Source organism: Phyllobates terribilis, unplaced genomic scaffold, assembly GCF_046119375.1.
Source record: "Phyllobates terribilis strain yellow unplaced genomic scaffold, ASM4611937v1 Scaffold_13__5_contigs__length_258822181, whole genome shotgun sequence".
In the NCBI taxonomy this organism is placed as follows: Eukaryota; Metazoa; Chordata; class Amphibia; order Anura; family Dendrobatidae; genus Phyllobates; species Phyllobates terribilis.
In genome coordinates, this window is record NW_027362773.1 from 109,104,748 (window position 1) to 109,393,105 (window position 288,358).

Genomic DNA, 288,358 nt, shown 5'->3' on the forward strand with positions numbered 1-288,358 from the left:
TGTGGGATGAAGAGACGGTAATAATTCGCGAAGCCCAGGAATCACTGAATCGCCTTCAGCCCCTCCGGACGGGGCCACTTTAAGAAGGCAGAAACCTTCTCGGGGTCCATCCGTAGACCTGTCTTAGAGATAATATAGCCCAGGAACGGAAGAGAGGTCTGCTCGAAGAGGCATTTTTCAAATTTTGCGTATAGGTGATTCTGCCTGAGCCTAAGCAGGACCTGACGAACATTCCTCCGGTGTGTGGGAAGATCCGGAGAGAAGACCAAGATGTCGTCCAGGTACACCACCACGCAAAAATATAAGAGGTCACGGAAGATGTCATTAACTAATTCTTGGAAGACGGCAGGAGCATTACAGAGGCCGAAGGGCATCACACGGTATTCATAGTGGCCGTCCCGGGTATTGAATGCCGTCTTCCACTCGTCTTCTTGGCGGATCTGGACCAAGTTATATGCCCCACGAAGATCGAGCTTGGTAAAGATCTTCGCACCTTTAAGGCGGTTGAACAGCTCAGAGATGAGTGGCAGGGGATATTTGTTTATGATAGTAATCTGGTTGAGTCCTCTATGTAACGGGTCAGGGAGGTGGAACCTCTGAGCAACTATACAAGGGGGTAGTCATTGTAAGGAAGCGGGTGGCTCCCAGGGAAGGCGGGCAGGTAATCACGGCTAGTGACGGGGACAGTCTCTGGGTAGAAGGGCAGGAGGACATGGCAGGTGACGGGGACAGTCTCTGGGTTGAAGGGCAGGAGGTCACGGCAAGTGACGGGGACAGTCTCTGGGTAGAAGGGCAGGAGGTCACGGCAAGTGACGGAGACAGTCTCTTGACAGGCGGGTGGTCACGGCAAGTGACGGCAGAGCCTCCAGGTAGGCTAGCAGGCAGGTAGCAGGTGGATGCTCCCAGGTGAGCGGGCAAGAGTCTCTGGACTGGCCGGTGGTCACAGCAAGTGACGGCTCCAGGTAGGCTAGCAGGCAGGTAGCAGAGAAGCGCTCCCAGGTGAGCGGGCAAGAGTGTCTGGACAGGCGGGAGGTCACGGCACATGGCAGCAGAGCCTCCAGGTAGGCTAGCAGGCAGGTAGCAGGTGAGCACTCCCAGGTGAGCGGGCAAGAGTCTCTGGACAGGCAGGTGGTCCCAGCACGTGACGGCGGAGCCTCCAGGTAGGCTAGCAGGCAGGTAGCAGGTGAGCGCTCCCAGGTGAGCGGGCAGACTGATCCATAGACAGACTGGCAGGGCTGGTAGGCAGACTGTCGGACCACAGATAGATAAGTAACAGGCAGGAATCTGGCAGGTGACTGGCAGGTGACTGGCAGGTAACTGGCAGGTAACTGGCAGGTAACTGGTAACGGGACCTGAGGGCTGAAGCAGAGCTTTGCAACAACATTGCTCAGGCACCTCCATTTTGGAGGAGGTGCCTTATATATGGTGAGGTCCTCCGGCCATTGGCCGGGGACTCCTTAGGACGGCGCGCGTGGCCCCTTTAAGAGAGGGGGAGTGCGCGCACGCGCGCCCTAAGCACAGAGGCCGGGAAGCAGCGCGCGCTGCCAGCAGAGCGGGAGGAAGCCGCCGGGCACGGAGCGGAGAGGTGAGGGGAACGGCGTCCCTGCCTAGCAGGAGGCAGGGACGCCGACGCTACACTCTATAATCGATACAGGGGCATAGTGAACCGTCTTTCTTTTTTACGAAGAAGAATCTGGCTCCAGCCGGGGAGGTAGATTTCTGGATGAATCCCCTAGCCAGATTTTCTTCGATGTACTCCGAAAGGCCCGGGTTTCGGCCAACGACAACGGGTAAATACGCCCACGGGGTGGAGTGGCACCGGGTGCCAGGTCGATAGGGCAATCATATGGCCTATGAGGTGGCAGTGTCTCTGCTTCCTTCTTGTCGAAGACATCTGCATAGGACCAGTAAGGTGCCGGTAGACCAGGTAAATTAGCCGGAGTAGCCGGAGGTCGAGCCGGGGGAACCGGGACCAGGCAGGTCTCATGGCAATCCTGCCCCCAACGGAGCACCTCACCGGATTGTCAATTCAGAACGGGTTCATGTCTCTGTAGCCAGGGTAGACCTAGCAAAAGGGAGTGAGAGAGTCTGGAAAGCACATGGAAGGAGATCCTCTCTGAGTGCAGCATTCCCACCTGAAGGGTTACGGGCTCAGTGACGAGCAAGATGGTCACCGGAAGGAGTCTTCCATCCACGGAAGCGACTGCCAATAGTTCAGCCAGAGGTTTGGTAGGAATCTGATACTTCTCTACAAGGGACTGGGAAATGAGATTCCCAGCGGCTCTGGAATCCAGATGGGCGGTTTCAAAGAAGCGGTTCTCTCCACAGGAAATAGAGACGGTTAAAGTCAAGAACCGAGAGGATTTACTCTTGCCTAGGACGACCTCTCCGAGCGGTCCTAGACACTGGAGTTTCCCGGCTTCACCGGACAGGAACGGATCAGGTGCTCCTTACTACCACAGTAGAAACAGCTCCCTTCGGGTCGGCGTGTTTCTTGTCGAGACTTGACCATCTTGGTCTGGTCGATCTGCATAGGTTCGGGCGAGCGTGCCCGGGGAGTTGCTGGTTGGGAAGCAGGTTTCTGGAAAACCGGAGCAAGATGAGGAAATCTTCTCTCCCGGGTAGTCTCCTTAGCACGTTCTAGGAAACGGATGTCAATCTGGGTAGCCAGTGACACCAGGTCATCCAGGGTGGTAGGAATGTCCCGGCCGGCTAGCTCGTCCTTAATCCGACCGGAAAGACCCTCCCGGAAGGTGGACACCAGGGCCTTGTTGTCCCAGGCAAGCTCAGAAGCGAGGGTACGGAACTGTATGGCATACTGGCCCACGGTGAAATTCCTTTGGCGGAGACGAAGCAATGAGGAGGCAGTAGAAATCCTTCGTCCGGGCTCATCGAAGACCCTCCAGAAGGCAGTGAGGAAAGCCGGAAGATCGGACACCAGGGAATCCCCTCTCTCCCATAGAGTGTTTTAGCCATGCCAATGCTTCCCCGGTGAGGTGAGACATGATGAACGCCACCTTGGCCCGGTCGGAGGGAGACTGATGTGCCAGAAGTTCAAAGTGCAGTGTGCACTGGTTCAGAAAACCCCGACATAATACGGGGTCACCCCCAAAACGAGGAGGCGCAGAAAGCCGGGGTCCTAGGCTGGATGCCGTGGTATTGGTAGGCAGCGGCGTCGCCGGAGCGGGTGTCGCTCGGCTCGAGGCGGGCACAGGTGGGACAGACAGCGTGTCCAGGCAAGAGTTGACAGACCGCAGGTAGGTCAGGATGGTTTCCTGTTGGGATCTCTGACGAGAAACCTCCTGGTACAGGTCAGCAAGCGAAGGAGCCTGGGGGCCACCGGGTTTCATGGCCCATGCAAACTGTTACGGATCCGGGTGGTGGAACCTCTGTGCTGCGGAGCAAAGTGGGACCAGAGGGGGGTAACTAGGTATCAACTCGGACTGACCAAGGTCACACGGCGGCTCAGTCGACTCCGTGAACCAGGGAAGGACCGAGCAGAGGGACCAGGTGCTACTCTGGGCCTGTCCTTGTATGAGAGCAGGTGACTCCTAAGGGTAACTGGCAGGAGCCTCCGGGTAAGCACGGCAGGTAACTAGAAGGTAGGCTGACTGATAGGCACAGCAGGTAACTGGTAGGAGCCTCCAGGTAGGCTGGCTGATAGGCATGGCAGGTAACTGGTACGATCTCCGGGTAGGCAGGCAAGCCAGGCCCATAGACAGACTGGCGGGTTTGGATCGTAGGCAGACCGTCGGGCTGGAGAGTACACTTGGCTGGCGGAAACAGGTAGTCAGGCTGGCAGACAGGACTGGTAGTCAGGCTCGCGGACTGGACTGGTAGTCAGGCTGGCGGACAGGACTGGTAGTCAGACTGGCGGACTGGACTGGTAGTCAGGCTGGCGGACTGGACTGGTAGTCAGGCTGGCGGACTGGACTGGTAGTCAGACTAGCAGAGGGACCTGAGGGCTGAAGCAGAGTTTAGGACACAAAGCTACAACTGTTAGAACACTCCTGTTAGTTTTTTCTATCTTGTGTTTTGCGGTCACGTGACCATCTGCCTATATATTCCAGCTCCGCCCTTCTGGCTTTGCTGGACTTCAGTGTTGTTTGACTGTTTTGCTAGCCTGGTGCTTTGGTGCCTATCTCTGTCAGTTTGCTTGGTCCTCTTGGACCTCTAGTACTTTTTGTCAGTTTGTCTTTTGTGTTCTACAACAATTTCTTTTTAGGAGGTGTCCCATTTTTGTCCCAGTCCTTAGTTCTTTTAGGGACCCCTCCCTTAATTCTATAGGTCTTCGTTCAGACTAGCCGAGGACGAAGGCGGGTCTGTTCACTAGGAACAGGCAGCCTGCTACATCGTAGGGATTCAGCTTAGTCTTACTGTAGGGATAGCTTTCCCCTATCTTTCCTTAGTTCTTGTTGCAGATCATAACAGTAAGTCCAGCCCAAAAAAGACTAAAAGGAAAGAAATTTGGGGATCAGTATGGTTTCCATCCAGGACTTGGCTCAACGCCTGCAGGGATTGTCTCTGGAGGTGGTTGAGCTTCAGCAACATGTGAGTAGCTGTCCTGGAGCGCATTTTGTCGAACCCAAGGTAGGACTGCCTGATGTTTTTTTATGGTAAACAGCAAGATTTTTTTCTTTAAAAATGCTTGTTTGTTATATTTTTGTTTGAGACCAAGATCCTCTGGGAATGAATCACAGCGCATTGGTTTTATTATGTCACTTTTGCGCAACGAACCACAGGGGTGGGCCTTTTCTCTCCAGCCTAATGATCCGTGTTTAAGTTCTGTTGAAGAATTTTTTTCTGCTATGGGGCTATTATATGACGATCCTGATTGAATCTCATCTGCTGAATCAGAACCTAGGCGTTTGAATCAGGGGTCAGATGATGTTGAAAATTATTGCACACACTTCAGGAGATGGGCCTCAGAAGTTAAATGGAATGATTCTGCGCTGAGATGTTTATTTCTTGCTGGTCTGAGTGAAAGGGTTAAGGATTTGCTAATTGCATTCCCTGCACCTGAGACTCTGCAGGAAGCTATGCAGTTAGCTGTTCGTGTGGACAGGAGACTGAGGTCTAGGGTGAATGATGTAAAAACTCCTGTAACGTCAGGTCCTAGTTCCCAGAAAATCTGCTCTGACAGCGGAGAACCAGTGGAGGTGGGGGCGATGTCACTCCGCTCTCAGGAAAAAGACCGGAGATTCGCCGAGGGATTGTGTCTTTATTGTGGTAAAGGTGACCATTTGATTAAGTATTGTGAGCGTAGTTTAAGTAAAGAAAAAAAAAGGTCAGTTACGCCTGTATAGCTTGTTTACGCTCTGCAGGAGTATTTCTTTCTGGGAGTACTACTCTGCAGGGAGATTTTATAGAATTTTAGGTATTTGTGGATTGTGGTTCAACACTTAATGTGATTGATAAAGGGTTTTTGGAAAACATTAAATTGAAATCCAAACCTTTGTCATCACCTATTTCTGTGGTTGCAATTGATAACACTCCTTTGAAATGTATTACTCACAAGACTGCTGCATTTCCTCTCACTATCAATGGAGTTCACCAAGAAATTTTGGATTTGGTTGTTTTGGATAATTTACCCTCTCCAGTTGTTCTAGGATTGCCTTGGTTAAAACTGCACAATCCTTTATTGGACTGGTCTACTAATGTGATTAAGTCTTGGAGTCCGAAGTGCTATGATAAATGTTGTAATAGTCGCATTGCGGCTGTGGAAAAAGTGGAATTACCTGTACCTATTCAAGATTTTTGGAGGGTTTTTTTGGAGGAGGAGTCACAAGTTTTACCTCCTCATAGGGATTATGATTGCGCCATTGAGTTTGTTCCAGGAGCTACTCTTCCCAAGAGTCGCTTGTTTAATCTGACTATCCCTGAAAGAAAGGCCTTGGAGGAGTACATACAGACTAGCCTGGCTGCTGGTCACATTAGACCTTCTAAGTCACCTGTGGCAGTTGGATTCTTCTTTGTTAAAAAAAGGACGGCGGTTTATGTCCATGTCTGGATTTTCGTGAAATTAATAAGATTACCGTAAGCAATTCCTACCCGTTACCGTTAATTCCTGACTTGTTTAACCAGTTAGTGGGAGCCAAGTGGTTCTCCAAAATTGATCTCTGGGGGGCATACAATTTGTTACATGTGAAGGAGGGTGATGAATGGAAAACTGCTTTTAACACTCCGGTAGGTCATTTTGAGAATTTGGTGATGCCTTTTGGTCTTACCAATGCACCTGCATTTTTTCAGAACCTTATTAATGACATCCTGAGACCTCTGACTGGTAAGAATGTGGTTATGTATTTGGATGACATTTTGATTTATTCACCAGATCTGGAGTCCCATTGGCAGAGTGTACGTGAAGTTTTGCAGTTATTGGGTGATAATTCACTCTTTGCTAAGCTGGGGAAATGTGAGTTCGCTGTGCAGAAAATTAGTTTTTTGGGCTACATTGTCTCCAGCGAGGGCTTTGAGATGGACCCTGTGAAGTTTCAGGCTGTGCAGGAATGGCCTAGGCCTATTGGTTTGAAATCTATACAGAGATTTTTGGGTTTTGCCAATTATTACAGGAAATTCATTAAGAATTTTTCTGTAATTGTTAAACCTCTAACCGATCTCACCAGGAAAGGTGCGAATACGGCCCAGTGGACTACTGAGGTCATTGAAGTGTTTGAGTATCTCAAAGAGAGGTTCAGTTCTGCCCCTTATGCAGCCTGATGAGACCAAGCCTTTTTTGGTCGAGGTCGATGCTTCATCGGTGGGGGTCGGAGCAGTTTTGTCTCAGGAGAGACATCCTTGTGACTTCTTTTCGAAAAAAATTTCGGAAACCGAACTGAATTATGATGTTGGAAATCGGGAGTTGTTGGCTATTAAACTCGCGTTTGAACATTGGCGTCATTTTTTGGAAGGCGCTAGATTTCCTATTCAGGTTTTCACAGATCATAAGAATTTGATCTATCTGGAGGCTGCCAAGCGCTTGAATGCCCGTCAAGCTAGGTGGGCACTTTTTTTTTCTCGGTTTCATTTTTCTGTTACCTATATCCCTGGTACTAAGAATGTTAAAGCCGATGCTTTATCTCGCAGCTTCTCTCCTACGGTCGGTGCCGAGGAGGAGGAGAGCATTTTACAGAAAGGAGTTGTGGTGGCGGCTTTGGACTCCGTTTTGGAGAATGGGATTCTGAAAGCTCAAGATGATGCTCCATCTAACACTCCCCATGGGAGGTTGTTCGTGCCTAGAGCCTTTAGGAGAGATTTGTTTGTGGAGTGTCATGAGTCTCTGTTGGCAGGCCATCCAGGAATTTCGAAGACTAAGAGATTGATCAGTCGCAGTTTTTGCTGGCCTGGTGGCAGAAGGAAGTCATCAAGTGGGTGTGTCAGTGTACTTTGTGCGCTAGGTCAAAGGCTTCACATACTCCTGCTGCGGGGTTGCTTTGCCCTCTGGAGGTTCCTAGTGCGCCTTGGACGCATCTCACTATGGATTTTATTACTGATCTTCCTGTGTCCGAGGGTTTTACTGTCATCTGGGTGGTCGTGGACCGTTTTAGTAAGATGTGTCATTTGGTTCCATTCATTAAGTTGCCCTGCGCCAAGACACTCGCTAAGGCGTTTGTTAAGGAGATTGTCAAGCTCCATGGCGTTCCCACGGATATTGTTTCTGATAGAGGACCTCAGTTTGTGGCTCGCTTTTGGCATGCTTTTTGTGACAGGTTGGGAGTCCATTTGTCATTTTCGTCTGGTTATCATCCTGAGTCTAATGGACAGACTGAAAGAAAGAACCAGGATGTTGAGCAGTTTTTGCATTGTTTTGTGGCGGACAATCAAGAGGTGTGGTCGGAGTTTCTGCCTCTCGCAGAATTTGCTCTTAACTATTATACATCCTCCTCTGCTGGGTGTTCTCCTTTTTTTTGCTGTACTGGGAGACATCCATCTTTTGGTTCGTTCTCCAAATTGGGGTCGGCGGTGCAGGAGGAGGAGAATTTTTCCGGTGATTTGGAGAAAGTTTGGACTAATGTACGTTGTAACCTTCAAGAGGCTAACAAAAAGTCCAAGAAGTATTTTGACAGGAAACGTAAAGAGGTTTTGTTTACTGTGGGTGACATGGTTTGGTTGTTCTCGAAGAACCTGCGGTTGAGGTTTCCTTCTAAAAAACTGGGTCCTAAGTTTGTGGGTCCATTTAAAGTGCTTCAGGTTGTTAACCAGTCTGCTGTTAGGTTGGATGTCCCTACTTCCTGGAAGATTAATCCTGTGTTTCATGTTTCCTTGTTGAAAAAGGCTGACGTATCTGATATGGTCGTCACTGTCACAGTTCCTCCTGTGGTGGAAGACAGCGAATATGAAATTTCTCGTATCTTGAATTCTAGATGGCATAGAGGGAGATTACAGTATCTTGTCTCCTGGAAGGGTTTCGGTCCCGAAGACAACTCCTGGGTAAGAACGCATGATGTCTCTGCTCCTAGGCTTGTTAAAGCTTTCCACAGTAGGTTTCCGGATAGGCCTGGGCCTGGAGAATCCGGAGGATCCTCATAAAAGAGGGGGTACTGTTAGAACCCTCCTGTTAGTTTTTTCTATCTTGTGTTTTGCGGTCACGTGACCATCTGCCTATATATTCCAGCTCCACCCTTCTGGCTTTGCTGGACTTCAGTGTTGTTTGACTGTTTTGCTAGCCTGGTGCTTCGGTGCCTATCTCTGTCAGTTTGCTTGGTCCTCTTGGACCTCTCATACTTTTTGTCAGTTTGTCTTTTGTGTTCTACAACAATTTCTGTTTAGGGGGTGTCCCATTTTTGTCCCAGTCCTTAGTTCTTTTAGGGACCCCTCCCTTAATTCTATAGGTCTTCGTTCAGACTAGCCGAGGACGAAGGCGGGTCTGTTCACTAGGAACAGGCAGCCCGCTACATCGTAGGGATTCAGCTTAGTCTTACTGTAGGGACAGCTTTCCCCTATCTTTCCTTAGTTCTTGTTGCAGATCATAACAACAACCTTGCACGGGCACCTCCATTTTGGAGGTGCCATTTATATGAGAGGTCCTCCGGCTATCGGCCGGGGACTACTTAGGACGGCGCGCGCGCGCTCCCCCACTCTTAAAGGGGCCGCGCGCGCCATCCTAAAGAGTCCCTGGCCTAAGCACAGTGCCCGGGAAGCTGAGCGCGCCGGCAGCAGCAGCAGGAGAGCCGGAAGACGCCAGGCCGGGAGCGCGGCGGTAAGAGGGACGGCGTCTCTGCCTCTCAGGGGGCATAGACGCCGATACTACACTTCTGAGGATAAGTTTATCCGAGTCACCAGCCTCGGAAATCGCAGGTTATCAGCAGCTCAGATTAGAGACCAGGTCAATGCCACACAGAGTTCTAGCAGCAGACACATCTCTACAACAACTGTTAAGAGGAGACTTTGTGCAGCAGGCCTTCATGGTAAAATAGCTGCTAGGAAACCACTGCTAAGGACAGGCAACAAGCAGAAGAGACTTGTTTGGGCTAAAGAACACAAGGAATGGACATTAGACCAGTGGAAATCTGTGCTTTGGTCTGATGAGTCCAAATTTGAGATCTTTGGTTCCAACCACCGTGTCTTTGTGCGACGCAGAAAAGTTGAACGGATGGACTCTACATGCCTGGTTCCCACCGTGAAGCATGGAGGAGGAGGTGTGATGGTGTGGGGGTGCTTTGCTGTGTTATGCACACGCCCGGACTGACTGGTGTGAGCATGATTAGTGATCCCATTGGACCATGAAACGAGGAGTGCCTGGAGGGGTGTAACTAAGTATCAACTCGGACCGACCAAGGTCACATGGCGGCTCAGTCGACTCCGTGAACCAGGGAGGAACCGAGCAGAGGGACCAGGTGCTACTCCAGGTCAGACCCTGGTCACAGCTGTTGACCCACACCGGGGAATGCAGGAACAGGCAGGTTAGGCTGGCATACAGACAGGTGGGTACTGGCAGGCACGGCTGGTATGCAGACAGGTGGGTATTGGCAGGCACGGCTGGTATGCAGACAGGTGGGCACTGGCAGGCACGGCTGGCATGCAGACAGGTGGGCACTGGCAGGCACGGCTGGCATGCAGACAGGCGGGTACTGGCAGGTAGGAACGCAGGCAGGATAGGGACCAATACAGACTGGGACACAGGAACGGAGCCGCAGGTGCGGTAGACAAGCAGAGCAGAGCAAAACCTGCAGATGCGGTAGACAAGCAAAGCAGAGCAAAACCTGCAGATGCGGTAGACAAGCAGAGCAGAGCAAAACCACAGGTGCGGTGGACAAGCAGATCAGAGCGAAACTGCAGGTGCGGTGAACAAGCAGGGCAGAGCAAAACCGCAGGTGCGGTGAACAAGCAGAACTAGATACACACAAGGTACTTACAATGAAGTAGCGAGTGTACACAAAACTCACAAACAGAAGTTCAGAGACAACGAGTTGGAGTTAGGTGCAGGTTCAGACACTGCAGGAAAAGGGAAGGTTCGGACATAGAGAGAAACAGGTAACGGGCTATGACACAGTTCAGACAGGAGCTGAACCAGTAATAAGATATAGGAACGAGCCTGGGAACTCAGCCCTCATGGTGGCGGAGACAGACTAGAAGTCACAGATACAGGTAACAGGCCTGGGTATACAGCCCCCAGGGGCGGAAACAGACAAGATACAGGACAGGACCTGGCAACTCAGTTGCACAGAACACACTGAATCAAAGTGTTGCTCAGGCACCCCCTACTGTCTGGAGGAGGTTTAAGTATCCAGTGACTCACAGCAATAGGCTGGGGAGGCATTAGGAGTGCGCACACAGTAACTATAAGAATCAGGCAGTAGCCGGGCCACCGCCCTAAGCAATCAGACAAGAGACACAGTCAGTACTGGAGCAAAGTGGGCAGCCTGGATTGATAGGTAAGATGGCGGTCTTGCAAGGTGAGAGGTGGTAAGCCATGCCAGCACGCCGCCAGGGATGTTACAGTACCCCCCCCTTGAGGTTGGGAAGAGATGTATTCTATGGAGCATTGTCATCCTGTGTGGATTCTGTGTGGGCAGAAGCCTCTTCTGGCTGGGAAACTGGTGGGCTACCTACACGCATCACCAATGGGGACTGCTCCAGGATATTGGGAAGGGAAGCTTTAGCAGAAGCTTCAGGGTTAGGGTCATCGAAGAGCATTAGAAAGGCCACCAGGAAGGCCTGCAGGTCGGAGGCAATAGGATCCCATGCTTCCCATAGGGGGGGGGTGATCCACTTCAAGGCATCACCCGCTAAGTAGGACATCATGAATGCTACTTTAACCCGATCAGTGGGAAAATAGTGAGCATAGAATTTGAAATGCAGCATACATTGCTCCACAAACGAACGGCTTTGTTTTGGATCCCCATAGTACCGTGGTGGATCCGCAGGAACGAGTGCTGATTGCTCCATTTGGGCTGGTGCGTAAATCGCCTGGACCTCAGCTTGAGAAAAAATTTTTTCCTTGGTGCACGTATTCGCCAGACAAGAATTCAAATGTCTCCGAGAGCGAAGGATCGTGGGGCTCAACAGGGACCATGGCCTGAGCAAACTGTTACGCACACGCCCGGACTGACTGGCGTGAGCATGATTAGTGATCCCACTGGACCATGAACTGAGGAGTGTCTGGAGGGGCGTAACTAAGTATCAACTCGGTCCGACCAAGGTCACACGGCGGCTCAGTCGACTCCGTGAACCAGGGAGGAACTGAGCAGAGGGACCAGGTGCTACTCCAGGTCAGACCCCGGTCACAGCTGTTGACCCACACTGGGGAATGCAGGAACAGACAGGTTAGGCTGGCATACAGACAGGTAGGTACTGGCAGGCACGGCTGGTATGCAGATAGGTGGGTATTGGCAGGCACGGCTGGTATGCAGACAGATGGGCACTGGTCGGCACGGCTGGCCTGCAGACAGGTGGGCACTGGCAGGCACGGCTGGCATGCAGACAGGCGGGTACTGGCAGGTATGAACACAGGCAGGATAGGGACCATGACAGACTAGGACACAGGAAAGGAGCCCCAGGTGCAGTAGACAAGCAGAGCAGAGCAAAACCCGCAGATGCAGTAGACAAGCAGAGCAGAGCAAAACCCGCAGATGCGGTAGACAAGTAGAGCAGAGCAAAACCCGCAGGTGCGGTTGACAAGCAGGGCAGAGCAAAACCCGCAGGTGCGGTAGACAAGCAGAGCAGGGAAAAACCCGCAGGTGCGGTAGACAAGCAGAGCAGAGCAAAACCCGCAGGTGCGGTAGACAAGCAGAGCAGAGTAAAACCCACAGGTGCGGTAGACAAGTGGAGCAGAGCAAAACCCGCAGGTGCGGTAGACAAGCAGAGCAGAGCAAAACCCGCAGATGCGATAGACAAGCAGGGCAGAGCAAAACCCGCAGATGCGGTAGACAAGCAGAGCAGAGCAAAACCCGCAGATGCGGTAGACAAGTAGAGCAGAGCAAAACCCGCAGGTGCGGTAGACAAGCAGAGCAGAGCAAAGCCCGCAGGTGCGGTAAACAAGCAGAGCAGAGCAAAACCCGCACGTGCGATAGACAAGCAGAGCAGAGCAAAGCCTGCGGGTGTGGTAAACAAGCAGAGTAGAGCAAAGAGCAAAACCCGCAGGTGTGGTAGAGAAGCAGAGCAGAGCAAAACCCGCAGGTGCGGTAAACCAGCAGAGCAGAGCAAAACCCGCAGGTGCGGTGAACAAGCTGAGCAGAGCGAAACCGCAGGTGCGATGAACAAGCTGAGCAGAGCGAAACCGCCGGTGCGGTGAACATGCAGGGCGGAGCAGAGCGAAACCGCCGGTGCAGTGGACAAGCAGAGCGGAGCGAAACCGCAGGTGTGGTGGACAAGCAGAGCAGAGCAAAACCGCAGGTGCGGTGAACAAGCAGAGCAGAGCGAAACCGCAGGTGCGGTGGACAAGCAGAGCAGAGCGAAACCGCAGGTGCGGTGAACAAGCAGGGCAGAGCAAAACCGCAGGTGCGGTGAACAAGCAGAACTAGATACACACAAGGTACTTACAATGAAGTAGCGAGTGTACACAAAACTCACAAACAGAAGTTCAGAGACAACAAGTTGGAGTTAGGTGCAGGTTCAGACACTGCAGGAAAAGGGAAGGTTCGGACATAGAGAGAAACAGGTGACGGGCTAGGACACAGTTCAGACAGGAGCTGAACCAGTAATAAGATACAATAACGAGCCTGGGAACTCAGCCCTCATGGTGGCGGAGACAGACTAGAAGTCACAGATACAGGTAACAGGCCTGGGTATACAGCCCCCAGGGGCGGAAACAGACAAGATACAGGACAGGACCTGGCAACTCAGTTGCACAGAACACACTGAATCAAAGTGTTGCTCAGGCACCCCCTACTGGGTGGAGGAGGTTTAAGTATCCAGTGACTCACAGCAATAGGCTGGGGAGGCATTAGGAGTGCGCACACAGTAACTATAAGAATCAGGCAGTAGCCGCGCCGCCGCCCTAAACAATCAGACAAGAGACACAGCCGGTACTGGAGCAAAGTGTGCACCTTCTCATTTAAAGATTTTTCTGTATTTTCATGACTATGAAAATTGTACATTCACACTGAAGGCATCAAAACTATGAATTAACACATGTGGAATTATATACTTAACAAAAAAGTGTGAAACAACTGAAAATATGTCTTATATTCTAGGTTCTTCAAAGTAGCCACCTTTTGCTTTGATGACTGCTTTGCACACTCTTGGCATTCTCTTGATGAGCTTCAAGAGGTAGTCACCGGAAATGGTTTTCACTTCACAGGTGTGCCCTGTCAGGTTTAATACATGGGATTTCTTGCCTTATAAATGGGGTTGGGACCATCAGTTGTGTTGTGCATAAGTCAGGTGGATACACAGCTGATAGTCCTATTGAATAGACTGTTAGAATTTGTATTATGGCAAGAAAAAAGCAGCTAAGTAAAGAAAAACGAGTGGCCATCATTACTTTAAGAAATGAAGGTCAGTCAGTCCGAAAAATTGGGCAAACTTTGAAAGTGTCCCCAAGTGCAGTTGCAAAAACCATCAAGCGCTACAAAGAAACTGGCTCACATGAGGACTGCCCCAGGAAAGGAAGACCAAGAGTCACCTCTGCTTCTGAGGATAAGCTTATCCGAGTCACCAGCCTCAGAAATCGCAGGTTAACAGCAGCTCAGATTAGAGACCAGGCCACTGCCACACAGAGTTCTAGCAGCGGACACATCTCTTCAACAACTGTTAAGAGGAGACTTTGAGCAGCAGGCCTTCATGGTAAAATAGCTGCTAGGAAACCACTGCTAAGGACAGGCAACAAGCAGAAGACTCTTGTATGGGCTAAAGAACACACGTCTTTGTGCGACGCAGAAGAGGTGAACGGATGGACTCTGCATGCATGGTTCCCACCGTGAAGCATGGAGGAGGAGGTGTGATGGTGTGGGGGTGCTTTGCTGGTGACACTGTTGGGGATTTATTCAAAATTGAAGGCATACTGAACCAGCATGGCTACCACAGCATCTTGCAGCGCCATGCTATTCCATCCGGTTTGTGTTTAGTTGGACCATCATTTATTTTTCAACAGGACAATGACCCCAAACACACCTCCAGGCTTTGTGAGGGCTTTTTGACCAATAAGGAGAGAGATGGGGTGCTACGCCAGATGACCTGGCCTCCACAGTAACAAGACCTGAACCCAATCGAGATGGTTTGGGGTGAGCTGGACCGCAGATTGAAGGCAAAAGGGCCAACAAGTGCTAAGCATCTCTGGGAACTCCTTCAAGATTGTTGGAAGACCATTTCCGGTGACTACCTCTTGAAGCTCATCAAGAGAATGCCAAGAGTGTGCAAAGCAGTCATCAAAGCAAAAGGTGGCTACTTTGAAGAACCAAGAATATAAGACATATTTTCAGTTGTTTTACACTTTTTTGTTAAGTATATAATTCCACATGTGTTAATTCATAGTTTTGATGCCTTCAGTGTGAATGTACAATTTTCAAAGTCATGAAAATACAGAAAAATCTTTAAATAAGAAGGTGTGTCCAAACTTTTGGTCTGTACTGTATATTCACATATATGCTTGAAGGACAAACGTTGTCAGATGATTTACAATGAGGAAAAAGGGTACAAGGACAAACGTTGTCAGATGATTTACAATGAGGAAAAAGGGTACAATTTATATTAAAGAGTGTAGGTAACATGCAATATATTCATCATAAGGCTTCTAATGGGAATATCAATGTAAGCTCATGGAGTCACTGATCCCATATGGTGTCATGGTCCGTCATAGAGTTAGTTACAAGAGGAGTAGCAGCAAAGAAACTCTATTACAGGTAAGTAGGAACAATTAGACACAGAACAAACGGTTCAAATAGCAAAAATGGCGTAGGGAACACTGAAGGATTACATACCTGGCGTGAAGGGAATAGTGCATGGACTAGGAACCGCGAAAAAGCGCCGTGTGGTGGAAAGAAGGAAGGACTATATAAAGGACTATATATATAGGACTATATATATATTATATAGGACTAGTGCGTTGGTGGAAGCGGTGAAAGAACGCCGGTGTATATCCGGTCATGCGCAGTATGGCCATACTGACTTCCGGTGCGCGTGCTGGAACGCAAAGGGAGACAGTGGAACGCAAGTCACTTCCGGACATGCGCAGTATATACGCTACACTGGAAGTAAGTGGATAGACTTTACTTAAGGTGTAAATCAGTGGAAAGAGGTTATACTCAATCAAGAGCAGAATAACGCAGGGTGAGCCAACCTTAGGAGGAGCTATAGGAGATGAATACTTGAAAAACAGATTATATTATATTAAATTGCAAAATAAGGAGGGGGATCCTGAAGAGTCAAAGAAAAAAATGCATGGGATTCGTTACGGAGGTCCCTGGGAACCTTAATTAGTAACCTACAAGACAAAGAAAAATAATCAGTAACATGAAATATATTCAATTATTATAAAATGGCAAACAATCTAGTCATCCATACTGAAAGCCCAGTGAATGACCCACAACTTAAAACTTTAATCAGTAGCATAGAATTATCCGCTAAACCCTGGTTTATTATCCTATCCAATAGACACTGGACAGAGTGAGTTTTATGTCATATAGGTAGAGGGATTTTTGGGGGCGATATAGGAATTTTTTATTCATCTTGTGCGTCATACTCCCTATTAAGTCCTTTCGGAGTGAGGATCTGTAGCGTATGTATCCAGTATAGCTCACGTTTTTTGAGGTTTTGAATCCGGTTGCTCCCCCGTCTATTTGGCGGAATGTGATCAATTACTTGATACCTTAGTTGTGAAATGTTGTGGGACATAGCTAGAAAATGTGCTGGTATAGGTAACATCGTGCGTCCACAACGAATTGTCGATTTGTGTTGTGAAATACGGTCTCGGATATGTTGGGTGGTCTCACCAACATATGCGAGACCGCATGGACACTTAATTAGATACACCACATACGTGGAATCACAAGAGAAATATTCTTTAATAGAATAACGTTTGCCAAAATGAGGATGTGTAAATGTAACATAGTTTTTAAGGTTGAAGGAAGACTAAGTCCATCTAGTTCAACCCATAGCCTAACATGTTGATCCAGAGAAAGGCAAAAAAAAAACATGTGGTAAACACTAAGCTCCACATTGGGGAAAAAAAATCCTTCCTGACTCCATACGACAATCAGACTAGTTCCCTGGATCAACGCCCTATCAAGGAATCTAGTATTTATAACCTGTAATATTATACTTTTCAAGAAAGGCATCCATGCCCTTCTTAAATTTTAACAGTGAATCACTCATTACAACATCATGCGGCAGAGAGTTCCATAGTCTCACTGCTCTTACAGTAAAGAATCCCCGTCTGTGATTATGATTAAACTTTCTTTCCTCTAGACGTAGAAGATGCCCCCTTGTCCCCGTCTCAGGCCTCAGAGTAAAAAGATCAGTAGAAAGCTCTTTGTACTGTCCCCTCATATACTTGTACATAGTAATAAGATCACCCCTAAGCCTTCTTTTTTCCACAGTAAATAACCCCAAGTGTAATAACCTGTCTTGGTATTGCAGACCCCCAGTCCTCTAATAACCTTGGTCGCTCTTCTCTGCCCCCGCTCTAGTTCAGCTATGTCTTTCTTATACACCGGAGACCAGAACTGTACACAGTATTCTAAGTGTGGTCGCACTAATGACTTGTATAGAGGTAAAATTATGTTCTCCTCATGAGCATCTATGCCTCTTTTAATGCATCCCATTATTTTATTTGCCTTTGCAGAAGCAGCCTGACACTGGCCACTACACTGAGCTTGCCGTCCACCAATACACCCAGGTCTTTTTCAGTAACAGTTTTGCCATGTGTTTTACAATTAAGCTTATAATTATACATTTTATTTCCTCTGCCCAAGTGCATTACCTTACATTTATCCCCATTAAAGCTCATTTGCCATTTATCAGCCCAAGCTTCTAGTTTACATAGATCCTCCTGTAATATAAAATTGTCCTCCTCTGTATTGATTACCCTGCAGAGTTTAGTGTCATTAATAAATATGTTAAAAAGAAGTGGGCCCAATACTGACCCCTGTGGTACCCCACTGTTAACTGAGACCCGGTTTGAGTGTTTTCCATTAATAGCCACCCTTTGTTTCCTATCACTGAGCCAATTCTTAACCCACATACATATATTTTCCCCTATCCCCATTGTTCTCATTTTGTGTATCAACCTTTTGTGTGGAACCGTATCAAAAGCTTTTGAAAAGTCCATATACACAACATCCACTGCATTTCCTTGGTCCAGTCCGGAACTTGCCTCCTCATAAAAACTGATCAGATTAGTTTGACAGGAACGGTCCCTCGTAAACCCATGTTGATATTGGGTCATGAGGTTATTCTTCTTCAGATACTCTATTATAGCATCTCTTAGGAAACCCTCCAGGATTTTACCCACAGTAGAGGTTAAGCTTACCGGCCTATAATTTCCAAGTTCAGTTTTTGTCCCCTTTTTGAATATTGGCACCACATTTGCTATACGCCAGTCCTGTGGTACAGACCCTGTTATTATGGAATCTTTAAAGATTAAAAATAATGGTCTATCTATGACGTTACTTAATTCCTGCAGTACTCGCGGGTGTATCCCATCCGGGCCCGGTGATTTGTCAACTTTAGTGATTTTTAGATGCCGCCATACTTCCTGCTGGGTTAAGCAAGTGACATTTACTGGAGAATTTTTGTTATCACTAATCATGTTTTCTGTCATGCGATTTTCTTGTGTAAATACGGTTGAAAAAAAATCATTTAGCATATTGGCTTTTTCCTCATCCTCATCCACCATTTCACCCAGACTATTTTTAAGGGGGCCAACACTATCATTTTTTAGTTTTTTACTATTTAGATAGTTAAAGAATATTTTGGGGTTATTTTTACTTTCTCTGGCAATAATTCTCTCTGCCTAAATCTTTGCTGCCTTGATTTGTTTTTTACATAATTTATTTAATTTTCTATATTTATTTAATGCCTCATCACTACCTACTTGCTTTAGTTCTCTAAATGCTTTCTTTTTGTCACTTATTGCGCCCCTTACAGCTCTATTTAGCCATAGTGGTTTCCTCCTATTTCTAGCATGTTTATTCCCAAGGGGTATATATTGTGCACAGGTCCTATTCAGGATGTTAATAAATGTCTCCCATTTGCTTTGTGTAGCTTTATGTCTCAGGATATCGTCCCCGTTTATTGCACTAAGATGATCTCTTAACCGTTGGAAATTTGCCTTCCTGAAGTTTAGTGTCCTTGTAACCCCGCTACTATACATCTTATTAAAGGTTACATGAAAACGTATTATTTTGTGATCACTATTACCCAAGTGACCCCCAACTAATATATTTGATATGCGGTCTGGCCTATTGGTTAATATTAGGTCTAGCAGTGCCCCCCTTCTTGTTGGGTCCTGAACCAGTTGTGAAAGGTAATTGTCTCTCATAGTAGTCAAAAACCTATTTCCTTTGCTTGAACTACATGTTTCTGTCCCCCAATGTATTTCAGGGTAGTTGAAGTCTCCCATAATAATGACTTCTCCTTGAGTCGCTGCTTCATCTATCTGCTTTACGAGGATATTCTCCGCTACTTCCATTATTTTTGGAGACTTATAACAAACCCCTATCAGTAATTTATTATTTTTTCCCCCTCCCCTTATCTCCACCCACAGGGACTCTACATTTTCATTAGATTCACATATATCCTCCCGCAAGACAGGTTTTAAGGATGATTTTACATATAAACACACACCCCCCCTCGCTTGTTTGTACGGTCATTTCTGAACAGACTATAGCCCTGTAAATTAACTGCCCAGTCATGGCTCTCGTCCAGCCATGTCGCAGATATCCCTACCATGTCATAATTATTTTCCAACAAAATTAATTCTAATTCCTCCATTTTGTTGGTGAGGCTTCTGGCATTAGTGTACATGCATTTTATGTATCTCTCTGTACCTCTATTCCATCTTACTTTATTGACTGTTCTAACCCCACCCCCAATTTCTTTATTTGTGCCCAGGTCACTATCTGCACTATCTTCCCCACCTATAAAATGAATACCCTCCCCCCCAATCCCTAGTTTAAACACTCCTCCAACCTTCTAGCCATTTTCTCCCCCAGCACAGCTGCACCCTCCCCATTAAGGTGCAGCCGGTCCCTAGCGTAGAGTCTGTAGCCAACTGTGAAGTCGGCCCAGTTCTCCAGGAACCCAAATCCCTCTTTCCTACACCAGTTCTTGAGCCACTTATTTATCTCCCAAATCTCCTGTTGCCTCTCTGGCGTGACACGTGGTACCGGTAGTATTTCAGAGAATACCACCTTGGAGGTCCTTGCTTTCAGCTTGCAGCCTAATTCCCTAAAATCATCTTTAAGGACCTTCCACCTACCTCTAACTTTGTCATTTGTGCCAATGTGCAGCATGACCGCTGGGTCCTCACCAGCCCCTCCCAGTAATCTGTCAACCCGATCAGCGATGTGCCGGACTCGAGCGCCAGGTAGGCAGCACACTGTTCGACGATCCCTGTCTTTGTGACAGATTGCCCTATCTTTTCCTCTAATAATTGAGTCCCCCACTACCAGCACCTGCCTAGCCTGCCCTACTCTCCTATTTCCCTCTTTACTGGAGCTGACACTCGTCCCCTGAAAGCCGGAGATGCCTTGCTGCAGTAGTGCTACCCCTGTACCATCACTCCCCTCATCTGCCAACTTTGCAAACTTATTGGGGTGTGCCAGATCAGGACTAGCCTCCCTGGCACTCTTCCCTCTACCACCCCTTCTAACTGTCACCCAACTAGCGACCTCACTGTCCTGCAGTTCCCGACTACCACCCTCCCCCACATCTACCCCAGTAAGCTGCTGCTCAGTGAGCAGCAGACTCCTTTCCATGTTGTCAATGGATCTCAGTGTTGCCAGCTGCTCATTTAGATCCAGTATCTGGGCTTCCAAACGCACAACGTGCACACATCTCGCGCAGCAGTAAGCAACCTCGACCTGCTGTTCAAGGAATACATACATGTGGCAAGATGTACACTGGATAGCATTGTCAATAATGGAGCTCATTTCCTAATGGGGATTGCAATATACAGAATGTTAAGTAAAAAGTAAAGTAAAGAATTAATGAAATACAGTCAGCAATTCAGTCCAAAGTCCTCCCTTCCAAACTCCCTGAATACAAAGTCACTGAAAAACAAGTCACACACTTACTTTCGTTCGCACTTACGCTCCGGACTCACGCAGCTCGTTCACACTCGCAAACTAAGATATTTAAAGAGTTTTTTTTTTTTTCCCTTTTCCAGCAATGCACCCTTCACCTCAATGCACTTCCAGTGTCACCCTTAGTAATATTTGAACACTGTAAACATCCTAGACACGGGAAAGTTCCCCTCCGGGGGGTGGCCAAGGTGCGTTGGATTGGTCCCTTATTTGTAGATCCCACGTCGGCTCTAACCAAATGGTTGCGAATGTTTCGGGATCTTTTATGACATAGTAGGGGGACATCGGTAAATTTCTCTATATCCGGATAAGATTGCCGTAACAGGGACCAATATTTTTAATGCACTTGAATATCTGTCCCCCAAAGGGGTGATAGGTGTTCACGAAAGTCAGTCGTGAGTTATTATTCCGTCGTGAAGTAGGTTGGGTGACCTGGTTCAAGATATGTGATGGGTAACCCCTCTGTCGAAATTTGTCGTTCATCTCCTCATGTCTAATTTTTTTAGAATCTGCAGTAGACACTATTCGATCCACCCTATTATGTTGTGATTTTGGTAATGACCTTTTAATATGGCCCGGGTGAGAACTGGAATACAACAATAGACTGTTTTTATCTGTTGGTTTTGTGTATAAGTCACTGACTAGATATCCTGTGTCAACGAGTGTAATCCGTGTGTCCAAAAAACGTATGGAATGTGGGTCTTGGTGTATGGTAAATGTCAGATTAGTAAGTTTGCTGTTAAGGTCATCAAAAAAAGTTTTTAAGTTTTGTCTTGTGCCAGTCCAAATAAAGAAAATATCGTCAATAAAACGTCTCCAGCATAGCACATGCTTTTCAAACAGAGGGTGAGTATATACATGATCTATCTCAAAATTCCCCATGAAGATATTGGCATAGGGGGGTGCCACATTGGAGCCCATCGCCGTACCCCTCTTTTGAAAGAAAAAACGATCTTCAAACATGAAAAAATTTTTGGTGAGGATCAAAGTTAATAAATCACTGCAAAAGTCAATCTGATCGGCTGAGAATGTAGTATGGGCTCTTACAAATTTTATTGTGGCACAAATGCCCTACTGGTGATTGATACTAGTATAGAGACTGTTGACATCCATTGTTGTTAGGATGCTGTTAGTAGGGATTGGTCCTAATTCTCTTATGCATGTCAAAAAATGGGTAGTGTCCTTAAGGTATGAGGTAATCTTCTGAATATGGGGTGTTAAAATTTTTTCTAATGTAATAGCCAAGGGTGACAAAATAGAATCTGTAGAGGCTACAATAGGTCTCCCGGGTGGTGACCATAGATTCTTGTGTATTTTGGGTAAGGTATAAAATACCGGCATTATTGGGTTTGGATTGACCAAAAATTCTGACAGTTTGGAATCGATTGTGCCTCTCTGAGAATGATGTGAGACTAAATTTTTAATTAAATTAGCTACCTCTGTGGTGGGGTTACGTGTTATAGGTAGATACGTTTCAGTATCATTCAATTGAGTGTATATCTCTGATATATAATAAGACCGGTCCATAATAACAATTGCTCCCCCCTTATCAGCTGGTTTTACAATAAGTTCTTTCCTTTTTTTCAATGAGGAGAGGGCCATACTTTCCTCAGGGTTGAGGTTATTTTTGTTATGCAGATCGCCTCTCTTTATGGCTTGTAGGACTTCATTAATGTCTTTCTGGACCAAGTCAATATATGTCTCTACATGATAATATGTACAAGGCGGTTGGAAATGGCTAGGAATACGCAGTTTCAAGCCATGTAAAGAGAACATTCCATCATTCTGGCTGCTCTGAGAGGGACCTGGAGGATCAGTAGTAAGCCCCCTACCAGAGGAAAAATGGACTTTCAATCTTAAGGTTCTATAAAAGCGTTGTAGTTCTTGCTCCAGTTGGAATGTATCAAAGGCAGGTGTAGGGCTAAATGAAAGACCTTTTTGCAATAGGTCTAATTCGGCCGGTGCTAAGGATTGTGAGAAGATGTTATACACGATGTTAGTCCTACCCGAGAACGAGTTGTCATCCGAGCGTTGTCTGTCTGTCGATCGCCTCCCCCGCCTCGTCTTATTCTTGGTGGACGGTTTCTGCGTTGATCCAAAAAATAATTTGGTTGATAGGTACCTCGTTTGCTGTCTGTAGAGGAGTGTCGGCCTGGAGAAGAGTTGTATCCTCGCCTGTATGATCTGCTGCTTCTGCCTTGATCTGAAGAGCGCCATCTATACACTTGATTATTGAGGTAGTTTTCAGCGTCACATAGAAATTTAGATTTTTTCTGGATCTGGAGTTCGTTGCGATATTCAGAAATGGTTTTGTCCACTTTGTTTTTCAGTGTTGTAAATTCTTCAGATGAAATCGTATTACTCAATTGTTGCTCAGTAGAGGCAATCCTAGTATGTAGATTGGTTATTTCCTTCTGGAGAAAATCAATTGTCAACACAATAATGTCCATTGAGCATTTGTTGAGGATCCCCTCGAACTTACTGCAATAATCAGAGTTATCATTAAATAGAGTAGGACGTAGGTTGACTCTTAATCCTCGTGGAATTCGTTGTGTTTTGTGATATTCTGCGAGAGTAACGCAGTGTAGATCCAAAGCGGTATACCTCCTTTGTTCCTTCTCTAGGTCCCTTGTGCGTACTTCCTCAGTGGGGGTGTGGAGAAATGTAACGGGAGTTGTGACATGTGCAAGTATTCCACTTGCTTCTTCCTGATTAAAGGCAAAGGTTGTGAACGACATTGAAGCCACAGGAGCGTAATCCCAAGAAACAATCAATTGAAAAAAAGAAGGATCGCTTCACTGTATCAAACTTTTAGGGTGCTCTGAAGAAATAGGTAGTATAGATATCAAAAAAGAACTTCGGCACTCCAATATGGATGCAAAAAATTGGTTTTTATTAGCAGAATTCCCCATAAATGAAAAGCAGTCCGTTTCCACCTAACATGGTCTTTACCCATCACATATCTTGAACCAGGTCACCCAACCTACTTCACGACGGAATAATAACTCACGACTGACTTTCGTGAACACCTATCACCCCTTTGGGGGACAGATATTCAAGTGCATTAAAAAATATTGGTCCCTGTTAGAGCAATCTTATCCGGATATAGAGGAATTTACTGATGTCCCCCTACTATGTCATAAAAGATCCCGAAACATTCGCGACCATTTGGTTAGAGCTGACATGGGATCCACAAATAAGGGACCAATCCAACGCACCTTGGCCACCCCCCGGAGGGGAACTTTCCCGTGTCTAGGATGTTTACAGTGTTCAAATATTACTAAGGATGACACTTTTACACATCCTCATTCTGGCAAACGTTATTCTATTAAAGAATATTTCTCTTGTGATTCCACGTATGTGGTGTATCTAATTAAGTGTCCATGCGGTCTCGCGTATGTTGGTGAGATCACCCAACATATCCGAGACCGCATTTCACAACACAAATCAACAATTCTTTGTGGACGCATGATGTTACCTATACCAGCACATTTTCTAGCTATGTCCCACAACATTTCACAACTAAGGTATCAAGTAATTGATCACATTCCGCCAAATAGACGGGGGGGGGCAACCGGATTCAAAACCTCAAAAAACGTGAGCTATACTGGATACATACGCTACAGATCCTCACTCCGAAAGGACTTAATAGGGAGTATGACGCACAAGATGAATAAAAAATTCCTATATCCCCCCCAAAAATCCCTCTACCTATATGACATAAAACTCACTCTGTCCAGTGTCTATTGGATAGGATAATAAACCAGGGTTTAGCGGATAATTCTATGCTACTGATTAAAGTTTTAAGTTGTGGGTCATTCACTGGGCTTTCAGTATGGGTGACTAGATTGTTTGTCATTTTATAATAATTGAATATATTTCATGTTACTGATTATTTAGGACTATTCAGTAGGACTATGAGCTGTGTATCCACCTGACTTCTGCACAACACAACTGATGGTCCCAACCCCATTTATAAGGCAAGAAATCCCACTTATTAAACCTGACAGGGCACACCTGTGAAGTGAAGACCATTTCCGGTGACTACCTCTTGAAGCTCATCAATAGAATGCCAAGAGTGTGCAAAGCAGTCATCAAAGCAAAAGGTGGCTACTTTGAAGAACCTAGAATATAAGACATATTTTCAGTTGTTTCATACTTTTTTGTTAAGTATATAATTCCACATGTGTTAATTCATAGTTTTGATGCCTTCAGTGTGAATGTACAATTTTCATAGTCATGAAAATACAGAACAATCTTTAAATGAGAAGGTGTGTCCAAACTTTTGGTCTGTACTGTATATATATATATATATATATATGTATATATATATATATATATATACTTTATATTCTTGTGGCAGCATGAGGTCTCCTACTATATCATTATTCTTGAATTTATATACATATATAAACATTTTTTTAAAAAAACGCACGCTATTTGCATATTCTACTGTACCTTACAAATTTATTTCACAATCTTTTGTGGGTTATTCCACATCATTTATAAGTAGATGTATGTGTATATTTTGTTTTTCCTTATTTTCTGTTTATATACAAATGTTGATGGGATATATTCTTTTGATGTTTAGCATAGGCCCTGAGAAAGACCATGTTAGGTCGAAACGTTGGCCTGCTTTTCATTTAAGGGGAATTCTGCTAATAAAAACCAATTTTTTGCATACATATTGGAGTGCCGAAGTTCTTTTTTGATATCTATACTACCTATTTCTTCAGAGCACCCTAAAAGTTTGGTACAGTGAAGCGATCCTTCTTTTTTTCAACAAGCTTCCATTGCTGATAGACCCAGAGGCTGTTGTTAGGTCTCAGCTTGCCATGATAACCATCGATACACCGTGATTGTAACATGGGGGTAATAATGAAGGTACAGAGGGGGCCCCTTCCTTCTGTCCACCATATTGATGCGGTGGTCGCTATTGACCGCATCATCTAAAGGGTTAAACTGTCGGGATAGGTGCTAACACCAAAGTCGGCAGTTGCAGCCAACTCTCCTTGAAGTGCGGGCTCAGCTGCTAAGCCTGCACAGCACGACTACCATGAAAATAGCACAGTTCATGTTTAATCCCATGTGCCCATGATGTAATAGTATGTCATAGGGCAGTAAGGTGTTAGACTTTTGATTGGTTGTTTCTATATTTTCCATTTACCATAATGGAGGACTGATCACATACGTGAGCTCAGGACATGGAATGCAATGTGTGGACCTGGGGAGGAATCATTGACCAGACCTGAGGCTCCTATGATTTGTTGGGTTGACCCCCAGTTGCCTCTATTAAGCACTGTGAAGACCCATACAGAGGCTCAGATATGTTATCATACACTGACTATTAGCTTCATTCAAGGAGTCAAATATAAGAATTTTCAATAATAGTTGAAATAATATTTAATTATTTATTTATCAATTTCCTATCAGTATGTCTTTGGAGTGTGGGAGGAAACCGGAGAACCCGGAGGAAACCCACGCGAACACGGGGAGAGCATACAAACTCCATGCAGTTGTTCTCTTTGGTTGGGTTTGGACCCGAACGCTGCAAAGCAACAGTGCTAACCACTGAGCCACCGTGTTGCCCAATAGTCTTCAATGTGGCACTAATCATGATAGGACGAGAACAGAGACCGAGCCCGGAATCTGTCTCCTTATGCAGCAGGAAGCTCACTTTATTCCGTGAGTTCATCTGACTGCGGAAAGTCCAGTAAATGTCGTATCCAGAAGTGAGAACAGAGACCGAGCCCGGAATCTGTCTCCTTATGCAGCAGGAAGCTCACTTTATTCCGTGAGTTCATCTGACTGCGGAAAGTCCAGTAAATGTCGTATCCAGAAGTGAGAACAGAGACCGAGCCCGGAATCTGCCTCTTGATGCAGCAGGAACCTCACTTTATTCCGTGAGTTCATCTGACTGCGGAAAGTCCAGTAAATGTCGTATGCGAGAACAGAGACCGAGCCCGGAATCTGTCTCTTTTTTCTGACTTGTTTTCGCCTTGTGGAAGAGTCGTCACATCCGGCTGGATTCTTTGTTCATTGACGGATCACAATCAGGCCTCTCTCCGGAATAGTGATCTGTAGAAATAATAAATATGACTGAAGATGAAACAACTGGATATCATATATAAGCGGCAGGCAATGTACTCCTGGTTACTGATTTCTAGCCTTGTGAGAAAAGATTTAAGATAAGTGATATTGGCTTATTCTTAGTTTAGGACTGTACCCCCCATTCATATAGAGGGGGCTGACAATCACTATGTGAGATCTGAGACCACCCACTGGACTCCTAAACCCAGAATGTTTCATATTGGCCGGCACTAAGCATTTCATGGATATCTAAGAAGTACATGAGTGCAATTTTTTAAATCTATAAATTTAAATTAAAAAATAAATTATTGATTATGTAGCGTTAATAAAGCTAGATCTAAATAGAACTATTTTTACTGTAAAGGATCTTCTCCCCACTATTTTAGCTTTAGTAAAAGATCAAGTATTTCTAAAACATTAAAAGACATCCAGGAACTTAAAGATGTCAGACAAACCCCTGCAGATCCCCAATGAATCTAGGACCTCCAGCAAGTTGTCATAGCCGGAACGGACATTGAATGTACAACGTGATGATTCGTGCCGCAAAGCTGGAGCCACTGTCTCCAACAAAAGAAGCAAAACGTAGTTTAACAAGTGTACAGTTTTATACGATGATTTATATGGTTGTATAACTAATATATTTCCCATCTGGTATTATCACTCATCCCCTTAAAAAATAAAATTGGTACTTAATATTTTATCTCCTCTTGTAAAAGGATTGAATAGTTCTAAGAAGAGATACCTGGCCTGGAAAGAAACTAAAATTTCTAACTCTGAAATAATAGGATCTGAAAACCCACTCAAATTATATTCTCAAATTATATATTCTCATTACCAAAAATTAAAAAAGTTAAAGTTGACTATTCCCATCTTATCTTACCTTTCATTTTTCCTCAGGTCCAGCTTTAAAAAGTTCTAATTTATGGAGCTGTAGATATTACCTCCTTCAGGACAAAGTCTATAAAGATGAAATAAAATTAAATTATTTGATAGAAAATGATACAGAAGGATTATCTACATGTACAGTAAAGCATTAAACCTGACATATTGTGCCACTACGTGTTTCCAAGAGACGCACTATAACATTATGCTGCGGTGCTCCTTTACTCCAATGAGACCCCGCAGAGCATTTCCTTCCCAACCTCCTCTATGCTGGAGAGGTTGTGCTAAACCGGGAGACATTTTACACATATTTTGGAGTTGTCCATAAAGGAATTATGGAAAGAAACTTTGAACTTACTCCTATGAATTTCTAAACCCAATATTCCACTTACACCACAATTAATATTATTATCACAAGGTCTAGAAGAAATCCCACCCAAATTTCAACATATCTCTTGTCATATCTTTTTGGTGATTAAACATTTAATCGCAACAAAATGGAAGCAAATAATTCCTCCATCAATATTAGAAGTAATGGAAAGGCATCAACGCACAATATTAAAGTTCAACTTTGCGATTAGTGAAAAAATGTTGTAGCTGATATTTAGTTAGATGAATGCCATAGTGGAAGAGTTTTTTTTACTCAGGCTAAACCCAAAACTTAAAAACTAAAATAGTTGTATAAACAAACAATACTGGATATATACCAAACTAATTGTTTACACATATTATGATCAAAGTTATAATAGTTGTTTATTACTAATAATAATGACTAGCCTTGCCTTTACTTTCTCTCCTGTAACTTCCCATTGTTACCCCATTACTCCTTTTTCCCCTCCCCAATTTATATTCCTTCTTAATGTTATTTTTTTTTGTAAATGTTAAGTAAAAACAATTGAACGAGATGATCCGACATTTACCATTTTTTACCCGTTGTAAATCCTGTTGTTCTCCTGAATCTGGCATTGTTCATCCTTTGTTCCTCAAGATTCTAATTTCCTGAGAAATTGCCCCCTTTTCCCTTTATGTAAATCTAGTATTTGTATTTATTTTTGCCAAGTGGGCGTGACCCTCAAAAACTTCTCTTTTTGAGAAACATCTTGATGACAACGGCCAGTTGGCTAAAATAGTGGATAAATGTATAGGGAGCAGGGAGACCTATCAGGAACAAGGAGATTTGAGAACAAGAGACAAACAATGCCGTATTCAGGAGAATAGCAGCATTTATACCGGGTTAAAATAAATGTATATTTATGGCGAGTGACAGGTTCTCTTAAAAGTAGATTCCACCAAAAAGACATAGCAGATTTTTTCAAATACAATTTATGTCATATAATCAGCCCCATATCAGTAGGGTAGGGTCACACTTAGGCTGTGTGCCCACGATGCGTTTTTTAAGCGTTTCCGCAGCGGCAAAAACGCTGCAGAAACGCTTAAAAAATGCATGGTAGAAGGTCTGCCATGTTCCCCAATGATAATCCGTATGTGCTGTGCACATGCTGCAGAAATTTCCGCTGCGGATTATCATTGCGTAAAAAAAGCAGCACTACCAATTATTTTGCGGAAGCGCTGAGTTTTCTCCGCCATTGACTTGCATTAGACCGCATGGACTCCGCATCACTGTATATGTAGATGTATGCGTTCCATTGTGGGGATGGTACCCGGGTGTGGAGGAGAGGAGACATCCACACCCAGGTGCCATAGTACCTGTAAAAAAAAGAATAAAATAAAAAATATATGTTATACTTACCTTCCGGCGGGCCGCGGTGCGCTCGTCCTCCCATGCCGGCAGATCGCGGTGGACTGAAGGACCTGCGCTGACGTCATAGCCATGTGACGGGTCACGCGATGCTGACGTTGGCAGGTCCTTCAGTGTACCGCGATCTGCCGGCAGCCAGGACGGAGTGAAGCAAGACTGCCGGGGCCATCGGAAGGTAAGTATATATTTATTTTTTTATTTTTAACCATTCTTTGGGGTCACACTATATAAATCCATGCCGTTTGCATGGATTTATATAGTGTGACCAAGTTGTCAAGCACTTTCCAAGTGATGCTAAAATCGCTTGGAAAGCGCTTATCAACCCGCATGCGGAAATGCATGTGAAGAACGCTTCACATCCGCATGTCCCTGGCAGAAAAACGCATGTACAATCCGCATGTACAATCCGCATGTACAATCCGCATGCGTTTTTTTTTCCAGGGGAGATGCAGAAACGCTCAGGAAAAATCCTGAGCATTTCTGCATCGTGGGCACATAGCCTTAGGATAAAACTATTTATGTCATAATAATAAGTTAATTGCAGCTTTGTTAATGTTATGTTATGCAGCTTTGTTAATGTTATGTTATGGAGCTTTGTTATGGGGATGGATGTATTATACAGATGCTGGGTATTACATTTACTAATTATGGAGCTAATGCTAATCCAATTCTGTAAGAGATATGATCGGATAATTAACTTATTTCTGCACGTACCTTCAGACTCTGTCTCTGCCTTCTTACGATCATTTTCAACAAAGAGGGCGCATGCGAAAAAGAATCCTCCTCCGAAAACCAGCACAAAGGGGCAAACCATGAGGGCGTACTGCAGACTGCGGAAGTTCGAAAGAGCCGAGTCTGGATTGTAACTTTTGATGCGGTCGGATATCTGAAGATGAGACGAGATAAATAATTATGTATGGTTAATGAAAGTAAAAAAACATAATTGACTGGACACGTTTATGCTGACAGCAGTCAATGGATACCAATGAAATCTGGTGATCATAGAAAGAGAAGGTGCCTCACTGCAGATAGCGGCTCCTCCAAACTATGAACAGCAATGCTTCCAGTATCCGCAGCTCCAGTACTACACATTGTCTGGGAACAGGACACTTGTGACATCCTTCTTCAGCAGATAATCTGTGACGTAACTCCAGGACATCTTGTCTTTGGAGTTCTGCCACCCCGTCAACAGAGCGGAAGAGAAGATGCTGCTCTGTCAACGTGATATCAGGGGAGGCCACTGAATCGCGGGTGTTGGCAGAGATCGGTCCCGGGCACTACAGGCAGGTATTTAGCAACGACTTGCCTGTTAGCCCATAGTAAAAAAAATCAAATAGTCCCGGTGAACCCTTTTAAGTATGTTATGAATAGGCTACAGCGAGTTTTAAAAACTCCTCTGTGACAGAGCATGTCCTATTCTCATCCGTTCTGCGGATCACACTTGGCCAGTAAAGAGTAACTGTCGTTATAAAATCAATACAGTACACGTGAAAATAAGCAACTTTGTGGTAGATCTTATCAGATAAATCTGCTTATTTTTCCTCCATTAATTTATAACATTCTTAATTCACAGATAAAATCTGTAATCAGTGAAGACAGATTTTTACATTACTGAGATAGGAGATGACAATTGCTGTTGATCAGATTCTATGTACATGGGGGGAGCCTGCCTCTAGCTCCTCCCTCTTTCCTCTCCATAGAATGTTATAAGCACCAACTGTCATCTCCTATCCCAGTAATGCTTCACTGAATACAGTGAGAACTTTGAGAATAAACGATCAGTTCGAGAGGAGAAAGAAGCAGATTTCTCCGAAAAGATATATTCCAACGTTTCTTATTTTCATGTGTACTGTACTATAGATTTATGAAATAAAAATTAAAACTGGGGTTACTATTTCTAGTCTATAGGAATCTGTTAAAAATGGATGGAGAAAGGATGATATACTTTGTACTTCAGTTTTCCATCTGTGTTTCATCCATTTTTCATTGATCCATTATTAAGAGTCAATGGATAAATAAAGTTTGGACAGTCTACCACCTTCACTTTTTAAAAAAACAGATGACACAAGAGAAAAATGGTCTGTTTTGCGACAATGTACAAATGGAAACAGATGTGTGAATGTAGCCCTAAAGTGATGTGAGAATATGTAACAGCTACTTACTAGCCCGATGAAATAGGAGCTTCCAGCTTCCCCCAGCAGGTGGGACCCCGCCATCGATAACGCCTGTGCTGTTGATCGCCTTGTGGGAGAAACCACATACTGAAACAAGAGAATATTCTGAATGAGCAGAAGGAGTCACTGAACCCAACGAGACAAGAGAACATGGACAAAGTGAACATACTTGAAGCCTAAGTTAAAGAAGTTGTCCACTATGGATAGGGCATCAATGTATGATCGGCCGGGGTCCCGCATGCGGCATCCCTTCCGATCAGCAGTTATCGGTGCCGGCGGCGGCTGCCACCAGCCGGAAGTCCTTACCTATTCAAGTCAATTGAATAGGAGGTGGATGTGCAGTACACCGCGGTGACCACTATAACTTGACGGCCAAACACCGCAGGTAAGCCCCTCCGGCCGGTGGCAGCCGCTGCAGATACCAATAACTGCTGATCGCCGGGGGTGCCGCGTGCGGGACCCCGGCCATCCTACATTGATGCCATATCCTACGGGTAGGGCATCAATGTGAAAGTAGTGGACAACCCCTTTAAATGCACAATCAGCCAGGATAGATAAGAAGCCCAGACATGTTGTGGACTGAGATTTTACTAAAGAAGTTTTTAATCATCTTGCGCCAGGTTTATTTTTAGTTGGGAATTACCCAACAGACGCTTGGGCACAGCCAGGATTATGGGGCATTTGATGGGTAAAAACAGAACATAGAGACTGACTACATACATATAATTATAGCTATGATAAGTTTAGCGCTTTTCTCCACTCACCAGGCGGATATCAGTTGAAACTGAAAAGTTCAGGCTCAGAAATATGGTCCCGATGAATATAAACACCTGCAGAGAGTAAAGAACAATACATATAAACATTTGTGTCTTGCACGCTTTCCTATCCCCCATAGGTTTTGTCTGTATAATCCATTCATCCACCCCAGTCTCCGTACATTCATAGACAGCCCCCGCCATAGTCTATGATTTCTACTGCTCGGTCCTATAGCCGAGACCCAGTAAGGGGATGAAAGCAATCTGTACTCCAGGTACTTACATAAGTGGCCACAAGGCTGATGTCTGCAAGAATAATAGCCAACAGCAGGAAAATGGCGGAGCCCAGCAATCCAACCGCACAAACTATAGGGTCAGCACGAGGGTTGTACTTCCTGCATCTCTTGGCTATCTCCGCCCCTGTTCCAACTCCAAGGATGCCAGAGATGACCGTAAGTCCTCCGAAAATCAGACTGCAAAGAAAAGCGGTAAAGAGATTAGTAAAGTAGCTTGAAGAAATGAAATATAAATAATTTGATATAATAATAATTTGAAATATAAATATTTTTTTTTAGAGAGAAAACGGTCATAGGGGGAATTAAATTCCCACCAGTGAATGTCAAATTAAAGTTTGCTAAACTTGTACCTGTCATCATAGTTGGATAGTTGAGTCTGATATGGCGCCTTCTGTAGCATGAGAGCCCGGGCACGCTTCAGGAAAGTAACAGCCCAGAAGCCGAATGCAGCTGCCACAAATTTTACCATAATAGTCCCAAGAGTAGAAAACAGAAGACTTCGGCTGCAGAGAGAGAAAAGGGTAAAAAACTTGTAAATGACGCAGAAGTCACGGGGGAGATCAGTGACATAAATCAATGCACAGAAGACACCTACTTTTTACGCAGTTGGTTGGCATCCATAAGCCATCCTTTGAAGCTCAGTGGTTTGTTCTTTTCCTCTGCAGCTCCTCTGGACGGTTCTTTTACAAATGCAGCCATGAGCAGGACTCCTACCAGGCCCAGAGCAGAGATGATCTGTGTAGATGAAGAAGGAGACATCACATATCACATATACAGAGGTTTCATCACAAAAAGGACATGAGCACAGACTGTTGTGGAACTGGTTCCATTAAAGGGGATCTGCGACGAGGTGTTTGCTGCGCATCTGAGAGCAGCATAATGCAGGGACAGAGACCCCGATTCCAGCGATGTGTCACTTGCTGGTGTGCTTGGTGAAGTATTGATAAAATCCCAGTTTTCTCTGCTGCAGATCTAGCAGTACTCTGAATGCTGAGCTCTGTATACCCTGCCTACACCACTGATTGGTAGATTTTTCTGTGCACACTGTACATAGGCAGAAAGCCACCAATCAGTGGTGGGGTCGGGGTTACACAGAACAGGAGGACTACATGGCACGAGACAACTAGTCCCCTCGTCATAATCTCCTGCTAATAAAACAGTGATTTTTTTTTTAAAGCATCTACAAGGAGCAGTAAGTGACACATCGCTGGAATCAGGTGCTCTGCCCCTACAGGGCCCCTGCTCTCAGATCAAATGGAAAAACATACTGCCAGATTCCCTTTAATACGATTCAGGAATTATAATTAAGATTCACAGTTTGTCCACAAGATCCCTCAGACCTATTACTTACCCGGAAGGCCCATTGCCAGGCGCCACCAAATGCACTTGTCACTTTAGACCCAATGATGTAACCAAGGCCACTGTAAAAAACAAAAACAAAGTTGTCATAATTTCTGCACACATATAAACATATACATTTTTGAGTGCCTTTTTCCGGCTCCTCCTTCCTACTCCACCCCCTCCATAGACTTCTATGAGCAGCAACTGTTACCCCATGCCGCATAAAGCTACAATCTGTCTTGTCACTGAAGATGGATTTTTATCAGTGAATTAATGAAGGGAAATAAGTATATTTCCTGATAAGATATATTACAACATTTCCTATGTCCATTTAAATGATTTATAAAAAAACAATAAAAAGTGTAAGATCATTCTGAGTCTTCACATTCTTTGAGGAGCTCTTGTCATAAGTGCTAAAAGTCAAACTGTCTAGCAGAAAACTTTTTTGCCCATAGCAATCAGTGCAGTTTTCTGTTAGGGAAAGTCTTGACATTGCTGAAAAAATATTTCCATTTAGAGTCTTGAATCAATTTCCTAGAAATCTGCAGCAATTCCAGAAATGTTTGCTGGTTCACTGCTGATCCTCCCCCTACGTGTTGCGACACCATGATCATTACTTGCGGAGGGGTTTTTGAAACGCCATCCATATGTATTGTACATGCATCTGTAGAGCAAAATCCGTACCGAAAAAAGTCCACAGCAAATCCGCCTTGTCGGACTTACTCTTAGACAGTTTGGCTATGATTCCCTCCTTAAAACAATAAATAGATCTACACTCACCAGCCAAAGGGTGCTGCTAAGTAATACAAGTTAAGCGCGCGGCTGCGCCGATCTCCCACGAAGACGTCGGCAATGATGGAGGGGGCAGTTATTTTAAAACTTGCCTCTGCAGCTCCAGACAGTCCATTAATTAGGAGAAAAACTGTAAAATACTGTGAAAACACAAAAAAATATTCAGTGACCATTTATGAAAGTTTTCTAAGACACCTAAAGAAATACGGTAATGGAAAAATTATAAACTTTTCCTAATTTTGGACCCGCTCTCACTTTTGTCTTGCAAATACTAATGCAAAATACTGATCTACATACAAACAAGTGAGAGGCTTTAGGGCTCATGCAGACGTCGGTGGATCCCGGTCCGATCTCTGACAGCGTGATAGCGATGCTCGGGTCGGAAGACCCGCGGCCAGTCCGTGCATTATTGTCCATGATGGCACCGAGATCCACAGACGTCTGCATGAGCCTTAAGTCTTTATGCTTCTACCAATTAGATCAGTTACCTCATTGGGAACGTAGGACTTGCAGAGAATGATGGCCGACCAGAAGGACATCCCTGCACACATGATGTATTTTCTGTTCCAGCGGTCACCCAGGTATCCATAGATTTGACCAAACAGGACACTGCTGATCGTGAATACTAGAAGGGGAAAAACAAGAGGTCACAGTTAATAGAAATGATTTCTTTAACATATATTTATTTATATTTGAGGATTATTTAAACTGTTGCACTGAAAACACTTCTCCCGTCCTCATCACTGTTTGCATTTTTGGTAACTATAAAGGCGGCCATCATGTGAACGTTACAAAATTGGAACCTTATGATGTCACGAGATTCCAGCCGTCCTCACAAGTGACCTATAGAATGGGATTTTATGTTAAAAGTTTACCTAAGCTTATAAGGCCGGATTTGCTGTCGTCCATTTTAAATGCGCTTTGTAGGTAAGAAATCGCTCCTGCCAGAACAAAAAGAAGAACACGAATGATTATTGTAATTAGAGAAGTGCAGGAATAGACATCACAGCAGCTAACGAGCCTTCTCGTTGGCCATGAAGATTTTCTTCTTTTTTTGCAGTTTTGGGCCTTATACACCTTGCCCCCGACATAAGCCGGTTTACGCCTACTTACCTACGAAAGTGAAGGCAGCTATGAAGGTGACCAGATTGATGAAGGTTAGAACGCCTACAATAATGAAAGAGCGGACTATGGAGACTCCAGTCCGGGCGTGCAGGTCCTGTTCTTCGCAGTTTTCATCCTCATCTTGCTGGTCTTTTCCTTTTTCCACATCTTCTAATAGAAGTGGCATTTTTGGGGTGGAATTGAAGAGAGATACCATGTTCAACAGAGCCCTGCAAACACTGGAGAAAAACACAAGACGGTAAAAATATTGCATTAGTCTCAGTCAATTCCGTGGTAGTGCAGTATATAGTGTAATAAGCAATCGAACAACAATAAGTTTAAGTCCCCTAGAGGGACTAAAAATGAGGTCAAATTCAGCAAAAAAAGTTTTTCTTTAATATAAAAAAAATAATAAAATATAAAGATTTCAAAAATAAAGAGAAAAAAAACAAGCATATATATATATATATATATATATATATATATATATATATATATATATATATATGTATTTTTCAGATTATAAGACTCACTTTTTGTTCTCCCAAATTTGGGGGGAAAATGGGGGTGCGATTTATAATCCAATTGTAGCTTACCGGGCTGGGGGGGTATCTGCGGTGGAGCAGGGTCCCAGGAGTCAGGGTCACTGCTGCAGGAAGTTGAAGGTGGTGGGGCGATGCTGTGGGCCCCAGACTGGGAGGTGGGGGTGGTCAGCGATGCGAGGCTGCTTCGGGCACCAGGCTTCCAGAAAATGTCAGTGGAGCCCCCGCACTGCCCATCGTTTTCACTGCTGTGGACTTCGGGAAAATGGACGCCTCCAGCGGAGCATGTGTAGATCTCGGCTCCCGAGATCTCGATCTTGGGAGCGGAGATCTCAATCTAAACATGCGCCATTTTCCCAAAGTCCACTGCAGTGAAAACGATGCAAATGATGGGCAGTGTGGGGACTTGTTTGATATTTTCTGAAAGCCCGTGGCCCGGAGCAGTCTCGCACTGTGCTGAGCACCCCAACCTTCCAGCCCGGGCCCTGCAGCATCGCCCCACTCCTGCCACCGTTGAAAGCTTTCTGCAGCAGCGACCCTGCCTCCTGGGATCCCGCTTCACCGCAGCCCCCTCGACCACCCCCGGGTAAGCTATCGTAAAAGGGGATTATAAGACGCACTATTTTATTAATTTCATTTTTTTCCCATTTTCCTCCCCAAAATTTGGGGTGCATCTTCTAATCTGCAAAATACAGTCTCTGGCATCAATATATCCATAAAAGTAAGAGAAACAATCAAAACGCCAGAATGGCCTTTTTTTCCCTTGTTTTTTTTTTTATTACGGCACCTTCCCCGAAAAATGCAATAAAAAGTCATCCAAACTGTGTATGTTCCCCAAAATGGTGTCAATAAAAACATCAACTTGCCATAAAATGGTGAAACAAATCAATTTTTTTTTTAAATTCTAAAACTATTGTTGTAACCACTTACGGTAAGTAATAACAATAATAATAATAATAAAACAATATGAACCCTGAATCATCTTTCCAGATCAATCGTACCACAAAATGAACGTGGTAAAAAGCACAAAAAACAGTTTTGTTTTTCTGTTTTTTTTTCACCATTTCACCATAGTTATTATTTTTTCCCCATTTTTCAGTATAATATAAGGTAAAATGAATGCTGTTCTTCTAAGCAACAACTCGTCTCACAAAAAAAAAAACAAGCTTTCACCTGACTATGTGATCAGAAAAATAAAAAAGTGGAGGAAATATTGGCCGTGCTTTGAAAGGGTTAATGACAATTTACAAAAAACGTGTCTATACTGTTATTGGGGATAATTCTATAGGGAAATCTATATATGTCCCCCTATAATCATCTACAGGTTGTCTCCCCCTGGGAAAGGCTCCCATTACTCATTAGATGAAGTTCAGACTTACCTTTCTCTCTTTCCACCGGAGGGCGCTGATAATAACAAATAAATATCACTTTCTATAGCAAATTTTGCAACACAGAAATCGTGAGTACAACACACAATAGTGAGTGGCTGGGATCCGGCCGGCGCCCATAGTTATACACAGGGGCCGATTGTGACATCATCAGCCGGTCACTGGGGGTTCTAAGCCATTGTGATGTCATCGATCTATCTAATCATCCGTCCATCCATGGATTCTGTAGTACTACAACACCCAGTATGTACGTCTGGAAAAGTATAGAACTAGCATGCTCCACCCTCACGTTTTTCATTGTGCTGTGGTCTATATTGAAATTCATGTCCCTCTGGATGGATGGATGGACATGCTGAGTTTTGTAGTACTACTGAATCCATCCATCCATCCATCCATCAAGAGGAACATCAATTTCATTATAGACCAAAGCACAATGAAAGACTTGAGGATGGATCTTGCTAGTTCTATACTTTTCCAGATGTATATACTGGGTGTTGTAGTACTACAGAATGATAAGGACTCTGATGACAGGGCATGCTGACACCTGTAGTCCTATACTTTTCTAGAAGTGCATGCTGAGAATTGTGGTACTACAGCACAATAAGAACATAAATTTCAATATATACCACAATACTGTGCTATTGTTGTATATAGTATAAACAATCAAACAATCATAGGTTCAAGTCTACCAGGGTGGGTAAAAAAATAAAAATAAATATCAACAAAAATTTAAAAAAATATATATAAAATATAAAAAGTTCAATTAACTCCTGTTCCTAATTAAAAACTAAAGAGATAAAAATATACATATTGTGCATCAATGTATCCATAAAAGTAAGAAAAACCATCAAAACGCCAGAATTGCCTTTTCTTTTCTATCGCAGCATCTTCCCCCCAAAAAATGCAATAAAATGTCATCAAATCTTTGTATGTTCCCAAAAATGGTGTCAATAATAATGACAACTCGCCATGGAAAAAAAACAAGAGCAGAGGCTCATAAAATGGTGAAAAAAACTTTTTTTTTTACAAAGTTCTGAAATTGTTGTAACCACTATAATAATAATACTAATGATAATGATAATAAAAAAGCAATATGTTTGATATTGCTGTAATCACGCTGACCCTGAATCATATTTCCAGATCAATCTTACCAAAAAATGAATGCGGTGAAAAGGAAGCACAAAAAACTGTTGCAAAATTATTTTGCTTTTCACCATTTCACCGCACTCGTAATTGTTTCCCCATTTTTCAGCAACAACTCGTCTCACAAAAAGAAAAAAACAAGCTTTCACCTGACTAAGTGATTGGAAAAATGAAGAATAAGAAGAGGAGGAAATATTGGCCATGTTCTAAAAGGGTTAATGACAATTTACAAAACCGTGTCTATACTGTTATTGGGGATAATTTTATAGGGAAATCTATATATGTCCCCCTATAATCATCTACAGGTTGTGTCTCCCCCTGGGACAGACTCCCATTACTCATTAGATGAAGTTCAGACTTACCTTTCTCTCTTCCCACCGGAGGGCGCTGATAATAACAAATAAATATCACTTTCTATAGCAAATTTTGCAACACACAATAGTGAGTGACTGGGATCCGGCCGGCGCCCATACTTATACGCAGGGGCCGATTGTGACATCATCAGCCGGTCGCTGGAGGTTCTAAGCCATTGTGATGTCATCGTGCGGTGCATGCATATACACTCAGTGTACTTTGATACAAAGAGTCACCTAATGAATCTTTTCATTTGAAAATGTTGAACCCTGATAAGATAAAAAAAAAACAACCTATAGGCTATGTGCCCACGATGCAGAAATGCTCAGGATTTTTTCCTGAGCGTTTCTGCATCTCCCTGGCAGAAAAAAACGCATGCGGATTGTACATGCGGATTGTACATGCGGATTGTACATGCGTTTTTCCTGCCAGGGACATGCGGATGTGAAGCGTTCTTCACTTGCATTTCCGCATGCGGGTTGTGATTTTAGCATCACTTGGAAAATGCTTGACAACTTGGTCACACTATATAAATCCATGCAACCGGCATGAATTTATATAGTGTGACCGAGAGAATGTCAAAAAATAAAAAAATAAATATACGAGGGGCGATCCAAAAGTAATGATAATCGGTTATTTCTATTGCACACAGAAATTAAAATAAAATGTTTTCTTCTCTCTTAGGTACCCACTAGTCCAGGAAAAAAAAATCACTTAAATAGGCCACGATTCACGGGAGCTACATTCATTTGAGTAGGAACTGCCGAGGAGTGAACATCAAAATGGAAAAAAACGAGCTCAGAGCTGTCATCAAATACCTCTGCTTGAAAAAAATTACTACCAAAGACATACACAGCGACTTGGTGGAAACGTTGGGGTCTTTTCTCTTCCATATTCCACAGTTGCACGCTGGGCCAAGGAATTTAGGCTGGGAAGAACATCGACGGAAGATGAACATCGTGAAGGACGCCCATCCACGTCCCTCAATGAAGAAAACATGAAAAAAGTTGAAGAAGTTGTATTGGCCGATCGAAGAGTGACTATCAAGCATGTAGCGGAGGTCACGGGGATCTCATATGGCAGTATTCAAAGAATCCTTGCAAAAGAATTGCATATGAGAAAGGTCTCGGCGCGTTGGGTGCCAAAAATGTTAACCGACGAGCAAAAGAAGAAACGAGTTAACATTTCAAGAGCACGTCTCGAAAAGTTCCAAGCAGACAAGGAGAATTTTTTGTCACGTTTTTTGACCATGGACAAGACCTGGATCCACCACTTTGATCCCGAAACGAAACAACAATCGATGACATGGAAACGAGCCAACGAACTGACACCGAAGAAACTCAAAGTGTCAAGCTCAGCAGGGAAGGTTATGGCGTCCGTTTTTTGGGACGCTGAAGGAATTATTATGGTGAATTATTTGGAGAAGGGAGCCACTATTACGGGCTCCTACTACACAGAACAAATAAGAAGATTGCGGGAGGCTATCAAGGAGAAAAGGCGCAGCAAACGGCAGGCTGGAGTGCTGTTTCACCAAGATAACGCGCCGGCTCACAAAGCTGCAGTTGCCATAGCTACCATACAAGAAGCGGGCTTTGAACTGGTGGAACAACCCCCCCCCCTATTCGCCAGATCTAGCCCCCAGTGACTTCTTTCTCTTTCCTTGGCTCAAGGAACACCTCCGGGGCAAGAAATTTGACGACAATAGCGACGTGATAACAGCTGTTGGGGATTTTTTTGAGGGTCAAGATCAAGAATTTTTTTCGAAGGGAATTCTAAGTTGAGAAAAGAGATGGACTAAATGTATAGACTTGTTAGGAGACTATGTAGAAAAATAAAAAAAAATTTTGACTATATTCATTGTGTTTAGTATTGATTATCATTTCTTTTGGATCGCCCTCGTATATTTACGGCCCGCGCTGTCTTGCTTCACCGTCCCGGCTGCCGGCAGCGGTGGATTGAAGGACCTGCCGGCGTCAGCGTCGCGTGACCTGTCACATGACTCTGACGTCAGCGCAGGTCCTTCATTCCATCGCGAAGTGCCGGGAAGTAAGGAGGAGCACAGCGCGGGCCGCCGGAAGGTAAGTATATATTTATTTTTTATTTTATTCTTTTTTTTACAGCTTTTTTTTAATGGTACCTGGGTGTGGATGAGACTCTCTTCTCCTCTACACCCGGGTACCATCCGCACATTAGAACGCGCCAATTATGCAAGTACAGATGCAGTCTTGCGGAATTGGCGTATTCTAATGCAAGTCAATGGCGGCGAAAATGCAGCGCTTCCGCAAAATAATTGATAGTGCTGCGTTTTTTTCCGCAATGATAATCCGCAGCAGAAATGTCCGCAGCATGTGCATAGCACACGCGGATTATCATTGGGGATCATGGCAGGCCTTCTAACATGCGTTTTTAATGCGTTTCTGCAGTGTTTTTGCTGCTGCGGAAACGCTTAAAAAACGCATTGTGGGCACACAGCCTTACTCACCTCCCATGATAAAATAAAATAAACTATATCACCTCCCTTGCTGGCGCCGTTCCCACGCTGTCGACACTCGCGGTCCCGGGGTTCTCGTGCAGTTATTGTGACATGTGACACTCGTGACCAATCAGTGCTGGCGTCACTGTCTCCGCCTTTGGACAAATCGAACATGAAGAGGAGACCCTGGATGCGGCTCATCTCTGCCTTCCTTTTCATGTCCCATTTGTCTGAACGCAGAGACATTGACGCCTGCGCTGATTGTCACCGGTGTCACATGTCACAACAACAAGACAATGTGAGCCCCGGGGACAGCGAATTCTGACACCACGGAAACGGCGCCAGCACTGGAGGGGAGTATAAGTTTTATTATTTTACGGGGGCCAAGCGTGGGGTATAAACAGGAGTTGTCCAAGTAGTGGATAACTTCTTTAATGCATGTAAATAGAGCTAAAAATATTGCTTGAAATTGGATTTCCTTACAAATTTTACACTGTGTGGCTTTTACAGACTCTTTATTACCCTGCACATCTGGCTGCAGAGTGAGTTAGCTGAGAATCTGTCAGTGAGCTTGTTCTAATGTAAACAACTCTTGTGCGTCTCACAAACAAACTTCAGTTGCAATCACATGGACACAATCATACACACACATATACAGTGGCATGTAAAAGTTTGGGCATCCCTGTTGAATATTTCAGCTTTTTCTTTGCCCTCTATAATTATTTTATTATGATCTTTTGAAGGGCCGATACCATCCATTTTTTTCTTTTTGGCATTGATATATTTGTAAAAATTTGGGGGAATTTATTTTAATGTCACTGGCGATTTGTGTTTTGGTAGATAACTTTACTAGTTTGATTACTTTTTTACATTTCTTATTGAGATCTTTATACTCCTGAAACGCTATTTCTGTATTCTCAGCCATCAAGATTTTGCAAGTGTCACGGCCCACCCTCCCTCACATTATTGAGTACATTATTATGACATTTATTATTTTTATCCTTATTAGGGTTGTTACCATATGTACATTACTGTTACATTTTATATGAATCTAGCTTGTGAGCCCCAATGGGGACAGTGATGATAATGTCTGTAAAGCGCTGTGGAATTAATGGCGCTATATAAGTGAGTAAAATAAAAAAATATGTATTGATATTATGTCTTCTGCTTTCTTTATAATTGTCACTGTTGGAGGATGGATAATCTTGCATGAGAAGATGAGAAGACACTTGGCAGCGACATGGTAAACAGGCAGATCCAGACTTGCCCTCCGCAGGAGCAGTGGCGATGGCTGGTGACTTCTTCATCATCCATTCTAAAATGCAAGATCCTCCTGTATTTTTGTGTGAGCTTTATATCATTTGTTAATAAAGGTCATCGCCTACCCCCAGAATTCAGAAGATTTGTGTCTCTGAATATGGTTTAGCGACATAAGATATTGGGTTCGAATGGAGTGATGAGACCAAGTAGTTCAAGGTATATAACTTGCATTGCATGCCGAGTGTCCATATGGCCGAGCGCTGGTATGGATCATATATAATACATATACAATACTTACATAATAGTGCTATACTGTACCAACATTATACTGCCTTACAGTGAGTACCTACATAATAGTGCCATACAGAAACTATATAATAAACCATATAGAGCCATACAGAATTTTTTTTTATTTCAGACAAGTCACGTTTTGGGCTTCTGTATAATTGTCCTTTGGCAGCTTCAGAAGTGGCACGTGTGACAGCACTATATAAATATAAGGGGCGATATGGTGAAACCGAGTATTTCAGGAACACATGTATGGAACTCTGGGTCCAATATGAAATATAAAGAATGTGTTCAAATCAAACCAGCATGTGCTCTGGTTTGGTTATATACTGACAGATAGATAAGGCTCATTCTGTTTTCATTTACTTTGTATTTACTTGAAGTTTAGACACAAGACTATGTTAGGACCTGCTTATTCATTGTCTGAAGCATCTATCACCAATAGTCTTCTGTTTATGGAGGGTTATTGTAAAACATGAAGATTTACATAACCTTTTGTGTTTAATTACTTACCGTATTTTTCGGACTATAAGACGCACCTAGGTTTTAGAGGAGGAAAATAGAAAAAAAATTAAAGCAAAAAATGTGGTCACGATGCCCTGTTAAGGGGGAGGGGGTCTGTTGCTGACACTGCTATAGGGGTAATGTCCCCCGATTCTGATAATATCCCCCATCCTGGTATATATGCCCCCCCCCCTTCCTATTATACCTGGTCCCCATCCCCATCCTGGTATGCACTGCACCCCTCCATCCTGATATGCATGGCACCCCTTCATCCTGATATGCATGGTGTTATGAGTCCGGGAGGTGGAACCTCTGTGCTTCGGTGCAAGGAGGGACCAGAGGGGCGTGACTAAGTGCCTACTCGGCCTGACCAATGCCGCACGGCGGCTCAATCAACTCCGTGAACCAGGGAGGGACCGAGCAGGGGGACCAGGTGCCACTCTAGGACCGACCTTGTGTGAGAGCAGGTGACTCCCACGGGTCAGATGGGTACAGCGAATGAGCACAGCAGGAAGGCTGATGGGTGGTCCGGGTAGATAAGCAGGCTGGTTCGGCAGATAGCCAGACTGTTGCTCCGGGTAGGCGAGCTGGTGGGCACGACAGGTAAGAGATTGGTGCTCCAGGTAGGCTAGATTTAAGAGGGAGGGAGCGCGCGCGTGCCCTAAGCACGGTGCCCGGGTGGCTGCACGCCACAGCAGCAGGGGAGCCGGAGGACGCCGGACCTGGACTGCGGCGGTGAGGGGAACAGCGTCTCTGTCCGCCAGGAGGCAGAGACGCCGATGCTTCACATGGCACCCCTCCATCCTGATATGCATGGCACTCCTCCATCCTGATATGTATGGCACCCCTCCAATCTGGTGTGCATGGCACCCCTCATCCTTATCCTGGTATGCATGGCACGCCTCATACCCCAATCCTGGTATGTATGGCACCCCTAATCCCTATCTTGGTATGCATGGAACCCCTAATCCCTATCCTGGTATGCATGGCACCCCTCATCCTTATCCTGGTATGCATGGCACCCCTCATCCCTATCCTGGTATTATGGCACCCCTAATCCCTAACCTGGTATGCATGGCACCCCTAATCCCTATCCTGGTATCCATGGCACCCCTAATCCCTATCCTGTTATGCATGGCACCCCTCATCCTTATCCTGGTATGCATGGCACCCCTCATCCCTATCCTGGTATGTATGGCACCCCTAATCCCTATCCTGGTATGTATGGCATCCCTCATCCCTATTCTGGTATTTATGACTTCCCTCATCCTTATCCTGGTATGCATGGCACCCATCATCCTTATCCTGGTATGCATGGCACCCATCATCCTTATCCTGGTATGCATGATTCCCCTCATCCATATACTGGTATGTATGATCCCCCTCATCCTTATCCTGGTATGTATGGCCCCCTCATCCTTATCCTGGTATGTATGGCCCCCTGATCCGTATCCTGGTATGTATGACCCCCTCATCCGTAACCTGGTAAGTATGGCCCCTTCATCCTTATCATGGTATGCATGGCCCCTTCATCCTTATCCTGTTATGTATAGCCCCCTTACCCTGGTATGTATGGCCCCCTCATCCTTATCCTGGCACGCATGGTCCCCCTCATCCTTATCCCTTTATGTATGCCCCCCTCATCCTTATCCTGGTATTCATGGTCCCCCTAATCCCCATCACACTGCACATAAAAAAATAAACACTCCTACTCACCTTTCTTCTCTCTCCTCCAGCGCTGTGTTCTGTCTGCCCGCACTGATCTTGCCATGTGAGCCGCGCATGGGGTCACTGCCATGCGCAGCTCACAGGGAGAGATCAGCTGCCGGAAGTCACTGCTCCTCACGCTGGGACTGTGTACTCCCATGGGTGTGGAGAGGGAGTGAATATCCATGCCCTTTGACAGCGGGCAAAAGCGATCGCCCGGCAGCAGCAGGAGCCGCACTGGGAATACACTGTGTGCCGCTATTAAGGAGCATGAATATTCAGTGCTCCGTAAGCCCATTTTCCTCCAAAATTTTGTAGGAAAAAAGTGCGTCTTATAGTCCGAAAAATACGGTACTTGATCCCTAAGAGCTTTTTGAATTGTGTACCATTGTCTATGTAAGAGCCTGTATCTGATTTATCTTTCTTCCTACAGCCAGCCACTGTCGGGGCAAAGGTGAATTAGACTTAGTAGTGTACATTTACTATATAAGGCCAGAGAGAATATTACTGAGCAGAAGCCATAAGTTGTACCTGCACTGGTGTGTAGTGTTGTGATACCTGTCCATGCAGTGTTATGAAGATTTCTAGGAGTTCTCTGTCTTGGTGAAATTGCTTCTCTGATATTCCCGACAGATGATGTTTAAAAGCTCCTTGGTGATGAAGTGAGTATATATATGTACTTAACATTTGTATTATAACATATACAAAAGTGTTCGCAATATCATCATATCATACTATTCCTTTAATTATGTATTTTATCTTTTAAATCAACTATTATAAATAAAATTGCGTAACATCGCAAGTGGTTTCCTTCTTTAAAGCCATATCCGAACCTTAGCGTTAAAAAAAACTTGGCAAAACATTTGGCGTAGTCAGCAGGATACGCAGAAGGTTCAGAAGTTCTTTTTGTTCAAAATTCCAATCATCTAGAATTTATAAGGCCTCTGTGTGATAAGGTGTGATAGAGTGACATTGCGTTAAACATGTGTTACACGCACGCTGCTAGGTTCAGATAGGGCGAGACAGGTTTCATGAATTCTTTGGAATCCTCGGGGAACCATTACTCAGGGCGACCATAGGCTGCAGCTTCTCTCAGGCACACGATAGATTCAATTGCTGACCAGACACATCTGACAAGAGTCTTTTTCAACAGTTTAACAGTGGAATTTAATCTGAAGCATGGCCAGTGCAATTCAGGGATATTACAGCAACAATCTTCATTACAGTACAGTCTGAGTTTCTTGAGCAACCGTTTCCAGTAACAATACAGTAGTTTCTTCACAAGGCATAGTATTACAGTCTCTTCAGTAGCATAATTCAGCATAGATTAGATCTCTTAGCAGCACACTTCTATGCATACACAACCACAGGCTTTTCCTTCACAAGGACACAATAGTACACAGCATTATTTATCCTGCATGGAAATGGAGGGGGGGAGGATTTGATAAGGGAGATGATCTCTGTGATACAATTCCTTCCAGTTCTTATCTTCCTGCCCGATAATACTTTGCACTGTTAGTTCAAGGAGTTTATCTCACCTGTGTTTAGTTTCTTTCCTGATCTGAATCCTGTTCAGTTGCTTTCTGTCAGATCCAGATAACACACCACCTTTCTCTTCGGCTTCAGCCAGACTACAATAACAAGTTCCCCACAATCCCCCTGGGACTCTGCTGAAACACTCCCTGGCTCCTGTGACTGTGTTAACCCCTCTAATTGCTGGATGCTACCGAAGCACAACACTTCCTGTCTCCTGTGCTTGTGTTATTTGTAACAGTTATAATAATAATAATCTTTTTATTTATATAGCGGCAACATATTCCGCAGCGCTTTACAATTCAGACAATTTACAGACATTATGGGCACTGTCCCCATTGGGGCTCACAATCTAGATTCTGTATCAGTATGTCTTTGGAGTTGCTGGATGCTTTTGAAGCAACCGCACTACTTCTGCATGTCACACTCTCCCTCCTTTTTGAATGTCGTCCTCAACATTCTTCTTAATTGGTCAATCTAACCAATTCTGAGACAGTGGTGAAAGTTGAGTAACTTTATATACAAATTGGCATAACATTTATAAACATTTATAACAATCTATTCTACAACCTTTTTCTTGTAGTACTCCTGTAAGAAATAAACATTTAACACAATTAACACAATCTCTTCAGCTTCAGCTGGAGCTTTTCGTACATCTTCAACAAGCTGTCTCTCTCACTAGGCCTTAACAGTTCTTTATTTCTACAAAGTCTTTTAAGGAAAATCAAAGCATGAAAACAAGTCTTTCCACCAGGCAACATCTTCCATACTGCCTCTCAGTGGTGAATACCACTCCAGTGGGCTTACCTGGTCCGTAGGCAAAGATACCTGTTTCCAGTCGACAGTCCTTGGCACTTGACTCGGTTCACCAAGTGTCTCATACATCAGCATCACGGGCCTCTTCACTTCTCGAGTCGACATCCTCCTGGAGGGTTGTTCCTCAGATACCACGGGTTCTTCGGTCACAGGAGTTTCTTCCGCCGCACTCATTTCCCGTGCTTCCTCAGATGCTCCTGGAACTGCCTCTGTAAGTTCCTGCACTTCTCTGGAATCGCTTGGTTCTACATGGTCTGGTAATTCTGCTTCTCCTGAGTGTCGATCGGTCTCTCCAGTGACCGGTGTTCGATCATCAGATCTGAATTGGACTTCATCTGTACTCCTTGGTACAAACTCTGGAGCCTCTGGACTTAGTTCACTCTCCTGAGGATGGTACATCCCTCTCCTTGCCGGTCCGAGAAATAAAACGGTGTGCTCTTCTTCATTGGAACTTTCAAGGTCACTATCTCCCACCGGAGCTTTAATCTGTGGTGGTCTCTTAGTCGATCTTGGTCGATGTCGCTCTGCTTCTGGGAAGTCTTGTTGTGGTGGGAGATAATGACATGGTAGTAATAAATTCTGATAGACTATTCTGGTTTTATTGTCCCCTCCTTCCAATCGGATTTCATACACTGGACTGTCATCGACTTTCCTCTTTACGACCACATACACCTTGTCTTCTTGACTAGCACCCAGCTTACTGGTGCCACTTCTGTTCCATAACATTTTCGATGATAGTACTCCTTACTCTTGCTCTGTCCTTGCATAACCACTTTGGACGCTATGTTGTATGCTTCTGCCATCCGTTCCTTCCATTTCCGAACGTACTCCGGATACGTTCTGTAAGTCTCTGACACAGTAGTATCGAACATGATGTCGATTGGCAGTCTTGGCCATTTAATAGGAAGAAGGTTGAGTAACCTGTTGCATCACTCTTTGCACAGTTATAAGCATGTACCACTTTTGACAGAGAACTCTTCCAGTCTTTCTTCTCGTCAGCTGTTAAAGAAGTGTCACAATTATAGTGGATAACTAAGGAAAGTGTTTGCGTGGAGCAAGACACAACAGTACACAGTTTATAGGTGAAAAGTCTATATTAAAGCACACAGTGTTTTGCACAAAAATGCAGAGAAATCTCAAAGTCTTAAGTTCACAGAATAATGAGTCTTTGCAAGGTTAGTTCACCATTATATATCAGCAAGTCCATACAATGCAGAAGCAATCAAAGAGGCCCGGGTAAAGTCTCGGACAGTGCAGACCAGTCCCATGCTCAGCGACCATCCGAATAAGGAGACTGAGAACTCAGAGCAGCTTACTTGAGAGCCAAAGCAGATGGAGGGCAGAGGTGCAGAGGAACCTGCACAAAACAGCCAGGATCTCAGGCAAAATACTCTAGCACTGGACTAGAGGCTGGGGTGGAGTTATAAGGGCAGGAGGTAAGGGCACATGATACAGAAGATGCCATCTTGAAAAAGGGCAGAAATGTCCCAAAAGAAAATGAAACATTCAGAGTACTGACATTACTCCCTCCTTACTAGCGGCCTGAGGATGATCCTGGACCCGGTTTCTCAGGGAATCTTTGATGGAAACGAGAAATCTTTTTATGGGGATTGATGTTTTCCACAGGTTCCCAAGAGTCTTCTTCAGGGTGATACCCCTGCCATCTTTTCAAATACTGAAGCCGATTCCTGCGAGTCCTAGAGTTAATCACTTCCTCCACCACAAATTCCTCTTGCCCATCAATCACTACAGGCTGTGGAGGTGGCACAACACGTCCCTGGAAGGTATTAGGAGACACAGGCTTCAGTAAGGAAACATGAAAAACTGGATGTACCTTCATATTCCTAGGCAGCTTCAGACGGCAGGCCACAGAGCTCACAATACCGTTGATCTTGAAAGGACCGATGAACTTCTATCCAAGCTTCTGTGAAGGAAAGTTCAACTTTAGATTTTTAGTGGATAACCACACGGAATCTCCTACCTTAAACATGGGTGCTGGTTTACGGAATCTATCAGCCGATCTTTTGTAACGTTCCTGAGCCGAGGTCAGAGATTCCTTCAGAACCTCCAAATTTTGCCTCATTGCAGTCAGCCTTTCCTCTACAGCTGGAACAGGAGCATTAATCGGAGACCTAGGAAAAATACTCGGATGAAAATCCAAATTGGCAAAGAAAGGTGTTAACTTAGTGGAGGCACTCTGAGAGTTGTTGTAAGAGAATTCAGCTAATGGAAGAAGCTCCAACCAATCATACTGAAGATCGCTGATATAGCATCTTAGATATTGTTCCAAAGTCTGATTGGTACGCTCGGTCTGGCCATTTGTGTGAGGGTGATAAGCGGAAGAAAGACAGACATTAATATTGAGTGCAGAGCAAAACCCCTTCCAAAATCTTGAGGTAAACTGCACTCCATGGTCAGAGATGATCTCATCCAGGACCCCATGCAGCCGAAAAACATTTTGTATAATCAACTTCACTGTATCCTTAGCTGAGGGGAGGCCAGTGCAAGGAACAAAATGGGCAGCCTTGGTCAGACGATCAACTATCACCAGGATCGTATTCATACCACCCGATGAAGTTGTCGCGCCCCCGGGGCCGTGGGGTACTCGGCAGCCGGGCCCTCAGATGTTTGGGGGATATCATGGTGGCTGGCCCGGTTCGTGGCCCAGGGCGGACAACTGAAAAGAGGGGAATGTCTATTGGGATAATAGGTTTGTAAATGTTCGTGACGCCACCTGTGGTGCCTGGTGAGGATCACCAGCGCTGCAGCAGTCCACTGAGGCCGGTGTTGTGGCAGCTTAGATGGTATTGCTCCCCACAGGTGGAGCAGGGCCTCAGGGCAGCGTAGGAGGGAGGGGGATGCAGGACAGAGGGGACCCAGCCGGGTCAGAGCAAGAATAGGAGCACACACGAAAGTCACTTCAGTACCTTTTACTGATGGAAGTTCAGGCACATCCCGGAGCACTGTAGGGTGAAGGGTGCATATCAAGATCCTCCCCAGTGAGCGGGTGTAGGGCCTCCTGTCTCTTACCTCTCTGTAGTAAGTTTCTGACCTGCCTGGAGCTAGGCCTAACCTGGTTTCTGTTCTGCACCTGCTGACTTGGTGATAGTGCCTTCTGTTGGAGATCACTCTCCCTATTCTTTGGGGTCTCCTTGATTCCTGACCCTTGTACGTATCAGCTTTTGGTGATCCTGGGACATGTAGTTCGCCAGGGGTTTCAGTTGTTTTCTACTGGTCATGAAGATCCACGTAGAATCGGACCCGGTGTCCGGTATATGCTTCGGGGTGAGCTGGTTAAGCTCCTCTGCCCCCTATGTTACTCCCTTTCCACTCGCCTTCGGCCCCGCTCAGGCCCTCACTAGGCTACACACACTTCAGCCAGGATGCTGCTCTTCTTCGCCGCTCTCAGAGTGTTGGCACACTCCTAGCTCTCTATCCTGAGCTCTGTGAGTTCTAGTCTGGACTCACTCTACAGACTATACTGAACTCTTTCTGCAGGAACTGCTAGGCTCTGGCTTGACTGCACTGACTACTTCTGTGTCTGAGCAGGAACTGCTGAATCACTGAGCTGCCTAGCTCCACCTTCCCTATTTATATCCCTAACGGGTTCCCTCTGGTGGTCTGAGGTGGAAGGTGGAGGTGTGTGTGTGCTGTGGGGGCCTCTTGTGGAGAAATCCTTCTATGCAACCCTCTACGATCTGCGGTACCAAGCGCAGCTGGGAGGCACATTCCCCCCTAGCAAAGCTCAGCACTTCCGGGCTGAAGTACATTTTATAAAACAATAAACATTAACAATCTTCCCTTTATGGGAGGCACATTTCTTAAACGTTGCATAACAAAAACATTATAAACATATAAAACATTTTCAGCAGTTCAATAATGGTGCTCCTTCCGGGGAAGCACCTGTCCATGATAGGCTGGCCCAGCCGGGTCATCAGCCGTAGATGGCGGGAGTTTGCTCTCCTCCCCCACCTTGTGGACATTCAGGGCCATGGGTATGACAGGGGTTACAGGTCCTGCTGATGGAGTGGCTGCCTCGGCCTGCTCGGCGCCGAGCTCGGGTTGAACATCAGGGCCATTAACCGGTGCTTCGGCGTTTTGCTGTTCCTCGGACATTCTGGTGCCCCCCTAGCGAACCGTGGCCTACCTTCCTTTCCTTCCAGTAGGCCACAGCTCCCCAGGTGACAGTCTTCTTCAGGACCTTGCGTCGCTTGCGTCCTACGTCAGAGCGTTCAGCGACGCTCCTTCCAGGACCTGGCATTTCCTGGTTTGACGTCGAGGCATGGGGCGTGTCCGGGGCTTTGCGCGCTTTTGCAGGTGCGCCCCTCAGTTTCCTGCTGTTACGCCCTTCTTCTCGCTCGGCGGCCCAACAATGGCGGCAATCTTCACCACAGTTTAACATACACAGTTTTTAATTAAAGGCGCACAGTACCAGGTGGCAACGGGCATAACACTTCGTCGTTGCAGTGGGGACGGAATCCTGTTTGTGACGCCAGAAGTTGTCGCGCCCCCGGGGCCGTGGGGTACTCGGCAGCCGGGCCCTCAGATGCTTGGGGGATATCACGGTGGCTGGCCCGGTCCGTGGCCCAGGGCGGACAACTGAAAAAGAGGGGAATGTCTATTGGGATAATAGGTTTGTAAATGCTCGTGACGCCACCTGTGGTGTCTGGTGAGGATCACCAGGGCTGCAGCAGTCCACTGAGGCTGGTGTTGTGGCAGCTTAGATGGTATCGCTCCCCACAGGTGGAGCAGGGCCTCAGGGCAGCGTAGGAGGGGTGGGGTGCAGGACAGAGGGGACCCAGCCGGGTCAGAGCAAGAATAGGAGCACACACGAAAGTCACTTCAGTACCTTTTACTGATGGAAGTTCAGGCACATCCTGGAGCACTGTAGGGTGAAGGGTGCATATCAAGATCCTCCCCAGTGAGCGGGTGTAGAGCCTCCTGTCTCATGCCTCTCTGTAGTAAGTTTCTGACCTGCCTGGAGCTAGACCTAACCTGGTTTCTGCTCTGCACCTGCTGACTTGGTGATAGGGCCTTCTGTTGGAGATCACTCTCCCTATTCTTTGGGGTCTCCGTGATTCCTGACCCTGGTACGTATCAGCTTTTGGTGATCCTGGGACATGTAGTTCGCCAGGGGTTCCGGTTGTTTTCTACTGGTCATGAAGATCCACGTAGACTCGGACCCGGTGTCCGGTATATGCTTCGGGGTGAGCTGGTTAAGCTTCTCTGCCCCCTATGCCACTCCCTTTCCACTCGCCTTCGGCCCCGCTCAGCCCCTCACTAGGCTACACACACTGCAGCCAGGACGCTGCTCTTCTTCGCCGCTCTCAGAGTGTCGGCACACTCCTAGCTCTCTATCCTGAGCTCTGTGAGTTCTAGTCTGGACTCACTCTACAGACTATACTGAACTCTTTCTGCAGGAACTGCTAGGCTCTGGCTCGACTGCACTGACTACTTCTGTGTCTGAGCAGGAACTGCTGAATCACTGAGCTGCCTAGCTCCACCTTCCCTATTTATATCTCTAACGGGCTCCCTCTGGTGGTCTGAGGTGGAAGGTGGAGGTGTGTGTGTGCTGTGGGGGCCTCTTGTGGAGAAATCCTTCTATGCAACCCTCTAGGATCTGTAGTACCAAGCGCAGCTGGGCGCCACATAGGCAGCTCCACGATGAAGTCCATTGAGATAGACCCCCATGGACGAGACGGAACAGGTAATAGTTGAAGAAGACCCGTAGGTGACACACGAGGAGTCTTGTAACGAGCACATACCTCGCAAGAGAGCACATAGTCCTTAGTATCCTTCAGGCAAGTCGGCCACCAGAAAAATCTGTTTAGGAATTCTCGTGTCTTCTGTACCCCCCTGGGACCAGCCAACTTGGAGTCGTGGACCAACTTGAGGATCTGTTGACGGACGGCCTCAGGGACGTAGATACGTCGATCTCTGAACCACATGCCACTCCTAAGAACGAGATTGATATCAGCAGGAGGATTGGCCAGAAATACATCACTGTCATAGGCCTTCTTGAACTCCTTCCATAAGTCTTGATTGTGGATCACTCCGATGAAGTTGGCATCAGATAGAATGGTCTTGGACGGGGCTCCATGTACGGAATCCGCAGCATGGAATCGGGATAAAGCATCAGCCTTCCCATTACGAGAACCTGGGTGGTACGAAATAACAAAGTTAAATTGATTTAAAAATAGATTCCAACGAGCCTGCCGAGGAGAAAGACCTCTAGCGGATCTAAGGAACTCTAAATTCCGATGGTCAGTCAATACTACAATCTGTTGTGTGGCTCCTTGCAGATGGTGCCTCCATTCCTTGAAAGCTACAATAATAGCCAGCAATTCCTTGTCTCCCACAAGCACAAGGATGTAGCAGACTCTTCTCTCCAGTTCTTTGGGAGAGAGTAGCCCCCAAAGCATTATCAGAAGCGTCCACCTCCACAATGAAAGGCTGTGCTGGGTCTGGGTGGATCAACAGCGGTACGTAGGTGAAACGGGTCTTAAGCCGATCAAAAGCTTCTTGAGCCTGTGATGACCACTTAGAGGGCTTTTCTTTCTTGGTCAAGGAAGTGATGGGCCGAACAATATCAGAAAAATTTTGAATAAAACGTCTATAGAAATTTGCAAAACCGATAAAACGTTGGACCTCTTTAACGTTCTTAGGTACCGGCCAGTCAAGGATTGCCTGAATCTTACCAGATTCCATGTTCAGCCCCTGAGGAGAGATGATATAACCTAAAAACTGGATCTCAGAACGATGGAACTCAAATTTCTCCGGCTTGATATACAGATGGTTCTCTATCAGACGTTTCAAAACAGATTTGACATGTTCCTCATGTTCCTGCAGAGAGTCAGAAAAAAATAGAATATCATCCAAATAGATCACCACAAACTGATCTAATAGATCTCTAAAAATGTCATTAGCAAGATGTTGAAACGTCGCAGGGGCATTACAAAGCCCAAAGGGCATCACGAGGTATTCAAAGTGTCCATACCGACATCTGAATGCTGTCTTCCATTCAACACCGGAACGAATACACACCAGATTATAAGCCCCACGAAGGTCCAGTTTAGTGAATATCTTGACATGATGAACTCTGTCCAATAATTCGGGAATCAACAGCAAAGGATAGCGATTCCGTATGGTTACCTTATTAAGTTCCCTATAGTCAATACAGGGTCTCAGGGTCCCATCCTTTTTCTTCACAAAAAATATAGGCGCCCCTGCTGGTGAGGAAGAAGGGCGTATGAAGCCTTTAGCCAGATTTTCATCAATATATTCCTTCAGGGCCTGAAGCTCAGGTGCCGCCAAAGGGTATACATTACTGAAAGGAATAGCTGTCCCAGGAAGCAGCTCAATGGGATAGTCATAATGCCTATGTGGAAGAAGATGATCTGCTTTCTTCTGGTCACAAATATCAGAGAAATCTTTATACACAGAAGGTAAAGAAAAAACCTGTGCAGGAGATTCTTTATCTCTGGACTCAGGAACGGCTTCTGTAATCGCTGAGTTGCTCCTTGTTGGGAAGGTAATCTCCTTGGTCTCCCAGTTGACAATCTGGTTTCAAGCACGCAACCAAGGGATGCCTAAAATCACAGGAAAATGAGGAGAAGAAATTAATAGAAAAGAAAGTTGCTCCTGATGATTAGGCTCCAACAAAATTTCAAGGGGTACTGTTTCCTGATCCACAGGCCCAGAGACTAAGGGTGACCCATCCACTGTTTCCATGGCAATTGGTGAGGCTCTACGCTGTATCTCAATGCCATGTTCCTTGGCGAATGTAATGTCCATAAAGTTGCCCCCAGCGCCAGAGTCAATCATAGCCGCACTGGAAATCCACTGCCCTGTACACAGAATCTTAATAGGGAGTGAAGAGTGAGAGTTCTTTTCCTGCAGCTCCCTGGGAGGTGTAGCCAGAGAGACAGAATGGAAAACAGCGTTTAATGGCAGGCTACATTCAGAGATGTCAGACTCATCGTCACAGTTATCATACTCCCCTACCGCTGCTAGCACCTTGTCAGACAGCTTAGGACAGTAAATTGGGAAGTGGTCTGACTGACTGCAGTAGAAACATAGCCTCTCTCGCAGACGGTGCTCTCGGCGCTCATTACTCTCACGCCTCTGCACAGAATCAATCTGCATGGCCACCTCCTCTACCTCCCGAGATGATTTACCTGAAGGCTCTTTTGGAGGAAAGGAAAAATTAGACATACGGTTAAATACAGCCAATTTCTCCTGTCTACGCTCAGTAAGACGAATGTCTATGCGTACACAATGCTGTATAAACGTTTCTAACTCTTGTGGTGACTCTGAACGGGCTAGTTCATCCTTCACAATGCTAGACAGACCTTTCTTAAAAATAGGCAATTGTGCATAACTGTCCCAATTAGTATCAACCGCTAATCTCCTAAATTCAGTCGCATATTCAATAACAGAGCGTTTACCCTGGCGTACAGATAATAAAGCAGACTCAGCAGTTGCGCGGCGATTAGGGTCATCAAACATTAATGCCATAGCGGCCAAGAGCTCATCCAAATCATTTAACCGTGGATCACGAGACTCGATCATCGGATTCGCCCAGGCGAGCGCTCATGAGGTCAGCAGCATAATTACACACAATACTTTAGAGCGATCAGTAGGAAAACGGTCAACATGCACATCAAAATATAGCATACACTGGTTCACAAAACCGCAAAATTTGTCACGATCACCATTAAGCCTGAATGGTGGCAACTTAGGTGGACTGGCTAGTGGCGGTTTACCAGAGGGTAAAGTCACTTGTGCCGCTATTTGCGTGTTTAAGTCCTGGAAAGCCCGTCCATATTGGGACTCCAAGCCAGCAAGTTTGTTTTCCTGAGCCGCCATACGGATACTTAAGTCCTGTAAAGTTTGTCCAAACACTTGTTGATTGTGCTCAAGGCCTCCAAGTCTCTTTTGCACACCTTCCACATCTTTCTGCAGAGATCTAATTATGGCATACACCTGCTCTAACTTGCTTTCTGCAGTCATTGCTCCAGCAGTCTCCTAAAGGGGCTAGAGTATCCTGTAACAATTATAGTGGATAACTAAGGAGACTGTTTGCGTGGAGCGAGACACAACAGTACACAGTTTATAGGTGAAAAGTCTATATTAAAGCACACAGTGTTTTGCACAAAAATGCAGAGAAATCTCAAAGTCTTAAGTTCACAGAATAATGAGTCTTTGCAAGGTTAGTTCACCATTATACATCAGCAAGTCCATACAATGCAGAAGCAATCAAAGAGGCCCGGGTAAAGTCTCGGACAGTGCAGACCAGTCCCATGCTCAGCAACCATCCGAATAAGGAGACTGAGAACTCAGAGCAGCTTACTTGAGAGCCAAAGCAGATGGAGGGCAGAGGTGCAGAGGAACCAGCACAAAACAGCCAGGGGCACGAGAAATGCTGGAAACTAGAGTATGAAGCAGGCTCTCAGGGAACAGATGATTCCAGCAGAATTTCGGGAGCATGCAGAAAGCCAGGAAGCCACCAGAAGGAGGATCTCAGGCAAAATACTCTAGCACTAGACTAGAGGCTGGGGTGGAGTAATAAGGGCAGGAGGTAAGGGCACATGATACAGAAGACGCCATCTTGAAAAAGGGCAGAAATGTCCCAAAGGAAAACAATATGCAAATTGCCTCTTCAGAGTCCTGACAAGAAATTGTCCACTACTTTTACATTTATGTCCAATCCGTAGGATAGGGCATCAATGTATGATCGGCCAGGGTCCCACACGTGGCACCCCCACATACCAGCTGTTATCGGTGCCGGCGGCGGTGGCCACCGGCCTGAAGTGCTCACCTGTGGGGCTCCGCCGTCAAGTGGTAGTGGCCGCCGAGGTGTGCTGCACATCCGCCTCCCATTCAATTGAATAGGAGGCGGATGTGCAGTACACCGCGGCGGCCACTACCATTTGACGGTGGAGTTCCGCTGGTGATCACTTCCGGCCTGCGGCCACCGCCGCCGGCGCTAGTAGCAGCTGATCGGCCGGGGTGCCGCGTGCGGGACCCTGGCCGATCATACATTGATGCCCTATCCTACGAATTGGGCATCAATGTAAAAGTAGTGGACAACCACTTTAAAGTGCGCAACATCGACAATAATGTCCGCTTAAAACGTTCCACTTGTCCATTACCCTCTAGGTGATAGGGCGTTGTGTGGGATCTCTGAATTCTACAGTATTTTCCTAGCTTGTCTACGAGCTGGTTCTCAATTTCTTTTTCTTGGTCGTGGTGTAACCTCGTAGGGAAACCAAACCTCAAAGCAAAATCATTGAAGAACTTCTCTGCCACTGTTTGACCAGCTTTATTGGTGGTGGGATATGCTTGGGCAAATCGAGTAAAATGGTCCATCACCACCAATATGTATTCGTAGCCACCCTTGCACGTCTCGAGATGTAGAAAGTCTATTGAGACCATCTCAAACGGATACATACTGTAGTTGCCCATAAGTGCCTGGGTTGATGTGTTGGGATGTTTATCTTTCAGACACCCACACTCCCTGGTCACATACCTCTCAATATCTCTCTGCATGTACGGTCAGAAGAAATATTCACGGATCAAGTTGGTGGTCCTTTCCACTCCTAGGTGTCCTATGTTTTCATTGAGTTCTTTGAAGATCAACCTACGGAATACTCTGGGTAGTACTAACTGCCGGTTTTGTCCTCCTTTACAATACAGGATACTGTCTTCACTGAGGTAGAGCTTCGTCCATTCTTTAACTAAAACATACTGCTGATGATTCATTATCTCTCTCCCGTTTACTTGGAAACCGATCTTGGTCCACATAAAGTAGTATTCTACCAATTATCTGATCTTTCCGTTGTGCTCTATGGATTTTTTCTTTTGGTAGTTGTTGAATAGACAGGGGGTGATCTTATTCTCCCGCTTTTATGGTGGTTTCCACCGTCAACGGACACCACAATGGTGTGTCTTCCTCCTGATAAACTTGTACTGCTTGGGTAGTGCTCTCAATTGCTTCCAGACTGACTTCCTCCGAGAATTTTTGCATGAACTCCATAGGCTCTAGAGGCATTCTCGACAATCCGTCAGCATCCGCATTGCATTTTCCTGGCCTGTACTTGATGCTGGAATTGAAGTCAGCTACTTCAACGACCCATCTCTGACCCGTTGCATTCCTTGGCAAAATGTCCTTCCTCACCACATCTTAGACAGTAGACACACACCGTACTCTGATTTGATGAACGGCACACTTCACAAGTCGGGTATCTTCTGTTCTGGAGCCCACTCCTGGGTCTGAGGGATACAGGTTCCAGCCTGGTACGAATCAACTTTTTTACCGAAATCAACTCGGCTCGCAGATCTATTACTTCCTCCCAGTCAGCGTTGGCGGTCCTCTCTTTTGTTGGTGATTTAAAGTTCCCTCTCGGAGGTGGCACTGGAGGGTCTCCATGATGATCTTCGGACTGGCCACCGGGGGTCCCCAGCTTCAGCTGACTCATTTTGGTGATTTTAGGAGCAGAGCCTATCTGTAACTTCTGTTCGCTCTCTGACTCCAAACAAGTTGCCTCATTCATTTTTTCAATTAGGACTTGGTCCAGAATGCCAGGATCTTCTAGGTACTGTTTCAGCTGCAACTTGATGCCTTTGCTGATTAATCTCGTTCCCAATGTTCTCAAAAACTTCTTCTGGAATAGTCTAGCATCAAACCTCTTCTCCGCTTCTACATCTCTGGATGCAAATGACGCGCCCCCTGGGCCATATTCTTTAGGGGGAATATCCGGAGCCGGATCAGATGGGAGTTGTAGTCTTCCGAGTGGCTGTGACCCGGTCCGTGCCCAGGGTGTCAAACTCAGTTGTATGTGGCAGTCCTACAGATGTTATTAAGTTCTTTATTGTCGACTACGCCACCCGTTGTGTTGCGGTCACTATGGCCGCCGCTGCAGCAGGGTCCGCTGAGGCTGATGGTGTAGGTGCAGCTTATGATGGTATAACCCCCAACGGGTGGGGTATAGCCTCAGGGGGTCAGGTGCAGAGGATGGGGGTTGTAGTGGTGCAGCATAGATGTTAAAGGAAGACAGAGTCGGGTTGTGCAGTTTAGGGTATTTACTCACTGCTGATGTTCCGGTCACTCCAGCTTCAAGTGACCACCCGAGCCGTGCTGCGTCCACCAGGTCCTGGATCCAGCCAACCCCCAAGCGAGTCCGGAGCGTGACCCTGAGCTCTCCTTCTGTCCTTTCTCTGGCCGTCCCCACTAGTGATCCACCCAGGTCCAGCTCCCTCGGGCCTTCTGTTGGGTGACCCTTGGCCTTGGGTTCCCTGACCCTCCACGTGGTATGCCTTCGTGGTGGATGTGGTGGGTGGCCGTGGCAGACGCTGCCCACGGCCTCCGGTCTCTGGCTGGGGTGTGTTTTTGCCCCCACCAGCTTGGGTTCCGGTACCCTGATGCCGACTCTTCACCCGGTGCTTTTAGTTGGGGTCTTAGAGTCCTTTCTTCTGTTTCTCCCTCTGGGTCTCTCTTTCTTTCTCCTCTCTCTCTCTGGATCTGCTCTGCTCCTCTTCCTGTGACTCCTCTGCAAAGGCTGACAGACTGACCCTGATCTCTGATGGTGCCCACCTTATATACACCCTCTATGTGTGAGCTCAGGTGACCAGCACCCAATGAGCTCCTATCTTTACCCAGGCTGCTCCCCCTATCTGCCCCTACACTACTTGGGATGTTCCACCCCCCTCCCACTCCAGCCAGGAACAGACTCGGTCGTACCTGCACATTTCTAAGTGGGAGTACCGTCGGCCTGTTCCTCGGAAATGGGATGTATGTAGTGCATGCAGCCTACCGAGCTCAGTTCCACACTCCATCCTTACCCGGGAGTGGAATATCACACCTCTGGGTTGAGGTGCAAAACTCCTGTAGCAGCCGAATCCTCAGGGTGCTACATTCCCCCCTGGTAAATCACAGCACGTCCTCGGGCTGTAAGACAAAACACCAAAACATACAAATTTTTATAAACATATAAAACATATAAAACATTATATATATAAAACTTTTCATATAAACATTCTCGTCGTCTCTGGCTCCTCCTCCGGTCACTGTGCAACGTGTGACCGGGTAAAGTGCGACAGTCTCTCTGGAAAACTGGTTTTCCCTATAAAAACCGGTTGGGGGCGCTTTAGGACGCGCAACTATATACAGGGATTATGGCCGCTCTCAGTCCTCGGCCAGGTAGAGGGAAGGGAATGGCTGCTCACAGTCCTCAGCCTGTGGGATTAAGGGGTTAACGGGTAAACAGTTCACTCAGCTGGTCCCAACGGGGACTATATATATATGTATCAACAGTTTCTTTGGTACCCGGTCGGGTAACTATCTACATCACTTGCTCTGCCGCACTCAACGGCGTCTTCCTCCTGCTCTTTGCTTACAGCTGGTTGTTACTTCAGACCCGTCCGGGTCCTCTTGCTCTTCCTCCTCACACCGCAGCTCTTCCTCCGTCAGGCGATGCACATGGAGGGCGTAAGGTCCCTTGGCACACTTGTGCCGGGTAAAGGTGACCTCATCTCCGATGTAGAGGTCACGACCTCTGTGCCCCTCCGGCAGATGGGACTCCACGTCTCTGCGCGTGACAAAGACGTCGCCGGGGGTGTTGTTGTCTCGAATGAAGCCCCACCCATGCTGCTGGTTGAACTTGATCACTGTCCCGATGGTGCGGGGACAATGCGCTGCACGGGGGTCTCTCCTGGCCCGGCTCTTCTGCTCCGCGCTCCTTATCTGGGCTTGTTGTTCCCGGACCCGCCTCTCTCTCCGCTCCCTCGCAAACTCCTCGAGCTGTTGGCGGCAGCACTCCGCACGCTCTGCTGCAGCTGCCCTAGTTTCCTGAGTGAACCCCATTAGATCTTCTCCGGTGGGGTCCCACTCAAACTGTGCTTCCGCTAGCGGGGGCGAGATCCTTATTACGGGCTTCGGAGCCGGAATCAGGGGTGCACACATGGCCCCAACCCTCCTCTGGTGCTCCAGTTCGTAATACTTCTGGGGCCAGACGAAAGGCTGCCCGTCCGGCCACGTGTGCTGGGCAAACAAGTCCTCTCCCAGACGCGGCACCCTTGGTTTTACGGGTGCGGGCGCGGTGGTGGTGGCGCCCGGGTTGCCCAGGCCTTGCGGCCAGGCCTGGGGCACCTGGAAGGTGAAGGGCACCGTTAATACGGCGGCGCCCTGGGCTACCTGGCCTTGCGACCAGGCCGGAGGCTCCGCAGAGGTAGGGGGCGCTGTTGGTGTAGCGGCGCCCGGGAATTCTAGGCCCTGCGACCAGGCTGGTGGTACTTCCTGCTTGGTCACGCTCGGGGTCGAGGCGTGTGACGTCACAGGGGTCGCGGCGGCGGCTTCCGGTTGGGGCCTAGTCTGCGTCGGTGACATGGCGTTTTCGGGCACAGCAGGGGGACTTTCGGGCTCTGCGACGGGGAGCTGGGGCAGGTAAGCGGTGTCACGGCTTGGGGTATAGGCGTCCCCTTTACCTGCCTCCATGCGTTCGGCTCCCTCCTCGGCGCCGTCTCCGGCCTTGGGTCCTCCCGCGCCATCCTCAGAGGCGGTCTCCTTCCTCATCTCGGCTGGCGTGCTCCGGGTCTTGGTTTCAGCTTGCGTCTTGGTTTCAGCTTGCTGGGCCATCTCCCGGCTCCATTCCGCCAATATCTCGCGCTGTACCCGGGCCATCCTCCGTGCGAGGCCCTCCAGGGCAGTCTGCGCACACTCCCGGTCTCGGGGGAGCTGTGCAAGGACCTCCACTAGGCCTAGTGGGGTCGTGGTGTCCAGCAGGCTCATGACCAACGGGTCGGTGCTGCTCTGCTCTTCTTCCAGCAGGCTCCTGGCCAGCGGGCCGGTGCTGCTCTGCTCTCTGGACATCTCCGGGTGAGCTTCTTTGCTGCTCCTCTCCAGGCTTCTTGCCTCCGGGTGCGCTCGCTCCAGACTGCTCCAGGCGGCACCCATCTTCGCTCTTTTCTTTCGTCTCCTCCCACTTCGAGGGCGGTCCCGGGGCAACTCGGTGACTGTCAGCTCCAGGGGTAGTTCTTTCACGCTGACCGACACCTCCAGCATCACAGTCTCTGTTGGTGGGGGCGGTTTCCACTTTTGGCGCCATTTTCTGTCCTGGCCCACGATGGGAGGTGGCCTCCTGCCCTCCTTTGGCACGCCCATAATGGCGTCCGCTGCTCTTCCAAGGCGGGAAATCTGCGGTTTTGGCGGGAAGCGTCGCCCAGTGGCGGGAAACTCTGCAGATGGCGGGAACAAGTTGGAAATGGCGGACAATCGGCGGGAAACGACTGGTGATGGAGTCCGATGGCGTGGACCCTCCGGAACCGGCGGGAGACTTCTTTCTGAGGTAAACTTGCACTTTTCTTCAGGCACGCAGTACCCGGGTGTTGCGGGCACGGTATCCTGCCGACTACGCCAAAGTTGACGCGCCCCCTGGGCCATATTCTTTAGGGGGAATATCCGGAGCCGGATCAGATGGGAGTTGTAGTCTTCCGAGTGGCTGTGACCCGGTCCGTGCCCAGGGTGTCAAACTCAGTTGTATGTGGCAGTCCTACAGATGTTATTAAGTTCTTTATTGTCGACTACGCCACCCGTTGTGTTGCGGTCACTATGGCTGCCGCTGCAGCAGGGTCCGCTGAGGCTGATGGTGTAGGTGCAGCTTATGATGGTATAACCCCCAACGGGTGGGGTATAGCCTCAGGGGGTCAGGTGCAGAGGATGGGGGTTGTAGTGGTGCAGCATAGATGTTAAAGGAAGACAGAGTCGGGTTGTGCAGTTTAGGGTATTTACTCACTGCTGATGTTCCGGTCACTCCAGCTTCAAGTGACCACCCGAGCCGTGCTGCGTCCACCAGGTCCTGGATCCAGCCAACCCCCAAGCGAGTCCGGAGCGTGACCCTGAGCTCTCCTTCTGTCCTTTCTCTGGCCGTCCCCACTAGTGATCCACCCAGGTCCAGCTCCCTCGGGCCTTCTGTTGGGTGACCCTTGGCCTTGGGTTCCCTGACCCTCCACGTGGTATGCCTTCGTGGTGGATGTGGTGGGTGGCCGTGGCAGACGCTGCCCACGGCCTCCGGTCTCTGGCTGGGGTGTGTTTTTGCCCCCACCAGCTTGGGTTCCGGTACCCTGATGCCGACTCTTCACCCGGTGCTTTTAGTTGGGGTCTTAGAGTCCTTTCTTCTGTTTCCCCCTCTGGGTCTCTCTTTCTTTCTCCTCTCTCTCTCTGGATCTGCTCTGCTCCTCTTCCTGTGACTCCTCTGCAAAGGCTGACAGACTGACCCTGATCTCTGATGGTGCCCACCTTATATACACCCTCTATGTGTGAGCTCAGGTGACCAGCACCCAATGAGCTCCTATCTTTACCCAGGCTGCTCCCCCTATCTGCCCCTACACTACTTGGGATGTTCCACCCCCCTCCCACTCCAGCCAGGAACAGACTCGGTCGTACCTGCACATTTCTAAGTGGGAGTACCGTCGGCCTGTTCCTCGGAAATGGGATGTATGTAGTGCATGCAGCCTACCGAGCTCAGTTCCACACTCCATCCTTACCCGGGAGTGGAATATCACACCTCTGGGTTGAGGTGCAATACTCCTGTAGCAGCCGAATCCTCAGGGTGCTACACAAACAACAGTCTCTCCTTCAGTTCAATTGCTCTGAACAAGAAACTTTGGGGTGATTCATTATTTTTCTGTGAGAGGTTAATGAGTCGGTGGAACAATTCTGAAGTACTCTCTTCTTTATAGTGCCCTTTTAAAATCATCTTCAGCTGTTGCAAGGTCAATTGACTCTTCATTTCTAGCATACTACGGAGGTTCAGTCCTGGGATGATCGCTTTCACCACCCCCTCAATGATCTCATCTGGCTTGTAGCCTTTCTGTAAGCCAGCATCGATCTGGTGCAACAAGTTCATATAAGACAGTTTCTCTTTCTGTTCACACTCTCAAATCTGTCCCAGGATCTTGAATTCTTTCCTTATGGTGATTTGTGGTGTTACAGAGGACTGTCTTTCTGATTTATCTAGTCCGAGCAGGGTAAAGGTTGTGTCTGAGTCTGTCACCCGTTCAGAGGTTTTGATTGATTCCTGTAGGGCTGTTGTTAGGGCTTTGAATTGTTCTTTAAATTCCTGTAGTTCTGTCTGCGGATGGAGATTCCTGCTTTTGGTAATTGGTGCCACCCCTCCATCCTCAAACTTCAGCCAGGTTAGAAACTGTGTTAGCTCCTGGAGGAATGTCCCCATGACGTCTTCAGCTTCTTTCTCCCCAGCTCATCCATTTTTGCATTAATGGCAGCTAACAGTTACCTGCGGTTGTGTGCTTTAGAAATCTGTTCTTCTGACATCTTTATATGTTCTGCTACTGTTCTCAATTTTTCACAGGTTAACTGAAGAAGCAGCTCACTAATTCTGTCCGTTTGTATTTCCACATCCATTGCTGCTAGTGAGTTTTCTTTAGGTCTGGTCCCCTTTAACTGGTGTAGCAGAGTTGAATTGATGTGTTTTGCTGCTGTGTTTTCCAGACACTTTTCCTCTTCTCCCTCTACATGCTAATTCCCACTTAGGATTCCCTGTACGGGCCACCAATGTTACACGCACGCCACTAGGTTCAGATAGGGCGAGACCGGTTTCATGAATTCTTTGGAATCCTCGGGGAAATGTTACTCAGGGCAACCATAGGCAGAAGCTTCTCTCAGGCACATGATAGATTCAATTGCTGACCAGACACATCTAACAAGAGTCTTTTTTAACAGTTTAACAGTGGAATGTAATCTGAAGCACGGCCAGTGCAATTCAGGGATATTACAGCAACAATCTTCATTACAGTACAGTCTGAGTTTCTTGAGCAACCGGCTCCAGTAACAATACAGTAGTTTCTTCACAAGGCACAGTATTACAGTCTCTTCAGTAGCATAATTCAGCATAGATTAGATCTCTTAGCAGCACACTTCTATGCATACACAACCACAGGCTTTTCCTTCACAAGGACACAATAGTAAACAGCATTCTGTATCCTGCATGGAGATGTAGGGGGGCAGGTTTTGATGAGGGAGATGATCCCTGTGACACAATTCCTTCCAGTTCTTATCTTCCTGCCCGATAATACTCTGCACTGTTAGTTCAGGGAGTTTATCTGACATGTGTTTATTTTCTCTCGTGATCTGAATCCTGTTTAGTTGCCTTCTGTCAGATCCAGATAACACACTACCTTTCTCTTCGGCTTCAGCCAGACTACAATAACAAGTTCCCCACAATCCCCCTGGGGCTCTGCTAAAACACTCCTTGTCTCCTGTGACGGTGTTAACCCCTCTAGTTGCTGGATGCTTCTGGAGCACAACACTTCCTGTCTCCTGTGCTTGTGTTATTTTGTAACAGTTGCTGGATGCTTTTGAAGCAACAGCATTCCTTCTGCATGTCACACATGCCTTTATTTAAGAAAAAGATAGTTGTTACTGAGTCTATTGAGATACCAGGTTGGGAACAGACTCCCTATAATATTTTGGCAGCCAAATGGTCCCACAGTGTTGGTTTGAGTGAACCATGGGACAAATGTCTGAAGGTGTAAAAAAAATACTTCTTTCAGTATATTTTTCTATTGAGGACTTCTTATCAGATGCGATTGATCAAAGTATCAATATCACGATATTCTTATAAAAAAATATATCGATTTATTCTTGGATTGTCCATTATAAAGAATGATTGCAATAGTTACATAAAATAGTTAAATAGTTAGAGTGATTGTCCATTTATCCATAATTAGCTTAATAGTTGAGATTCACTCATCTTTTCCTTGGATCCTGGATGGTAGGTTGCGTCTGTCTGTGTCCAGCACGTGTGTTAGGATGACACCATGTGTCGTCCAGTGTCCTGTGAAATGGACTAACTAAAAATAAACAAATAGCGCATGTTACCTAGAAACCCTAGCACAATGGCTGATGCAATCTTATGCAATGTATGGTACAGAATTCAGAATAAAATTAATATCCGTAATTAATATTTAACAATTCCCCCTTTTGAGGATGACAGACATCAACTGAAATCCTCAAAGTAGATAGGTTCATCATTAGGATAATAGGATCATTTTTCTTTTCTTCTTCCTTGGCAATATCATTTAATGTCCATAACAATATTAATAATAATAATAATAATAATAATATCAATATCGGATTATTGTTATATGTATTCAATAGCATAATGATGTGAATCCATGTTATGGTAAGCCGTGACTAATATTCATTTAACTACATTGGTCGCTTCAACTACTTCTAACGGCGAACAAACACCGTCAGAAAACCCAGGTGGCAACCCAGGTGGCCGCCCTGGTGTGGATGGCTTCCTATCTTCAAAGATTCAAACAAGACCCAATAATAGAAGAACACGTGCCACACCTTACCAGGTTAGTGCTGCTTGCGGGGGGCTCCGCATTGTTAACTTATCCAACCACGTACTAACTGACAAGCAGATGGAGGTCCTGGGGCTGGGACTATCTTTTGCACCCACTAATGCATTTAATTTTTTTACTGCCCTGAAGGACCTCCACCTGTTTGCACGTAAACTTATTCTTAAAAAATTACATTCCAGGCCACATGGTGAGGATGGCCCTGTGACCACGACAGAGATGGAGGCATTGAAGGATTTGTAGGACCTCTTGATGGAGCAGGACAAACCCCCAAATACAGGTGGGTTACCACAGTCGAGGTATCCTAGATCCACAAGGTTCCCTCACTTGTCCCTGAGTCTGGCAGTTGAAATATTTGTGCGTCTAGTGACGGAGGATTTGAGACATCTCTCCACACGCAGACGCTTTGACAATCTTACTCATTCTCAGCGTACTGCGATAGAACGGTTGAAATCACTTTGTGATGTGGTTATTAAACCAGCGGACAAGGGAGGGAACATTGTACTGTGGCCCTGTTCTAAATATGAGAGGGAGGCGTTACGCCAACTAAGGGATACCAAGACATATTCGAGGTTACCCTTTAATCCTACTGCCTCCTTCTCTGCCGCGCTCCAGGGGATCCTGGGCAGGGCCTGTGATCAGGGAATTATTAACAAGCAAACAGTTGAAGCTTTACCTGTTCGATTCCCTAAAACTGCTACTTTTTACCTACTTCCAAAAATTCGCAAGGACGCCCTCAACCCGCCGGGACGTCCAATCGTGTCAGGCCTAAGTAATTTGTGTGGTCCTATTTGCCAGTATATTGACAGCCACCTTCGCCCATTAGTGGAGACACTTCCTTCATACATTCAGGACACGATGGACGTCTTAAGGCGCGTTAATGGCGTCCTTGTGACGGATGGTATCCTGCTAGTCACGGCCGATGTTGAGAGCCTCTACACATGTATTAGCCATGATCTGGGCCTTTCTGCAGTCCGCCTCTTCCTTGGGGCGTCCAATCTGGACGGCCTCTCACGAAATTTTATCCTTGAGCTCCTCCACTTCGTCCTCCACCACAATTATTTTTTATTCAAAGATACGGTGCATCTACAAAGGCGTGGCACGGCGATGGGGGCGTCTTGTGCGCCCTCGTACGCCAATCTCTTCTTGAGGTCCTGGGAGAGAGACATTTTTGGCGACGAGGGCGTGCGCCGCGCCGACCCCGTCGTGTCATGGCTTAGATACATCGATGATATTTTGTTTCTGTGGCGGGGGACGGTGGAGGAGCTTGACGATTTCATGGTGCAGCTTAACTCAAACAATCGTTCCATTAGGCTTACCTATACATACCATCATAAACAGATTGACTTTCTAGACATCAGTCTGGAGGTGGGTGAGTACCACACCATCCAGACTGATGTCTTTAGAAAACCCACCTCGGTCAATTCCTTAATACATGCTGCCTCTGCACATGATCCCTCTACAATTCGTGCCATCCCGGTCAGACAATTCCTGAGGATGAGGCGGATCTGTTCCACCGACTACAAGTTTAGGAGACAGGCTTCGGATCTGGCAGAACGTTTCAGGCAACGTGGGTATAGCAACCACTGCATCGGCCGTGGCTACTCGAGAGCACGGAACACATTCCGTAACCATCTGATTTATTCCTCAAATTCATCCAAACGGGTGACAACGGAAAGAATCCGCTACATCTCCACATATAATCATGAGTGGGGGAATATGCGGCGGATCCTTTCCCGTCATTGGGGTGTGCTCAGCGCGGAGCCCTCCCTACGTGAATCTTTAGGAAGCTATCCACAAATGACCCCCCGGCGGGCCAATAACCTGGGTGACATACTGGTATCCAGCCACTATATAACTCCCTTGACGAATCCATTTGTGTCCCGCGGACCCACGTTTGGCTCGTTCCCCTGTGGCCACTGTGCCGCCTGCGCCAATATCCTGCGCAGCTGGGTGTTCACGTTCTCTGATGGCTCTCGTGAGTTTAAAATCCGCAATTACATCTCATGCGGTACAACCCATGTTATATATTATGCTACATGTGGTTGTCAATTAATTTATGTAGGACTCACTACGAGAGAGCTGAGGATCAGGGTTTGTGAACACGTGCGGGACATTGGCGCGGCTCGGACGGTGGCCGACCCCAGGGAGCTCAAAACATTGCCGCGTCACTTTAAGGCTGTCCACAATTGCGATCCGAGGACACTAAAGTTTTGCGGCATTGATGTCATACATTTGGGCTCCCGGGGTGGAAATGGTAAGCAACTTCTGGCCCAAAAGGAGGCCAGATGGATCGTCACTTTAGACACCATGGCTCCGCGGGGCCTCAATGAGAGTTTGGGGTTCTCGTCCTTCCTCTGAAATGAAGTGACGGATTGTATGATATGTTCTGTGTTTCTGCTCCCCTGTGGACCATGATATGTCTATTTCTGGACCATGGCTTTAGGTTTTTAGTTTTTATATTCTTTTCTAATTTTTATATTTTCCCTTTTATTCTCTTTGTACTCACATTTTCTCCGACAGTGACTGTGCCCCAGGACCTCTTCTTTTTGATGTACATCTATGGCAGACGATCTGTCTTTTGAACTCCTTCGTCTTTTGATGTCTACAAGAGATTCTGATACAGATACTGCTACTGCACTCTTGATTCTTGACCGGGATGTACACTTTACTTGTGGATTCTGTTTGATATCTGGTACTTGTGACTGATTGAAACCATGTTGAGAAATCTATAGTTGTGCACTTTTTGGCACTATATGTCCCCTTTTGCAAGGGGACTTATGCTGTTATAACGCTAATTGTATAGACATATGTACCTCTTTTTTTGACCTAATGCACCATCCCCTCCTTTCATACCTTTCTATTGAGCTGTACTTCCATGACCAGCATTATTTGCTACTATTAGTATCATGATATTAACTTTTATAGAACATTAGTATTGTGCTGGCTGGCTGGAATAGCTACCGGGTTTTGATTGGTGGGGATATTTTTGCTCCCTTTATGTGGTTTCATTTCTGTTATTGGCACTCAGTCCCAAGCTCACCTCCTACATGGATGTAGTGCACATGCGCCCGGTCCGTCCCGTGCCGTGCTGCGCTCGGCTGTCTTTATGCCTTCGGCGCGCCGCCGGGAATAGCATTCATTTGCATTTCGGTCCGCGCGCCGACGTCATGACAGCTGGGGCGCGTGCGCGGGATATGTGACGGCCGTTGCGCATGCGCCGCCCATCATCCAGTACTTGGCGGCCATCTTGGACGACCACATGATGTATCATGTGACACTTCTGGGCGTATTTAAAGGTCCTGGCAGCACCCTCACACACGCCTCTTGATAAAGCTGATCTACACCCGGCGAAACGCGCGTCGAGGCCTTTCTCATTCACTATCTGGTCCCTGTGTGGTCTCCCAGAGGTCTGGGGCCCCTTACATTAGGGTAAGTTTGGTACAATATGACCTTTGGGTCTTTCTGGACCGCATGGTCCATATGGGAGTGACCTTTTTGCTTGCCCTGATTGTGCGTCCCTCTCCCTGTTTTAGTGTAAGCATGCACCCTTCTGACTCTAGGGGTGAACCTCTGGAGAGACCCACTTACAAATATGCGGGACCATTTGTCTGCTTGTCTTAATTTTGTGTCATAACTATTAATGCTATGTATTGTCTTTTAATGAACTATGTCTACAATAAAGTCTTTTCATGCGATTTCACTCAGCTGTTCTCCTAGTTTTATATAAGTCTTGAGTGGGCTATGTGGAGACGGGGTCGGAATTTTTCTGGGGACCATTAACCCACGTCATTTATTATGCGGGTCGCAGTCTGTTTATTCATTTAACATATATAATTATACTTCCCTAAATCTAAATCGAAATAATCACGGGTCCAATCGTCATCATCTGATGTCATCGGTTCTTGTCTCGTCTTCTTCTTGGTTCTTTTAAAACACAGTCTTTAGATGAAAATTCCTTTGAAATAAATTATAGCGTGTAGATATTGTACAGTCCATAATTGTGTTCATTATTGTTCAGTCTTTAAACTGTACTCTTTATTAGAAAGATCATGTGTGTCAATTGATAAGAAAACAAAGTCCATGGATGAAATGTAGCTTTAATATCTGTGCAGTGTCACCTGGACTTACGTTGGATTGTCTTTGGATAATTCTGGAATCCTCCGTGTCATCCGCACTGGTCTCCTGTCACTTTTGGAACAGGTGTGACGTCTTTGGTCAGAAAAGCAAGGGTTAACTTGACACTTCCCTGCTCTATATAGCACCATAACCAGTACTTAATCCTTAATGTACAGAACACATATATCAGGCTGGCAGAATCCTGACACTCCGTTATTATTCACCAGCTTTCAGGTGATAGGAAACCACTGGAACATGATGAAACTTGAACACAACCCAGTTCATATAGGATCATCGTCCTCTGCAGTCGTGGTTATCAGTGGTGTGAATGTATTGTAATTGACACAGTCTATTATCACTCAGCATTCACAACATCTTTACCTTCTGAGATTTCCGTATATCGGTTGCTTCTTCTTGTAACTTTTGAGAATCTCTTTAATTTATAAATATGAAAAATCTTTATTAAGATAGAATTAATAATTGCAATGTCTTGATTGAAGTCTTCATTCGCTAATCTGATACCAAATCTGGCAACTTTCCTAACCTATAATATCATAGGGTACCATAGCAATCAATAATGTTCATCTAATTATTATCAAAATATTAAAATAAATTATGTTTGGAATAATAAAACAATAATAGATAGTAATTCATTATTAATCAAGTTCTTCATGTGATAGAACATTTTTATGTCATAGGTGTAATTACCTTTTCCAACCCATAGGTGTCAGTGTGTTTTGAAACAAGTGTTTATTAGTGATGAGCGAGCACTAAAAGGCTCGGGTGCTCGAAGCTCGGGTTGAGCAAATTGGAATACTCGGGTGCTCGACCCGAGCAACGAGCCCAATGTAAGTCTATGGGAAACTCGAGCATTTTTCTGGCGGTCCCCCCGGCGGTCTGCAGAAGGTCAAAAATTGCCCAAATCGATGGGAACAGTGCTCAATTAAACGTCAGGCTGGCAGAATATATAGGCAGACAGGCAGGCAAGGTATATAGGAGGGTGCGTGAAAAACATAGCAGGGCAATTGGAACACACTAGTGCCCTCCGATTTTCATGCACCCGTCTCTTTAAAAAAGCCGGCTGGCAATTCATCAGCGGCATACACCGGTACCTGACAATTTAGAACAGAAAGAAAAGAGCATCACACATAGATTAGATAGATAGAAACATGACAGTCACATATATAATAAGTACAGTGATAGTGTTGGTTACTGTACTTGTCATTTAGTGTTAAAATAAAGGATTTATTAAAAAAAAATAATAGTGTTTTTGTCTCTTTAAAAAAGCCGGCCGGCAATTCATCACCAGCAGCATACACCGGTACCAGACAATTTAGAACAGAAAGAATAGAGCATCACACATAGATTAGATAGATAGAAACATGTCAGTCACATATATAATAAGTACAGTGATAGTGTTGATTACTGTACTTGTCATTTAGTGTTAAAAGAAAGGATTTATTTAAAAAAATTGGCGTGGGGTTCCCCGTAATTTTAGTCTCTAGCGGAGGTTAAGCAGACGGCTAGGGCAGATGTTTGAAGCCTGGGAAGGGGGTAATACCCACAGAGCTTCCCAGGCTACTAATATCAGCCTCCAGCTGAATACCTAGCCTTTGCTAGCTATTAAAATGGGGGACCCCACGTCATTTTTTTTGGGGTCCCCCATTTTAATAGCTAGTAAAGGCTAGGTATTCAGCTGGGGGCTGAATACCTAGCTAGTAAAGGCTTAAAATGGGGGACCCCCCCAAAAAATGACGTGGGGTCCCCCCTATTTTAACAGCTAGCAAAGGCTAGGCAGACAGCTGGGGGCTGATATTAAAAGCCCAGGAAGGGTGCCATGAATATTGGCCCCCTCCCACGCTAGAAACACCAGCCGTCAGCCACCCCATAGGATGCGCCAATTCTGGCACTTAGCCTCGCTCTTCCCACTGCCCTGTAGCGGTGGCAGTGGGGTAATAGGGCTGGGGTTGATGTCAGCTTATAATGCCAGCTGACATCAAGCCCAGGTTAGTAATGGAGAGGCGTTTATAAGACACCCCCATTACTAACCCCATAGTCAAAGTTAAAAAAAAACACAAACACCCAGAATAGAGTCCTTTAATTGAAATAAACGCACAATTCTTTAATGTTCTAAATTAAACCATACTTACCATCACGCCCATTCCAGCTAAAGCCAACGATCTCCTGCAATAAAAATAAAATAGTAAACCAACCTCATCCTTACCTTTCCATGGTTCCCAGGCCGGCTCCAGCTCTGCTACATTCACATGACAGGCTGGATCGCAGCCGAAAGCTGCCATCCAGCTTGCCATGCCGCAGACACTGAGAAGCGCAGGTATGCTTGCGCTCCTCAGTGTCTGGCTGTGACGGCATCCAGATGAGCCGAGTTAATGTCCAATGAACTCAGCTCACCTCATGCACGTCACTGACAGCGTGGGAAAATTCTCCTGCGCATGCGGTGAGCGTGAGAGAATTCTCCTGCGCTCACCGCAAGCGTGGGAAAATTCTCCTGCGCTTACCAAAAATGATTAAATTATGTAACTTTGCATGTAATACCCTTCTTAATCATACCATTGTAGCTTATTAATATTTCTTCTTCATTAAAATGTGTGAAAAATAAGTATTGATCAAAAGTGATTATGTAATCAGGATCAAAAGCACATTTTCCCCCTTAATGGCAAAAAATATTATTTTAGAAAATAATTTATATATCAGAACCAAATTAAAAATAATTATTCTTCTATAAATATTTTGCATAAATGTCATAGCATATATTTGTCTGAAGAGGTGTGTACCTATTTATGTAACCATTAAAAATAATAATATCCTTGAATACTATAAAATTATCATTGTGAAAAATTATTCTAAATGTAAATTTGCTTTATAAACCATTTTAATGTGTGGTTACCCTTATCCACTATTAGCTAAATCAAGAAGTAATAATTACTAAAGAAATATAGAAATATATATATTATATAGATAATACTTAATTATGTATCATCATTTTCTCAGACTTAAATGTAATTTTGTACCTTCACATAAAGAAACAAACATACATGAGGCCTCTGTCACACAAATCTCACTTAGCAGCTGCACATATATTCAGCAAATTTCACTCTGTTACAGATTCGTTCAGCTCAAACATTCCACATATATATACAGTACAGACCAAAAGTTTGGACACACCTTCTCATTTAAAGATTTTTCTGTATTTTCATAACTATGAAAATTGTACATTCACACTGAAGGCATCAAAACTATGAATTAACACATGTGGAATTATATACTTAACAAAAAAGTGTGAAACAACTGAAAATATGTCTTATATTCTAGGTTCTTCAAAGTAGCCACCTTTTGCTTTGATGACTGCTTTGCACACTCTTGGCATTCTCTTGATGAGCTTCAAGAGGTAGTCACCGGAAATGGTTTTCACTTCACAGGTGTGCCCTGTCAGGTTTAATAAGTGGGATTTCTTGCCTTATAAATGGGGTTGGGACCATCAGTTGTGTTGTGCATAAGTCAGGTGGATACACAGCTGATAGTCCTACTGAATAGACTGTTAGAATTTGTATTATGGCAAGAAAAAAGCAGCTAAGTAAAGAAAAACGAGTGGCCATCATTACTTTAAGAAATGAAGGTCAGTCAGTGCGAAAAATTGGGAAAACTTTGAAAGTGTTCCCAAGTGCAGTTGCAAAAACCATCAAGCGCTACAAAGAAACTGGCTCACATGAGGACCGCCCCAGGAAAGGAAGACCAAGAGTCACCTCTGCTTCTTGTTACGGATCCGGGTGGTGGAACCTCTGTGCTGCGGAGCAAGGAGGGACCAGAGGGGCGTAACTAGGTATCAACTCGGACTGACCAGGGTAGCACGGCGGCTCAATCGACTCCGTGAACCAGGGAAGGACCGAGCAGAAGGACCAGGTGCTACTCTGGGCCTGTCCTTGTATGAGAGCAGGGGACTCCCACGGGTAACTGGCAGGAGCCTCCGGGTAGGCACGGCAGGTAACTGATAAGAGCCTCCAGGTAGGCTGACTGATAGGCACGGCAGGTAACTGGTACGTTCTCCGGGTAGGCAGGCAAGCCAGGCCCATAGACACACTGGCGGGTTTGGATCGTAGGCAGACCGTCGGGCTGGCGGAGACAGGTAGTCAGGCTGGCGGACAGGACTGGTAGTCAGGCTGACGGACTGGGCTGGTAGTCAGGCTGGCGGACAGGACTGGCGGACAGGGCTGGTAGTTAGACTGGCGGACTGGACTGGTAGTCAGGCTGGCAGACTGAGCTGGTAGTCAGGCTGGCGGACTGGACTGGTAGTCAGGCTGGCGGACTGGACTGGTAGTCAGACTAGCAGCGGGACCTGAGGGCTGAAGCAGAGTTTAGGACACAAAGCTACAACCTTGCACGGGCACCTCCATTTTGGAGGGGGTACCTTCTATATGAGAGGTTCTCCGGCCATTGGCTGAGGACTCCTTAGGACGGCGCGCGCGGCCCCTTTAAGAGGGGGGGAGAGCGCGCCCTAAGCACAGTGCCCGGGAAGCTGCGCGCGCCGGCAGCAGCAGCAGGAGAGCCGGAAGACGCCGGGCCGGGAGCGTGGCGGTAAGAGGGACGGCGTCTCTGCCTGTCAGGGAGCAGAGACGCCGATACTACAGTACCCCCCCTTTATGCCCCCTCTTTTTTAGGCCAGAAAGAAATTTTTTAAGGAGAAGAAAGGCGTGGATGTTCTCCCTGGGTTCCCAAGTTCTCTCCTCTGGGCCAAACCCCTTCCAATCCACCAGAAAAAAGGTTTTTCCTCTTACCCTCTTGGTGGCCAGAATGTTCTCTACCTCATAGACGTCCTCAGCGGAGACCGGAGCTGGGGGGGTACCTGGATTGTCAGAAAAAGAATTAAGCACAACTGGTTTGAGGAGAGATACGTGGAAGGAGTTGGGAATCCGTAAGGTGGCCCGGAGTTTTAACTTGTAGGCTACTGGGTTGATTTGCTTGAGGACATCAAAAGGACCGATGAACCGTGGACCCAACTTATAGGAGGGTATTTTGAGACGAACATGTTTGGAGGAGAGCCAAACCTTGTCTCCCAGATGGAATTGAGGTGGGTCCTGGCGTCTCTTATCAGCATGTTTCTTCATCCGCTCGGAGGAATAAAGAAGTGCGGACCTAGTGTCCTCCCAAATGGTGGAAAATTCGCTGACCAGAGACTCCGGGGCAGGGTTGTCCACTGAAGCGGAGACGGGAAACGGAATCCGGGGATGTTGACCGTAGACTACAAAGAACGGGGACTTGGAAGAAGATTCGCTGTCATGGTTGTTATAGGAGAATTCGGCCCATGGTAGGAGCTCTACCCAATCGGTATGGTGAGCGTTGACGAAGTGCCGGAGGAAGCTGGTAAGGGTCTGGTTGATACGTTCCACTTGGCCATTTGACTGCGGATGGTAAGCAGAGGAAAAATCCAGGGTGACATCCAGCAGCTTACACGTAGCTCTCCAGAAACGCAAAGTAAACTGGACCCCGCGATCAGACACAACGTGGAGGGGTGGGCCATGGAGACGAAAATGTGATGGATGAAGTCCTTAGCCAGCACAGATGCAGACGGGAGACCAGGCAGAGGGATGAAGTTGGCCATTTTAGAAAAGCGGTCAGCGACCACCCAAATGACAGTACAACCGGCAGAAACAGGGAGATCGGTAATAAAGTCCATAGCAATGTGTTGCCATGGGGCAGCAGGTACGGGAAGAGGCAGGAGACGGCCGGCTGGAAGATGTCTGGGAACCTTGTTGCGGGCACAGGACGAACAGGCCGTCACGAAGTCTACTACATCCTTGCGCAGGGTAGGCCACCAGTAATGCCGGGTAATGAGCAAGAAGGTCTTCTTCTGGCCAGCATGGCTGGCTAGTTTAGATGAATGACCCCAGTGAAGAACCTTCTTACGATCTGGAACCGCTACAAATGTCTTACTGGGTGGGAGACGAGACAGGTCCAAGGGGGCCACATTCATCACTTTGGAGGGATCGATGATATGCATAGGCTCCTCCTCTTGATCGGAAGACAGGAAGGATCGGTACAAGGCGTTGGCTTTAACGTTCTTGTCCGCAGGGCGGTAATGTAGGGTAAAGTTGAAGCGGGCGAAGAACAAAGGCCACCGGGCCTGACGTGGATTGAGTCTTTGGGCATTCTGTAGATATGCCAGGTTTTTGAGGTCAGTGTAGATGACCACCGGGTGCAGAACCCCCTCAAGCAGGTAACGTCACTCCTCCAGCGCCAATTTGATGGCTAGCAGTTCTCGGTCTCCTATGGAGTAGTTGCGCTCGGATGAGAAGAGCTTGGAGAAGAAGCCGCAGGTTACCATTCTCCCGGACGGAGATTTCTGGGTGAGCACCGCTCTGGAAGAGGAAGCATCAACCTCCAGAAAATTTGTTGCAATCCGGACGGTGCAGCACTGGGGCAGAAGAAAAGGCTAGTTTTAAGGAGAGGAAGGCCTCCTCCGCTTCGGACGGCCATTCCTTAGGATTTGCTCCCTTACGGGTGAGCGCAGAGATGGGAGCAGTCCGGGAAGAGAAATGTGGGATGAAGAGACGGTAATAATTCGCGAAGCCCAGGAATCACTGAATCGCCTTCAGCCCCTCCGGACGGGGCCACTTTAAGAAGGCAGAAACCTTCTCGGGGTCCATCCGTAGACCTGTCTTAGAGATAATATAGCCCAGGAACGGAAGAGAGGTCTGCTCGAAGAGGCATTTTTCAAATTTTGCGTATAGGTGATTCTGCCTGAGCCTAAGCAGGACCTGACGAACATTCCTCCGGTGTGTGGGAAGATCCGGAGAGAAGACCAAGATGTCGTCCAGGTACACCACCACGCAAAAATATAAGAGGTCACGGAAGATGTCATTAGCTAATTCTTGGAAGACGGCAGGAGCATTACAGAGGCCGAAGGGCATCACACGGTATTCATAGTGGCCGTCCCGGGTATTGAATGCCGTCTTCCACTCGTCTTCTTGGCGGATCTGGACCAAGTTATATGCCCCACGAAGATCGAGCTTGGTAAAGATCTTCGCACCTTTAAGGCGGTTGAACAGCTCAGAGATGAGTGGCAGGGGATATTTGTTTATGATAGTAATCTGGTTGGGTCCTCTATGTAACGGGTCAGGGAGGTGGAACCTCTGAGCAACTATACAAGGGGGCAGTCATTGTAAGGAAGCGGGTGGCTCCCAGGGAAGGCGGGCAGGTAATCACGGCTAGTGACGGGGACAGTCTCTGGGTAGAAGGGCAGGAGGACATGGCAGGTGACGGGGACAGTCTCTGGGTTGAAGGGCAGGAGGTCACGGCAAGTGACGGGGACAGTCTCTGGGTAGAAGGGCAGGAGGTCACGGCAAGTGACGGAGACAGTCTCTTGACAGGCGGGTGGTCACGGCAAGTGACGGCAGAGCCTCCAGGTAGGCTAGCAGGCAGGTAGCAGGTGGACGCTCCCAGATGAGCGGGCAAGAGTCTCTGGACTGGCCGGTGGTCACAGCAAGTGACGGCTCCAGGTAGGCTAGCAGGCAGGTAGCAGAGAAGCGCTCCCAGGTGAGCGGGCAAGAGTGTCTGGACAGGCGGGAGGTCACGGCACATGGCAGCAGAGCCTCCAGGTAGGCTAGCAGGCAGGTAGCAGGTGAGCGCTCCCAGGTGAGCGGGCAAGAGTCTCTGGACAGGCAGGTGGTCACAGCACGTGACGGAGGAGCCTCCAGGTAGGCTAACAGGCAGGTAGCAGGTGAGCGCTCCCAGGTGAGCGGGCAAGAGTCTCTGGACAGGCAGGTGGTCCCAGCACGTGACGGCGGAGCCTCCAGGTAGGCTAGCAGGCAGGTAGCAGGTGAGCGCTCCCAGGTGAGCGGGCAGACTGATCCATAGACAGACTGGCAGGGCTGGTAGGCAGACTGTCGGACCGCAGATACATAAGTAACAGGCAGGAATCTGGCAGGTGACTGGCAGGTAACTGGTAACGGGACCTGAGGGCTGAAGCAGAGTTGAAAGGCTTTGCAACAACATTGCTCGGGCACCTCCATTTTGGAGGAGGTGCCTTATATATGGTGAGGTCCTCCGGCCATTGGCTGGGGACTCCTTAGGATGGCGCGCGCGGCCCCTTTAAGAGAGGGGGAGCGCGCGCGCGCCCTAAGCACAGAGGCCGGGAAGCAGCGTGCGCTGCCAGCAGAGCGGGAGGAAGCCGCCGGGCACGGAGCGGAGAGGTGAGGGGAACGGCGTCCCTGCCTAGCAGGAGGCAGGGACGCCGACGCTACAGTACCCCCCCCTTTAGGCCCCCCCTTTTTTTGTCCAGAGAGAAATTTAGCAAGGATGAGAGGGGCATGGATGTTCTCCCAGGGCTCCCATGTTCTCTCCTCAGGACCAAACCCCTTCCAATCTACCAAAAAAAAGGTCTTTCCTCTTACCCTCTTAGTGGCCAGAATACTCTCTACCTTCAGCGGAAACCGGAGCAGGAGGAGTACCTGGATTGTTGGAAAAAGAGTTAAAGACAACGGGTTTGAGGAGAGATACGTGGAAGGAGTTGGGAATCCATAAGGTGGCCAGGAGTTTTAATTTGTAGGCCACTGGATTAATTTGCCTGAGGATTTCGAAAGGACCGATGAAGCGAGGACCTAACTTGTAGGAGGGTATCTTGAGCCGTACATGTTTGGAAGAGAGCCAAACCTTGTCTCCCGGACGGAATTGAGGCGGATCCAGACGTCTCTTATCAGCATATCGCTTCATCCGCTCGGAGGACTGAAGAAGTGCAGACCTAGTACTCTCCCAAATGGTAGAAAACTCGCTGACAAGAGACTGCGCGGCAGGGTTGTCCACAGAGGCGGAGACGGGAAACGGAATCCGGGGGTGCTGGCCATAGACAATAAAGAACGGGGACTTGGAAGAGGATTCGCTCTCGTGGTTATTATAAGAGAACTCGGCCCAAGGAAGGAGGTCCACCCAATCAGAATGGTGGGCATTAACAAAGTGCCGGAGATAGCTGGTAAGGATCTGATTGATCCGCTCCACTTGACCATTGGACTGAGGGTGGTAAGCGGAGGAGAAGTCCAGGGTGACGTCCAGCAGTTTACATGTGGCTCTCCAGAAGCGTGAGGTAAACTGAACCCCCTCGATCCGACACGATGTGGAGGGGTAGGCCATGGAGACGGAAGATATGGCAGATAAAGTCCTTAGCCAGCTCAGGTGCAGACGGAAGACAAGGCAGGGGAATGAAGTGGGCCATTTTAGAGAAGCGGTCCGCGACCACCCAAATGACAGTACACCCGGCAGAGACAGGAAGATCGTAATGAAGTCCATAGCGATGTGTTGCCACGGGGCAACAGGTATGGGAAGCGGCAGGAGATGACCAGCTGGTAAGTGTCTGGGAACTTTGTTGCAGCCACAAGATGAACAGGCAGAGACGAAGTCTACCACATCCTTACGCAGGGTAGACCACCAGTAATGCCGGGAAATGAGTAGGAAGGTCTTTTTTTGGCCAGCATGACCAGCTAGTTTAGAAGAATGACCCCAGCGAAGAACCCTCTCACGGTCTGGAGGCGCCACGAACGTCTTGCCGGGTGGAAGACGAGTCAAATCCAAGGGGGCCACATTCATCACCTTGGAGGGGTCGATAATGTGCATAGGCTCCTCCTCTTGGTCGGAGGACAGGAAAGATCGGAACAAGGCATCAGCTTTGACATTTTTGTCCGCCGGGCGGAAATGAAGGATGAAATCGAAGCGGGCAAAAAACAAAGACCACCGGGCCTGACGTGGATTAAGTCTCTGAGCATTTTGGAGATATGCCAGGTTCTTGTGATCCGTGTAGATGATCACCGGGTATAGAGCACCTTCAAGCAGGTAGCGCCACTCCTCCAGCGCCAATTTAACGGCTAGCAGTTCTCGGTCTCCTATGGAGTAATTGCGCTCAGAGGAGGAGAAGATTTTAGAGAAAAGGCCGCAGGTTACCATTCTCCCGGAGGAAGACTTTTGGGTGAGCACTTCTCCGGCTCCAGAGGAGGAGGCATCAACCTCCAGGTAGAACTGTTTGTTGCAGTCCGGACGGTGCAGCACAGGGGCAGAGGAGAAGGCTTGTTTCAGGGAAAGGAAGGCCTCCTCAGCTTCGGATGACCATACCTTGGGATTTGCTCCCTTACGGGTGAGCGCAGATATGGGCGCAGTCCGTGACGAGAAGTGAGGAATGAAGAGACGATAGTAATTAGCGAAGCCCAGGAATCGCTGTATCGCCTTCAAGCCCTCCGGACGGGGCCACTTTAGGACAGCAGAGAGCTTCTCGGGATCCATTCGCAAGCCTGTCCGGGAGATAACATAGCCCAGGAAAGGAAGAGAGGTCTGCTCAAAAAGGCACTTCTCGTATTTAGCATAGAGGTGGTTCTGCCTGAGCCTAAGCAGGACCTGACGAACATCCCTCCGGTGTGTGGGAAGATCCGGAGAGAAGACCAAGATGTCGTCCAGGTATACCACCACGCAGGAGTAAAGAAGGTCACGGAAGATGTCGTTGACCAGTTCTTGGAAGACGGCGGGAGCATTGCAGAGACCGAAGGGCATCACACGGTACTCATAGTGTCCGTCCCGGGTATTAAATGCTGTTTTCCACTCGTCTCCCTGACGGATACGGACCAGGTTATATGCTCCACGTAGATCCAGCTCGGAAAAGATCCTGGCGCCTTTAAGGCAATCAAATAACTCAGAGATGAGCGGAAGGGGGTATTTATTTTTAACCGTGATCTGATTGAGTCCTCTATAGTCAATACAGGGGCGAAGCGAGCCATCTTTTTTTTTGACAACGAAGAATCCGGCACCAGCCGGGGAAGTAGACTTCCGGATAAATCCCCTGGCCAGATTCTCCTCTATGTACTCAGACATGGCCCGGGTTTCTGCCGCAGACAACGGATAAATACGCCCACGGGGTGGAGTGGCGCCGGGTACCAGGTCGATTGGGCAATCATATGGCCTATGAGGTGGCAATGTCTCTGCTTCCTTCTTACCGAAGACGTCAGCATAGGGCCAGTAAGGAGCCGGAAGACCGGGTAAATTAGCTGGGATAGGTGGAGGACGAACCGGACGAACCGGAACCAGGCAGGTCTTATGGCAGGCCGGCCCCCACCGGAGTACTTCACCGGAATGCCAGTTCAACACGGGTTCATGTGTCTGGAGCCAAGGTAGACCTAGCAATAGGGAGTGGGAGAGTCCGGACAACACATGGAAGGAGATTACCTCAGAGTGCAGCATTCCCACCTGCAGGGTTATGGGTTCCGTGACGAGCAGGATGGTCACCGGAAGGAGTCTTCCATCCACGGAGGCGACTGACAAAGGTTCAGCCAGAGACTTGGTGGGAATATGGTATTTCTCAACCAGGGACTGAGAGATGAGGTTTCCAGCGGATCCAGAGTCCAGGTGGGCGAGTTCAAAGTGACGGTTCTCTCCCCAGGAGATAGATACAGACAAAGTCAGGGTTGGAGAGGACTTATTTTTGTCTAGGGCGACCTCTCCGAGCGGTCCTAGACACTGGAGTTTCCCGGCCTCTCCGGGCAGGAACGAATCAGGTGCTCCTTACTGCCACAATAGAAGCAAATGCCCTCGGCTCGGCGTGACTCTTGGCGAGATTTGACCAACTTGGTCTGGTCGATCTGCATGGACTCGGGTGAGTGCGCCCGGGGAGTGACAGAAGAGGAGACAGGTTTCTGGAAAGTAGGAGCTAGGCGGGGAAACCTTCTCTCACGGGTGGTCTCTTTGGTACGTTCTTGAAACCGGATGTCAATCCGGGTAGCCAGAGACACCAGGTCATCCAGGGTGGTAGGAATGTCCCGACCGGCGAGCTCATCTTTAATCCGACCGGAAAGGCCCTCCCAGAAGACGGACACCAGGGCCTCATTATCCCAGGCAAGCTCAGAAGCGAGGGTGCGGAATCGTATGGCATATTGGCCCACGGTGAGACTCCCTTGGTGGAGACGTAGCAAAGAGGAGGCAGATGAGGTCTTTCGTCCCGGTTCATCGAAGACCCTTCGGAAAGCAGTGAGGAAAGACGACAGGTCGGACACCAGGGGATCCCCTCTCTCCCACAGAGGGTTAAGCCATGCCAGTGCCTCCCCAGTGAGATGGGACATGATGAATGCCACTTTGGCTCGGTCGGAGATAAACTGGTGGGCCAGGAGTTCAAAGTGCAGGGTGCACTGGTTTATGAAGCCCCGAGCTTGAGCGGGGTCGCCTCCGAAGCGAGGAGGTGCAGAAAGCCGAGGACCGGGGCAGGATGCCATGGTATTGGTGGGCAGCGGCGCTGCCGGGTTGCGAGTCATGACACTAGCGGTGGTTGCTGGTGGAGCAGTCAGAGTGTCCAGGCGAGAGTTGACATTCCGCAGGTGGCTCAGGATGGACTACTGTTGGGACCTCTGACGGGACAGTTCATGGCATAGGTCCGAGAGCGAGGGAGTTTGGGTGCCACCGGGTTCCATGGCCCGAGCAAACTGTAACGGGTCTGGGAGGTGGAACCTCTGAACAACTATACAAGGGGGCAGTCCTTGTAAGGAAGCGGGTGGCTCCCAGGGAAGGCGGGCAGGTAATCACGGCTAGTGACGGGGACAGTCTCTGGGTAGAAGGGCAGGAGGGCACGGCAGGTGACGGGGACAGTCTCTGGGTTGAAGGGCAGGAGGTCACGGCAAGTGACGGGGACAGTCTCTGGGTAGAAGGGCAGGAGGTCACGGCAAGTGACGGGGACAGTCTCTTGACAGGCGGGTGGTCACGGCAAGTGACGGCAGAGCCTCCAGGTAGGCTAGCAGGCAGGTAGCAGGTGGACGCTCCCAGGTGAGCGGGCAAGAGTCTCTGGACTGGCCGGTGGTCACAGCAAGTGACGGCTCCAGGTAAGCTAGCAGGCAGGTAGCAGAGAAGCGCTCCCAGGTGAGAGGGCAAGAGTCTCTGGACAGGCAGGAGGTCACAGCACGTGACGGCAGAGCCTCCAGGTAGGCTAGCAGGCAGGTAGCAGGTGAGCGCTCCCAGGTGAGCGGGCAAGAGTCTCTGGATAGGCAGGTGGTCACAGCACGTGACGGCGGAGCCTCCAGGTAGGCTAACAGACAGGTAGCAGGTGAGCGCTCCCAGGTGAGCGGGCAAGAGTCTCTGGACAGGCAGGTGGTCACAGCACGTGACGGCGGAGCCTCCAGGTAGGCTAGCAGGCAGGTAGCAGGTGAGCGCTCCCAGGTGAGCGGGCAGACTGATCCATAGACAGACTGGCAGGGCTGGTAGGCAGACTGTCGGACCGCAGATAGATAAGTAACAGGCAGGAATCTGGCAGGTGACTGGCAGGTGACTGGCAGGTAACTGGCAGGTAACTGGTAACGGGACCTGAGGGCTGAAGCAGAGTTGAAAGGCTTTGCAACAACATTGCTCAGGCACCTCCATTTTGGAGGAGGTGCCTTATATATGGTGAGGTCCTCCGGCCATTGGCCGGGGACTCCTTAGGACGGCGCGCGTGGCCCCTTTAAGAGAGGGGGAGCGCGCGCGCGCGCGCCCTAAGCACAGAGGCCGGGAAGCAGCGCGCGCTGCCAGCAGAGCGGGAGGAAGCCGCCGGGCACGGAGCGGAGAGGTGAGGGGAACGGCGTCCCTGCCTAGCAGGAGGCAGGGACGCCGACGCTACACTCTATAATCGATACAGGGGCATAGTGAACCGTCTTTCTTTTTTACGAAGAAGAATCTGGCTCCAGCCGGGGAGGTAGATTTCTGGATGAATCCCCTAGCCAGATTTTCTTCGATGTACTCCGAAAGGCCCGGGTTTCGGCCAACGACAACGGGTAAATACGCCCACGGGGTGGAGTGGCACCGGGTGCCAGGTCGATAGGGCAATCATATGGCCTATGAGGTGGCAGTGTCTCTGCTTCCTTCTTGTCGAAGACATCTGCATAGGACCAGTAAGGTGCCGGTAGACCAGGTAAATTAGCCGGAGTAGCCGGAGGTCGAGCCGGGGGAACCGGGACCAGGCAGGTCTCATGGCAATCCTGCCCCCAACGGAGCACCTCACCGGATTGTCAATTCAGAACGGGTTCATGTCTCTGTAGCCAGGGTAGACCTAGCAAAAGGGAGTGAGAGAGTCTGGAAAGCACATGGAAGGAGATCCTCTCTGAGTGCAGCATTCCCACCTGAAGGGTTACGGGCTCAGTGACGAGCAAGATGGTCACCGGAAGGAGTCTTCCATCCACGGAAGCGACTGCCAATAGTTCAGCCAGAGGTTTGGTAGGAATCTGATACTTCTCTACAAGGGACTGGGAAATGAGATTCCCAGCGGCTCTGGAATCCAGATGGGCGGTTTCAAAGAAGCGGTTCTCTCCACAGGAAATAGAGACGGTTAAAGTCAAGAACCGAGAGGATTTACTCTTGCCTAGGACGACCTCTCCGAGCGGTCCTAGACACTGGAGTTTCCCGGCTTCACCGGACAGGAACGGATCAGGTGCTCCTTACTACCACAGTAGAAACAGCTCCCTTCGGGTCGGCGTGTTTCTTGTCGAGACTTGACCATCTTGGTCTGGTCGATCTGCATAGGTTCGGGCGAGCGTGCCCGGGGAGTTGCTGGTTGGGAAGCAGGTTTCTGGAAAACCGGAGCAAGATGAGGAAATCTTCTCTCCCGGGTAGTCTCCTTAGCACGTTCTAGGAAACGGATGTCAATCTGGGTAGCCAGTGACACCAGGTCATCCAGGGTGGTAGGAATGTCCCGGCCGGCTAGCTCGTCCTTAATCCGACCGGAAAGACCTTCCCGGAAGGTGGACACCAGGGCCTTGTTGTCCCAGGCAAGCTCAGAAGCGAGGGTACGGAACTGTATGACATACTGGCCCACGGTGAAATTCCTTTGGCGGAGACGAAGCAATGAGGAGGCAGTAGAAATCCTTCGTCCGGGCTCATCGAAGACCCTCCAGAAGGCAGTGAGGAAAGCCGGAAGATCGGACACCAGGGAATCCCCTCTCTCCCATAGAGTGTTTTAGCCATGCCAATGCTTCCCCGGTGAGGTGAGACATGATGAACGCCACCTTGGCCCGGTCGGAGGGAGACTGATGTGCCAGAAGTTCAAAGTGCAGTGTGCACTGGTTCAGAAAACCCCGACATAATACGGGGTCACCCCCAAAACGAGGAGGCGCAGAAAGCCGGGGTCCTAGGCTGGATGCCGTGGTATTGGTAGGCAGCGGCGTCGCCGGAGCGGGTGTCGCTCGGCTCGAGGCGGGCACAGGTGGGACAGACAGCGTGTCCAGGCAAGAGTTGACAGACCGCAGGTAGGTCAGGATGGTTTCCTGTTGGGATCTCTGACGAGAAACCTCCTGGTACAGGTCAGCAAGCGAAGGAGCCTGGGGGCCACCGGGTTTCATGGCCCATGCAAACTGTTACGGATCCGGGTGGTGGAACCTCTGTGCTGCGGAGCAAAGTGGGACCAGAGGGGGGTAACTAGGTATCAACTCGGACTGACCAAGGTCACACGGCGGCTCAGTCGACTCCGTGAACCAGGGAAGGACCGAGCAGAGGGACCAGGTGCTACTCTGGGCCTGTCCTTGTATGAGAGCAGGTGACTCCTAAGGGTAACTGGCAGGAGCCTCCGGGTAAGCACGGCAGGTAACTAGAAGGTAGGCTGACTGATAGGCACAGCAGGTAACTGGTAGGAGCCTCCAGGTAGGCTGGCTGATAGGCATGGCAGGTAACTGGTACGATCTCCGGGTAGGCAGGCAAGCCAGGCCCATAGACAGACTGGCGGGTTTGGATCGTAGGCAGACCGTCGGGCTGGAGAGTACACTTGGCTGGCGGAAACAGGTAGTCAGGCTGGCAGACAGGACTGGTAGTCAGGCTCGCGGACTGGACTGGTAGTCAGGCTGGCGGACAGGACTGGTAGTCAGACTGGCGGACTGGACTGGTAGTCAGGCTGGCGGACTGGACTGGTAGTCAGGCTGGCGGACTGGACTGGTAGTCAGACTAGCAGAGGGACCTGAGGGCTGAAGCAGAGTTTAGGACACAAAGCTACAACTGTTAGAACACTCCTGTTAGTTTTTTCTATCTTGTGTTTTGCGGTCACGTGACCATCTGCCTATATATTCCAGCTCCGCCCTTCTGGCTTTGCTGGACTTCAGTGTTGTTTGACTGTTTTGCTAGCCTGGTGCTTTGGTGCCTATCTCTGTCAGTTTGCTTGGTCCTCTTGGACCTCTAGTACTTTTTGTCAGTTTGTCTTTTGTGTTCTACAACAATTTCTTTTTAGGAGGTGTCCCATTTTTGTCCCAGTCCTTAGTTCTTTTAGGGACCCCTCCCTTAATTCTATAGGTCTTCGTTCAGACTAGCCGAGGATGAAGGCGGGTCTGTTCACTAGGAACAGGCAGCCTGCTACATCGTAGGGATTCAGCTTAGTCTTACTGTAGGGATAGCTTTCCCCTATCTTTCCTTAGTTCTTGTTGCAGATCATAACAGTAAGTCCAGCCCAAAAAAGACTAAAAGGAAAGAAATTCGGGGATCAGTATGGTTTCCATCCAGGACTTGGCTCAACGCCTGCAGGGATTGTCTCTGGAGGTGGTTGAGCTTCAGCAACATGTGAGTAGCTGTCCTGGAGCGCATTTTGTCGAACCCAAGGTAGGACTGCCTGATGTTTTTTTATGGTAAACAGCAAGATTTTTTTTTCTTTAAAAATGCTTGTTTGTTATATTTTTGTTTGAGACCAAGATCCTCTGGGAATGAATCACAGCGCATTGGTTTTATTATGTCACTTTTGCGCAACGAACCACAGGGGTGGGCCTTTTCTCTCCAGCCTAATGATCCGTGTTTAAGTTCTGTTGAAGAATTTTTTTCTGCTATGGGGCTATTATATGACGATCCTGATTGAATCTCATCTGCTGAATCAGAACCTAGGCGTTTGAATCAGGGGTCAGATGATGTTGAAAATTATTGCACACACTTCAGGAGATGGGCCTCAGAAGTTAAATGGAATGATTCTGCGCTGAGATGTTTATTTCTTGCTGGTCTGAGTGAAAGGGTTAAGGATTTGCTAATTGCATTCCCTGCACCTGAGACTCTGCAGGAAGCTATGCAGTTAGCTGTTCGTGTGGACAGGAGACTGAGGTCTAGGGTGAATGATGTAAAAACTCCTGTAACGTCAGGTCCTAGTTCCCAGAAAATCTGCTCTGACAGCGGAGAACCAGTGGAGGTGGGGGCGATGTCACTCCGCTCTCAGGAAAAAGACCGGAGATTCGCCGAGGGATTGTGTCTTTATTGTGGTAAAGGTGACCATTTGATTAAGTATTGTGAGCGTAGTTTAAGTAAAGAAAAAAAAAGGTCAGTTACGCCTGTATAGCTTGTTTACGCTCTGCAGGAGTATTTCTTTCTGGGAGTACTACTCTGCAGGGAGATTTTATAGAATTTTAGGTATTTGTGGATTGTGGTTCAACACTTAATGTGATTGATTAAGGGTTTTTGGAAAACATTAAATTGAAATCCAAACCTTTGTCATCACCTATTTCTGTGGTTGCAATTGATAACACTCCTTTGAAATGTATTACTCACAAGACTGCTGCATTTCCTCTCACTATCAATGGAGTTCACCAAGAAATTTTGGATTTGGTTGTTTTGGATAATTTACCCTCTCCAGTTGTTCTAGGATTGCCTTGGTTAAAACTGCACAATCCTTTATTGGACTGGTCTACTAATGTGATTAAGTCTTGGAGTCCGAAGTGCTATGATAAATGTTGTAATAGTCGCATTGCGGCTGTGGAAAAAGTGGAATTACCTGTACCTATTCAAGATTTTTGGAGGGTTTTTTTGGAGGAGGAGTCACAAGTTTTACCTCCTCATAGGGATTATGATTGCGCCATTGAGTTTGTTCCAGGAGCTACTCTTCCCAAGAGTCGCTTGTTTAATCTGACTATCCCTGAAAGAAAGGCCTTGGAGGAGTACATACAGACTAGCCTGGCTGCTGGTCACATTAGACCTTCTAAGTCACCTGTGGCAGTTGGATTCTTCTTTGTTAAAAAAAAGGACGGCGGTTTACGTCCATGTCTGGATTTTCGTGAAATTAATAAGATTACCGTAAGCAATTCCTACCCATTACCGTTAATTCCTGACTTGTTTAACCAGTTAGTGGGAGCCAAGTGGTTCTCCAAAATTGATCTCTGGGGGGCATACAATTTGTTACATGTGAAGGAGGGTGATGAATGGAAAACTGCTTTTAACACTCCGGTAGGTCATTTTGAGAATTTGGTGATGCCTTTTGGTCTTACCAATGCACCTGCATTTTTTCAGAACCTTATTAATGACATCCTGAGACCTCTGACTGGTAAGAATGTGGTTATGTATTTGGATGACATTTTGATTTATTCACCAGATCTGGAGTCCCATTGGCAGAGTGTACGTGAAGTTTTGCAGTTATTGGGTGATAATTCACTCTTTGCTAAGCTGGAGAAATGTGAGTTCGCTGTGCAGAAAATTAGTTTTTTGGGCTACATTGTCTCCAGCGAGGGCTTTGAGATGGACCCTGTGAAGTTTCAGGCTGTGCAGGAATGGCCTAGGCCTATTGGTTTGAAATCTATACAGAGATTTTTGGGTTTTGCCAATTATTACAGGAAATTCATTAAGAATTTTTCTGTAATTGTTAAACCTCTAACCGATCTCACCAGGAAAGGTGCGAATACGGCCCAGTGGACTACTGAGGTCATTGAAGTGTTTGAGTATCTCAAAGAGAGGTTCAGTTCTGCCCCTTATGCAGCCTGATGAGACCAAGCCTTTTTTGGTCGAGGTCGATGCTTCATCGGTGGGGGTCGGAGCAGTTTTGTCTCAGGAGAGACATCCTTGTGACTTCTTTTCGAAAAAAATTTCGGAAACCGAACTGAATTATGATGTTGGAAATCGGGAGTTGTTGGCTATTAAACTCGCGTTTGAACATTGGCGTCATTTTTTGGAAGGCGCTAGATTTCCTATTCAGGTTTTCACAGATCATAAGAATTTGATCTATCTGGAGGCTGCCAAGCGCTTGAATGCCCGTCAAGCTAGGTGGGCACTTTTTTTTTCTCGGTTTCATTTTTCTGTTACCTATATCCCTGGTACTAAGAATGTTAAAGCCGATGCTTTATCTCGCAGCTTCTCTCCTACGGTCGGTGCTGAGGAGGAGGAGAGCATTTTACAGAAAGGAGTTGTGGTGGCGGCTTTGGACTCCGTTTTGGAGAATGGGATTCTGAAAGCTCAAGATGATGCTCCATCTAACACTCCCAATGGGAGGTTGTTCGTGCCTAGAGCCTTTAGGAGAGATTTGTTTGTGGAGTGTCATGAGTCTCTGTTGGCAGGCCATCCAGGAATTTCGAAGACTAAGAGATTGATCAGTCGCAGTTTTTGCTGGCCTGGTGGCAGAAGGAAGTCATCAAGTGGGTGTGTCAGTGTACTTTGTGCGCTAGGTCAAAGGCTTCACATACTCCTGCTGCGGGGTTGCTTTGCCCTCTGGAGGTTCCTAGTGCGCCTTGGACGCATCTCACTATGGATTTTATTACTGATCTTCCTGTGTCCGAGGGTTTTACTGTCATCTGGGTGGTCGTGGACCGTTTTAGTAAGATGTGTCATTTGGTTCCATTCATTAAGTTGCCCTGCGCCAAGACACTCGCTAAGGCGTTTGTTAAGGAGATTGTCAAGCTCCATGGCGTTCCCACGGATATTGTTTCTGATAGAGGACCTCAGTTTGTGGCTCGCTTTTGGCGTGCTTTTTGTGACAGGTTGGGAGTCCATTTGTCATTTTCGTCTGGTTATCATCCTGAGTCTAATGGACAGACTGAAAGAAAGAACCAGGATGTTGAGCAGTTTTTGCATTGTTTTGTGGCGGACAATCAAGAGGTGTGGTCGGAGTTTCTGCCTCTCGCAGAATTTGCTCTTAACTATTATACATCCTCCTCTGCTGGGTGTTCTCCTTTTTTTTGCTGTACTGGGAGACATCCATCTTTGGGTTCGTTCTCCAAATTGGGGTCGGCGGTGCAGGAGGAGGAGAATTTTTCCGGTGATTTGGAGAAAGTTTGGACTAATGTACGTTGTAACCTTCAAGAGGCTAACAAAAAGTCCAAGAAGTATTTTGACAGGAAACGTAAAGAGGTTTTGTTTACTGTGGGTGACATGGTTCGGTTGTCCTCGAAGAACCTGCGGTTGAGGTTTCCTTCTAAAAAACTGGGTCCTAAGTTTGTGGGTCCATTTAAAGTGCTTCAGGTTGTTAACCAGTCTGCTGTTAGGTTGGATGTCCCTACTTCCTGGAAGATTAATCCTGTGTTTCATGTTTCCTTGTTGAAAAAGGCTGACGTATCTGATATGGTCGTCACTGTCACAGTTCCTCCTGTGGTGGAAGACGGCGAATATGAAATTTCTCGTATCTTGAATTCTAGATGGCATAGAGGGAGATTACAGTATCTTGTCTCCTGGAAGGGTTTCGGTCCCGAAGACAACTCCTGGGTAAGAACGCATGATGTCTCTGCTCCTAGGCTTGTTAAAGCTTTCCACAGTAGGTTTCCGGATAGGCCTGGGCCTGGAGAATCCGGAGGATCCTCATAAAAGAGGGGGTACTGTTAGAACCCTCCTGTTAGTTTTTTCTATCTTGTGTTTTGCGGTCACATGACCATCTGCCTATATATTCCAGCTCCACCCTTCTGGCTTTGCTGGACTTCAGTGTTGTTTGACTGTTTTGCTAGCCTGGTGCTTCGGTGCCTATCTCTGTCAGTTTGCTTGGTCCTCTTGGACCTCTCATACTTTTTGTCAGTTTGTCTTTTGTGTTCTACAACAATTTCTGTTTAGGGGGTGTCCCATTTTTGTCCCAGTCCTTAGTTCTTTTAGGGACCCCTCCCTTAATTCTATAGGTCTTCGTTCAGACTAGCCGAGGAAGAAGGCGGGTCTGTTCACTAGGAACAGGCAGCCCGCTACATCGTAGGGATTCAGCTTAGTCTTACTGTAGGGACAGCTTTCCCCTATCTTTCCTTAGTTCTTGTTGCAGATCATAACAACAACCTTGCACGGGCACCTCCATTTTGGAGGTGCCATTTATATGAGAGGTCCTCCGGCTATCGGCCGGGGACTACTTAGGACGGCGCGCGCGCGCTCCCCCACTCTTAAAGGGGCCGCGCGCGCCATCCTAAAGAGTCCCCGGCCTAAGCACAGTGCCCGGGAAGCTGAGCGCGCCGGCAGCAGCAGCAGGAGAGCCGGAAGACGCCGGGCCGGGAGCGCGGCGGTAAGAGGGACGGCGTCTCTGCCTCTCAGGGGGCATAGACGCCGATACTACACTTCTGAGGATAAGTTTATCCGAGTCACCAGCCTCGGAAATCGCAGGTTATCAGCAGCTCAGATTAGAGACCAGGTCAATGCCACACAGAGTTCTAGCAGCAGACACATCTCTACAACAACTGTTAAGAGGAGACTTTGTGCAGCAGGCCTTCATGGTAAAATAGCTGCTAGGAAACCACTGCTAAGGACAGGCAACAAGCAGAAGAGACTTGTTTGGGCTAAAGAACACAAGGAATGGACATTAGACCAGTGGAAATCTGTGCTTTGGTCTGATGAGTCCAAATTTGAGATCTTTGGTTCCAACCACCGTGTCTTTGTGCGACGCAGAAAAGTTGAACGGATGGACTCTACATGCCTGGTTCCCACCGTGAAGCATGGAGGAGGAGGTGTGATGGTGTGGGGGTGCTTTGCTGTGTTATGCACACGCCCGGACTGACTGGCGTGAGCATGATTAGTGATCCCATTGGACCATGAAACGAGGAGTGCCTGGAGGGGTGTAACTAAGTATCAACTCGGACCGACCAAGGTCACATGGCGGCTCAGTCGACTCCGTGAACCAGGGAGGAACCGAGCAGAGGGACCAGGTGCTACTCCAGGTCAGACCCTGGTCACAGCTGTTGACCCACACCGGGGAATGCAGGAACAGGCAGGTTAGGCTGGCATACAGACAGGTGGGTACTGGCAGGCATGGCTGGTATGCAGACAGGTGGGTATTGGCAGGCACGGCTGGTATGCAGACAGGTGGGCAATGGCAGGCACGGCTGGCATGCAGACAGGTGGGCACTGGCAGGCACGGCTGGCATGCAGACAGGCGGGTACTGGCAGGTAGGAACGCAGGCAGGATAGGGACCAATACAGACACAGGAACGGAGCCACAGGTGCGGTAGACAAGCAGAGCAGAGCAAAACCTGCAGATGCGGTAGACAAGCAAAGCAGAGCAAAACCTGCAGATGCGGTAGACAAGCAGAGCAGAGCAAAACCACAGGTGCGGTGGACAAGCAGATCAGAGCGAAACTGCAGGTGCGGTGAACAAGCAGGGCAGAGCAAAACCGCAGGTGCGGTGAACAAGCAGAACTAGATACACACAAGGTACTTACAATGAAGTAGCGAGTGTACACAAAACTCACAAACAGAAGTTCAGAGACAACGAGTTGGAGTTAGGTGCAGGTTCAGACACTGCAGGAAAAGGGAAGGTTCGGACATAGAGAGAAACAGGTAACGGGCTATGACACAGTTCAGACAGGAGCTGAACCAGTAATAAGACATAGGAACGAGCCTGGGAACTCAGCCCTCATGGTGGCGGAGACAGACTAGAAGTCACAGATACAGGTAACAGGCCTGGGTATACAGCCCCCAGGGGCGGAAACAGACAAGATACAGGACAGGACCTGGCAACTCAGTTGCACAGAACACACTGAATCAAAGTGTTGCTCAGGCACCCCCTACTGTCTGGAGGAGGTTTAAGTATCCAGTGACTCACAGCAATAGGCTGGGGAGGCATTAGGAGTGCGCACACAGTAACTATAAGAATCAGGCAGTAGCCGGGCCGCCGCCCTAAGCAATCAGACAAGAGACACAGCCGGTACTGGAGCAAAGTGTGCACCTTCTCATTTAAAGATTTTTCTGTATTTTCATGACTATGAAAATTGTACATTCACACTGAAGGCATCAAAACTATGAATTAACACATGTGGAATTATATACTTAACAAAAAAGTGTGAAACAACTGAAAATATGTCTTATATTTTAGGTTCTTCAAAGTAGCCACCTTTTGCTTTGATGACTGCTTTGCACACTCTTGGCATTCTCTTGATGAGCTTCAAGAGGTAGTCACCGGAAATGGTTTTCACTTCACAGGTGTGCCCTGTCAGGTTTAATACATGGGATTTCTTGCCTTATAAATGGGGTTGGGACCATCAGTTGTGTTGTGCATAAGTCAGGTGGATACACAGCTGATAGTCCTATTGAATAGACTGTTAGAATTTGTATTATGGCAAGAAAAAAGCAGCTAAGTAAAGAAAAACGAGTGGCCATCATTACTTTAAGAAATGAAGGTCAGTCAGTCCGAAAAATTGGGCAAACTTTGAAAGTGTCCCCAAGTGCAGTTGCAAAAACCATCAAGCGCTACATAGAAACTGGCTCACATGAGGACTGCCCCAGGAAAGGAAGACCAAGAGTCACCTCTGCTTCTGAGGATAAGCTTATCCGAGTCACCAGCCTCAGAAATCGCAGGTTAACAGCAGCTCAGATTAGAGACCAGGCCACTGCCACACAGAGTTCTAGCAGCGGACACATCTCTTCAACAACTGTTAAGAGGAGACTTTGAGCAGCAGGCCTTCATGGTAAAATAGCTGCTAGGAAACCACTGCTAAGGACAGGCAACAAGCAGAAGACTCTTGTATGGGCTAAAGAACACACGTCTTTGTGCGACGCAGAAGAGGTGAACGGATGGACTCTGCATGCATGGTTCCCACCGTGAAGCATGGAGGAGGAGGTGTGATGGTGTGGGGGTGCTTTGCTGGTGACACTGTTGGGGATTTATTCAAAATTGAAGGCATACTGAACCAGCATGGCTACCACAGCATCTTGCAGCGCCATGCTATTCCATCCGGTTTGTGTTTAGTTGGACCATCATTTATTTTTCAACAGGACAATGACCCCAAACACACCTCCAGGCTTTGTGAGGGCTTTTTGACCAATAAGGAGAGAGATGGGGTGCTACGCCAGATGACCTGGCCTCCACAGTAACAAGACCTGAACCCAATCGAGATGGTTTGGGGTGAGCTGGACCGCAGATTGAAGGCAAAAGGGCCAACAAGTGCTAAGCATCTCTGGGAACTCCTTCAAGATTGTTGGAAGACCATTTCCGGTGACTACCTCTTGAAGCTCATCAAGAGAATGCCAAGAGTGTGCAAAGCAGTCATCAAAGCAAAAGGTGGCTACTTTGAAGAACCAAGAATATAAGACATATTTTCAGTTGTTTTACACTTTTTTGTTAAGTATATAATTCCACATGTGTTAATTCATAGTTTTGATGCCTTCAGTGTGAATGTACAATTTTCAAAGTCATGAAAATACAGAAAAATCTTTAAATGAGAAGGTGTGTCCAAACTTTTGGTCTGTACTGTATATTCACATATATGCTTGAAGGACAAACGTTGTCAGATGATTTACAATGAGGAAAAAGGGTACAATTTATATTAAAGAGTGTAGGTAACATGCAATATATTCATCATAAGGCTTCTAATGGGAATATCAATGTAAGCTCATGGAGTCACTGATCCCATATGGTGTCATGGTCCGTCATAGAGTTAGTTACAAGAGGAGTAGCAGCAAAGAAACTCTATTACAGGTAAGTAGGAACAATTAGACACAGAACAAACGGTTCAAATAGCAAAAATGGCGTAGGGAACACTGAAGGATTACATACCTGGCGTGAAGGGAATAGTGCATGGACTAGGAACCGCGAAAAAGCGCCGTGTGGTGGAAAGAAGGAAGGACTATATAAAGGACTATATATATAGGACTATATATATATTATATAGGACTAGTGCGTTGGTGGAAGCGGTGAAAGAACGCCGGTGTATATCCGGTCATGCGCAGTATGGCCATACTGACTTCCGGTGCGCGCGCTGGAACGCAAAGGGAGACAGTGGAACGCAAGTCACTTCCGGACATGCGCAGTATATACGCTACACTGGAAGTAAGTGGATAGACTTTACTTAAGGTGTAAATCAGTGGAAAGAGGTTATACTCAATCAAGAGCAGAATAACGCAGGGTGAGCCAACCTTAGGAGGAGCTATAGGAGATGAATACTTGAAAAACAGATTATATTATATTAAATTGCAAAATAAGGAGGGGGATCCTGAAGAGTCAAAGAAAAAAATGCATGGGATTCGTTACGGAGGTCCCTGGGAACCTTAATTAGTAACCTACAAGACAAAGAAAAATAATCAGTAACATGAAATATATTCAATTATTATAAAATGGCAAACAATCTAGTCATCCATACTGAAAGCCCAGTGAATGACCCACAACTTAAAACTTTAATCAGTAGCATAGAATTATCCGCTAAACCCTGGTTTATTATCCTATCCAATAGACACTGGACAGAGTGAGTTTTATGTCATATAGGTAGAGGGATTTTTGGGGGCGATATAGGAATTTTTTATTCATCTTGTGCGTCATACTCCCTATTAAGTCCTTTCGGAGTGAGGATCTGTAGCGTATGTATCCAGTATAGCTCACGTTTTTTGAGGTTTTGAATCCGGTTGCTCCCCTGTCTATTTGGCGGAATGTGATCAATTACTTGATACCTTAGTTGTGAAATGTTGTGGGACATAGCTAGAAAATGTGCTGGTATAGGTAACATCGTGCGTCCACAACGAATTGTCGATTTGTGTTGTGAAATACGGTCTCGGATATGTTGGGTGGTCTCACCAACATATGCGAGACCGCATGGACACTTAATTAGATACACCACATACGTGGAATCACAAGAGAAATATTCTTTAATAGAATAACGTTTGCCAAAATGAGGATGTGTAAAAGTAACATAGTTTTTAAGGTTGAAGGAAGACTAAGTCCATCTAGTTCAACCCATAGCCTAACATGTTGATCCAGAGGAAGGCAAAAAAAAAACATGTGGTAAACACTAAGCTCCACATTGGGGAAAAAAAATCCTTCCTGACTCCATACGACAATCAGACTAGTTCCCTGGATCAACGCCCTATCAAGGAATCTAGTATTTATAACCTGTAATATTATACTTTTCAAGAAAGGCATCCATGCCCTTCTTAAATTTTAACAGTGAATCACTCATTACAACATCATGCGGCAGAGAGTTCCATAGTCTCACTGCTCTTACAGTAAAGAATCCCCGTCTGTGATTATGATTAAACCTTCTTTCCTCTAGACGTAGAAGATGCCCCCTTGTCCCCGTCTCAGGCCTCAGAGTAAAAAGATCAGTAGAAAGCTCTTTGTACTGTCCCCTCATATACTTGTACATAGTAATAAGATCACCCCTAAGCCTTCTTTTTTCCACAGTAAATAACCCCAAGTGTAATAACCTGTCTTGGTATTGCAGACCCCCAGTCCTCTAATAACCTTGGTCACTCTTCTCTGCCCCGCTCTAGTTCAGCTATGTCTTTCTTATACACCGGAGACCAGAACTGTACACAGTATTCTAAGTGTGGTCACACTAATGACTTGTATAGAGGTAAAATTATGTTCTCCTCATGAGCATCTATGCCTCTTTTAATGCATCCCATTATTTTATTTGCCTTTGCAGAAGCAGCCTGACACTGGCCACTACACTGAGCTTGTCGTCCACCAATACACCCAGGTCTTTTTCAGTAACAGTTTTGCCATGTGTTTTACAATTAAGCTTATAATTATACATTTTATTTCCTCTGCCCAAGTGCATTACCTTACATTTATCCCCATTAAAGCTCATTTGCCATTTATCAGCCCAAGCTTCTAGTTTACATAGATCCTCCTGTAATATAAAATTGTCCTCCTCTGTATTGATTACCCTGCAGAGTTTAGTGTCATTAATAAATATGTTAAAAAGAAGTGGGCCCAATACTGACCCCTGTGGTACCCCACTGTTAACTGAGACCCGGTTTGAGTGTTTTCCATTAATAGCCACCCTTTGTTTCCTATCACTGAGCCAATTCTTAACCCACATACATATATTTTCCCCTATCCCCATTGTTCTCATTTTGTGTATCAACCTTTTGTGTGGAACCGTATCAAAAGCTTTTGAAAAGTCCATATACACAACATCCACTGCATTTCCTTGGTCCAGTCCGGAACTTGCCTCCTCATAAAAACTGATCAGATTAGTTTGACAGGAACGGTCCCTCGTAAACCCATGTTGATATTGGGTCATGAGGTTATTCTTCTTCAGATACTCTATTATAGCATCTCTTAGGAAACCCTCCAGGATTTTACCCACAGTAGAGGTTAAGCTTACCGGCCTATAATTTCCAAGTTCAGTTTTTGTCCCCTTTTTGAATATTGGCACCACATTTGCTATACGCCAGTCCTGTGGTACAGACCCTGTTATTATGGAATCTTTAAAGATTAAAAATAATGGTCTATCTATGACGTTACTTAATTCCTGCAGTACTCGCGGGTGTATCCCATCCGGGCCCGGTGATTTGTCAACTTTAGTGATTTTTAGATGCCGCCATACTTCCTGCTGGGTTAAGCAAGTGACATTTACTGGAGAATTTTTGTTATCACTAATCATGTTTTCTGTCATGCGATTTTCTTGTGTAAATACGGTTGAAAAAAAATCATTTAGCATATTGGCTTTTTCCTCATCCTCATCCACCATTTCACCCAGACTATTTTTAAGGGGGCCAACACTATCATTTTTTAGTTTTTTACTATTTATATAGTTAAAGAATATTTTGGGGTTATTTTTACTTTCTCTGGCAATAATTCTCTCTGCCTAAATCTTTGCTGCCTTGATTTGTTTTTTACATAATTTATTTAATTTTCTATATTTATTTAATGCCTCATCACTACCTACTTGCTTTAGTTCTCTAAATGCTTTCTTTTTGTCACTTATTGCGCCCCTTACAGCTCTATTTAGCCATAGTGGTTTCCTCCTATTTCTAGCATGTTTATTCCCAAGGGGTATATATTGTGCACAGGTCCTATTCAGGATGTTAATAAATGTCTCCCATTTGCTTTGTGTAGCTTTATGTCTCAGGATATCGTCCCAGTTTATTGCACTAAGATGATCTCTTAACCGTTGGAAATTTGCCTTCCTGAAGTTTAGTGTCCTTGTAACCCCGCTACTACACATCTTATTAAAGGTTACATGAAAACGTATTATTTTGTGATCACTATTACCCAAGTGACCCCCAACTAATATATTTGATATGCGGTCTGGCCTATTGGTTAATATTAGGTCTAGCAGTGCCCCCCTTCTTGTTGGGTCCTGAACCAGTTGTGAAAGGTAATTGTCTCTCATAGTAGTCAAAAACCTATTTCCTTTGCTTGAACTACATGTTTCTGTCCCCCAATGTATTTCAGGGTAGTTGAAGTCTCCCATAATAATGACTTCTCCTTGAGTCGCTGCTTCATCTATCTGCTTTACGAGGATATTCTCCGCTACTTCCATTATTTTTGGAGACTTATAACAAACCCCTATCAGTAATTTATTATTTTTTCCCCCTCCCCTTATCTCCACCCACAGGGACTCTACATTTTCATTAGATTCACATATATCCTCCCGCAAGACAGGTTTTAAGGATGATTTTACATATAAACTCACACCCCCCCTCGCTTGTTTGTACGGTCATTTCTGAACAGACTATAGCCCTGTAAATTAACTGCCCAGTCATGGCTCTCGTCCAGCCATGTCGCAGATATCCCTACCATGTCATAATTATTTTCCAACAAAATTAATTCTAATTCCTCCATTTTGTTGGTGAGGCTTCTGGCATTAGTGTACATGCATTTTATGTATCTCTCTGTACCTCTATTCCATCTTACTTTATTGACTGTTCTAACCCCACCCCCAATTTCTTTATTTGTGGCCAGGTCACTATCTGCACTATCTTCCCCACCTATAAAATGAATACCCTCCCCCCCAATCCCTAGTTTAAACACTCCTCCAACCTTCTAGCCATTTTCTCCCCCAGCACAGCTGCACCCTCCCCATTAAGGTGCAGCCGGTCCCTAGCGTAGAGTCTGTAGCCAACTGAGAAGTCGGCCCAGTTCTCCAGGAACCCAAATCCCTCTTTCCTACACCAGTTCTTGAGCCACTTATTTATCTCCCAAATCTCCCGTTGCCTCTCTGGCGTGGCACGTGGTACCGGTAGTATTTCAGAGAATACCACCTTGGAGGTCCTTGCTTTCAGCTTGCAGCCTAATTCCCTAAAATCATCTTTAAGGACCTTCCACCTACCTCTAACTTTGTCATTTGTGCCAATGTGCAGCATGACCGCTGGGTCCTCACCAGCCCCTCCCAGTAATCTGTCAACCCGATCAGCGATGTGCCGGACTCGAGCGCCAGGTAGGCAGCACACTGTTCGACGATCCCTGTCTTTGTGACAGATTGCCCTATCTTTTCCTCTAATAATTGAGTCCCCCACTACCAGCACCTGCCTAGCCTGCCCTACTCTCCTATTTCCCTCTTTACTGGAGCTGACACTCGTCCCCTGAAAGCCGGAGATGCCTTGCTGCAGTAGTGCTACCCCTGTACCATCACTCCCCTCATCTGCCAACTTTGCAAACTTATTGGGGTGTGCCAGATCAGGACTAGCCTCCCTGGCACTCTTCCCTCTACCACCCCTTCTAACTGTCACCCAACTAGCGACCTCACTGTCCTGCAGCTCCCGACTACCACCCTCCCCCACATCTACCCCAGTAAGCTGCTGCTCAGTGAGCAGCAGACTCCTTTCCATGTTGTCAATGGATCTCAGTGTTGCCAGCTGCTCATTTAGATCCAGTATCTGGGCTTCCAAACGCACAACGTGCACACATCTCGCGCAGCAGTAAGCAACCTCGACCTGCTGTTCAAGGAATACATACATGTGGCAAGATGTACACTGGATAGCATTGTCAATAATGGAGCTCATTTCCTAATGGGGATTGCAATATACAGAATGTTAAGTAAAAAGTAAAGTAAAGAATTAATGAAATACAGTCAGCAATTCAGTCCAAAGTCCTCCCTTCCAAACTCCCTGAATACAAAGTCACTGAAAAACAAGTCACACACTTACTTTCGTTCGCACTTACGCTCCGGACTCACGCAGCTCGTTCACACTCGCAAACTAAGATATTTAAAGAGTTTTTTTTTTTTTCCCTTTTCCAGCAATGCACCCTTCACCTCAATGCACTTCCAGTGTCAACCTTAGTAATATTTGAACACTGTAAACATCCTAGACACGGGAAAGTTCCCCTCCGGGGGGTGGCCAAGGTGCGTTGGATTGGTCCCTTATTTGTAGATCCCACGTCGGCTCTAACCAAATGGTCGCGAATGTTTCGGGATCTTTTATGACATAGTAGGGGGACATCGGTAAATTTCTCTATATCCGGATAAGATTGCCGTAACAGGGACCAATATTTTTAATGCACTTGAATATCTGTCCCCCAAAGGGGTGATAGGTGTTCACGAAAGTCAGTCGTGAGTTATTATTCCGTCGTGAAGTAGGTTGGGTGACCTGGTTCAAGATATGTGATGGGTAACCCCTCTGTCGAAATTTGTCGTTCATCTCCTCATGTCTAATTTTTTTAGAATCTGCAGTAGACACTATTCGATCCACCCTATTATGTTGTGATTTTGGTAATGACCTTTTAATATGGCCCGGGTGAGAACTGGAATACAACAATAGACTGTTTTTATCTGTTGGTTTTGTGTATAAGTCACTGACTAGATATCCTGTGTCAACGAGTGTAATCCGTGTGTCCAAAAAACGTATGGAATGTGGGTCTTGGTGTATGGTAAATGTCAGATTAGTAACTTTGCTGTTAAGGTCATCAAAAAAAGTTTTTAAGTTTTGTCTTGTGCCAGTCCAAATAAAGAAAATATCGTCAATAAAACGTCTCCAGCATAGCACATGCTTTTCAAACAGAGGGTGAGTATATACATGATCTATCTCAAAATTCCCCATGAAGATATTGGCATAGGGGGGTGCCACATTGGAGCCCATCGCCGTACCCCTCTTTTGAAAGAAAAAACGATCTTCAAACATGAAAAAATTTTTGGTGAGGATCAAAGTTAATAAATCACTGCAAAAGTCAATCTGATCGGCTGAGAATGTAGTATGGGCTCTTACAAATTTTATTGTGGCACAAATGCCCTACTGGTGATTGATACTAGTATAGAGACTGTTGACATCCATTGTTGTTAGGATGCTGTTAGTAGGGATTGGTCCTAATTCTCTTATGCATGTCAAAAAATGGGTAGTGTCCTTAAGGTATGAGGTAATCTTCTGAATATGGGGTGTTAAAATTTTTTCTAATGTAATAGCCAAGGGTGACAAAATAGAATCTGTAGAGGCTACAATAGGTCTCCCGGGTGGTGCCCATAGATTCTTGTGTATTTTGGGTAAGGTATAAAATACCGGCATTATTGGTTTTGGATTGACCAAAAATTCTGACAGTTTGGAATCGATTGTGCCTCTCTGAGAATGATGTGAGACTAAATTTTTAATTAAATTAGCTACCTCTGTGGTGTGGTTACGTGTTATAGGTAGATACGTTTCAGTATCATTCATTTGAGTGTATATCTCTGATATATAATAAGACCGGTCCATAATAACAATTGCTCCCCCCTTATCAGCTGGTTTTACAATAAGTTCTTTCCTTTTTTTCAATGAGGAGAGGGCCATACTTTCCTCAGGGTTGAGGTTATTTTTGTTATGCAGATCGCCTCTCTTTATGGCTTGTAGGACTTCATTAATGTCTTTCTGGACCAAGTCAATATATGTCTCTACATGATAATATGTACAAGGCGGTTGGAAATGGCTAGGAATACGCAGTTTCAAGCCATGTAAAGAGAACATTCCATCATTCTAGCTGCTCTGAGAGGCACCTGGAGGATCAGTAGTAAGCCCCCTACCAGAGGAAAAATGGACTTTCAATCTTAAGGTTCTATAAAAGCGTTGTAGTTCTTGCTCCAGTTGGAATGTATCAAAGGCAGGTGTAGGGCTAAATGAAAGACCTTTTTGCAATAGGTCTAATTCGGCCGGTGCTAAGGATTGTGAGAAGATGTTATACACGATGTTAGTCCTACCCGAGAACGAGTTGTCATCCGAGCGTTGTCTGTCTGTCGATCACCTCCCCCGCCTCGTCTTATTCTTGGTGGACGGTTTCTGCGTTGATCCAAAAAATAATTTGGTTGATAGGTACCTCGTTTGCTGTCTGTAGAGGAGTGTCGGCCTGGAGAAGAGTTGTATCCTCGCCTGTATGATCTGCTGCTTCTGCCTTGATCTGAAGAGCGCCATCTATACACTTGATTATTGAGGTAGTTTTCAGCGTCACATAGAAATTTAGATTTTTTCTGGATCTGGAGTTCGTTGCGATATTCAGAAATGGTTTTGTCCACTTTGTTTTTCAGTGTTGTAAATTCTTCAGATGAAATCGTATTACTCAATTGTTGCTCAGTAGAGGCAATCCTAGTATGTAGATTGGTTATTTCCTTCTGGAGAAAATCAATTGTCAACACAATAATGTCCATTGAGCATTTGTTGAGGATCCCCTCGAACTTACTGCAATAATCAGAGTTATCATTAAATAGAGTAGGACGTAGGTTGACTCTTAATCCTCGTGGAATTCGTTGTGTTTTGTGATATTCTGCGAGAGTAACGCAGTGTAGATCCAAAGCGGTATACCTCCTTTGTTCCTTCTCTAGGTCCCTTATGCGTACTTCCTCAGTGGGGGTGTGGAGAAATGTAACGGGAGTTGTGACATGTGCAAGTATTCCACTTGCTTCTTCCTGATTAAAGGCAAAGGTTGTGAACGACATTGAAGCCACAGGAGCGTAATCTCAAGAAACAGTCAATTGAAAAAAAGAAGGATCGCTTCACTGTATCAAACTTTTAGGGTGCTCTGAAGAAATAGGTAGTATAGATATCAAAAAAGAACTTCGGCACTCCAATATGGATGCAAAAAATTGGTTTTTATTAGCAGAATTCCCCATAAATGAAAAGCAGTCCGTTTCCACCTAACATGGTCTTTACCCATCACATATCTTGAACCAGGTCACCCAACCTACTTCACGACGGAATAATAACTCACAACTGACTTTCGTGAACACCTATCACCCCTTTGGGGGACAGATATTCAAGTGCATTAAAAAATATTGGTCCCTGTTAGAGCAATCTTATCCGGATATAGAGGAATTTACTGATGTCCCCCTACTATGTCATAAAAGATCCCGAAACATTCGCGACCATTTGGTTAGAGCTGACATGGGATCCACAAATAAGGGACCAATCCAACGCACCTTGGCCACCCCCCGGAGGGGAACTTTCCCGTGTCTAGGATGTTTACAGTGTTCAAATATTACTAAGGATGACACTTTTACACATCCTCATTCTGGCAAACGTTATTCTATTAAAGAATATTTCTCTTGTGATTCCACGTATGTGGTGCATCTAATTAAGTGTCCATGCGGTCTCGCTTATGTTGGTGAGACCACCCAACATATCCGAGACCGCATTTCACAACACAAATCAACAATTCGTTGTGGACGCATGATGTTACCTATACCAGCACATTTTCTAGCTATGTCCCACAACATTTCACAACTAAGGTATCAAGTAATTGATCACATTCCGCCAAATAGACGGGGGGGGGCAACCGGATTCAAAACCTCAAAAAACGTGAGCTATACTGGATACATACGCTACAGATCCTCACTCCGAAAGGACTTAATAGGGAGTATGAAGCACAATATGAATAAAAAATTCCTATATCCCCCCCAAAAATCCCTCTACCTATATGACATAAAACTCACTCTGTCCAGTGTCTATTGGATAGGATAATAAACCAGGGTTTAGCGGATAATTCTATGCTACTGATTAAAGTTTTAAGTTGTGGGTCATTCACTGGGCTTTCAGTATGGGTGACTAGATTGTTTGCCATTTTATAATAATTGAATATATTTCATGTTACTGATTATTTAGGACTATTCAGTAGGACTATGAGCTGTGTATCCACCTGACTTCTGCACAACACAACTGATGGTCCCAACCCCATTTATAAGGCAAGAAATCCCACTTATTAAACCTGACAGGGCACACCTGTGAAGTGAAAACCATTTCCGGTGACTACCTCTTGAAGCTCATCAATAGAATGCCAAGAGTAAAAGGTGGCTACTTTGAAGAACCTAGAATATAAGACATATTTTCAGTTGTTTCATACTTTTTTGTTAAGTATATAATTCCACATGTGTTAATTCATAGTTTTGATGCCTTCAGTGTGAATGTACAATTTTCATAGTCATGAAAATACAGAACAATCTTTAAATGAGAAGGTGTGTCCAAACTTTTGGTCTGTACTGTATATATATATATATATATATATATATATATATATATATATATATAATATATATATATATACTTTATATTCTTGTGGCAGCATGAGGTCTCCTACTATATCATTATTCTTGAATTTATATACATATATAAACATTTTTTTTAAAAAACGCACGCTATTTGCATATTCTACTGTACCTTACAAATTTATTTCACAATCTTTTGTGGGTTATTCCACATCATTTATAAGTAGATGTATGTGTATATTTTGTTTTTCCTTATTTTCTGTTTATATACAAATGTTGATGGGATATATTCTTTTGATGTTTAGCATAGGCCCTGAGAAAGACCATGTTAGGTCGAAACGTTGGCCTGCTTTTCATTTAAGGGGAATTCTGCTAATAAAAACCAATTTTTTGCATCCATATTGGAGTGCCGAAGTTCTTTTTTGATATCTATACTACCTATTTCTTCAGAGCACCCTAAAAGTTTGGTACAGTGAAGCGATCCTTCTTTTTTTCAACAAGCTTCCATTGCTGATAGACCCAGAGGCTGTTGTTAGGTCTCAGCTTGCCATGATAACCATCGATACACCGTGATTGTAACATGGGGGTAATAATGAAGGTACAGAGGGGGCCCCTTCCTTCTGTCCACCATATTGATGCGGTGGTCGCTATTGACCGCATCATCTAAAGGGTTAAACTGTCGGGATAGGTGCTAACACCAAAGTCGGCAGTTGCAGCCAACTCTCCTTGAAGTGCGGGCTCAGCTGCTAAGCCTGCACAGCACGACTACCATGAAAATAGCACAGTTCATGTTTAATCCCATGTGCCCATTATGTAATAGTATGTCATAGGGCAGTAAGGTGTTAGACTTTTGATTGGTTGTTTCTATATTTTCCATTTACCATAATGGAGGACTGATCACATACGTGAGCTCAGGACATGGAATGCAATGTGTGGACCTGGGGAGGAATCATTGACCAGACCTGAGGCTCCTATGATTTGTTGGGTTGACCCCCAGTTGCCTCTATTAAGCACTGTGAAGACCCATACAGAGGCTCAGATATGTTATCATACACTGACTATTAGCTTCATTCAAGGAGTCAAATATAAGAATTTTCAATAATAGTTGAAATAATATTTAATTATTTATTTATCAATTTCCTATCAGTATGTCTTTGGAGTGTGGGAGGAAACCGGAGAACCCGGAGGAAACCCACGCGAACACGGGGAGAGCATACAAACTCCATGCAGTTGTTCTCTTTGGTTGGGTTTGGACCCGAACGCTGCAAAGCAACAGTGCTAACCACTGAGCCACCGTGTTGCCCAATAGTCTTCAATGTGGCACTAATCATGATAGGACGAGAACAGAGACCGAGCCCGGAATCTGTCTCCTTATGCAGCAGGAAGCTCACTTTATTCCGTGAGTTCATCTGACTGCGGAAAGTCCAGTAAATGTCGTATCCAGAAGTGAGAACAGAGACCGAGCCCGGAATCTGCCTCTTGATGCAGCAGGAACCTCACTTTATTCCGTGAGTTCATCTGACTGCGGAAAGTCCAGTAAATGTCGTATGCGAGAACAGAGACCGAGCCCGGAATCTGTCTCTTTTTTCTGACTTGTTTTCGCCTTGTGGAAGAGTCGTCACATCCAGCTGGATTCTTTGTTCATTGACGGATCACAATCAGGCCTCTCTCCGGAATAGTGATCTGTAGAAATAATAAATATGACTGAAGATGAAACAACTGGATATCATATATAAACGGCAGGCAATGTACTCCTGGTTACTGATTTCTAGCCTTGTGAGAAAAGATTTAAGATAAGTGATATTGGCTTATTCTTAGTTTAGGACTGTACCCCCCATTCATATAGAGGGGGCTGACAATCACTATGTGAGATCTGAGACCACCCACTGGACTCCTAAACCCAGAATGTTTCATATTGGCCGGCACTAAGCATTTCATGGATATCTAAGAAGTACATGAGTGCAATTTTTTAAATCTATAAATTTAAATTAAAAAATAAATTATTGATTATGTAGCGTTAATAAAGCTAGATCTAAATAGAACTATTTTTACTGTAAAGGATCTTCTCCCCACTATTTTAGCTTTAGTAAAAGATCAAGTATTTCTAAAACATTAAAAGACATCCAGGAACTTAAAGATGTCAGACAAACCCCTGCAGATCCCCAATGAATCTAGGACCTCCAGCAAGTTGTCATAGCCGGAACGGACATTGAATGTACAACGTGATGATTCGTGCCGCAAAGCTGGAGCCACTGTCTCCAACAAAAGAAGCAAAACGTAGTTTAACAAGTGTACAGTTTTATACGATGATTTATATGGTTGTATAACTAATATATTTCCCATCTGGTATTATCACTCATCCCCTTAAAAAAATAAAATTGGTACTTAATATTTTATCTCCTCTTGTAAAAGGATTGAATAGTTCTAAGAAGAGATACCTGGCCTGGAAAGAAACTAAAAATTCTAACTCTGAAATAATAGGATCTGAAAACCCACTCAAATTATATTCTCAAATTATATATTCTCATTACCAAAAATTAAAAAAGTTAAAGTTGACTATTCCCATCTTATCTTACCTTTCATTTTTCCTCAGGTCCAGCTTTAAAAAGTTCTAATTTATGGAGCTGTAGATATTACCTCCTTCAGGACAAAGTCTATAAAGATGAAATAAAATTAAATTATTTGATATAAAATGATACAGAAGGATTATCTACATGTACAGTAAAGCATTAAACCTGACATATTGTGCCACTACGTGTTTCCAAGAGACGCACTATAACATTATGCTGCGGTGCTCCTTTACTCCAATGAGACCCCGCAGAGCATTTCCTTCCCAACCTCCTCTATGCTGGAGAGGTTGTGCTAAACCGGGAGACATTTTACACATATTTTGGAGTTGTCCATAAAGGAATTATGGAAAGAAACTTTGAACTTACTCCTATGAATTTCTAAACCCAATATTCCACTTACACCACAATTAATATTATTATCACAAGGTCTAGAAGAAATCCCACCCAAATTTCAACATATCTCTTGTCATATCTTTTTGGTGATTAAACATTTAATCGCAACAAAATGGAAGCAAATAATTCCTCCATCAATATTAGAAGTAATGGAAAGGCATCAACGCACAATATTAAAGTTCAACTTTGCGATTAGTGAAAAAATGTTGTAGCTGATATTTAGTTAGATGAATGCCATAGTGGAAGAGTTTTTTTTTACTCAGGCTAAACCCAAAACTTAAAAACTAAAATAGTTGTATAAACAAACAATACCGGATATATACCAAACTAATTGTTTACACATATTATGGTCAAAGTTATAATAGTTGTTTATTACTAATAATAATGACTAGCCTTGCCTTTACTTTCTCTCCTGTAACTTCCCATTGTTACCCCATTACTCCTTTTTCCCCTCCCCAATTTATATTCCTTCTTAATGTTATTTTTTTTGTAAATGTTAAGTAAAAACAATTGAACGAGATGATCCGACATTTACCATTTTTTACCCGTTGTAAATCCTGTTGTTCTCCTGAATCTGGCATTGTTCATCCTTTGTTCCTCAAGATTCTAATTTCCTGAGAAATTGCCCCCTTTTCCCTTTATGTAAATCTAGTATTTGTATTTATTTTTGCCAAGTGGGCGTGACCCTCAAAAACTTCTCTTTTTGAGAAACATCTTGATGACAACGGCCAGTTGGCTAAAATAGTGGATAAATGTAAAGGGAGCAGGGAGACCTATCAGGAACAAGGAGATTTGAGAACAAGAGACAAACAATGCCGTATTCAGGAGAATAGCAGCATTTATACCGGGTTAAAATAAATGTATATTTATGGCGAGTGACAGGTTCTCTTAAAAGTAGATTCCACCAAAAAGACATAGCAGATTTTTTCAAATACAATTTATGTCATATAATCAGCCCCATATCAGTAGGGTAGGGTCACACTTAGGCTGTGTGCCCACGATGCGTTTTTTAAGCGTTTCCGCAGCGGCAAAAACGCTGCAGAAACGCTTAAAAAACGCATGGTAGAAGGTCTGCCATGTTCCCCAATGATAATCCATATGTGCTGTGCACATGCTGCAGAAATTTCCGCTGCGGATTATCATTGCGTAAAAAAAGCAGCACTACCAATTATTTTGCGGAAGCGCTGAGTTTTCTCCGCCATTGACTTGCATTAGACCGCATGGACTCCGCATCACTGTATATGTAGATGTATGCGTTCCATTGTGGGGATGGTACCCGGGTGTGGAGGAGAGGAGACATCCACACCCAGGTGCCATAGTACCTGTAAAAAAAAGAATAAAATAAAAAATATATGTTATACTTACCTTCCGGCGGGCCGCGGTGCGCTCGTCCTCCCATGCCGGCAGATCGCGGTGGACTGAAGGACCTGCGCTGACGTCATAGCCATGTGACGGGTCACGCGATGCTGACGTTGGCAGGTCCTTCAGTGTACCGCGATCTGCCGGCAGCCAGGACGGAGTGAAGCAAGACTGCCGGGGCCATCGGAAGGTAAGTATATATTTATTTTTTTATTTTTAACCATTCTTTGGGGTCACACTATATAAATCCATGCCGTTTGCATGGATTTATATAGTGTGACCAAGTTGTCAAGCACTTTCCAAGTGATGCTAAAATCGCTTGGAAAGCGCTTATCAACCCGCATGCGGAAATGCATGTGAAGAACGCTTCACATCCGCATGTCCCTGGCAGAAAAACGCATGTACAATCCGCATGTACAATCCGCATGTACAATCCGCATGCGTTTTTTCTGCCAGGGGAGATGCAGAAACGCTCAGGAAAAATCCTGAGCATTTCTGCATCGTGGGCACATAGCCTTAGGATAAAACTATTTATATCATAATAATAAGTTAATTGCAGCTTTGTTAATGTTATGTTATGCAGCTTTGTTAATGTTATGTTATGGAGCTTTGTTATGGGGATTGATGTATTATACAGATGCTGGGTATTACATTTACTAATTATGGAGCTAATGCTAATCCAATTCTGTAAGAGATATGATCGGATAATTAACTTATTTCTGCACGTACCTTCAGACTCTGTCTCTGCCTTCTTACGATCATTTTCAACAAAGAGGGCGCATGCGAAAAAGAATCCTCCTCCGAAAACCAGCACAAAGGGGCAAACCATGAGGGCGTACTGCAGACTGCGGAAGTTCGAAAGAGCCGAGTCTGGATTGTAACTTTTGATGCGGTCGGATATCTGAAGATGAGACGAGATAAATAATTATGTATGGTTAATGAAAGTAAAAAAACATAATTGACTGGACACGTTTATGCTGACAGCAGTCAATGGATACCAATGAAATCTGGTGATCATAGAAAGAGAAGGTGCCTCACTGCAGATAGCGGCTCCTCCAAACTATGAACAGCAATGCTTCCAGTATCCGCAGCTCCAGTACTACACATTGTCTGGGAACAGGACACTTGTGACATCCTTCTTCAGCAGATAATCTGTGACGTAACTCCAGGACATCTTGTCTTTGGAGTTCTGCCACCCCGTCAACAGAGCGGAAGAGAAGATGCTGCTCTGTCAACGTGATATCAGGGGAGGCCACTGAATCGCGGGTGTTGGCAGAGATCGGTCCCGGGCACTACAGGCAGGTATTTAGCAACGACTTGCCTGTTAGCCCATAGTAAAAAAAATCAAATAGTCCCGGTGAACCCTTTTAAGTATGTTATGAATAGGCTACAGCGAGTTTTAAAAACTCCTCTGTGACAGAGCATGTCCTATTCTCATCCGTTCTGCGGATCAGACTTGGCCAGTAAAGAGTAACTGTCGTTATAAAATCAATACAGTACACGTGAAAATAAGCAACTTTGTGGTAGATCTTATCAGATAAATCTGCTTATTTTTCCTCCATTAATTTATAACATTCTTAATTCACAGATAAAACCTGTAATCAGTGAAGACAGATTTTTACATTACTGAGATAGGAGATGACAATTGCTGTTGATCAGATTCTATGTACATGGGGGGAGCCTGCCTCTAGCTCCTCCCTCTTTCCTCTCCATAGAATGTTATAAGCACCAACTGTCATCTCCTATCCCAGTAATGCTTCACTGAATACAGTGAGAACTTTGAGAATAAACGATCAGTTCGAGAGGAGAAAGAAGCAGATTTCTCTGAAAAGATATATTCCAACGTTTCTTATTTTCATGTGTACTGTACTATTGATTTATGAAATAAAAATTAAAACTGGGGTTACTATTTCTAGTCTATAGGAATCTGTTAAAAATGGATGGAGAAAGGATGATATACTTTGTACTTCAGTTTTCCATCTGTGTTTCATCCATTTTTCATTGATCCATTATTAAGAGTCAATGGATAAATAAAGTTTGGACAGTCTACCACCTTCACTTTTTAAAAAAACAGATGACACAAGAGAAAAATGGTCTGTTTTGCGACAATGTACAAATGGAAACAGATGTGTGAATGTAGCCCTAAAGTGATGTGAGAATATGTAACAGCTACTTACTAGCCCGATGAAATAGGAGCTTCCAGCTTCCCCCAGCAGGTGGGACCCCGCCATCGATAACGCCTGTGCTGTTGATCGCCTTGCGGGAGAAACCACATACTGAAACAAGAGAATATTCTGAATGAGCAGAAGGAGTCACTGAACCCAACGAGACAAGAGAACATGGACAAAGTGAACATACTTGAAGCCTAAGTTAAAGAAGTTGTCCACTATGGATAGGGCATCAATGTATGATCGGCCGGGGTCCCGCATGCGGCATCCCTTCCGATCAGCAGTTATCGGTGCCGGCGGCGGCTGCCACCAGCCGGAAGTCCTTACCTATTCAAGTCAATTGAATAGGAGGTGGATGTGCAGTACACCGCGGTGACCACTATAACTTGACGGCCAAACACCGCAGGTAAGCCCCTCCGGCCGGTGGCAGCCGCTGCAGATACCAATAACTGCTGATCGCCGGGGGTGCCGCGTGCGGGACCCCGGCCATCCTACATTGATGCCATATCCTACGGGTAGGGCATCAATGTGAAAGTAGTGGACAACCCCTTTAAATGCACAATCAGCCAGGATAGATAAGAAGCCCAGACATGTTGTGGACTGAGATTTTACTAAAGAAGTTTTTAATCATCTTGCGCCAGGTTTATTTTTAGTTGGGAATTACCCAACAGACGCTTGGGCACAGCCAGGATTATGGGGCATTTGATGGGTAAAAACAGAACATAGAGACTGACTACATACATATAATTATAGCTATGATAAGTTTAGCGCTTTTCTCCACTCACCAGGCGGATATCAGTTGAAACTGAAAAGTTCAGGCTCAGAAATATGGTCCCGATGAATGTAAACACCTGCAGAGAGTAAAGAACAATACATATAAACATTTGTGTCTTGCACGCTTTCCTATCCCCCATAGGTTTTGTCTTTATAATCCATTCATCCACCCCAGTCTCCGTACATTCATAGACAGCCCCCGCCATAGTCTATGATTTCTACTGCTCGGTCCTATAGCCGAGACCCAGTAAGGGGATGAAAGCAATCTGTACTCCAGGTACTTACATAAGTGGCCACAAGGCTGATGTCTGCAAGAATAATAGCCAACAGCAGGAAAATGGCGGAGCCCAGCAATCCAACCGCACAAACTATAGGGTCAGCACGAGGGTTGTACTTCCTGCATCTCTTGGCTATCTCCGCCCCTGTTCCAACTCCAAGGATGCCAGAGATGACCGTAAGTCCTCCGAAAATCAGACTGCAAAGAAAAGCGGTAAAGAGATTAGTAAAGTAGCTTGAAGAAATGAAATATAAATAATTTGATATAATAATAATTTGAAATATAAATATTTTTTTTTAGAGAGAAAACGGTCATAGGGGGAATTAAATTCCCACCAGTGAATGTCAAATTAAAGTTTGCTAAACTTGTACCTGTCATCATAGTTGGATAGTTGAGTCTGATATGGCGCCTTCTGTAGCATGAGAGCCCGGGCACGCTTCAGGAAAGTAACAGCCCAGAAGCCGAATGCAGCTGCCACAAATTTTACCATAATAGTCCCAAGAGTAGAAAACAGAAGACTTCGGCTGCAGAGAGAGAAAAGGGTAAAAAACTTGTAAATGACGCAGAAGTCACGGGGGAGATCAGTGACATAAATCAATGCACAGAAGACACCTACTTTTTACGCAGTTGGTTGGCATCCATAAGCCATCCTTTGAAGCTCAGTGGTTTGTTCTTTTCCTCTGCAGCTCCTCTGGACGGTTCTTTTACAAATGCAGCCATGAGCAGGACTCCTACCAGGCCCAGAGCAGAGATGATCTGTGTAGATGAAGAAGGAGACATCACATATCACATATACAGAGGTTTCATCACAAAAAGGACATGAGCACAGACTGTTGTGGAACTGGTTCCATTAAAGGGGATCTGCGACGAGGTGTTTGCTGCGCATCTGAGAGCAGCATAATGCAGGGACAGAGACCCCGATTCCAGCGATGTGTCACTTGCTGGTGTGCTTGGTGAAGTATTGATAAAATCCCAGTTTTCTCTGCTGCAGATCTAGCAGTACTCTGAATGCTGAGCTCTGTATACCCTGCCTACACCACTGATTGGTAGATTTTTCTGTGCACACTGTACATAGGCAGAAAGCCACCAATCAGTGGTGGGGTCGGGGTTACACAGAACAGGAGGACTACATGGCACGAGACAACTAGTCCCCTCGTCATAATCTCCTGCTAATAAAACAGTGATTTTTTTTTTTAAAGCATCTACAAGGAGCAGTAAGTGACACATCGCTGGAATCAGGTGCTCTGCCCCTACAGGGCCCCTGCTCTCAGATCAAATGGAAAAACATACTGCCAGATTCCCTTTAATACGATTCAGGAATTATAATTAAGATTCACAGTTTGTCCACAAGATCCCTCAGACCTATTACTTACCCGGAAGGCCCATTGCCAGGCGCCACCAAATGCACTTGTCACTTTAGACCCAATGATGTAACCAAGGCCACTGTAAAAAACAAAAACAAAGTTGTCATAATTTCTGCACACATATAAACATATACATTTTTGAGTGCCTTTTTCCGGCTCCTCCTTCCTACTCCACCCCCTCCATAGACTTCTATGAGCAGCAACTGTTACCCCATGCCGCATAAAGCTACAATCTGTCTTGTCACTGAAGATGGATTTTTATCAGTGAATTAATGAAGGGAAATAAGTATATTTCCTGATAAGATATATTACAACATTTCCTATGTCCATTTAAATGATTTATAAAAAAACAATAAAAAGTGTAAGATCATTCTGAGTCTTCACATTCTTTGAGGAGCTCTTGTCATAAGTGCTAAAAGTCAAACTGTCTAGCAGAAAACTTTTTTGCCCATAGCAATCAGTGCAGTTTTCTCTTAGGGAAAGTCTTGACATTGCTGAAAAAATATTTCCATTTAGAGTCTTGAATCAATTTCCTAGAAATCTGCAGCAATTCCAGAAATGTTTGCTGGTTCACTGCTGATCCTCCCCCTACGTGTTGCGACACCATGATCATTACTTGCGGAGGGGTTTTTGAAACGCCATCCATATGTATTGTACATGCATCTGTAGAGCAAAATCCGTACCGAAAAAAGTCCACAGCAAATCCGCCTTGTCGGACTTACTCTTAGACAGTTTGGCTATGATTCCCTCCTTAAAACAATAAATAGATCTACACTCACCAGCCAAAGGGTGCTGCTAAGTAATACAAGTTAAGCGCGCGGCTGCGCCGATCTCCCACGAAGACGTCGGCAATGATGGAGGGGGCAGTTATTTTAAAACTTGCCTCTGCAGCTCCAGACAGTCCATTAATTAGGAGAAAAACTGTAAAATACTGTGAAAACACAAAAAAATATTCAGTGACCATTTATGAAAGTTTTCTAAGACACCTAAAGAAATACGGTAATGGAAAAATTATAAACTTTTCCTAATTTTGGACCCGCTCTCACTTTTGTCTTGCAAATACTAATGCAAAATACTGATCTACATACAAACAAGTGAGAGGCTTTAGGGCTCATGCAGACGTCGGTGGATCCCGGTCCGATCTCTGACAGCGTGATAGCGATGCTCGGGTCGGAAGAACCGCGGCCAGTCCGTGCATTATTGTCCATGATGGCACCGAGATCCACAGACGTCTGCATGAGCCTTAAGTCTTTATGCTTCTACCAATTAGATCAGTTACCTCATTGGGAACGTAGGACTTGCAGAGAATGATGGCCGACCAGAAGGACATCCCTGCACACATGATGTATTTTCTGTTCCAGCGGTCACCCAGGTATCCATAGATTTGACCAAACAGGACACTGCTGATCGTGAATACTAGAAGGGGAAAAACAAGAGGTCACAGTTAATAGAAATGATTTCTTTAACATATATTTATTTATATTTGAGGATTATTTAAACTGTTGCACTGAAAACACTTCTCCCGTCCTCATCACTGTTTGCATTTTTGGTAACTATAAAGGCGGCCATCATGTGAACGTTACAAAATTGGAACCTTATGATGTCACGAGATTCCAGCCGTCCTCACAAGTGACCTATAGAATAGGATTTTATGTTAAAAGTTTACCTAAGCTTATAAGGCCGGATTTGCTGTCGTCCATTTTAAATGCGCTTTGTAGGTAAGAAATCGCTCCTGCCAGAACAAAAAGAAGAACACGAATGATTATTGTAATTAGAGAAGTGCAGGAATAGACATCACAGCAGCTAACGAGCCTTCTCGTTGGCCATGAAGATTTTCTTCTTTTTTTCCAGTTTTGGGCCTTATACACCTTGCCCCCGACATAAGCCGGTTTACGCCTACTTACCTACGAAAGTGAAGGCAGCTATGAAGGTGACCAGATTGATGAAGGTTAGAACGCCTACAATAATGAAAGAGCGGACTATGGAGACTCCAGTCCGGGCGTGCAGGTCCTGTTCTTCGCAGTTTTCATCCTCATCTTGCTGGTCTTTTCCTTTTTCCACATCTTCTAATAGAAGTGGCATTTTTGGGGTGGAATTGAAGAGAGATGCCATGTTCAACAGAGCCCTGCAAACACTGGAGAAAAACACAAGACGGTAAAAATATTGCATTAGTCTCAGTAAAGATTTCAAAAATAAAGAGAAAAAAAACAAGCATATATATATATATATATATATATGTATTTTTCAGATTATAAGACTCACTTTTTGTTCTCCCAAATTTGGGGGGAAAATGGGGGTGCGATTTATAATCCAATTGTAGCTTACCGGGCTGGGGGGGTATCTGCGGTGGAGCAGGGTCCCAGGAGTCAGGGTCACTGCTGCAGGAAGTTGAAGGTGGTGGGGCGATGCTGTGGGCCCCAGACTGGGAGGTGGGGGTGGTCAGCGATGCGAGGCTGCTTCGGGCACCAGGCTTCCAGAAAATGTCAGTGGAGCCCCCGCACTGCCCATCGTTTTCACTGCGGTGGACTTCGGGAAAATGGACGCCTCCAGCGGAGCATGTGTAGATCTCGGCTCCCGAGATCTCGATCTTGGGAGCGGAGATCTCAATCTAAACATGCGCCATTTTCCCAAAGTCCACTGCAGTGAAAACGATGCAAACGATGGGCAGTGTGGGGACTTGTTTGATATTTTCTGAAAGCCCGTGGCCCAGAGCAGTCTCGCACTGCTGAGCACCCCAACCTTCCAGCCCGGGCCCTGCAGCATCGCCCCACTCCTGCCACCGTTGAAAGCTTTCTGCAGCAGCGACCCTGCCTCCTGGGATCCCGCTTCACCGCAGCCCCCTCGACCACCCCCGGGTAAGCTATCGTAAAAGGGGATTATAAGACGCACTATTTTATTCATTTCATTTTTTTCCCATTTTCCTCCCCAAAATTTGGGGTGCATCTTCTAATCTGCAAAATACAGTCTCTGGCATCAATATATCCATAAAAGTAAGAGAAACAATCAAAACGCCAGAATGGCCTTTTTTTCCCTTGTTTTTTTTTTTATTACGGCACCTTCCCCGAAAAATGCAATAAAAAGTCACCCAAACTGTGTATGTTCCCCAAAATGGTGTCAATAAAAACATCAACTTGCCATAAAATGGTGAAACAAATCAATTTTTTTTTTAAATTCTAAAACTATTGTTGTAACCACTTACGGTAAGTAATAACAATAATAATAATAATAATAAAACAATATGAACCCTGAATCATCTTTCCAGATCAATCGTACCACAAAATGAACGTGGTAAAAAGCACAAAAAACAGTTTTGTTTTTCTGTTTTTTTTTCACCATTTCACCATAGTTATTATTTTTTTCCCCATTTTTCAGTATAATATAACGTTAAATGAATGCTGTTCTTCTAAGCAACAACTCGTCTCACAAAAAAAAAAAACAAGCTTTCACCTGACTATGTGATCAGAAAAATAAAAAAGTGGAGGAAATATTGGCCGTGCTTTGAAAGGGTTAATGACAATTTACAAAAAACGTGTCTATACTGTTATTGGGGATAATTCTATAGGGAAATCTATATATGTCCCCCTATAATCATCTACAGGTTGTCTCCCCCTGGGAAAGGCTCCCATTACTCATTAGATGAAGTTCAGACTTACCTTTCTCTCTTTCCACCGGAGGGCGCTGATAATAACAAATAAATATCACTTTCTATAGCAAATTTTGCAACACAGAAATCGTGAGTACAACACACAATAGTGAGTGGCTGGGATCCGGCCGGCGCCCATAGTTATACACAGGGGCCGATTGTGACATCATCAGCCGGTCACTGGGGGTTCTAAGCCATTGTGATGTCATCGATCTATCTAATCATCCGTCCATCCATGGATTCTGTAGTACTACAACACCCAGTATGTACGTCTGGAAAAGTATAGAACTAGCATGCTCCACCCTCACGTTTTTCATTGTGCTGTGGTCTATATTGAAATTCATGTCCCTCTGGATGGATGGATGGACATGCTGAGTTTTGTAGTACTACTGAATCCATCCATCCATCCATCCATCAAGAGGAACATCAATTTCATTATAGACCAAAGCACAATGAAAGACTTGAGGATGGATCTTGCTAGTTCTATACTTTTCCAGATGTATATACTGGGTGTTGTAGTACTACAGAATGATAAGGACTCTGATGACAGGGCATGCTGACACCTGTAGTCCTATACTTTTCTAGAAGTGCATGCTGAGAATTGTGGTACTACAGCACAATAAGAACATAAATTTCAATATATACCACAATACTGTGCTATTGCTGTATATAGTATAAACAATCAAACAATCATAGGTTCAAGTCTACCAGGGGGAGTAAAAAAATAAAAATAAATATCAACAAAAATTTAAAAAAATATATATAAAATATAAAAAGTTCAATTAACTCCTGTTCCTAATTAAAAACTAAAGAGATAAAAATATACATATTGTGCATCAATGTATCCATAAAAGTAAGAAAAACCATCAAAACGCCAGAATTGCCTTTTTTTTTCTATCGCAGCATCTTCCCCCCAAAAAATGCAATAAAATGTCATCAAATCTTTGTATGTTCCCAAAAATGTTGTCAATAATAATGACAACTCGCCATGGAAAAAAAACAAGAGCAGAGGCTCATAAAATGGTGAAAAAAACTTTTTTTTTTACAAAGTTCTGAAATTGTTGTAACCACTATAATAATAATACTAATGATAATGATAATAAAAAGCAATATGTTTGATATTGCTGTAATCACGCTGACCCTGAATCATATTTCCAGATAAATCTTACCAAAAAATGAATGCGGTGAAAAGGAAGCACAAAAAACTGTTGCAAAATTTCTTTTGCTTTTCACCATTTCACCGCACTCGTAATTGTTTCCCCATTTTTCAGCAACAACTCGTCTCACAAAAAGAAAAAAACAAGCTTTCACCTGACTAAGTGATTGGAAAAATGAAGAATAAGAAGAGGAGGAAATATTGGCCATGTTCTAAAAGGGTTAATGACAATTTACAAAACCGTGTCTATACTGTTATTGGGGATAATTTTATAGGGAAATCTATATATGTCCCCCTATAATCATCTACAGGTTGTGTCTCCCCCTGGGACAGACTCCCATTACTCATTAGATGAAGTTCAGACTTACCTTTCTCTCTTCCCACCGGAGGGCGCTGATAATAACAAATAAATATCACTTTCTATAGCAAATTTTGCAACACACAATAGTGAGTGACTGGGATCCGGCCGGCGCCCATACTTATACGCAGGGGCCGATTGTGACATCATCAGCCGGTCGCTGGAGGTTCTAAGCCATTGTGATGTCATCGTGCGGTGCATGCATATACACTCAGTGTACTTTGATACAAAGAGTCACCTAATGAATCTTTTCATTTGAAAATGTTGAACCCTGATAAGATAAAAAAAAAACAACCTATAGGCTATGTGCCCACGATGCAGAAATGCTCAGGATTTTTTCCTGAGCGTTTCTGCATCTCCCTGGCAGAAAAAAACGCATGCGGATTGTACATGCGGATTGTACATGCGGATTGTACATGCGTTTTTCCTGCCAGGGACATGCGGATGTGAAGCGTTCTTCACTTGCATTTCCGCATGCGGGTTGTGATTTTAGCATCACTTGGAAAATGCTTGACAACTTGGTCACACTATATAAATCCATGCAACCGGCATGAATTTATATAGTGTGACCGAGAGAATGTCAAAAAATAAAAAAATAAATATACGAGGGGCGATCCAAAAGTAATGATAATCGGTTATTTCTATTGCACACAGAAATTAAAATAAAATGTTTTCTTCTCTCTTAGGTACCCACTAGTCCAGGAAAAAAAAATCACTTAAATAGGCCACGATTCACGGGAGCTACATTCATTTGAGTAGGAACTGCCGAGGAGTGAACATCAAAATGGAAAAAAACGAGCTCAGAGCTGTCATCAAATACCTCTGCTTGAAAAAAATTACTACCAAAGACATACACAGCGACTTGGTGGAAACGTTGGGGTCTTTTCTCTTCCATATTCCACAGTTGCACGCTGGGCCAAGGAATTTAGGCTGGGAAGAATATTGACGGAAGATGAACATCGTGAAGGACGCCCATCCACGTCCCTCAATGAAGAAAACATGAAAAAAGTTGAAGAAGTTGTATTGGCCGATCGAAGAGTGACTATCAGGCATGTAGCGGAGGTCACAGGGATCTCATATGGCAGTATTCAAAGAATCCTTGCAAAAGAATTGCATATGAGAAAGGTCTCGGCGCGTTGGGTGCCAAAAATGTTAACCGACGAGCAAAAGAAGAAACGAGTTAACATTTCAAGAGCACGTCTCGAAAAGTTCCAAGCAGACAAGGAGAATTTTTTGTCACGTTTTTTGACCATGGACAAGACCTGGATCCACCACTTTGATCCCGAAACGAAACAACAATCGATGACATGGAAACGAGCCAACGAACTGACACCGAAGAAACTCAAAGTGTCAAGCTCAGCAGGGAAGGTTATGGCGTCCGTTTTTTGGGACGCTGAAGGAATTATTATGGTGGACTATTTGGAGAAGGGAGCCACTATTACGGGCTCCTACTACACAGAACAAATAAGAAGATTGCGGGAGGCTATCAAGGAGAAAAGGCGCGGCAAACGGCAGGCTGGAGTGCTGTTTCACCAAGATAACGCGCCGGCTCACAAAGCTGCAGTTGCCATGGCTACCATACAAGAAGCGGGCTTTGAACTGGTGGAACAACCCCCCCCCCTATTCGCCAGATCTAGCCCCCAGTGACTTCTTTCTCTTTCCTTGGCTCAAGGAACACCTCCGGGGCAAGAAATTTGACGACAATAGCGACGTGATAACAGCTGTTGGGGATTTTTTTGAGGGTCAAGATCAAGAATTTTTTTCGAAGGGAATTCTAAGTTGAGAAAAGAGATGGACTAAATGTATAGACTTGTTAGGAGACTATGTAGAAAAATAAAAAAAAATTTTGACTATATTCATTGTGTTTAGTATTGATTATCATTACTTTTGGATCGCCCTCGTATATTTACGGCCCGCGCTGTCTTGCTTCACCGTCCCGGCTGCCGGCAGCGGTGGATTGAAGGACCTGCCGGCGTCAGCGTCGCGTGACCTGTCACATGACTCTGACGTCAGCGCAGGTCCTTCATTCCATCGCGAAGTGCCGGGAAGTAAGGAGGAGCACAGCGCGGGCCGCCGGAAGGTAAGTATATATTTATTTTTTATTTTATTCTTTTTTTTACAGCTTTTTTTTAATGGTACCTGGGTGTGGATGAGACTCTCTTCTCCTCTACACCCGGGTACCATCCGCACATTAGAACGCGCCAATTATGCAAGTACAGATGCAGTCTTGCGGAATTGGCGTATTCTAATGCAAGTCAATGGCGGCGAAAATGCAGCGCTTCCGCAAAATAATTGATAGTGCTGCGTTTTTTTCCGCAATGATAATCCGCAGCAGAAATGTCCGCAGCATGTGCATAGCACACGCGGATTATCATTGGGGATCATGGCAGGCCTTCTAACATGCGTTTTTAATGCGTTTCTGCAGTGTTTTTGCTGCTGCGGAAACGCTTAAAAAACGCATTGTGGGCACACAGCCTTACTCACCTCCCATGATAAAATAAAATAAACTATATCACCTCCCTTGCTGGCGCCGTTCCCACGCTGTCGACACTCGCGGTCCCGGGGTTCTCGTGCAGTTATTGTGACATGTGACACTCGTGACCAATCAGTGCTGGCGTCACTGTCTTCGCCTTTGGACAAATCGAACATGAAGAGGAGACCCTGGATGCGGCTGATCTCTGCCTTCCTTTTCATGTCCCATTTGTCTGAACGCAGAGACATTGACGCCTGCGCTGATTGTCACCGGTGTCACATGTCACAACAACAAGACAATGTGAGCCCCGGGGACAGCGAATTCTGACACCACGGAAACGGCGCCAGCACTGGAGGGGAGTATAAGTTTTATTATTTTACGGGGGCCAAGCGTGGGGTATAAACAGGAGTTGTCCAAGTAGTGGATAACTTCTTTAATGCATGTAAATAGAGCTAAAAATATTGCTTGAAATTGGATTTCCTTACAAATTTTACACTGTGTGGCTTTTACAGACTCTTTATTACCCTGCACATCTGGCTGCAGAGTGAGTTAGCTGAGAATCTGTCAGTGAGCTTGTTCTAATGTAAACAACTCTTGTGCGTCTCACAAACAAACTTCAGTTGCAATCACATGGACACAATCATACACACACATATACAGTGGCATGTAAAAGTTTGGGCATCCCTGTTGAATATTTCAGCTTTTTCTTTGCCCTCTATAATTATTTTATTATGATCTTTTGAAGGGCCGATACCATCCATTTTTTTCTTTTTGGCATTGATATATTTGTAAAAATTTGGGGGAATTTATTTTAATGTCACTGGCGATTTGTGTTTTGGTAGATAACTTTACTAGTTTGATTACTTTTTTACATTTCTTATTGAGATCTTTATACTCCTGAAACGCTATTTCTGTATTCTCAGCCATCAAGATTTTGCAAGTGTCACGGCCCACCCTCCCTCACATTATTGAGTACATTATTATGACATTTATTATTTTTATCCTTATTAGGGTTGTTACCATATGTACATTACTGTTACATTTTATATGAATCTAGCTTGTGAGCCCCAATGGGGACAGTGATGATAATGTCTGTAAAGCGCTGTGGAATTAATGGCGCTATATAAGTGAGTAAAATAAAAAAATATGTATTGATATTATGTCTTCTGCTTTCTTTATAATTGTCACAGTTGGAGGATGGATAATCTTGCATGAGAAGATGAGAAGACACTTGGCAGCGACATGGTAAACAGGCAGATCCAGACTTGCCCTCCGCAGGAGCAGTGGCGATGGCTGGTGACTTCTTCATCATCCATTCTAAAATGCAAGATCCTCCTGTATTTTTGTGTGAGCTTTATATCATTTGTTAATAAAGGTCATCGCCTACCCCCAGAATTCAGAAGATTTGTGTCTCTGAATATGGTTTAGCGACATAAGATATTGGGTTCGAATGGAGTGATGAGACCAAGTAGTTCAAGGTATATAACTTGCATTGCATGCCGAGTGTCCATATGGCCGAGCGCTGGTATGGATCATATATAATACATATACAATACTTACATAATAGTGCTATACTGTACCAACATTATACTGCCTTACAGTGAGTACCTACATAATAGTGCCATACAGAAACTATATAATAAACCATATAGAGCCATACAGAATTTTTTTTTATTTCAGACAAGTCACGTTTTGGGCTTCTGTATAATTGTCCTTTGGCAGCTTCAGAAGTGGCACGTGTGACAGCACTATATAAATATAAGGGGCGATATGGTGAAACCGAGTATTTCAGGAACACATGTATGGAACTCTGGGTCCAATATGAAATATAAAGAATGTGTTCAAATCAAACCAGCATGTGCTCTGGTTTGGTTATATACTGACAGATAGATAAGGCTCATTCTGTTTTCATTTACTTTGTATTTACTTGAAGTTTAGACACAAGACTATGTTAGGACCTGCTTATTCATTGTCTGAAGCATCTATCACCAATAGTCTTCTGTTTATGGAGGGTTATTGTAAAACATGAAGATTTACATAACCTTTTGTGTTTAATTACTTACCGTATTTTTCGGACTATAAGACGCACCTAGGTTTTAGAGGAGGAAAATAGAAAAAAAATTAAAGCAAAAAATGTGGTCACGATGCCCTGTTAAGGGGGAGGGGGTCTGCTGCTGACACTGCTATAGGGGTAATGTCCCCCGATTCTGATAATATCCCCCATCCTGGTATATATGCCCCCCCCCCCTTCCTATTATACCTGGCCCCAATCCCCATCCTGGTATGCACTGCACCCCTCCATCCTGATATGCATGGCACCCCTTCATCCTGATATGCATGGTGTTACAAGTCCGGGTGGTGGAACCTCTGTGCTTCGGTGCAAGGAGGGACCAGAGGGGCGTGACTAAGTGCCTACTCGGCCTGACCAATGTCGCACGGCGGCTCAATCAACTCCGTGAACCAGGGAGGGACCGAGCAGGGGGACCAGGTGCCACTCTAGGACCGACCTTGTGTGAGAGCAGGTGACTCCCACGGGTCAGATGGGTACAGCGGATGAGCACAGCAGGAAGGCTGATGGGTGGTCCGGGTAGATAAGCAGGCTGGTTCGGCAGATAGCCAGACTGTTGCTCCGGGTAGGCGAGCTGGTGGGCACGACAGGTAAGAGATTGGTGCTCCAGGTAGGCTAGATTTAAGAGGGAGGGAGCGCGCGCGTGCCCTAAGCACGGTGCCCGGGTGGCTGCACGCCACAGTAGCAGGGGAGCCGGAGGACGCCGGACCTGGACTGCGGCGGTGAGGGGAACAGCGTCTCTATCCGCCAGGAGGCAGAGACGCCGATGCTTCACATGGCACCCCTCCATCCTGATATGCATGGCACTCCTCCATCCTGATATGTATGGCACCCCTCCAATCTGGTGTGCATGGCACCCCTCATCCTTATCCTGGTATGCATGGCACGCCTCATACCCCAATCCTGGTATGTATGGCACCCCTAATCCCTATCTTGGTATGCATGGAACCCCTAATCCCTATCCTGGTATGCATGGCACCCCTCATCCTTATCCTGGTATGCATGGCACCCCTCATCCCTATCCTGGTATTATGGCACCCCTAATCCCTAACCTGGTATGCATGGCACCCCTAATCCCTATCCTGGTATCCATGGCACCCCTAATCCCTATCCTGTTATGCATGGCACCCCTCATCCTTATCCTGGTATGCATGGCACCCCTCATCCCTATCCTGGTATGTATGGCACCCCTAATCCCTATCCTGGTATGCATGGCACCCCGAATCCCTAACCTGGTATGCATGGCACCCTAATCCCTATCCTGGTATGCATGGCACCCCTAATCCCTATCCTGGTATGTATGGCATCCCTCATCCCTATTCTGGTATTTATGACATCCCTCATCCTTGTCCTGGTATGCATGACTTCCCTCATCCTTATCCTGGTATGCATGGCACCCATCATCCTTATCCTGGTATGCATGGCACCCATCATCCTTATCCTGGTATGCATGATTCCCCTCATCCATATACTGGTATGTATGATCCCCCTCATCCTTATCCTGGTATGTATGGCCCCCTCATCCTTATCCTGGTATGTATGGCCCCCTGATCCGTATCCTGGTATGTATGACCCCCTCATCCGTAACCTGGTAAGTATGGCCCCTTCATCCTTATCATGGTATGCATGGCCCCTTCATCCTTATCCTGTTATGTATAGCCCCCTTACCCTGGTATGTATGGCCCCCTCATCCTTATCCTGGCACGCATGGTCCCCCTCATCCTTATCCCTTTATGTATGCCCCCCTCATCCTTATCCTGGTATTCATGGTCCCCCTAATCCCCATCACACTGCACATAAAAAAATAAACACTCCTACTCACCTTTCTTCTCTCTCCCCCAGCGCTGTGTTCTGTCTGCCCGCACTGATCTTGCCATGTGAGCCGCGCATGGGGTCACTGCCATGCGCAGCTCACAGGGAGAGATCAGCTGCCGGAAGTCACTGCTCCTCACGCTGGGACTGTGTACTCCCATGGGTGTGGAGAGGGAGTGAATATCCATGCCCTTTGACAGCGGGCAAAAGCGATCGCCCGGCAGCAGCAGGAGCCGCACTGGGAATACACTGTGTGCCGCTATTAAGGAGCATGAATATTCAGTGCTCCGTAAGCCCATTTTCCTCCAAAATTTTGTAGGAAAAAAGTGCGTCTTATAGTCCGAAAAATACGGTACTTGATCCCTAAGAGCTTTTTGAATTGTGTACCATTGTCTATGTAAGAGCCTGTATCTGATTTATCTTTCTTCCTACAGCCAGCCACTGTCGGGGCAAAGGTGAATTAGACTTAGTAGTGTACATTTACTATATAAGGCCAGAGAGAATATTACTGAGCAGAAGCCATAAGTTGTACCTGCACTGGTGTGTAGTGTTGTGATACCTGTCCATGCAGTGTTATGAAGATTTCTAGGAGTTCTCTGTCTTGGTGAAATTGCTTCTCTGATATTCCCGACAGATGATGTTTAAAAGCTCCTTGGTGATGAAGTGAGTATATATATGTACTTAACATTTGTATTATAACATATACAAAAGTGTTCGCAATATCATCATATCATACTATTCCTTTAATTATGTATTTTATCTTTTAAATCAACTATTATAAATAAAATTGCGTAACATCGCAAGTGGTTTCCTTCTTTAAAGCCATATCCGAACCTTAGCGTTAAAAAAAACTTGGCAAAACATTTGGCGTAGTCAGCAGGATACGCAGAAGGTTCAGAAGTTCTTTTTGTTCAAAATTCCAATCATCTAGAATTTATAAGGCCTCTGTGTGATAAGGTGTGATAGAGTGACATTGCGTTAAACATGTGTTACACGCACGCTGCTAGGTTCAGATAGGGCGAGACAGGTTTCATGAATTCTTTGGAATCCTCGGGGAACCGTTACTCAGGGCGACCATAGGCTGCAGCTTCTCTCAGGCACACGATAGATTCAATTGCTGACCAGACACATCTGACAAGAGTCTTTTTCAACAGTTTAACAGTGGAATTTAATCTGAAGCATGGCCAGTGCAATTCAGGGATATTACAGCAACAATCTTCATTACAGTACAGTCTGAGTTTCTTGAGCAACCGGTTCCAGTAACAATACAGTAGTTTCTTCACAAGGCATAGTATTACAGTCTCTTCAGTAGCATAATTCAGCATAGATTAGATCTCTTAGCAGCACACTTCTATGCATACACAACCACAGGCTTTTCCTTCACAAGGACACAATAGTACACAGCATTATTTATCCTGCATGGAAATGGAGGGGGGGAGGATTTGATAAGGGAGATGATCTCTGTGATACAATTCCTTCCAGTTCTTATCTTCCTGCCCGATAATACTTTGCACTGTTAGTTCAAGGAGTTTATCTCACCTGTGTTTAGTTTCTTTCCTGATCTGAATCCTGTTCAGTTGCTTTCTGTCAGATCCAGATAACACACCACCTTTCTCTTCGGACTACAATAACAAGTTCCCCACAATCCCCCTGGGACTCTGCTGAAACACTCCCTGGCTCCTGTGACTGTGTTAACCCCTCTAATTGCTGGATGCTACCGAAGCACAACACTTCCTGTCTCCTGTGCTTGTGTTATTTGTAACAGTTATAATAATAATAATCTTTTTATTTATATAGCGGCAACATATTCCGCAGCGCTTTACAATTCAGACAATTTACAGACATTATGGGCACTGTCCCCATTGGGGCTCACAATCTAGATTCTGTATCAGTATGTCTTTGGAGTTGCTGGATGCTTTTGAAGCAACCGCACTACTTCTGCATGTCACACTCTCCCTCCTTTTTGAATGTCGTCCTCAACATTCTTCTTAATTGGTCAATCTAACCAATTCTGAGACAGTGGTGAAAGTTGAGTAACTTTATATACAAATTGGCATAACATTTATAAACATTTATAACAATCTATTCTACAACCTTTTTCTTGTAGTACTCCTGTAAGAAATAAACAATTAACACAATTAACACAATCTCTTCAGCTTCAGCTGGAGCTTTTCGTACATCTTCAACAAGCTGTCTCTCTCACTAGGCCTTAACAGTTCTTTATTTCTACAAAGTCTTTTAAGGAAAATCAAAGCATGAAAACAAGTCTTTCCACCAGGCAACATCTTCCATACTGCCTCTCAGTGGTGAATACCACTCCAGTGGGCTTACCTGGTCCGTAGGCAAAGATACCTGTTTCCAGTCGACAGTCCTTGGCACTTGACTCGGTTCACCAAGTGTCTCATACATCAGCATCACGGGCCTCTTCACTTCTCGAGTCGACATCCTCCTGGAGGGTTGTTCCTCAGATACCACGGGTTCTTCGGTCACAGGAGTTTCTTCCGCCGCACTCATTTCCCGTGCTTCCTCAGATGCTCCTGGAACTGCCTCTGTAAGTTCCTGCACTTCTCTGGAATCGCTTGGTTCTACATGGTCTGGTAATTCTGCTTCTCCTGAGTGTCGATCGGTCTCTCCAGTGACCGGTGTTCGATCATCAGATCTGAATTGGACTTCATCTGTACTCCTTGGTACAAACTCTGGAGCCTCTGGACTTAGTTCACTCTCCTGAGGATGGTACATCCCTCTACTTGCCGGTCCGAGAAATAAAACGGTGTGCTCTTCTTCATTGGAACTTTCAAGGTCACTATCTCCCACCGGAGCTTTAATCTGTGGTGGTCTCTTAGTCGATCTTGGTCGATGTCGCTCTGCTTCTGGGAAGTCTTGCTGTGGTGGGAGATAATGACATGGTAGTAATAAATTCTGATAGACTATTCTGGTTTTATTGTCCCCTCCTTCCAATCGGATTTCATACACTGGACTGTCATCGACTTTCCTCTTTACGACCACATACACCTTGTCTTCTTGACTAGCACCCAGCTTACTGGTGCCATTTCTGTTCCATAACATTTTCGATGATAGTACTCCTTACTCTTGCTCTGTCCTTGCATAACCACTTTGGACGCTATGTTGTATGCTTCTGCCATCCGTTCCTTCCATTTCCGAACGTACTCCGGATACGTTCTGTAAGTCTCTGACACAGTAGTATCGAACATGATGTCGATTGGCAGTCTTGGCCATTTAATAGGAAGAAGGTTGAGTAACCTGTTGCATCACTCTTTGCACAGTTATAAGCATGTACCACTTTTGACAGAGAACTCTTCCAGTCTTTCTTCTCGTCAGCTGTTAAAGAAGTGTCACAATTATAGTGGATAACTAAGGAAAGTGTTTGCGTGGAGCAAGACACAACAGTACACAGTTTATAGGTGAAAAGTCTATATTAAAGCACACAGTGTTTTGCACAAAAATGCAGAGAAATCTCAAAGTCTTAAGTTCACAGAATAATGAGTCTTTGCAAGGTTAGTTCACCATTATATATCAGCAAGTCCATACAATGCAGAAGCAATCAAAGAGGCCCGGGTAAAGTCTCGGACAGTGCAGACCAGTCCCATGCTCAGCGACCATCCGAATAAGGAGACTGAGAACTCAGAGCAGCTTACTTGAGAGCCAAAGCAGATGGAGGGCAGAGGTGCAGAGGAACCTGCACAAAACAGCCAGGATCTCAGGCAAAATACTCTAGCACTGGACTAGAGGCTGGGGTGGAGTTATAAGGGCAGGAGGTAAGGGCACATGATACAGAAAATGCCATCTTGAAAAAGGGCAGAAATGTCCCAAAAGAAAATGAAACATTCAGAGTCCTGACATTACTCCCTCCTTACTAGCGGCCTGAGGATGATCCTGGACCCGGTTTCTCAGGGAATCTTTGATGGAAACGAGAAATCTTTTTATGGGGATTGATGTTTTCCACAGGTTCCCAAGAGTCTTCTTCAGGGTGATACCCCTGCCATCTTTTCAAATACTGAAGCCGATTCCTGCGAGTCCTAGAGTTAATCACTTCCTCCACCACAAATTCCTCTTGCCCATCAATCACTACAGGCTGTGGAGGTGGCACAACACGTCCCTGGAAGGTATTAGGAGACACAGGCTTCAGTAAGGAAACATGAAAAACTGGATGTACCTTCATATTCCTAGGCAGCTTCAGACGGCAGGCCACAGAGCTCACAATACCGTTGATCTTGAAAGGACCGATGAACTTCTATCCAAGCTTCTGTGAAGGAAAGTTCAACTTTAGATTTTTAGTGGATAACCACACGGAATCTCCTACCTTAAACATGGGTGCTGGTTTACGGAATCTATCAGCCGATCTTTTGTAACGTTCCTGAGCCGAGGTCAGAGATTCCTTCAGAACCTCCAAATTTTGCCTCATTGCAGTCAGCCTTTCCTCTACAGCTGGAACAGGAGCATTAATCGGAGACCTAGGAAAAATACTCGGATGAAAATCCAAATTGGCAAAGAAAGGTGTTAACTTAGTGGAGGCACTCTGAGAGTTGTTGTAAGAGAATTCAGCTAATGGAAGAAGCTCCAACCAATCATACTGAAGATCGCTGATATAGCATCTTAGATATTGTTCCAAAGTCTGATTGGTACGCTCGGTCTGGCCATTTGTGTGAGGGTGATAAGCGGAAGAAAGACAGACATTAATATTGAGTGCAGAGCAAAACCCCTTCCAAAATCTTGAGGTAAACTGCACTCCATGGTCAGAGATGATCTCATCCAGGACCCCATGCAGCCGAAAAACATTTTGTATAATCAACTTCACTGTATCCTTAGCTGAGGGGAGGCCAGTGCAAGGAACAAAATGGGCAGCCTTGGTCAGACGATCAACTATCACCAGGATCGTATTCATACCACCCGATGAAGTTGTCGCGCCCCCGGGGCCGTGGGGTACTCGGCAGCCGGGCCCTCAGATGTTTGGGGGATATCATGGTGGCTGGCCCGGTTCGTGGCCCAGGGCGGACAACTGAAAAGAGGGGAATGTCTATTGGGATAATAGGTTTGTAAATGTTCGTGACGCCACCTGTGGTGCCTGGTGAGGATCACCAGCGCTGCAGCAGTCCACTGAGGCCGGTGTTGTGGCAGCTTAGATGGTATTGCTCCCCACAGGTGGAGCAGGGCCTCAGGGCAGCGTAGGAGGGAGGGGGATGCAGGACAGAGGGGACCCAGCCGGGTCAGAGCAAGAATAGGAGCACACACGAAAGTCACTTCAGTACCTTTTACTGATGGAAGTTCAGGCACATCCCGGAGCACTGTAGGGTGAAGGGTGCATATCAAGATCCTCCCCAGTGAGTGGGTGTAGGGCCTCCTGTCTCTTACCTCTCTGTAGTAAGTTTCTGACCTGCCTGGAGCTAGGCCTAACCTGGTTTCTGTTCTGCACCTGCTGACTTGGTGATAGTGCCTTCTGTTGGAGATCACTCTCCCTATTCTTTGGGGTCTCCTTGATTCCTGACCCTTGTACGTATCAGCTTTTGGTGATCCTGGGACATGTAGTTCGCCAGGGGTTTCAGTTGTTTTCTACTGGTCATGAAGATCCACGTAGACTCGGACCCGGTGTCCGGTATATGCTTCGGGGTGAGCTGGTTAAGCTCCTCTGCCCCCTATGTTACTCCCTTTCCACTCGCCTTCGGCCCCGCTCAGGCCCTCACTAGGCTACACACACTTCAGCCAGGATGCTGCTCTTCTTCGCCGCTCTCAGAGTGTTGGCACACTCCTAGCTCTCTATCCTGAGCTCTGTGAGTTCTAGTCTGGACTCACTCTACAGACTATGCTGAACTCTTTCTGCAGGAACTGCTAGGCTCTGGCTTGACTGCACTGAATACTTCTGTGTCTGAGCAGGAACTGCTGAATCACTGAGCTGCCTAGCTCCACCTTCCCTATTTATATCCCTAACGGGTTCCCTCTGGTGGTCTGAGGTGGAAGGTGGAGGTGTGTGTGTGCTGTGGGGGCCTCTTGTGGAGAAATCCTTCTATGCAACCCTCTACGATCTGCGGTACCAAGCGCAGCTGGGAGGCACATTCCCCCCTAGCAAAGCTCAGCACTTCCGGGCTGAAGTACATTTTATAAAACAATAAACATTAACAATCTTCCCTTTATGGGAGGCACATTTCTTAAACGTTGCATAACAAAAACATTATAAACATATAAAACATTTTCAGCAGTTCAATAATGGTGCTCCTTCCGGGGAAGCACCTGTCCATGATAGGCTGGCCCAGCCGGGTCATCAGCCGTAGATGGCGGGAGTTTGCTCTCCTCCCCCACCTTGTGGACATTCAGGGCCATGGGTATGACAGGGGTTACAGGTCCTGCTGATGGAGTGGCTGCCTCGGCCTGCTCGGCGCCGAGCTCGGGTTGAACATCAGGGCCATTAACCGGTGCTTCGGCGTTTTGCTGTTCCTCGGACATTCTGGTGCCCCCCTAGCGAACCGTGGCCTACCTTCCTTTCCTTCCAGTAGGCCACAGCTCCCCAGGTGACAGTCTTCTTCAGGACCTTGCGTCGCTTGCGTCCTACGTCAGAGCGTTCAGCGACGCTCCTTCCAGGACCTGGCATATCCTGGTTTGACGTCGAGGCATGGGGCGTGTCCGGGGCTTTGCGCGCTTTTGCAGGTGCGCCCCTCAGTTTCCTGCTGTTACGCCCTTCTTCTCGCTCGGCGGCCCAACAATGGCGGCAATCTTCACCACAGTTTAACATACACAGTTTTTAATTAAAGGCGCACAGTACCAGGTGGCAACGGGCATAACACTTCGTCGTTGCAGTGGGCACGGAATCCTGTTTGTGACGCCAGAAGTTGTCGCGCCCCCGGGGCCGTGGGGTACTCGGCAGCCGGGCCCTCAGATGCTTGGGGGATATCACGGTGGCTGGCCCGGTCCGTGGCCCAGGGCGGACAACTGAAAAAGAGGGGAATGTCTATTGGGATAATAGGTTTGTAAATGCTCGTGACGCCACCTGTGGTGTCTGGTGAGGATCACCAGGGCTGCAGCAGTCCACTGAGGCTGGTGTTGTGGCAGCTTAGATGGTATCGCTCCCCACAGGTGGAGCAGGGCCTCAGGGCAGCGTAGGAGGGGTGGGGTGCAGGACAGAGGGGACCCAGCCGGGTCAGAGCAAGAATTGGAGCACACACGAAAGTCACTTCAGTACCTTTTACTGATGGAAGTTCAGGCACATCCTGGAGCACTGTAGGGTGAAGGGTGCATATCAAGATCCTCCCCAGTGAGCGGGTGTAGAGCCTCCTGTCTCTTGCCTCTCTGTAGTAAGTTTCTGACCTGCCTGGAGCTAGACCTAACCTGGTTTCTGCTCTGCACCTGCTGACTTGGTGATAGGGCCTTCTGTTGGAGATCACTCTCCCTATTCTTTGGGGTCTCCGTGATTCCTGACCCTGGTACGTATCAGCTTTTGGTGATCCTGGGACATGTAGTTCGCCAGGGGTTCCGGTTGTTTTCTACTGGTCATGAAGATCCACGTAGACTCGGACCCGGTGTCCGGTATATGCTTCGGGGTGAGCTGGTTAAGCTTCTCTGCCCCCTATGCCACTCCCTTTCCACTCGCCTTCGGCCCCGCTCAGCCCCTCACTAGGCTACACACACTGCAGCCAGGACGCTGCTCTTCTTCGCCGCTCTCAGAGTGTCGGCACACTCCTAGCTGTTATGCACACGCCCGGGCTGAGCGGCGTGTGCGTGTGATTGTAGTGATTCCACTGGACCGTGCCGGAGAGTGAATGCCTGGAGGGGCGTGACTAGGTATTCACCCGATCCGACCAGGGTCGCACGACGGCATACGACGCCAGTGCACCAAGGAGGAACCGAGCAGAGGGACCAGGTGCTACTCCAGGACAGACCCCGGACACGGCTGTTGACCCACACAGGGGAATACAGGAACAGGCTGGTAGGCTGGCACACAGACTGGTGGGTATAGGCAGGCACGACTGGTATGCAGGCAGGCGGGTATGCAGGCAGGGGGGTAAAGGCAAGCACAGCTAGAGTGCAGACAGGGAGGCACTAGCAGGTAGGAACACAGGCGGGATAGGACCCAGTACACACCGGGACACAGGAACAATACAGGCAAAGGGGTACAGGCAAGCACGGCTAGAGTGCAGACAAGGCTGAGCAGGGAGGACAGGGCTCTGTTCACACGGAACAGACAGGAAGGGAAAGGCAGAGCCAGACACCCACAGGGTACTAGCAGTGAAGTAGCGAGTGGACCACAAACTCACAAACGGGAGTACAGAGACAACTGGCAGGAGTTAGGAACGAGTTCAGACTCTGCAGAAAAAGGAAGGGAACGGACATAGAGGCAAAAACAGGTAAAGGATAGGAGAGAGTTCAGACTGGAACTGAGTGTACGGAGGAGACCGACACTGCAGCGGGATACAGGAGCGGGTCTGGGAATACTGCCCCCAGAGAGGCGGGACGAACAGGCAAGGAGCGAGTTCAGACAGGACAGACAAGATACAGGAGCGGGTCTAGGTAATCGGCCCCTAGAAGGCAGGAGGAACAGGCTAGGAGCGTGTTCAGACAGGACAGACAAGAGAACACAGAAAGGACTCAGTTCAGACACGGGAACTAATACCGAAAAGCAGGAGACATACAGGACTCAGTTCAGACACGGGAGCTGATACCGAAAAGCAGGAGACATACAGGACTCAGTTCAGACACGGGAGCTGATACCGCAAAGCAGAAGACATACAGGACTCAGTTCAGACACGGGAGCTGATACCGAAAAGCAGAAGACATACAGGACTCAGTTCAGACAGGCCTGGAAATACAGCCTACAGGAAAGGCAGACAAGGAAACAAAGAACGGGACCTGGCACCTTCAGAGTGCAAGCACACACTGAAGGAAACACTATGCTCAGGCAGGGATAGAAGGGAGCTGCTGAGCTATATACCAAGTGACAGACAGCAATAGGCTGAGGACGCACAAGGGGTGTGACCCACAGCAGGTACAAAAGGCAGGAAGTGATCGGGCGCCGCCCTTAAGCAGCAGAAACAGACACAAACAGACAGCATGGAGGGAAGCCAGAGAGACATCCTGGACAGGAGATCAAGTGCGCCCTCTTGCACAGTGGGAGATGGACCACCATGCAAGGACGCCGCCAGGTATGTTACAGTACCTCCCCCCTTACGCCCCCTCTTCTTCAGGCCTGCCAGAATCTTCCGCAGGGAATTCGAGGACCAGTCGTTCACTGGGTTGGAGGGGGACAGAGACTTAAGGGTAATCTCTGCTTCGAGGTACATCTTGTCAAGCTCACAGGAAGAAATAGACGGGTTATCAGGTACATAATGAGGAAAAGTCACTGTCTCTTTGTTATCTGGTGGTATCCCGGAGGATTCAGGAAACAACTGGAGGTCCTCCGCCGGGTCAGAAGAGTGCAGAGGCTCAGAGAAAACAACTGCTTCAGAGTACACTAGGTCGGACTCACTGGAGGAAGCAGGCGAGGTATCGGGTACCGAGTATAGGAAAGTCTCTGTCCATTCACCACCAGGTGGCACCCCGAAGGATTCTGAACACAACTGGAGGTCCTCCGCCTGGTCGGAGGGGTGTAGAGACTCAGGAGTAACCTCTGCTTCGGAGTACACTAGGTTGGACTCACTGGAGGAAGCAGGCTTGGTATCGGGTACCGAGTATAGGAAAGTCTCTGTCCATTCACCACCAGGTGGCACCCCGAAGGATTCTGAACACAACTGGAGGTCCTCCGCCTGGTCGGAGGGGTGTAGAGACTCAGGAGTAACCTCTGCTTCGGAGTACACTAGGTTGGACTCACTGGACGAAGCGAGCGAGGTATCAGGTACAGAGTATAGGAAAGTCTCTGTCCATTCACCACCAGGTGGCACCCCGAAGGATTCTGAACACAACTGGAGGTCCTCCGCCTGGTCGGAGGGGTGTAGAGACTCAGGAGTAACCTCTGCTTCGGAGTACACTAGGTTGGACTCACTGGACGAAGCGAGCGAGGTATCAGGTACAGAGTATAGGAGAGTCTCTGTCCTTTCGCTACCAGGTAGCACCCCGAAGGGTTCAGGAGACAACTGGAGATCCTCCGCCTGGTCGGAGGGGTGTAGAGACTCGGAGGTAACTACCACTTTGGGGTACCCATTGTCAGGCTCACAGGACGAAGCGGACAAAGTATTGAGTACCGGGTGTAGAGAAGTCTCTCTCCATTTGTCATCGAGTGGTATCCCGGAGGATTCAGGAGGCAACAGGGGATCCTCCGCCAGGTAGTAGAGGTGCACAGACTCTGAGGTAACCACAGCTTTGGAGCATCCTTGGGCATGCACACCGGTTAAAGAGAAAGAAGCATCTGATGCCGGGTGCAGGAAGTTCTCCTGTGTGGAGTCTGAATGGGCAGAAGTCTCTTCGGCCAGGAGAACTGGTGCACTACCCACGCACATTACCCATTGGGGTTTCTCCGGGATACAGGGAGATGAAGCTTCAGTAGGGACTTCAAGGTTGGGGTCAGGAGGTCTCAGGGAGGACAGACCCTGGCGTGATGGCTTGCCTCTAAGTCTAGCACGTCTGGACTGCCTCTTGAGGTTGAGAGAAGTATTCCGGAAAGCGTAGTCACCCTGTGAGGATTCTGGGTGGGCAGTAGTCTCATTGGGCTGGAGGACTATTGCGCTACCCACACACATTACCCGTCGGGGCTGCTCCGGGATATTGGGAAGTGAAGCTTCAGCAGGGGCTTCAGAGTTAGGGTCCTCGAAGACCATACGAAAGGCCACCAGGAAGGCCTGCAGGTCAAGGATGACAGGATCCCATGCTTCCCATAGGGGGGTGACCCATTTCAAGGCATCACCCGCTAGGTAGTCAATCATAAAGGCCACTTTAGCCCAATCGGAAGGAAAATAGAGAGGGTAGGCCTTGAAGTGTAGCATGCATTGCTCCACAAATGCACGACACTGTCTTGGATCCCCATAGTAACGTGGCGGATCCGCAGGAACGAGGGCTGATAGATCCATCTGGACGGGTGCGTAATTCGCCTGGAACTCAGCTAAAGGGGGGAAAAAATTTATTTATTTTATTTTAATGCATGTATTCGCTGGAAAAACTTCTCAAAGAGCGAAGGCCGTGGGGCTCAACGGGAACCATGGCCTGAGCATGCTGTTATGCACACGCCCGGGCTGAGCGGCGTGTGCGTGTGATTGTAGTGATTCCACTGGACCGTGCCGGAGAGTGAATGCCTGGAGGGGCGTGACTAGGTATTCACCCGATCCGACCAGGGTCGCACGACGGCATACGACGCCAGTGCACCAAGGAGGAACCGAGCAGAGGGACCAGGTGCTACTCCAGGACAGACCCCGGACACGGCTGTTGACCCACACAGGGGAATACAGGAACAGGCTGGTAGGCTGGCACACAGACTGGTGGGTATAGGCAGGCACGACTGGTATGCAGGCAGGCGGGTATGCAGGCAGGGGGGTAAAGGCAAGCACAGCTAGAGTGCAGACAGGGAGGCACTAGCAGGTAGGAACACAGGCGGGATAGGACCCAGTACACACCGGGACACAGGAACAATACAGGCAAAGGGGTACAGGCAAGCACGGCTAGAGTGCAGACAAGGCTGAGCAGGGAGGACAGGGCTCTGTTCACACGGAACAGACAGGAAGGGAAAGGCAGAGCCAGACACCCACAGGGTACTAGCAGTGAAGTAGCGAGTGGACCACAAACTCACAAACGGGAGTACAGAGACAACTGGCAGGAGTTAGGAACGAGTTCAGACTCTGCAGAAAAAGGAAGGGAACGGACATAGAGGCAAAAACAGGTAAAGGATAGGAGAGAGTTCAGACTGGAACTGAGTGTACGGAGGAGACCGACACTGCAGCGGGATACAGGAGCGGGTCTGGGAATACTGCCCCCAGAGAGGCGGGACGAACAGGCAAGGAGCGAGTTCAGACAGGACAGACAAGATACAGGAGCGGGTCTAGGTAATCGGCCCCTAGAAGGCAGGAGGAACAGGCTAGGAGCGTGTTCAGACAGGACAGACAAGAGAACACAGAAAGGACTCAGTTCAGACACGGGAACTAATACCGAAAAGCAGGAGACATACAGGACTCAGTTCAGACACGGGAGCTGATACCGAAAAGCAGGAGACATACAGGACTCAGTTCAGACACGGGAGCTGATACCGCAAAGCAGAAGACATACAGGACTCAGTTCAGACAGGCCTGGAAATACAGCCTACAGGAAAGGCAGACAAGGAAACAAAGAACGGGACCTGGCACCTTCAGAGTGCAAGCACACACTGAAGGAAACACTATGCTCAGGCAGGGATAGAAGGGAGCTGCTGAGCTATATACCAAGTGACAGACAGCAATAGGCTGAGGACGCACAAGGGGTGTGACCCACAGCAGGTACAAAAGGCAGGAAGTGATCGGGCGCCGCCCTTAAGCAGCAGAAACAGACACAAACAGACAGCATGGAGGGAAGCCAGAGAGACATCCTGGACAGGAGATCAAGTGCGCCCTCTTGCACAGTGGGAGATGGACCACCATGCAAGGACGCCGCCAGGTATGTTACACTAGCTCTCTATCCTGAGCTCTGTGAGTTCTAGTCTGGACTCACTCTACAGACTATACTGAACTCTTTCTGCAGGAACTGCTAGGCTCTGGCTCGACTGCACTGACTACTTCTGTGTCTGAGCAGGAACTGCTGAATCACTGAGCTGCCTAGCTCCACCTTCCCTATTTATATCTCTAACGGGCTCCCTCTGGTGGTCTGAGGTGGAAGGTGGAGGTGTGTGTGTGCTGTGGGGGCCTCTTGTGGAGAAATCCTTCTATGCAACCCTCTAGGATCTGTAGTACCAAGCGCAGCTGGGCGCCACATAGGCAGCTCCACGATGAAGTCCATTGAGATAGACCCCCATGGACGAGACGGAACAGGTAATGGTTGAAGAAGACCCGTAGGTGACACACGAGGAGTCTTGTAACGAGCACATACCTCGCAAGAGAGCACATAGTCCTTAGTATCCTTCAGGCAAGTCGGCCACCAGAAAAATCTGTTTAGGAATTCTCGTGTCTTCTGTACCCCCCTGGGACCAGCCAACTTGGAGTCGTGGACCAACTTGAGGATCTGTTGACGGACGGCCTCAGGGACGTAGATACGTCGATCTCTGAACCACATGCCACTCCTAAGAACGAGATTGATATCAGCAGGAGGATTGGCCAGAAATACATCACTGTCATAGGCCTCCTTGAACTCCTTCCATAAGTCTTGATTGTGGATCACTCCGATGAAGTTGGCATCAGATAGAATGGTCTTGGACGGGGCTCCATGTACGGAATCCGCAGCATGGAATCGGGATAAAGCATCAGCCTTCCCATTACGAGAACCTGGGTGGTACGAAATAACAAAGTTAAATTGATTTAAAAATAGATTCCAACGAGCCTGCCGAGGAGAAAGACCTCTAGCGGATCTAAGGAACTCTAAATTCCGATGGTCAGTCAATACTACAATCTGTTGTGTGGCTCCTTGCAGATGGTGCCTCCATTCCTTGAAAGCTACAATAATAGCCAGCAATTCCTTGTCTCCCACAAGCACAAGGATGTAGCAGACTCTTCTCTCCAGTTCTTTGGGAGAGAGTAGCCCCCAAAGCATTATCAGAAGCGTCCACCTCCACAATGAAAGGCTGTGCTGGGTCTGGGTGGATCAACAGCGGTACGTAGGTGAAACGGGTCTTAAGCCGATCAAAAGCTTCTTGAGCCTGTGATGACCACTTAGAGGGCTTTTCTTTCTTGGTCAAGGAAGTGATGGGCCGAACAATATCAGAAAAATTTTGAATAAAACGTCTATAGAAATTTGCAAAACCGATAAAACGTTGGACCTCTTTAACGTTCTTAGGTACCGGCCAGTCAAGGATTGCCTGAATCTTACCAGATTCCATGTTCAGCCCCTGAGGAGAGATGATATAACCTAAAAACTGGATCTCAGAACGATGGAACTCAAATTTCTCCGGCTTGATATACAGATGGTTCTCTATCAGACGTTTCAAAACAGATTTGACATGTTCCTCATGTTCCTGCAGAGAGTCAGAAAAAAATAGAATATCATCCAAATAGATCACCACAAACTGATCTAATAGATCTCTAAAAATGTCATTAGCAAGATGTTGAAACGTCGCAGGGGCATTACAAAGCCCAAAGGGCATCACGAGGTATTCAAAGTGTCCATACCGACATCTGAATGCTGTCTTCCATTCAACACCGGAACGAATACGCACCAGATTATAAGCCCCACGAAGGTCCAGTTTAGTGAATATCTTGACATGATGAACTCTGTCCAATAATTCGGGAATCAACAGCAAAGGATAGCGATTCCGTATGGTTACCTTATTAAGTTCCCTATAGTCAATACAGGGTCTCAGGGTCCCATCCTTTTTCTTCACAAAAAATATAGGCGCCCCTGCTGGTGAGGAAGAAGGGCGTATGAAGCCTTTAGCCAGATTTTCATCAATATATTCCTTCAGGGCCTGAAGCTCAGGTGCCGCCAAAGGGTATACATTACTGAAAGGAATAGCTGTCCCAGGAAGCAGCTCAATGGGATAGTCATAATGCCTATGTGGAAGAAGATGATCTGCTTTCTTCTGGTCACAAATATCAGAGAAATCTTTATACACAGAAGGTAAAGAAAAAACCTGTGCAGGAGATTCTTTATCTCTGGACTCAGGAACGGCTTCTGTAATCGCTGAGTTGCTCCTTGTTGGGAAGGTAATCTCCTTGGTCTCCCAGTTGACAATCTGGTTTCAAGCACGCAACCAAGGGATGCCTAAAATCACAGGAAAATGAGGAGAAGAAATTAATAGAAAAGAAAGTTGCTCCTGATGATTAGGCTCCAACAAAATTTCAAGGGGTACTGTTTCCTGATCCACAGGCCCAGAGACTAAGGGTGACCCATCCACTGTTTCCATGGCAATTGGTGAGGCTCTACGCTGTATCTCAATGCCATGTTCCTTGGCGAATGTAATGTCCATAAAGTTGCCCCCAGCGCCAGAGTCAATCATAGCCGCACTGGAAATCCACTGCCCTGTACACAGAATCTTAATAGGGAGTGAAGAGTGAGAGTTCTTTTCCTGCAGCTCCCTGGGAGGTGTAGCCAGAGAGACAGAATGGAAAACAGCGTTTAATGGCAGGCTACATTCAGAGATGTCAGACTCATCGTCACAGTTATCATACTCCCCTACCGCTGCTAGCACCTTGTCAGACAGCTTAGGACAGTAAATTGGGAAGTAGTCTGACTGACTGCAGTAGAAACATAGCCTCTCTCGCAGACGGTGCTCTCGGCGCTCATTACTCTCACGCCTCTGCACAGAATCAATCTGCATGGCCACCTCCTCTACCTCCCGAGATGATTTACCTGAAGGCTCTTTTGGAGGAAAGGAAAAATTAGACATACGGTTAAATACAGCCAATTTCTCCTGTCTACGCTCAGTAAGACGAATGTCTATGCGTACACAATGCTGTATAAACGTTTCTAACTCTTGTGGTGACTCTGAACGGGCTAGTTCATCCTTCACAATGCTAGACAGACCTTTCTTAAAAATAGGCAATTGTGCATAACTGTCCCAATTAGTATCAACCGCTAATCTCCTAAATTCAGTCGCATATTCAATAACAGAGCGTTTACCCTGGCGTACAGATAATAAAGCAGACTCAGCAGTTGCGCGTCGATTAGGGTCATCAAACATTAATGCCATAGCGGCCAAGAGCTCATCCAAATCATTTAACCGTGGATCACGAGACTCGATCATCGGATTCGCCCAGGCGAGCGCTCATGAGGTCAGCAGCATAATTACACACAATACTTTAGAGCGATCAGTAGGAAAACGGTCAACATGCACATCAAAATATAGCATACACTGGTTCACAAAACCGCAAAATTTGTCACGATCACCATTAAGCCTGAATGGTGGCAACTTAGGTGGACTGGCTAGTGGCGGTTTACCAGAGGGTAAAGTCACTTGTGCCGCTATTTGCGTGTTTAAGTCCTGGAAAGCCCGTCCATATTGGGACTCCAAGCCAGCAAGTTTGTTTTCCTGAGCCGCCATACGGATACTTAAGTCCTGTAAAGTTTGTCCAAACACTTGTTGATTGTGCTCAAGGCCTCCAAGTCTCTTTTGCACACCTTCCACATCTTTCTGCAGAGATCTAATTATGGCATACACCTGCTCTAACTTGCTTTCTGCAGTCATTGCTCCAGCAGTCTCCTAAAGGGGCTAGAGTATCCTGTAACAATTATAGTGGATAACTAAGGAGACACAACAGTACACAGTTTATAGGTGAAAAGTCTATATTAAAGCACACAGTGTTTTGCACAAAAATGCAGAGAAATCTCAAAGTCTTAAGTTCACAGAATAATGAGTCTTTGCAAGGTTAGTTCACCATTATACATCAGCAAGTCCATACAATGCAGAAGCAATCAAAGAGGCCCGGGTAAAGTCTCGGACAGTGCAGACCAGTCCCATGCTCAGCAACCATCCGAATAAGGAGACTGAGAACTCAGAGCAGCTTACTTGAGAGCCAAAGCAGATGGAGGGCAGAGGTGCAGAGGAACCAGCACAAAACTGCCAGGGGCACGAGAAATGCTGGAAACTAGAGTATGAAGCAGGCTCTCAGGGAACAGATGATTCCAGCAGAATTTCGGGAGCATGCAGAAAGCCAGGAAGCCACCAGAAGGAGGATCTCAGGCAAAATACTCTAGCACTAGACTAGAGGCTGGGGTGGAGTAATAAGGGCAGGAGGTAAGGGCACATGATACAGAAGACGCCATCTTGAAAAAGGGCAGAAATGTCCCAAAGGAAAACAATATGCAAATTGCCTCTTCAGAGTCCTGACAAGAAGTTGTCCACTACTTTTACATTTATGTCCAATCCGTAGGATAGGGCATCAATGTATGATCGGCCAGGGTCCCACACGTGGCACCCCCACATACCAGCTGTTATCGGTGCCGGCGGCGGTGGCCACCGGCCTGAAGTGCTCACCTGTGGGGCTCCGCCGTCAAGTGGTAGTGGCCGCCGAGGTGTGCTGCACATCCGCCTCCCATTCAATTGAATAGGAGGCGGATGTGCAGTACACCGCGGCGGCCACTACCATTTGACGGTGGAGCTCCGCTGGTGATCACTTCCGGCCTGCGGCCACCGCCGCCGGCGCTAGTAGCAGCTGATCGGCCGGGGTGCCGCGTGCGGGACCCTGGCCGATCATACATTGATGCCCTATCCTACGAATTGGGCATCAATGTAAAAGTAGTGGACAACCACTTTAAAGTGCGCAACATCGACAATAATGTCCGCTTAAAACGTTCCACTTGTCCATTACCCTCTAGGTGATAGGGCGTTGTGTGGGATCTCTGAATTCTACAGTATTTTCCTAGCTTGTCTACGAGCTGGTTCTCAATTTCTTTTTCTTGGTCGTGGTGTAACCTCGTAGGGAAACCAAACCTCAAAGCAAAATCATTGAAGAACTTCTCTGCCACTGTTTGACCAGCTTTATTGGTGGTGGGATATGCTTGGGCAAATCGAGTAAAATGGTCCATCACCACCAATATGTATTCGTAGCCACCCTTGCACGTCTCGAGATGTAGAAAGTCTATTGAGACCATCTCAAACGGATACATACTGTAGTTGCCCATAAGTGCCTGGGTTGATGTGTTGGGATGTTTATCTTTCAGACACCCACACTCCCTGGTCACATACCTCTCAATATCTCTCTGCATGTACGGTCAGAAGAAATATTCACGGATCAAGTTGGTGGTCCTTTCCACTCCTAGGTGTCCTATGTTTTCATTGAGTTCTTTGAAGATCAACCTACGGAATACTCTGGGTAGTACTAACTGCCGGTTTTGTCCTCCTTTACAATACAGGATACTGTCTTCACTGAGGTAGAGCTTCGTCCATTCTTTAACTAAAACATACTGCTGGTGATTCATTATCTCTCTCCCGTTTACTTGGAAACCGATCTTGGTCCACATAAAGTAGTATTCTACCAATTATCTGATCTTTCCGTTGTGCTCTATGGATTTTTTCTTTTGGTAGTTGTTGAATAGACAGGGGGTGATCTTATTCTCCCGCTTTTATGGTGGTTTCCACCGTCAACGGACACCACAATGGTGTGTCTTCCTCCTGATAAACTTGTACTGCTTGGGTAGTGCTCTCAATTGCTTCCAGACTGACTTCCTCCGAGAATTTTTGCATGAACTCCATAGGCTCTAGAGGCATTCTCGACAATCCGTCAGCATCCGCATTGCATTTTCCTGGCCTGTACTTGATGCTGGAATTGAAGTCAGCTACTTCAACGACCCATCTCTGACCCGTTGCATTCCTTGGCAAAATGTCCTTCCTCACCACATCTTAGACAGTGGACACACACCGTACTCTGATTTGATGAACGGCACACTTCACAAGTCGGGTATCTTCTGTTCTGGAACCCACTCCTGGGTCTGAGGGATACAGGTTCCAGCCTGGTACGAATCAACTTTTTTACCGAAATCAACTCGGCTCGCAGATCTATTACTTCCTCCCAGTCAGCGTTGGCGGTCCTCTCTTTTGTTGGTGATTTAAAGTTCCCTCTCGGAGGTGGCACTGGAGGGTCTCCATGATGATCTTCGGACTGGCCACCGGGGGTCCCCAGCTTCAGCTGACTCATTTTGGTGATTTTAGGAGCAGAGCCTATCTGTAACTTCTGTTCGCTCTCTGACTCCAAACAAGTTGCCTCATTCATTTTTTCAATTAGGACTTGGTCCAGAATGCCAGGATCTTCTAGGTACTGTTTCAGCTGCAACTTGATGCCTTTGCTGATTAATCTCGTTCCCAATGTTCTCAAAAACTTCTTCTGGAATAGTCTAGCATCAAACCTCTTCTCCGCTTCTACATCTCTGGATGCAAACAACAGTCTCTCCTTCAGTTCAATTGCTCTGAACAAGAAACTTTGGGGTGATTCATTATTTTTCTGTGAGAGGTTAATGAGTCGGTGGAACAATTCTGAAGTACTCTCTTCTTTATAGTGCCCTTTTAAAATCATCTTCAGCTGTTGCAAGGTCAATTGACTCTTCATTTCTAGCATACTACGGAGGTTCAGTCCTGGGATGATCGCTTTCACCACCCCCTCAATGATCTCATCTGGCTTGTAGCCTTTCTGTAAGCCAGCATCGATCTGGTGCAACAAGTTCATATAAGACAGTTTCTCTTTCTGTTCACACTCTCAAATCTGTCCCAGGATCTTGAATTCTTTCCTTATGGTGATTTGTGGTGTTACAGAGGACTGTCTTTCTGATTTATCTAGTCCGAGCAGGGTAAAGGTTGTGTCTGAGTCTGTCACCCGTTCAGAGGTTTTGATTGATTCCTGTAGGGCTGTTGTTAGGGCTTTGAATTGTTCTTTAAATTCCTGTAGTTCTGTCTGCGGATGGAGATTCCTGCTTTTGGTAATTGGTGCCACCCCTCCATCCTCAAACTTCAGCCAGGTTAGAAACTGTGTTAGCTCCTGGAGGAATGTCCCCATGACGTCTTCAGCTTCTTTCTCCCCAGCTCATCCATTTTTGCATTAATGGCAGCTAACAGTTACCTGCGGTTGTGTGCTTTAGAAATCTGTTCTTCTGACATCTTTATATGTTCTGCTACTGTTCTCAATTTTTCACAGGTTAACTGAAGAAGCAGCTCACTAATTCTGTCCATTTGTATTTCCACATCCATTGCTGCTAGTGAGTTTTCTTTAGGTCTGGTCCCCTTTAACTGGTGTAGCAGAGTTGAATTGATGTGTTTTGCTGCTGTGTTTTCCAGACACTTTTCCTCTTCTCCCTCTACATGCTAATTCCCACTTAGGATTCCCTGTACGGGCCACCAATGTTACACGCACACCACTAGGTTCAGATAGGGCGAGACCGGTTTCATGAATTCTTTGGAATCCTCGGGGAAATGTTACTCAGGGCAACCATAGGCAGAAGCTTCTCTCAGGCACATGATAGATTCAATTGCTGACCAGACACATCTAACAAGAGTCTTTTTTAACAGTTTAACAGTGGAATGTAATCTGAAGCACGGCCAGTGCAATTCAGGGATATTACAGCAACAATCTTCATTACAGTACAGTCTGAGTTTCTTGAGCAACCGGCTCCAGTAACAATACAGTAGTTTCTTCACAAGGCACAGTATTACAGTCTCTTCAGTAGCATAATTCAGCATAGATTAGATCTCTTAGCAGCACACTTCTATGCATACACAACCACAGGCTTTTCCTTCACAAGGACACAATAGTAAACAGCATTCTGTATCCTGCATGGAGATGTAGGGGGGCAGGGTTTGATGAGGGAGATGATCCCTGTGACACAATTCCTTCCAGTTCTTATCTTCCTGCCCGATAATACTCTGCACTGTTAGTTCAGGGAGTTTATCTGACATGTGTTTATTTTCTCTCGTGATCTGAATCCTGTTTAGTTGCCTTCTGTCAGATCCAGATAACACACTACCTTTCTCTTCGGCTTCAGCCAGACTACAATAACAAGTTCCCCACAATCCCCCTGGGGCTCTGCTAAAACACTCCCTGTCTCCTGTGACGGTGTTAACCCCTCTAGTTGCTGGATGCTTCTGGAGCACAACACTTCCTGTCTCCTGTGCTTGTGTTATTTTGTAACAGTTGCTGGATGCTTTTGAAGCAACAGCATTCCTTCTGCATGTCACACATGCCTTTATTTAAGAAAAAGATAGTTGTTACTGAGTCTATTGAGATACCAGGTTGGGAACAGACTCCCTATAATATTTTGGCAGCCAAATGGTCCCACAGTGTTGGTTTGAGTGAACCATGGGACAAATGTCTGAAGGTGTAAAAAAAATACTTCTTTCAGTATATTTTTCTATTGAGGACTTCTTATCAGATGCGATTGATCTTTTCCTTGGATCCTGGATGGTAGGTTGCGTCTGTCTGTGTCCAGCACGTGTGTTAGGATGACACCATGTGTCGTCCAGTGTCCTGTGAAATGGACTAACTAAAAATAAACAAATAGCGCATGTTACCTAGAAACCCTAGCACAATGGCTGATGCAATCTTATGCAATGTATGGTACAGAATTCAGAATAAAATTAATATCCGTAATTAATATTTAACAATTCCCCCTTTTGAGGATGACAGACATCAACTGAAATCCTCAAAGTAGATAGGTTCATCATTAGGATAATAGGATCATTTTTCTTTTCTTCTTCCTTGGCAATATCATTTAATGTCCATAACAATATTATTAATAATAATAATAATAATAATAATATCAATATCGGATTATTGTTATATGTATTCAATAGCATAATGATGTGAATCCATGTTATGGTAAGCCGTGACTAATATTCATTTAACTACATTGGTCGCTTCAACTACTTCTAACGGCGAACAAACACCGTCAGAAAACCCAGGTGGCAACCCAGGTGGCCGCCCTGGTGTGGATGGCTTCCTATCTTCAAAGATTCAAACAAGACCCAATAATAGAAGAACACGTGCCACACCTTACCAGGTTAGTGCTGCTTGCGGGGGGCTCCGCATTGTTAACTTATCCAACCACGTACTAACTGACAAGCAGATGGAGGTCCTGGGGCTGGGACTATCTTTTGCACCCACTAATGCATTTCATTTTTTTACTGCCCTGAAGGACCTCCACCTGTTTGCACGTAAACTTATTCTTAAAAAATTACATTCCAGGCCACATGGTGAGGATGGCCCTGTGACCACGACAGAGATGGAGGCATTGAAGGATTTGTAGGACCTCTTGATGGAGCAGGACAAACCCCCAAATACAGGTGGGTTACCACAGTCGAGGTATCCTAGATCGACAAGGTTCCCTCACTTGTCCCTGAGTCCGGCAGTTGAAATATTTGTGCGTCTAGTGACGGAGGATTTGAGACATCTCTCCACACGCAGACGCTTTGACAATCTTACTCATTCTCAGCGTACTGCGATAGAACGGTTGAAATCACTTCGTGATGTGGTTATTAAACCAGCGGACAAGGGAGGGAACATTGTACTGTGGCCCTGTTCTAAATATGAGAGGGAGGCGTTACGCCAACTAAGGGATACCAAGACATATTCGAGGTTACCCTTTAATCCTACTGCCTCCTTCTCTGCCGCGCTCCAGGGGATCCTGGGCAGGGCCTGTGATCAGGGAATTATTAACAAGCAAACAGTTGAAGCTTTACCTGTTCGATTCCCTAAAACTGCTACTTTTTACCTACTTCCAAAAATTCGCAAGGACGCCCTCAACCCGCCGGGACGTCCAATCGTGTCAGGCCTAAGTAATTTGTGTGGTCCTATTTGCCAGTATATTGACAGCCACCTTCGCCCATTAGTGGAGACACTTCCTTCATACATTCAGGACACGATGGACGTCTTAAGGCGCGTTAATGGCGTCCTTGTGACGGATGGTATCCTGCTAGTCACGGCCGATGTTGAGAGCCTCTACACATGTATTAGCCATGATCTGGGCCTTTCTGCAGTCCGCCTCTTCCTTGGGGCGTCCAATCTGGACGGCCTCTCACGAAATTTTATCCTTGATCTCCTCCACTTCGTCCTCCACCACAATTATTTTTTATTCAAAGATACGGTGCATCTACAAAGGCGTGGCACGGCGATGGGGGCGTCTTGTGCGCCCTCGTACGCCAATCTCTTCTTGAGGTCCTGGGAGAGAGACATTTTTGGCGACGAGGGCGTGCGCCGCGCCGACCCCGTCGTGTCATGGCTTAGATACATCGATGATATTTTGTTTCTGTGGCGGGGGACGGTGGAGGAGCTTGACGATTTCATGGTGCAGCTTAACTCAAACAATCGTTCCATTAGGCTTACCTATACATACCATCATAAACAGATTGACTTTCTAGACATCAGTCTGGAGGTGGGTGAGTACCACACCATCCAGACTGATGTCTTTAGAAAACCCACCTCGGTCAATTCCTTAATACATGCTGCCTCTGCACATGATCCCTCTACAATTCGTGCCATCCCGGTCAGACAATTCCTGAGGATGAGGCGGATCTGTTCCACCGACTACAAGTTTAGGAGACAGGCTTCGGATCTGGCAGAACGTTTCAGGCAACGTGGGTATAGCAACCACTGCATCGGCCGTGGCTACTCGAGAGCACGGAACACATTCCGTAACCATCTGATTTATTCCTCAAATTCATCCAAACGGGTGACAACGGAAAGAATCCGCTACATCTCCACATATAATCATGAGTGGGGGAATATGCGGCGGATCCTTTCCCGTCATTGGGGTGTGCTCAGCGCGGAGCCCTCCCTACGTGAATCTTTAGGAAGCTATCCACAAATGACCCCCCGGCGGGCCAATAACCTGGGTGACATACTGGTATCCAGCCACTATATAACTCCCTTGACGAATCCATTTGTGTCCCGCGGACCCACGTTTGGCTCGTTCCCCTGTGGCCACTGTGCCGCCTGCGCCAATATCCTGCGCAGCTGGGTGTTCACGTTCTCTGATGGCTCTCGTGAGTTTAAAATCCGCAATTACATCTCATGCGGTACAACCCATGTTATATATTATGCTACATGTGGTTGTCAATTAATTTATGTAGGACTCACTACGAGAGAGCTGAGGATCAGGGTTTGTGAACACGTGCGGGACATTGGCGCGGCTCGGACGGTGGCCGACCCCAGGGAGCTCAAAACATTGCCGCGTCACTTTAAGGCTGTCCACAATTGCGATCCGAGGACACTAAAGTTTTGCGGCATTGATGTCATACATTTGGGCTCCCGGGGTGGAAATGGTAAGCAACTTCTGGCCCAAAAGGAGGCCAGATGGATCGTCACTTTAGACACCATGGCTCCGCGGGGCCTCAATGAGAGTTTGGGGTTCTCGTCCTTCCTCTGAAATGAAGTGACGGATTGTATGATATGTTCTGTGTTTCTGCTCCCCTGTGGACCATGATATGTCTATTTCTGGACCATGGCTTTAGGTTTTTAGTTTTTATATTCTTTTCTAATTTTTATATTTTCCCTTTTATTCTCTTTGTACTCACATTTTCTCCGACAGTGACTGTGCCCCAGGACCTCTTCTTTTTGATGTACATCTATGGCAGACGATCTGTCTTTTGAACTCCTTCGTCTTTTGATGTCTACAAGAGATTCTGATACAGATACTGCTACTGCACTCTTGATTCTTGACCGGGATGTACACTTTACTTGTGGATTCTGTTTGATATCTGGTACTTGTGACTGATTGAAACCATGTTGAGAAATCTATAGTTGTGCACTTTTTGGCACTATATGTCCCCTTTTGCAAGGGGACTTATGCTGTTATAACGCTAATTGTATAGACATATGTACCTCTTTTTTTGACCTAATGCACCATCCCCTCCTTTCATACCTTTCTATTGAGCTGTACTTCCATGACCAGCATTATTTGCTACTATTAGTATCATGATATTAACTTTTATAGAACATTAGTATTGTGCTGGCTGGCTGGAATAGCTACCGGGTTTTGATTGGTGGGGATATTGTTGCTCCCTTTATGTGGTTTCATTTCTGTTATTGGCACTCAGTCCCAAGCTCACCTCCTACATGGATGTAGTGCACATGCGCCCGGTCCGTCCCGTGCCGTGCTGCGCTCGGCTGTCTTTATGCCTTCGGCGCGCCGCCGGGAATAGCATTCATTTGCATTTCGGTCCGCGCGCCGACGTCATGACAGCTGGGGCGCGTGCGCGGGATATGTGACGGCCGTTGCGCATGCGCCGCCCATCATCCAGTACTTGGCGGCCATCTTGGACGACCACATGATGTATCATGTGACACTTCTGGGCGTATTTAAAGGTCCTGGCAGCACCCTCACACACGCCTCTTGATAAAGCTGATCTACACCCGGCGAAACGCGCGTCGAGGCCTTTCTCATTCACTATCTGGTCCCTGTGTGGTCTCCCAGAGGTCTGGGGCCCCTTACATTAGGGTAAGTTTGGTACAATATGACCTTTGGGTCTTTCTGGACCGCATGGTCCATATGGGAGTGACCTTTTTGCTTGCCCTGATTGTGCGTCCCTCTCCCTGTTTTAGTGTAAGCATGCACCCTTCTGACTCTAGGGGTGAACCTCTGGAGAGACCCACTTACAAATATGCGGGACCATTTGTCTGCTTGTCTTAATTTTGTGTCATAACTATTAATGCTATGTATTGTCTTTTAATGAACTATGTCTACAATAAAGTCTTTTCATGCGATTTCACTCAGCTGTTCTCCTAGTTTTATATAAGTCTTGAGTGGGCTATGTGGAGACGGGGTCGGAATTTTTCTGGGGACCATTAACCCACGTCATTTATTATGCGGGTCGCAGTCTGTTTATTCATTTAACATATATAATTATACTTCCCTAAATCTAAATCGAAATAATCACGGGTCCAATCGTCATCATCTGATGTCATCGGTTCTTGTCTCGTCTTCTTCTTGGTTCTTTTAAAACACAGTCTTTAGATGAAAATTCCTTTGAAATAAATTATAGCGTGTAGATATTGTACAGTCCATAATTGTGTTCATTATTGTTCAGTCTTTAAACTGTACTCTTTATTAGAAAGATCATGTGTGTCAATTGATAAGAAAACAAAGTCCATGGATGAAATGTAGCTTTAATATCTGTGCAGTGTCACCTGGACTTACGTTGGATTGTCTTTGGATAATTCTGGAATCCTCCGTGTCATCCGCACTGGTCTCCTGTCACTTTTGGAACAGGTGTGACGTCTTTGGTCAGAAAAGCAAGGGTTAACTTGACACTTCCCTGCTCTATATAGCACCATAACCAGTACTTAATCCTTAATGTACAGAACACATATATCAGGCTGGCAGAATCCTGACACTCCGTTATTATTCACCAGCTTTCAGGTGATAGGAAACCACTGGAACATGATGAAACTTGAACACAACCCAGTTCATATAGGATCATCGTCCTCTGCAGTCGTGGTTATCAGTGGTGTGAATGTATTGTAATTGACACAGTCTATTATCACTCAGCATTCACAACATCTTTACCTTCTGAGATTTCCGTATATCGGTTGCTTCTTCTTGTAACTTTTGAGAATCTCTTTAATTTATAAATATGAAAAATCTTTATTAAGATAGAATTAATAATTGCAATGTCTTGATTGAAGTCTTCATTCGCTAATCTGATACCAAATCTGGCAACTTTCCTAACCTATAATATCATAGGGTACCATAGCAATCAATAATGTTCATCTAATTATTATCAAAATATTAAAATAAATTATGTTTGGAATAATAAAACAATAATAGATAGTAATTCATTATTAATCAAGTTCTTCATGTGATAGAACATTTTTATGTCATAGGTGTAATTACCTTTTCCAACCCATAGGTGTCAGTGTGTTTTGAAACAAGTGTTTATTAGTGATGAGCGAGCACTAAAAGGCTCGGGTGCTCGAAGCTCGGGTTGAGCAAATTGGAATACTCGGGTGCTCGACCCGAGCAACGAGCCCAATGTAAGTCTATGGGAAACTCGAGCATTTTTCTGGCGGTCCCCCCGGCGGTCTGCAGAAGGTCAAAAATTGCCCAAATCGATGGGAACAGTGCTCAATTAAACGTCAGGCTGGCAGAATATATAGGCAGACAGGCAGGCAAGGTATATAGGAGGGTGCGTGAAAAACATAGCAGGGCAATTGGAACACACTAGTGCCCTCCGATTTTCATGCACCCGTCTCTTTAAAAAAGCCGGCTGGCAATTCATCAGCGGCATACACCGGTACCTGACAATTTAGAACAGAAAGAAAAGAGCATCACACATAGATTAGATAGATAGAAACATGACAGTCACATATATAATAAGTACAGTGATAGTGTTGGTTACTGTACTTGTCATTTAGTGTTAAAATAAAGGATTTATTAAAAAAAAATAATAGTGTTTTTGTCTCTTTAAAAAAGCCGGCCGGCAATTCATCACCAGCAGCATACACCGGTACCAGACAATTTAGAACAGAAAGAATAGAGCATCACACATAGATTAGATAGATAGAAACATGTCAGTCACATATATAATAAGTACAGTGATAGTGTTGATTACTGTACTTGTCATTTAGTGTTAAAAGAAAGGATTTATTTAAAAAAATTGGCGTGGGGTTCCCCGTAATTTTAGTCTCTAGCGGAGGTTAAGCAGACGGCTAGGGCAGATGTTTGAAGCCTGGGAAGGGGGTAATACCCACAGAGCTTCCCAGGCTACTAATATCAGCCTCCAGCTGAATACCTAGCCTTTGCTAGCTATTAAAATGGGGGACCCCACGTCATTTTTTTTGGGGTCCCCCATTTTAATAGCTAGTAAAGGCTAGGTATTCAGCTGGGGGCTGAATACCTAGCTAGTAAAGGCTTAAAATGGGGGACCCCCCCAAAAAATGACGTGGGGTCCCCCCTATTTTAATAGCTAGCAAAGGCTAGGCAGACAGCTGGGGGCTGATATTAAAAGCACAGGAAGGGTGCCATGAATATTGGCCCCCTCCCACGCTAGAAACACCAGCCGTCAGCCACCCCATAGGATGCGCCAATTCTGGCACTTAGCCTCGCTCTTCCCACTGCCCTGTAGCGGTGGCAGTGGGGTAATAGGGCTGGGGTTGATGTCAGCTTATAATGCCAGCTGACATCAAGCCCAGGTTAGTAATGGAGAGGCGTTTATAAGACACCCCCATTACTAACCCCATAGTCAAAGTTAAAAAAAAACACAAACACCCAGAATAGAGTCCTTTAATTGAAATAAACGCACAATTCTTTAATGTTCTAAATTAAACCATACTTACCATCACGCCCATTCCAGCTAAAGCCAACGATCTCCTGCAATAAAAATAAAATAGTAAACCAACCTCATCCTTACCTTTCCATGGTTCCCAGGCCGGCTCCAGCTCTGCTACATTCACATGACAGGCTGGATCGCAGCCGAAAGCTGCCATCCAGCTTGCCATGCCGCAGACACTGAGAAGCGCAGGTATGCTTGCGCTCCTCAGTGTCTGGCTGTGACGGCATCCAGATGAGCCGAGTTAATGTCCAATGAACTCAGCTCACCTCATGCACGTCACTGACAGCGTGGGAAAATTCTCCTGCGCATGCGGTGAGCGTGAGAGAATTCTCCTGCGCTCACCGCAAGCGTGGGAAAATTCTCCTGCGCTTGCGGTGAGCGCAGGAGAATTCTCTCACGCTCACCGCATGCGCAGGAGAATTTTCCCACGCTGTCAGTGACGTGCATGAGGTGAGCTGAGTTCATTGGACATGAACTCGGCTCATCTGGATGCCGTCACAGCCATACACTGATGAGCGCAAGCATGCCTGCGCTTCTCAGAGTCTGCGGCATGGCAAGCGGGATGGCAGCTTTCGGCAGCGATCCAGCCTGTCATGTGAATGTAGCAGAGCTGAAGCCGTCCTGGGAACCATGGAAAGGCAAGGATGAGGTTGCTTTATTATTTTACTTTTATTGCAGAAGACATAGGCTTCAGCTGGAATGGGCGTGATGGTAAGTATGGTTTAATTTAAAACATTAAAGAATTGTGCGTTTATTTAAATTAAAGGACTTTATTCTGGGTGTTGTGTTTTTTTTAAATACTTTACTAGAAATTCATGGCGGTCATGTCTAATATTGGCATGACCCCATGAATTTCGGGCTTAGGGCCAGCTGATAATACCAAGCTGACCCTAACCCCTTTATTACCCAGTGAGCCACCGCACCAGGGCCCTAGATGAGTTGGGTACAGCACCAGAAGATGGCGCTTCTATGAACGCGCCATTTTCTGGGGTGGCTGCGGACTGCAATTTACAGCGGGGGGGGGGGCAGAAAGCTTGGGCCTCCATGCGCTGCGGATTCCAGCCCCCAGCTGCCTAGTTGTACCTGGCTGGACACAAAAATAGGGCGAAGCCCCATGTATTTTTTTTTTTTATTATGTCATGAAATTCATGAAATAATAAAGAAAAAAAGGGCTTCCCTATATTGTTGTGTCCGGCCAGGTACAAATTGGCAGCTGGTGGTTGGGGGCAGCCCGCTCCTGCCTGCTGTACCTGGCTGGACACAAAAATAGGGCGAAGCCCCACGTCAATTTTTTTTTTATTATTTCATGAAATTCAGCTTTCGGCTGCGATCCAGCCTGTCATGTGAATGTAGCAGAGCTGGAGCCGTCCTGGGAACCATGGAAATGTAAGGATGAGGTTGGTTTATTATTTTACTTTTATTGCAGAAGACATTGGCTTCAGCTGGAATGGGCGTGATGGTAAGTATGGTTTAATTTAGAACATTAAAGAATTGTGCGTTTATTTCAATTAAAGGACTTTATTCTGGGTGTTTGTGTTTTTTTTTAACTTTGACTATGGGGTTAGTAATGGGGGTGTCTTATAGACGCCTCTCCATTACTAACCTGGGCTTGATCTCAGCCGGCATTATAAGCTGACATCAACGCCCGCCCTATTACCCCACTGCCACCGCTACAGGGCAGTGGGAAGAGCGAGGATAAGTGCCAGAATTGGCGCATTCATAGGGCGGCTGACGGCTGGTGTTTCTAGCCTGGGAGGGGGCCAATATTCATGCCACCCTTCCTGGGCTATTAATATCAGCCCCCAGCTGTCTGCCTAGCCTTTGCCAGCTATTAAAATAGGGGGGACCCCACGTCACTTTTTGGGGGGGGGTCCCCCATTTTAATAGCTGGTAAAGGCTAGGTATTCAGCTGGGGGCTGATATTAGTGGCCTGGGAAGCTCCGTGGGTATTACCCCCTTCCCAGGTTTCAGACATCTGCCCCAGCCATCTGCTTAACCTCCGCTAGAGACTAAAATTACAGGGAACCCTATGCCAATTTTTTTTTTAATAAATCCTTTATTTTAACACTAAATGACAAGTACAGTAACCAACACTGTCACTGTACTTATTATATATGTGACTGACATGTTTCTATCTATCTAATCTATGTGTGATGCTCTATTTCTGTTCTAAATTGTCGGGTACCGATGTATGCCGCTGAAGAATTGCCGGCCGGCTTTTTTAAAGAGACGGGTGCATGAAAACACTATTATTTTTTTTTTTAATAAATCCTTTATTTTAACACTAAATAACAAGTACAGTAACCAACACTGTCACTGTACTTATTATATATGTGACTGACATGTTTCTATCTATCTAATCTATGTGTGATGCTCTATTCTTTCTGTTCTAAATTGTCGGTACCGGTGTATGCCGCTGCTGAATTGCCGGCTTTTCATGTTTCTCTGTGAGCACTGTTCCCATCGATTTGGGAAATCACTGTAATGCCACAACCACCATGGCTGTGGCATTACAGTGAGTGGCAGACAATCCCTGCATGATTGGTGCTCTAAATAGCGCCAAACATGCAGGACGGGGACCCGAGCTCCCGCTCGAGCATCTCGAAAGTACTCGGCGAGCTCCGAGCATCTCGAGTACTGAGATGCTCGGGTGAGTACCGAGCAGTGGCGAGCAAGCTCGCTAATCACTAGTGTTTACCAATAATACCAAAGAAAGTATACTCATGAACCAAAATGAATAAATATATGAATGAATGAATGCAAGAATGACTTGTGTTTACTCAAAAAATTGAAATATTTTTTTTCTTATATTGGAACCATATCATTATATTTAATGAAGCAATATTCTTGTACTAGACATTACTTTATTAAATATGAATGTGTTTTCTCAATTGAGATATTGAACTGAAATAATAAAATAAAAAAATTAGAATTAAAAATGAAAAATGAAAAAATAAGAAGAAAGTAAGAATAAAATTGAAAAAAGAAAAATTAAATTAAGACTAAAAATAATAATAATAATAATAATAATAAAAATAAGGCCTTTATATGTTAATGACAAATGCAGAGTAATTGTATTCTCCATAAAAATACCCTTATATTTCCATTATCTGGATGATTTCATATTTGTCATAACCTTGTATTACCAAAAATGATTAAATTATGTAACTTTGCATGTAATACCCTTCTTAATCATACCATTGTAGCTTATTAATATTTCTTCTTCATTAAAATGTGTGAAAAATAAGTATTGATCAAAAGTGATTATGTAATCAGGATCAAAAGCACATTTTCCCCCTTAATGGCAAAAAATATTATTTTAGAAAATAATTTATATATCAGAACCAAATTAAAAATAATTATTCTTCTATAAATATTTTGCATAAATGTCATAGCATATATTTGTCTGAAGAGGTGTGTACCTATTTATGTAACCATTAAAAATAATAATATCCTTGAATACTATAAAATTATCATTGTGAAAAATTATTCTAAATGTAAATTTGCTTTATAAACCATTTTAATGTGTGGTTACCCTTATCCACTATTAGCTAAATCAAGAAGTAATAATTACTAAAGAAATATAGAAATATATATATTATATAGATAATACTTAATTATGTATCATCATTTTCTCAGACTTAAATGTAATTTTGTACCTTCACATAAAGAAACAAACATACATGAGGCCTCTGTCACACAAATCTCACTTAGCAGCTGCACATATATTCAGCAAATTTCACTCTGTTACAGATTCGTTCAGCTCAAACATTCCACATATATATACAGTACAGACCAAAAGTTTGGACACACCTTCTCATTTAAAGATTTTTCTGTATTTTCATAACTATGAAAATTGTACATTCACACTGAAGGCATCAAAACTATGAATTAACACATGTGGAATTATATACTTAACAAAAAAGTGTGAAACAACTGAAAATATGTCTTATATTCTAGGTTCTTCAAAGTAGCCACCTTTTGCTTTGATGACTGCTTTGCACACTCTTGGCATTCTCTTGATGAGCTTCAAGAGGTAGTCACCGGAAATGGTTTTCACTTCACAGGTGTGCCCTGTCAGGTTTAATAAGTGGGATTTCTTGCCTTATAAATGGGGTTGGGACCATCAGTTGTGTTGTGCAGAAGTCAGGTGGATACACAGCTGATAGTCCTACTGAATAGACTGTTAGAATTTGTATTATGGCAAGAAAAAAGCAGCTAAGTAAAGAAAAACGAGTGGCCATCATTACTTTAAGAAATGAAGGTCAGTCAGTGCGAAAAATTGGGAAAACTTTGAAAGTGTTCCCAAGTGCAGTTGCAAAAACCATCAAGCGCTACAAAGAAACTGGCTCACATGAGGACCACCCCAGGAAAGGAAGACCAAGAGTCACCTCTGCTTCTTGTTACGGATCCGGGTGGTGGAACCTCTGTGCTGCGGAGCAAGGAGGGACCAGAGGGGCGTAACTAGGTATCAACTCGGACTGACCAGGGTAGCACGGCGGCTCAATCGACTCCGTGAACCAGGGAAGGACCGAGCAGAAGGACCAGGTGCTACTCTGGGCCTGTCCTTGTATGAGAGCAGGGGACTCCCACGGGTAACTGGCAGGAGCCTCCGGGTAGGCACGGCAGGTAACTGATAAGAGCCTCCAGGTAGGCTGACTGATAGGCACGGCAGGTAACTGGTACGTTCTCCGGGTAGGCAGGCAAGCCAGGCCCATAGACACACTGGCGGGTTTGGATCGTAGGCAGACCGTCGGGCTGGCGGAGACAGGTAGTCAGGCTGGCGGACAGGACTGGTAGTCAGGCTGACGGACTGGGCTGGTAGTCAGGCTGGCGGACAGGACTGGTGGACAGGGCTGGTAGTTAGACTGGCGGACTGGACTGGTAGTCAGGCTGGCAGACTGAGCTGGTAGTCAGGCTGGCGGACTGGACTGGTAGTCAGGCTGGCGGACTGGACTGGTAGTCAGACTAGCAGTGGGACCTGAGGGCTGAAGCAGAGTTTAGGACACAAAGCTACAACCTTGCACGGGCACCTCCATTTTGGAGGGGGTGCCTTCTATATGAGAGGTTCTCCGGCCATTGGCTGAGGACTCCTTAGGACGGCGCGCGCGGCCCCTTTAAGAGGGGGGGAGAGCGCGCCCTAAGCACAGTGCCCGGGAAGCTGCGCGCGCCGGCAGCAGCAGCAGGAAAGCCGGAAGACGCCGGGCCGGGAGCGTGGCGGTAAGAGGGACGGCGTCTCTGCCTGTCAGGGAGCAGAGACGCCGATACTACAGTACCCCCCCTTTACGCCCCCTCTTTTTTAGGCCAGAAAGAAATTTTTTAAGGAGAAGAAAGGCGTGGATGTTCTCCCTGGGTTCCCAAGTTCTCTCCTCTGGGCCAAACCCCTTCCAATCCACCAGAAAAAAGGTTTTTCCTCTTACCCTCTTGGTGGCCAGAATGTTCTCTACCTCATAGACGTCCTCAGCGGAGACCGGAGCAGGGGGGGTACCTGGATTGTCAGAAAAAGAATTAAGCACAACTGGTTTGAGGAGAGATACGTGGAAGGAGTTGGGAATCCGTAAGGTGGCCCGGAGTTTTAACTTGTAGGCTACTGGGTTGATTTGCTTGAGGACATCAAAAGGACCGATGAACCGTGGACCCAACTTATAGGAGGGTATTTTGAGACGAACATGTTTGGAGGAGAGCCAAACCTTGTCTCCCAGATGGAATTGAGGTGGGTCCTGGCATCTCTTATCAGCATGTTTCTTCATCCGCTCGGAGGAATAAAGAAGTGCGGACCTAGTGTCCTCCCAAATGGTGGAAAATTCGCTGACCAGAGACTCCGGGGCAGGGTTGTCCACTGAAGCGGAGACGGGAAACGGAATCCGGGGATGTTGACCGTAGACTACAAAGAACGGGGACTTGGAAGAAGATTCGCTCTCATGGTTGTTATAGGAGAATTCGGCCCATGGTAGGAGCTCTACCCAATCGGTATGGTGAGCGTTGACGAAGTGCCGGAGGAAGCTGGTAAGGGTCTGGTTGATACGTTCCACTTGGCCATTTGACTGCGGATGGTAAGCAGAGGAAAAATCCAGGGTGACATCCAGCAGCTTACACGTAGCTCTCCAGAAACGCAAAGTAAACTGGACCCCGCGATCAGACACAACGTGGAGGGGTGGGCCATGGAGACGAAAATGTGATGGATGAAGTCCTTAGCCAGCACAGATGCAGACGGGAGACCAGGCAGAGGGATGAAGTGGGCCATTTTAGAAAAGCGGTCAGCGACCACCCAAATGACAGTACAACCGGCAGAAACAGGGAGATCGGTAATAAAGTCCATAGCAATGTGTTGCCATGGGGCAGCAGGTACGGGAAGAGGCAGGAGACGGCCGGCTGGAAGATGTCTGGGAACCTTGTTGCGGGCACAGGACGAACAGGCCGTCACGAAGTCTACTACATCCTTGCGCAGGGTAGGCCACCAGTAATGCCGGGTAATGAGCAAGAAGGTCTTCTTCTGGCCAGCATGGCTGGCTAGTTTAGATGAATGACCCCAGTGAAGAACCTTCTTACGATCTGGAACCGCTACAAATGTCTTACTGGGTGGGAGACGAGACAGGTCCAAGGGGGCCACATTCATCACTTTGGAGGGATCGATGATATGCATAGGCTCCTCCTCTTGATCGGAAGACAGGAAGGATCGGTACAAGGCGTTGGCTTTAACGTTCTTGTCCGCAGGGCGGTAATGTAGGGTAAAGTTGAAGCGGGCGAAGAACAAAGGCCACCGGGCCTGACGTGGATTGAGTCTTTGGGCATTCTGTAGATATGCCAGGTTTTTGAGGTCAGTGTAGATGACCACCGGGTGCAGAACCCCCTCAAGCAGGTAACGTCACTCCTCCAGCGCCAATTTGATGGCTAGCAGTTCTCGGTCTCCTATGGAGTAGTTGCGCTCGGATGAGAAGAGCTTGGAGAAGAAGCCGCAGGTTACCATTCTCCCGGACGGAGATTTCTGGGTGAGCACCGCTCTGGAAGAGGAAGCATCAACCTCCAGAAAATTTGTTGCAATCCGGACGGTGCAGCACTGGGGCAGAAGAAAAGGCTAGTTTTAAGGAGAGGAAGGCCTCCTCTGCTTCGGACGGCCATTCCTTAGGATTTGCTCCCTTACGGGTGAGCGCAGAGATGGGAGCAGTCCGGGAAGAGAAATGTGGGATGAAGAGACGGTAATAATTCGCGAAGCCCAGGAATCACTGAATCGCCTTCAGCCCCTCCGGACGGGGCCACTTTAAGAAGGCAGAAACCTTCTCGGGGTCCATCCGTAGACCTGTCTTAGAGATAATATAGCCCAGGAACGGAAGAGAGGTCTGCTCGAAGAGGCATTTTTCAAATTTTGCGTATAGGTGATTCTGCCTGAGCCTAAGCAGGACCTGACGAACATTCCTCCGGTGTGTGGGAAGATCCGGAGAGAAGACCAAGATGTCGTCCAGGTACACCACCACGCAAAAATATAAGAGGTCACGGAAGATGTCATTAACTAATTCTTGGAAGACGGCAGGAGCATTACAGAGGCCGAAGGGCATCACACGGTATTCATAGTGGCCGTCCCGGGTATTGAATGCCGTCTTCCACTCGTCTTCTTGGCGGATCTGGACCAAGTTATATGCCCCACGAAGATCGAGCTTGGTAAAGATCTTCGCACCTTTAAGGCGGTTGAACAGCTCAGAGATGAGTGGCAGGGGATATTTGTTTATGATAGTAATCTGGTTGAGTCCTCTATGTAACGGGTCAGGGAGGTGGAACCTCTGAGCAACTATACAAGGGGGTAGTCATTGTAAGGAAGCGGGTGGCTCCCAGGGAAGGCGGGCAGGTAATCACGGCTAGTGACGGGGACAGTCTCTGGGTAGAAGGGCAGGAGGACATGGCAGGTGACGGGGACAGTCTCTGGGTTGAAGGGCAGGAGGTCACGGCAAGTGACGGGGACAGTCTCTGGGTAGAAGGGCAGGAGGTCACGGCAAGTGACGGAGACAGTCTCTTGACAGGCGGGTGGTCACGGCAAGTGACGGCAGAGCCTCCAGGTAGGCTAGCAGGCAGGTAGCAGGTGGATGCTCCCAGGTGAGCGGGCAAGAGTCTCTGGACTAGCCGGTGGTCACAGCAAGTGACGGCTCCAGGTAGGCTAGCAGGCAGGTAGCAGAGAAGCGCTCCCAGGTGAGCGGGCAAGAGTGTCTGGACAGGCGGGAGGTCACGGCACATGGCAGCAGAGCCTCCAGGTAGGCTAGCAGGCAGGTAGCAGGTGAGCGCTCCCAGGTGAGCGGGCAAGAGTCTCTGGACAGGCAGGTGGTCACAGCACGTGACGGCGGAGCCTCCAGGTAGGCTAACAGGCAGGTAGCAGGTGAGCGCTCCCAGGTGAGCGGGCAAGAGTCTCTGGACAGGCAGGTGGTCCCAGCACGTGACGGCGGAGCCTCCAGGTAGGCTAGCAGGCAGGTAGCAGGTGAGCGCTCCCAGGTGAGCGGGCAGACTGATCCATAGACAGACTGGCAGGGCTGGTAGGCAGACTGTCGGACCGCAGATAGATAAGTAACAGGCAGGAATCTGGCAGGTGACTGGCAGGTGACTGGCAGGTAACTGGCAGGTAACTGGCAGGTAACTGGTAACGGGACCTGAGGGCTGAAGCAGAGCTTTGCAACAACATTGCTCAGGCACCTCCATTTTGGAGGAGGTGCCTTATATATGGTGAGGTCCTCCGGCCATTGGCCGGGGACTCCTTAGGACGGCGCGCGTGGCCCCTTTAAGAGAGGGGGAGTGCGCGCGCGCGCGCCCTAAGCACAGAGGCCGGGAAGCAGCGCGCGCTGCCAGCAGAGCGGGAGGAAGCCGCCGGGCACGGAGCGGAGAGGTGAGGGGAACGGCGTCCCTGCCTAGCAGGAGGCAGGGACGCCGACGCTACACTCTATAATCGATACAGGGGCATAGTGAACCGTCTTTCTTTTTTACGAAGAAGAATCTGGCTCCAGCCGGGGAGGTAGATTTCTGGATGAATCCCCTAGCCAGATTTTCTTCGATGTACTCCGAAAGGCCCGGGTTTCGGCCAACGACAACGGGTAAATACGCCCACGGGGTGGAGTGGCACCGGGTGCCAGGTCGATAGGGCAATCATATGGCCTATGAGGTGGCAGTGTCTCTGCTTCCTTCTTGTCGAAGACATCTGCATAGGACCAGTAAGGTGCCGGTAGACCAGGTAAATTAGCCGGAGTAGCCGGAGGTCGAGCCGGGGGAACCGGGACCAGGCAGGTCTCATGGCAATCCTGCCCCCAACGGAGCACCTCACCGGATTGTCAATTCAGAACGGGTTCATGTCTCTGTAGCCAGGGTAGACCTAGCAAAAGGGAGTGAGAGAGTCTGGAAAGCACATGGAAGGAGATCCTCTCTGAGTGCAGCATTCCCACCTGAAGGGTTACGGGCTCAGTGACGAGCAAGATGGTCACCGGAAGGAGTCTTCCATCCACGGAAGCGACTGCCAATAGTTCAGCCAGAGGTTTGGTAGGAATCTGATACTTCTCTACAAGGGACTGGGAAATGAGATTCCCAGCGGCTCTGGAATCCAGATGGGCGGTTTCAAAGAAGCGGTTCTCTCCACAGGAAATAGAGACGGTTAAAGTCAAGAACCGAGAGGATTTACTCTTGCCTAGGACGACCTCTCCGAGCGGTCCTAGACACTGGAGTTTCCCGGCTTCACCGGACAGGAACGGATCAGGTGCTCCTTACTACCACAGTAGAAACAGCTCCCTTCGGGTCGGCGTGTTTCTTGTCGAGACTTGACCATCTTGGTCTGGTCGATCTGCATAGGTTCGGGCGAGCGTGCCCGGGGAGTTGCTGGTTGGGAAGCAGGTTTCTGGAAAACCGGAGCAAGATGAGGAAATCTTCTCTCCCGGGTAGTCTCCTTAGCACGTTCTAGGAAACGGATGTCAATCTGGGTAGCCAGTGACACCAGGTCATCCAGGGTGGTAGGAATGTCCCGGCCGGCTAGCTCGTCCTTAATCCGACCGGAAAGACCCTCCCGGAAGGTGGACACCAGGGCCTTGTTGTCCCAGGCAAGCTCAGAAGCGAGGGTACGGAACTGTATGGCATACTGGCCCACGGTGAAATTCCTTTGGCGGAGACGAAGCAATGAGGAGGCAGTAGAAATCCTTCGTCCGGGCTCATCGAAGACCCTCCAGAAGGCAGTGAGGAAAGCCGGAAGATCGGACACCAGGGAATCCCCTCTCTCCCATAGAGTGTTTTAGCCATGCCAATGCTTCCCCGGTGAGGTGAGACATGATGAACGCCACCTTGGCCCGGTCGGAGGGAGACTGATGTGCCAGAAGTTCAAAGTGCAGTGTGCACTGGTTCAGAAAACCCCGACATAATACGGGGTCACCCCCAAAACGAGGAGGCGCAGAAAGCCGGGGTCCTAGGCTGGATGCCGTGGTATTGGTAGGCAGCGGCGTCGCCGGAGCGGGTGTCGCTCGGCTCGAGGCGGGCACAGGTGGGACAGACAGCGTGTCCAGGCAAGAGTTGACAGACCGCAGGTAGGTCAGGATGGTTTCCTGTTGGGATCTCTGACGAGAAACCTCCTGGTACAGGTCAGCAAGCGAAGGAGCCTGGGGGCCACCGGGTTTCATGGCCCATGCAAACTGTTACGGATCCGGGTGGTGGAACCTCTGTGCTGCGGAGCAAAGTGGGACCAGAGGGGGGTAACTAGGTATCAACTCGGACTGACCAAGGTCACACGGCGGCTCAGTCGACTCCGTGAACCAGGGAAGGACCGAGCAGAGGGACCAGGTGCTACTCTGGGCCTGTCCTTGTATGAGAGCAGGTGACTCCTAAGGGTAACTGGCAGGAGCCTCCGGGTAAGCACGGCAGGTAACTAGAAGGTAGGCTGACTGATAGGCACAGCAGGTAACTGGTAGGAGCCTCCAGGTAGGCTGGCTGATAGGCATGGCAGGTAACTGGTACGATCTCCGGGTAGGCAGGCAAGCCAGGCCCATAGACAGACTGGCGGGTTTGGATCGTAGGCAGACCGTCGGGCTGGAGAGTACACTTGGCTGGCGGAAACAGGTAGTCAGGCTGGCAGACAGGACTGGTAGTCAGGCTCGCGGACTGGACTGGTAGTCAGGCTGGCGGACAGGACTGGTAGTCAGACTGGTGGACTGGACTGGTAGTCAGGCTGGCGGACTGGACTGGTAGTCAGGCTGGCGGACTGGACTGGTAGTCAGACTAGCAGAGGGACCTGAGGGCTGAAGCAGAGTTTAGGACACAAAGCTACAACTGTTAGAACACTCCTGTTAGTTTTTTCTATCTTGTGTTTTGCGGTCACGTGACCATCTGCCTATATATTCCAGCTCCGCCCTTCTGGCTTTGCTGGACTTCAGTGTTGTTTGACTGTTTTGCTAGCCTGGTGCTTTGGTGCCTATCTCTGTCAGTTTGCTTGGTCCTCTTGGACCTTTAGTACTTTTTGTCAGTTTGTCTTTTGTGTTCTACAACAATTTCTTTTTAGGAGGTGTCCCATTTTTGTCCCAGTCCTTAGTTCTTTTAGGGACCCCTCCCTTAATTCTATAGGTCTTCGTTCAGACTAGCCGAGGACGAAGGCGGGTCTGTTCACTAGGAACAGGCAGCCTGCTACATCGTAGGGATTCAGCTTAGTCTTACTGTAGGGATAGCTTTCCCCTATCTTTCCTTAGTTCTTGTTGCAGATCATAACAGTAAGTCCAGCCCAAAAAAGACTAAAAGGAAAGAAATTTGGGGATCAGTATGGTTTCCATCCAGGACTTGGCTCAACGCCTGCAGGGATTGTCTCTGGAGGTGGTTGAGCTTCAGCAACATGTGAGTAGCTGTCCTGGAGCGCATTTTGTCGAACCCAAGGTAGGACTGCCTGATGTTTTTTTATGGTAAACAGCAAGATTTTTTTTTCTTTAAAAATGCTTGTTTGTTATATTTTTGTTTGAGACCAAGATCCTCTGGGAATGAATCACAGCGCATTGGTTTTATTATGTCACTTTTGCGCAACGAACCACAGGGGTGGGCCTTTTCTCTCCAGCCTAATGATCCGTGTTTAAGTTCTGTTGAAGAATTTTTTTCTGCTATGGGGCTATTATATGACGATCCTGATTGAATCTCATCTGCTGAATCAGAACCTAGGCGTTTGAATCAGGGGTCAGATGATGTTGAAAATTATTGCACACACTTCAGGAGATGGGCCTCAGAAGTTAAATGGAATGATTCTGCGCTGAGATGTTTATTTCTTGCTGGTCTGAGTGAAAGGGTTAAGGATTTGCTAATTGCATTCCCTGCACCTGAGACTCTGCAGGAAGCTATGCAGTTAGCTGTTCGTGTGGACAGGAGACTGAGGTCTAGGGTGAATGATGTAAAAACTCCTGTAACGTCAGGTCCTAGTTCCCAGAAAATCTGCTCTGACAGCGGAGAACCAGTGGAGGTGGGGGCGATGTCACTCCGCTCTCAGGAAAAAGACCGGAGATTCGCCGAGGGATTGTGTCTTTATTGTGGTAAAGGTGACCATTTGATTAAGTATTGTGAGCGTAGTTTAAGTAAAGAAAAAAAAAGGTCAGTTACGCCTGTATAGCTTGTTTACGCTCTGCAGGAGTATTTCTTTCTGGGAGTACTACTCTGCAGGGAGATTTTATAGAATTTTAGGTATTTGTGGATTGTGGTTCAACACTTAATGTGATTGATAAAGGGTTTTTGGAAAACATTAAATTGAAATCCAAACCTTTGTCATCACCTATTTCTGTGGTTGCAATTGATAACACTCCTTTGAAATGTATTACTCACAAGACTGCTGCATTTCCTCTCACTATCAATGGAGTTCACCAAGAAATTTTGGATTTGGTTGTTTTGGATAATTTACCCTCTCCAGTTGTTCTAGGATTGCCTTGGTTAAAACTGCACAATCCTTTATTGGACTGGTCTACTAATGTGATTAAGTCTTGGAGTCCGAAGTGCTATGATAAATGTTGTAATAGTCGCATTGCGGCTGTGGAAAAAGTGGAATTACCTGTACCTATTCAAGATTTTTGGAGGGTTTTTTTGGAGGAGGAGTCACAAGTTTTACCTCCTCATAGGGATTATGATTGCGCCATTGAGTTTGTTCCAGGAGCTACTCTTCCCAAGAGTCGCTTGTTTAATCTGACTATCCCTGAAAGAAAGGCCTTGGAGGAGTACATACAGACTAGCCTGGCTGCTGGTCACATTAGACCTTCTAAGTCACCTGTGGCAGTTGGATTCTTCTTTGTTAAAAAAAAGGACGGCGGTTTATGTCCATGTCTGGATTTTCGTGAAATTAATAAGATTACCGTAAGCAATTCCTACCCGTTACCGTTAATTCCTGACTTGTTTAACCAGTTAGTGGGAGCCAAGTGGTTCTCCAAAATTGATCTCTGGGGGGCATACAATTTGTTACATGTGAAGGAGGGTGATGAATGGAAAACTGCTTTTAACACTCCGGTAGGTCATTTTGAGAATTTGGTGATGCCTTTTGGTCTTACCAATGCACCTGCATTTTTTCAGAACCTTATTAATGACATCCTGAGACCTCTGACTGGTAAGAATGTGGTTATGTATTTGGATGACATTTTGATTTATTCACCAGATCTGGAGTCCCATTGGCAGAGTGTACGTGAAGTTTTGCAGTTATTGGGTGATAATTCACTCTTTGCTAAGCTGGGGAAATGTGAGTTCGCTGTGCAGAAAATTAGTTTTTTGGGCTACATTGTCTCCAGCGAGGGCTTTGAGATGGACCCTGTGAAGTTTCAGGCTGTGCAGGAATGGCCTAGGCCTATTGGTTTGAAATCTATACAGAGATTTTTGGGTTTTGCCAATTATTACAGGAAATTCATTAAGAATTTTTCTGTAATTGTTAAACCTCTAACCGATCTCACCAGGAAAGGTGCGAATACGGCCCAGTGGACTACTGAGGTCATTGAAGTGTTTGAGTATCTCAAAGAGAGGTTCAGTTCTGCCCCTTATGCAGCCTGATGAGACCAAGCCTTTTTTGGTCGAGGTCGATGCTTCATCGGTGGGGGTCGGAGCAGTTTTGTCTCAGGAGAGAAATCCTTGTGACTTCTTTTCGAAAAAAATTTCGGAAACCGAACTGAATTATGATGTTGGAAATCGGGAGTTGTTGGCTATTAAACTCGCGTTTGAACATTGGCGTCATTTTTTGGAAGGCGCTAGATTTCCTATTCAGGTTTTCACAGATCATAAGAATTTGATCTATCTGGAGGCTGCCAAGCGCTTGAATGCCCGTCAAGCTAGGTGGGCACTTTTTTTTTCTCGGTTTCATTTTTCTGTTACCTATATCCCTGGTACTAAGAATGTTAAAGCCGATGCTTTATCTCGCAGCTTCTCTCCTACGGTCGGTGCCGAGGAGGAGGAGAGCATTTTACAGAAAGGAGTTGTGGTGGCGGCTTTGGACTCCGTTTTGGAGAATGGGATTCTGAAAGCTCAAGATGATGCTCCATCTAACACTCCCCATGGGAGGTTGTTCGTGCCTAGAGCCTTTAGGAGAGATTTGTTTGTGGAGTGTCATGAGTCTCTGTTGGCAGGCCATCCAGGAATTTCGAAGACTAAGAGATTGATCAGTCGCAGTTTTTGCTGGCCTGGTGGCAGAAGGAAGTCATCAAGTGGGTGTGTCAGTGTACTTTGTGCGCTAGGTCAAAGGCTTCACATACTCCTGCTGCGGGGTTGCTTTGCCCTCTGGAGGTTCCTAGTGCGCCTTGGACGCATCTCACTATGGATTTTATTACTGATCTTCCTGTGTCCGAGGGTTTTACTGTCATCTGGGTGGTCGTGGACCGTTTTAGTAAGATGTGTCATTTGGTTCCATTCATTAAGTTGCCCTGCGCCAAGACACTCGCTAAGGCGTTTGTTAAGGAGATTGTCAAGCTCCATGGCGTTCCCACGGATATTGTTTCTGATAGAGGACCTCAGTTTGTGGCTCGCTTTTGGCATGCTTTTTGTGACAGGTTGGGAGTCCATTTGTCATTTTCGTCTGGTTATCATCCTGAGTCTAATGGACAGACTGAAAGAAAGAACCAGGATGTTGAGCAGTTTTTGCATTGTTTTGTGGCGGACAATCAAGAGGTGTGGTCGGAGTTTCTGCCTCTCGCAGAATTTGCTCTTAACTATTATACATCCTCCTCTGCTGGGTGTTCTCCTTTTTTTTGCTGTACTGGGAGACATCCATCTTTTGGTTCGTTCTCCAAATTGGGGTCGGCGGTGCAGGAGGAGGAGAATTTTTCCGGTGATTTGGAGAAAGTTTGGACTAATGTACGTTGTAACCTTCAAGAGGCTAACAAAAAGTCCAAGAAGTATTTTGACAGGAAACGTAAAGAGGTTTTGTTTACTGTGGGTGACATGGTTTGGTTGTTCTCGAAGAACCTGCGGTTGAGGTTTCCTTCTAAAAAACTGGGTCCTAAGTTTGTGGGTCCATTTAAAGTGCTTCAGGTTGTTAACCAGTCTGCTGTTAGGTTGGATGTCCCTACTTCCTGGAAGATTAATCCTGTGTTTCATGTTTCCTTGTTGAAAAAGGCTGACGTATCTGATATGGTCGTCACTGTCACAGTTCCTCCTGTGGTGGAAGACGGCGAATATGAAATTTCTCGTATCTTGAATTCTAGATGGCATAGAGGGAGATTACAGTATCTTGTCTCCTGGAAGGGTTTCGGTCCCGAAGACAACTCCTGGGTAAGAACGCATGATGTCTCTGCTCCTAGGCTTGTTAAAGCTTTCCACAGTAGGTTTCCGGATAGGCCTGGGCCTGGAGAATCCGGAGGATCCTCATAAAAGAGGGGGTACTGTTAGAACCCTCCTGTTAGTTTTTTCTATCTTGTGTTTTGCGGTCACGTGACCATCTGCCTATATATTCCAGCTCCACCCTTCTGGCTTTGCTGGACTTCAGTGTTGTTTGACTGTTTTGCTAGCCTGGTGCTTCGGTGCCTATCTCTGTCAGTTTGCTTGGTCCTCTTGGACCTCTCATACTTTTTGTCAGTTTGTCTTTTGTGTTCTACAACAATTTCTGTTTAGGGGGTGTCCCATTTTTGTCCCAGTCCTTAGTTCTTTTAGGGACCCCTCCCTTAATTCTATAGGTCTTCGTTCAGACTAGCCGAGGACGAAGGCGGGTCTGTTCACTAGGAACAGGCAGCCCGCTACATCGTAGGGATTCAGCTTAGTCTTACTGTAGGGACAGCTTTCCCCTATCTTTCCTTAGTTCTTGTTGCAGATCATAACAACAACCTTGCACGGGCACCTCCATTTTGGAGGTGCCATTTATATGAGAGGTCCTCCGGCTATCGGCCGGGGACTACTTAGGACGGCGCGCGCGCGCTCCCCCACTCTTAAAGGGGCCGCGCGCGCCATCCTAAAGAGTCCCTGGCCTAAGCACAGTGCCCGGGAAGCTGAGCGCGCCGGCAGCAGCAGCAGGAGAGCCGGAAGACGCCGGGCCGGGAGCGCGGCGGTAAGAGGGACGGCGTCTCTGCCTCTCAGGGGGCATAGACGCCGATACTACACTTCTGAGGATAAGTTTATCCGAGTCACCAGCCTCGGAAATCGCAGGTTATCAGCAGCTCAGATTAGAGACCAGGTCAATGCCACACAGAGTTCTAGCAGCAGACACATCTCTACAACAACTGTTAAGAGGAGACTTTGTGCAGCAGGCCTTCATGGTAAAATAGCTGCTAGGAAACCACTGCTAAGGACAGGCAACAAGCAGAAGAGACTTGTTTGGGCTAAAGAACACAAGGAATGGACATTAGACCAGTGGAAATCTGTGCTTTGGTCTGATGAGTCCAAATTTGAGATCTTTGGTTCCAACCACCGTGTCTTTGTGCGACGCAGAAAAGTTGAACGGATGGACTCTACATGCCTGGTTCCCACCGTGAAGCATGGAGGAGGAGGTGTGATGGTGTGGGGGTGCTTTGCTGTGTTATGCACACGCCCGGACTGACTGGCGTGAGCATGATTAGTGATCCCATTGGACCATGAAACGAGGAGTGCCTGGAGGGGTGTAACTAAGTATCAACTCGGACCGACCAAGGTCACATGGCGGCTCAGTCGACTCCGTGAACCAGGGAGGAACCGAGCAGAGGGACCAGGTGCTACTCCAGGTCAGACCCTGGTCACAGCTGTTGACCCACACCGGGGAATGCAGGAACAGGCAGGTTAGGCTGGCATACAGACAGGTGGGTACTGGCAGGCACGGCTGGTATGCAGACAGGTGGGTATTGGCAGGCACGGCTGGTATGCAGACAGGTGGGCACTGGCAGGCACGGCTGGCATGCAGACAGGTGGGCACTGGCAGGCACGGCTGGCATGCAGACAGGCGGGTACTGGCAGGTAGGAACGCAGGCAGGATAGGGACCAATACAGACTGGGACACAGGAACGGAGCCGCAGGTGCGGTAGACAAGCAGAGCAGAGCAAAACCTGCAGATGCGGTAGACAAGCAAAGCAGAGCAAAACCTGCAGATGCGGTAGACAAGCAGAGCAGAGCAAAACCACAGGTGCGGTGGACAAGCAGATCAGAGCGAAACTGCAGGTGCGGTGAACAAGCAGGGCAGAGCAAAACCGCAGGTGCGGTGAACAAGCAGAACTAGATACACACAAGGTACTTACAATGAAGTAGCGAGTGTACACAAAACTCACAAACAGAAGTTCAGAGACAACGAGTTGGAGTTAGGTGCAGGTTCAGACACTGCAGGAAAAGGGAAGGTTCGGACATAGAGAGAAACAGGTAACGGGCTATGACACAGTTCAGACAGGAGCTGAACCAGTAATAAGATATAGGAACGAGCCTGGGAACTCAGCCCTCATGGTGGCGGAGACAGACTAGAAGTCACAGATACAGGTAACAGGCCTGGGTATACAGCCCCCAGGGGCGGAAACAGACAAGATACAGGACAGGACCTGGCAACTCAGTTGCACAGAACACACTGAATCAAAGTGTTGCTCAGGCACCCCCTACTGTCTGGAGGAGGTTTAAGTATCCAGTGACTCACAGCAATAGGCTGGGGAGGCATTAGGAGTGCGCACACAGTAACTATAAGAATCAGGCAGTAGCCGGGCCACCGCCCTAAGCAATCAGACAAGAGACACAGTCAGTACTGGAGCAAAGTGGGCAGCCTGGATTGTTAGGTAAGATGGCGGTCTTGCAAGGTGAGAGGTGGTAAGCCATGCCAGCACGCCGCCAGGGATGTTACAGTACCCCCCCCCTTGAGGTTGGGAAGAGATGTATTCTATGGAGCATTGTCATCCTGTGTGGATTCTGTGTGGGCAGAAGCCTCTTCTGGCTGGGAAACTGGTGGGCTACCTACACGCATCACCAATGGGGACTGCTCCAGGATATTGGGAAGGGAAGCTTTAGCAGAAGCTTCAGGGTTAGGGTCATCGAAGAGCATTAGAAAGGCCACCAGGAAGGCCTGCAGGTCGGAGGCAATAGGATCCCATGCTTCCCATAGGGGGGGGGTGATCCACTTCAAGGCATCACCCGCTAAGTAGGACATCATGAATGCTACTTTAACCCGATCAGTGGGAAAATAGTGAGCATAGAATTTGAAATGCAGCATACATTGCTCCACAAACGAACGGCTTTGTTTTGGATCCCCATAGTACCGTGGTGGATCCGCAGGAACGAGTGCTGATTGCTCCATTTGGGCTGGTGCGTAAATCGCCTGGACCTCAGCTTGAGAAAAAATTTTTTCCTTGGTGCACGTATTCACCAGACAAGAATTCAAATGTCTCCGAGAGCGAAGGATCGTGGGGCTCAACAGGGACCATGGCCTGAGCAAACTGTTACGCACACGCCCGGACTGACTGGCGTGAGCATGATTAGTGATCCCACTGGACCATGAACTGAGGAGTGTCTGGAGGGGCGTAACTAAGTATCAACTCGGTCCGACCAAGGTCACACGGCGGCTCAGTCGACTCCGTGAACCAGGGAGGAACTGAGCAGAGGGACCAGGTGCTACTCCAGGTCAGACCCCGGTCACAGCTGTTGACCCACACTGGGGAATGCAGGAACAGACAGGTTAGGCTGGCATACAGACAGGTAGGTACTGGCAGGCACGGCTGGTATGCAGATAGGTGGGTATTGGCAGGCACGGCTGGTATGCAGACAGATGGGCACTGGTCGGCACGGCTGGCCTGCAGACAGGTGGGCACTGGCAGGCACGGCTGGCATGCAGACAGGCGGGTACTGGCAGGTATGAACACAGGCAGGATAGGGACCATGACAGACTAGGACACAGGAAAGGAGCCCCAGGTGCAGTAGACAAGCAGAGCAGAGCAAAACCCGCAGATGCAGTAGACAAGCAGAGCAGAGCAAAACCCGCAGATGCGGTAGACAAGTAGAGCAGAGCAAAACCCGCAGGTGCGGTTGACAAGCAGGGCAGAGCAAAACCCGCAGGTGCGGTAGACAAGCAGAGCAGGGAAAAACCCGCAGGTGCGGTAGACAAGCAGAGCAGAGCAAAACCCGCAGGTGCGGTAGACAAGCAGAGCAGAGTAAAACCCACAGGTGCGGTAGACAAGTGGAGCAGAGCAAAACCCGCAGGTGCGGTAGACAAGCAGAGCAGAGCAAAACCCGCAGATGCGATAGACAAGCAGGGCAGAGCAAAACCCGCAGATGCGGTAGACAAGCAGAGCAGAGCAAAACCCGCAGATGCGGTAGACAAGTAGAGCAGAGCAAAACCCGCAGGTGCGGTAGACAACCAGAGCAGAGCAAAGCCCGCAGGTGCGGTAAACAAGCAGAGCAGAGCAAAACCCGCACGTGCGATAGACAAGCAGAGCAGAGCAAAGCCTGCGGGTGTGGTAAACAAGCAGAGTAGAGCAAAGAGCAAAACCCGCAGGTGTGGTAGAGAAGCAGAGCAGAGCAAAACCCGCAGGTGCGGTAAACCAGCAGAGCAGAGCAAAACCCGCAGGTGCGGTGAACAAGCTGAGCAGAGCGAAACCGCAGGTGCGATGAACAAGCTGAGCAGAGCGAAACCGCCGGTGCGGTGAACATGCAGGGCGGAGCAGAGCGAAACCGCCGGTGCAGTGGACAAGCAGAGCGGAGCGAAACCGCAGGTGTGGTGGACAAGCAGAGCAGAGCAAAACCGCAGGTGCGGTGAACAAGCAGAGCAGAGCGAAACCGCAGGTGCGGTGGACAAGCAGAGCAGAGCGAAACCGCAGGTGCGGTGAACAAGCAGGGCAGAGCAAAACCGCAGGTGCGGTGAACAAGCAGAACTAGATACACACAAGGTACTTACAATGAAGTAGCGAGTGTACACAAAACTCACAAACAGAAGTTCAGAGACAACAAGTTGGAGTTAGGTGCAGGTTCAGACACTGCAGGAAAAGGGAAGGTTCGGACATAGAGAGAAACAGGTAACGGGCTAGGACACAGTTCAGACAGGAGCTGAACCAGTAATAAGATACAATAACGAGCCTGGGAACTCAGCCCTCATGGTGGCGGAGACAGACTAGAAGTCACAGATACAGGTAACAGGCCTGGGTATACAGCCCCCAGGGGCGGAAACAGACAAGATACAGGACAGGACCTGGCAACTCAGTTGCACAGAACACACTGAATCAAAGTGTTGCTCAGGCACCCCCTACTGGGTGGAGGAGGTTTAAGTATCCAGTGACTCACAGCAATAGGCTGGGGAGGCATTAGGAGTGCGCACACAGTAACTATAAGAATCAGGCAGTAGCCGCGCCGCCGCCCTAAACAATCAGACAAGAGACACAGCCGGTACTGGAGCAAAGTGTGCACCTTCTCATTTAAAGATTTTTCTGTATTTTCATGACTATGAAAATTGTACATTCACACTGAAGGCATCAAAACTATGAATTAACACATGTGGAATTATATACTTAACAAAAAAGTGTGAAACAACTGAAAATATGTCTTATATTCTAGGTTCTTCAAAGTAGCCACCTTTTGCTTTGATGACTGCTTTGCACACTCTTGGCATTCTCTTGATGAGCTTCAAGAGGTAGTCACCGGAAATGGTTTTCACTTCACAGGTGTGCCCTGTCAGGTTTAATACATGGGATTTCTTGCCTTATAAATGGGGTTGGGACCATCAGTTGTGTTGTGCATAAGTCAGGTGGATACACAGCTGATAGTCCTATTGAATAGACTGTTAGAATTTGTATTATGGCAAGAAAAAAGCAGCTAAGTAAAGAAAAACGAGTGGCCATCATTACTTTAAGAAATGAAGGTCAGTCAGTCCGAAAAATTGGGCAAACTTTGAAAGTGTCCCCAAGTGCAGTTGCAAAAACCATCAAGCGCTACAAAGAAACTGGCTCACATGAGGACTGCCCCAGGAAAGGAAGACCAAGAGTCACCTCTGCTTCTGAGGATAAGCTTATCCGAGTCACCAGCCTCAGAAATCGCAGGTTAACAGCAGCTCAGATTAGAGACCAGGCCACTGCCACACAGAGTTCTAGCAGCGGACACATCTCTTCAACAACTGTTAAGAGGAGACTTTGAGCAGCAGGCCTTCATGGTAAAATAGCTGCTAGGAAACCACTGCTAAGGACAGGCAACAAGCAGAAGACTCTTGTATGGGCTAAAGAACACACGTCTTTGTGCGACGCAGAAGAGGTGAACGGATGGACTCTGCATGCATGGTTCCCACCGTGAAGCATGGAGGAGGAGGTGTGATGGTGTGGGGGTGCTTTGCTGGTGACACTGTTGGGGATTTATTCAAAATTGAAGGCATACTGAACCAGCATGGCTACCACAGCATCTTGCAGCGCCATGCTATTCCATCCGGTTTGTGTTTAGTTGGACCATCATTTATTTTTCAACAGGACAATGACCCCAAACACACCTCCAGGCTTTGTGAGGGCTTTTTGACCAATAAGGAGAGAGATGGGGTGCTACGCCAGATGACCTGGCCTCCACAGTAACAAGACCTGAACCCAATCGAGATGGTTTGGGGTGAGCTGGACCGCAGATTGAAGGCAAAAGGGCCAACAAGTGCTAAGCATCTCTGGGAACTCCTTCAAGATTGTTGGAAGACCATTTCCGGTGACTACCTCTTGAAGCTCATCAAGAGAATGCCAAGAGTGTGCAAAGCAGTCATCAAAGCAAAAGGTGGCTACTTTGAAGAACCAAGAATATAAGACATATTTTCAGTTGTTTTACACTTTTTTGTTAAGTATATAATTCCACATGTGTTAATTCATAGTTTTGATGCCTTCAGTGTGAATGTACAATTTTCAAAGTCATGAAAATACAGAAAAATCTTTAAATAAGAAGGTGTGTTCAAACTTTTGGTCTGTACTGTATATTCACATATATGCTTGAAGGACAAACGTTGTCAGATGATTTACAATGAGGAAAAAGGGTACAATTTATATTAAAGAGTGTAGGTAACATGCAATATATTCATCATAAGGCTTCTAATGGGAATATCAATGTAAGCTCATGGAGTCACTGATCCCATATGGTGTCATGGTCCGTCATAGAGTTAGTTACAAGAGGAGTAGCAGCAAAGAAACTCTATTACAGGTAAGTAGGAACAATTAGACACAGAACAAACGGTTTAAATAGCAAAAATGGCGTAGGGAACACTGAAGGATTACATACCTGGCGTGAAGGGAATAGTGCATGGACTAGGAACCGCGAAAAAGCGCCGTGTGGTGGAAAGAAGGAAGGACTATATAAAGGACTATATATATAGGACTATATATATATTATATAGGACTAGTGCGTTGGTGGAAGCGGTGAAAGAACGCCGGTGTATATCCGGTCATGCGCAGTATGGCCATACTGACTTCCGGTGCGCGTGCTGGAACGCAAAGGGAGACAGTGGAACGCAAGTCACTTCCGGACATGCGCAGTATATACGCTACACTGGAAGTAAGTGGATAGACTTTACTTAAGGTGTAAATCAGTGGAAAGAGGTTATACTCAATCAAGAGCAGAATAACGCAGGGTGAGCCAACCTTAGGAGGAGCTATAGGAGATGAATACTTGAAAAACAGATTATATTATATTAAATTGCAAAATAAGGAGGGGGATCCTGAAGAGTCAAAGAAAAAAATGCATGGGATTCGTTACGGAGGTCCCTGGGAACCTTAATTAGTAACCTACAAGACAAAGAAAAATAATCAGTAACATGAAATATATTCAATTATTATAAAATGGCAAACAATCTAGTCATCCATACTGAAAGCCCAGTGAATGACCCACAACTTAAAACTTTAATCAGTAGCATAGAATTATCCGCTAAACCCTGGTTTATTATCCTATCCAATAGACACTGGACAGAGTGAGTTTTATGTCATATAGGTAGAGGGATTTTTGGGGGCGATATAGGAATTTTTTATTCATCTTGTGCGTCATACTCCCTATTAAGTCCTTTCGGAGTGAGGATCTGTAGCGTATGTATCCAGTATAGCTCACGTTTTTTGAGGTTTTGAATCCGGTTGCTCCCCTGTCTATTTGGCGGAATGTGATCAATTACTTGATACCTTAGTTGTGAAATGTTGTGGGACATAGCTAGAAAATGTGCTGGTATAGGTAACATCGTGCGTCCACAACGAATTGTCGATTTGTGTTGTGAAATACGGTCTCGGATATGTTGGGTGGTCTCACCAACATATGCGAGACCGCATGGACACTTAATTAGATACACCACATACGTGGAATCACAAGAGAAATATTCTTTAATAGAATAACGTTTGCCAAAATGAGGATGTGTAAATGTAACATAGTTTTTAAGGTTGAAGGAAGACTAAGTCCATCTAGTTCAACCCATAGCCTAACATGTTGATCCAGAGAAAGGCAAAAAAAAAACATGTGGTAAACACTAAGCTCCACATTGGGGAAAAAAAATCCTTCCTGACTCCATACGACAATCAGACTAGTTCCCTGGATCAACGCCCTATCAAGGAATCTAGTATTTATAACCTGTAATATTATACTTTTCAAGAAAGGCATCCATGCCCTTCTTAAATTTTAACAGTGAATCACTCATTACAACATCATGCGGCAGAGAGTTCCATAGTCTCACTGCTCTTACAGTAAAGAATCCCCGTCTGTGATTATGATTAAACCTTCTTTCCTCTAGACGTAGAAGATGCCCCCTTGTCCCCGTCTCAGGCCTCAGAGTAAAAAGATCAGTAGAAAGCTCTTTGTACTGTCCCCTCATATACTTGTACATAGTAATAAGATCACCCCTAAGCCTTCTTTTTTCCACAGTAAATAACCCCAAGTGTAATAACCTGTCTTGGTATTGCAGACCCCCAGTCCTCTAATAACCTTGGTCGCTCTTCTCTGCCCCCGCTCTAGTTCAGCTATGTCTTTCTTATACACCGGAGACCAGAACTGTACACAGTATTCTAAGTGTGGTCGCACTAATGACTTGTATAGAGGTAAAATTATGTTCTCCTCATGAGCATCTATGCCTCTTTTAATGCATCCCATTATTTTATTTGCCTTTGCAGAAGCAGCCTGACACTGGCCACTACACTGAGCTTGTCGTCCACCAATACACCCAGGTCTTTTTCAGTAACAGTTTTGCCATGTGTTTTACAATTAAGCTTATAATTATACATTTTATTTCCTCTGCCCAAGTGCATTACCTTACATTTATCCCCATTAAAGCTCATTTGCCATTTATCAGCCCAAGCTTCTAGTTTACATAGATCCTCCTGTAATATAAAATTGTCCTCCTCTGTATTGATTACCCTGCAGAGTTTAGTGTCATTAATAAATATGTTAAAAAGAAGTGGGCCCAATACTGACCCCTGTGGTACCCCACTGTTAACTGAGACCCGGTTTGAGTGTTTTCCATTAATAGCCACCCTTTGTTTCCTATCACTGAGCCAATTCTTAACCCACATACATATATTTTCCCCTATCCCCATTGTTCTCATTTTGTGTATCAACCTTTTGTGTGGAACCGTATCAAAAGCTTTTGAAAAGTCCATATACACAACATCCACTGCATTTCCTTGGTCCAGTCCGGAACTTGCCTCCTCATAAAAACTGATCAGATTAGTTTGACAGGAACGGTCCCTCGTAAACCCATGTTGATATTGGATCATGAGGTTATTCTTCTTCAGATACTCTATTATAGCATCTCTTAGGAAACCCTCCAGGATTTTACCCACAGTAGAGGTTAAGCTTACCGGCCTATAATTTCCAAGTTCAGTTTTTGTCCCCTTTTTGAATATTGGCACCACATTTGCTATACGCCAGTCCTGTGGTACAGACCCTGTTATTATGGAATCTTTAAAGATTAAAAATAATGGTCTATCTATGACGTTACTTAATTCCTGCAGTACTCGCGGGTGTATCCCATCCGGGCCCGGTGATTTGTCAACTTTACTGATTTTTAGATGCCGCCATACTTCCTGCTGGGTTAAGCAAGTGACATTTACTGGAGAATTTTTGTTATCACTAATCATGTTTTCTGTCATGCGATTTTCTTGTGTAAATACGGTTGAAAAAAAATCATTTAGCATATTGGCTTTTTCCTCATCCTCATCCACCATTTCACCCAGACTATTTTTAAGGGGGCCAACACTATCATTTTTTAGTTTTTTACTATTTATATAGTTAAAGAATATTTTGGGGTTATTTTTACTTTCTCTGGCAATAATTCTCTCTGCCTAAATCTTTGCTGCCTTGATTTGTTTTTTACATAATTTATTTAATTTTCTATATTTATTTAATGCCTCATCACTACCTACTTGCTTTAGTTCTCTAAATGCTTTCTTTTTGTCACTTATTGCGCCCCTTACAGCTCTATTTAGCCATAGTGGTTTCCTCCTATTTCTAGCATGTTTATTCCCAAGGGGTATATATTGTGCACAGGTCCTATTCAGGATGTTAATAAATGTCTCCCATTTGCTTTGTGTAGCTTTATGTCTCAGGATATCGTCCCCGTTTATTGCACTAAGATGATCTCTTAACCGTTGGAAATTTGCCTTCCTGAAGTTTAGTGTCCTTGTAACCCCGCTACTATACATCTTATTAAAGGTTACATGAAAACGTATTATTTTGTGATCACTATTACCCAAGTGACCCCCAACTAATATATTTGATATGCGGTCTGGCCTATTGGTTAATATTAGGTCTAGCAGTGCCCCCCTTCTTGTTGGGTCCTGAACCAGTTGTGAAAGGTAATTGTCTCTCATAGTAGTCAAAAACCTATTTCCTTTGCTTGAACTACATGTTTCTGTCCCCCAATGTATTTCAGGGTAGTTGAAGTCTCCCATAATAATGACTTCTCCTTGAGTCGCTGCTTCATCTATCTGCTTTACGAGGATATTCTCCGCTACTTCCATTATTTTTGGAGACTTATAACAAACCCCTATCAGTAATTTATTATTTTTTCCCCCTCCCCTTATCTCCACCCACAGGGACTCTACATTTTCATTAGATTCACATATATCCTCCCGCAAGACAGGTTTTAAGGATGATTTTACATATAAACACACACCCCCCCTCGCTTGTTTGTACGGTCATTTCTGAACAGACTATAGCCCTGTAAATTAACTGCCCAGTCATGGCTCTCGTCCAGCCATGTCGCAGATATCCCTACCATGTCATAATTATTTTCCAACAAAATTAATTCTAATTCCTCCATTTTGTTGGTGAGGCTTCTGGCATTAGTGTACATGCATTTTATGTATCTCTCTGTACCTCTATTCCATCTTACTTTATTGACTGTTCTAACCCCACCCCCAATTTCTTTATTTGTGCCCAGGTCACTATCTGCACTATCTTCCCCACCTATAAAATGAATACCCTCCCCCCCAATCCCTAGTTTAAACACTCCTCCAACCTTCTAGCCATTTTCTCCCCCAGCACAGCTGCACCCTCCCCATTAAGGTGCAGCCGGTCCCTAGCGTAGAGTCTGTAGCCAACTGTGAAGTCGGCCCAGTTCTCCAGGAACCCAAATCCCTCTTTCCTACACCAGTTCTTGAGCCACTTATTTATCTCCCAAATCTCCCGTTGCCTCTCTGGCGTGGCACGTGGTACCGATAGTATTTCAGAGAATACCACCTTGGAGGTCCTTGCTTTCAGCTTGCAGCCTAATTCCCTAAAATCATCTTTAAGGACCTTCCACCTACCTCTAACTTTGTCATTTGTGCCAATGTGCAGCATGACCGCTGGGTCCTCACCAGCCCCTCCCAGTAATCTGTCAACCCGATCAGCGATGTGCCGGACTCGAGCGCCAGGTAGGCAGCACACTGTTCGACGATCCCTGTCTTTGTGACAGATTGCCCTATCTTTTCCTCTAATAATTGAGTCCCCCACTACCAGCACCTGCCTAGCCTGCCCTACTCTCCTATTTCCCTCTTTACTGGAGCTGACACTCGTCCCCTGAAAGCCGGAGATGCCTTGCTGCAGTAGTGCTACCCCTGTACCATCACTCCCCTCATCTGCCAACTTTGCAAACTTATTGGGGTGTGCCAGATCAGGACTAGCCTCCCTGGCACTCTTCCCTCTACCACCCCTTCTAACTGTCACCCAACTAGCGACCTCACTGTCCTGCAGTTCCCGACTACCACCCTCCCCCACATCTACCCCAGTAAGCTGCTGCTCAGTGAGCAGCAGACTCCTTTCCATGTTGTCAATGGATCTCAGTGTTGCCAGCTGCTCATTTAGATGCAGTATCTGGGCTTCCAAACGCACAACGTGCACACATCTCGCGCAGCAGTAAGCAACCTCGACCTGCTGTTCAAGGAATACATACATGTGGCAAGATGTACACTGGATAGCATTGTCAATAATGGAGCTCATTTCCTAATGGGGATTGCAATATACAGAATGTTAAGTAAAAAGTAAAGTAAAGAATTAATGAAATACAGTCAGCAATTCAGTCCAAAGTCCTCCCTTCCAAACTCCCTGAATACAAAGTCACTGAAAAACAAGTCACACACTTACTTTCGTTCGCACTTACGCTCCGGACTCACGCAGCTCGTTCACACTCGCAAACTAAGATATTTAAAGAGTTTTTTTTTTTTTTCCCTTTTCCAGCAATGCACCCTTCACCTCAATGCACTTCCAGTGTCACCCTTAGTAATATTTGAACACTGTAAACATCCTAGACACGGGAAAGTTCCCCTCCGGGGGGTGGCCAAGGTGCGTTGGATTGGTCCCTTATTTGTAGATCCCACGTCGGCTCTAACCAAATGGTCGCGAATGTTTCGGGATCTTTTATGACATAGTAGGGGGACATCGGTAAATTTCTCTATATCCGGATAAGATTGCCGTAACAGGGACCAATATTTTTAATGCACTTGAATATCTGTCCCCCAAAGGGGTGATAGGTGTTCACGAAAGTCAGTCGTGAGTTATTATTCCGTCGTGAAGTAGGTTGGGTGACCTGGTTCAAGATATGTGATGGGTAACCCCTCTGTCGAAATTTGTCGTTCATCTCCTCATGTCTAATTTTTTTAGAATCTGCAGTAGACACTATTCGATCCACCCTATTATGTTGTGATTTTGGTAATGACCTTTTAATATGGCCCGGGTGAGAACTGGAATACAACAATAGACTGTTTTTATCTGTTGGTTTTGTGTATAAGTCACTGACTAGATATCCTGTGTCAACGAGTGTAATCCGTGTGTCCAAAAAACGTATGGAATGTGGGTCTTGGTGTATGGTAAATGTCAGATTAGTAAGTTTGCTGTTAAGGTCATCAAAAAAAGTTTTTAAGTTTTGTCTTGTGCCAGTCCAAATAAAGAAAATATCGTCAATAAAACGTCTCCAGCATAGCACATGCTTTTCAAACAGAGGGTGAGTATATACATGATCTATCTCAAAATTCCCCATGAAGATATTGGCATAGGGGGGTGCCACATTGGAGCCCATCGCCGTACCCCTCTTTTGAAAGAAAAAACGATCTTCAAACATGAAAAAATTTTTGGTGAGGATCAAAGTTAATAAATCACTGCAAAAGTCAATCTGATCGGCTGAGAATGTAGTATGGGCTCTTACAAATTTTATTGTGGCACAAATGCCCTACTGGTGATTGATACTAGTATAGAGACTGTTGACATCCATTGTTGTTAGGATGCTGTTAGTAGGGATTGGTCCTAATTCTCTTATGCATGTCAAAAAATGGGTAGTGTCCTTAAGGTATGAGGTAATCTTCTGAATATGGGGTGTTAAAATTTTTTCTAATGTAATAGCCAAGGGTGACAAAATAGAATCTGTAGAGGCTACAATAGGTCTCCCGGGTGGTGACCATAGATTCTTGTGTATTTTGGGTAAGGTATAAAATACCGGCATTATTGGGTTTGGATTGACCAAAAATTCTGACAGTTTGGAATCGATTGTGCCTCTCTGAGAATGATGTGAGACTAAATTTTTAATTAAATTAGCTACCTCTGTGGTGGGGTTACGTGTTATAGGTAGATACGTTTCAGTATCATTCAATTGAGTGTATATCTCTGATATATAATAAGACCGGTCCATAATAACAATTGCTCCCCCCTTATCAGCTGGTTTTACAATAAGTTCTTTCCTTTTTTTCAATGAGGAGAGGGCCATACTTTCCTCAGGGTTGAGGTTATTTTTGTTATGCAGATCGCCTCTCTTTATGGCTTGTAGGACTTCATTAATGTCTTTCTGGACCAAGTCAATATATGTCTCTACATGATAATATGTACAAGGCGGTTGGAAATGGCTAGGAATACGCAGTTTCAAGCCATGTAAAGAGAACATTCCATCATTCTGGCTGCTCTGAGAGGGACCTGGAGGATCAGTAGTAAGCCCCCTACCAGAGGAAAAATGGACTTTCAATCTTAAGGTTCTATAAAAGCGTTGTAGTTCTTGCTCCAGTTGGAATGTATCAAAGGCAGGTGTAGGGCTAAATGAAAGACCTTTTTGCAATAGGTCTAATTCGGCCGGTGCTAAGGATTGTGAGAAGATGTTATACACGATGTTAGTCCTACCCGAGAACGAGTTGTCATCCGAGCGTTGTCTGTCTGTCGATCGCCTCCCCCGCCTCGTCTTATTCTTGGTGGACGGTTTCTGCGTTGATCCAAAAAATAATTTGGTTGATAGGTACCTCGTTTGCTGTCTGTAGAGGAGTGTCGGCCTGGAGAAGAGTTGTATCCTCGCCTGTATGATCTGCTGCTTCTGCCTTGATCTGAAGAGCGCCATCTATACACTTGATTATTGAGGTAGTTTTCAGCGTCACATAGAAATTTAGATTTTTTCTGGATCTGGAGTTCGTTGCGATATTCAGAAATGGTTTTGTCCACTTTGTTTTTCAGTGTTGTAAATTCTTCAGATGAAATCGTATTACTCAATTGTTGCTCAGTAGAGGCAATCCTAGTATGTAGATTGGTTATTTCCTTCTGGAGAAAATCAATTGTCAACACAATAATGTCCATTGAGCATTTGTTGAGGATCCCCTCGAACTTACTGCAATAATCAGAGTTATCATTAAATAGAGTAGGACGTAGGTTGACTCTTAATCCTCGTGGAATTCGTTGTGTTTTGTGATATTCTGCGAGAGTAACGCAGTGTAGATCCAAAGCGGTATACCTCCTTTGTTCCTTCTCTAGGTCCCTTGTGCGTACTTCCTCAGTGGGGGTGTGGAGAAATGTAACGGGAGTTGTGACATGTGCAAGTATTCCACTTGCTTCTTCCTGATTAAAGGCAAAGGTTGTGAACGACATTGAAGCCACAGGAGCGTAATCCCAAGAAACAGTCAATTGAAAAAAAGAAGGATCGCTTCACTGTATCAAACTTTTAGGGTGCTCTGAAGAAATAGGTAGTATAGATATCAAAAAAGAACTTCGGCACTCCAATATGGATGCAAAAAATTGGTTTTTATTAGCAGAATTCCCCATAAATGAAAAGCAGTCCGTTTCCACCTAACATGGTCTTTACCCATCACATATCTTGAACCAGGTCACCCAACCTACTTCACAACGGAATAATAACTCACGACTGACTTTCGTGAACACCTATCACCCCTTTGGGGGACAGATATTCAAGTGCATTAAAAAATATTGGTCCCTGTTAGAGCAATCTTATCCGGATATAGAGGAATTTACTGATGTCCCCCTACTATGTCATAAAAGATCCCGAAACATTCGCGACCATTTGGTTAGAGCTGACATGGGATCCACAAATAAGGGACCAATCCAACGCACCTTGGCCACCCCCCGGAGGGGAACTTTCCCGTGTCTAGGATGTTTACAGTGTTCAAATATTACTAAGGATGACACTTTTACACATCCTCATTCTGGCAAACGTTATTCTATTAAAGAATATTTCTCTTGTGATTCCACGTATGTGGTGTATCTAATTAAGTGTCCATGCGGTCTCGCGTATGTTGGTGAGACCACCCAACATATCCGAGACCGCATTTCACAACACAAATCAACAATTCTTTGTGGACGCATGATGTTACCTATACCAGCACATTTTCTAGCTATGTCCCACAACATTTCACAACTAAGGTATCAAGTAATTGATCACATTCCGCCAAATAGACGGGGGGGGGCAACCGGATTCAAAACCTCAAAAAACGTGAGCTATACTGGATACATACGCTACAGATCCTCACTCCGAAAGGACTTAATAGGGAGTATGAAGCACAATATGAATAAAAAATTCCTATATCCCCCCCAAAAATCCCTCTACCTATATGACATAAAACTCACTCTGTCCAGTGTCTATTGGATAGGATAATAAACCAGGGTTTAGCGGATAATTCTATGCTACTGATTAAAGTTTTAAGTTGTGGGTCATTCACTGGGCTTTCAGTATGGGTGACTAGATTGTTTGTCATTTTATAATAATTGAATATATTTCATGTTACTGATTATTTAGGACTATTCAGTAGGACTATGAGCTGTGTATCCACCTGACTTCTGCACAACACAACTGATGGTCCCAACCCCATTTATAAGGCAAGAAATCCCACTTATTGAACCTGACAGGGCACACCTGTGAAGTGAAAACCATTTCCGGTGACTACCTCTTGAAGCTCATCAATAGAATGCCAAGAGTGTGCAAAGCAGTCATCAAAGCAAAAGGTGGCTACTTTGAAGAACCTAGAATATAAGACATATTTTCAGTTGTTTCATACTTTTTTGTTAAGTATATAATTCCACATGTGTTAATTCATAGTTTTGATGCCTTCAGTGTGAATGTACAATTTTCATAGTCATGAAAATACAGAACAATCTTTAAATGAGAAGGTGTGTCCAAACTTTTGGTCTGTACTGTATATATATATATATATATATATATATATATATATATATATACTTTATATTCTTGTGGCAGCATGAGGTCTCCTACTATATCATTATTCTTGAATTTATATACATATATAAACATTTTTTTAAAAAAACGCACGCTATTTGCATATTCTACTGTACCTTACAAATTTATTTCACAATCTTTTGTGGGTTATTCCACATCATTTATAAGTAGATGTATGTGTATATTTTGTTTTTCCTTATTTTCTGTTTATATACAAATGTTGATGGGATATATTCTTTTGATGTTTAGCATAGGCCCTGAGAAAGACCATGTTAGGTCGAAACGTTGGCCTGCTTTTCATTTAAGGGGAATTCTGCTAATAAAAACCAATTTTTTGCATCCATATTGGAGTGCCGAAGTTCTTTTTTGATATCTATACTACCTATTTCTTCAGAGCACCCTAAAAGTTTGGTACAGTGAAGCGATCCTTCTTTTTTTCAACAAGCTTCCATTGCTGATAGACCCAGAGGCTGTTGTTAGGTCTCAGCTTGCCATGATAACCATCGATACACCGTGATTGTAACATGGGGGTAATAATGAAGGTACAGAGGGGGCCCCTTCCTTCTGTCCACCATATTGATGCGGTGGTCGCTATTGACCGCATCATCTAAAGGGTTAAACTGTCGGGATAGGTGCTAACACCAAAGTCGGCAGTTGCAGCCAACTCTCCTTGAAGTGCGGGCTCAGCTGCTAAGCCTGCACAGCACGACTACCATGAAAATAGCACAGTTCATGTTTAATCCCATGTGCCCATGATGTAATAGTATGTCATAGGGCAGTAAGGTGTTAGACTTTTGATTGGTTGTTTCTATATTTTCCATTTACCATAATGGAGGACTGATCACATACGTGAGCTCAGGACATGGAATGCAATGTGTGGACCTGGGGAGGAATCATTGACCAGACCTGAGGCTCCTATGATTTGTTGGGTTGACCCCCAGTTGCCTCTATTAAGCACTGTGAAGACCCATACAGAGGCTCAGATATGTTATCATACACTGACTATTAGCTTCATTCAAGGAGTCAAATATAAGAATTTTCAATAATAGTTGAAATAATATTTAATTATTTATTTATCAATTTCCTATCAGTATGTCTTTGGAGTGTGGGAGGAAACCGGAGAACCCGGAGGAAACCCACGCGAACACGGGGAGAGCATACAAACTCCATGCAGCTGTTCTCTTTGGTTGGGTTTGGACCCAAACGCTGCAAAGCAACAGTGCTAACCACTGAGCCACCGTGTTGCCCAATAGTCTTCAATGTGGCACTAATCATGATAGGACGAGAACAGAGACCGAGCCCGGAATCTGTCTCCTTATGCAGCAGGAAGCTCACTTTATTCCGTGAGTTCATCTGACTGCGGAAAGTCCAGTAAATGTCGTATCCAGAAGTGAGAACAGAGACCGAGCCCGGAATCTGCCTCTTGATGCAGCAGGAACCTCACTTTATTCCGTGAGTTCATCTGACTGCGGAAAGTCCAGTAAATGTCGTATGTGAGAACAGAGACCGAGCCCGGAATCTGTCTCTTTTTTCTGACTTGTTTTCGCCTTGTGGAAGAGTCGTCACATCCGGCTGGATTCTTTGTTCATTGACGGATCACAATCAGGCCTCTCTCCGGAATAGTGATCTGTAGAAATAATAAATATGACTGAAGATGAAACAACTGGATATCATATATAAACGGCAGGCAATGTACTCCTGGTTACTGATTTCTAGCCTTGTGAGAAAAGATTTAAGATAAGTGATATTGGCTTATTCTTAGTTTAGGACTGTACCCCCCATTCATATAGAGGGGGCTGACAATCACTATGTGAGATCTGAGACCACCCACTGGACTCCTAAACCCAGAATGTTTCATATTGGCCGGCACTAAGCATTTCATGGATATCTAAGAAGTACATGAGTGCAATTTTTTAAATCTATAAATTTAAATTAAAAAATAAATTATTGATTATGTAGCGTTAATAAAGCTAGATCTAAATAGAACTATTTTTACTGTAAAGGATCTTCTCCCCACTATTTTAGCTTTAGTAAAAGATCAAGTATTTCTAAAACATTAAAAGACATCCAGGAACTTAAAGATGTCAGACAAACCCCTGCAGATCCCCAATGAATCTAGGACCTCCAGCAAGTTGTCATAGCCGGAACGGACATTGAATGTACAACGTGATGATTCGTGCCGCAAAGCTGGAGCCACTGTCTCCAACAAAAGAAGCAAAACGTAGTTTAACAAGTGTACAGTTTTATACGATGATTTATATGGTTGTATAACTAATATATTTCCCATCTGGTATTATCACTCATCCCCTTAAAAAAATAAAATTGGTACTTAATATTTTATCTCCTCTTGTAAAAGGATTGAATAGTTCTAAGAAGAGATACCTGGCCTGGAAAGAAACTAAAAATTCTAACTCTGAAATAATAGGATCTGAAAACCCACTCAAATTATATTCTCAAATTATATATTCTCATTACCAAAAATTAAAAAAGTTAAAGTTGACTATTCCCATCTTATCTTACCTTTCATTTTTCCTCAGGTCCAGCTTTAAAAAGTTCTAATTTATGGAGCTGTAGATATTACCTCCTTCAGGACAAAGTCTATAAAGATGAAATAAAATTAAATTATTTGATATAAAATGATACAGAAGGATTATCTACATGTACAGTAAAGCATTAAACCTGACATATTGTGCCACTACGTGTTTCCAAGAGACGCACTATAACATTATGCTGCGGTGCTCCTTTACTCCAATGAGACCCCGCAGAGCATTTCCTTCCCAACCTCCTCTATGCTGGAGAGGTTGTGCTAAACCGGGAGACATTTTACACATATTTTGGAGTTGTCCATAAAGGAATTATGGAAAGAAACTTTGAACTTACTCCTATGAATTTCTAAACCCAATATTCCACTTACACCACAATTAATATTATTATCACAAGGTCTAGAAGAAATCCCACCCAAATTTCAACATATCTCTTGTCATATCTTTTTGGTGATTAAACATTTAATCGCAACAAAATGGAAGCAAATAATTCCTCCATCAATATTAGAAGTAATGGAAAGGCATCAACGCACAATATTTAAGTTCAACTTTGCGATTAGTGAAAAAATGTTGTAGCTGATATTTAGTTAGATGAATGCCATAGTGGAAGAGTTTTTTTTACTCAGGCTAAACCCAAAACTTAAAAACTAAAATAGTTGTATAAACAAACAATACTGGATATATACCAAACTAATTGTTTACACATATTATGGTCAAAGTTATAATAGTTGTTTATTACTAATAATAATGACTAGCCTTGCCTTTACTTTCTCTCCTGTAACTTCCCATTGTTACCCCATTACTCCTTTTCCCCTCCCCAATTTATATTCCTTCTTAATGTTATTTTTTTTGTAAATGTTAAATAAAAACAATTGAACGAGATGATCCGACATTTACCATTTTTTACCTGTTGTAAATCCTGTTGTTCTCCTGAATCTGGCATTGTTCATCCTTTGTTCCTCAAGATTCTAATTTCCTGAGAAATTGCCCCCTTTTCCCTTTATGTAAATCTAGTATTTGTATTTATTTTTGCCAAGTGGGCGTGACCCTCAAAAACTTCTCTTTTTGAGAAACATCTTGATGACAACGGCCAGTTGGCTAAAATAGTGGATAAATGTATAGGGAGCAGGGAGACCTATCAGGAACAAGGAGATTTGAGAACAAGAGACAAACAATGCCGTATTCAGGAGAATAGCAGCATTTATACCGGGTTAAAATAAATGTATATTTATGGCGAGTGACAGGTTATCTTAAAAGTAGATTCCACCAAAAAGACATAGCAGATTTTTTCAAATACAATTTATGTCATATAATCAGCCCCATATCAGTAGGGTAGGGTCACACTTAGGCTGTGTGCCCACGATGCGTTTTTTAAGCGTTTCCGCAGCGGCAAAAACGCTGCAGAAACGCTTAAAAAACGCATGGTAGAAGGTCTGCCATGTTCCCCAATGATAATCCGTATGTGCTGTGCACATGCTGCAGAAATTTCCGCTGCGGATTATCATTGCGTAAAAAAAGCAGCACTACCAATTATTTTGCGGAAGTGCTGAGTTTTCTCCGCCATTGACTTGCATTAGACCGCATGGACTCCGCATCACTGTATATGTAGATGTATGCGTTCCATTGTGGGGATGGTACCCGGGTGTGGAGGAGAGGAGACATCCACACCCAGGTGCCATAGTACCTGTAAAAAAAAGAATAAAATAAAAAATATATGTTATACTTACCTTCCGGCGGGCCGCGGTGCGCTCGTCCTCCCATGCCGGCAGATCGCGGTGGACTGAAGGACCTGCGCTGACGTCATAGCCATGTGACGGGTCACGCGATGCTGACGTTGGCAGGTCCTTCAGTGTACCGCGATCTGCCGGCAGCCAGGACGGAGTGAAGCAAGACTGCCGGGGCCATCGGAAGGTAAGTATATATTTATTTTTTTATTTTTAACCATTCTTTGGGGTCACACTATATAAATCCATGCCGTTTGCATGGATTTATATAGTGTGACCAAGTTGTCAAGCACTTTCCAAGTGATGCTAAAATCGCTTGGAAAGCGCTTATCAACCCGCATGCGGAAATGCATGTGAAGAACGCTTCACATCCGCATGTCCCTGGCAGAAAAACGCATGTACAATCCGCATGTACAATCCGCATGTACAATCCGCATGCGTTTTTTCTGCCAGGGGAGATGCAGAAACGCTCAGGAAAAATCCTGAGCATTTCTGCATCGTGGGCACATAGCCTTAGGATAAAACTATTTATGTCATAATAATAAGTTAATTGCAGCTTTGTTAATGTTATGTTATGCAGCTTTGTTAATGTTATGTTATGGAGCTTTGTTATGGGGATGGATGTATTATACAGATGCTGGGTATTACATTTACTAATTATGGAGCTAATGCTAATCCAATTCTGTAAGAGATATGATCGGATAATTAACTTATTTCTGCACGTACCTTCAGACTCTGTCTCTGCCTTCTTACGATCATTTTCAACAAAGAGGGCGCATGCGAAAAAGAATCCTCCTCCGAAAACCAGCACAAAGGGGCAAACCATGAGGGCGTACTGCAGACTGCGGAAGTCCGAAAGAGCCGAGTCTGGATTGTAACTTTTGATGCGGTCGGATATCTGAAGATGAGACGAGATAAATAATTATGTATGGTTAATGAAAGTAAAAAAACATAATTGATTGGACACGTTTATGCTGACAGCAGTCAATGGATACCAATGAAATCTGGTGATCATAGAAAGAGAAGGTGCCTCACTGCAGATAGCGGCTCCTCCAAACTATGAACAGCAATGCTTCCAGTATCCGCAGCTCCAGTACTACACATTGTCTGGGAACAGGACACTTGTGACATCCTTCTTCAGCAGATAATCTGTGACGTAACTCCAGGACATCTTGTCTTTGGAGTTCTGCCACCCCGTCAACAGAGCGGAAGAGAAGATGCTGCTCTGTCAACGTGATATCAGGGGAGGCCACTGAATCGCGGGTGTTGGCAGAGATCGGTCCCGGGCACTACAGGCAGGTATTTAGCAATGACTTGCCTGTTAGCCCATAGTAAAAAAAATCAAATAGTCCCGGTGAACCCTTTTAAGTATGTTATGAATAGGCTACAGCGAGTTTTAAAAACTCCTCTGTGACAGAGCATGTCCTATTCTCATCCGTTCTGCGGATCAGACTCGGCCAGTAAAGAGTAACTGTCGTTATAAAATCAATACAGTACACGTGAAAATAAGCAACTTTGTGGTAGATCTTATCAGATAAATCTGCTTATTTTTCCTCCATTAATTTATAACATTCTTAATTCACAGATAAAATCTGTAATCAGTGAAGACAGATTTTTACATTACTGAGATAGGAGATGACAATTGCTGTTGATCAGATTCTATGTACATGGGGGGAGCCTGCCTCTAGCTCCTCCCTCTCTCCTCTCCATAGAATGTTATAAGCACCAACTGTCATCTCCTATCCCAGTAATGCTTCACTGAATACAGTGAGAACTTTGAGAATAAACGATCAGTTCGAGAGGAGAAAGAAGCAGATTTCTCTGAAAAGATATATTCCAACGTTTCTTATTTTCATGTGTACTGTACTATTGATTTATGAAATAAAAATTAAAACTGGGGTTACTATTTCTAGTCTATAGGAATCTGTTAAAAATGGATGGAGAAAGGATGATATACTTTGTACTTCAGTTTTCCATCTGTGTTTCATCCATTTTTCATTGATCCATTATTAAGAGTCAATGGATAAATAAAGTTTGGACAGTCTACCACCTTCACTTTTTAAAAAAACAGATGACACAAGAGAAAAATGGTCTGTTTTGCGACAATGTACAAATGGAAACAGATGTGTGAATGTAGCCCTAAAGTGATGTGAGAATATGTAACAGCTACTTACTAGCCCGATGAAATAGGAGCTTCCAGCTTCCCCCAGCAGGTGGGACCCCGCCATCGATAACGCCTGTGCTGTTGATCGCCTTGCGGGAGAAACCACATACTGAAACAAGAGAATATTCTGAATGAGCAGAAGGAGTCACTGAACCCAACGAGACAAGAGAACATGGACAAAGTGAACATACTTGAAGCCTAAGTTAAAGAAGTTGTCCACTATGGATAGGGCATCAATGTATGATCGGCCGGGGTCCCGCATGCGGCATCCCTTCCGATCAGCAGTTATCGGTGCCGGCGGCGGCTGCCACCAGCCGGAAGTCCTTACCTATTCAAGTCAATTGAATAGGAGGTGGATGTGCAGTACACCGCGGTGACCACTATAACTTGACGGCCAAACACCGCAGGTAAGCCCCTCCGGCCGGTGGCAGCCGCTGCAGATACCAATAACTGCTGATCGCCGGGGGTGCCGCGTGCGGGACCCCGGCCATCCTACATTGATGCCATATCCTACGGGTAGGGCATCAATGTGAAAGTAGTGGACAACCCCTTTAAATGCACAATCAGCCAGGATAGATAAGAAGCCCAGACATGTTGTGGACTGAGATTTTACTAAAGAAGTTTTTAATCATCTTGCGCCAGGTTTATTTTTAGTTGGGAATTACCCAACAGACGCTTGGGCACAGCCAGGATTATGGGGCATTTGATGGGTAAAAACAGAACATAGAGACTGACTACATACATATAATTATAGCTATGATAAGTTTAGCGCTTTTCTCCACTCACCAGGCGGATATCAGTTGAAACTGAAAAGTTCAGGGTCAGAAATATGGTCCCGATGAATATAAACACCTGCAGAGAGTAAAGAACAATACATATAAACGTTTGTGTCTTGCACGCTTTCCTATCCCCCATAGGTTTTGTCTTTATAATCCATTCATCCACCCCAGTCTCCGTACATTCATAGACAGCCCCCGCCATAGTCTATGATTTCTACTGCTCGGTCCTATAGCCGAGACCCAGTAAGGGGATGAAAGCAATCTGTACTCCAGGTACTTACATAAGTGGCCACAAGGCTGATGTCTGCAAGAATAATAGCCAACAGCAGGAAAATGGCGGAGCCCAGCAATCCAACCGCACAAACTATAGGGTCAGCACGAGGGTTGTACTTCCTGCATCTCTTGGCTATCTCCGCCCCTGTTCCAACTCCAAGGATGCCAGAGATGACCGTAAGTCCTCCGAAAATCAGACTGCAAAGAAAAGCGGTAAAGAGATTAGTAAAGTAGCTTGAAGAAATGAAATATAAATAATTTGATATAATAATAATTTGAAATATAAATATTTTTTTTTAGAGAGAAAACGGTCATAGGGGGAATTAAATTCCCACCAGTGAATGTCAAATTAAAGTTTGCTAAACTTGTACCTGTCATCATAGTTGGATAGTTGAGTCTGATATGGCGCCTTCTGTAGCATGAGAGCCCGGGCACGCTTCAGGAAAGTAACAGCCCAGAAGCCGAATGCAGCTGCCACAAATTTTACCATAATAGTCCCAAGAGTAGAAAACAGAAGACTTCGGCTGCAGAGAGAGAAAAGGGTAAAAAACATGTAAATGACGCAGAAGTCACGGGGGAGATCAGTGACATAAATCAATGCACAGAAGACACCTACTTTTTACGCAGTTGGTTGGCATCCATAAGCCATCCTTTGAAGCTCAGTGGTTTGTTCTTTTCCTCTGCAGCTCCTCTGGACGGTTCTTTTACAAATGCAGCCATGAGCAGGACTCCTACCAGGCCCAGAGCAGAGATGATCTGTGTAGATGAAGAAGGAGACATCACATATCACATATACAGAGGTTTCATCACAAAAAGGACATGAGCACAGACTGTTGTGGAACTGGATCCATTAAAGGGGATCTGCGACGAGGTGTTTGCTGCGCATCTGAGAGCAGCATAATGCAGGGACAGAGACCCCGATACCAGCGATGTGTCACTTGCTGGTGTGCTTGGTGAAGTATTGATAAAATCCCAGTTTTCTCTGCTGCAGATCTAGCAGTACTCTGAATGCTGAGCTCTGTATATGTGGCACCCCAGGGGTCTGGTTTTCCACAGTAATGTAATGTTATGTCTGAGAGCAGGTGGGAGGTCCTTTGGTCAGGGATCCTGTGCATGCCACACCTCCTGCCCAGTCTTGGGAGGGGAAGAACTTCCCCTGTATAAACCCGGGGCTGAGGCAGGGTGAGTCAGACAAGGAGAGTGGAGACAAGAAGCAGCATAGGAAACAGCAGAGTTACAAGGAGTCAGGGGCTGGCAGCTGCAGAGCTCGCCCTGACTAAGAAGATTCTTTACCGGACCCGGAGTCCGAGGCTGTGGGGACTAACTCCTACCCAGCAGCAGAATCCGTCAGGCAGGGGATTTCCGGTCCTCTGGCCCAGAAGCCCGAAGGCACGGTCACACGCGTGGGACCAGCACCGCCATCGTGGAGCGGAAGCCATTAGAAGGCCCCGAGTCACCGGCCATACGGGTGAGCACCACACGGTACACTCAGGGACGTGGGCTACTTACATCAGCTTCTAGCAAGGTAGCCAGAAGAGTACAGTCAGTTTGGGAGGCCTACAACTACGCCTGGCCAGGGGAGATCCCATCTGCTCAAAGACTGACCAGGCCCCGTTTGCTAGCAAGTACTCCGGGAGGGTCTGTCGTTGTTACCAGTAAAGACCCTGAACTACACCGTACCGTCTCTGAGTGGTTCCTGCTACCCCCATCATCCACGTCGGCTGCCCTGAGGCCATACCCCTCCCGTTGGGGGTTATACTATCACGCTGCACAATCCTACCACCGGCCTCAGCGGTCTGCCCTGCAGCAGCAGCTTCCTGGCTGCACTCAACGGGTGGCGTAGTCATCAACTATTTACTACTAATAGACTGCCGTCTAGTTTGACTCCCTGGGCACGGACCGGGTCACCGCCACGAGACTACAACCCTCCACTGATCCGGCTCCGGGTAGGCTCCCGCGTGCGCAACGCAGCGCGACACAGGCCCAGGGGCGCGTCAACTTTGGCGTAGTCGGCAGGATTTCGTGCCCGCAACCACCGGGTACTGCGTGCCTGAAAAGCAAAGACTGTTCAAACTTACCAGTGGTGAAGGTTTCCCGCCATCCGGCGCCATCTTCTACCTTCTTCCCGCCATCCGTGGAGTTTTCCCGCCATTGGACGCCATCTTGAGGACGCCGCGCGGGAAGAAGAGGGGCGTGGACTCCGAAAGCGCGCGAGAACTGAAGCCCCGCCTCACGTCCGGACGTTGCGTAAGGTCCTGGAAGGAGCCCAGCAGACGCCGACGTCACAGGAGCGCGACGGAAGGTCCTCAACCCTGACGATCCACTGCGGAGCCGCGGCCTACGGAAGAGGATCATCGCAAGGTAGGCCACGGTCCACTAGGGGGGAGGAAGATGTCGGATACGGAGGAGAGCTTCACTGCCTCAACCCCCGCCAGCGCTACCGCTGCTGCAGTTATGCCCTTCACCATGCCCTATATCCCGGGAGCAGCTTGGCTACCCCAGTACTCAGGGGAGTCACATACCCTGCATGACTTTAGAGAAAAGCTGGATAGCCTCTTCCAGGTGTACCCCCTCACAGAAGAGCAAAAAGTGAGCATCCTGGTGGCCCAACTAACCGGGGCAGCCAAAAGGGAAGTAAAATCCTGGCCACCTGGGAGGAAGACTGTCGCAGGGATACTAACCCGGCTGAAGGACACCTTTGATACCCACACCTCAGCCGAGATTAAGCTTAGATTCTACGGGTGCAAGCAGCGAGCGCATGAGAGTATAAGGGACTATGCACTAAACCTACAAGAGGCCCTGAGGGCCATAAAGCAGACCGACCCTGATGGGGTGGGAAACGAGGACAGGCTATTGACTGAACAATTTATAGAGGGTTTATATTGCAATGCCCACCGAACCCAGTTGCGGGCAATGGCCTTACAGGATCCCCATCTGGACTTTGCACAGTTCAAGGATAGAGCTATCCGGGTGCTCCGAGAACCAGCACCGGGTGGCGTTGTTACCCACAGGCGCCCAGCTATCACTTACCACCAGGAGGCGGCGCCCTTGTCGGCAGGGCCTGTGGGAGCTGATGCGCAGGCTTTGGACAATGACCCGGCTCCAGACCTACACCATCAGGTCCAAGAGCTAGCTAAGAGCGTTGCTGCGCTAACCCGAACTGTGCAGTCTTTACAGGTTTCCACCCCAGGGAAGATCCAGCTGGCATCCGGACCGGAGGACATCCCGTGGCGTCGACCAAGGAGGACCCCACCGGCCAGAGGAAGACCCAGTGACCGATACAGCGAGGACGGACGACCCATCTGCCGCCGCTGCAATCAACCCGGACATATGGAAAGGTACTGTTCTTTAAACGGGCACAACCTGGGGTAGAGGGCCAACCCCCAGGAAAAAGATCACCAGGCCCATCGAACTGGCGCGACAGATATGTGGGAGGACGTCCAGTCTTGCCTGTGGTACTGGATGGCATTCCCATGAGTGCCCTACTGGATACCGGGTCACAGGTCACCACCATCCCGTACGTGCTCTTCAAGCAGTACTGGAATGACTCGGATATTACCCGCTACCCTGACGACGACTTGAGTATCATCGCCAGCAATGGCCAGCCCGTGCCACAGATCGGATTTAAAGAGGTGACCCTCAAAATCGGTAGAGTCGAACTGGCCGCACAGGGACTGATCATTGTAGATATTGATAAACATGAGAGTCACCCAAAAATAACTCTAGGAACTAACGTAATTGAAAATTGTCTTGCAGAGGTGATTTTCCTTTTACAGCAGGTTGCCAAGAACGCCAGCTCCGGCGAGCAGCGGGTGCTCCAGAAAGAGATCCGGGCACTGATGCAACGGCAACAAGTGGAACTCTCCGGCGGTGAGATTGGTAGCGTAAGAATGTGTGACCCTTTTCCTATTGCCATGTCCCCAAAAAGTGAAATGATGATTTGGTGCCGGGCAGCTATTGGTCTGAGAGGTAGAGATTACCAGGCAATGGTAGAACCAGTTTACTCAGACAGTAGGCCCACCATTTTGACAGCACGGGGGGTGGTCAATGTACGCCATGGGAGGGTGCCCATTCGCATAATAAATATCGGGGAGAGGGAAGTGTACCTGCCCCGGTATGCCACGCTAGCCAAATTATATACCACTAATCAAAATTCTATACAATCTGTGGAACCCTTGCCTCCATCTCACCCGGAGGAAGGTAACGGCTCTAAGAAAGACATGGAGGACTGGTGTCAGCAACTACATTTGGGTACTGATTCCACTCCCTCACATCAGAAACAAGGAGTCTATCGGGTGGTTCAAGAGTATGAGAGAGTGTTTAGTAAACACCCGTTAGACTTCGGGCGAGTCAAGGGGGTAGAACACCGCATCCCCACGGGAGATCATCCTCCCATAAAAGAGAGGTATCGACCCGTACCCCCTGCACATTACCAACACGCCAAGGGGATGCTTAGAGACATGAAGGAGGCTGGGGTAATCCGGGATAGCTGTAGCCCCTGGGCAGCCCCACTAGTTTTAGTCAAAAAGAAAGACAACACCATGAGGATGTGTGTAGATTACCGGAAAATCAACCGTATCACACACAAGGATGCGTACCCCTTACCAAGGATAGAGGAGTCATTGGCTGCTTTAAGATCTGCTAACTTCTTCTCTACCTTGGATCTCACTAGCGGGTACTGGCAGGTTCCTGTAGCAGAGGCGGACCGGGAGAAGACCGCAATCACCACCCCGATGGGACTTAGCGAGTTCACCTGCATGCCGTTCGGACTCTGCAACGCCCCAGGAACCTTCCAACGATTAATGGAGTGCTGTCTGGGCCACAGAAACTTCGAGACGGTCCTGTTGTACCTGGACGATGTCATCGTATACTCCAAAACTTATGAGGACCACCTGAAACACCTGGCGGAGGTGTTCGAAGCTCTGGCGAGTTACGGCCTAAAGGTGAAACCCTCCAAGTGTCACCTCCTGAAACCAAAGGTGCAATACCTGGGACACGTGGTGAGCGCTGACGGAGTGGCTCCCGACCCCGATAAGATCACCGCAATTAAGGGATGGCCAAGCCCCTCCAGCGTAAAAGAAGTGCGGCAGTTCCTAGGGTTGGTAGGCTACTACCGAAGGTTTATTCCCGGTTTCACCAAAAAGGCAGCGCCTATGCAGGACCTCCTGATAGGCCAGTCCCGAAAGGCCAAGAACCAGAAGCCGCCCTTCAAATGGGAAGAGCTAGAAGAAGAGTCCTTCCGCCAGCTGAAGATGGCCCTCACGGGGGATGAAATCTTGGCGTACCCGGACTATAGCCAGCCCTTCATCCTCTACACCGACGCCAGTAACATCGGGCTAGGAGCCGTACTGTCCCAGATTCAGCAGGGGAGAGAACGAGTAATCTCCTATGCCAGCCGAAAACTGCGACCCACCGAAAGGAACCCCGAGAATTACAGCTCATTTAAGCTAGAGTTCCTGGCCGTGGTATGGGCAGTCACCGAGCGCTTTAGGCATTACCTCGCTTCTTCCCGGTTCACCGTATACACGGATAACAACCCGTTGACACACCTGGACACGGCAAGACTCGGTGCCCTGGAGCAGAGGTGGATGGCCCGTCTGTCCAACTACGAGTTCACAATCAAATACCGGGCAGGACGCTCCAATACTAACGCGGATGCCCTGTCCAGGATGCCCAACCTGCCGGACGAAGGAGAAGATCCGGAGGGACTGGAAGAAGTTGAACTCCCTGCGTTCCACCGTCATGGGACTATCCAGTATTCCCACCGGGTAAGGGGTAAGCAGGCTGCTACGTTGAACCCCTTACCCCACTACAACTGGGCGGAAACGCAAGACAGCGACCCTGCCGTCCGACTGGTGAAGGAGATGCTGACTCGGCCGGAGGCTCGCCTTGAACCAGACGCTCCGGAGGAAGCCAAACAACTATGGGCGGAGAAGAGTCGACTATTCCTTTACAAGGGGAAGTTGTGCCGCAGAATGGTCAACTCCCGGACGCATGAACTACTCTGGCAAGTAGTGGTGCCACGAAGAGACGCAGCCATGGTGATGGAGGCATACCACGACGGAGCTGGACACTTCGGGTGGAAAAAGCTGAAGTTCCTGCTGCGCGAGCGGTTCCACTGGGTAGGCATGAGGGGAACCATCGAGAAGTGGTGCAGAGACTGTGGCCCGTGCAATCTGAGAAGGAAGGACCGGGCCAGCCAGAAGACTCCCCTGCAGTCCATCGTCACCCGGCAACCGTTGGAACTGGTAGCCTTGGATCAAGTATAACTGACCCCAAGCAGAAGTGGCTACGTCTACGCGTTAACCATCGTGGATCATTACTCCCGGTTCTTGGTTGTCGTCCCCGTCAAGGACTTAACGGCTCAAACAGCAGCTAGAGCCTTCCAGCAGCACTTCTGCCGTCCACACGGGTACCCGGACCAAGTGCTGACGGACCAGGGACCTGCCTTTGAAGCGGAGGTCTTCCAGGAATTCTGCAATCTGTATGGCTGCCGGAAGATAAGGACGACACCCTACCATCCGCAAACTAATGGACTTTGTGAAAAAATGAACCAGGTGGTAATGGATCTTCTAAAAACATTGCCCCTGGAAGAACGCAGTCTGTGGCCTGAGAAGTTGCCCGATCTGGTGGACCTATACAACCACATCCCGGTAGGTTCCACCAACTGTACCCCGGCTTACCTAATGAGGGCGAGACCTGGTAAGTTACCTGTTGACCTGGAAATGGGAGTCCTGACACCTGAGGACACTTCACCAGAAACGGACTGGGACACAGAGAGGCAGCAGCAGTACCGGAGAGTACAAGAGAGCGTGGAGCGAAGTCTCTGTCAGGCTAGGGAAAGACAAGAGAAGACTTACAACCAGTATGCTCCCGCTGTTCCCCTGGTACCCGGAGAGCAGGTCTTGAAGAGGAAAAGACGGCTCCACAAGTTGGATGACCAGTGGGAGAAGGACCCGTACACCGTACTGCCCTCAAGCCACGAGAACCCGAAGGTCTGTACCATCAGTAAAGACGGAGGGGAAACCACAGCCATTGTATCCCGGGACCACCTGAAGAAGTGTCCCGAACAACTGAGGAACCCTGAAGAGGAACAAGAAGACCATCGACCCGTGGGAGAAAGGGAAGATATGGTTAGTACCGTGCTCGGGGACTTCCCTCGGTCTTGGACTCAAGTCAATGGTGCAGTTGTGGTACCCGTACTCACCTTCCTCCAACCATCATCCCAAGAACCTACGGAGCAACGGGTAGAGCTGGAAGAACAGCCGGTCCAGGAGGCAGAAGACTCCACACGAGTAGAACAGGAGAATCAACCCTCTGCTTATAGTGAGCCTGCCGTACCCCTAGTGAGACAAAGAGCCGGTAGACAGCTGCCCAGTTTACCCTTGACAGCTCCTCCACCCTGTAGTTCAGGGCCAGACAGTCAGCTCCGTAGGTCCACTAGGGCCACTAGAGGCCAGTTACCCGCACGCTGGAGAATTTGAAGTGTAAAAATAGTTTTATTTATGTTTATCTGTGTATTGTTGCTTGTGTATAATTTTGTGTTTCCAGTTGTTTTTAGGAAACCTTGGTGGATTTACCGGGAATCCTTGTATATAGTTGGAGCGTAACCCAGGATGGACTAGAGACTGTTAAGGACTCGGGGTAGGACAGACCCCTACCTGGTTACGTCTCCCTGTGTTGGTGAAATGGACACCTTTGCTTTTCTTCAAAGACTGCATCCGGTTGCGGACACGCCGTAACCATCTTATGTGTTTTTCTTATAGTATTGTTATTGTTATACTTTGTTATGTTTTTCTAAATGTGTTTAGTCCCGGAGTACTAAATTTCACTAGGGGGGAATGTGGCACCCCAGGGGTCTGGTTTTCCACAGTAATGTAATGTTATGTCTGAGAGCAGGTGGGAGGTCCTTTGGTCAGGGATCCTGTGCATGCCACACCTCCTGCCCAGTCTTGGGAGGGGAAGAACTTCCCCTGTATAAACCCGGGGCTGAGGCAGGGTGAGTCAGACAAGGAGAGTGGAGACAAGAAGCAGCATAGGAAACAGCAGAGTTACAAGGAGTCAGGGGCTGGCAGCTGCAGAGCTCGCCCTGACTAAGAAGATTCTTTACCGGACCCGGAGTCCGAGGCTGTGGGGACTAACTCCTACCCAGCAGCAGAATCCGTCAGGCAGGGGATTTCCGGTCCTCTGGCCCGGAAGCCCGAAGGCACGGTCACACGCGTGGGACCAGCACCGCCATCGTGGAGCGGAAGCCATTAGAAGGCCCCGAGTCACCGGCCATACGGGTGAGCACCACACGGTACACTCAGGGACGTGGGCTACTTACATCAGCTTCTAGCAAGGTAGCCAGAAGAGTACAGTCAGTTTGGGAGGCCTACAACTACGCCTGGCCAGGGGAGATCCCATCTGCTCAAAGACTGACCAGGCCCCGTTTGCTAGCAAGTACTCCGGGAGGGTCTGTCGTTGTTACCAGTAAAGACCCTGAACTACACCGTACCGTCTCTGAGTGGTTCCTGCTACCCCCATCATCCACGTCGGCTGCCCTGAGGCCATACCCCTCCCGTTGGGGGTTATACTATCACGCTGCACAATCCTACCACCGGCCTCAGCGGTCTGCCCTGCAGCAGCAGCTTCCTGGCTGCACTCAACGGGTGGCGTAGTCATCAACTATTTACTACTAATAGACTGCCGTCTAGTTTGACTCCCTGGGCACGGACCGGGTCACCGCCACGAGACTACAACCCTCCACTGATCCGGCTCCGGGTAGGCTCCCGCGTGCGCAACGCAGCGCGACACAGGCCCAGGGGCGCGTCATATACCCTGCCTACACCACTGATTGGTAGATTTTTCTGTGCACACTGTACATAGGCAGAAAGCCACCAATCAGTGGTGGGGTCGGGGTTACACAGAACAGGAGGACTACATGGCACGAGACAACTAGTCCCCTCGTCATAATCTCCTGCTAATAAAACAGTGATTTTTTTTTTAAAGCATCTACAAGGAGCAGTAAGTGACACATCGCTGGAATCAGGTGCTCTGCCCCTACAGGGCCCCTGCTCTCAGATCAAATGGAAAAACATACTGCCAGATTCCCTTTAATACGATACAGGAATTATAATTAAGATTCACAGTTTGTCCACAAGATCCCTCAGACCTATTACTTACCCGGAAGGCCCATTGCCAGGCGCCACCAAATGCACTTGTCACTTTAGACCCAATGATGTAACCAAGGCCACTGTAAAAAACAAAAACAAAGTTGTCATAATTTCTGCACACATATAAACATATACATTTTTGAGTGCCTTTTTCCGGCTCCTCCTTCCTACTCCACCCCCTCCATAGACTTCTATGAGCAGCAACTGTTACCCCATGCCGCATAAAGCTACAATCTGTCTTGTCACTGAAGATGGATTTTTATCAGTGAATTAATGAAGGGAAATAAGTATATTTCCTGATAAGATATATTACAACATTTCCTATGTCCATTTAAATGATTTATAAAAAAACAATAAAAAGTGTAAGATCATTCTGAGTCTTCACATTCTTTGAGGAGCTCTTGTCATAAGTGCTAAAAGTCAAACTGTCTAGCAGAAAACTTTTTTGCCCATAGCAATCAGTGCAGTTTTCTGTTAGGGAAAGTCTTGACATTGCTGAAAAAATATTTCCATTTAGAGTCTTGAATCAATTTCCTAGAAATCTGCAGCAATTCCAGAAATGTTTGCTGGTTCACTGCTGATCCTCCCCCTACGCAAAATCCGTACCGAAAAAAGTCCACAGCAAATCCACCTTGTCGGACTTACTCTTAGACAGTTTGGCTATGATTCCCTCCTTAAAACAATAAATAGATCTACACTCACCAGCCAAAGGGTGCTGCTAAGTAATACAAGTTAAGCGCGCGGCTGCGCCGATCTCCCACGAAGACGTCGGCAATGATGGAGGGGGCAGTTATTTTAAAACTTGCCTCTGCAGCTCCAGACAGTCCATTAATTAGGAGAAAAACTGTAAAATACTGTGAAAACACAAAAAAATATTCAGTGACCATTTATGAAAGTTTTCTAAGACACCTAAAGAAATACGGTAATGGAAAAATTATAAACTTTTCCTAATTTTGGACCCGCTCTACTTTTGTCTTGCAAATACTAATGCAAAATACTGATCTACATACAAACAAGTGAGAGGCTTTAGGGCTCATGCAGACGTCGGTGGATCCCGGTCCGATCTCTGACAGCGTGATAGCGATGCTCGGGTCGGAAGACCCGCGGCCAGTCCGTGCATTATTGTCCATGATGGCACCGAGATCCACAGACGTCTGCATGAGCCTTAAGTCTTTATGCTTCTACCAATTAGATCAGTTACCTCATTGGGAACGTAGGACTTGCAGAGAATGATGGCCGACCAGAAGGACATCCCTGCACACATGATGTATTTTCTGTTCCAGCGGTCACCCAGGTATCCATAGATTTGACCAAACAGGACACTGCTGATCGTGAATACTAGAAGGGGAAAAACAAGAGGTCACAGTTAATAGAAATGATTTCTTTAACATATATTTATTTATATTTGAGGATTATTTAAACTGTTGCACTGAAAACACTTCTCCCGTCCTCATCACTGTTTGCATTTTTGGTAACTATAAAGGCGGCCATCATGTGAACGTTACAAAATTGGAACCTTATGATGTCACGAGATTCCAGCCGTCCTCACAAGTGACCTATAGAATAGGATTTTATGTTAAAAGTTTACCTAAGCTTATAAGGCCGGATTTGCTGTCGTCCATTTTAAATGCGCTTTGTAGGTAAGAAATCGCTCCTGCCAGAACAAAAAGAAGAACACGAATGATTATTGTAATTAGAGAAGTGCAGGAATAGACATCACAGCAGCTAACGAGCCTTCTCGTTGGCCATGAAGATTTTCTTCTTTTTTTGCAGTTTTGGGCCTTATACACCTTGCCCCCGACATAAGCCGGTTTACGCCTACTTACCTACGAAAGTGAAGGCAGCTATGAAGGTGACCAGATTGATGAAGGTTAGAACGCCTACAATAATGAAAGAGCGGACTATGGAGACTCCAGTCCGGGCGTGCAGGTCCTGTTCTTCGCAGTTTTCATCCTCATCTTGCTGGTCTTTTCCTTTTTCCACATCTTCTAATAGAAGTGGCATTTTTGGGGTGGAATTGAAGAGAGATGCCATGTTCAACAGAGCCCTGCAAACACTGGAGAAAAACACAAGACGGTAAAAATATTGCATTAGTCTCAGTCAATTCCGTGGTAGTGCAGTATATAGTGTAATAAGCAATCGAACAACAATAAGTTTAAGTCCCCTAGAGGGACTAAAAATGAGGTCAAATTCAGCAAAAAAAAGTTTTTCTTTAATATAAAAAAAATAATAAAATATAAAGATTTCAAAAATAAAGAGAAAAAAAACAAGCATATATATATATATATATGTATTTTTCAGATTATAAGACTCACTTTTTGTTCTCCCAAATTTGGGGGGAAAATGGGGGTGCGATTTATAATCCAATTGTAGCTTACCGGGCTGGGGGGGTATCTGCGGTGGAGCAGGGTCCCAGGAGTCAGGGTCACTGCTGCAGGAAGTTGAAGGTGGTGGGGCGATGCTGTGGGCCCCAGACTGGGAGGTGGGGGTGGTCAGCGATGCGAGGCTGCTTCGGGCACCAGGCTTCCAGAAAATGTCAGTGGAGCCCCCGCACTGCCCATCGTTTTCACTGCTGTGGACTTCGGGAAAATGGACGCCTCCAGCGGAGCATGTGTAGATCTCGGCTCCCGAGATCTCGATCTTGGGAGCGGAGATCTCAATCTAAACATGCGCCATTTTCCCAAAGTCCACTGCAGTGAAAACGATGCAAACGATGGGCAGTGTGGGGACTTGTTTGATATTTTCTGAAAGCCCGTGGCCCGGAGCAGTCTCGCACTGTGCTGAGCACCCCAACCTTCCAGCCCGGGCCCTGCAGCATCGCCCCACTCCTGCCACCGTTGAAAGCTTTCTGCAGCAGCGACCCTGCCTCCTGGGATCCCGCTTCACCGCAGCCCCCTCGACCACCCCCGGGTAAGCTATCGTAAAAGGGGATTATAAGACGCACTATTTTATTAATTTCATTTTTTTCCCATTTTCCTCCCCAAAATTTGGGGCGCATCTTCTAATCTGCAAAATACAGTCTCTAGCATCAATATATCCATAAAAGTAAGAGAAACAATCAAAACGCCAGAATGGCCTTTTTTTCCCTTGTTTTTTTTTTTATTACGGCACCTTCCCCGAAAAATGCAATAAAAAGTCACCCAAACTGTGTATGTTCCCCAAAATGGTGTCAATAAAAACATCAACTTGCCATAAAATGGTGAAACAAATCAATTTTTTTTTAAATTCTAAAACTATTGTTGTAACCACTTACGGTAAGTAATAACAATAATAATAATAATAAAACAATATGAACCCTGAATCATCTTTCCAGATCAATCGTACCACAAAATGAACGTGGTAAAAAGCACAAAAAACAGTTTTGTTTTTCTGTTTTTTTTTCACCATTTCACCATAGTTATTATTTTTTTCCCCATTTTTCAGTATAATATAACGTTAAATGAATGCTGTTCTTCTAAGCAACAACTCGTCTCACAAAAAAAAAAAACAAGCTTTCACCTGACTATGTGATCAGAAAAATAAAAAAGTGGAGGAAATATTGGCCGTGCTTTGAAAGGGTTAATGACAATTTACAAAAAACGTGTCTATACTGTTATTGGGGATAATTCTATAGGGAAATCTATATATGTCCCCCTATAATCATCTACAGGTTGTCTCCCCCTGGGAAAGACTCCCATTACTCATTAGATGAAGTTCAGACTTACCTTTCTCTCTTTCCACCGGAGGGCGCTGATAATAACAAATAAATATCACCTTCTATAGCAAATTTTGCAACACAGAAATCGTGAGTACAACACACAATAGTGAGTGGCTGGGATCCAGCCGGCGCCCATAGTTATACACAGGGGCCGATTGTGACATCATCAGCCGGTCACTGGGGGTTCTAAGCCATTGTGATGTCATCGATCTATCTAATCATCCATCCATCCATGGATTCTGTAGTACTACAACACCCAGTATGTACGTCTGGAAAAGTATAGAACTAGCATGCTCCACCCTCACGTTTTTCATTGTGCTGTGGTCTATATTGAAATTCATGTCCCTCTGGATGGATGGATGGACATGCTGAGTTTTGTAGTACTACTGAATCCATCCATCCATCCATCCATCAAGAGGAACATCAATTTCATTATAGACCAAAGCACAATGAAAGACTTGAGGATGGATCTTGCTAGTTCTATACTTTTCCAGATGTATATACTGGGTGTTGTAGTACTACAGAATGATAAGGACTCTGATGACAGGGCATGCTGACACCTGTAGTCCTATACTTTTCTAGAAGTGCATGCTGAGAATTGTGGTACTACAGCACAATAAGAACATAAATTTCAATATATACCACAATACTGTGCTATTGCTGTATATAGTATAAACAATCAAACAATCATAGGTTCAAGTCTACCAGGGGGAGTAAAAAAAAAAAATAAATATCAACAAAAATTTAAAAAAATATATATAAAATATAAAAAGTTCAATTAACTCCTGTTCCTAATTAAAAACTAAAGAGATAAAAATATACATATTGTGCATCAATGTATCCATAAAAGTAAGAAAAACCATCAAAACGCCAGAATTGCCTTTTTTTTTCTATCGCAGCATCTTCCCCCCAAAAAATGCAATAAAATGTCATCAAATCTTTGTATGTTCCCAAAAATGTTGTCAATAATAATGACAACTCGCCATGGAAAAAAAACAAGAGCAGAGGCTCATAAAATGGTGAAAAAAACTTTTTTTTTTACAAAGTTCTGAAATTGTTGTAACCACTATAATAATAATACTAATGATAATGATAATAAAAAGCAATATGTTTGATATTGCTGTAATCACGCTGACCCTGAATCATATTTCCAGATCAATCTTACCAAAAAATGAATGCGGTGAAAAGGAAGCACAAAAAACTGTTGCAAAATTTCTTTTGCTTTTCACCATTTCACCGCACTCGTAATTGTTTCCCCATTTTTCAGCAACAACTCGTCTCACAAAAAGAAAAAAACAAGCTTTCACCTGACTAAGTGATTGGAAAAATGAAGAATAAGAAGAGGAGGAAATATTGGCCATGTTCTAAAAGGGTTAATGACAATTTACAAAACCGTGTCTATACTGTTATTGGGGATAATTTTATAGGGAAATCTATATATGTCCCCCCTATAATCATCTACAGGTTGTGTCTCCCCCTGGGACAGACTCCCATTACTCATTAGTAGTGTTGAGCATTCCGATACTGTAATATCGGGTATCGGCCGATATTCGCAGTATCGGAATTCCGATACTTAATTCCGATACTTTTACAATATCGAATACCGGAATCGGAAGTTCCCATAATGCCTGCGCTCTGCAGTGTCTGTGAAGGATGACAAGCTGGATGGCAGCGCGATCCAGCCTGTCATCAGAATGCCATCCCAGCGGGGGAGAATTCTCCTGATTGTTTAAAAGCCGGCGCGCGGTAAAAAGCCGCCGGCTTTTAAACAATCACACAGCCCCATACTGCTTCCCCACAGCCTCCCACCCCGATCCTCCGCTCCCCTCGCCACCTCCCATCCCGATCGTAAGTTAGGACCGGGCAGGGAGCGCAGCACCAAGGAGCGAAGGACCCGGGCGGGGAAGCCGGCAGTGAAAAGACTTCACCGCCGGCTTTCCCGTTCTGTGCTGCGCTTTCCCGCCGGTTATTTCAAATGAACAGCTGAGGTATCAGGTGATGCCGATCAGCTGTTCATTTGAAGTAGCCGCGGTGCCCTCAGAGGGTTCATGTGAGTTCATGCTTGACTGCATGAACTCACATGAACTTTCCCACGACCGCACAGGTCAGCCACACCTCACAGACCATCAGACCGGTCATGATTAGTGTGTGTGCGGGGTGTCTGTGCGGGGTGTCTGTGTGCGGGGTGTCTGTGTGCGGGGTGTCTGTGTGATGTTTGTGCGGGTGTCTGTGCGGGTGTCTGTGCGTGCAGGCAGACATAGGCCGATGTGACACTACTACTCCCATCGGCCTATGTCTGTCCCCCGTCCACTCGTGCCAGCAGGATCAGCTCGATGGGAGCAGTAGTTCCCATCAGTCTGATCCTGCTATTTAAATTGCCCTACTGTGCCCCAATAAATGTTAAATACATGTCATTGGTGGCCAGTGGTTACCTACAATAAATTAGTTCATACATTACCTGTCCCCGCCGATCGCCACCTAAAATAAAGTAAAAAATAAAAAACTACACCTATACTCACCTAGACACCTAATTCCCCGAAGCCATCGATCTCCTGTAATAAAATATAAAATAATAAACCACAACCTTATCCTTACCCCTCCGGAGTAGTCCACGAGTGTCCCACGAAGATCTCCAGTTCAGAGCAGCCACATAGAATGTGACCGCTCTGAACCGCTGCCGCCGCTAGAATGACGGGGCCGTAAAGCAGCCCCGTCATTGCATAAGCGGGTTCACCGGAGTTCAGGCAGCGCTGCTCCGGTTAGCTGCTTTACGGCCCTGCTGTATCGTGAGAAATTCCCACGGTACAGCACTGCCGTAAAGGAGGTCTCCGGAGCTGCGCTGCCTGAATGCACTCCGGTGACCTCAGTCAGTGGCTCCCGCTGCCGGGAGCGGACGTGTTCCCGGCAGTGTGAGCTTACAGCAGCCATGCACAGCTGTCACCATCTCCAGATGTGACAGCTGTGCATGGGAGATCAGCACAGGAACGTGGACAGGTAACTATTATTTTTAGTGAACTAAGAATTAAATAAAATGGTGTGTTTTATTTCAAATAAATTATTTTTTTCTGGGTGTAGTGTGTTTTTTCTTTTTAACACTTTGTAGGTTAGTAATGGGGGTGTCTTATAGACGCCCATCATTACTAACCTGGGCTTCATGGCAGCTGGCACTGACATGAACCCCACCACTATTACCCCCTGCCACCGCACCAGGGCAGCGTGGAAGAGCGAGGCTAAGTGCCAGAATTGGCGCATCCTACGGATGCGCCATTTCTGGGGCGGCTGACGGCTGGTGTTTCTAGCCTGGGAGGGGGCCATTATTCATGGCACCCTTCCTGGGCTATTAATATCAGCCCCCAGCTGTCTGCCTAGCCTTTGCTAGCTATTAAAATAGGGGGGACCGCACGTCATTTTTTTGGGGGGGGTCCCCCATTTTAATAGCTAGTAAAGGCTAGGTATTCAGCTGGGGGCTGATATTAGTAGCCTGGGAAGCTCCGTGGGTTTTACCCCCTTCCCAGGCTTCAAACATCTGCCCCAGCCGTCTGCTTAACCTCCGCTAGAGACTAAAATTATGGGGGATCCCACGCCATTTTTTTTTTAAATAAATCCTTTATTTTAACACTAAATGACATTTGAGGAGTTAATAAAGATGCAGTCCCTAAATTATTATTTATTTTTTAATTAATTTTTCCCAAAACTTTTGACGTGGGCTTCGCCATATTTTTGTATGCCAGCCAGGTACAGCATCCAGCTTCTATGAACGCGCCATTTTCCGGGGCGGCTGCGGACTGCAATTTTCAGCGGGGGGGGGGGAGGGGGGCAGAAAGCTTGGGCCTCCCTGCGCTGCGGATTCCAGCCCCCAGCTGCCTAGTTGTACCTGGCTGGACACAAAAATAGGGAGAAGCTCCACGTTTTTTTTTTTTTTCATTATTTCATGAAATTCATGGAATAATTAAGAAAAAAAGGGCTTCCCTATATTGTTGTGTCCGGCTAGGTACAAATAGGCAGCTGGTGGTTGGGGGCAGCCCGTTCCTGCCTGCTGTACCTGGCTGGACACAAATATAGTGCAAAGCCCCACGTCAATTTTTTTTAATTATTTCAGGAAATTCATGAAATAATTAAAAAAAAATTGACGTGGGGCTTCGCTCTATATTTGTGTCCAGCCAGGTACAGCAGGCAGGAACGGGCTGCCCCCAACCACCAGCTGCCTATTTGTACCTAGCCGGACACAACAATATAGGGAAGCCCTTTTTTTCTTAATTATTCCATGAATTTCATGAAATAATTTAAAAAAAAAAATGCGTGGGGCTTCGCCCTATTTTTGTGTCCAGCCAGGTACAACAAGGCAGCTGGGGGCTGGAATCCGCAGCGCAGGGAGGCCCAAGCTTTCTGGGCCCCACCCGCTGCAAATTGCAGTCCGCAGCCGCCCCGGAAAATGGCGCGTTCATAGAAGCGCCATCTTCTGGCGCTGTACCCAACTCATCCAGGGCCCTGGTGCGGTGGCTCACTGGGTAATAAAGGGGTTAAGGCCAGCTTGGCATTATCAGCTGGCCCTAAGCCCGAAATTCATGGGGTCACGCCAATATTAGATATGACCGCCATGAATTTCTAGTAAAGTATTTAAAAAAAACACAAACACCCAGAAAAAAGTCCTTTAATTGAAATAAAGACACAATTCTTTATTGTTCTAAATTAAACCATACTTACCGTCACGCCCATTCCAGCTGAAGCCAACGATCTCCTGCAATAAAAGTAAAATAATAAAGCAACATCATCCTTACCTTTCCATGGCTCCCACGACAGCTTCAGCTCTGCTTCATCGAGATGACAGCCTGGATCGCAGCAGAAAGTTGCCATCCAGCCTGTCATCCCGCAGACACTGAGAAGCGCAGGCATGCTTGCGCTCCTCAGTGTCAGGCTGTGACGGCATCCCGATAAGCCGAGTCTCTCACGCTCACCGCATGCGCAGGAGAATTTTCCCACGCTGTCAGTGACGTGCATGAGGTGAGCTGAGTTCATTGGACATGACCTCGGCTCATCTGGATGCCGTCACAGCCAGACACTGAGGAGCGCAAGCATGCCTGCGCTTCTCAGTGTCTGCGGGATGATAGGCTGGATGGCAGCGTTCTGCTGCGGTCCAGCCTGTCATCTCGATGTAGCAGAGCTGGAGCTGTCCTGGGAACCATCGAAAGGTAAGGATGATGTTGGTTTATTATTTTTCTTTTATTTCAGGAGATCGTTGGCTTCAGCTGGAATGGGCGTGATGGTAGGTATGGTTTAATTTAGAACAATAAAGAATTGTGTGTTTATTTCAATTAAAGGACTTTTTTCTGGGTGTTTGTGTTTTTTTTAAATACTTTACTAGAAATTCATGGTGGTCATGTCTAATATTGGCGTGACCCCATGAATTTCGGGCTTAGGGCCAGCTGATAATGCCAAGCTGGCCTTAACCCCTTTATTACCCAGTGAGCCACCGCACCAGGGCCCTGGATGAGTTGGGTACAGCGCCAGAAGATGGCGCTTCTATGAACGCGCCATTTTCCGGGGCGGCTGCGGACTGCAATTTGCAGTGGGGGTGGCCCAGAAAACTTGGGCCTCCCTGCGCTGCAGATTCCAGCCCCCAGCTGCCTAGTTGTACCTGGCTGGACACAAAAATAGGGCGAAGCTCCACGTATTTTTTTTTTAAATTCATGAAATTCATGGAATAATTAAGAAAAAAAGGGCTTCCCTATATTGTTGTGTCCGGCTAGGTACAAATAGGCAGCTGGTGGTTGGGGGCAGCCCGTTCCTGCCTGCTGTACCTGACTGGACACAAATATAGGGCTAAGCCCCACATCAATTTTTTTTAATTATTTCATGAATTTCCTGAAATGATTTTAAAAAAATTGACGTGGGGCTTCGCACTATATTTGTGTCCAGCCAGGTACAGCAGGCAGGAACGGGCTGCCCCCAACCACCAGCTGCCTATTTGTACCTGGTTGGACACAACAATATAGGGAAGCCCTTTTTTTCTTAATTATTTCATGAATTTCATGAAATAATTTAAAAAAAAAATGCGTGGGGCTTCGCCCTATTTTTGTGCCCAGCCAGGTACAACTAGGCAGCTGGGGGCTGGAATCCGCAGCGCAGGGAGACCCAAGCTTTCTGGGCCACCCCCGCTGCAAATTGCAGTCCGCAGCCGCCCCAGAAAATGGCGCGTTCATAGAAGCGCCATCTTCTGGCGCTGTACCCAACTCATCCAGGGCCCTGGTGCGGTGGCTCACTGGGTAATAAAGGGGTTAAGGCCAGCTTGGCATTATCAGCTGGCCCTAAGCCCCAAATTCATGGGGTCACGCCAATATTAGACATGACCACCATGAATTTCTAGTAAAGTATTTAAAAAAACACAACACCCAGAATAAAGTCCTTTAATTGAAATAAACACACAATTCTTTATTGTTCTAAATTAAACCATACATACCATCACGCCCATTCCAGCTGAAGCCAACGATCTCCTGCAATAAAAGTAAAATAATAAAGCAACCTCATCCTTACCTTTCCATGGTTCCCACGACAGCTCCAGCTCTGCTACATCGAGATGACAGGCTGGACCGCAGCAGAACGCTGCCATTCAGCCTGTCATCCCGCAGACACTGAGAAGCGCAGGCATGCTTCCACTCCTCAGTGTCTGGCTGTGACGGCATAAAGATGAGCCGAGGTCATGTCCAATGAACTCAGCTCACCTCATGCACGTCACTGACAGCGTGGGAAAATTCTCCTGCACTCAGCACTTCAGCGTGAGAATTTTCCCACGCTGTCAGTGAAGTGCATGAGGTGCGCCGAGTTCATTGGACATGAGCTCACCTCATGTACGTCACTGACAGCGTGGGAAAATTCTCCTGCACTCAGCACTTCAGCGTGAGAATTTTCCCACGCTGTCAGTGACGTGCATGAGGTGAGCTGAGTTCATTGGACATGAGCTTACCTCATGCACGTCACTGACAGCGTGGGAAAATTCTCCTGCACTCAGCGCTTCAGCGTGAGAATTTTCCCACGCTGTCAGTGACGTGCATGAGGTGAGCTGAGTTCATTGGACATGAACTCGGCTCATCTGGATGACGTCACAGAGAGACACTGAGGAGCGCAAGCATGCCTGCACTTCTCAGTGTCTGCGGGATGACAGGCTGGATGGCAGCGTTCTGCTGCGGTCCAGCCTGTCATCTCGATGTAGCAGAGCTGAAGCTGTCGTGGGAACCATGGAAAGGTAAGGATGAGGTTGCTTTATTATTTTTCTTTTATTGCAGGAGATCGTTGGCTTCAGCTGGAATGGGCGTGACGGTAAGTATGGTTTAATTTAGAACAATAAAGGATTGTGTCTTTATTTCAATTAAAGGACTTTTTTCTGGGTGTTTGTGTTTTCTTTTAACTTTGACTATGGGGTTAGTAATGGGGGTGTCTTATAGACGCCTCTCCATTACTAACCTGGGCTTGATGTCAGCTGGCATTATAAGCTGACATCAACCCCAGCCCTATTACCCCACTGCCACCGCTACAGGGCAGTGGGAAGAGCGAGGCTAAGTGCCAGAATTGGCGCATCCTATGGATGCGCCATTTCTGGGGCGGCTGACGGCTGGTGTTTCTAGCCTGGGAGGGGGCCAATATTCATGGCACCCTTCCTGGGCTATTAAAATCAGCCCCCAGCTGTCTGCCTAGCCTTTGCTAGCTATTAAATTAGGGGGGACCCCACGTTATTTTTTTGGGGGGGTCCCCCATTTTAATAGCTAATAAAAGCTAGGTATTCAGCTGGGGGCTGATATTAGTAGCCTGGGAAGCTCCGTGGATATTACCCCCTTCCCAGGCTTCAAACATCTGCCCCAGCTGTCTGCTTAACCTCCGCTAGAGCCTAAAATTAAGGGGAACCCCACGCCAATTTTTTTTTTAAATAAATCCTTTATTTTAACAGTAAATGACAAGTACAGTAATCAACACTGTCACTGTACTTCATATATATGTGACTGACATGTTTCTATCTATCTAATCTATGTGTGATTCTCTATTCTTTCTATTCTAAATTGTCGGGTACAGATGCTGAATTGCCGGCCGGCTTTTTTAAAGAGACGGTGCATGAAAACACTATAATTTTTTAAATAAATCCTTTACACTAAATGACAAGTACAGTAAGCAACACTGTCACTGTACTTCATATATATGTGACTGACATGTTTCTATCTATCTAATCTATGTGTGAAGCTCTATTCTGTCTGTTATAAATTGTCGGGTACCGCTGCTGAATTGCCGGCCGGCTTTTTTAAAGAGACGGTGCACGAAAACACTAATATTTTTTAAAATAAATCCTTTACACTAAATGACAAGTACAGTAAGCAACACTGTCACTGTACTTCTTATATATGTGACTGACATGTTTCTATCTACCTAATCTATGTGTGAAGCTCTATTCTTTCTGTTGTAAATTGTCGGGTACCGGTGAATGCCGCTGATGAATTGCCGGCTTTTCATGTCATTCTACATTATTCTTAGTTGTTTTACTTCATGTAGAATTAACCTACAAGGAAAGAAAGGGTTTATTTTCATTCCGATATTTGTGTCCCATTGACTTGCATTGGTTTCCGGTATCGGAATCGGCGATATCCGATACTTTTTGGGTATCGGCCCGATCCAATCCGATACGATATTTCCTGATATCGGAAGGTATCGCTCAACACTACTCATTAGATGAAGTTCAGACTTACCTTTCTCTCTTCCCACCGGAGGGCGCTGATAATAACAAATAAATATCACTTTCTATAGCAAATTTTGCAACACACAATAGTGAGTGACTGGGATCCGGCCGGCGCCCATACTTATACGCAGGGGCCGATTGTGACATCATCAGCCGGTCGCTGGAGGTTCTAAGCCATTGTGATGTCATCGTGCGGTGCATGCATATACACTCAGTGTACTTTGATACAAAGAGTCACCTAATGAATCTTTTCATTTGAAAATGTTGAACCCTGATAAGATAAAAAAAAAAACAACCTATAGGCTATGTGCCCACGATGCAGAAATGCTCAGGATTTTTTCCTGAGCGTTTCTGCATCTCCCTGGCAGAAAAAAACGCATGCGGATTGTACATGCGGATTGTACATGCGGATTGTACATGCGTTTTTCCTGCCAGGGACATGCGGATGTGAAGCGTTCTTCACTTGCATTTCCGCATGCGGGTTGTGATTTTAGCATCACTTGGAAAATGCTTGACAACTTGGTCACACTATATAAATCCATGCAACCGGCATGAATTTATATAGTGTGACCGAGAGAATGTCAAAAAATAAAAAAATAAATATACGAGGGGCGATCCAAAAGTAATGATAATCGGTTATTTCTATTGCACACAGAAATTAAAATAAAATGTTTTCTTCTCTCTTAGGTACCCACTAGTCCAGGAAAAAAAAATCACTTAAATAGGCCACGATTCACGGGAGCTACATTCATTTGAGTAGGAACTGCCGAGGAGTGAACATCAAAATGGAAAAAAACGAGCTCAGAGCTGTCATCAAATACCTCTGCTTGAAAAAAATTACTACCAAAGACATACACAGCGACTTGGTGGAAACGTTGGGGTCTTTTCTCTTCCATATTCCACAGTTGCACGCTGGGCCAAGGAATTTAGGCTGGGAAGAACATCGACGGAAGATGAACATCGTGAAGGACGCCCATCCACGTCCCTCAATGAAGAAAACATGAAAAAAGTTGAAGAAGTTGTATTGGCCGATCGAAGAGTGACTATCAAGCATGTAGCGGAGGTCACAGGGATCTCATATGGCAGTATTCAAAGAATCCTTGCAAAAGAATTGCATATGAGAAAGGTCTCGGCGCGTTGGGTGCCAAAAATGTTAACCGACGAGCAAAAGAAGAAACGAGTTAACATTTCAAGAGCACGTCTCGAAAAGTTCCAAGCAGACAAGGAGAATTTTTTGTCACGTTTTTTGACCATGGACAAGACCTGGATCCACCACTTTGATCCCGAAACGAAACAACAATCGATGACATGGAAACGAGCCAACGAACTGACACCGAAGAAACTCAAAGTGTCAAGCTCAGCAGGGAAGGTTATGGCGTCCGTTTTTTGGGACGCTGAAGGAATTATTATGGTGGACTATTTGGAGAAGGGAGCCACTATTACGGGCTCCTACTACACAGAACAAATAAGAAGATTGCGGGAGGCTATCAAGGAGAAAAGGCGCGGCAAACGGCAGGCTGGAGTGCTGTTTCACCAAGATAACGCGCCGGCTCACAAAGTTGCAGTTGCCATGGCTACCATACAAGAAGCGGGCTTTGAACTGGTGGAACAACCCCCCCCCCTATTCGCCAGATCTAGCCCCCAGTGACTTCTTTCTCTTTCCTTGACTCAAGGAACACCTCCGGGGCAAGAAATTTGACGACAATAGCGACGTGATAACAGCTGTTGGGGATTTTTTTGAGGGTCAAGATCAAGAATTTTTTTCGAAGGGAATTCTAAGTTGAGAAAAGAGATGGACTAAATGTATAGACTTGTTAGGAGACTATGTAGAAAAATAAAAAAAAATTTTGACTATATTCATTGTGTTTAGTATTGATTATCATTACTTTTGGATCGCCCTCGTATATTTACGGCCCGCGCTGTCTTGCTTCACCGTCCCGGCTGCCGGCAGCGGTGGATTGAAGGACCTGCCGGCGTCAGCGTCGCGTGACCTGTCACATGACTCTGACGTCAGCGCAGGTCCTTCATTCCATCGCGAAGTGCCGGGAAGTAAGGAGGAGCACAGCGCGGGCCGCCGGAAGGTAAGTATATATTTATTTTTTATTTTATTCTTTTTTTTACAGCTTTTTTTTAATGGTACCTGGGTGTGGATGAGACTCTCTTCTCCTCTACACCCGGGTACCATCCGCACATTAGAACGCGCCAATTATGCAAGTACAGATGCAGTCTTGCGGAATTGGCGTATTCTAATGCAAGTCAATGGCGGCGAAAATGCAGCGCTTCCGCAAAATAATTGATAGTGCTGCGTTTTTTTCCGCAATGATAATCCGCAGCAGAAATGTCCGCAGCATGTGCATAGCACACGCGGATTATCATTGGGGATCATGGCAGGCCTTCTAACATGCGTTTTTAATGCGTTTCTGCAGTGTTTTTGCTGCTGCGGAAACGCTTAAAAAACGCATTGTGGGCACACAGCCTTACTCACCTCCCATGATAAAATAAAATAAACTATATCACCTCCCTTGCTGGCGCCGTTCCCACGCTGTCGACACTCGCGGTCCCGGGGTTCTCGTGCAGTTATTGTGACATGTGACACTCGTGACCAATCAGTGCTGGCGTCACTGTCTTCGCCTTTGGACAAATCGAACATGAAGAGGAGACCCTGGATGCGGCTCATCTCTGCCTTCCTTTTCATGTCCCATTTGTCTGAACGCAGAGACATTGACGCCTGCGCTGATTGTCACCGGTGTCACATGTCACAACAACAAGACAATGTGAGCCCCGGGGACAGCGAATTCTGACACCACGGAAACGGCGCCAGCACTGGAGGGGAGTATAAGTTTTATTATTTTACGGGGGCCAAGCGTGGGGTATAAACAGGAGTTGTCCAAGTAGTGGATAACTTCTTTAATGCATGTAAATAGAGCTAAAAATATTGCTTGAAATTGGATTTCCTTACAAATTTTACACTGTGTGGCTTTTACAGACTCTTTATCACCCTGCACATCTGGCTGCAGAGTGAGTTAGCTGAGAATCTGTCAGTGAGCTTGTTCTAATGTAAACAACTCTTGTGCGTCTCACAAACAAACTTCAGTTGCAATCACATGGACACAATCATACACACACATATACAGTGGCATGTAAAAGTTTGGGCATCCCTGTTGAATATTTCAGCTTTTTCTTTGCCCTCTATAATTATTTTATTATGATCTTTTGAAGGGCCGATACCATCCATTTTTTTCTTTTTGGCATTGATATATTTGTAAAAATTTGGGGGAATTTATTTTAATGTCACTGGCGATTTGTGTTTTGGTAGATAACTTTACTAGTTTGATTACTTTTTTACATTTCTTATTGAGATCTTTATACTCCTGAAACGCTATTTCTGTATTCTCAGCCATCAAGATTTTGCAAGTGTCACGGCCCACCCTCCCTCACATTATTGAGTACATTATTATGACATTTATTATTTTTATCCTTATTAGGGTTGTTACCATATGTACATTACTGTTACATTTTATATGAATCTAGCTTGTGAGCCCCAATGGGGACAGTGATGATAATGTCTGTAAAGCGCTGTGGAATTAATGGCGCTATATAAGTGAGTAAAATAAAAAAATATGTATTGATATTATGTCTTCTGCTTTCTTTATAATTGTCACAGTTGGAGGATGGATAATCTTGCATGAGAAGATGAGAAGACACTTGGCAGCGACATGGTAAACAGGCAGATCCAGACTTGCCCTCCGCAGGAGCAGTGGCGATGGCTGGTGACTTCTTCATCATCCATTCTAAAATGCAAGATCCTCCTGTATTTTTGTGTGAGCTTTATATCATTTGTTAATAAAGGTCATCGCCTACCCCCAGAATTCAGAAGATTTGTGTCTCTGAATATGGTTTAGCGACATAAGATATTGGGTTCGAATGGAGTGATGAGACCAAGTAGTTCAAGGTATATAACTTGCATTGCATGCCGAGTGTCCATCTGGCCGAGCGCTGGTATGGATCATATATAATACATATACAATACTTACATAATAGTGCTATACTGTACCAACATTATACTGCCTTACAGTGAGTACCTACATAATAGTGCCATACAGAAACTATATAATAAACCATATAGAGCCATACAGAATTTTTTTTTATTTCAGACAAGTCACGTTTTGGGCTTCTGTATAATTGTCCTTTGGCAGCTTCAGAAGTGGCACGTGTGACAGCACTATATAAATATAAGGGGCGATATGGTAAAACCGAGTATTTCAGGAACACATGTATGGAACTCTGGGTCCAATATGAAATATAAAGAATGTGTTCAAATCAAACCAGCATGTGCTCTGGTTTGGTTATATACTGACAGATAGATAAGGCTCATTCTGTTTTCATTTACTTTGTATTTACTTGAAGTTTAGACACAAGACTATGTTAGGACCTGCTTATTCATTGTCTGAAGCATCTATCACCAATAGTCTTCTGTTTATGGAGGGTTATTGTAAAACATGAAGATTTACATAACCTTTTGTGTTTAATTACTTACCGTATTTTTCGGACTATAAGACGCACCTAGGTTTTAGAGGAGGAAAATAGAAAAAAAATTAAAGCAAAAAATGTGGTCACGATGCCCTGTTAAGGGGGAGGGGGTCTGCTGCTGACACTGCTATAGGGGTAATGTCCCCCGATTCTGATAATATCCCCCATCCTGGTATATATGCCCCCCCCCCTTCCTATTATACCTGGCCCCAATCCCCATCCTGGTATGCACTGCACCCCTCCATCCTGATATGCATGGCACCCCTTCATCCTGATATGCATGGTGTTACGAGTCCGGGTGGTGGAACCTCTGTGCTTCGGTGCAAGGAGGGACCAGAGGGGCGTGACTAAGTGCCTACTCAGCCTGACCAATGTCGCACGGCGGCTCAATCAACTCCGTGAACCAGGGAGGGACCGAGCAGGGGGACCAGGTGCCACTCTAGGACCGACCTTGTGTGAGAGCAGGTGACTCCCACAGGTCAGATGGGTACAGCGGATGAGCACAGCAGGAAGGCTGATGGGTGGTCCGGGTAGATAAGCAGGCTGGTTCGGCAGATAGCCAGACTGTTGCTCCGGGTAGGCGAGCTGGTGGGCACGACAGGTAAGAGGTTGGTGCTCCAGGTAGGCTAGATTTAAGAGGGAGGGAGCGCGCGCGTGCCCTAAGCACGGTGCCCGGGTGGCTGCACGCCACAGCAGCAGGGGAGCCGGAGGACGCCGGACCTGGACTGCGGCGGTGAGGGGAACAGCGTCTCTGTCCGCCAGGAGGCAGAGACGCCGATGCTTCACATGGCACCCCTCCATCCTGATATGCATGGCACTCCTCCATCCTGATATGTATGGCACCCCTCCAATCTGGTGTGCATGGCACCCCTCATCCTTATCCTGGTATGCATGGCACGCCTCATACCCCAATCCTGGTATGTATGGCACCCCTAATCCCTATCTTGGTATGCATGGAACCCCTAATCCCTATCCTGGTATGCATGGCACCCCTCATCCTTATCCTGGTATGCATGGCACCCCTCATCCCTATCCTGGTATTATGGCACCCCTAATCCCTAACCTGGTATGCATGGCACCCCTAATCCCTATCCTGGTATCCATGGCACCCCTAATCCCTATCCTGTTATGCATGGCACCCCTCATCCTTATCCTGGTATGAATGGCACCCCTCATCCCTATCCTGGTATGTATGGCACCCCTAATCCCTATCCTGGTATGCATGGCACCCCGAATCCCTAACCTGGTATGCATGGCACCCTAATCCCTATCCTGGTATGCATGGCACCCCTAATCCCTATCCTGGTATGTATGGCATCCCTCATCCCTATCCTGGTATTTATGACATCCCTCATCCTTGTCCTGGTATGCATGACTTCCCTCATCCTTATCCTGGTATGCATGGCACCCATCATCCTTATCCTGGTATGCATGGCACCCATCATCCTTATCCTGGTATGCATGATTCCCCTCATCCATATACTGGTATGTATGATCCCCCTCATCCTTATCCTGGTATGTATGGCCCCCTCATCCTTATCCTGGTATGTATGGCCCCCTGATCCGTATCCTGGTATGTATGACCCCCTCATCCGTAACCTGGTAAGTATGGCCCCTTCATCCTTATCATGGTATGCATGGCCCCTTCATCCTTATCCTGTTATGTATAGCCCCCTTACCCTGGTATGTATGGCCCCCTCATCCTTATCCTGGCACGCATGGTCCCCCTCATCCTTATCCCTTTATGTATGCCCCCCTCATCCTTATCCTGGTATTCATGGTCCCCCTAATCCCCATCACACTGCACATCAAAAAATAAACACTCCTACTCACCTTTCTTCTCTCTCCTCCAGCGCTGTGTTCTGTCTGCCCGCACTGATCTTGCCATGTGAGCCGCGCATGGGGTCACTGCCATGCGCAGCTCACAGGGAGAGATCAGCTGCCGGAAGTCACTGCTCCTCACGCTGGGACTGTGTACTCCCATGGGTGTGGAGAGGGAGTGAATATCCATGCCCTTTGACAGCGGGCAAAAGCGATCGCCCGGCAGCAGCAGGAGCCGCACTGGGAATACACTGTGTGCCGCTATTAAGGAGCATGAATATTCAGTGCTCCGTAAGCCCATTTTCCTCCAAAATTTTGTAGGAAAAAAGTGCGTCTTATAGTCCGAAAAATACGGTACTTGATCCCTAAGAGCTTTTTGAATTGTGTACCATTGTCTATGTAAGAGCCTGTATCTGATTTATCTTTCTTCCTACAGCCAGCCACTGTCGGGGCAAAGGTGAATTAGACTTAGTAGTATACATTTACTATATAAGGCCAGAGAGAATATTACTGAGCAGAAGCCATAAGTTGTACCTGCACTGGTGTGTAGTGTTGTGATACCTGTCCATGCAGTGTTATGAAGATTTCTAGGAGTTCTCTGTCTTGGTGAAATTGCTTCTCTGATATTCCCGACAGATGATGTTTAAAAGCTCCTTGGTGATGAAGTGAGTATATATATGTACTTAACATTTGTATTATAACATATACAAAAGTGTTCGCAATATCATCATATCATACTATTCCTTTAATTATGTATTTTATCTTTTAAATCAACTATTATAAATAAAATTGCGTAACATCGCAAGTGGTTTCCTTCTTTAAAGCCATATCCGAACCTTAGCGTTAAAAAAAACTTGGCAAAACATTTGGCGTAGTCAGCAGGATACGCAGAAGGTTCAGAAGTTCTTTTTGTTCAAAATTCCAATCATCTAGAATTTATAAGGCCTCTGTGTGATAAGGTGTGATAGAGTGACATTGCGTTAAACATGTGTTACACGCACGCTGCTAGGTTCAGATAGGGCGAGACAGGTTTCATGAATTCTTTGGAATCCTCGGGGAACCGTTACTCAGGGCGACCACAGGCTGCAGCTTCTCTCAGGCACACGATAGATTCAATTGCTGACCAGACACATCTGACAAGAGTCTTTTTCAACAGTTTAACAGTGGAATTTAATCTGAAGCATGGCCAGTGCAATTCAGGGATATTACAGCAACAATCTTCATTACAGTACAGTCTGAGTTTCTTGAGCAACCGGTTCCAGTAACAATACAGTAGTTTCTTCACAAGGCATAGTATTACAGTCTCTTCAGTAGCATAATTCAGCATAGATTAGATCTCTTAGCAGCACACTTCTATGCATACACAACCACAGGCTTTTCCTTCACAAGGACACAATAGTACACAGCATTATTTATCCTGCATGGAAATGGAGGGGGGGAGGATTTGATAAGGGAGATGATCTCTGTGATACAATTCCTTCCAGTTCTTATCTTCCTGCCCGATAATACTTTGCACTGTTAGTTCAAGGAGTTTATCTCACCTGTGTTTAGTTTCTTTCCTGATCTGAATCCTGTTCAGTTGCTTTCTGTCAGATCCAGATAACACACCACCTTTCTCTTCGGCTTCAGCCAGACTACAATAACAAGTTCCCCACAATCCCCCTGGGACTCTGCTGAAACACTCCCTGGCTCCTGTGACTGTGTTAACCCCTCTAATTGCTGGATGCTACCGAAGCACAACACTTCCTGTCTCCTGTGCTTGTGTTATTTGTAACAGTTATAATAATAATAATCTTTTTATTTATATAGCGGCAACATATTCCGCAGCGCTTTACAATTCAGACAATTTACAGACATTATGGGCACTGTCCCCATTGGGGCTCACAATCTAGATTCTGTATCAGTATGTCTTTGGAGTTGCTGGATGCTTTTGAAGCAACCGCACTACTTCTGCATGTCACACTCTCCCTCCTTTTTGAATGTCGTCCTCAACATTCTTCTTAATTGGTCAATCTAACCAATTCTGAGACAGTGGTGAAAGTTGAGTAACTTTATATACAAATTGGCATAACATTTATAAACATTTATAACAATCTATTCTACAACCTTTTTCTTGTAGTACTCCTGTAAGAAATAAACAATTAACACAATTAACACAATCTCTTCAGCTTCAGCTGGAGCTTTTCGTACATCTTCAACAAGCTGTCTCTCTCACTAGGCCTTAACAGTTCTTTATTTCTACAAAGTCTTTTAAGGAAAATCAAAGCATGAAAACAAGTCTTTCCACCAGGCAACATCTTCCATACTGCCTCTCAGTGGTGAATACCACTCCAGTGGGCTTACCTGGTCCGTAGGCAAAGATACCTGTTTCCAGTCGACAGTCCTTGGCACTTGACTCGGTTCACCAAGTGTCTCATACATCAGTATCACGGGCCTCTTCACTTCTCTAGTCGACATCCTCCTGGAGGGTTGTTCCTCAGATACCACGGGTTCTTCGGTCACAGGAGTTTCTTCCGCCGCACTCATTTCCCGTGCTTCCTCAGATGCTCCTGGAACTGCCTCTGTAAGTTCCTGCACTTCTCTGGAATCGCTTGGTTCTACATGGTCTGGTAATTCTGCTTCTCCTGAGTGTCGATCGGTCTCTCCAGTGACCGGTGTTCGATCATCAGATCTGAATTGGACTTCATCTGTACTCCTTGGTACAAACTCTGGAGCCTCTGGACTTAGTTCACTCTCCTGAGGATGGTACATCCCTCTCCTTGCCGGTCCGAGAAATAAAACGGTGTGCTCTTCTTCATTGGAACTTTCAAGGTCACTATCTCCCACCGGAGCTTTAATCTGTGGTGGTCTCTTAGTCGATCTTGGTCGATGTCGCTCTGCTTCTGGGAAGTCTTGTTGTGGTGGGAGATAATGACATGGTAGTAATAAATTCTGATAGACTATTCTGGTTTTATTGTCCCCTCCTTCCAATCGGATTTCATACACTGGACTGTCATCGACTTTCCTCTTTACGACCACATACACCTTGTCTTCTTGACTAGCACCCAGCTTACTGGTGCCACTTCTGTTCCATAACATTTTCGATGATAGTACTCCTTACTCTTGCTCTGTCCTTGCATAACCACTTTGGACACTATGTTGTATGCTTCTGCCATCCGTTCCTTCCATTTCCGAACGTACTCCGGATACGTTCTGTAAGTCTCTGACACAGTAGTATCGAACATGATGTCGATTGGCAGTCTTGGCCATTTATTAGGAAGAAGGTTGAGTAACCTGTTGCATCACTCTTTGCACAGTTATAAGCATGTACCACTTTTGACAGAGAACTCTTCCAGTCTTTCTTCTCGTCAGCTGTTAAAGAAGTGTCACAATTATAGTGGATAACTAAGGAAAGTGTTTGCGTGGAGCAAGACACAACAGTACACAGTTTATAGGTGAAAAGTCTATATTAAAGCACACAGTGTTTTGCACAAAAATGCAGAGAAATCTCAAAGTCTTAAGTTCACAGAATAATGAGTCTTTGCAAGGTTAGTTCACCATTATATATCAGCAAGTCCATACAATGCAGAAGCAATCAAAGAGGCCCGGGTAAAGTCTCGGACAGTGCAGACCAGTCCCATGCTCAGCGACCATCCGAATAAGGAGACTGAGAACTCAGAGCAGCTTACTTGAGAGCCAAAGCAGATGGAGGGCAGAGGTGCAGAGGAACCTGCACAAAACAGCCAGGATCTCAGGCAAAATACTCTAGCACTGGACTAGAGGCTGGGGTGGAGTTATAAGGGCAGGAGGTAAGGGCACATGATACAGAAGATGCCATCTTGAAAAAGGGCAGAAATGTCCCAAAAGAAAATGAAACATTCAGAGTCCTGACATTACTCCCTCCTTACTAGCGGCCTGAGGATGATCCTGGACCCGGTTTCTCAGGGAATCTTTGATGGAAACGAGAAATCTTTTTATGGGGATTGATGTTTTCCACAGGTTCCCAAGAGTCTTCTTCAGGGTGATACCCCTGCCATCTTTTCAAATACTGAAGCCGATTCCTGCGAGTCCTAGAGTTAATCACTTCCTCCACCACAAATTCCTCTTGCCCATCAATCACTACAGGCTGTGGAGGTGGCACAACACGTCCCTGGAAGGTATTAGGAGACACAGGCTTCAGTAAGGAAACATGAAAAACTGGATGTACCTTCATATTCCTAGGCAGCTTCAGACGGCAGGCCACAGAGCTCACAATACCGTTGATCTTGAAAGGACCGATGAACTTCTATCCAAGCTTCTGTGAAGGAAAGTTCAACTTTAGATTTTTAGTGGATAACCACACGGAATCTCCTACCTTAAACATGGGTGCTGGTTTACGGAATCTATCAGCCGATCTTTTGTAACGTTCCTGAGCCGAGGTCAGATTCCTTCAGAACCTCCAAATTTTGCCTCATTGCAGTCAGCCTTTCCTCTACAGCTGGAACAGGAGCATTAATCGGAGACCTAGGAAAAATACTCGGATGAAAATCCAAATTGGCAAAGAAAGGTGTTAACTTAGTGGAGGCACTCTGAGAGTTGTTGTAAGAGAATTCAGCTAATGGAAGAAGCTCCAACCAATCATACTGAAGATCGCTGATATAGCATCTTAGATATTGTTCCAAAGTCTGATTGGTACGCTCGGTCTGGCCATTTGTGTGAGGGTGATAAGCGGAAGAAAGACAGACATTAATATTGAGTGCAGAGCAAAACCCCTTCCAAAATCTTGAGGTAAACTGCACTCCATGGTCAGAGATGATCTCATCCAGGACCCCATGCAGCCGAAAAACATTTTGTATAATCAACTTCACTGTATCCTTAGCTGAGGGGAGGCCAGTGCAAGGAACAAAATGGGCAGCCTTGGTCAGACGATCAACTATCACCAGGATCATATTCATACCACCCGATGAAGTTGTCGCGCCCCCGGGGCCGTGGGGTACTCGGCAGCCGGGCCCTCAGATGTTTGGGGGATATCATGGTGGCTGGCCCGGTTCGTGGCCCAGGGCGGACAACTGAAAAGAGGGGAATGTCTATTGGGATAATAGGTTTGTAAATGTTCGTGACGCCACCTGTGGTGCCTGGTGAGGATCACCAGCGCTGCAGCAGTCCACTGAGGCCGGTGTTGTGGCAGCTTAGATGGTATTGCTCCCCACAGGTGGAGCAGGGCCTCAGGGCAGCGTAGGAGGGAGGGGGATGCAGGACAGAGGGGACCCAGCCGGGTCAGAGCAAGAATAGGAGCACACACGAAAGTCACTTCAGTACCTTTTACTGATGGAAGTTCAGGCACATCCCGGAGCACTGTAGGGTGAAGGGTGCATATCAAGATCCTCCCCAGTGAGCGGGTGTAGGGCCTCCTGTCTCTTACCTCTCTGTAGTAAGTTTCTGACCTGCCTGGAGCTAGGCCTAACCTGGTTTCTGTTCTGCACCTGCTGACTTGGTGATAGTGCCTTCTGTTGGAGATCACTCTCCCTATTCTTTGGGGTCTCCTTGATTCCTGACCCTTGTACGTATCAGCTTTTGGTGATCCTGGGACATGTAGTTCGCCAGGGGTTTCAGTTGTTTTCTACTGGTCATGAAGATCCACGTAGACTCGGACCCGGTGTCCGGTATATGCTTCGGGGTGAGCTGGTTAAGCTCCTCTGCCCCCTATGTTACTCCCTTTCCACTCGCCTTCGGCCCCGCTCAGGCCCTCACTAGGCTACACACACTTCAGCCAGGATGCTGCTCTTCTTCGCCGCTCTCAGAGTGTTGGCACACTCCTAGCTCTCTATCCTGAGCTCTGTGAGTTCTAGTCTCGACTCACTCTACAGACTATACTGAACTCTTTCTGCAGGAACTGCTAGGCTCTGGCTTGACTGCACTGACTACTTCTGTGTCTGAGCAGGAACTGCTGAATCACTGAGCTGCCTAGCTCCACCTTCCCTATTTATATCCCTAACGGGCTCCCTCTGGTGGTCTGAGGTGGAAGGTGGAGGTGTGTGTGTGCTGTGGGGGCCTCTTGTGGAGAAATCCTTCTATGCAACCCTCTACGATCTGCGGTACCAAGCGCAGCTGGGAGGCACATTCCCCCCTAGCAAAGCTCAGCACTTCCGGGCTGAAGTACATTTTATAAAACAATAAACATTAACAATCTTCCCTTTATGGGAGGCACATTTCTTAAACGTTGCATAACAAAAACATTATAAACATATAAAACATTTTCAGCAGTTCAATAATGGTGCTCCTTCCGGGGAAGCACCTGTCCATGATAGGCTGGTCCAGCCGGGTCATCAGCCGTAGATGGCGGGAGTTTGCTCTCCTCCCCCACCTTGTGGACATTCAGGGCCATGGGTATGACAGGGGTTACAGGTCCTGCTGATGGAGTGGCTGCCTCGGCCTGCTCGGCGCCGAGCGCGGGTTGAACATCAGGGCCATTAACCGGTGCTTCGGCGTTTTGCTGTTCCTCGGACATTCTGGTGCCCCCCTAGCGAACCGTGGCCTACCTTCCTTTCCTTCCAGTAGGCCACAGCTCCCCAGGTGACAGTCTTCTTCAGGACCTTGCGTCGCTTGCGTCCTACGTCAGAGCGTTCAGCGACGCTCCTTCCAGGACCTGGCATTTCCTGGTTTGACGTCGAGGCATGGGGCGTGTCCGGGGCTTTGCGCGCTTTTGCAGGTGCGCCCCTCAGTTTCCTGCTGTTACGCCCTTCTTCTCGCTCGGCGGCCCAACAATGGCGGCAATCTTCACCACAGTTTAACATACACAGTTTTTAATTAAAGGCGCACAGTACCAGGTGGCAACGGGCATAACACTTCGTCGTTGCAGTGGGCACGGAATCCTGTTTGTGACGCCAGAAGTTGTCGCGCCCCCGGGGCCGTGGGGTACTTGGCAGCCGGGCCCTCAGATGCTTGGGGGATATCACGGTGGCTGGCCCGGTCCGTGGCCCAGGGCGGACAACTGAAAAAGAGGGGAATGTCTATTGGGATAATAGGTTTGTAAATGCTCGTGACGCCACCTGTGGTGCCTGGTGAGGATCACCAGGGCTGCAGCAGTCCACTGAGGCTGGTGTTGTGGCAGCTTAGATGGTATCGCTCCCCACAGGTGGAGCAGGGCCTCAGGGCAGCGTAGGAGGGGGGGGGTGCAGGACAGAGGGGACCCAGCCGGGTCAGAGCAAGAATAGGAGCACACACGAAAGTCACTTCAGTACCTTTTACTGATGGAAGTTCAGGCACATCCTGGAGCACTGTAGGGTGAAGGGTGCATATCAAGATCCTCCCCAGTGAGCGGGTGTAGAGCCTCCTGTCTCTTGCCTCTCTGTAGTAAGTTTCTGACCTGCCTGGAGCTAGACCTAACCTGGTTTCTGCTCTGCACCTGCTGACTTGGTGATAGGGCCTTCTGTTGGAGATCACTCTCCCTATTCTTTGGGGTCTCCGTGATTCCTGACCCTGGTACGTATCAGCTTTTGGTGATCCTGGGACATGTAGTTCGCCAGGGGTTCCGGTTGTTTTCTACTGGTCATGAAGATCCACGTAGACTCGGACCCGGTGTCCGGTATATGCTTCGGGGTGAGCTGGTTAAGCTTCTCTGCCCCCTATGCCACTCCCTTTCCACTCGCCTTCGGCCCCGCTCAGCCCCTCACTAGGCTACACACACTGCAGCCAGGACACTGCTCTTCTTCGCCGCTCTCAGAGTGTCGGCACACTCCTAGCTCTCTATCCTGAGCTCTGTGAGTTCTAGTCTGGACTCACTCTACAGACTATACTGAACTCTTTCTGCAGGAACTGCTAGGCTCTGGCTCGACTGCACTGACTACTTCTGTGTCTGAGCAGGAACTGCTGAATCACTGAGCTGCCTAGCTCCACCTTCACTATTTATATCTCTAACGGGCTCCCTCTGGTGGTCTGAGGTGGAAGGTGGAGGTGTGTGTGTGCTGTGGGGGCCTCTTGTGGAGAAATCCTTCTATGCAACCCTCTAGGATCTGTAGTACCAAGCGCAGCTGGGCGCCACATAGGCAGCTCCACGATGAGGTCCATTGAGATAGACCCCCATGGACGAGACGGAACAGGTAATGGTTGAAGAAGACCCGTAGGTGACACACGAGGAGTCTTGTAACAAGCACATACCTAGCAAGAGAGCACATAGTCCTTAGTATCCTTCAGGCAAGTCGGCCACCAGAAAAATCTGTTTAGGAATTCTTGTGTCTTCTGTACCCCCCTGGGACCAGCCAACTTGGAGTCGTGGACCAACTTGAGGATTTGTTGACGGACGGCCTCAGGGACGTAGATACGTCGATCTCTGAACCACATGCCACTCCTAAGAACGAGATTGATATCAGCAGGAGGATTGGCCAGAAATACATCACTGTCATAGGCCTCCTTGAACTCCTTCCATAAGTCTTGATTGTGGATCACTCCGATGAAGTTGGCATCAGATAGAATGGTCTTGGACGGGGCTCCATGTACGGAATCCGCAGCATGGAATCGGGATAAAGCATCAGCCTTCCCATTACGAGAACCTGGGTGGTACGAAATAACAAAGTTAAATTGATTTAAAAATAGATTCCAACGAGCCTGCCGAGGAGAATGACCTCTAGCGGATCTAAGGAACTCTAAATTCCGATGGTCAGTCAATACTACAATCTGTTGTGTGGCTCCTTGCAGATGGTGCCTCCATTCCTTGAAAGCTACAATAATAGCCAGCAATTCCTTGTCTCCCACAAGCACAAGGATGTAGCAGACTCTTCTCTCCAGTTCTTTGGGAGAGAGTAGCCCCCAAAGCATTATCAGAAGCGTCCACCTCCACAATGAAAGGCTGTGCTGGGTCTGGGTGGATCAACAGCGGTACGTAGGTGAAACGGGTCTTAAGCCGATCAAAAGCTTCTTGAGCCTGTGATGACCACTTAGAGGGCTTTTCTTTCTTGGTCAAGGAAGTGATGGGCCGAACAATATCAGAAAAATTTTGAATAAAACGTCTATAGAAATTTGCAAAACCGATAAAACGTTGGACCTCTTTAACGTTCTTAGGTACCGGCCAGTCAAGGATTGCCTGAATCTTACCAGATTCCATGTTCAGCCCCTGAGGAGAGATGATATAACCTAAAAACTGGATCTCAGAACGATGGAACTCAAATTTCTCCGGCTTGATATACAGATGGTTCTCTATCAGACGTTTCAAAACAGATTTGACATGTTCCTCATGTTCCTGCAGAGAGTCAGAAAAAAATAGAATATCATCCAAATAGATCACCACACACTGATCTAATAGATCTCTAAAAATGTCATTAGCAAGATGTTGAAACGTCGCAGGGGCATTACAAAGCCCAAAGGGCATCACGAGGTATTCAAAGTGTCCATACCGACATCTGAATGCTGTCTTCCATTCAACACCGGAACGAATACGCACCAGATTATAAGCCCCACGAAGGTCCAGTTTAGTGAATATCTTGACATGATGAACTCTGTCCAATAATTCGGGAATCAACAGCAAAGGATAGCGATTCCGTATGGTTACCTTATTAAGTTCCCTATAGTCAATACAGGGTCTCAGGGTCCCATCCTTTTTCTTCACAAAAAATATAGGCGCCCCTGCTGGTGAGGAAGAAGGGCGTATGAAGCCTTTAGCCAGATTTTCATCAATATATTCCTTCAGGGCCTGAAGCTCAGGTGCCGCCAAAGGGTATACATTACTGAAAGGAATAGCTGTCCCAGGAAGCAGCTCAATGGGATAGTCATAATGCCTATGTGGAAGAAGATGATCTGCTTTCTTCTGGTCACAAATATCAGAGAAATCTTTATACACAGAAGGTAAAGAAAAAACCTGTGCAGGAGATTCTTTATCTCTGGACTCAGGAACGGCTTCTGTAATCGCTGAGTTGCTCCTTGTTGGGAAGGTAATCTCCTTGGTCTCCCAGTTGACAATCTGGTTTCAAGCACGCAACCAAGGGATGCCTAAAATCACAGGAAAATGAGGAGAAGAAATTAATAGAAAAGAAAGTTGCTCCTGATGATTAGGCTCCAACAAAATTTCAAGGGGTACTGTTTCCTGATCCACAGGCCCAGAGACTAAGGGTGACCCATCCACTGTTTCCATGGCAATTGGTGAGGCTCTACGCTGTATCTCAATGCCATGTTCCTTGGCGAATGTAATGTCCATAAAGTTGCCCCCAGCGCCAGAGTCAATCATAGCCGCACTGGAAATCCACTGCCCTGTACACAGAATCTTAATAGGGAGTGAAGAGTGAGAGTTCTTTTCCTGCAGCTCCCTGGGAGGTGTAGCCAGAGAGACAGAATGGAAAACAGCGTTTAATGGCAGGCTACATTCAGAGATGTCAGACTCATCGTCACAGTTATCATACTCCCCTACCGCTGCTAGCACCTTGTCAGACAGCTTAGGACAGTAAATTGGGAAGTGGTCTGACTGACTGCAGTAGAAACATAGCCTCTCTCGCAGACGGTGCTCTCGGCGCTCATTACTCTCACGCCTCTGCACAGAATCAATCTGCATGGCCACCTCCTCTACCTCCCGAGATGATTTACCTGAAGGCTCTTTTGGAGGAAAGGAAAAATTAGACATACGGTTAAATACAGCCAATTTCTCCTGTCTACGCTCAGTAAGACGAATGTCTATGCGTACACAATGCTGTATAAACGTTTCTAACTCTTGTGGTGACTCTGAACGGGCTAGTTCATCCTTCACAATGCTAGACAGACCTTTCTTAAAAATAGGCAATTGTGCATAACTGTCCCAATTAGTATCAACCGCTAATCTCCTAAATTCAGTCGCATATTCAATAACAGAGCGTTTACCCTGGCGTACAGATAATAAAGCAGACTCAGCAGTTGCGCGTCGATTAGGGTCATCAAACATTAATGCCATAGCGGCCAAGAGCTCATCCAAATCATTTAACCGTGGATCACGAGACTCGATCATCGGATTCGCCCAGGCGAGCGCTCATGAGGTCAGCAGCATAATTACACACAATACTTTAGAGCGATCAGTAGGAAAACGGTCAACATGCACATCAAAATATAGCATACACTGGTTCACAAAACCGCAAAATTTGTCACGATCACCATTAAGCCTGAATGGTGGCAACTTAGGTGGACTGGCTAGTGGCGGTTTACCAGAGGGTAAAGTCACTTGTGCCGCTATTTGCGTGTTTAAGTCCTGGAAAGCCCGTCCATATTGGGACTCCAAGCCAGCAAGTTTGTTTTCCTGAGCCGCCATACGGATACTTAAGTCCTGTAAAGTTTGTCCAAACACTTGTTGATTGTGCTCAAGGCCTCCAAGTCTCTTTTGCACACCTTCCACATCTTTCTGCAGAGATCTAATTATGGCATACACCTGCTCTAACTTGCTTTCTGCAGTCATTGCTCCAGCAGTCTCCTAAAGGGGCTAGAGTATCCTGTAACAATTATAGTGGATAACTAAGGAGACTGTTTGCGTGGAGCGAGACACAACAGTACACAGTTTATAGGTGAAAAGTCTATATTAAAGCACACAGTGTTTTGCACAAAAATGCAGAGAAATCTCAAAGTCTTAAGTTCACAGAATAATGAGTCTTTGCAAGGTTAGTTCACCATTATACATCAGCAAGTCCATACAATGCAGAAGCAATCAAAGAGGCCCGGGTAAAGTCTCGGACAGTGCAGACCAGTCCCATGCTCAGCAACCATCCGAATAAGGAGACTGAGAACTCAGAGCAGCTTACTTGAGAGCCAAAGCTGATGGAGGGCAGAGGTGCAGAGGAACCAGCACAAAACAGCCAGGGGCACGAGAAATGCTGGAAACTAGAGTATGAAGCAGGCTCTCAGGGAACAGATGATTCCAGCAGAATTTCGGGAGCATGCAGAAAGCCAGGAAGCCACCAGAAGGAGGATCTCAGGCAAAATACTCTAGCACTAGACTAGAGGCTGGGGTGGAGTAATAAGGGCAGGAGGTAAGGGCACATGATACAGAAGACGCCATCTTGAAAAAGGGCAGAAATGTCCCAAAGGAAAACAATATGCAAATTGCCTCTTCAGAGTCCTGACAAGAAGTTGTCCACTACTTTTACATTTATGTCCAATCCGCAGGGTAGGGCATCAATGTATGATCGGCCAGGGTCCCACACGTGGCACCCCCACATACCAGCTGTTATCGGTGCCGGCGGCGGTGGCCACCGGCCTGAAGTGCTCACCTGTGGGGCTCCGCCGTCAAGTGGTAGTGGCCGCCGAGGTGTGCTGCACATCCGCCTCCCATTCAATTGAATAGGAGGCGGATGTGCAGTACACCGCGGCGGCCACTACCATTTGACGGTGGAGCTCCGCTGGTGATCACTTCCGGCCTGCGGCCACCGCCGCCGGCGCTAGTAGCAGCTGATCGGCCGGGGTGCCGCGAGCGGGACCCTGGCCGATCATACATTGATGCCCTATCCTACGAATTGGGCATCAATGTAAAAGTAGTGGACAACCCCTTTAAAGTGCGCAACATCGACAATAATGTCCGCTTAAAACGGTCCACTTGTCCATTACCCTCTAGGTGATAGGGCGTTGTGTGGGATCTCTGAATTCTACAGTATTTTCCTAGCTTGTCTACGAGCTGGTTCTCAATTTCTTTTTCTTGGTCGTGGTGTAACCTCGTAGGGAAACCAAACCTCAAAGCAAAATCATTGAAGAACTTCTCTGCCACTGTTTGACCAGCTTTATTGGTGGTGGGATATGCTTGGGCAAATCGAGTAAAATGGTCCATCACCACCAATATGTATTCGTAGCCACCCTTGCACGTCTCGAGATGTAGAAAGTCTATTGAGACCATCTCAAACGGATACATACTGTAGTTGCCCATAAGTGCCTGGGTTGATGTGTTGGGATGTTTATCTTTCAGACACCCACACTCCCTGGTCACATACCTCTCAATATCTCTCTGCATGTACGGTCAGAAGAAATATTCACGGATCAAGTTGGTGGTCCTTTCCACTCCTAGGTGTCCTATGTTTTCATTGAGTTCTTTGAAGATCAACCTACGGAATACTCTGGGTAGTACTAACTGCCGGTTTTGTCCTCCTTTACAATACAGGATACTGTCTTCACTGAGGTAGAGCTTCGTCCATTCTTTAACTAAAACATACTGCTGGTGATTCATTATCTCTCTCCCGTTTACTTGGAAACCGATCTTGGTCCACATAAAGTAGTATTCTACCAATTATCTGATCTTTCCATTGTGCTCTATGGATTTTTTCTTTTGGTAGTTGTTGAATAGACAGAGGGTGATCTTATTCTCCTGCTTTTATGGTGGTTTCCACCGTCAACGGACACCACAATGGTGTGTCTTCCTCCTGATAAACTTGTACTGCTTGGGTAGTGCTCTCAATTGCTTCCAGACTGACTTCCTCCGAGAATTTTTGCATGAACTCCATAGGCTCTAGAGGCATTCTCGACAATCCGTCAGCATCCGCATTGCATTTTCCTGGCCTGTACTTGATGCTGGAATTGAAGTCAGCTACTTCAACGACCCATCTCTGACCCGTTGCATTCCTTGGCAAAATGTCCTTCCTCACCACATCTTAGACAGTGGACACACACCGTACTCTGATTTGATGAACGGCACACTTCACAAGTCGGGTATCTTCTGTTCTGGAACCCACTCCTGGGTCTGAGGGATACAGGTTCCAGCCTGGTACGAATCAACTTTTTTACCGAAATCAACTCGGCTCGCAGATCTATTACTTCCTCCCAGTCAGCGTTGGCGGTCCTCTCTTTTGTTGGTGATTTAAAGTTCCCTCTCGGAGGTGGCACTGGAGGGTCTCCATGATGATCTTCGGACTGGCCACCGGGGGTCCCCAGCTTCAGCTGACTCATTTTGGTGATTTTAGGAGCAGAGCCTATCTGTAACTTCTGTTCGCTCTCTGACTCCAAGCGAGTTGCCTCATTCATTTTTTCAATTAGGACTTGGTCCAGAATGCCAGGATCTTCTAGGTACTGTTTCAGCTGCAACTTGATGCCTTTGCTGATTAATCTCGTTCCCAATGTTCTCAAACACTTCTTCTGGAATAGTCTAGCATCAAACCTCTTCTCCGCTTCTACATCTCTGGATGCAAACAACAGTCTCTCCTTCAGTTCAATTGCTCTGAACAAGAAACTTTGGGGTGATTCATTATTTTTCTGTGAGAGGTTAATGAGTCGGTGGAACAATTCTGAAGTACTCTCTTCTTTATAGTGCCCTTTTAAAATCATCTTCAGCTGCTGCAAGGTCAATTGACTCTTCATTTCTAGCATACTACGGAGGTTCAGTCCTGGGATGATCGCTTTCACCACCCCCTCAATGATCTCATCTGGCTTGTAGCCTTTCTGTAAGCCAGCATCGATCTGGTGCAACAAGTTCATATAAGACAGTTTCTCTTTCTGTTCACACTCTCAAATCTGTCCCAGGATCTTGAATTCTTTCCTTATGGTGATTTGTGGTGTTACAGAGGACTGTCTTTCTGATTTATCTAGTCCGAGCAGGGTAAAGGTTGTGTCTGAGTCTGTCACCCGTTCAGAGGTTTTGATTGATTCCTGTAGGGCTGTTGTTAGGGCTTTGAATTGTTCTTTAAATTCCTGTAGTTCTGTCTGCGGATGGAGATTCCTGCTTTTGGTAATTGGTGCCACCCCTCCATCCTCAAACTTCAGCCAGGTTAGAAACTGTGTTAGCTCCTGGAGGAATGTCCCCATGACGTCTTCAGCTTCTTTCTCCCCAGCTCATCCATTTTTGCATTAATGGCAGCTAACAGTTACCTGCGGTTGTGTGCTTTAGAAATCTGTTCTTCTGACATCTTTATATGTTCTGCTACTGTTCTCAATTTTTCACAGGTTAACTGAAGAAGCAGCTCACTAATTTTGTCCATTTGTATTTCCACATCCATTGCTGCTAGTGAGTTTTCTTTAGGTCTGGTCCCCTTTAACTGGTGTAGCAGAGTTGAATTGATGTGTTTTGCTGCTGTGTTTTCCAGACACTTTTCCTCTTCTCCCTCTACATGCTAATTCCCACTTAGGATTCCCTGTACGGGCCACCAATGTTACACGCACGCCACTAGGTTCAGATAGGACGAGACCGGTTTCATGAATTCTTTGGAATCCTCGGGGAAATGTTACTCAGGGCAACCATAGGCAGAAGCTTCTCTCAGGCACATGATAGATTCAATTGCTGACCAGACACATCTAACAAGAGTCTTTTTTAACAGTTTAACAGTGGAATGTAATCTGAAGCACGGCCAGTGCAATTCAGGGATATTACAGCAACAATCTTCATTACAGTACAGTCTGAGTTTCTTGAGCAACCGGCTCCAGTAACAATACAGTAGTTTCTTCACAAGGCACAGTATTACAGTCTCTTCAGTAGCATAATTCAGCATAGATTAGATCTCTTAGCAGCACACTTCTATGCATACACAACCACAGGCTTTTCCTTCACAAGGACACAATAGTAAACAGCATTCTGTATCCTGCATGGAGATGTAGGGGGGCAGGGTTTGATGAGGGAGATGATCCCTGTGACACAATTCCTTCCAGTTCTTATCTTCCTGCCCGATAATACTCTGCACTGTTAGTTCAGGGAGTTTATCTGACATGTGTTTATTTTCTCTCGTGATCTGAATCCTGTTTAGTTGCCTTCTGTCAGATCCAGATAACACACTACCTTTCTCTTCGGCTTCAGCCAGACTACAATAACAAGTTCCCCACAATCCCCCTGGGGCTCTGCTAAAACACTCCCTGTCTCCTGTGACGGTGTTAACCCCTCTAGTTGCTGGATGCTTCTGGAGCACAACACTTCCTGTCTCCTGTGCTTGTGTTATTTTGTAACAGTTGCTGGATGCTTTTGAAGCAACAGCATTCCTTCTGCATGTCACACATGCCTTTATTTAAGAAAAAGATAGTTGTTACTGAGTCTATTGAGATACCAGGCTGGGAACAGACTCCCTATAATATTTTGGCAGCCAAATGGTCCCACAGTGTTGGTTTGAGTGAACCATGGGACAAATGTCTGAAGGTGTAAAAAAAATACTTCTTTCAGTATATTTTTCTATTGAGGACTTCTTATCAGATGCGATTGATCAAAGTATCAATATCACGATATTCTTATAAAAAAATATATCGATTTATTCTTGGATTGTCCATTATAAAGAATGATTGCAATAGTTACATAAAATAGTTAAATAGTTAGAGTGATTGTCCATTTATCCATAATTAGCTTAATAGTTGAGATTCACTCATCTTTTCCTTGGATCCTGGATGGTAGGTTGCGTCTGTCTGTGTCCAGCACGTGTGTTAGGATGACACCATGTGTCGTCCAGTGTCCTGTGAAATGGACTAACTAAAAATAAACAAATAGCGCATGTTACCTAGAAACCCTAGCACAATGGCTGATGCAATCTTATGCAATGTATGGTACAGAATTCAGAATAAAATTAATATCCGTAATTAATATTTAACAATTCCCCCTTTTGAGGATGACAGACATCAACTGAAATCCTCAAAGTAGATAGGTTCATCATTAGGATAATAGGATCATTTTTCTTTTCTTCTTCCTTGGCAATATCATTTAATGTCCATAACAATATTATTAATAATAATAATAATAATAATAATAATATCAATATCGGATTATTGTTATATGTATTCAATAGCATAATGATGTGAATCCATGTTATGGTAAGCCGTGACTAATATTCATTTAACTACATTGGTCGCTTCAACTACTTCTAACGGCGAACAAACACCGTCAGAAAACCCAGGTGGCAACCCAGGTGGCCGCCCTGGTGTGGATGGCTTCCTATCTTCAAAGATTCAAACAAGACCCAATAATAGAAGAACACGTGCCACACCTTACCAGGTTAGTGCTGCTTGCGGGGGGCTCCGCATTGTTAACTTATCCAACCACGTACTAACTGACAAGCAGATGGAGGTCCTGGGGCTGGGACTATCTTTTGCACCCACTAATGCATTTAATTTTTTTACTGCCCTGAAGGACCTCCACCTGTTTGCACGTAAACTTATTCTTAAAAAATTACATTCCAGGCCACATGGTGAGGAGGGCCCTGTGACCACGACAGAGATGGAGGCATTGAAGGATTTGTAGGACCTCTTGATGGAGCAGGACCAACCCCCAAATACAGGTGGGTTACCACAGTCGAGGTATCCTAGATCGACAAGGTTCCCTCACTTGTCCCTGAGTCCGGCAGTTGAAATATTTGTGCGTCTAGTGACGGAGGATTTGAGACATCTCTCCACACGCAGACGCTTTGACAATCTTACTCATTCTCAGCGTACTGCGATAGAACGGTTGAAATCACTTCGTGATGTGGTTATTAAACCAGCGGACAAGGGAGGGAACATTGTACTGTGGCCCTGTTCTAAATATGAGAGGGAGGCGTTACGCCAACTAAGGGATACCAAGACATATTCGAGGTTACCCTTTAATCCTACTGCCTCCTTCTCTGCCGCGCTCCAGGGGATCCTGGGCAGGGCCTGTGATCAGGGAATTATTAACAAGCAAACAGTTGAAGCTTTACCTGTTCGATTCCCTAAAACTGCTACTTTTTACCTACTTCCAAAAATTCGCAAGGACGCCCTCAACCCGCCGGGACGTCCAATCGTGTCAGGCCTAAGTAATTTGTGTGGTCCTATTTGCCAGTATATTGACAGCCACCTTCGCCCATTAGTGGAGACACTTCCTTCATACATTCAGGACACGATGGACGTCTTAAGGCGCGTTAATGGCGTCCTTGTGACGGATGGTATCCTGCTAGTCACGGCCGATGTTGAGAGCCTCTACACATGTATTAGCCATGATCTGGGCCTTTCTGCAGTCCGCCTCTTCCTTGGGGCGTCCGATCTGGACGGCCTCTCACGAAATTTTATCCTTGATCTCCTCCACTTCGTCCTCCACCACAATTATTTTTTATTCAAAGATACGGTGCATCTACAAAGGCGTGGCACGGCGATGGGGGCGTCTTGTGCGCCCTCGTACGCCAATCTCTTCTTGAGGTCCTGGGAGAGAGGCATTTTTGGCGACGAGGGCGTGCGCCGCGCCGACCCCGTCGTGTCATGGCTTAGATACATCGATGATATTTTGTTTCTGTGGCGGGGGACGGTGGAGGAGCTTGACGATTTCATGGTGCAGCTTAACTCAAACAATCGTTCCATTAGGCTTACCTATACATACCATCATAAACAGATTGACTTTCTAGACATCAGTCTGGAGGTGGGTGAGTACCACACCATCCAGACTGATGTCTTTAGAAAACCCACCTCGGTCAATTCCTTAATACATGCTGCCTCTGCACATGATCCCTCTACAATTCGTGCCATCCCGGTCAGACAATTCCTGAGGATGAGGCGGATCTGTTCCACCGACTACAAGTTTAGGAGACAGGCTTCGGATCTGGCAGAACGTTTCAGGCAACGTGGGTATAGCAACCACTGCATCGGCCGTGGCTACTCGAGAGCACGGAACACATTCCGTAACCATCTGATTTATTCCTCAAATTCATCCAAATGGGTGACAACGGAAAGAATCCGCTACATCTCCACATATAATCATGAGTGGGGGAATATGCGGCGGATCCTTTCCCATCATTGGGGTGTGCTCAGCGCGGAGCCCTCCCTACGTGAATTTTTAGTAAGCTATCCACAAATGACCCCCCGGCGGGCCAATAACCTGGGTGACATACTGGTATCCAGCCACTATATAACTCCCTTGACGAATCCATTTGTGTCCCGCGGACCCACGTTTGGCTCGTTCCCCTGTGGCCACTGTGCCGCCTGCGCCAATATCCTGCACAGCTGGGTGTTCACGTTCTCTGATGGCTCTCGTGAGTTTAAAATCCGCAATTACATCTCATGCGGTACAACCCATGTTATATATTATGCTACATGTGGTTGTCAATTAATTTATGTAGGACTCACTACGAGAGAGCTGAGGATCAGGGTTTGTGAACACGTGCGGGACATTGGCGCGGCTCGGACGGTGGCCGACCCCAGGGAGCTCAAAACATTGCCGCGTCACTTTAAGGCTGTCCACAATTGCGATCCGAGGACACTAAAGTTTTGCGGCATTGATGTCATACATTTGGGCTCCCGGGGTGGAAATGGTAAGCAACTTCTGGCCCAAAAGGAGGCCAGATGGATCGTCACTTTAGACACCATGGCTCCGCGGGGCCTCAATGAGAGTTTGGGGTTCTCGTCCTTCCTCTGAAATGAAGTGACGGATTGTATGATATGTTCTGTGTTTCTGCTCCCCTGTGGACCATGATATGTCTATTTCTGGACCATGGCTTTAGGTTTTTAGTTTTTATATTCTTTTCTAATTTTTATATTTTCCCTTTTATTCTCTTTGTACTCACATTTTCTCCGACAGTGACTGTGCCCCAGGACCTCTTCTTTTTGATGTACATCTATGGCAGACGATCTGTCTTTTGAACTCCTTCGTCTTTTGATGTCTACAAGAGATTCTGATACAGATACTGCTACTGCACTCTTGATTCTTGACCGGGATGTACACTTTACTTGTGGATTCTGTTTGATATCTGGTACTTGTGACTGATTGAAACCATGTTGAGAAATCTATAGTTGTGCACTTTTTGGCACTATATGTCCCCTTTTGCAAGGGGACTTATGCTGTTATAACGCTAATTGTATAGACATATGTACCTCTTTTTTTGACCTAATGCACCATCCCCTCCTTTCATACCTTTCTATTGAGCTGTACTTCCATGACCAGCATTATTTGCTACTATTAGTATCATGATATTAACTTTTATAGAACATTAGTATTGTGCTGGCTGGCTGGAATAGCTACCGGGTTTTGATTGGTGGGGATATTGTTGCTCCCTTTATGTGGTTTCATTTCTGTTATTGGCACTCAGTCCCAAGCTCACCTCCTACATGGATGTAGTGCACATGCGCCCGGTCCGTCCCGTGCCGTGCTGCGCTCGGCTGTCTTTATGCCTTCGGCGCGCCGCCGGGAATAGCATTCATTTGCATTTCGGTCCGCGCGCCAACGTCATGACAGCTGGGGCGCGTGCGCGGGATATGTGACGGCCGTTGCGCATGCGCCGCCCATCATCCAGTACTTGGCGGCCATCTTGGACGACCACATGATGTATCATGTGACACTTCTGGGCGTATTTAAAGGTCCTGGCAGCACCCTCACACACGCCTCTTGATAAAGCTGATCTACACCCGGCGAAACGCGCGTCGAGGCCTTTATCATTCACTATCTGGTCCCTGTGTGGTCTCCCAGAGGTCTGGGGCCCCTTACATTAGGGTAAGTTTGGTACAATATGACCTTTGGGTATTTCTGGACCGCATGGTCCATATGGGAGTGACCTTTTTGCTTGCCCTGATTGTGCGTCCCTCTCCCTGTTTTAGTGTAAGCATGCACCCTTCTGACTCTAGGGGTGAACCTCTGGAGAGACCCACTTACAAATATGCGGGACCATTTGTCTGCTTGTCTTAATTTTGTGTCATAACTATTAATGCTATGTATTGTCTTTTAATGAACTATGTCTACAATAAAGTCTTTTCATGCGATTTCACTCAGCTGTTCTCCTAGTTTTATATAAGTCTTGAGTGGGCTATGTGGAGACGGGGTCGGAATTTTTCTGGGGACCATTAACCCACGTCATTTATTATGCGGGTCGCAGTCTGTTTATTCATTTAACATATATAATTATACTTCCCTAAATCTAAATCGAAATAATCACGGGTCCAATCGTCATCATCTGATGTCATCGGTTCTTGTCTCGTCTTCTTCTTGGTTCTTTTAAAACACAGTCTTTAGATGAAAATTCCTTTGAAATAAATTATAGCGTGTAGATATTGTACAGTCCATAATTGTGTTCATTATTGTTCAGTCTTTAAACTGTACTCTTTATTAGAAAGATCATGTGTGTCAATTGATAAGAAAACAAAGTCCATGGATGAAATGTAGCTTTAATATCTGTGCAGTGTCACCTGGACTTACGTTGGATTGTCTTTGGATAATTCTGGAATCCTCCGTGTCATCCGCACTGGTCTCCTGTCACTTTTGGAACAGGTGTGACGTCTTTGGTCAGAAAAGCAAGGGTTAACTTGACACTTCCCTGCTCTATATAGCACCATAACCAGTACTTAATCCTTAATGTACAGAACACATATATCAGGCTGGCAGAATCCTGACACTCCGTTATTATTCACCAGCTTTCAGGTGATAGGAAACCACTGGAACATGATGAAACTTGAACACAACCCAGTTCATATAGGATCATCGTCCTCTGCAGTCGTGGTTATCAGTGGTGTGAATGTATTGTAATTGACACAGTCTATTATCACTCAGCATTCACAACATCTTTACCTTCTGAGATTTCCGTATATCGGTTGCTTCTTCTTGTAACTTTTGAGAATCTCTTTAATTTATAAATATGAAAAATCTTTATTAAGATAGAATTAATAATTGCAATGTCTTGATTGAAGTCTTCATTCGCTAATCTGATACCAAATCTGGCAACTTTCCTAACCTATAATATCATAGGGTACCATAGCAATCAATAATGTTCATCTAATTATTATCAAAATATTAAAATAAATTATGTTTGGAATAATAAAACAATAATAGATAGTAATTCATTATTAATCAAGTTCTTCATGTGATAGAACATTTTTATGTCATAGGTGTAATTACCTTTTCCAACCCATAGGTGTCAGTGTGTTTTGAAACAAGTGTTTATTAGTGATGAGCGAGCACTAAAAGGCTCGGGTGCTCGAAGCTCGGGTTGAGCAAATTGGAATACTCGGGTGCTCGACCCGAGCAACGAGCCCAATGTAAGTCTATGGGAAACTCGAGCATTTTTCTGGCGGTCCCCCCGGCGGTCTGCAGAAGGTCAAAAATTGCCCAAATCGATGGGAACAGTGCTCAATTAAACGTCAGGCTGGCAGAATATATAGGCAGACAGGCAGGCAAGGTATATAGGAGGGTGCGTGAAAAACATAGCAGGGCAATTGGAACACACTAGTGCCCTCCGATTTTCATGCACCCGTCTCTTTAAAAAAGCCGGCTGGCAATTCATCAGCGGCATACACCGGTACCTGACAATTTAGAACAGAAAGAAAAGAGCATCACACATAGATTAGATAGATAGAAACATGACAGTCACATATATAATAAGTACAGTGATAGTGTTGGTTACTGTACTTGTCATTTAGTGTTAAAATAAAGGATTTATTAAAAAAAAATAATAGTGTTTTTGTCTCTTTAAAAAAGCCGGCCGGCAATTCATCACCAGCAGCATACACCGGTACCAGACAATTTAGAACAGAAAGAATAGAGCATCACACATAGATTAGATAGATAGAAACATGTCAGTCACATATATAATAAGTACAGTGATAGTGTTGATTACTGTACTTGTCATTTAGTGTTAAAAGAAAGGATTTATTTAAAAAAATTGGCGTGGGGTTCCCCGTAATTTTAGTCTCTAGCGGAGGTTAAGCAGACGGCTAGGGCAGATGTTTGAAGCCTGGGAAGGGGGTAATACCCACAGAGCTTCCCAGGCTACTAATATCAGCCTCCAGCTGAATACCTAGCCTTTGCTAGCTATTAAAATGGGGGACCCCACGTCATTTTTTTTGGGGTCCCCCATTTTAATAGCTAGTAAAGGCTAGGTATTCAGCTGGGGGCTGAATACCTAGCTAGTAAAGGCTTAAAATGGGGGACCCCCCCAAAAAATGACGTGGGGTCCCCCCTATTTTAATAGCTAGCAAAGGCTAGGCAGACAGCTGGGGGCTGATATTAAAAGCCCAGGAAGGGTGCCATGAATATTGGCCCCCTCCCACGCTAGAAACACCAGCCGTCAGCCACCCCATAGGATGCGCCAATTCTGGCACTTAGCCTCGCTCTTCCCACTGCCCTGTAGCGGTGGCAGTGGGGTATTAGGGCTGGGGTTGATGTCAGCTTATAATGCCAGCTGACATCAAGCCCAGGTTAGTAATGGAGAGGCGTTTATAAGACACCCCCATTACTAACCCCATAGTCAAAGTTAAAAAAAAACACAAACACCCAGAATAGAGTCCTTTAATTCAAATAAACGCACAATTCTTTAATGTTCTAAATTAAACCATACTTACCATCACGCCCATTCCAGCTGAAGCCAACGATCTCCTGCAATAAAAATAAAATAGTAAACCAACCTCATCCTTACCTTTCCATGGTTCCCAGGCCGGCTCCAGCTCTGCTACATTCACATGACAGGCTGGATCGCAGCCGAAAGCTGCCATCCAGCTTGCCATGCCGCAGACACTGAGAAGCGCAGGTATGCTTGCGCTCCTCAGTGTCTGGCTGTGACGGCATCCAGATGAGCCGAGTTAATGTCCAATGAACTCAGCTCACCTCATGCACGTCACTGACAGCGTGGGAAAATTCTCCTGCGCATGCGGTGAGCGTGAGAGAATTCTCCTGCGCTCACCGCAAGCGTGGGAAAATTCTCCTGCGCTTGCGGTGAGCGCAGGAGAATTCTCTCACGCTCACCGCATGCGCAGGAGAATTTTCCCACGCTGTCAGTGACGTACATGAGGTGAGCTGAGTTCATTGGACATGAACTCGGCTCATCTGGATGCCGTCACAGCCATACACTGATGAGCGCAAGCATGCCTGCGCTTCTCAGAGTCTGCGGCATGGCAAGCGGGATGGCAGCTTTCGGCAGCGATCCAGCCTGTCATGTGAATGTAGCAGAGCTGAAGCCGTCCTGGGAACCATGGAAAGCCAAGGATGAGGTTGCTTTATTATTTTACTTTTATTGCAGAAGACATAGGCTTCAGCTGGAATGGGCGTGATGGTAAGTATGGTTTAATTTAAAACATTAAAGAATTGTGCGTTTATTTAAATTAAAGGACTTTATTCTGGGTGTTGTGTTTTTTTTAAATACTTTACTAGAAATTCATGGCGGTCATGTCTAATATTGGCGTGACCCCATGAATTTCGGGCTTAGGGCCAGCTGATAATACCAAGCTGACCCTAACCCCTTTATTACCCAGTGAGCCACCGCACCAGGGCCCTAGATGAGTTGGGTACAGCACCAGAAGATGGCGCTTCTATGAACGCGCCATTTTCTGGGGTGGCTGCGGACTGCAATTTACAGCGGGGGGGGGGCAGAAAGCTTGGGCCTCCATGTGCTGCGGATTCCAGCCCCCAGCTGCCTAGTTGTACCTGGCTGGACACAAAAATAGGGCGAAGCCCCATGTATTTTTTTTTTTTATTATTTCATGAAATTCATGAAATAATAAAGAAAAAAAAGGGCTTCCCTATATTGTTGTGTCCGGCCAGGTACAAATTGGCAGCTGGTGGTTGGGGGCAGCCCGCTCCTGCCTGCTGTACCTGGCTGGACACAAAAATAGGGCGAAGCCCCACGTCAATTTTTTTTTATTATTTCATGAAATTCAGCTTTCGGCTGCGATCCAGCCTGTCATGTGAATGTAGCAGAGCTGGAGCCGTCCTGGGAACCATGGAAATGTAAGGATGAGATTGGTTTATTATTTTACTTTTATTGCAGAAGACATTGGCTTCAGCTGGAATGGGCGTGATGGTAAGTATGGTTTAATTTAGAACATTAAAGAATTGTGCGTTTATTTCAATTAAAGGACTTTATTCTGGGTGTTTGTGTTTTTTTTAACTTTGACTATGGGGTTAGTAATGGGGGTGTCTTATAGATGCCTCTCCATTACTAACCTGGGCTTGATCTCAGCTGGCATTATAAGCTGACATCAACGCCCGCCCTATTACCCCACTGCCACCGCTACAGGGCAGTGGGAAGAGCGAGGATAAGTGCCAGAATTGGCGCATCCATAGGGCGGCTGACGGCTGGTGTTTCTAGCCTGGGAGGGGGCCAATATTCATGCCACCCTTCCTGGGCTATTAATATCAGCCCCCAGCTGTCTGCCTAGCCTTTGCTAGCTATTAAAATAGGGGGGACCCCACGTCACTTTTTTGGGGGGGTCCCCCATTTTAATAGCTGGTAAAGGCTAGGTATTCAGCTGGGGGCTGATATTAGTGGCCTGGGAAGCTCCGTGGGTATTACCCCCTTCCCAGGTTTCAGACATCTGCCCCAGCCGTCTGCTTAACCTCCGCTAGAGCCTAAAATTACAGGGAACCCTATGCCAATTTTTTTTTTAATAAATCCTTTATTTTAACACTAAATGACAAGTACAGTAACCAACACTGTCACTGTACTTATTATATATGTGACTGACATGTTTCTATCTATCTAATCTATGTGTGATGCTCTATTCTTTCTGTTCTAAATTGTCGGGTACCGATGTATGCCGCTGAAGAATTGCCGGCCGGCTTTTTTAAAGAGACGGGTGCATGAAAACACTATTATTATTTTTTTTAATAAATCCTTTATTTTAACACTAAATAACAAGTACAGTAACCAACACTGTCACTGTACTTATTATATATGTGACTGACATGTTTCTATCTATCTAATCTATGTGTGATGCTCTATTCTTTCTGTTCTAAATTGTCGGTACCAGTGTATGCCGCTGCTGAATTGCCGGCTTTTCATGTTTCTCTGTGAGCACTGTTCCCATCGATTTGGGCAATCACTGTAATGCCACAACCACCATGGCTGTGGCATTACAGTGAGTGGCAGACAATCCCTGCATGATTGGTGCTCTAAATAGCGCCAAACATGCAGGACGGGGACCCGAGCTCCCGCTCGAGCATCTCGAAAGTACTCGGCGAGCTCCGAGCATCTCGAGTACTGAGATGCTCGGGTGAGTACCGAGCAGTGGCGAGCAAGCTCGCTAATCACTAGTGTTTACCAATAATACCAAAGAAAGTATACTCATGAACCAAAATGAATAAATATATGAATGAATGAATGCAAGAATGACTTGTGTTTACTCAAAAAATTGAAATATTTTTTTTCTTATATTGGAACCATATCATTATATTTAATGAAGCAATATTCTTGTACTAGACATTACTTTATTAAATATGAATGTGTTTTCTCAATTGAGATATTGAACTGAAATAATAAAATAAAAAAATTAGAATTAAAAATGAAAAATGAAAAAATAAGAAGAAAGTAAGAATAAAATTGAAAAAAGAAAAATTAAATTAAGACTAAAAATAATAATAATAATAATAAAAATAAGGCCTTTATATGTTAATGACAAATGCAGAGTAATTGTATTCTCCATAAAAATACCCTTATATTTCCATTATCTGGATGATTTCATATTTGTCATAACCTTGTATTACTAAAAATGATTAAATTATGTAACTTTGCATGTAATACCCTTCTTAATCATACCATTGTAGCTTATTAATATTTCTTCTTCATTAAAATGTGTGAAAAATAAGTATTGATCAAAAGTGATTATGTAATCAGGATCAAAAGCACATTTTCCCCCTTAATGGCAAAAAATATTATTTTAGAAAATAATTTATATATCAGAACCAAATTAAAAATAATTATTCTTCTATAAATATTTTGCATAAATGTCATAGCATATATTTGTCTGAAGAGGTGTGTACCTATTTATGTAACCATTAAAAATAATAATATCCTTGAATACTATAAAATTATCATTGTGAAAAATTATTCTAAATGTAAATTTGCTTTATAAACCATTTTAATGTGTGGTTACCCTTATCCACTATTAGCTAAATCAAGAAGTAATAATTACTAAAGAAATATAGAAATATATATTATATAGATAATACTTAATTATGTATCATCATTTTCTCAGAATTAAATGTAATTTTGTACCTTCACATAAAGAAACAAACATACAGGAGGCCTCTGTCACACAAATCTCACTTAGCAGCTGCACATATATTCAGCAAATTTCACTCTGTTACAGATTCGTTCAGCTCAAACATTCCACATATATATACAGTACAGACCAAAAGTTTGGACACACCTTCTCATTTAAAGATTTTTCTGTATTTTCATAACTATGAAAATTGTACATTCACACTGAAGGCATCAAAACTATGAATTAACACATGTGGAATTATATACTTAACAAAAAAGTGTGAAACAACTGAAAATATGTCTTATATTCTAGGTTCTTCAAAGTAGCCACCTTTTGCTTTGATGACTGCTTTGCACACTCTTGGCATTCTCTTGATGAGCTTCAAGAGGTAGTCACCGGAAATGGTTTTCACTTCACAGGTGTGCCCTGTCAGGTTTAATAAGTGGGATTTCTTGCCTTATAAATGGGGTTGGGACCATCAGTTGTGTTGTGCAGAAGTCAGGTGGATACACAGCTGATAGTCCTACTGAATAGACTGTTAGAATTTGTATTATGGCAAGAAAAAAGCAGCTAAGTAAAGAAAAACGAGTGGCCATCATTACTTTAAGAAATGAAGGTCAGTCAGTGCGAAAAATTGGGAAAACTTTGAAAGTGTTCCCAAGTGCAGTTGCAAAAACCATCAAGCGCTACAAAGAAACTGGCTCACATGAGGACCGCCCCAGGAAAGGAAGACCAAGAGTCACCTCTGCTTCTTGTTACGGATCCGGGTGGTGGAACCTCTGTGCTGCGGAGCAAGGAGGGACCAGAGGGGTGTAACTAGGTATCAACTCGGACTGACCAGGGTAGCACGGCGGCTCAATCGACTCCGTGAACCAGGGAAGGACCGAGCAGAAGGAGCAGGTGCTATTCTGGGCCTGTCCTTGTATGAGAGCAGGGGACTCCCACGGGTAACTGGCAGGAGCCTCCGGGTAGGCACGGCAGGTAACTGATAAGAGCCTCCAGGTAGGCTGACTGATAGGCACGGCAGGTAACTGGTACGTTCTCCGGGTAGGCAGGCAAGCCAGGCCCATAGACACACTGGCGGGTTTGGATCGTAGGCAGACCGTCGGGCTGGCGGAGACAGGTAGTCAGGCTGGCGGACAGGACTGGTAGTCAGGCTGACGGACTGGGCTGGTAGTCAGGCTGGCGGACAGGACTGGCGGACAGGGCTGGTAGTTAGACTGGTGGACTGGACTGGTAGTCAGGCTGGCAGACTGAGCTGGTAGTCAGGCTGGCGGACTGGACTGGTAGTCAGGCTGGCGGACTGGACTGGTAGTCAGACTAGCAGCGGGACCTGAGGGCTGAAGCAGAGTTTAGGACACAAAGCTACAACCTTGCATGGGCACCTCCATTTTGGAGGGGGTGCCTTCTATATGAGAGGTTCTCCGGCCATTGGCTGAGGACTCCTTAGGACGGCGCGCGCGGCCCCTTTAAGAGGGGGGGAGAGCGCGCCCTAAGCACAGTGCCCGGGAAGCTGCGCGCGCCGGCAGCAGCAGCAGGAGAGCTGGAAGACGCCGGGCCGGGAGCGCGGCGGTAAGAGGGACGGCGTCTCTGCCTGTCAGGGAGCAGAGACGCCGATACTACAGTACCCCCCCTTTACGCCCCCTCTTTTTTAGGCCAGAAAGAAATTTTTTAAGGAGAAGAAAGGCGTGGATGTTCTCCCTGGGTTCCCAAGTTCTCTCCTCTGGGCCAAACCCCTTCCAATCCACCAGAAAAAAGGTTTTTCCTCTTACCCTCTTGGTGGCCAGAATGTTCTCTACCTCATAGACGTCCTCAGCGGAGACCGGAGCTGGGGGATACCTGGATTGTCAGAAAAAGAATTAAGCACAACTGGTTTGAGGAGAGATACGTGGAAGGAGTTGGGAATCCGTAAGGTGGCCCGGAGTTTTAACTTGTAGGCTACTGGGTTGATTTGCTTGAGGACATCAAAAGGACCGATGAACCGTGGACCCAACTTATAGGAGGGTATTTTGAGACGAACATGTTTGGAGGAGAGCCAAACCTTGTCTCCCAGATGGAATTGAGGTGGGTCCTGGCGTCTCTTATCAGCATGTTTCTTCATCCGCTCGGAGGAATAAAGAAGTGCGGACCTAGTGTCCTCCCAAATGGTGGAAAATTCGCTGACCAGAGACTCCGGGGCAGGGTTGTCCACTGAAGCGGAGACGGGAAACGGAATCCGGGGATGTTGACCGTAGACTACAAAGAACGGGGACTTGGAAGAAGATTCGCTCTCATGGTTGTTATAGGAGAATTCGGCCCATGGTAGGAGCTCTACCCAATCGGTATGGTGAGCGTTGACGAAGTGCCGGAGGAAGCTGGTAAGGGTCTGGTTGATACGTTCCACTTGGCCATTTGACTGCGGATGGTAAGCAGAGGAAAAATCCAGGGTGACATCCAGCAGCTTACACGTAGCTCTCCAGAAACGCAAAGTAAACTGGACCCCGCGATCAGACACAACGTGGAGGGGTGGGCCATGGAGACGAAAATGTGATGGATGAAGTCCTTAGCCAGCACAGATGCAGACGGGAGACCAGGCAGAGGGATGAAGTGGGCCATTTTAGAAAAACGGTCAGCGACCACCCAAATGACAGTACAACCGGCAGAAACAGGGAGATTGGTAATAAAGTCCATAGCAATGTGTTGCCATGGGGCAGCAGGTACGGGAAGAGGCAGGAGACGGCCGGCTGGAAGATGTCTGGGAACCTTGTTGCGGGCACAGGACGAACAGGCCGTCACGAAGTCTACTACATCCTTGCGCAGGGTAGGCCACCAGTAATGCCGGGTAATGAGCAAGAAGGTCTTCTTCTGGCCAGCATGGCTGGCTAGTTTAGATGAATGACCCCAGTGAAGAACCTTCTTACGATCTGGAACCGCTACAAATGTCTTACTGGGTGGGAGACGAGACAGGTCCAAGGGGGCCACATTCATCACTTTGGAGGGATCGATGATATGCATAGGCTCCTCCTCTTGATCGGAAGACAGGAAGGATCGGTACAAGGCGTTGGCTTTAACGTTCTTGTCCGCAGGGCGGTAATGTAGGGTAAAGTTGAAGCGGGCGAAGAACAAAGGCCACTGGGCCTGACGTGGATTGAGTCTTTGGGCATTCTGTAGATATGCCAGGTTTTTGAGGTCAGTGTAGATGACCACCGGGTGCAGAACCCCCTCAAGCAGGTAACGTCACTCCTCCAGCGCCAATTTGATGGCTAGCAGTTCTCGGTCTCCTATGGAGTAGTTGCGCTCGGATGAGAAGAGCTTGGAGAAGAAGCCGCAGGTTACCATTCTCCCGGATGGAGATTTCTGGGTGAGCACCCAGAGGAAGCATCAACCTCCAGAAAATTTGTTGCAATCCGGACGGTGCAGCACTGGGGCAGAAGAAAAGGCTAGATTTAAGGAGAGGAAGGCCTCCTCCGCTTCGGACGGCCATTCCTTAGGATTTGCTCCCTTACGGGTGAGCGCAGAGATGGGAGCAGTCCGGGAAGAGAAATGTGGGATGAAGAGACGGTAATAATTCGCGAAGCCCAGGAATCAGTGAATCGCCTTCAACCCCTCCGGACGGGGCCACTTTAAGACGGCAGAGACCTTCTCGGGGTCCATCCGTAGACCTGTCTTAGAGATAATATAGCCCAGGAACGGAAGAGAGGTCTGCTCGAAGAGGCATTTTTCAAATTTTGCGTATAGGTGATTCTGCCTGAGCCTAAGCAGGACCTGACGAACATTCCTCCGGTGTGTAGGAAGATCCGGAGAGAAGACCAAGATGTCGTCCAGGTACACCACCACGCAAAAATATAAGAGGTTACGGAAGATGTCATTAACTAATTCTTGGAAGACTGCAGGAGCATTACAGAGGCCGAAGGGCATCACACGGTATTCATAGTGGCCGTCCCGGGTATTGAATGCCGTCTTCCACTCGTCTTCTTGGCGGATCTGGACCAAGTTATATGCCCCACGAAGATCGAGCTTGGTAAAGATCTTCGCACCTTTAAGGCGGTTGAACAGCTCAGAGATGAGTGGCAGGGGATATTTGTTTATGATAGTAATCTGGTTGAGTCCTCTATGTAACGGGTCAGGGAGGTGGAACCTCTGAGCAACTATACAAGGGGGCAGTCATTGTAAGGAAGCGGGTGGCTCCCAGGGAAGGCGGGCAGGTAATCACGGCTAGTGACGGGGACAGTCTCTGGGTAGAAGGGCAGGAGGACATGGCAGATGACGGGGACAGTCTCTGGGTTGAAGGGCAGGAGGTCACGGCAAGTGACGGGGACAGTCTCTGGGAAGAAGGGCAGGAGGTCACGGCAAGTGACGGAGACAGTCTCTTGACAGGCGGGTGGTCACGGCAAGTGACGGCAGAGCCTCCAGGTAGGCTAGCAGGCAGGTAGCAGGTGGACGCTCCCAGATGAGCGGGCAAGAGTCTCTGGACTGGCCGGTGGTCACAGCAAGTGACGGCTCCAGGTAGGCTAGCAGGCAGGTAGCAGAGAAGCGCTCCCAGGTGAGCGGGCAAGAGTGTCTGGACAGGCGGGAGGTCACGGCACATGGCAGCAGAGCCTCCAGGTAGGCTAGCAGGCAGGTAGCAGGTGAGCGCTCCCAGGTGAGCGGGCAAGAGTCTCTGGACAGGCAGGTGGTCACAGCACGTGACGGCGGAGCCTACAGGTAGGCTAACAGACAGGTAGCAGGTGAGCGCTCCCAGGTGAGCGGGCAAGAGTCTCTGGACAGGCAGGTGGTCACAGCACGTGACGGCGGAGCCTCCAGGTAGGCTAGCAGGCAGGTAGCAGGTGAGCGCTCCCAGGTGAGCGGGCAGACTGATCCATAGACAGACTGGCAGGGCTGGTAGGCAGACTGTCGGACCGCAGATAGATAAGTAACAGGCAGGAATCTGGCAGGTGACTGGCAGGTGACTGGCAGGTAACTGGCAGGTAACTGGCAGGTAACTGGTAACGGGACCTGAGGGCTGAAGCAGAGTTGAAAGGCTTTGCAACAACATTGCTCAGGCACCTCCATTTTGGAGGAGGTGCCTTATATATGGTGAGGTCCTCCGGCCATTGGCCGGGGACTCCTTAGGACGGCGCGCGCGGCCCCTTTAAGAGAGGGGGAGCGCGCGCGCGCGCCCTAAGCACAGAGGCCGGGAAGCAGCGCGCGCTGCCAGCAGACCGGGAGGAAGCCGCCGGGCACGGAGCGGAGAGGTGAGGGGAACGGCGTCCCTGCCTAGCAGGAGGCAGGGACGCCGACGCTACACTCTATAATCGATACAGGGGCATAGTGAACCGTCTTTCTTTTTTACTAAGAAGAATCTGGCTCCAGCCGGGGAGGTAGATTTCTGGATGAATCCCCTAGCCAGATTTTCTTCGATGTACTCCGAAAGGCCCGGGTTTCGGCCAACGACAACGGGTAAATACGCCCACGGGGTGGAGTGGCACCGGGTGCCAGGTCGATAGGGCAATCATATGGCCTATGAGGTGGCAGTGTCTCTGCTTCCTTCTTGTCGAAGACATCTGCATAGGACCAGTAAGGTGCCGGTAGACCAGGTAAATTAGCCGGAGTAGCCGGAGGTCGAGCCGGGGGAACCGGGACCAGGCAGGTCTCATGGCAATCCTGCCCCCAACGGAGCACCTCACCGGATTGTCAATTCAGAACGGGTTCATGTCTCTGTAGCCAGGGTAGACCTAGCAAAAGGGAGTGAGAGAGTCTGGAAAGCACATGGAAGGAGATCCTCTCTGAGTGCAGCATTCCCACCTGAAGGGTTACGGGCTCAGTGACGAGCAAGATGGTCACCGGAAGGAGTCTTCCATCCACGGAAGCGACTGCCAATAGTTCAGCCAGAGGTTTGGTAGGAATCTGATACTTCTCTACAAGGGACTGGGAAATGAGATTCCCAGCGGCTCTGGAATCCAGATGGGCGGTTTCAAAGAAGCGGTTCTCTCCACAGGAAATAGAGACGGTTAAAGTCAAGAACCGAGAGGATTTACTCTTGCCTAGGACGACCTCTCCGAGCAGTCCTAGACACTGGAGTTTCCCGGCTTCACCGGACAGGAACAGATCAGGTGCTCCTTACTACCACAGTAGAAACAGCTCCCTTCGGGTCGGCGTGTTTCTTGTCGAGACTTGACCATCTTGGTCTGGTCGATCTGCATAGGTTCGGGCGAGCGTGCCCGGGGAGTTGCTGGTTGGGAAGCAGGTTTCTGGAAAACCGGAGCAAGATGAGGAAATCTTCTCTCCCGGGTAGTCTCCTTAGCACGTTCTAGGAAACGGATGTCAATCTGGGTAGCCAGTGACACCAGGTCATCCAGGGTGGTAGGAATGTCCCGGCCGGCTAGCTCGTCCTTAATCCGACCGGAAAGACCCTCCCGGAAGGTGGACACCAGGGCCTTGTTGTCCCAGGCAAGCTCAGAAGCGAGGGTACGGAACTGTATGGCATACTGGCCCACGGTGAAATTCCTTTGGCGGAGACGAAGCAATGAGGAGGCAGTAGAAATCCTTCGTCCGGGCTCATCGAAGACCCTCCAGAAGGCAGTGAGGAAAGCCGGAAGATCAGACACCAGGGAATCCCCTCTCTCCCATAGAGTGTTTTAGCCATGCCAATGCTTCCCCGGTGAGGTGAGACATGATGAACGCCACCTTGGCCCGGTCGGAGGGAGACTGATGTGCCAGAAGTTCAAAGTGCAGTGTGCACTGGTTCAGAAAACCCCGACATAATACGGGGTCACCCCCAAAACGAGGAGGCGCAGAAAGCCGGGGTCCTAGGCTGGATGCCGTGGTATTGGTAGGCAGCGGCGTCGCCGGAGCGGGTGTCGCTCGGCTCGAGGCGGGCACAGGTGGGACAGACAGCGTGTCCAGGCAAGAGTTGACAGACCGCAGGTAGGTCAGGATGGTTTCCTGTTGGGATCTCTGACGAGAAACCTCCCGGTACAGGTCAGCAAGCGAAGGAGCCTGGGGGCCACCGGGTTTCATGGCCCATGCAAACTGTTACGGATCCGGGTGGTGGAACCTCTGTGCTGCGGAGCAAAGTGGGACCAGAGGGGGGTAACTAGGTATCAACTCGGACTGACCAAGGTCACACGGCGGCTCAGTCGACTCCGTGAACCAGGGAAGGACCGAGCAGAGGGACCAGGTGCTACTCTGGGCTTGTCCTTGTATGAGAGCAGGTGACTCCTAAGGGTAACTGGCAGGAGCCTCCGGGTAAGCACGGCAGGTAACTAGAAGGAGCCTCCAGGTAGGCTGACTGATAGGCACAGCAGGTAACTGGTAGGAGCCTCCAGGTAGGCTGGCTGATAGGCATGGCAGGTAACTGGTACGATCTCCGGGTAGGCAGGCAAGCCAGGCCCATAGACAGACTGGCGGGTTTGGATCGTAGGCAGACCGTCGGGCTGGAGAGTACACTTGGCTGGCGGAGACAGGTAGTCAGGCTGGCAGACAGGACTGGTAGTCAGGCTCGCGGACTGGACTGGTAGTCAGGCTGGCGGACAGGACTGGTAGTCAGACTGGCGGACTGGACTGGTAGTCAGGCTGGCGGACTGGACTGGTACTCAGGCTGGCGGACTGGACTGGTAGTCAGACTAGCAGCGGGACCTGAGGGCTGAAGCAGAGTTTAGGACACAAAGCTACAACTGTTAGAACACTCCTGTTAGTTTTTTCTATCTTGTTTTTTGCGGTCACGTGACCATCTGCCTATATATTCCAGCTCCACCCTTCTGGCTTTGCTGGACTTCAGTGTTGTTTCACTGTTTTGCTAGCCTGGTGCTTTGGTGCCTATCTCTGTCAGTTTGCTTGGTCCTCTTGGACCTCTCATACTTTTTGTCAGTTTGTCTTTTGTGTTCTACAACAATTTCTGTTTAGGGGGTGTCCCATTTTTGTCCCAGTCCTTAGTTCTTTTAGGGACCCCTCCCTTAATTCTATAGGTCTTCGTTCAGACTAGCCGAGGACGAAGGCGGGTCTGTTCACTAGGAACAGGCAGCCCGCTACATCGTAGGGATTCAGCTTAGTCTTACTGTAGGGACAGCTTTCCCCTATCTTTCCTTAGTTCTTGTTGCAGATCATAACAACAACCTTGCACGGGCACCTCCATTTTGGAGGTGCCATTTATATGAGAGGTCCTCCGGCTATCGGCCGGGGACTACTTAGGACGGCGCGCGCGTGCTCCCCCACTCTTAAAGGGGCCGCGCGCGCCATCCTAAAGAGTCCCCGGCCTAAGCACAGTGCCCGGGAAGCTGAGCGCGCCGGCAGCAGCAGCAGGAGAGCCAGAAGACGCCGGGCCGGGAGCGCGGCGGTAAGAGGGACGGCGTCTCTGCCTCTCAGGGGGCATAGACGCCGATACTACACTTCTGAGGATAAGTTTATCCGAGTCACCAGCCTCGGAAATCGTAGGTTATCAGCAGCTCAGATTAGAGACCAGGTCAATGCCACACAGAGTTCTAGCAGCAGACACATCTCTACAACAACTGTTAAGAGGAGACTTTGTGCAGCAGGCCTTCATGGTAAAATAGCTGCTAGGAAACCACTGCTAAGGACAGGCAACAAGCAGAAGAGACTTGTTTGGGCTAAAGAACACAAGGAATGGACATTAGACCAGTGGAAATCTGTGCTTTGGTCTGATGAGTCCAAATTTGAGATCTTTGGTTCCAACCACCGTGTCTTTGCGCGACGCAGAAAAGTTGAACGGATGGACTCTACATGCCTGGTTCCCACCGTGAAGCATGGAGGAGGAGGTGTGATGGTGTGGGGGTGCTTTGCTGTGTTATGCACACGCCCGGACTGACTGGCGTGAGCATGATTAGTGATCCCATTGGACCATGAAACGAGGAGTGCCTGGAGGGGTGTAACTAAGTATCAACTCGGACCGACCAAGGTCACATGGCGGCTCAGTCGACTCCGTGAACCAGGGAGGAACCGAGCAGAGGGACCAGGTGCTACTCCAGGTCAGACCCTGGTCACAGCTGTTGACCCACACCGGGGAATGCAGGAACAGGCAGGTTAGGCTGGCATACAGACAGGTGGGTACTGGCAGGCACGGCTGGTATGCAGACAGGTGGGTATTGGCAGGCACGGCTGGTATGCAGACAGGTGGGCACTGGCAGGCACGGCTGGCATGCAGACAGGTGGGCACTGGCAGGCACGGCTGGCATGCAGACAGGCGGGTACTGGCAGGTAGGAACGCAGGCAGGATAGGGACCAATACAGACTGGGACACAGGAACGGAGCCGCAGGTGCGGTAGACAAGCAGAGCAGAGCAAAACCTGCAGATGCGGTAGACAAGCAAAGCAGAGCAAAACCTGCAGATGCGGTAGACAAGCAGAGCAGAGCAAAACCACAGGTGCGGTGGACAAGCAAATCAGAGCGAAACCGCAGGTGCGGTGAACAAGCAGGGCAGAGCAAAACCGCAGGTGCGGTGAACAAGCAGAACTAGATACACACAAGGTACTTACAATGAAGTAGCGAGTGTACACAAAACTCACAAACAGAAGTTCAGAGACAACGAGTTGGAGTTAGGTGCAGGTTCAGACACTGCAGGAAAAGGGAAGGTTCGGACATAGAGAGAAACAGGTAACGGGCTATGACACAGTTCAGACAGGAGCTGAACCAGTAATAAGATATAGGAACGAGCCTGGGAACTCAGCCCTCATGGTGGCGGAGACAGACTAGAAGTCACAGATACAGGTAACAGGCCTGGGTATACAGCCCCCAGGGGCGGAAACAGACAAGATACAGGACAGGACCTGGCAACTCAGTTGCACAGAACACACTGAATCAAAGTGTTGCTCAGGCACCCCCTACTGTCTGGAGGAGGTTTAAGTATCCAGTGACTCACAGCAATAGGCTGGGGAGGCATTAGGAGTGCGCACACAGTAACTATAAGAATCAGGCAGTAGCCGCGCCACCACCCTAAGCAATCAGACAAGAGACACAGTCAGTACTGGAGCAAAGTGGGCAGCCTGGATTGATAGGTAAGATGGCGGTCTTGCAAGGTGAGAGGTGGTAAGCCATGCCAGCACGCCGCCAGGGATGTTACAGTACCCCCCCCTTGAGGTTGGGAAGAGATGTATTCTATGGAGCATTGTCATCCTGTGTGGATTCTGTGTGGGCAGAAGCCTCTTCTGGCTGGGAAACTGGTGGGCTACCTACACGCATCACCAATGGGGACTGCTCCAGGATATTGGGAAGGGAAGCTTTAGCAGAAGCTTCAGGGTTAGGGTCATCGAAGAGCATTAGAAAGGCCACCAGGAAGGCCTGCAGGTCAGAGGCAATAGGATCCCATGCTTCCCATAGGGGGGGGTGATCCACTTCAAGGCATCACCCGCTAAGTAGGACATCATGAATGCTACTTTAACCCGATCAGTGGGAAAATAGTGAGCATAGAATTTGAAATGCAGCATACATTGCTCCACAAACGAACGGCTTTGTTTTGGATCCCCATAGTACCGTGGTGGATCCGCAGGAACGAGTGCTGATTGCTCCATTTGGGCTGGTGCGTAAATCGCCTGGACCTCAGCTTGAGAAAAAATTTTTTCCTTGGTGCACGTATTCGCCAGACAAGAATTCAAATGTCTCCGAGAGCGAAGGATCGTGGGGCTCAACGGGGACCATGGCCTGAGCAAACTGTTACGCACACGCCCGGACTGACTGGTGTGAGCATGATTAGTGATCCCACTGGACCATGAACTGAGGAGTGTCTGGAGGGGCGTAACTAAGTATCAACTCGGTCCGACCAAGGTCACACGGCGGCTCAGTCGACTCCATGAACCAGGGAGGAACTGAGCAGAGGGACCAGGTGCTACTCCAGGTCAGACCCCGGTCACAGCTGTTGACCCACACTGGGGAATGCAGGAACAGACAGGTTAGGCTGGCATACAGACAGGTAGGTACTGGCAGGCACGGCTGGTATGCAGATAGGTGGGTATTGGCAGGCACGGCTGGTATGCAGACAGATGGGCACTGGTCGGCACGGCTGGCCTGCAGACAGGTGGGCACTGGCAGGCACGGCTGGCATGCAGACAGGCGGGTACTGGCAGGTAAGAACACAGGCAGGATAGGGACCATGACAGACTAGGACACAGGAAAGGAGCCCCAGGTGCAGTAGACAAGCAGAGCAGAGCAAAACCCGCAGATGCGGTAGACAAGCAGAGCAGAGCAAAACCCGCAGATGCGGTAGACAAGTAGAGCAGAGCAAAACCCGCAGGTGCGGTTGACAAGCAGGGCAGAGCAAAACCCGCAGGTGCGGTAGACAAGCAGAGCAGAGCAAAACTCGCAGGTGCGGTAGACAAGCAGGGAAACACCCGCAGGTGCGGTAGACAAGCAGAGCAGAGCAAAACCCGCAGGTGCGGTAGACAAGCAGAGCAGAGTAAAACCCACAGGTGCGGTAGACAAGTGGAGCAGGGCAAAACCCGCAGGTGCGGTAGACAAGCAGAGCAGAGCAAAACCCGCAGATGCGATAGACAAGCAGGGCAGAGCAAAACCCGCAGATGCGGTAGACAAGCAGAGCAGAGCAAAACCCGCAGATGCGGTAGACAAGTAGAGCAGAGCAAAACCCGCAGGTGCGGTAGACAAGCAGAGCAGAGCAAAGCCCGCAGGTGCGGTAAACAAGCAGAGCAGAGCAAAACCCGCACGTGCGATAGACAAGCAGAGCAGAGCAAAGCCTGCGGGTGCGGTAAACAAGCAGAGTAGAGCAAAACCCGCAGGTGTGGTAGACAAGCAGAGCAGAGCAAAACCCGCAGGTGCGGTAAACCAGCAGAGCAGAGCAAAACCCGCAGGTGCGGTGAACAAGCTGAGCAGAGCGAAACCGCAGGTGCGATGAACAAGCTGAGCAGAGCGAAACCGCCGGTGCGGTGAACATGCAGGGCGGAGCAGAGCGAAACCGCCGGTGCAGTGGACAAGCAGAGCGGAGCGAAACCGCAGGTGTGGTGGACAAGCAGAGCAGAGCAAAACCGCAGGTGCGGTGAACAAGCAGAGCAGAGCGAAACCGCAGGTGCGGTGGACAAGCAGAGCAGAGCGAAACCGCAGGTGCGGTGAACAAGCAGGGCAGAGCAAAACCGCAGGTGCGGTGAACAAGCAGAACTAGATACACACAAGGTACTTACAATGAAGTAGCGAGTGTACACAAAACTCACAAACAGAAGTTCAGAGACAACAAGTTGGAGTTAGGTGCAGGTTCAGACACTGCAGGAAAAGGGAAGGTTCGGACATAGAGAGAAACAGGTAACGGGCTAGGACACAGTTCAGACAGGAGCTGAACCAGTAATAAGATACAATAACGAGCCTGGGAACTCAGCCCTCATGGTGGCGGAGACAGACTAGAAGTCACAGATACAGGTAACAGGCCTGGGTATACAGCCCCCAGGGGCGGAAACAGACAAGATACAGGACAGGACCTGGCAACTCAGTTGCACAGAACACACTGAATCAAAGTGTTGCTCAGGCACCCCCTACTGGGTGGAGGAGGTTTAAGTATCCAGTGACTCACAGCAATAGGCTGGGGAGGCATTAGGAGTGCGCACACAGTAACTATAAGAATCAGGCAGTAGCCGCGCCGCCGCCCTAAACAATCAGACAAGAGACACAGCCGGTACTGGAGCAAAGTGTGCACCTTCTCATTTAAAGATTTTTCTGTATTTTCATGACTATGAAAATTGTACATTCACACTGAAGGCATCAAAACTATGAATTAACACATGTGGAATTATATACTTAACAAAAAAGTGTGAAACAACTGAAAATATGTCTTATATTCTAGGTTCTTCAAAGTAGCCACCTTTTGCTTTGATAACTGCTTTGCACACTCTTGGCATTCTACTGATGAGCTTCAAAAGGTAGTCACCAGAAATGGTCTTCCAACAATCTTGAAGGAGTTCCCAGAGATGCTTAGCACTTGTTGGCCCTTTTGCCTTCACTCTGTTGTCCAGCTCACCCCAAACCATCTCGATTGGGTTCAGGTCTGGTGACTGTGGAGGCCAGGTCATCTGGCGTAGCACCCCATCACTCTCCTTCTTGGTCAAATAGCCCTTACACAGCCTGGAGGTGTGTTTGGGTTCATTGTCCTGTTGAAAAATAAATGATGGTCCAACTAAACGCAAACCGGATGGAATAGCATGCCACTGCAAGATGCTGTGGCAGCCATGCTGGTTCAGTATGCCTTCAATTTTGAATAAATCCCCAACAGTGTCACCAGCAAAGCACCCCCACACCATCACACCTCCTCCTCCATGCTTCACGGTGGGAACCAGGCATGTATAGTCCATCCGTTCACCTTTTCTGCGTCGCACAAAGACACGGTGGTTGGAACCAAAGATCTCAAATTTGGACTCATCAGACCAAAGCACAGATTTCCACTGGTCTAATGTCCATTCCTTGTGTTCTTTAGCCCAAACAAGTCTCTTCTGCTTGTTGCCTGTCCTTAATAGTGGTTTCCTAGCAGCTATTTTACCATGAAGGCCTGCTGCACAAAGTCTCCTCTTAACAGTTGTTGTAGAGATGTGTCTGCTGCTAGAACTCTGTGTGGCATTGACCTGATCTCTAATCTGAGCTGCTGATAACCTGCGATTTCTGAGGCTGGTGACTCGGATAAACTTATCCTCAGAAGCAGAGGTGACTCTTGGTCTTCCTTTCCTGGGGCGGTCCTCATGTGAGCCAGTTTCTTTGTAGCGCTTGATGGTTTTGGCAACTGCACTTGGGGACACATTCAAAGTTTGCCCAATTTTTCAGACTGACTGATCTTCATTTCTTAAAGTAATGATGGCCACTCGTTTTTCTTTACTTAGCTGCTTTTTTCTTGCCATAATACAAATTCTAACAGTCTATTCAGTAGGACTATCAGCTGTGTATCCACCAGACTTCTGCACAACACAACTGATGGTCCCAACCCCATTTATAAGTCAAGAAATCCCACTTATTAAACCTGACAGGGCACACCTGTGAAGTGAAAACCATTTCCGGTGACTACCACTTGAAGCTCATCAAGAGAATGCCAAGAGTGTGCAAAGCAGTCATCAAAGCAAAAGGTGGCTACTTTGAAGAACCTAGAATATAAGACATATTTTCAGTTGTTTCACACTTTTTTGTTAAGTATATAATTCCACATGTGTTAATTCATAGTTTTGATGCCTTCAGTGTGAATGTACAATTTTCAAAGTCATGAAATTACAGAAAAATCTTTAAATGAGAAGGTTTGTCCAAACTTTTGGTCTGTACTGTATCTATATATACATACATACACTGCATACACATACAGCCATACACAATCTCTACTTAAAGAAGTATAATATATGAATTTATAGAAACTATGCAATTATACAATTTTACTGTATAAGATTATAAATAACTAATGATACATTGTATAACACTTATACAACATATAATTACAGTTTTTCCTTAGCCACTCCCTAAACCAAATCTTCTGTCTGTGTCAAAAATCTCCAGAAAAGCTCTATTTAGAAAAGACATTTTTCTATCCTTCAAAAACTCAGATAATTGCCTGTTCTTCAGTCTACATTCCATGATGTGAGCTAGTCGTCTCAACTGTCGCTGCCTGTCAATTTTGGCCATTTTCCTTTCTAGGGAGAAGTCACAACTTTAAATTTTTAACTCTTTCTGTGAAGACATTGACTTTTGAATCATCTCATATGGCTTATAACATATATGAAATCTTCTAAAAATTTCATAGATTTCATTTCGAGGATGACTCATTGGCTTTTGATATTTTTCCTTTTCTGGTTTTACAAATTTAGCTTGATTCATTTTCTTTTCACGATTTTCATGTTCTCTAACAAAATCAAGCAACTGAGCAGATTTAAATAGAGAAATTTTTGTGACGCAATAACTCGAGATATTATTTAAGAATTTGAATTTTTGTATAAAAGTTATCATTTGTTGTAATTTTCCATTTTTGATGAGAGCTTTGTACAACCGTTCAAATATGGACATGAATGTATATGTACATTCTTTCCTACCAAGTCTTAAATTTTGCAGATCATCTATGTCGGGGAAATCCTTTGTGGCACAATATTAAGATGCAATCCACCCCTGCCATAAAACCTGTAGTTTTATGGCAGGAGTTGGCCCAGATCTCCAGGTGCTGTATTCATTTATATAGAATATGTGTATAAATCAAGGGTCTCAAACTCAGCCGGGTAAATGGGCTGCACATAGAAAAGATTTGAATATGAAGGGCCGCATTCTTTGGAGGAGAAGATGACATTTTCAGTGATACCATTATTTTTCTATATGACTTTTGGATTATCATTTTATTTTGGCATGTTTTTTATTTTTTTTAATAGTGTTTATCTTACTGGTGTAACATCCCTGGCAGCGTGCTGGCATGGCTTACCATCTCCCACCATGCAAGACCGTCAACTTACCTACCAGTCGACGCTGTGCACTATACTTCACTACTTGCTGTGTGCATGTCTCTTGTCTGCTGGCTTAGGGCGGCGGTGCTAGTACTTCCTGATTCTTAAAGTTACAGTGAGCGCAGTCCTAATGTGTCCCCAGCCTATTGCTGTGAGTCACTGGATACTTAAACCTCCTCCACCCAGTGGGAGGTGCCTGGGTAACACTTTCTTTCAGTGTGTTCTGTGCAACTGTTAGTTACCAGGTCCTGTCCTGAATCTTGTCTGTTTCCGCCACACTGGGGGCTGAGTGCCCAGGCCCATTACCTGTATCTGTGACTTCTAGTCTATTTCCACCAACCTGGGGCCTGAATGTCCAGGCTCGTTCCTGTATCTCGTTCCTGTGTCAGTTCCTGTCTGAACTGTGTCCTAGCCCGTTACCTGTTTGTCTCTATGTCCGATCCTTCCTTTTTCCTGCAGTGTCTGAACCAGTACCTAACTCCCACTCGTTGTCTCTGTACTTCTGTTTGTGAGTTTTGTGTCCACTCGCTACTTCATAGCAAGTACCTTGTGTGTACCGTGTGCTCTTTTCCCTGCCTCCGTATCTACCTCCTGTGTTCTAGCTATCTTCCTGTGTTTCCATATCCCTGTCTGTTCCATGTGAACAGAGCCCTGTCCTGTCTGTCCGCTCCTGCGGCACTGCTCTGCTCCGCTTTCCCTCCGCACCTGCGGCTCTGCTCTGCTCCGCTTGCCCTCCGCACCTGTGGCTCTGCTCCGCTTGCCCTCCGCACCTCCTGCTCTGCTCCGCTTGCCCTCCGCACCTGTGGCTCTGCTCTGCTCCGCTTGCCCTCCGCACCTGTGGCTCTGCTCTGCTCCGCTTGCCCTCCGCACCTGCGGCTCTGTTCCTGAATCCCAGTCTGTACTGGTCCCTATCCAGCCTGTTTACCTACCCGCTAGTACCCGCCTGTCTGCATACCAGCCGTGCCTGCCAGTACCAGCATGTTGGAATACCAGCCGTGCCTGCCAGTACCCGCCTGTCGGCATACCAGCCATGCCTGCCAGTACCCGCCTGTCTGCATACCACCCAAACCTGCCCGTTCCTGCATTCACCGGTGTGAGTCAACAGCTGTGACCGGGCTCTGACCTGGAGTAACACCTGGGCCACCTGCCATGCCCCTCCTCGGACCACGGAGTCGATTAAGCCACCGTGCGTCCGTGGTCGGATCTGGCGAGGCTCCTAGTCACGCCTCTCCAGGCACTCCTCGGTTCGTGGCCCAGTGGGACCACTAACCACGCTCACGCCAAACAGTACGGGCGTGAGCGTAACAACGGGTTATGGTACAAGTCTTCTTTTTTACTTCAGTTTTTACATAAAACAGCATTTTTAGTGGCTAAATATTTTTCTGTTATTTCTGCCTACCCTATTTTTTAAAAAAATTATTTCCTTTTTTTTATCCCCCAATCGGCCCCATACAATATCATTGTTTTACAATTAGCCCCATATAGTAATTCCGGCCCCCATCCTGTAATAATGTCCTCCGTCTTCTAATAATGTCCCTCACCCTGTAATAATGTCTCCAGTCCTGTAACAATGTCCCTCGTTCTGTAGTAATAGTCCCCATCATGTAATAATGTCCCTGTGTCTTATAATAATCTCCCTCAAGCTAGAGTAATGTGGGCGCATATAAAGGTCTGGGCAAGGTTAGGATACAGGCTTAACGTAAAATAAAAATTGCAGCAGTAAATGTCCTTCTTTCTTATTATTCAAGGTTGGGAGGTAAGATATACAGTGGGGGAAAAAAAGTATTTAGTCAGCCACCAATTGTGCAAGTTCTCCCACTTAAAAAGTTGAGAGAGGCCTGTAATTGACATCATAGGTAGACCTCAACTATGAGAGACAAAATGAGAAAACAAATTCTGAAAATCACATTGTCTGATTTGGAAAGAATTTTTTTTCAAATTTTGGTGGAAAATAAGTATTTGGTCAATTACAAAAGTTCATCTCAATACTTTGTTATATATCCTTTGCTGGAAATGACAGAGGTCAAACGTTTTCTGTAAGTCTCCACAAAGTTGGCACACACTGTTGCTGGCTTGCAGGCCCATTCCGCCATGCAGATCTCCTCTAGAGCAGTTATGTTTTGGGGCTGTCACTGGGCAACACAGACTTTCAACTCCCTCCAAAGGTTTTCTATAGGGTTTAGATCTGGAGACTAGCTAGGCCACTCCAGGACCTTGAAATGCTTCTTACGAAGCCACTCCTTTGTTGCCCTGGCGGAGTGCTTGGGATCATTGTCATGCTGAAAGACCCAGCCACGTTTCATCTTCAATGCCCTTGCTGATGGAAGGAGGTTTGCACTCAAAATCTCACGACACATGGCCCCATTCATTCTTTCATGTACACGGATCAGTCGTCCTGGTCCCTTGGCAGTGAAACAACCCCAATGCATGATGTTGCCACCCCCATGCTTCACAGTAGGTATGGTGTTCTTTGGATGCAACTCAGCATTCTTTCTCCTCCAAACACGCCGAGTTGTGTTTCTACCAAACAGTTCTACTTTGGTTTCATCTGACCATTTGACATTCTCCCAATACTCTTCTGGATCATCCAAATGCTATCTAGCAAACTTCAGGAAATGTAATGGCTTAAGCAGGGGGACACGTCTGGCACTGCAGGATCTAAGTTCCTGGCGGTGTGGTGTGTTACTGATGGTAGCCTGTGTAACGTTGGTCCCAGGTTCATTTAGATCATTCACTAGGTACCCCTGTGCGGTTCTGGGATTTTTGCTCACCATTCTTGAGATCATTTGACCCCACGGGGTGAGATCTTGTGTGGAGCCCCAGATCGAGGGAGATTATCAATGGTCTTGTATGTCTTCCATTTTCTAATTATTGCTCCCACAGTTGATTTCTTCACACCCAGCTGCTTGCCTATTGCAGATTCAGTCTTCCCAGCCTGGTGCAGGGCAACAATTTTGTTTCTGGTGTCCTTCGACAGCTCTTTGGTCTTCATCATAGTGGAGTTTGGAGTGTGACTGTTTGAGGTTGCGGACAGGAGTCTTTTATACTGATAAGTTCAAACAGGTGCCAGTACTACAGGTAATGAGTGGAGGACAGAAGAGCCTCTTAAAGAAGAAGTTACAGGTCTGGGAAAGCCAGAAATCTTGCTTGTTTGTAATTGACCAAATACTTATTTTACACCAAAATTTGAAAAAAATTTCTTTGCAAATCAGACAATGTGATATTCAGGATTTGTTTTCTCATTTTGTCTCTCATAGTTGAGGTCGACCTATGATGTCAGTTACAGGCCCCTCTCATCTTTTTAAGTGGGAGAACTTGCACAATTGGTGGCTGACTAAATACTTTTTTCCCCACTGTAGTAGAGTAATATACATTGATGTATAGGATTATACACTACATAGCAAGTGTCCACAATGACTGGCTATTAGAGTTCAACAGAAAGATTCACAGGACCCCGTTATGGCACAATGCACACATGACGTCGTGGGAGCCTATTAACTCTGCTTTACTGTTTGCGTCTTTTTGACCCCAAAAAAAGTTTGTGAAGCTGCAGATTATTTATTATGAGGTTCTGCAAATCGTGGTTAGGCGAGTCTGTTTATGGATAGGTGTTGTTATTATGAGTGTTGTTTTTTTAATTTTAACTCTTTCTGTATGAATAATGGTTACATATGTACTGACCGGGTCAATAGTGTTTTATACAGCTCTCCTGCCATATTTTGACTCGCATAAACGATTTATAGTATCATTTTCGATTATTTATTGCATCTATTATTGTTTATTGATTTCTCCAGTTCCTGCCGGTCCATGCGCTTGATACATTTGCAAGTTACTGCAGATGGATGGACTTTGAGTACAGGTCTGTTTCACTGTAGTATAGAAGCTCTCATTGTTGCTACACTTGTTAGTGTTTGCTGCAGTGTTATTATTATTGTTTATTTATATAGTGCTATTATATTTCACAACACTGATTTTATCCTCTGAAAGTCGTGAGTGTCCATTATTTGGAAAGTTGGATAAAAACGCACTGAGTGAAGCTGAATTGTAAAAGCTTGCCAACGCCTCAAATTATGAATAAGATATCCAACTGGAGAAAATGTTCGAAGATGAAGACCACAGAAGTGGCGGGGAAAGTGATTACGAGAATTCTGATTCTGAAGTTGAATCTGATGAGGCGCGATACCCAGACAACTAGTCTGATGCCAGCAATTCAGTCTAAAATCAAAAATGTAATTTGGAATTTGCAGCCTTCTGCCCAGGCAGAAAAATCGTCTTTTGGTAAAATCAGATACTTCTATAATAACTAGCCGCTATCACAGAAGCTTGGGATAAATGGATAGAGAATCTTCCAAAATCATACAATACTGGCGAAAATGTCACTCTGGATGAACAACTTGTGGCATTCCGAGGTAGGTGCCCGTTCAAACAATATAGACCGAGTAAGCTGCAAAGTACAGTATCAAGATATGGACACTTTGTGACAGCAGCAGTTCATACGCTCTAAACGCGCAGGTATACAGGAAGAAAGCCTGGAGAAAAACTTGAAAAGAACCACCAGGGTATGCAAGTGCTTCAGATTTGACATATGGACTAAGAGGACAAAATGTGACAACTTTTTTTTTACATCGCACCAACTGGGGCGGCTGTTGCTAAAATGAAAAACTTACAATGATGGGTACTGTAAGGAAAAGCAAGCCTGAACTGTCACAAGGTATCCTTGGTAAAAGAGATGTTCATAGTTCAACGTTTTACTTTACTAAAGATAGAACAGTGGTTTCTTACATTCCCAAAAAAAACAAACAGGTCATTCTGATGAGCACGATGCACCATGACAATGCAGTAAGTAGTCGAGATGACAAAAAGCCGCAGATGATATTAGATTATAATTCCACCAGAGGGGCAGTTGATACACTAGATCAGGGTTCCCCAACTCCAGTCCTCAAGGCCCACCAACAGGTCATGTTTTCAGGATTTCCTTAGTATTGCACAGGTGATAATTACATCACCTGCACAGGCAATAATTACATCACCTGTGCAATACTAAGGAAATCCTGAAAACATGACCTGTTGGTGGGCCTTGAGGACTGGAGTTGGGGAACCCTGCACTAGATCAACTAATAGCTACGTACACAAGCAAACGCAAAACCAATCGGTGGCCAATCGTTTTATTTTATAAAATTCTTGAAGTATCTGCCTATAATGCATTTGTTTTATGGCGTGAAATAAACCCCGATCGAAACGCCAATTAACTGCATAAATGAAGACTCTTTCTGGAAGAATTAGGAAAGTCACTTGTTATGCCATCTATTTTAGGAAATAAAGTAAAACCTCCAAGTGAAGGAGCAGCAGCCATAGTAAACCGTATCCAGCAGCATGCTCAACAAAGCAAACCCACGGCCTCCACCAGCACTGGAAAAAGCCGAAAAAGGAAAAGATACAGCATTTGCCCATCGAGATGTAATAAAATAAATATTACATGTTCTAGTTGTAGTAAATATGTATGTAAAGCACATGTGAGTTATTTCTGTGCAGAATGTAAGGGTGTGTTCACATGGTCAGTAAACGCTGCGGATTGGATGCAGCACACTTGCGCTGCGCGCAATCCGCAGTGCACAGATGTTACAGCATAGTGGATGGGATTTATACAAATCCCATGCCCCCACTATGCATCTCCGTGCTCCTGTGCATCACCCGTGGAGACGTACATGGGGCGCGTCTTCACAAACCGCAGCCTGTCAATTTCTCTTGCGAAGACTCTGGTCTCTGCAAGAGAAATTATATCACTGTAATGTATAGGCAGCGGTGCACGCAGGTGAATCCGCATGTGTTCATTGAATAGCAATAAGTGAATCTGCACAAGTACAACCTTTTTCTAAAGAAAATAAAGCAAACTGAAGTTTTGATTTTAATTTTTTTTTTTTGACCAAACATGTTCACATACAATTAAATAATGCAACTGATATTCAAATAATATGCTTAGCGTAGCTAAATGTCAAAATAAACAGACTTGAACAGCTTGGGTCATTTTGACCCAAATAGTACAAGTGTATAGTCAATACAAACAGAACAGCAGGGTTAATCACAAGAAACACCAGGATACAGCAGGTAGGAGATGGTTTGCAGGACTCTGGTCCAGGAGTCTCCAACTACAGATGTGGCTACTAGACCTGCATCTTTTTGCACATCTCTATTTTGCCATGACTAATATTGTCCTATAAACAGTGGCATCGCTAGCCCTAAAGATCCGGGGGCACAGGCTATAGACTTCTTGCCCGGTGCCCCTGATCTCTGGCAAACACCAATTTGAACTGATATAGTTTGATTTTGTGGTAAAACAGGGAACAATGGGCTCCCAATCCTATCATTCTCTGTCTTGTAGGCCACAGGCTGTTATGATCTGCAACATATACTAACCAAAGATTGGGGAAAGCTGTCCCTACAGTAAGACTAAGCTGAATCCCTACGATGTAGCGGGCTGCCTGTTCCTTGTGAACAGACCCGCCTTAGTCCTCGGCTAGTCTGAACGAAGACCTATAGAATTAAGGGAGGGGTCCCTAAAAGAACTAAGGACTGGGACAAAAAAGGGACACCTCCTAAACAGAAGTTGTTGCAGAACACAAAAAGACAAACTGACAAACAGTACTAGAGGTCCAAGAGGACCAAGCGAACTTGACAGACAAAGGCACAGAAGCAACACTGAAGTCCAGCACAGCCAGGAGGGCGGAGCTGGAATATAAAGGCAGATGGTTACATGACCGCAAACCACAAGATAGAAAAACAAACAGGAGGGTTCTAACAGTACCCCCTCTTTTATGAGGATCCTCCGGATCCTCCAGGCCCAGGCCTATCCGGAAACCTCCTGTGGAAATCTTTAACAAGCCTAGAAGCAGAGACATCATCCGTCCTTACCCAGGAGTTGTCTTCGGGACCGAAACCCTTCCAGGAGACAAGATACTGTAATCTCCCTCTATGCCATCTAGAATTCAAGATACGAGAAATTTCATATTCGCCGTCTTCCACCACAGGAGGAACTGTGACAGTGGCGTCCCTATCAGATACATCAGCCTTTTTCAACAAGGAAACATGAAACACAGGATTAATCTTCCAGGAAGTAGGGACATCCAACCTAACAGCAGACTGGTTAACAACCTGAAGCACTTTAAATGGACCCACAAACTTAGGACCTAGTTTATTAGAGGGAATCCTCAACCGCAGGTTCTTCGAGGACAACCAAACCATGTCACCCACAGTAAACAAAACCTCCTTACGTTTCCTGTCAAAATACTTCTTGGAATTCTTGTTAGCCTCTTGAAGGTTGCAACGTACATTAGTCCAAACTCTCTCCAAATCACCGGAAAAATTCTCCTCCTCCGGCACCGCCGACCCCAATTTGGAGAATGAACCAAAAGACGGATGTCTCCCAGTACAACAAAAAAAGGAGAACACCCAGCAGAGGAGGTTGTATGATTGTTAAGAGCAAATTCTGCGAGAGGCAGAAACTCAGACCACATCTCTTGATTGTCTGCCACAAAACAATGCAAAAACTGTTCAATATCCTGGTCCTTTCTTTCAGTCTGTCCATTCGACTCAGGATGATAACCAGACGAGAATGACAAATGGACTCCCAACCTGTCACAAAAAGCACGCCAAAAGCGAGCCACAGACTGAGGTCCTCTATCAGAAACAATATCCGTGGGAATGCCATGGAGTTTAACAATCTCCTTAACAAACGCCTTAGCGAGTGTCTTGGCGCAGGGCAACTTAATGAATGGAACCAAATGACACATCTTACTAAAACGGTCCACGACCACCCAGGTGACAGTAAAACCCTCGGACACAGGAAGATCAGTAATAAAATCCATAGTGAGATGCGTCCAAGGCGTACTAGGAACCTTCAGAGGGAAAATCAACCCCGCAGCAGGAGTATGTGAAGCCTTTGACCTAGCACACACAGTACACTGACGCACCCACTTGATGACTTCCTTCTGCCATCCAGGCCACCAAAAACTGCGACTGATAAGTCTCTTAGTCTCCGAAACTCCTGGATGACCTGCCAACCGAGACTCATGACACTCCACAAACAAATCTCTACTAAAGGCTCTAGGCACGAACAACCTCCCATGGGGAGTGTTAGATGGAGCATCATCTTGAGCATTCAGAATCCCATTCTCCAAAATGGAGTCCAAAGCCACCACCACAACTCCTTTCTGTAAAATGCTCTCCTTGGCTAGTCTGAACGAAGACCTATAGCATTAAGGGAGGGGTCCCTAAAAGAACTAAGGACTGGGACAAAAAAGGGACACCTCCTAAACAGAAGTTGTTGCAGAACACAATAAGACAAACTGACAAACAGTACTAGAGGTCCAAGAGGACCAAGCGAACTTGACAGAGAAAGGCACAGAAGCACCAGGCTAGAGAGACAGTAGAACACTGAAGTCCAACACAGCCAGGAGGGCAGAGCTGGAATATAAAGGCAGATGGTCACATGACCGCAAACCACAAGATAGAAAAACAAACAGGAGGGTTCTAACACAGGCCGCAGTATGCATTGAAGCCTTCTAATAATGATGGCGTCCCACCACAGGCGGCACAATGACGTCACTGCAGTGTGCCAATCTGCTCTTGCGTGCATGGCAGAAGAGGACTGGATGTGTTGAGCGATCAGATTAGGTCAGTAAAAACTTTATATTTTGCAGAGGGTATGGCTTTCAGGGGGCATCATTATAAATTGAAAAATTCTGCAGCGGCATTATTAAAGAAAGGGGCACTGTGGGGGGGGGGGCATTATTACTGAAGGGAACACTGTGGGAGGCATTGTTACTGGAGCCACAAATTGATGCGTTACAGCAGGATGGAAAATTTCTGTAGGTTGGGAATGTGGAAATGTGAGAAGTAAAATGCATCTGTTTTGCAAACTCTGCAGATAGAAGTTGTCAAGAAATCCCAATGTAGGTGTGGACCCGATGGAAAAAGCTGGGAAAGTGACGTTCTATCTGCAACTGCACTGAAATAATAGTTTGCTGAGCTGTGATTTACCACAATATGGTTACCTTATGGTGGTAATACTGGCCTTTTTATTGTGCTTTTTAGAGGTGTATAGTGGCATTATTGGCAATATTTATATAGTCTATAATAGTAGTGTTCATGATGTGGCGGTATTCATTTAGCCTAACAGAGTGGTTTTATTGGTAATATTGGGGTTTGCACAGTATTATGTAGAAATACATCCCTAATTCCAAAAAAAAGTTGTAACTGTGTAAAATGTAAAGAAAACAAGAACGCAATGATTTGGAAATCTCTTACAGACGTATTTTATTCACAACAGAACATAAAACGGATCAGAAGGTAAACGTTAGACATTTTTCCATTTCATTTGAAAAAAAATTAATTCATTTAAAAATTGATGGCAGTGACACATCTGCAAAAATGTTGGATTAGGGTTCACAAAAGGCTGTAAAAGTAAGTTGTACTAATGACAAACGGCCTGAAGGTCAATTTTCAACTAAGTCACTTGACTGTGTATATAAAGAGCATGTTAGAGAGGCAGAGTCTCTCAGAAGCAAATATGGTCGGAGGTTCACGGATCTGTGAACAACTGCATCTAAAAATTGTGAAACAATTTCAGAAAAAGGTTCCAATGTAAAGCTCATTAACAATGGACTGAGGCAAAATGGAAAACTGTTCTGTGGTCAGATCAATTATATTGTTTATGGAAACCTTAGACGCTGTGTCCTGCGGACTAAGAAGAAGAGGGACCATCCAGCTTGTTATTAGAGCACAGTTCCTGCATCTCTGATGGTTTGGGGGCTGCATTAGTGTCTATGGCATCGGCAGCGCACACATGAAAGGCGCCATCAATGCTAAGCATTGTATAGGGGAGTTAGAACAACATCTGCTCCATCCAGACAATGTCTATTTCAGGGAAGACTTTGTATATTTCAGCAAGACAATGATAAACCACATACTGCATACATCACAACATCATGGCTTCACAGAGGAAGAGTTCAGGGGATGAACCGGCCACCTGCAGTCCATACCTTTCACCAATAGAAAACATTTGGTGCATTATAAATGGTTGTATTATGTATTTTAGTTGGTGTTCAAGGTGTGGTGGTATTAATTTAGTTGAGTATATTGGTTTTGTTGGTAATATTTATCTTTATACAGTGTGTTTTGTTGTTATGTAGAAGTATCATGTATTCGCTATGTAGCAGTGAGGTTAGTGTTCACGGTTCGGTGATATTAATTTTGTCTGGTATAGTGGTATTATTGGTAATATTGGGCCTTCTACAGTGTTTTGTAATGTAGAAGCACACATTCACTATGTAGATTTGATTGTGTGGCAGTATTAATGTGATGCTGAGCCAATACTTATGGACAAGCCGTGAGACAGCTGGACACGATTCTGAAGTAACGGTGTCCTGTTAATAGCAAAAATTTGAATGGATCTGTCCAACCTAACTGTCCATAATTCTAATTTCAGAAGCAGTGCTGAATCGATAAAGTTGGCTGCAGACCTGCAATAAAATGAAAGCTATCACTGATAACTGGTTCTTGAAAAGTAGTTCCATGTTTAGCAGTATTTTGTCTGAGGACTAAAAACGTACTTGAGAGTCTGGGTGACCTCCTCGACAATCACTCAAACTTATGCATTTCCCAACGGCTTGCTTGATTGAGGGCATATCTATCAGTCCTAAAGAAAATGCCCAGCACGACCACAGTAGAGGCAGAGTTTGCGATGGTGTGGACGTTTCCCTATCAACGGCCTGAGAACTGTCAGCTTTAACTTCAATAGGTTCCGCCTCAGGTAAGTGGACAGATTGGGGGGGAGTGACTGAAACATCCTGTCACTCATCACGCCTCTCCTGAATTCTGTGATCCATCTGAATGGTCTGGGTCATGGCCTCCCCCAAAGAACAAGGTGCAGTATGCAGAGCCAGAGCGTCCTTCAGTTTTTCACAACTACGGAACTGAGACCTGCATCATTCCACAGAACTTCAGTGGACCATTGCCAGAACTCAGAACTATAGTCCTTAGTGGTGCCGCCCCCGTGTCAGGTTCAAGATCTTTGCCTCAGCAACCCGAATCCTTTCAGGTTCGTCATAAATCAACCCTAAGGCGTCAAAAAAGGCATCAACAGAAGACCGTTCTGGGGCTTGTGGGGACTAAGAAAAATGCACAAGTCTGAGGGCCCACTTGCAGAAGGAACATGATTATTTCCAACCCTGAAGACTGGGTTGTAGGGTCAAAAATGGCCTACAGCTCTCCTCTGAACACCCCAAACTGTTTTTACTCCCTCGAAAATTTATCAGGAAGGGCCACTACAGGTTCGGGACACACAAACTGCAAATCAGAAGGTACAGATGTTATTGTTATGTTCTGCTACCAAAGCTAAGGAAAGAGAGGAGATCTGTCCCTACTATAGGACTCAGCTGAATCCCTACGATGTAACAGGGAACCTGATCCTGCGATCAGACCTGCTAAAGTCCTAATCTAGTCTGTACGGAGACCTATAGATGTGGGGAGGGAATCCCTACAAGTACTAAGGACTGGGAGGAATATGGGACACCTCCTAACAGAAATAGTAGCAGACAGACGAACAAACAAAATAGATAGAACATAGAGGTCCGTAGACCAAGCAAACTAACAGAGTTAGATACAGAGCACAGGCTAGCTAGAAAGTAGATATACAATGGAGTCCAGCAAAGCCAGAAGGGCGGAGCAGGATTAAATAGGCCAACAAGGTCATGTGACCAGCAAAGGAAAAAAAACCTAACAGCAAGGTTCTAACAGTACCCCCCCTTCTAAGAGGATCCTCCGGATCCCCTAGGACCAGGCTTATCAGGAAATCTCCTGTGAAACGCTCTGATAAGTCTGGACGCGGAAACATCATCTGACCTCACCCAAGAGTTATCCTCGGGTCCGAAACCTTTCCAGGCCACAAGATACTGCAAACTACCTCTATACCGTCTAGAGTCAAGGATGCGAGAAATTTCATATTCCCCGTCCTCCACCACCGGAGGAACAGAGGCAGAGGCGTCACCATCCGACACAACAGCTTTTTTTAACAGAGAGACATGAAAGACCGGATTAATTCTCCAGGAGGTAGGAACCTCCAACCTAACAGCAGATTGGTTGACAACCTGAAGCACCTTAAAGGGCCCTACAAACTTGGGACCCAATTTCTTAGAAGGAATCCTCAACCGCAGATTCCTAGAGGACAACCAAACCATGTCACCAACAGCGAACAAAACCTCCTGTCGTTTCCTATCAAAGTAGTCTTTAGATTTTCTGTTGGCCTCCTGAAGATTACCACGCACATCCGTCCAAACTCTTTCCAAATCACCGGAAAAATTCTCCTCCTCAGGCACGGCAGATCCCAACTTGGAGAACGACCCAAACGACGGATGTCTCCCAGAACAACAAAAAAAAGGCGAACAACCAGCAGAAGAGGATGTATGATTGTTCAGAGCAAATTCGGCAAGTGGCAGAAACTCAGACCAACCCTCTTGATTGTCTGCCACAAAACAACGCAAGAACTGCTCAACATCCTGGTTTTTCCTTTCTGTCTGGCCATTAGATTCAGGATGATATCCGGACGAAAACGACAAATGAATTCCCAACCTGTCACAAAAGGCACGCCAAAAACGAGCCACGAACTGAGGACCCCTATCAGAAACAATGTCAGTAGGAACGCCATGAAGTCTGACAATTTCCTTGACAAAGGCCTTAGCGAGAGTTTTAGCGCAGGGCAGTTTGACGAAGGGAACCAAGTGACACATCTTGCTAAAACGGTCCACGACCACCCAGATGACAGTAAAACCCTCAGAGGGGGGAAGGTCAGTTATAAAGTCCATAGCCAAATGTGTCCAAGGAGCACTGGGGACCTCCAAAGGACAAAGCAACCCCGCAGCAGGAGTATGTGAGGACTTAGATCTAGCACATATAGTACATTGGCGCACCCACTTAATGACTTCCTTCTGCCATCCAGGCCACCAAAAACTGCGACCCACCAGTCTCTTGGTCTCAGAGATTCCGGGATGACCTGCCAACCGAGATTCGTGACACTCAACAAACAAATCTCTCCTAAAGGTCCCAGGCACAAACAACCTCCCATGAGGAGTGTTAGATGGGGCATTCTCCTGAGCTTTAAGAATCTCATCTTCCAAAACGGAGTCTAAAGCAGCTATCACAACACCTTCTTGTAAAATGTTTTCCTCTTTCTCAGCACCGACTATGGGAGAAAAACTGCGAGACAAGGCATCCGCCTTAACATTCTTAGTACCAGGGATGTAAGTAACGGAGAAATTAAACCGCGAGAAAAACAGTGCCCACCTAGCCTGACGGGCATTCAGGCGCTTGGCAGCATCAAGATATATCAGATTTTTATGATCCGTAAGAACCTGAACGGGAAATTCCGCACCTTCCAAGAAGTGGCGCCAGTGTTCAAATGCGAGTTTAATAGCCAATAATTCCCGATTACCAATATCGTAATTCAATTCAGTCTCCGAAAATTTTTTTGAAAAAAAGGCACAGGGATGTAATCCATCCCCGTTATCCTGAGACAATACTGCGCCAACCCCCACAGAGGAAGCATCAACCTCAACCAAAAACGGCCTAGTAACATCAGGCTGCATAAGGATGGGAGCAGAGGTGAACCTCTCTTTGAGATACACAAAAACTTCAATGGCCTCAGAAGACCACTGAACCGCATCAGCACCTTTCCTGGTGAGATCAGTCAGAGGTTTGACAATACTAGAAAATTTTTTTATGAATTTTCTATAGTAATTGGCGAAACCCAAAAACCTCTGTATCGATTTCAAACCAATAGGCCTAGGCCATTCCTGCACAGCCTGAACCTTAACCGGATCCATCTCAAAACCTTTGCTGGAGATAATGTAGCCCAAAAAACTAATTCTCTGTACAGCGAACTCACATTTCTCCAGCTTAGCAAAAAGCGAATTGTCCATTAATAACTGTAATACCTCACGCACGCTCCGCCAATGAGACTCCAGATCTGGCGAATAAATCAAAATGTCATCCAAATACACAACCACATTTTTACCGATCAAAGGTCTAAGGATGTCATTAATCAGATTCTGAAAAAATGCAGGAGCATTAGTAAGACCAAAAGGCATAACCAGATTCTCAAAATGACCCACAGGAGTGATAAAAGCAGTCTTCCATTCATCACCCTCCTTCATGCGCAACAGATTGTATGCCCCCTTAAGGTCAATTTTAGAGAACCACTTGGCCCCCAATAACTGGTTAAACAGATCAGGAATCAATGGCAGTGGGTAAGGATTACGTACCGTAATTTTGTTAATCTCACGAAAATCCAGACAAGGACGTAAACCGCCGTCCTTTTTTTTTACAAAAAAAAATCCAACCGCCACAGGAGACTTAGAGGGCCTAATGTGACCGGCGGCCAAGCTTGTCTGTATGTATTCCTCCAAAGGCTTCCTCTCAGGAATAGTAAGGTTAAATAAACGACTCTTAGGAAGAGTCGCTCCAGGGACAAATTCAATAGAACAATCATAGTCTCTATGGGGAGGCAAAACCTGCGATTCTTTCTCAGAAAAAACTCTCCAAAAATCCTGAATAGGAACCGGCAATTCTCCCCTATCCAAAGCTGCAATACGCCCGTTACAACACTTGTCATAACATTTATGGCTCCAGGATTTAATTTCACTGGTAGACCAATCCAGTACAGGATTGTGAAATTTTAACCAGGGCAAACCCAATATTACTGGAGAAGGCAAGTTATTCAACACTACCAAATCCAATTTCTCATGGTGAACACCATTAATAGTGAGAGGAAATTCACTGACCTTGAGAGTAATATCCTTCAAAGGGGAACCATCCACAGAAACCACAGCAATGGGGGATGACAAAGGTTCAGGTTTTAAATTGAGTTTTTCCACGAATCCCCCATCAATTACATTCAGTGTAGACCCGCAATCAACAAACACCCGAAATTCCATTAATTTTTCCTGAGCAATCGTGGAAGCAGCTAAAAATATACCCTTGGAATTTAAACAGGCAATACGGGCGTGACTGACCATTTTTTTTTCTTTCTTCATACGAAGCTCACAGCCTTTAATCAAATGACCAGATTTTCCGCAATAGAAACACAAGCCTTCCGAAAAACGACGGTCTTTTTCTTGAGAGCGAGGTGCCACCGATCCAATCTCCATCGGTTCACCACTGTTAGTACACACATTATCATAACCAGAAACTGACATAGCAGAGGATTTGCTCTCATTAACCCTAGCACGCAGTCTTCTATCCACCCGTATAGCTAATTGCATAGCCTGTTGCAAATCCTCAGGTGTAGGATAAGCAATTAGCAGGTCTTTAACCCTTTCACTGAGCCCAGCAAGAAATAGACTTTTCAGAGCAGAATCGTTCCACCCTGTTTGAGTGGACCAACGACGAAAATGTGTACAATATTTTTCCACATTACCTGATCCTTGTTTTAAACGTCTCAACTCAGTCTCAGCTGATGCGACACGGTCAGGATCATCATATAATAGTCCCAAAGCAGAAAAAAAACTATCCACTGATCTGAAGCATGAATCACTAGGTTGCAAAGAAAAGGCCCACTCCTGAGGCTCTTTGCGCAAAAGTGACATTATGAACCCTACGCGCTGGGATTCATCCCCAGAGGACTTAGGTCTCAAACGAAAATACAATAAGCAAGTATTTTTAAATGAAAAAAATTCTCGGTGTTCACCAAAAAATAAATCCGGCAAACATACCTTAGGCTCCAAGAAATGTGCTCCAGGACAGTTACTCACGTGCTGACGGAGCTCGGCCACCTCCAGAGAGAGTCCCTGCAGGCGATGAGCCAAATCCTGAACCGACACCATGATGGAACAGAAAAATGTTTCCTTAGAGAATTTGCTGGCTGGACTTACTGTTATGTTCTGCTACCAAAGCTAAGGAAAGAGAGGAGATCTGTCCCTACTATAGGACTCAGCTGAATCCCTACGATGTAACAGGGAACCTGATCCTGCGATCAGACCTGCTAAAGTCCTAATCTAGTCTGTACGGAGACCTATAGATGTGGGGAGGGAATCCCTACAAGTACTAAGGACTGGGAGGAATATGGGACACCTCCTAACAGAAATAGTAGCAGACAGACGAACAAACATAATAGATAGAACATAGAGGTCCGTAGACCAAGCAAACTAACAGAGTTAGATACAGAGCACAGGCTAGCTAGAAAGTAGATATACAATGGAGTCCAGCAAAGCCAGAAGGGCGGAGCAGGATTAAATAGGCCAACAAGGTCATGTGACCAGCAAAGGAAAAAAAACCTAACAGCAAGGTTCTAACAGTTATAGCTACTGCCGGCAGTGGAGAGCTCTGGGAAGCAGTCATCATGCTAGAAATTTGACCCTGCAGCTGGAACTGCGACATTTCTATATTCTGGTGCTCCTTGGCCAGATCCTGAATCATCTGGGTCAGATTCGCCACCTGATCGCAAAGTGAACAAATTGGATCCATATTGGTGGGGAAAGACGCAGCTAGCCATCCACCAGGTGAACACAGGGAGTCACCCCTAGTACGCCAACCTGCATACCGTGTCTCCCTGGAGTTGCAAAAGAACATAAAAAGGGAGATAGATGATATGTTATGCCTGAGCGTGATCCAAAGGTTCAAAAGTCCGTGGGCCTCGCCTTTAGTCCTGCTCCCAAAAAAAGGACTGGACAACCCGGTTCTGTGTGGACTACAGGAGGCTGAATACCGTCACAGCCCCTGAAGCGTACCCAATGCCACACATCGATGAGCGGCTGGATCGTTTAGCCAGTGCCCGGTATTTAACAATCATGGACCTGAGTCGAGATTAATGGCAGATTCCTATGTCCAAGAAGGCACAGGAGAGGCCTGTCTTCCTTACCCCATTGGGACTGTATGAATCACTCTTGATGTCCTTTGACATAAGAAATCCTCCTGCCACTTTCCAGCGATTAGTAAACCAGCTGCTCGAGGGACTAGAGGGGTTTGCTGTTTCTTACCTGGACAACATTGCCGTCTTCAGTTCCACCTGGGAGGAATACCTGGGGCACCTGGAGCAGGTGCTCAGGTGGGTCCAGGGCAGTGGTTTGACTATAAAGCCCAAAAAATGTCAAGATAGGCATGACGGAGGTGCAGTACCTCGGTCAACGAGTGGGTGGCGGAACTCTGAAACCAGAGCCCGGAAAGGTTGATACTATCACCTCCTGGCCTACCCCCAAGACGAAGAAGAAGGTGATGTCCTTCTTAAGTACAGCAGGGTGCTATAGGAAGTCCGTCCCCAACTATAGTGCCCTTGCTAAGCCTCTGACAGACCTCACTAAAAAAAAAGCTACAGCAAACAGTCAACTGGACAGCTGACTGCGAGCGGTCCTTCACAGTGCTGAAGGCTGCCCTTGCCAGTTCCCCAGTTCTACAAGCCCCAGACTTCACTTGGCGGTTTGTAGTTCAAACGGATGCTAGTGTGTTTGACCTGGGTGCTGTGCTCAGCCAGGTAAACGAGGAGGAGGAAGAGCATCCGGTGATTTCCTCAGCCATAAACTCTTACTCGGGAAAGTGGCCTTTGCTTCTGTGTGGAAGTGGGGGGGGGGGGAGTGTCTCGCTATAGTGTGGGCCTTATATGGATGCAACTTCCCCATAGTGACTGACCACAACCTTCTCAGCTGACTGCATCGGGTGGCCGGAAACAATGGTAAATTATTGAGGTGGAGCTTGACTCTACAACAGTAAGATTTTCCCATACAGCACAAGAAGGGTAGCGAACATGGCAACGCTGATGGGTTGTCCCGCCAGGGGGATGCCGGCCGTGACGTCAGTTTGGGAGACGTTCTGTAAATCAGCCTCCCATGCCACTTCAAAAAGGGGGAGGTGTCATAGAAAAGCTGATACTTTAAACTCTTTGAAGCAGACCTCACACTGAACATATGGGGAAGAAGGGAAAATTATATATAGCTAGGAAGTGAGAGAAAATAATAGAAACAAGGGAAATAAGGAGAGAGAGAATGCTTTAATCTCTTTTGAAGCAGAGGATCCCTGCAGTATGCAGGCAATTAAACAGGAAAAGTCTTCTCTGGGAAAATGACAACCAGGTTAAAATTTGTTTACCCTAGGAGGAGAATTGTGTTCCACATGATGAGCTTCCTATGATGAAAGGAAACTGAAAGAATCTATTGTAGATAGCCTGGCTCCGGGGTCCAGATAGAAATATTGGGGTTTGTACTGATCCGAGATTTATGGGATATAGATTTCTGGCGTCATAGAAAAGGGATGGACGTGAAGCATTCACTCACAACACTGTAGGGCCACTAGAATCCCTCCAACTGAATAACGATCTGATAGATTATGCGAACCAGATCATATTTGGTCCCTATGTAAAGGTAAAATCACAATAAAAAATCTGATTTCAATATCTAATGCCTGGGACCTTCAGAGGCGAAGATATCTTGTAAGTTGGGGATCTCATAAAATCCAAAAGGATTGAGAACATCTCGCAATCCGCCCCCACTTGAGGTCATCGAGGGGTGGTGTGTGGGCGTACTTTAGAACTAAAAAAAAAGCAGGAACTGGGTCTGGGTAAATTGCCAGTACTTGGAAGACACAGTTCGCTGCAGGTTCTGCCCGTTTTCCAATCTGAGCGCCTTCTCTCCGCTAAGCTCTGAGCCATATCCACGACATCAGGATAAATAAGTTTCTTTCGTAATTCCATTTTATTTCATGTACCGTATTTTTCGGACTATAAGACGAACTTTTTTCCTCCAAAATTTTGGATGAAAATGGGGGGTGCGTCTTATAGTCTGAATGTTGGGGGTGTGTGTATATATATATGTGGGGTGTGGGGGGAGTGGTAGCGGTGGAGGAGCGGGGCACAGGAGGCAGCATCCGCCCGCTGCAGCCTACACTGTCCCCGCTGCTAAAGAAAATGAATATTCACTGCTCCCCATGCCCATGGAGCGTGGGGAGCACTGAATATTCAGGCTACTTAATAGCGGCACACACTGTAGTCGCGCTGCGGCTCCTGCTGCTGCCGGAATCACCGGTGCATGCTGTTAAAGGGCATGAATATTCAACCTCTCTCCACGCCCATGGTTGTAGGGAGGGGGTGAATATTCATGCCCTTTAATAAGCGGTCACACGAGATAGACCGGCAGCAGCAGGAGCCGCAGTGCATGAAGGGGATTAGGGGGACCATGCATACCAGGATAGGGATTAGGGGTGCCATGCATACCAGGATAGGGATTAGGGGGACCATGCATATCAGGATAGGGATTAGGGGTGCCATGCATACCAGGATAGGGATGAGGGGTGCCATGCATACCAGGACAGGGATGAGGGGTGCCATGCATACCAGTACAGGGATGAGGGGTGCCATGCATACCAGGATAAGGATGAGGGGTACCATGCATACCAGGATGGAGGGGTTCCATGCATACCAAGATGGAGGGATGCCAGGCATACCAGGATGGGGATGGGGACCACGTACAAAAGGAAGGGGGGGGCATATATACCAGGATGCAGTATATTGTCAGAATTGGGGGACATTACCCCTATACCAGTGTCAGCAGAAGACCCCCTTCCCCTTAAATGTTCATCATGAACACATTTTTGGTTTAAATTTTTTTTTTATTATTTTCCTCCTCTAAAACCTAGGTGCGTCTTATGGTCCGGTGCGTCTTATAGTCCGAAAAATACGGTAATTGTATATATTTTATTGTCTTGTTCCCATTTTGTATCATCACCCCTGAAGCCATACCTGTAACGGGTGTGCAATTTCCCTGTATAAACGATTAGTGGTGGCAGCTAGTGGTTCTTTTGTTATTTTGGAGCCGGCAGTGACTGTACTGGGGTATATATAGTACATATATTCCATGCACTGGAATCAGAGGTGTATATACCATATGCTCCCTGCGAGTTCCTCAATAACTGGTTTAGTAGTGGAAGCAGCCGTGGCTTCGTCCATCACTCGTCGGTCAATTGCATAATTGCCCTCATGCTTGGAAGCAGCGGAGTTTCATTCCCTGACAAAAAGGTAACAGTGGGTGGTCCAGCGTGACCCCCTTCCCTCGGCTATGTATCCTTGACACTGAGTCACACTCACGGACAATCCGAGAGACAGGGTAGTCAAGAGGTCCGGGGTCAGATACCAATACAGCTCGTCATAAATAGAGGGGTAAGACAAAGGAGTAGTCAGGTCAAAGTCTGAGGTCAGAATTCCAGGAAGGTAACGGATCAAGACAAATGGGCTAGGCAAAATGGATGGTCAAAAGCAAGGTCCAAGGTTAGGCAACAAAAGATCAGAAACAGAGCACTAGAGAACAAGATGCACACACCACCTAGCTAAAACTACAACTAGCAATAATCAGACACTGACAGCAAGCTAAACAGCCAGAACAGGAGACACCTGAAAGAAATCCATCACGCCCCTTCCCTGATTAATAGCGGCTGGACTGTCACTCACAATGATGGCAGCTCAGCACGCCCCTGCCCCAGATAGGATGGCTGGACAGTCACTTACACTACAGACAGCTGAGCATGACCCTGCCCCAGATAGGATGGCTGGACAGTCACTTACAATACTGACAGCTCAGCACGCCCCTGCCCCAGATAGGATGGCTGGACAGTCACTCACAATACTGACAGCTCAGCACGCCCCTGCCCCAGATAGGATGGCTGGACAGTCACTCACAATGATGACAGCTCAGCACGCCCCTGCCCCAGATAGAATGGCGGGACAGTCACTTACAATACTGACAGCTCAGCACGCCCCAGATAGGATGGCTGGACAGTCACTTACACTACTGACAGCTGAGCATGACCCTGCACCAGATAGGATGGCTGGACAGTCACTTACAATACTGACAGCTCAGCACACCCCTGCTCCAGATAGGATGGCTGGACAGTCACTTACAATACTGACAGCTGAGCATGACCCTGCACCAGATAGGATGGCTGGACAGTCACTTACAATACTGACAGCTCAGCACGCCCCTGCCCCAGATAGGATGGCTGGACAGTCACTTACACTACTGACAGCTGAACATGACCCTGCACCAAATAGGATGGCTGGACAGTCACTTACAATACTGACAGCTGAGCATGACCCTGCACCAGGTAGGATGGCTGGACAGTCACTTACAATACTGACAGCTCAGCACGCCCCTGCCCCAGATAGGATGGCTGGGCAGTCACTTATACTACTGCCAGCTCAGCACACCCCTGCCCCAGATAGGATAGCTGGACATTCACTTATACTACTGACAGCTGAGCATGACCCTGCACCAGATAGGATGGCTGGACAGTCACTCACAATACTGACAGCTCAGCACGCCCCTGCCCCAGATAGGATGGCTGGACAGTCACATACTACTGACAGCTGAGCATGACCCTGCTCCAGATAGTATTGTAAGTGACTGTCCAGCAATCCTATCTGGTGCAGGGGCGTGCTCAGCTGTCAGTACTGTAAGTGACTGTCCAGCCATCCTGACAGCTGAGCACGCCCCTGCCCCAGATAGGATGGCTGGACAGTCACTTACACTACTGACAGATGAGCATACCCCTGCTCCAGATAGTATGACTGGACAGTCACTCACAATACTGACAGCTCAGCACGCCCCTGCCCCAGATAGGATGGCGGGACAGTCACTTACAATACTGACAGCTCAGCATGCCCCTGCCCCAGATAGGATGGCGGACAGTCACTTACAATACTGACAGCTCAGCACGCCCCTGCCCCAGATAGGATGGCTGGACAGTCACTTACAATACTGACAGCTCAGCACGCCCCTGCCCCAGATAGGATGGCGGGACAGTCACTCACAATACTGACAGCACAGCACGCCCCTGCCCCAGATAGGATGGCGGGACAGTCACTCACAATACTGACAGCTCAGCACGCCCCTGCCCCAGATAGGATGGCTGGACAGTCACTCACAATACTGACAGCTGAGCTTGACGCTGATTCTATAGGGCGGTTGAGCATCACTTACTGCGTCCATTACACAGTAAGGCTATGTGCCCACGATGCAGAAATGCTCCGGATTTTTCCTGAGCGTTTCTGCATCTCCCCTGGCAGAAAAAACGCATGCGGATTGCACATGCGTTTTTCCTGCCAGGGACATGCGGATGTGAAGCGTTCTTCACATGCATTTCCGCATGCGGGTTGACAAGCGCTTTCCAAGCGATTTTAGCATCACTTGGAAAGTGCTTGACAACTTGGTCACACTATATAAATCCATGCAAACAGCATGGATTTATATAGTGTGACCCGAGAGAATGTAAAACAATAAAAAATAAATCTATACTTACCTTCCGATGGCCCCCGGTGTCGCTTTGCTCGGTGCTGACTGCCAGCAGATCGCGGTACACTGAAGGACCTGCCGACGCCAGCGTCGCGTGACCCGTCACATGAATATGACATCAGCGCAGGTCCTCCAGTCTATCGCGATCTGCCGGCATGAGAGGAGGAGCGCACCGCGGGCTGGCAGAAGGTAAGTATATATTTATTTTTTATTTTATTCTTTTTTTTTACAGTTTTCCATGGTACCCAGGTCCGGAGGAAAGTCTCCTCTTCTCTAGACCTGGGTACCATCCGCACATTGAACGCATGTATTCCGCATGTGCTTATCTAGTGAAATGGAATACATGCGTTCTAATGCAAGTCAATGGCGGTGAAAACGCAGCGCTTCCGCAAAATAATTGGTAGTGCTGCGTTTTTTCCCCGCAATGATAATCCGCAGCGGAAATTTCTACAGCATGTGCACAGCACATGCGGATTATTGTTGGAGAACATGGCAGGCCTTCCACCATGTGTTTTTAAAGCGTTTCTGCAGCGTTTTTGCCGCTGCGGAAACGCTTAAAAAACGCATCGTGGGCACACAGCCTTAGTGGTAGAATCATAGAATGGTAGAGTTGGAGGGGACCTCCTGGGTCATCTGGTCCAACCCCCTGCTCAAAGCAGGATTCACTAAATCATCTCAGACAGATGTCTGTCCAGCCTCTGTTTGAATACGTCCATTGAAGGGGAACTCACCACCTCTCGTGGCAGCCTGTTCCACTCATTGATCACCCTAACTGTCAAAAAGTTTTTTCTAATATCTAATCTGTGTCTCCTCCCATTCAGTTTCATCCCATTGCTTCTGGTCTTTCCTTGTGCAAATGAGAATAAAGATGATCCTTCTTCAATGTGACAGCCCTTGAGATATTTGTAGACAGCTATTAAGTCTCCTCTCAGTCTTATTTTTTGCAAGCTAAACATTCACAAATCCTGTAACCGTTCCTCATAGGACATGGTTTGCAGACCGGTCACCAGTCTGGTCGCTCTTCTCTGAACTTGCTCCAGTTTTTCGATGTCTTTTTTAAAATGTGGTGCCCAAAACTGGATGCAGTATTCCAGATGAGGTCTGACCAAAGAGGAGTAAAGTCCGATAATGACTTCACGTGATATAGACTGTATGCTTCTGTTAATACATCCCAGAATTGTATTTGCCTATTTTGCTGCTGCATCATACTATTGACTCATGTTCAGTCTATGATCTATTAGCATACCTAAGTCTTTTTCACATGTACTATTGCTTAGCTCTATTCCTCCCATTTTGTATATGCTTCTTTCATTTTTATTGCCCAGATGTAGTACTTTGCATTTTTCCCTGTTAAAAACCATTCTGTTAGTTACAGCCCACTGCTCCAGTTTATTTAGGTCTTTTTGAATCCTCTCTCTCTGTTCTCTAGTGTTAGCTATCCCCCCTAGCTTTGTGTCATCAGCAAATTTAATCAGTTTACCCTCAATTCCTTCATCTAAATCATTTGATAAAGATGTTGAACAATACAGGTCCCAGGACAGAGCCCTGTGGTACCCCACTTGAGACATTCATCCGACTGGATGTGAAGCCATTTACGACCACTCTTTGAGTCCGATCACTAAGCCAGTTATTAATCCACCTAACAGTTGCCTTGTCCATTCCATTCCATACTTGGTCATTTTTTCAATAAGGATGGTGTGAGATATTTTGTCAAATGCTTTGCTAAAGTCAAGATATACTATATCTACAGCATTTCCCTGATCCACCCAGTCAGTGATTCTGTCATAGAAGGAAATTAAGTTAGTCTGACATGATTTGTTAGTTACAAACCCATGCTGACTCTGGTTAATCACTTCATTCTTACCCAGGTACTTACATACATGTTGTTTAATAATTTGTTCAAAGATCTTTCCTGGTATAGAAGTCAGACTCACCGGCCTATAGTTCCCTGGGTCCACCTTCTTCCCCTTTTTGAAGATAGGAACAACATGTTCTCTTCTCCAGTCTTCTGGTACTTTTCCTGTTCTCCAAGAATTTTCAAAGATTATGGAGAGTGGTTCTAAAATTTCTTCTACGATCTCCTTCAGTACTCTGGGGTGTAATTCATCTGGACCTGGAGACTTGAACTCATTTATGTTAGCTAAATATTCCCTCACAATCTCTCTGTTTACAGATAACTTGGATTCTTCTATTCCTTTAATAGGACAGTGAAGATCAGTTGATGTTACATTATCTTTCTGAGAGAAAACAGATGCAAAATAAGAATTAAAAAGTTCGGCCTTCTCAACATCCTTTCTTGCCATTTCACCATTTTCATCCTGTAAAAATCCTATAGCATCTTTGACTTTTCTTTTACTTTTGACATACCCCCAAAATCCTTTTTTATTGCTTTTGACATCTCTTG